This window comes from Copadichromis virginalis, linkage group LG12 (assembly GCF_057382275.1).
Source record: "Copadichromis virginalis isolate Kocher_CV1m ecotype Utaka linkage group LG12, C_Virginalis_male_GT1.1, whole genome shotgun sequence".
Taxonomy (NCBI): domain Eukaryota; kingdom Metazoa; phylum Chordata; class Actinopteri; order Cichliformes; family Cichlidae; genus Copadichromis; species Copadichromis virginalis.
The window spans coordinates 37408468-37616608 of NC_140629.1; the positions used below are offsets into that span (position 1 = coordinate 37408468).

General features: G+C 40.9%; 6 protein-coding genes and 2 long non-coding RNA genes across 12 annotated transcripts in view; 3 read left to right on the forward strand and 5 right to left on the reverse strand.

The window, feature by feature from the left end:
• The first annotated feature begins 7161 nt into the window (after nucleotides 1–7161).
• On the forward strand, nucleotides 7162–21069 carry fgf5 (fibroblast growth factor 5). Its single transcript, XM_085476402.1, has 3 exons — nucleotides 7162–7700; nucleotides 12215–12318; nucleotides 20540–21069. Exons 1-3 carry the CDS (start codon nucleotides 7490–7492, stop codon nucleotides 20909–20911), a joined length of 687 nt encoding a protein of 228 aa, XP_085332528.1. The 5' UTR covers nucleotides 7162–7489; the 3' UTR covers nucleotides 20912–21069.
• LOC146697595 (uncharacterized) lies at nucleotides 19500–31168 on the reverse strand. Its single transcript, XR_014923424.1, has 3 exons — nucleotides 31065–31168; nucleotides 19757–19925; nucleotides 19500–19674 (listed from the first exon to the last, which is right to left on the reverse strand). It is a non-coding gene; the product is annotated as an uncharacterized LOC146697595 (long non-coding RNA).
• LOC146697596 (uncharacterized) lies at nucleotides 27978–30107 on the reverse strand. The gene is made up of 2 exons (XR_014923142.1): nucleotides 30066–30107; nucleotides 27978–28352 (listed from the first exon to the last, which is right to left on the reverse strand). It is a non-coding gene; the product is annotated as an uncharacterized LOC146697596 (long non-coding RNA).
• Nucleotides 31169–31249: 81 nt separating the features above from the next.
• On the forward strand, nucleotides 31250–128974 carry cfap299 (cilia and flagella associated protein 299). 4 transcript variants are annotated; one of them, XR_014923423.1, is made up of 7 exons: nucleotides 31250–31444; nucleotides 33591–33733; nucleotides 56415–56505; nucleotides 98331–98473; nucleotides 111712–111841; nucleotides 114055–115247; nucleotides 115805–116581. XR_014923423.1 is itself a non-coding variant. In XM_085476397.1 (6 exons), the coding sequence occupies exons 1-6, from the start codon at nucleotides 31337–31339 to the stop codon at nucleotides 128972–128974; spliced, it is 759 nt and encodes a 252-aa protein (XP_085332523.1). In that variant the 5' UTR covers nucleotides 31250–31336. The 4 variants fall into 4 exon arrangements, 3 of the variants coding, with proteins under 3 accessions (XP_085332523.1, XP_085332525.1, XP_085332526.1); XM_085476397.1 differs by lacking the exons at nucleotides 114055–115247; nucleotides 115805–116581 and adding an exon at nucleotides 128831–128974; XM_085476399.1 differs by lacking the exons at nucleotides 114055–115247; nucleotides 115805–116581 and adding an exon at nucleotides 128831–128974 and having other exon boundaries at nucleotides 33594–33733.
• bmp3 (bone morphogenetic protein 3) lies at nucleotides 118588–127455 on the forward strand. The gene is made up of 3 exons (XM_085476396.1): nucleotides 118588–119323; nucleotides 120614–121536; nucleotides 124471–127455. The coding sequence occupies exons 1-3, from the start codon at nucleotides 119047–119049 to the stop codon at nucleotides 124660–124662; spliced, it is 1392 nt and encodes a 463-aa protein (XP_085332522.1). The 5' UTR covers nucleotides 118588–119046; the 3' UTR covers nucleotides 124663–127455.
• On the reverse strand, nucleotides 127453–164499 carry prkg2 (protein kinase cGMP-dependent 2). The gene is made up of 19 exons (XM_085476401.1): nucleotides 164357–164499; nucleotides 163037–163541; nucleotides 156040–156206; nucleotides 153083–153196; nucleotides 151266–151371; nucleotides 150237–150300; nucleotides 145802–145879; nucleotides 140424–140518; nucleotides 139359–139427; nucleotides 138978–139076; nucleotides 138119–138269; nucleotides 137419–137555; nucleotides 135409–135498; nucleotides 135183–135324; nucleotides 133811–133974; nucleotides 133536–133658; nucleotides 133231–133293; nucleotides 132635–132701; nucleotides 127453–131632 (listed from the first exon to the last, which is right to left on the reverse strand). The coding sequence occupies exons 2-19, from the start codon at nucleotides 163531–163533 to the stop codon at nucleotides 131537–131539; spliced, it is 2322 nt and encodes a 773-aa protein (XP_085332527.1). The 5' UTR covers nucleotides 163534–163541; nucleotides 164357–164499; the 3' UTR covers nucleotides 127453–131536.
• Nucleotides 164500–170273: 5774 nt separating this feature from the next.
• Nucleotides 170274–208141, reverse strand: part of rasgef1ba (RasGEF domain family, member 1Ba) — a 126763-nt gene continuing 88895 nt past the window's right edge. The window contains exons 1-14 of one of the 2 annotated variants that reach the window (XM_085476406.1): nucleotides 198552–198861; nucleotides 191472–191654; nucleotides 191237–191359; nucleotides 190910–191047; nucleotides 185758–185973; nucleotides 185215–185289; nucleotides 184287–184382; nucleotides 183698–183800; nucleotides 181508–181587; nucleotides 180098–180193; nucleotides 176366–176461; nucleotides 175775–175898; nucleotides 174946–175018; nucleotides 170274–171721 (exon numbers count right to left, since the gene is read on the reverse strand). In XM_085476406.1, coding sequence (XP_085332532.1) covers nucleotides 171697–171721; nucleotides 174946–175018; nucleotides 175775–175898; nucleotides 176366–176461; nucleotides 180098–180193; nucleotides 181508–181587; nucleotides 183698–183800; nucleotides 184287–184382; nucleotides 185215–185289; nucleotides 185758–185973; nucleotides 190910–191047; nucleotides 191237–191359; nucleotides 191472–191648 — 1422 coding nt within the window. In that variant the 5' untranslated portion in view covers nucleotides 191649–191654; nucleotides 198552–198861 and the 3' untranslated portion in view covers nucleotides 170274–171696. Of the gene's footprint in view, nucleotides 171722–174945; nucleotides 175019–175774; nucleotides 175899–176365; nucleotides 176462–180097; nucleotides 180194–181507; nucleotides 181588–183697; nucleotides 183801–184286; nucleotides 184383–185214; nucleotides 185290–185757; nucleotides 185974–190909; nucleotides 191048–191236; nucleotides 191360–191471; nucleotides 191655–198551; nucleotides 198862–208141 lie in introns of those variants that run through there. The other variant, XM_085476404.1, reaches the window with a different exon arrangement.
• Nucleotides 203478–207264, reverse strand: LOC146697601 (uncharacterized). The gene is made up of 3 exons (XM_085476403.1): nucleotides 207143–207264; nucleotides 205648–206289; nucleotides 203478–204380 (listed from the first exon to the last, which is right to left on the reverse strand). Exons 1-3 carry the CDS (start codon nucleotides 207189–207191, stop codon nucleotides 203878–203880), a joined length of 1194 nt encoding a protein of 397 aa, XP_085332529.1. The 5' UTR covers nucleotides 207192–207264; the 3' UTR covers nucleotides 203478–203877.

Below are 208141 nucleotides of genomic sequence, written 5' to 3' on the forward strand. Positions count from 1 at the left end.
TTCACCCTTCCCAGTGTGGTAGCTCTTTTTTGTGTGTGTGAAATTATTTTTTAACCATTTGACTTGAATTTGATTTAAGCAGATGCATATTCTTTGTGATATGACCATATGGGAAACAAATGATCATTTAGCCATTTATTTTTAGCTCAAAATGACAACATTAACACAGTAAAACAGGTCTCTTTCTTAAACAGAAGCCTGTCATGCTTAACTTTTGAGAATATAAGTAAATCTTTCTTTAAAAGAACTCTGTCCTGCTTAACTTAAAATTATATAAATTAATAGAAAGCAATAGAACGAAAAATATTCTTGTAACTGTGCACATTTAGTGCATTTAGTACAATTGGCTTCAGCTGAGGTATTATTTCAGCTTTTCTAATGCTAATCAGCTGCTCCTGTTTGTAAACCCGCTTGTTCCCATGATTACGCATCTTAACTCATCATCATTATTCATCTATGTATTACTTTTACGTATTAGTCATCTATTTGTTGTAATCATCTATCCTTGCAGTTGTTTATTACACAAAATAAATTATATTATCACACTTCTGGCCACATAGCGCTGATATTCACTGCACATGCCCATATTAACCTTAACCAGAGGGTTTAAAAAACAAACCAGTGTTTACATACCATATCTGCTTCTGCCGTGGCCTGGTGGACAAAAAATTGGTTAAGGGTTCCCCGAGCTTTCACGCCCCTCATGTTCTTCATGTGCCCACCATTAGAAGCATGCCTATGGTTAAAGTGCGCCGGCACACAGTGCAGTGCGCTTTATAGGTGTTATGGTGACCTTTTCCAGCCAGGTGTTTCCCTTTTCCCATTCCTCCCTGTGCTTTTGCAGCCTTTTTTTTCCTTTCTCTGAGCGAACAAACATTGCTGCTCTAATGCTGGGCTCACACTGTGCGATTTTTGGCATATTTTGAGACGATTTTTGAGTCGTGCGACCGATTTGGTGATCGGCCCAATTTTGGCCTTCATCGTGCGTCGTGTAGTATACGTGGGGTAACGAGAAGCGATTAACACCTCGAGCAGCTCCCGATCATCAATCGCTCGTGAGCCGCTCACACTGCTCACGCGCAAACACGTAAACGTCGGTGAAAAAGACGTTGCAGCACAGCTGTGCAGCGTGTGATCTGGACACAAGCGATGGAGGCACAACTTGTAGAACTTTGGAAAGCTCATCCGAGCCTTTTCCATGTGGCCTCACAAAATTATCACGACCACAACAACCGTGAAAATAGTTGGATTTACATCGCTGCTCATTCACAGCCTGATCAATGTTTTTCATTAGCAATTTAGCAAAGTTGATGGTGGTGTGTCTGTGTGAGTGAAAGACAGAGAGAGCGAGCGAGCGACAGATTTTCTGTTATAACCTTCATGTTATGGAGGCACAGTGTGAGCACTCAGGTCGCATCAGAGCATCGGGCGGTATAGTGTGAGACCTGCATCGTGACCTACCAACTTCTAACCCCTGCGAGTCAATCGTGCAGTTTGAGCAGGAGCTGAATAACGTGACTGAAAAAATCGCACAGTGTTTGCCCAGCTTTAGGTGTACTGTCGTCCGAGACTTGCACCGCAGTGTCGGCGTTTGTTTCCCTGTTGGCCATGCTTCTTGTTGTGGTCATCTGTTGTCTTCCGGTATTTTCTCCGCAAGCGACCTTTCCTCGACCAATGAGATGAGCGGTAATCTGAATTGTCATAAGTGTGCTGTCAGCTCATTGGTCACAAAGCAGGAGAGGGGCTGGGAATTATGTTTTCAAACAAAGCGTTGATTCCATTAACATTTATAGACTACTTTTGATTCTCACTGTATTACGGGACAAAGTGCGTCCCTTATTAGCTCAATACGGGACGTGTACTTTTGTTTCGAAATACGGGACGATTCCGTTTTTTAAGGGACGGTTGGCAACCCTACTGCAAATCTCCGTTAACGAGCTACCGCGGATCACCCCGTGCGTGGGGCTGGACAGCGTCAACACGTTAACAAGCTAACTGCGCTAACGCACTAGTTCCCACCAATGTAATTGAGCATTGCGTGGCACATCCGACATACTGTTTTACTTTTGTCCATGACGCGCTTACCTTCAGGGTCATACCTCACATGAAGACCAAAATAGTTCCAAAGGCCAGATCTGAATGAGGGTGGGGGAGGTTCAGTTTGCCATGTTGCAAGGAGATTAGCTTCTGTCTCGCTAGCTTGCCCTGCGCTCAGTGAATCTGCGTTCGACTACTCCGCCTAGGCTGCACTGTCGAGCGCAGATCCACTGAGCGCTCAACACAGACAGCATCGTCAGAAGAAAAGTTGATAAAATAAATTAAAAATTTTGTATTGTTCGGTATATCGATACGAATATCGTTGCACCCCTAATTGGCACATATTCATTTTGCCAAGCCATCCAATAATAATTGACTTTTTCCTTATTAAAAATTTATTCTGTAGCAACTTTGTTGATATTGTGATTCTTCCAAAATCCTATGTGTCCATGTCCACGCCCACTGGGAATGCTGTTAAACTGGGTTTCCATTTTTTGATAACAGTTCTACAACACCTGATGGAGCTACATGCATCCCATACATCTTTTCAAACCCAGAGTTGTACTCATAATAATACTGCTGTCACACTTCTTCAATCTAAGCACATCTGTATGGTGCCAGCATCATCCATAGGACATAATGTCAATGTGAGACCATACCTGTACTTTCCTTGTTGCAAACTGCCTTGAACCTTATGTAACACATACATTTATACCATGAGAAGCCAACCAACGTTCAGTCAGCGCTATCACCCAACAGTAAGAAGCCTACGTAATAGAACAGTCTGAAAGTTCAAATTTATATGAATCTTATGACCTTAAATATTGAGTTTGCATTGCAGATATTTTGACTTGCCACAGTAGGTCTGCCATTGAGTTACCTACTTAAGTAGGTAAGTAGAATAAGCAGAGTCTCACAGATATATCAGTAGGTACATATATAATAGCTAATATTAGCTATTTGATATGATTGCCACATCAATAGTTAATCTACTGATGTCCCTCTCTGGCCACTTACAGTTTGTTCAATCCTATGTGTCCATGTCCACGCCCACTGGGAATGCTGTTAAACTGGGTTTCCATTTTTTGATAACAGTTCTACAACACCTGGATCACAACCTACTTCAGTAGGTTGTGATCCACAGATCACAACCTACTTCAGTTAACTCCGGTGTACCCCAAGGCTCTGTCCTGGGGCCTTTGCTTTTTCATTATTTATCTCCTACTTCTAGGTAATATATTCAGGAAATATAACATTCAATTTCACCATTACGTAGATGACACCCAGCTCTATTTCTCTTCTGAACCCACAGCTACTCTCCCATTAACATCCATTTCTGATCGTTTAAGTAAAATCAAAGTTTGTTTTACTCATAACTTTCATAAAACAGCCAAACGCTTTTCATTATTTATTATTAACTCTGTTGTCACACCTTCTCCTCAGGTTAATAGTTTTGGTGCCATCCTCGACAGTACCCTCTCCTTCACCACTATCACTCTGCTTATTTTCATCTTCGCAATATTAGTCGCCTTCATCCTTCAATTACTCCAAACAGTACCGCCATACTTGTCAATGCTCTTGTCACATCTCGTTGATGTTATTATAATTCTTTTCTGTACAGCCTTCCTCATAAATCTCTCCATAAACTGCTGTTACTTCAGAATTCAGCTACTCGTATTATATCCAGAACCAGAAGACCTGTGGTTAAACAACTCCATGTTATCCGTATTCATCTGATCTTCTCCATACATACTTACCCTCTCGTACACTCTGCTCCTCTTCAGCGTCTCTTTTGTCTGTTCCGTCTGCTCACCTGACTATTATGGGACTAAGAGTCTTTAGTTGTTCTGGCCCAAGACTGGAAGGATTTCCACCAGATCTCCGGACCACGAACTCTCTTTCTACTTTAAATTTTGTCTTTAAAAACCCATCTGTTCACAACAGCATACCCTTCATTATTACTTGTCTTACTCTATTGTTAGGTTGGTTGGTAGTTGTGATTTTATTTATTTATTTATTTGTTTTTATTTTGCTGTACTAATGTAATGTGAGCTTGAGGGTCTTTAAAAGCACCTATTATTATTACTACTGCTGGGATTTATGACAGCTGATTCAATTTTTAAAAATTAAGGAGACAGGATCAAAGAGACAGGAGAAGCAGTCTTATACCTTGTTATGAGTGTTGGGGTTGCTGTAATTTGTCCACCAGAGGCCGCTGTGCAATTTCCCACGTGGCAACACGATGACCAGCTGATCCGAGCAATGCTAGAAAGTGTGTAAATGAGTAATTTACAAGTTCTTTGTGACAAAAACAAAACACTTACACGTCCTTAAAATGTCTGTCTGGCTCTACTAGTGAGCCATCACAGTGAACCACTATTCACACAAGCAGGACCTTCCTGTTTCCATGAGGGAATGCAGACATTGTTGCTCTTTGCTCTTTGATCTAGAGCTCCAATGCTAAAGCTTGAGAATGATTTTATAAAACTTTTTGTTTTCTGTGAGCATTAACATAATAAAACTGTCTTTCCTCCTCACACTGATGCAGACCGTTTGAGCACCACACAACATCAGAGGACCATTGCCATTAAGTTGACGACTGCGACCGTAGCTGGTCGGATGCTCCCAAACACACCCTCACATTGATCACCGTCAGTGGGCTCAGACGGCTCAGGGGTGTAGCAGAACCTGCTGTCTGCTGTTTGCTTAGACTTAAAAGCTGCTAAAAGCTGGGATCAATCGGGCGGGAGAATCAATCAGGATCATCCATGTTTATACGACTCAGGGGGATTACCTCACTGTTACTGGAATGGCCTCACAAGAATGGCTGCCCATTAGAACAGTGGGACTAAACACTGCCCTGCTGTTTACATAAAACGTAATGTTGGCCCGGCCTTGACTCTGTGTGCCAGAGACAATTAGAACTCTATACAGCCTGTAATCCACAGCCGGGCACAAGCTAATCAAATTCAGACATAGCTGGGCCCCTGAAAACAATGAGGGATGAGATTACGATGAATGTGTGTGAAGATAGAAAATTAATAAGCTTAATACAAAACACGTGCTAGGGTGACCAAGAGTCAGAGAGCACAGGTTCAGATGGACGATTTTAAACTGTTCTACATTTTGGCACTTTGAGCTGGCTGACAAATGTAATTTGAATTGAAATGGTGCAGGTAAGGAACAGGTAGATCATACCGTGTGCCAGAAAATATACAATTTAATGTATTTATAATAATGCACATGTCTGTGTCTTTTTTAGGTGTCCTTTCATGAGAGTTTAAAACAAAATCTACTAGGATCTAATTGCCAGTTGATCATAAAACACTACTACTGCTACTGGAGCAAGAAAGGAAGGGATGCTTTCATGGAGGAAAAATTAGTTTGTGAAAGATGAAAAGAAGTTTGAGGGGAAGTTTAAATACTTGCATACTTCCAGTGCTTTTGAGTGCATGAGAACCTACAAGTACCCAGATGCTGTAACAGTCAAAAAAATCAAAAAATCTTAGCTATATAGAAGAAAGCAAGAGCCTATCAAACAACTATCAGCCACTAGGCATGATAATCATGATTAAACCTAATGATCATTAGATCTAGAGCAGTGGTTGTATTGAAAAGTGGGCCTGACAGCCCGCCCCTCCCACCCCACCCTCAGCCGCCACTCCCCAAGACACCATCTTTTCAAGCATTGTTTACTAGAGAGAGTACATAATCCAACAAGCACATTTGTTTGAGCCATACACGGGGCCTTATTATCCCTTTGCTGCAGCTTAGCAAGAAAACTGTGTCAGATCTCAAAAAGGGAATTTCACACCATAAATAAATAAATAAACACATTTGACTTGTGCAGTTCTGCTGGACAACTACTGAATCCTGCCAGGTTAAACTAAATGGGATGGATGTGTTTTGGTCAAGTTTTTATTTGTCATGTACACGTAACAAATCAGAAAACCAGAAAAAGGAAGATTCGTCTGTCACAGGACAAACATTCAGACTGTGGTAAGCATCAGTTTCAAGATGACAGATTACTATATCTAAGACATTTTTACACATTTTTAGACACACATAGTAAGAAAAGCATAGCTGTTATCAGTTACATTAAGGAGGTTCCCTTGACAAAAAGCCAGAAAGTAAGAAGACTTTGAAGCTGATGCATCCAGATTGATCCTTTTATGATTTACCCATGCTTTTCTTTCTGTAATGGGTCAAAATGCCCATTTTATAAGTAAGAAAAACATAAAAAGACATTTAATTGTTTACAGATTAAGGCTTGACATGTTTATCCTCAGAATGACAGCTAGTGTAGTAAGCAGTGAGAACGGGCACTGACTGGAAATCAAGCAAAAGGCAGTGATCTCTGCAGAAGCTGTTCACTTGTGTCATTTCAGGTCCACAGGAGCTGTGATCTTCTAACAAACTTTTTTCGCTGACCTTGAACCAGTAAGATAAAGCCTGACAAAAATAAATATGCAGTTCTGTACAGAATCACGTAATCTTGCATCTTTGTGTTACTGGTTATAGGGCATGTTTTTATTTGGGGCTTTCAGTGTTTGGGCACTTTTCCTGGTAACATCTACTGCAAAAACAGCCATCCTAACGGGGTCGTTCAACAGGTTCAAGGGGATATGACTTTTGAAGTAGCAAAAGTCAAACTTGGGTGGAAGGGAGGGAGAAATGTTATACATAAATATGTTACTCATATATCTTCCTTATATTATTTATTTATTTATTTGTTGCATTAATCCACACCACAAACAGATAATTGCATTGTCTCTCCCGCCACTGTACACTGCTCAGAATAATACATTAGTCAGCTTGACGCTTGTTCACCAAATGTGTGGACGCATCAGATGAAAAGGTGGACTGAGGCCTATAAATACGGCTGCCTGAGTGTCCGGTGAGCCAGTGTTAAAACCCTGCTGTACCACCTGAGGATCTCAGCCCGAACCTCTCTGAATTCACTCCTGCGAGCGGTGTTTCATTATTGCCGTCCGGTGTTTCTTTTACGGAAAGAAGCGTCCACAGCGAAATATTTTGTCCTCGTCGCTTCAAGTGCGAATTAATCGCGTCCACGCTCTATTAACATGTCGTTTCCCTGTGCGTAAAATGCCGCGCTCAGTGCGTCCTGGCGCGGACGATTGCTTGGAAAATGTGCGGTGTCTGTCGCGTTTCCATCACGCCCCGCTGCTGTGGGTCGGTGCTGAGCAGGAGTGGCATCTCGGCGACAAAATCTGGATGAAAGAGCGTCCTTTAGAGCTCAGGCATGCATCGAGAAGTGAGATCATTGGCGTTATAAATATCCCCGTGCCAGCAGAACCACTCCAGCTACTGCAGCCGGGGTAATGCCTAGGAGCGCTGCATGCAGTGCGTGCGCACGGTTTCTGGTGCTCAGATCTCAGGAGCGAGACCAAAATGCTAGAAGTGGCCTCGCGGGTGTCTCCTTTTTGAAAGAATGAATGTTCCTCTTTACCTTCTGACCTTCGCTCACTTGATTTGCACCGCTGCGGGAGCTCAGCACAACTCTTTGGAGCGCCAACTTCTGGAGGAGGGGATCCGTTCGGGACGCAGGACTTGCAGACTCTACTGTAGGGTTGGCATCGGCTTCCATCTCCAGATTCATCCCGACGGTAGAGTCAACGGCAGCCATGAGCCCAACCAGCTGAGTAAGTCATTCAGTCCGGCCTCACTGTGCACGAAGCAGCCTAACTACTAATTTATGAAGGTCTGAGGCGTGGATGAATCCGGTGCGTCCCGCTGAGAATGCGCACTTGGATCCTGTGTTTGTTCCAATTGATCCCCGTTCTGTCTGCAGCGATGTCTATTTTGACTGCCATCCCTGCAAGTTTGAACAATGATTTACACATAAAGACGGTAAGGAGCGCGCTGCTAAACTTAGGCTGCCCGAGCCTGTGAAATATCTGAGCAGGCATCTGTTTGACGAGCCTTGTTTGTGTCTCTCCGGGGATGTTGGCAGGTAGACTATTTGTAGAAGTAACAGGTGCAACAGGATGTATTGGACTGCGACTCAGCACGACTGACATAATCGCAACAACGCGACAATATGCACAAAAAAACAGATTTCTTTTAAAACGTTTATTGTTTGTTGTACCTGCAAAGTTAATGATTTGAGCTGCAGACTCAAGTATTAAAGTGAAATTGATTTTCAGATGATTTAAGAGAAATGAGATTTTGGAACCACAAACAAACGCTGATGTTTGCAGTGCAGATATTCGACTTAAGCGTCATCCTGCACGCTGGATTGTTTAGAGCTGAAATTCTGAAATATTAATGATCATGAATGACAAAGATCAAACAAACGAGTTGATATTTGTTGTTGCTGATAAATGCATAACAGAATTCAGGAATCACAGAGTAATATAGTTAAATGTATAGGTTGGGTATGAATCTTACAGCTGCCTGTGTGTTTCTGAAGGGACGAACTAAAAAAAATCCCCCTATAGATTTGGAAAATTGAATTATGACTTGAAATGTCTGAGGTGTAACCATTTCCCCCTGTTTCAAATTCATTTACACCTCTACAGGGAGATGACTAACATCACAGTTTCACTAAATAATCTGACTTTTAGAGCATGCCTGGCACTTTGAAAGCTATCTGTTCACACTAAAAACTCCTTCACACTCAAGTAGATGTTGACCATGAACACTAGTTTCTAAGTGACAGCACAAAGTAATGTGCAATTTGACAGTAAACATTTATCTAAATAAAAACCCTTAAGGGAAAATGAACTGTTAAATTTAGCGGTTTCAAAATGCAAAAAGTCCCACCTCTCTGTTTATGAAGTCCTGTGTCAGCTAGGCCACAAAACTAAAGCCATAAATCAGATTTTCAGCTTTTACTGCACCATCAGATCCTTCATCGCTCATCCGTTGACGAAACAGCAAAAGCTCACCGTGAAAGTGCACTTGTGCCTCCATTTCATGGTCCCCTTTAGAAGAGTTGTCAGGTTACATGGATTTCAGCCATGTGGTTTTGAAGCCTGAATGACAGGGCAGCAGACTAGCAGGAGACTGGGCGTCTTGGATTTGTAATATGAAGATTCTTTTACCATCACGCAGCATCAGATTCAACTCTTAGATTTAACTCAAATGCTCACATTCGAGTTTGGATGCGAGACCTTTCTGCTTCAGGACAGCGGTTCTTTATTTATTGATTTATTTCTGTGTGGGTCCAACAGTGTGTGTGCATTTTTGGGGAGTTAGTTTCACAGTTCATTATATTTAATCTTTTGTTTAATGCAGAGGTTCAGGGACTTCTTCTGGCATTGACCGCTTCAGAAGCAGAAAAGGATTTATGCCCCACACCCCACAATTTACAGTTTTCTCAAAGTTTTTTTTTTTTTTTATCATAAAAAGAATCTGATTGAAATTTTAGTTACATAAAGATCAGCACAGCTGCATTCACACAGTCTTGCTGTTTATATTTCCCTCATAAATCATATTAAGCTTAGGTTTTCTCTATACTTTTGTATGGCATTCAGTCATTACTCTCCCCTGCAGTAGTCTCTGAGCCTGTGTGTTGTTCCTCTAATTGAAAAAAAGTGTATTTATCCAAGTTTATTCATGGCTCAAATATTCACATAAGCCATCAGCACAGGTAAGGTTTAGTTCAACATGCTATCACTTAACCCTGTAAGACCCAGTCCATCAAAAAGTAGCCAGAAAATTCAGATTTTTTTAGAACTGAGATGTTTATCAACCCTTATAACAAAATCCACTTTTTTTTGCTATATCATGCTGTGTATGATATATTTTTTATTATATTTTTATTATATATGTTTTGTATCACATTTGTATCAATTGAGTGTTTTTGGCAACTTTTTGTTAACAACAATGTTAATTTTAGACAAAAAAAAGAATTTTGTCCATAACATTTTGAAATTATGGCGAGCACTGATCATGTCTGATCATGTCTCAGAAACGTATTTATCAAATATGATACCAAGGGTATTATAGGATCAACAATATCAAGCTTTTTGATGCATGCTCAATCATCCAGGAAAGTAAATCTCCAAAAAGTTGATTCCGTTCATCTGGACGTAGCGTTTTGTGGGAGAAACGTTTCGTCACTCATCCAGGTGACTTCTTCAGTCTCAGCTGACTGCAGGTTTCCCCAAATCTTATAAACAGTACATTTGCATAATGACTGAAACCAGCCCACTGAAGGAACAATGGGCTGGGAGGTCAGCAACTTAATCTTAATTATGCAAAGTATCATAACCACTGATCAACAACCACTGATCAAAACCCACTGATCAATGACCACTGAGATTAAGTAACTTGGATGAGTGACGAAACGTTTCTCCCACAAAACGCTACGTCCAGATGAACAGAATCAACTTTTTGGAGAATATCAAGCTTTGTTAGCAAGATAAACTAATTTACTAATCATAACTAAAGGAATAACTTTGTGGATGGTCTGTTTAAGTAGTCAGCTAGCTGCACTACAAATCACTGACAATCCTCCAAACGTGGTCCAGTTCAGTGGCATGTCCAGTTAGGCATGTGCATTTGTTCAGAACATTTCATATGGTATATTTGATGTAAATAACAAACACTTTGCACATCTTCATAGTAACACTTTAACGGTACAATTTTACGTTTGCATAAAATGTTTTCATTAATAATAAAATGGTTTTGCTTATTATTTTTGTATGAAGCAACTTTGGTATTTGGTCCTTCAGTGTTCAGCCATTAAACACGCCATGAACACTGAAGGAGGCGATGGTGGCGATAGGTTTGTGCCTCAGGAGGTGTTCTTCTGTGGCCCCCAAATATTTTATACACCAGTATCCCTCAGTTTGGTTCTTACTCATAACAACTGATTCCTCCAAAACAGCCCATAAAAATCTTTCGTCATAGAGATTTGGAATAATTACTGCTCCGTGTTCCCTTTTTTCTATTCATGCAAACACTAGCGATCTAAAGAAGCCTACTAAAGAGCCCACTTCCCCTGCCAGTGGCGGACCCCCTCAGACATCGGTGCGTTGGTGGTTCTTTGTGTCCGGGGATGGGCGTCCAGGTACACACCGGCTCACTCCTTGGCGGCCGCTTATCGGGGCCTGGAGCCTGGGGCTCGCTCGGGCCACTTCGGAGGTGGGGTGCCCCCGGCCTCTCGGCCTGGGGCTCGGTCACTCAGGCGCAGCTGGCTGCCGGCGGAGCTCACGGGCGCGTCACTGCAACTCCCCCTGGCTTCTGCTCCGCGGCTGCTGAGTGAGCCCTCATCTGGGACTCTCCTCAGCTCTTTCCGGGACAGTGGCGCGGCTGCCCCTCTGTTGGTCTTCCTTGGTCTCTTGTGTTCTGGGGGCCTCTGGATGTCTGGAGTTTTGATCTCCTCCACACCTGCTTCACGCCCTGGAGGACGGGGCTGTGGCCCCCCCACACCCTCTAGCAGATTATTACATGAAGGAACCTTTTAAAAAAACAAAAAACAAGCGCGTCCATGCTCACAGGTGTACACACGGGTGATCACACCCACAAACTACACCCTTTTTGGCTCCTACCTCAAAGCACACTGTGTTCTGTTGATCTTATGTGCTGCACAATAATGTTTAACATTTAGTATTTACTGTCATATTCCCATATATCATTGTGATGTTGTTTATTCTATTACTCTTGTTCTCTTCTGCTTGTTTTCTTTTTTCTTTCTCAGCAGGTGATCCAGGTGATTGATATATGCATTTTTTTTTCTCTGCCCGTTCTGTTGGTTTTTGTTTTTTGCCCTTCTCCCCCGTCCCTCTTCTCAGCTGTTTCTCTTTCCCTCTTTCTTTCCCCCAGTCAAGTCTGTCCCGTATTCAGTAAGTGAAAATAAAATAAACAATAAAAGGTGAATCAAATGGACCATTACGGCAAGGCTGGGATGGTCAGTTTGGTAAAGTAAATCCGTTGGGCATCTTTCTTTGCCTTTAGACAACAATTCTGATGGCAAAAGAGCCAAACGGGACAGGCCAAAAAAAAAAAAAAAAAAAAAAAAAAAAAAGAGATAAGTCTCAACGGTGCAGCTGAACAGGATAACAGTGCTGACATGACAGCAGAGTAGATCATGTCAAAGTCTGTTATTCGGAGTGAGGACGAGCAGCAAGAGACAGAAAATCACAAGACGAGTGAAAATACATCCTGTCACCAGTCAATCATCAGATCATGTTGTTTGTCCTCTTAGGTGTCCTGGAGCTCTTTGCGGTTTCTCAGGGGGTCATCGGTATCAAAGGGGTCTACAGTAACAGATTCCTGGCCATGAATAAAAGAGGACGGCTGCACGCAACTGTAAGTATCCCACTCAGTTCCTACACTATTAAATTCACTCAGCACATACAGTGTGTGGATACTTGAGGGGGCACAAAGCAAGTGCTGACTGGAATGTTGTTGCCCAATTAAGCAGCTTTTAATATGATTAATTAGTTATGTGCAGTTTGGATTTATAAAGGTCAGGGCCTTACTAATGTTTACACTGTCATATATGCTTATATATTGTATGTTCATCATATTATTATTGCTAGCAAGCTGCCTTTTTCCATATCAGGCAGACACTGATCAACATTATCATCCAGCTGCAGACCTGTAATTACAATGTGTATTCGTCCACAAACTATTAAAGTGGATTACACAGAACACTAGCAGGGATATGGTGAGTGTGGAATCCAAGTGAAATCTGGTAACTTGCAGTGATGACATGTGAAATAATAGTTGATGCTACAAAAACTGTAACTAATAAGTTTTTGTAGTTTGAGTTTTTGTGCCAAACTCAGAATTAAGTTTGCCACTCAGATCATGGCAGATAGCTGCCCTTCACTGAGCCTGGTTCTGCCGGTGGTTTCTTGCTGTTAAAAGGGATTTTTTTCCTTCCCACATTTGCCAAGCCCTTGGTCATAGAGGGTCGTCAGATTGTTGGATTTTTTGTGTATTATTGTAGGGTCTTTACCTTCTAATATATATAGAGCATTGTCATGACTGTTGGTGCTATACTACTAAAGTCTTTGTAAGCTACCTAAATGAAAAACATGAGGACAAGACGTGGATACAGACAATTAAACATGAAACGCTAACACAAGAAAGAAGTGGGACATTCGGTATGCTAATGAGCGTAAAAGCATTTGGTAATGATCTGTATTAAACTTGTAAATCTTGACAGAGTATATGATCGATTATTCAGAAAGCACCATTATTCTTTGTGAGTGCACTAGCTAACTATAGCAGCTTGCTAACACATAGCTAGCTTTAGCTTTCTAAGAACAAACTACATATGGAGACAAATACCTGCTACTTGTAATTATGCTCAAGTGTTAGTCACTCACCTTGTTTGGTTAGTGAATATGCCGCTCTGTAGCATATAGTGTAGTGCACTGGTGACTGCTGCTGCTAGAAATGGGTCTGTCAAGAAGTGTAAAGCTGGATGAAAGTGGCAAATGTCTTATAAAAACATACCTGCAAAGACCTAAAAACTTTAAGTATTGTCTTTGTTGACCACTCGTCGTGCTCTGAGACTTCCTGCAAACATATAAACTCAGCACCAGAATTTGTTAACGGTTATTTTCTGCTGATATGATGCTGATTTCTGCTGGAATCAAACATCGTTTGGACTCGTGGTGCATTTATTCATTAGAATCTTTTCTGTTTGTTTTATTTATTAGCTTGTGCAGCTTTATATCTGTGCTGCATAACAAAAATCCCTAAATCTGACATCAACATGTCAAGGCACACTGCTGTAATCTGTAGGCACAGTTTTGAAGATTTTCAAATTCCCCCAAACACACAGTAAGCCCAAATCTACCCACAGCAGCTTGGCCTTGCCGCCGTGAGCAGGCCGGACAGCCAACAACCAGCCGCACTGACGAGTCATCAGCGGGAGTCTTGGCACGCACAGACATAGAAGCAGCTCCCGATTAGCATGTGCTAATGTGAAGAGCAGATTAATTCCAGTCTGGGACGTCTGATAGTATAAAGAGGAGTGAGCCATGAACTGAAAATCAATATGCTGAGTAAACAATCAGCTGGACAAGCAACAATCGGAGAGCCGGAGCGTCTGTGAGCTGCAGCGGTGCTCACGCTGAGCGATTTATGGCCCCTCAGCTCCCAGCATTGTTTCATGAAACCATGTCAGTGGGAAGCGATGCAGCGTTTTCCCTCAAAGTGGATTCTCAGCCACAGCTTGTTATTAAAATTATACACATGTGACTGTGTGCTATTCACCAGCAGAGATTTGTTAACCAGCTTATATTAGCCCTGAAATAAACTTTTTCGAGGTCTCAGTTCTTCGCAAACAAGATTTCAATGTAAACTACATCAGCTGGATATTAGGAGAAAACAATGTGACATAGCGCTGTTGGGTATTGCCTCAAACTAAAGATAATTATTTTGTTCTTCTGGAAGTCTTGAGTACACAATCACCAAGGCTGTGGAACCACCACAACTGTGTTTGGCTGACACTGTGGAAACCTTTAAAAAGCAGTTAAAAACTTAATCAATACTTTTGCATTGTTTATATTGTCTATTTTATTACTTAATGTTTTCTTTATTTTAACCTTTGTGTACAGCGCCTTGTGACTGCCTGTCTACGAAAAGCGCTTAATAATTAAACCTTACCTTACAATCATCACTGGATCAGGGATTTTCTGCTTGGTACCACAACTCCATGCCATGAACTGCATGGCTTATACTATGCAGAGGTCACCGACACTGTAATCCTAATCTGTTGGTGGTTTTGTGTGTTTTTTAGTTTATATGGACCAAGCATCACACCTTAATGTTTCCAAGGATTATTTATGGGCCCCTACAAAAGTGTTCTTGATATACCGTCTCTGATTTTGAGGCCTCGAGATGAGTGTTTTCACAGTCACTTGACAAGTGAAGTCAAATATGCCACAGATGGTCCTCAATTCTGAGCAAAAGCTACACTTTGGAGAGTGTTTGACCCAATAAACTCATCAGGAAAAAGTGTTAACAGAGGTCAAATCAGAAATCCTTTATCCCATAGATGAGTACGGGAGCAGAAATCTTCCTGCAGCTGTAGGTATTGCAATCTGGTGGCCTTAACATAGAATTCTGGTTTAATGCAATTTGCACTGGCTTCTTTTCCACTCTGGAAGCTACATTCATGTTTTATAACCTCATAGATCACGAGTGTGACCACAAAACCTTTTACACTACACTGGGTACACTGTCATTGGCTAACGATGTAGTTCTAACTATTTTAACCTCATTTTTAACTCTAATGAGGACCATGAGTCATACTGATAAATTTCATGTGTTTGTTATGACTTGAAAGTAGTGACTGACCTTATGAACTCCCCAGGAAAGCTTTTATTCAGACTATAGAGCAAGAAGCCATAGACATCTATACAAATGAGAGTTGCCTCCTGCTGGTTAGTTGAAGGAATGCATGTTTAAGCCGCTTCAACATTGGCCTCACTTTCAGATCCATTTTCTATATATAGCATATTATTATCTGTAAAATAACTCTGAAACTTTCAGTGACATCTGCCTTGATAGGTGGAGTTCAGATTTTTTTTTGTCACATTTCAACACTTTGCTGCCTCTGCAGGATGATCTCAGGCTTTTACGCTTACATTCTTGTGCACATTGCAGCTTATATAGTTGATATTTTCTTTCTTTGTAGTAGAGCTTCGCTGGTTAGATGCCTCGCACTCTGATAGTCTCGTTGCTTCCTGCAGTTGGAGTGTATTTTTGCCTCCAGAGCGGCTCTGCCTTCAGAGGAATATTTGTACAGTTAAACTCCAATCTGTGACTACAGCTGCACTGTGCTATTTAACTGCCTTGATGATTTGGTGGATGTAAAACCTCGGGGGCCTCAGGCTCAGGCCTCGCGGCAGGGTGTCAGGTGACGTGCTGAACTGTATCTGTTGCATCGTCTGTCATATTTACTGTTTAGATGTTTTCACAGTGGCAGTTTATTCGCTGAATAATGGGCGAGGAGACAGATGCACATTGCTCTGCGTGACCTACTCAGCAGGCTATCGCAAACATAATCTTCTGAAAGGTGAAAGGGTCGCCAGCATTTGTTAAACAAACAGTGAGGGAGGGGTTATAGATAAAAGAGAGAGTGATACACACATACATAGCTAAAAGCAAGCCTGTGTAGTGGCAGAAAATACCACTAATCACTTTAATTTGTCACAAATGAAATAATTAATTAAAGAAAGGCCTCACCACCAGGAGCTGTGCTCAGCCTGCACTTCAAAATGTGAAGTAGAGTCCTTCAGGAGACACTTATCATCACTGAGGCACAAAATAATGCCAGGTGTTCAGGCCTTTGATGACATCTCTGCCATCAGATCAGATAACCTGACTAACACAACAGCAGGATCGTGTGTGTGAGTCAGAGGGAAACAGAAGCATTACAAATATGTCAGGATTTGTCTTTTTTTTCTTGTTTCCTAACAAACAGAACAGAGAAGCTATTAAGTAACTAAATAATTGATCGTTTAAATTAAAACACTCATGCATTATATCCTTTGTTACAATAAAAAGTAATCTAATGTATTACTTTGTAACAACTGGTCTCCTTTTATGCAAATGATTGTATAAATGGGACTGTATCATGTACAGTCAAGTTATATACCAGGTTCAGAGAAAGGTGAGTTAAGTTACAACTTCATGTTGTTGGTTGAGTATTTCTGTAAGTGCTGAAATACTAAGAGTATCCCACACAAACATGTCTACAGCCCAAAGTTAATTATGTAAAAAAAGAGAAAATTATTCATGCCAGAGATCAGAGGAGAATAGAAAGACTTCCAAGTGATAGGAAGGTAACAGCAGCTCAGATAACCACTTGTTAAAAAAGAAAGCCTACCAAAGAACATCTGTGAATGCACAGCACACTGAACTCTGAGCGAGACGGGCTACAGCACCAGAAGACCACGCTGCTTGGTCTGATGAGTCTCAGTTTCTGCTGTGACATTTGGAATGCAATATGACGGCATGGATCCGTCCTGCCTTATATCAACAGTTCAGGCTGCTTGTGGTGATGTAATGGTATGGTGGATTTTTTTCTTGGGACACTTGGTATCAAATGAATATGTTCAAAGGCCGCAGCCTACATTAATATTGTTCCTGAGCACGTCCATCCTTTATGACAGCAGTGTACTCATCTTCTGACGCCTGTTTCCATCAGGATCATTCGCCATGCCACAAAGTTCAATTCAACACAAACTAGTTTCTTGACCATGACAATGTTAAGAAATCAGTTGCAGTCAAACAGCCTCCACAGTCACCAAAGCTCATTTTGACACTTAGGTTTTGTTTTTTATTTAAATAAACTGAACTACGCTGTATGCTTTGTTTCACTATATTTCAGTAAAGGATTCAATTCAATTCAATTCAATTTTATTTATATAGCGCCAAATCACAACAAAAGTCGCCTCAAGGCGCTTCATAGATACAGAGAAAAACCCAACAATCATATGACCCCCTATGAGCAAGCACTTTGGCGACAGGATCATTTTAAAATCACAGCACATTTAGTTGGAAAAATGTAGGATGTGTTATGTCTTACCTTTGTACCGAGTCTCTACAAGATGTTTGATATATATATATATATATATATGTATATATGCATGTATATATATCAAGGATCATGGGAACGGACCCTTTAAAAGACTGTAACCTATCCTGCAGGGTAGGAGCCAGGTTAAACAGCTGTACAAGCATTATGATTTTTACAATGAGATCTCTGGAATCTGGCTGCAGCTATTAAATCCTATGAAACGCAGCACGGGCCAAATCTTCTTCTTGGTATGAATGCTTATGTGTGTATACGTGCCTGCATGTGTGTGTGAGAGAGTACATTCATACACGCTCCAGTGGATTTGTTTCCAACGTCTAATTCCCTGACTGGTTCCAGAGACGGTAAGTTGCCCAAATGTAGCATTTCATTTCAGTCCACCCACAGCTGTGACTCTGGAGTTCTATACTTTTTTCTTAAAATCGTCCTTTAAAAACAACAACTAAAAGAAACAGTCGGTCACTTTGAATAACTTAAAGGTTTGCGCTGTTCTGCTGCGGCCGCAGTGCACTCTCCTGTGACTGGCATGTTTACCGAACGCTGTAATGGCATCATTTTCTGCTATGCTGCACTCTTCAGCAAAGCAGAACAGTTTGTTTTATTTCAGAATGGCAGGAGGTTATACAAGGAAGTCATGCTGCAGCAAGAAAGCCGGCATCCCTGGGTACATGTCAAAGTTTCCCACCCGAGATATATTTAGGCACAAAACGGGAACATTCAATGAATATCTGCATCTCTGTGCATGACACGTGTGCAGAATGCAGTGCTGCATGCCAGTGTTACATTTTTACATCTCTTTCTAATACTTTGGTAGACAAAGTCTGATCAAACCTGCGACCCAAATAATACAATTTTGATGCAGTCCAACTATGTGCGTCAGGTCCATCTGGAAAACTTTAAGCTTTATGGTTCTTCTTGGATAACCAAACTATCGCAGGCATGTTAAGCAGTGTTTGGGAATAATATTTGGATCATTTAGATTATTAGTAATAATTCATTAAGGATTTTACTTTGCAGATTTGCTGATATTATCTGCACTATTCATACACGAGTAGTCTGATTTAAACCTGCCCCATTCCTCATACTCTGTTTGAGAACCTGGGTGGGATGAAAACTTTTGTTTCAACATGAGGAAAAATCCATCTTATCCAACACAGTTTAGAAAAATACAATAACTCTGCTGATTAAATTGTAAGAAGAAGAATGATCATAAAAACGCCGGCCCATGTCTTCGTTCTGAAGTTCTTCCTGAATGAGTTCAATAGCAGATGCCTTTTGAGTTTTGTGGCTTTGCTGCTGTCAGTGAAGGTGTGACTGTGATAATGAAATCATGTAGATCAGCGGTCTCCAACCTTTTTTGCGCCACGGACCGGTTTATGCCCGACAATATTTTCACGGACCGGCCTTTAAGGTGTCGCGGATAAATACAACAAAATAAAACTAGTACCGGTACCAAAAAAGAAGAAGATTTATTCATAACACACGTGAAAAGACCCAGGAAAACCGAGTTAACGATAAAAACGATAACAAAATAACGCTGGAAACCGATAAAAACCCTGAAAACCATACATTTCACACCTGAGCCTCAACTCTCGCGGCCTGGTACCAAACGACTCACGGACCGGTACCGGTCCGAGGCCCGGGGGTTGGGTACCGCTGATGTAGATGACTTATTAAACCCATCACCAAGGAGTATCTGATGCTTCTGCACATCTGTTGCAATTATTGCAGCACAAGCATGACCCAGCTGTCTCATTAGAAATGTAAATTCATGCTATTTTTATAGTGTGTGCAGGTCCAGGTTCAGTTCAGGTTTCTGTAAGTGGACCTGAAGGTAGAGTTTGGTAGGTGAACTGTCAGGCGCAGTGGCCCGTGGACATGGGATGGACTCAAGTGCAGATTCAAAACCGGAGGCCAGGGGTGAGGTGTAACGAAAAGAGATTTTATTTTACAATGCTCAGAGGCTAACAGAAAGTGCAGACTAGAATCAATGAACATAAACTAGATGTCTGAGGCGAGAGAAAAATACTGTGATGATAACTAGATGGCAGGGATAACTGGGTGCAGGTACTGGGCAGGGGAAACTGTGGCGGGCCAGGGCACTGAAACAGAGGACAGAGCAGTCAGGGGAATCCCACAGAGGGTTGCGAGTGAATCTAAGGATAGTACACTGAGCTGTCTTACAAGCTTGCAGGTGGGGGTTGCGTGGAGGGGGGAGGCAGGAGAGGTCCAGGTGGGTGCTGCATGCAATGCAGGGAGGCAGGCAGGAGAGAATGGCAGCTCCAAAACGGAGAGGGATTACCGGCGGCAGCAAACTGGTATCCAGGAGAGCTTGGTAGGTGGGTTTCAGAGGCTGACGAGAAAAACAGAGATACGGTTAATACACACGATTAGTCACCAAGGAACGGACGTGAGGCCGAGAAATGACTAAAGTTGGCAGATAATCTGGTGAAGACCAGTTGAGTGCGCCGGTCATAAATACTGCTGGTACGATTGCCATCAGGTGAGGAACAACAAAGACTCCACCCAGTGGGGAGGAGCTGATGCTGTGGAAAACCACCCAGACCACGACATGAACAGTAAATCCTCACGTGTGCATTTCCGGTTTTGCAGGAAAAGGACAAAAATCTCACAGCAAAGGAAATTTGTCACAGAAAGCACAGAAGCTTTTCACAGTAGTTGTGTGTATGTGCTGATGTGAAAGTGAGATGATCTTGCAAAAAATGAAATAAAATAATAATGCTAAAAGATTTAGTAATGACTTTTTCTGTGTCCACTCACAAGGTAAACAAGTTTAGGTTACATTACATGTTTGGATATGCACAGATCAAGAATCACGTGTGTGAAAATGACTTGGGACTGTTTGCAAATACAGCAAGGTTCAATTATTCAGAAAACAAGAAAGAAATACAAGAAAATGACACGGAATAATACTTGTTAACACCCTGCATTTCCTTTCTTTTGTAGGAACGGTTCACGGATGACTGTAAGTTCAGGGAACGTTTCCAGGAGAACAGCTACAACACTTATGCCTCAGTAATCCACAGGAACCACAGGACAGGTCGCGAGTGGTTTGTGGCCCTTAATAAGAGGGGGAAAGCTAAAATGGGCTCCAGCCCCCGGGTCAAATCCCAACATGTCTCTACCCACTTCTTGCCCAGGGTCAGCATGCACGATAAGGGCGAGCAAGGCTTCACCATCACAGACAGGAGCAAAGAGAGGAGGAAAACCCCACTCCCACCACCTCCAAAGCCACCCGCGGCAAAGGCAAACATCCAAGCAGGAACCACACCGAGGCATACGCAAGTCAAGTACTGGCCCAAGTACAGGTTTGGATAGGTTTATAGAAATTGGACAAATGGACGTACCCCATAAACTGACAATGGTTATTTATCACATTCAAAGCATTCCAGGTATCTACAGACTGTGTGAAAAACCTCAAAGGGCTGACAGGTACAACTGCTGAGCTTTTCTTTTTTGAAGCTATGACAATAGCTGGATGCTGTGTTTGAGTTAACGATGCTCTGTCACGTTTTACGTCGTCATCCGTGTACATACCGATGAAGCTGAAATCCATAACATTAGAAATATTCTTGATGAGGAGTATTTGACAGAGAGACTTTCAGTTTGTTCTGCTGTCTTGCAAGAATAAGAATGATGCTCTTAATCTTGCAATAATGACACTACCCCCCCTGGCTAAACAAAAGCGATTTCGTTCAGGACCACTGGTGGATAGGAGATTATTTCTGTCTGCAGTAATGTATTTTTGGTCACGTGCTTCTGTTCTAGACTGCCCCACCCATCCATGTGTCCAGGTGGAAAGCATAAGGCAATGTTGCCTGCCTCCTCATCTTTCTATGTTCATATATGGAAAGCTAGAAGTAAGGGAGGACAGTACCAAGAACCCTCCACACAGAACAGCAATGACAACTGATCTGAGATTCACTGAGTCAGATGTGACTTGAAAGGAAAAGCTGAGGCTGCGAACTGATCTGCCAGTATCGCAGCTTGACAACATGCTATGACTGATTATGACTCGAGTGAGGACTACATAGTTATTTTGTTTTGTTTTGTTAAATGATAAATAAAATGATGATCAAATGAAGCTGGCGAAACACCATTGTGACTTTTCAGTCATACATTCTTTGTATGGGGGCCTTTTATTCTTCTAATAAAACATGTCATTTCAGAGGAAAATCATTTAAAATTTGCAATTATTTTATGAAATTATGTTGCGTCTAATTTCATTAGGCCAAAAAACGTATCTCAAAGTCCGATCTGAAAAAGTAACGTTTTATATTATGTCTAAAATTAGCAGGGAGGTGACACATCTAAAGCAGATAATGGATTTCAGCTTTAAACACTAAAAAATAATGAGGTCATGAATATTTTCATGTTGGTTAAGTCACACATGCTGCGATCACTTTTTGATGTAATCTGTATTTTCAAGCCACTTTTTGAGATATAACAATGTCTCTCAGTGATTCAGCCTGAACATACACACCGGCCAACTTTTTAGGAACACCAGATTTGTGATAATGAGCAAGAAAACGTGGACTGGCTCTCTGGAGGCTCCTCTTTTTTCTTGGACAGCTGTGAGGGATCATGGAGAAAACTGTCCATCAAAACAACCGGCTGTCCCCCCAAAAAATCCAGAGTCACGACCTCCCAGCATTCCACCCAGGAGGAGCGCACACCGCCGTCACCACAGGGATAAAGATGCCAAGAAAGAGCCGCCGCTTGTGTAGAGGAAGGTTCAAGCTGTAGGTGTATCAGATGGCAATGACCTCATAGGAGCACCGGGACATCTCAGGGGAAAAAGAAAAGCTTGGTGGCGAGGAACGCAGAATGTCTCAGAGTTTGGTTTAAAAATCAAATATTGTCTTTAATGTAATTGTTTGACTTATTGGAGACGGCTGCACATTTTATAAAACACTTGTTTGAAATCAGTGTCATGAATTTACTCCACTGGCAAAAAAAATGCATATTAATCTATGACGAAACTATTTGAGCACACAGCAGTGAGTGCAAACGTTTTAAACGCGTATCAGAACGCTCTATATTTAGTTTGCACTTTTTGTAGCTTGCCATTATGGAACGCCAGGACTGCCATAATGAATTAATTAAATACACCATTAAATAATTAATTAAATGTGGCAATAATTAATTAAAATTGGAATTAATTAATTAAATAAATAGTTATGACACATGTAATTAATTAATTATTGACACATTTAATTAATTATTTATGTATTTCACATTTTAATTAATTATTGACACATTTAATTAATTAATTATTGACACATTTAATTAATTATTTATGTATTTCACATTTTAATTAATTATTGACACATTTCATTAATTATTGACACATTTAATTAATTATTTAATGATATATTTATTTATTTCATTTTGGCAGTCCTGACGCCTGGCTCTCGTCATGAAATAATTTTATCTGTCAGCCTCACCCATCAAACTCAGGGGGCGGGGTTAACGCTGCCCATGCAGCTTCTCTAACATTTGATTGGTTGCCGTGCAAAGTAAGTCAAAACAGGTCGATCCTAGAAAATCGATTGCTTGTGTAGACTTGGGGCAGCCAGTTATCCCAGAATGCAGATCAAATCACAAGCAGCAATGGTGGTGGTGTAGTTTTAAAATACCCCGTTTTTCTGTCACCAGCTACACTTTTAACAGTGTTTTAGCCGCGAATGTCGCGACATATGTCTGGTCAGGTTGTCAACATAGAACATGTTTGCAAAAGTGCTCAGATGTTTTCAGAGATTTCACTAGCTCTGCTAACAATTAGCATGCAGAGTGCACCCAGGGGGTTACGTTAACCGGTTTGTTTACATATTCCACTCTCCGTGTTCCACATGTTGCATTCGCAGATTCTCATTTTCACCGAACAATCGTCTCTTTCCGCCTGGTCTTGTGTCTCTGTGCTTCTGTAACATAAAGAACGAGCTGACATTTTTCTCACGAAACCAGCGATCAGCTCAACAGACCCTCAGTTTACCTGCATGCATCCTCCTCCTCATCTGTCAGCTGTTTAACACCTGCTGCTAATTCAAGAAACACGCCTAGTTACCTGGTGATAGTCACAGTTTAACTGGGCAGCCGGTGCTCGATATAACGCAATGTCAGCGCATTTTTCTGCACAAGATAAGTAAATATAGTGTTTTCCCCGAGCGCAGAGCTGCTGGAGCTCGTTTCCTTACAGAGCACTTGTGGTGGGGCGTGGTCTGCGGGGCCGTGCGGACGCACCTGCACGGCATCCGCAATCACGCCCGCCGTGTTAAAACACGGGGACTCAGGGGTTGGTGGTGGTGTGGTGTGACGTGAATCAAATAAAGTTGGCTCTGAACGTCGCTCCGTGGTCCCGCCGTGCCTTATTCATGCCACAGCACTTTATAGGCGAACAGCTTTATCAGCGGCTGATGTCCAATCACCAGCACACAGCTTTCAAACCTCAGCTGAGTTTTAGCTCTCAGTGGTTAAACGCTGGACTTCATTCACTCAGGTTCTGTCTGTCGGGTCACGTTTACTTCGCTGTTTTATTTACAACTGAGCAAATCGGTTTGGCTGAGGTTAAAGTTACGTTTCATAACTGCATAGTTTCACAGACGTTTAATGGTTCACTGGCACATGTGTTAGACTGAACTATTCGCTTTTCTTTATCTGGTGTGTTTTGGATTTAACAGTGAATTTTGAGATGAAACTGACTTTTAAAGTGTTTTTATACAAAGAGGAAAGAGAAGGCGCATTTCCACCGAGAGAAGCAGAGTTTGCAACAGCATGTTCATCATGAAGTCTGCAACCTGGACAGAAATATTATATCATCTGTTTTTTAATAGTTATTCAACTGTATTCTAAGCACCAGCTGTCTGTTAGAATGTGATTTTTTTTTTTTTCTTCTCTCTCTCTGTTGGCAGAGGTATAAAAATGCGCAGGAAAATCTGACGTGCATGGCGAACTTCACCGACGATATTTAGGGAGGAATAAACACACATCAAACATAAATGAACCATTTGCCTGTCTCCATAATTGAGAGAATTTTCTCTTCTTATGTCAACACTCTCTCTTTTTTTTTTTCTTTTTTTTTTCTTTTTCGGTCATGTTATGTTTACCTGTCAAAGGCTTGTTACAAACTATGAAACACATTGTGCAGACTTCTGGATGTTAGAAGAAAACTAATACTGCTCATGAATGAGACTAAAGGCAGGAAGGTGTCCTTTAAAACTAAACATGTTAATAGGACCTCCCTGTTTATATCATAGTTTATGATATAGCACGTGTATTTCAGTAATAGCCTGCTGAGGCCACTATACGTGCTGGCCTCATATCAAATGTGAAGGCAGACTGAGTCTATGTTTGACGTTTTTTATATCTAATCTTCCTTTTCAAACATTTAAACAGCAGCGAGTCTGCAGCTGAGGGAATACAAATTCAAATTGTCGGAACAGGTTTGCTCGTTTCTTGGATTCATTTGGTGATTTATTAAATGTATAACTGTTATTCTAATCTGCTGCTGAGTCTCTTACACTTTTCTTTATGCTGTATATTTTCACGTCTCTGGAATAGTTGGCAGTTAGATAGTCAGCTGGGAAACTTTGTGTTAACTCATGGAGCTGAGGATATCGTGGATATGCTGACCTCGCTGCGTGGTGTACAGAGCGAGGTCAGCATGATTAATATTCACAATAAAAATATTAGCCGAACATCATGAAGTCTGTATGTGTTTCATAGTGTCGAACAACCTTTGTACAGTTAAAGCCAGCAGTTACTACATGACGGAAACACCAACGTTATCTCTTTTATGTGTTTATACACAGGTCACGCTGATTACTGAACAAAAACCCAAAGATCAGATGTTAAACAGATTTATTTGCTCTCTCTCCTCCTTAAACATGTTTTTAATGTTAGTTATAATTCAGAATTGGCGACTGAAACACGTAGGACACATAAGAACATCAGGAAATAAAACATCGATAAATATAACCTCAGTAAAAGAAGTCAGCGGGGGTTACTACAGCTGTGTACCGGGGCCTGCGCTTTGTCGGTGGGATTGCTTGCGAGGCGAGCGGGTCTATCCCACGCTTTGCCGTGAGACTGGGCAGACATCTCCGAAATCATCGAAACACTTTTGCAAAGAGGCTGTATCTTGACAAACCGACCAGACACATGAAGATTAAACCACTACATTCTCGGCTAAAAAAAATATTAAAACGGTATTTGGTGACACACAAACAGGGTTTTTCAAAGCTCAGTTCTGTTAGCTTCCACATGCCGGTTGTGTGCTAGAAACAATGGCCACCAGGCCAAAGCAATGGTTTTGACTCGATCAGCGTTAACCCCGCCCCCTGAGTTTGATGGGTGAGGCTGACAGATAAAATTATTTCATGACGAGAGCCAGGCGTCAGGACTGCCAAAATGAAATAAATAAATATATCATTAAATAATTAATTAAATGTGTCAATAATTAATGAAATGTGTCAATAATTAATTAAAATGTGAAATACATAAATAATTAATTAAATGTGTCAATAATTAATTAATTAAATGTGTCAATAATTAATTAAAATGTGAAATACATAAATAATTAATTAAATGTGTCAATAATTAATTAATTACATGTGTCATAACTATTTATTTAATTAATTAATTCCAATTTTAATTAATTATTGCCACATTTAATTAATTATTTAATGGTGTATTTAATTAATTCATTATGGCAGTCCTGGCGTTCCATATGCCATCACCCAGTGTGTGAATGTGTGTGTGAATGGGTGGATGACTGGATATGTAAAGCGCTTTGGGGTCCTTAGGGACTAGAAAAGCGCTATATAAATACAGGCCATTTACATAAGATTGTCTCATCTTACGTTATGAAGCCACCCTGTCTCACAGAAAAAAGAAATATTTCTATTTGTTTGCGTACATGGAGGTTTTTGGTTTACAAAACTTCAAACTAACGTATTTCAATTGTAGGAAAGTTTTATGCCTACAGTAATGTTTTTTTAATGTGTGAGACACCTCGGACAGCGGCAGCAGTTTTATTATAACCCAAACAATGAAGTAGTTTTATTTCATACGCCAAACCAAAGAAATCACATTCAGCACTCCTGCCACCAAACAGAGACTTTTTTGGCCGTTACACCTAAAAAAAACTACATTTACCCAGATATGAGTGAAGGTTGATAAATAAACAAACTGTATTTAAGTAGGTGAGAAAACAGGATGAAATTTGTGTCCATAAACAGAATTCTATATATTATTTTAGGCACTGCTGTGAGTCTCTTGACTGTATCTTCAAAACATGATCAGGTCAGTGTCAAACTCACACTTACATCCTTCAGAGCTGTATAATAACTTAAATGTGCTGTATTATATTGTTGTAATCGTAAGCATTACCAAATTATCATTTTGCATCCTGAACCACATCCATCCTCGGTTTTACCAATTACAATTGAACACACATTGTTGGTGAACATGGCAACAGAATATGAACACGATCATAGAGGAGAAGTAAAAAATATGTAGCTTCATATGTTAAAGTTATTACACCGGTTATTACAGTGGAATAAAGCCATTGTAGCCCAGTGTTAGCCAGTGTTTCTGTTGATGTTCAGCTGTACAACTGATGTTTCTCATGAAAAGCATGTAGCACATGAATGAAGCATTTTCCACACTGTATTTATGCAGATGGCAATCTGTAGTTTCTTGATGCTGTGTGTCTTGTTACAATGCTCTGTGTTGCCACTGCGTTGTGTGATCGCATCCCAGAGCAATATTTTTTCTACCAGATTGTTTTTTTCATAAAAATGTATGTACGACAAAAATCTTTATGTAATAATACCATTAAAAATATATATCAACATGTATATGTTTTTTAATTGCATTAAGTGGGAAAATGCAGAAAGTGGTTAAACATGCTGATTTGAAGGTTCAGAGAGAAGGCTCTATCTAATTTGTGTGTTAAAGTTAGATATCTGCGGTAAAATATGGGAGTGTAGTATATTTCACTTAAGTCCTAATGAGGTCACCAATCTGTCACAGCAAAAGTCTGTGGCTGACTAATGAAAGACAGGTGTGTGTGTGCGCTGACAGGTCTGTGCTGGCTGACGTTCTCCAAATCCTCTGAGGTCATGACAGATTTTACTTTAGTCTAAAACAGGCCTGAGCGCTGATTACTTACCAACAATCTTCCTGTCCTTTCAGATATGAACACCAGTGGGATCCCTCCTCCCACTCTAATGATCCAACATTTGACCTCATTCACATTTTGTGCCACTCTATCACTAAAAGAGAATTTTTCTCAAATCTTGCTGTCTTCTGTGAAGAGGTATGAGGCCAAAGGTCAGGCACAGTGCTAAAGTTTAAAGATCATGAGGCTGTCCATGCTGTATAACGTGGTTATTATCAATTTTATTTCAAATCTTTAATCAAAATCTGAAAAATGCCTGTTGTGTTCTGGCCAGCAGTAGATGCTGGCCATTTACAGCTTTGTGGGTAAAGTAACAAAACACAGATTTATATTTCAAAATTAAGATTCACATCAAACTAAGATACATTTTGGGCAATCTGTACAAAGCAAGCTATATTATTTGTGAGCTGCTGCCCTTAAAAACCATCCATCCATCCATGCTCTGCATTTGGAGCTGTAACTCACTCCCAACCTTTGGAGTGGGCACGCCACTCTTTTCCACCTGAGAACCATGGCCTCAGACTTGGAGCTGCTATTTCTCATCCCAGCTGGTTCAGACTTCGCTGCAAACTGCCCCTGTACAAGGTAGAAGCAGTCATTTAATAAAACCAGCAGAATGATCTCATCTGCATGTAGCGGAGATGAGATTCTGAGACCACCAAACCCAACACCTTCCACCACCTCTATCCAGAAAAAGGTTCAACGAAATCAGTGACAATCAGTTTGACTTATTACTGGAAATGCAAACTAATCTCTCACTACGACTACACACAGTCACCAAGCAGCCCAACTGCCCAATACCCAATACACATGAGCTGCAGCCCCCAGATGCAGGCAAATGCCTTCTCCAAGTTCAAGGCAGGATTTATGTAGAACTTGGAGTATCAACATGGGTGAGTTATAAAAAGAATCCCAAATACAGTTGTTATGAAGATGGAAATTATTTATCGAGGCCCCAAAAGGTTGATTCTGTACACTTTGGCTGCCATGATTCAAATTATGGTTTAAATGCCACAGCTATGGCCTGCTCTTTAATATTGCTGATCATGTCTTCCTGCCAACACTTTGATGAATCCAAGACATCAGGAACTGAAACTTGTTTATGAGCAAAAAAAAGGTTCTACTAAGTATTTGATGCTTCTAAAAATAAAGTACTTGGTGAGTGTATTTTATCAAGCTCACCAAAGTGTAGAAAAAATAACTGTACATCACAGAATAAGAACAGCAGAAGTTTCACATTTATTATTTAAAATAGTGTTAATAATTAAATAGGGTTTATTTCTAAGTAAGAAAACACTCTATGACCTCAGAAATGAGAAGCAGCTTGCGTGACAAAGCTAATCTAGAAGGTTGTTAAAGCTCTCCTCCTTTGCTCACTAACCCACTGTGCCTCTGCTGCCTTTTGTCTTATTTGTCTGTGTGCATACGTGCATATAGGTCATATGTTACAGGGCTGCTGTAGGAGAGACCATTCATAAGAAAATTTTTGATCGTTACTTCACTTTCCATGGACGTCACTGCAGAGCTATTAAAATTCACGCTGGATGGCAAAATTAAACAAAATGATAATAAAAATGATAATAACAGCCAAGAGTCACAGTATTTCTGCACATGAAGCTGAGAAAATACCCACTGAAGGTTTTCGTCTCTATTTTATAGTCAGAAAAGGTGCCAAATTGTGTAGATTTGCCAGGATTTAGGGACTGACATCACGAGACAGGATAATTTGTCGTGTGAGACACTATTCTACTTTTATGCGTCAACTGAGCTCACATTAGTTTAAAATAGAAAAACGGTGTTACTGAGGACCTGCAGGAGCTTCTCTGATGGGATGTAGATATAGATGGGATATTATCGCAGGTCACAGGTCACAATATGATCAAAAACAAAGCTATGCATTTCATCTTAGGCAGGATGTATCATAGACCCATCTCATTTCTTTGTGTCTAGGCTGAAATAAAGCCACTGAAAACTCAACATTCGTAAAAAAATTTTTTTGAAGAAAGACAGTAAGACACAGTCTGAAATAAGGCTACAGTAGAATGTAGTTACAAAAGCAACATCTTAAAGCTTCGCCACAGCCACAGTTAAACAAAGCTACACAGTTCACACTTCCAACACTTTTTTTTCTGCGGTGGGCGTTAGATTTTCACCCAAGACCCGAGAAGAAGAATGAGACTCTTCCCAAACTGGTAGGCTATATTTTTCACAAGGAGCAGAAAAGACCTGTGACACAACAACAAAAAAATTCTGCAACAAACATTTTAGGAGCTCAGTTTACATTGCTACCTGCTCAGGGTTTCGGGGTTCTCTTCGGTTCCTCAGCTGCTGTTGACCGAGAGTAACAGCTTCTGCAGTAAAACTGTACAGTCCATGCTTATATACATACATCCAAATCTCTTTAACACGTACGCTATTACAACAAAAGCTTCTCACAGGGGAAATAAATACCCAGACAAACTTTCTTTCTTTTTTTTTCTGTTTTTGAAAAAGTGAGCTGGCGACTGTCCAGAGTGTATCTTTGCACCTTTTGTCCAACTCAGCCAGGATAGGCTTGAGACCCCTAACTAACTACATAAGAAAACAATGGATGGTCCTCTATTGTTGGTGCTTTGTTTCACAAATGACACAACAGTCTATGCAGTTACTTTTTCCTGAAGACAGACTGTTGATGAGCTTCAGACTGTTTTTCAAGAGCTGCAAGCTTCACTGTATGGTCTCAATTGAAAGTACATCCAAAAATTAATTGGGTATCTGGGTGTATAATGTGCTCTCTTAGAGTGTATTGTGGGCATCTAGGAGGTTTAGGAAGTCTAGGTTCAAAAATGTTCCACACTAAGATGATAGTTTGGACAAAAGCTGCTTCCTCTGCATTATCTACCAACTCTATCATATTATATCCAATTAGCTGTCCAGTGTGCACTTTAAAATCTGGTTTCCAGGCCCTTAGGTGACAGGTAAGCCTATATTTTTATTCCTTTTTATCTATGGAATGTCCTATGATCCAATAAATCAGGAGATGCTGGTTTGCATCCTATGTGGACTATTTTTTAATTGTAATTTGTCTTTTATTTTATTAATTATTTTATTTTATATTATAATATATATAATATATAATTTAACAGTTATAACAATTAGAAAAAAATATAAATATTTTATAGTTATATATAATGATATTTTATTTCTATAAATATTTTAGGTGTATTTAAATTAAACTGTGTAACACAATGCTCTTTATTTCTACCACTAAAATAAAAAATATAAATGACTGGAACCCGCCTTCCTTACCTCACAGGTGAATTCTGTGCGTCGTTACAGGGCAGCTGCTTCTCCCGCCTGTTCACAGCTAAAATCATTACTTGTGTGTTTTGCTATTTTTTCTGAAGGAATTGTATTTTTCTTGGACGGTTCTTGTTATAAAAATGATCTCAAAGAATTCCGGTTTACATAAAGGTTAAACGTGATGTCGTCAACTTCCGCTTCCTGTCTGATGAGAAGCCGGTAAGGCGGTTGCCATAGCAGCGTTTTCCAATACTCACGAGCGCACACGCACACAGAAGATGGAGTACAGCAAATTCAGCCGTTTTCACGATTCTCTAACACAGTTTAAATGTTACGAGGATTACCTGGACTCAAAAGTCACGCCACTGGATCTGTTTTACTTTAAAGTGAGTGAAAAGTACAACTTTTATAAGCACTTTTATCCTACCTATCACTCCTTACACCCCGCTATTTTGTGGCATTGCGCCTCAGAGCCGCACTGACTGCACTACAATTTCTTCATCAATCTACAGCAGTGAATTTTATTAAAAAATAACCATAGTCTCTCCAAAATTACCAGGACTCCTTCAATTCGCCACGTATAAAACCTGCCTTCATTAGCTTGCTAGCACATCACCTGCTTCTGGTACGTTAGCCTCTTGGTATGTTGCTCATCTAATGTCGCTCCGGTGTGCAAAGCAAGAAAATAAATTTTACACGCTTTATGCAAATATTGGCCATTTTTAGCTACGTACTATCCCGACATTAAAAATATACTCTTAAAAATATGAAAATAACTTCATGGGTGTTTTACAAGGTGTTTACCTGTTTACCTGTGATCAACCAAACATAGTTGACAAACACTTGTCTGACTTGTGGCATATACTATACATCAAGTGTTATTTTCATCGACAGTAAATATCGTTTTAAGTTAATATCTGTTTGTTACTGCTCTCTGTTATTTTTTTCTGCATTGGACTTAGTTCGCTTGTTTCATTAAAAGCAGATTTGACTTGTTGGTGTAATTTCAGTAGTTCAACGCTAGGTGGTAGTCATACCAAGGTTTAGAATAAAACCAGTAACTCTTTATATTCAGTCTGTGGTTTAAACTCTGAATTTAACAAGCAGCTATCATCACTCCAGTCTGCTTGGTTCATGCGATAAAGTAGAGAAACAGTTACTCGTATCACATGGCAGTCGTACCGTTTCAAAGCCACACAGACAGTACAACGGGCTGTATTACATTTTGTTGTTGTTGTTATTGTTGTGTTGTGCTCGCTATAGACCACAGATTATTTGCACAAGTAGCACTATTGTATATGAAATTATAATCCATCCATCCATTATCTTCCGCTAAGGTTAGGGTTAGTTATTTTCATATGTTTTTCAGGGATGAACGAAAGACTTAGGAGAAGTAGCTTTCAGGCTGTATATTATCAAACATATGTCTTTAAAAGGCCCTAAATCGCATTTGTTCTTTCTTTCATGTTGGTCTCTTAAGTTTTTCGAGCCACGTATTCTGCTAAATAAGTTGAAAATGAACCTGCCCTTTAGAAATCAGCAGTCCTGCATCCGTCCAGCAGATAGCGCCCATGCTAATGAGTTATGTGTCTGCTGCGGAATTGTTTGAACACCTGTGTCCACATTGAGAGAACAACGCCTATCTGACCTGATAATCAGCTGCAGTCAATCATTCAGATTCTTCCCTGTGTTGTGACACAGCACACTCAGCCCAGGTCATCTGGAATGTGTAGTTGTGTTGAAAAGGGCCAAATCTGGATAAATCCACTAATTATGAACCCATTTATCACAGATCATGTTATTCCGGTCTTCTCTCTGAAATGCCGTATATTACAAAGGGATTTCCACCTTAGCTGATTAGTGTAGATCCTGGTGTGTTCGCTCAAATCATCTGTTTGAGTGGATTTTCAGGCCAATTTTAGGACCAGCAAAGGTCTGAGACTCATTTCTGGTCAGCCACATCAAAGCTGAAGGAAAATATAACTTTTCCTCTTGGGTGCGGACACAGGCCCGGCTGCTGGGATTTTGGGTATGAGGACATGTGGCAGAAGCTTTGATCTAACAAGCCACTGGGTTTGACGGCGAGATTTGGTTTTTAGATGATGACTTTATGGCTTTGCTTTAATGACAGCAGGTTTGCAAGTGACGATCGGAATAATGTAGCTAAAAATCCCTGCTGACATACATTAATGCTCACACTTACAACAGAAATAGATCTGGAAATAGGAATGAAATCATCCTGAACCCATAAAACTAAAAATGTGGTGGTGTCGGAGAGCAGGTCATCGCTTCCATACTTTTAGGCAGGGCAGTGAAATGACACCTTTCAATCGAAAGACAAGCGTGACAAGTAAATCCTAAAAACCAGCTGAGAAAATTTCAAGTTTTATCTGTCAGTACTCTTGTGGTGATTAGTGAGTTGAGAGGCCACAATTTGTAAATTCGGCACTGCAAACGTCTGACAATATCCAGCCTTGACTGTAAAGCATGCTCCCTCTTCTTCACTGATTCTTCTTCTGTTCTCATCTCAAGCAGAAGGAGTTGGCCCTTAAGCTGGTGGAACACGGCCACAGGGGCACGGTCCTGAGCAGGGAGGAATTTGAGGAGAGGAAAGCAGCTGTGCAGGCTGCAGAGGCTGCAAAGAGCAACGCTTTCTACGACAGGAGCCGGCCAGTGTGAGTTAACTTCTCACTGACCCCACTGTGCTGTCTGAGGTGTTGTCCTTACGACTGACCAGGAGAGACAGATTCACACAAAGCACCAGTTAAATGCTAGAAGAGGTTGGGTTATATTTGGAAAATTAAATGAGGCTGTTTACAGTCCGAATGTGGTCAGAGGATTTTAAAATCAGTCACAGTGGAAAGGGGAAAAAAAAGTTACTGTTCTGTAGTTCATTATATTCACTTCTCATTTAGTGTGAAAGAATAATATTTTAGTTGAGTGATCCTCAGTCTCTTCCTTGGGTCTTTTTCTGTAGTTGCGGTTGAAGCCAGGGGGCTCCCCGTGAATCAGTTTCTGTGCTTGAGCTGTTTCCATTCCTAACCAGATCTTATATCACGAGCCATATTTTTGTCAAAGTACCAACTTTTCTGTGTAAACAGTGTCACAGCTCACGTCAAGCAAATTTATTTGTCTTTACTGTTGGGGTGTTTCACATCGTTTCAGATTTGCAGGGGTGCATAATGAGAAGGAAAACCTAAGCTCCATCTGGTGGACTTTGATCCCTTGTTAAAGCAATAATATGTAACTATTTTCTTTTTAAAATAACAACTTCAAAATCATTTTGATGGTACACTGACTTGTAATAGGGCGAGCGGCTTCTCTTTCAACGCCTGCTCTGGCAGTATGTAACGTGGGTGAGTGGGTACAAACCTCCGAGAGAACTGTGTTGCCAAGAACACTGAGAGCGGAGCTCAGCAGATCAGCTACCGAAGACACGGTGCCCAGCAGCAGACGACTGGTGGAACAAGAGGAAGCGGCGTGCAAGAAAGCTTTAGAGGGGTAAACTGATCGGGCTTCTATAGAAGTTTAAGATTAGCGCAACCAGGTTAGCTAGTCCTGTGTTTGTTCCAGCCAAATTTTGTTCACTGTATAATAAATTATACCCGCTCCAGCTAAGATTAAACACACAAAAGGAAACAAGGAGCTATTTAGCTTTCTAATGACCAAAGCTTGGCTCAATAACAACTTGCCGGACTCAGCATTTTAGCTTGATTCGTCTTTTTCAAGTGGGCCAAGACTTGAAGTCTGGGAAAAACAGATGATGGCGGGTCTGCACATGTAGGTTGGTGCAAGAACTGCGCTGTGATTAACAACTGTTCAGTAGTAGAGAAATATATTACAGTCAAATACCCACCGCTGTGTCTTGTTTGATGTTTGGCTGCGTTAGCAAAGTCAGGATGTACTCCAGTGTATGAACAGGGATTATTTATTATATATACTGTTTTTTTTTTCTTTTTTCTTAGACATAAGCTCCATCTGTTGGGTTAGCTTACTGTTGTTTTTACACATATCTTGACAGATACGGTAGTAGAATTAAAACTTCCACAAGGAAAGAGCTTTTTAAAACCTTATGTTGGCACCAAACCTTTAGTTTTTTAATTTTGGGGCGATCGTGGCTCAAGAGTTGGCAGTTCGCCTTGTAATGGGAAGGTTGCCTGTTCGAGCCCCGGCTCCAACAGTCTTGGTCGTTGTGTCCTTGGGCAAGACACTTCACCTGTTGCCTACTGGTGGTGGTCAGTGGCGCCAGTGTCCGGCAGCCTTGCCTCTGTCATTGTGCCCCAGGGTGGCTGTGGCTACAATGTAGCTTGCCATTACCAGTGTGTGAATGGGTGGATGACTGAATGTGTAAAGCGCTATACAAATACAGGCCATTTACCATTTAATACGAACCATAAGTAACCGAATAAAGGTCATGTTTTTATTAAGGCTTTAAACCAGACATTAATTTAGGTGATGTCAAAGTGGCTTTGTCCATCCATGGTGTCTCTGGCTGGATCCATTCTACCCTTGTTCAACATATATTTTGGCTAAACCACCAAGGCACAGCATCCATGGCAGCAGACATCTACACATGCACCAGTAAGTTCTGCTTAACACCAACAACAGGTGGAGCTTTTAGACTGTTACTGAGCAAAACTCTAAAAACAAAACAAAGTACTGTAGCTCTCAGCAATTTTGTTTGTGGCAGATGATGGTTGTCAGTATTTCGAACCTCACCAGTCTGACTGGGTGTTCATCAGTATAAAGCTACTTGCATTTAATCACACTGTGTATTCATGCAGTAGTGTTCAGAAGGAAAGTACCAGTTTGTTTTTCTCAAATGATGGAGATGGTGTGCAGGTACAATTACACATGAGGACACAAGTATTTGCCCCTCACTATTAATAATAAATGTTTGTCCTTCTTTAACAGAGCAAGAGATTTTTAACATAGCACTTTGAAACATACTTTCTTTAGAAAGCATCAATTATTTCTGTTATTTCTGATTGATTTCAGACAAAAAAAATACCAGGGCCAATGTTATAAGGGATCGTTAGCTATTTTTAGCCATAGCACAAACCGCTGGCATGCAATGATATTCTTTAATTTTGCAATGCTCTAATCTATAAAATCAAGTTAAGACTAAGGGATTTTTTTTCTCCAATTTACGTAGTATCAAAACTTCAGCAAGAGTTTGAGATGTCACTTGAGAAAGCATCATGTTAAACACAAACGAAATCAGCAGAAAATGCATATACAAACTTATCACAGTGTTTTCAAGTGTCAAGAACTGAAGCGAGAAGTATAATCAGAAATTCAAAGAGAGCCACACAGTGCAGCACCAGTCTGGCAGAGGTAGGAAGCAAAGATTTGAACGACTGGGGGAAAAAAGTGAGAGATGTGTCTAAAGACCCAAGAACATCTGCCAAGACACTAAATTACTTAGCCAAGTTGTAAATTGTAGTCTCAAAGGAGACAATCATTGGCACCCTGCACAGTAAAAAAAAACAAAACAACTCCACTTCTGCAAAAGAGATGCCTTCAAGCCAGACTGAAGTATGCTAAGGACAACCTGAAGACAGATTATATATACTGGAAGTCTGTCCTTTGGTCAGATGAGGTGAAACTAGAGCTCTTTGACCCCAGAGACAATGTTTACATTTGGAGAAAGAAGGAAGAGATGTACAACCCAAAGGACACCATCCTCACAGTGAAACGCTGTAGAGATGCTCAAGTGTGCCTGGAACACCTTGAATTCTGTCAGGGTGGAAGGAATCGTGAAGAAAGAAGGATTCTGAAAGAAAAACTCAAGCAGTCAGTAGCAAAACTGGCTCTGGGTCATTTCTTTATCCTCCAACACAACAGTGAGAATGTCACTCCCTCCAGAAGACCAAAGTTAAAGTTACTGACCGGCTTGCACAAAGCCCTGATTTAAATCCCATTGCAAATTTGTGGGGTGAACTGAAGACCAAGGTCCATGCCAGAAGATCATCAAATGTTGAGGAGCTTGAGAGATTTGCCAAAGAAGAATGGATTTGCTCAGGAGGCGTGTTTGAGAGACTTGTCGAAAACTGCAATAAATGACTGCAGGCTGTTATTCAACAAAAAGGATTCACACTTGAGTATAAGCATCAGGGGGGTAATAATTTTAACCCTGCTAATTCTTGGTTTTTCTGAAAAAGAAATCTTCATTGGGGGGCTAATAATTTTGTCCTCATCTGTAAAAAAAAAAAATACAAATGAAGCAAGCAGTAACTTGACTTTGTCTGATATCAACTGAAAAATTATTATGTTGACATAGACTTACTGTTTTTGAACCGCAACTGTATATGAGTCATGTTTTGTTTTGTTTTTTAATTTATGCATCATAGGTCACTATATCGTTTAGATTCTCCCTGTGGCTATGAGACACAATTTCTGTCTTCCTGAATGAACCATGTGTTGGAAAGGAAATGCATTTTTGGCAGAAGTTCTGCACTGTTAATAAAAGCCTGACAGGTTGTAAAATTAGATTTTTTTTCCTTATAGCTCTGATTTGCATGGCTGCATTTTTTTTTAGCACTTTATATTATTTTAAAAAGACAGAGAAAATGAGACCAGCTCATCAACTTCACATCCTCTGACTTTTGTTTGAACAAGGTCTCCCTGTCTGTTTAAATTTAGATATAAAAAATAATCTTAACAAAAATAAGCCAAAACTACAAACTGAAGTCCTCTATATACTGCCCGGGATAGTGATCACACAGATATTTGATAAAGCCAAGTGTTTGTGGTGTCTACTTTGATGACAAGCCAGACAGGTAACATCATACACACACACACACACACACACACACACACACACACACACACACACACACACACACACACACACACACACACACACACGAGTATCCAAACATTTACCTGCTAGGTGTTGAATTTGATTGAACCCTCAGATGGTTATCCAAACGTGCAGATGTCTCGTCGTTCCCCCTCCCCATGGCCCCCTAAACATCAGTGACACTCGTGAAATGGGAGCCTCCACACCTGCAGTTACAGTGATATTAGGGCACAAAGCCTTTCATCTTGTCCCAACAGGATCCACGGAAATGTTGTACTGGAACATTGGGATGTTATACACACAGTAGTCTGTTCCCTTTCCAAGAGCTACATCCATGAAACCGTTTCCAAAGGCTGTGATCATATTTGTAAGCTCTTAACAGTGTTTGGACTACAGAATTGGATTCTTCACATTATCCAATCAGACCGATTTTAAATGAATACTCCAAGGACGATTGATCTTTGTAAAAGCTTTTGTTTTTAAGCGGCTCTGAGAGATTTCTAGCTTGCTTCTTCTTAGAGGACAGCAGCTGTTGTCAGCTTGGATTTACAACACTTAGAATGGATTATGTCCCGTAGTCACCGTGGAAAAAAACCCATCTCCCTGTCCATGAAGTGTTCTTAAAGGATTCATTCAGCATAATCAGCTTCTCAGCTGTTGATTCATATGTTGACTGTGTTTCAAACAACTGTCTCTTCTTTCTTTTTCTTTTTTTGTAAGAGCTTTGAGAGCAAAAGGAGGCAAGGAGGAGCTTATATTGTAAAGTTGACCGTACTGTCACCCATTAGTTTGCTTGAAGGCTTGAGTCAGCAAGCCTTCTGCGTTTTGGCTATTGCCATCTTGTTTATTTTAAACCAGGTGTCACGTCAGAGTTGACATAAACTCATAAATTCAGCTGGAAAATGGTTACTGGGTACTTATGGTTAGACTTCTTTTACCACCACAGAAGTTTCCTGATGTTGTGCATTAGAATGTACTGCCCAACATCCACACTTCTGCATTGGCTTCACTTTTTTTTCAAAGGTTTAGAGAGTACTTTGTTCATTTAGGTCCCAGTTACAAAGGCCTTGAGACTGGTCAGCAACCGTCTGGTAACCACTGGTTGCTAGGACAAAATGTGTATTCCCAAACCAGTAGTTGATTGGCTGCTGGAGAATTCTGTCTGTTTCCAGGTGAACTTGGTCGCAATGAGGGTGCTACACAAAAAGCACTCCTTGTGATTGCTTCGGTTGTTCGCAGATTTCTGCAGTTGCACAGAAGACTGATCTGCAAACACTCATTGTTTACTCTCTTTACTCTCTTTGCTTACCTCTAATGAAACATGGAGAAGTGTGATGCAGTATGCAAACATTTACTTTCAAAGTTGTCTTACACCAAATGTGTTGTTGCTGCATTCAGCATATTTCAGTAGGTGCAACTTTTACTTTAAATGTGAGCATTCAAATTTCTGGTTTGCAACACACTATTTCAAGTTTCACTACTTTTTGGCGAGGTGTTTGCGAGTGTTGGCAGACTTGTGATTGCAGCAACATGCTAGCAACCAAAGTAATCGCAATGATGTTTTTGGCACATTTTATATCAAGTTGAGCAATCAGTTACACACTAGCGACTGTCTGCAATCTCCAGCAATCACTTGGTCCAACTGGTCATGGAATACAAACTTTTACACACACATACACACAACTGCCTCTGTAAATAATGGGCCATAGCTGAAATACGCCTCACTCATACATTTTATGCCATATTTTTCTGAGCTGACTTAACTCTAGCAAATGATTTTTTTTTTAATCCCGTCAAAGGTATTTAACAGACGTGTTACATTATTTCAAAAAGAAAACTCTCCATGTGGGATCTGATTCTGTTCTCTGTCAGTGATAGCTTATAGCAACGTTAATGTTAATTTTATTGCATTAAATTTAATCCTTAAATAATCATCTGCTGTATCAGCTGTCTTTGAAGTTTTCTCACACTTTTATTAGTCAGTGTCTGACCCACTCCGGTGCCAACAACCTATAGCTGACTGAGCACCTTTTCACCCCCCTCACGTATGTCTTTTGAACTGATTAACAGCTTTCATAGCTTTCCCACACTTGGAAATTTGACATCCTGTAAAAGACCTTGACATGACAGAAAAAGAGCTGTACATCATTTACAAACTTTCCCCATCAAAGTTGCACGTCTGAGCTGCGTCCCCCTCTCTGTCTAAATGCAGATTTCTCTTTCCTCTGTGGTTTTTCTGATTGGATTTCCACCACACAGACCCCTTGACCTCCTGTTGTGGTCAGATTGTGAAAACATGGGCCCCAGGATGCAAAGTACCACCTGCAATGTGGCTGAACACAATCAGTGCAAGGCTCTGAAAAACGACTTTGGCAACAAAGACTGGCAGCAGCACGGTAAACAGAATAAATGTAGTTGTTGGCTGAAAAAGAAATTGTTTTTCCGTATTTTCAACAAATCACTTCTGTTTGCTTCAAACATGTGTTCTTTCCTAAAGATTTCTGCACCTGCATGCTTCTCTCATGGCACTTGGTAGCCATGCTGTTTTGGGAATGCCTTTTGCCTTCTCTGCAGGCTTTAACCTATGTCTCCCAAGGCATGTCTTTTTTCACAGTTCTGTCACTACTCTGTTTTCTCCCCCCTTCCTTTCTCTTCTCTTCAGCCTCCCTGGGCTCTCTTAGAGACCTTTAGTGCCTGCAGGTGTATAAATAGAGCTGTTTTCAATTAAGGCCTAACCTCAACTATAGCGTGCATCTGATCAATGAATGCCCCTGCACCTGTGGTAATAAAATACCAGGGGAGTGGAGATAGTGCAGTGAATGCTAATCAGATGTTGCCCTGTTGTTGCCCTGTCTCATTTTTTAGAACAACAGGCTCCTCCTGACTGCTTGGCTGTGAAAGAGGGGGGCTTTGCCAACACATCACAAAAAAGACTGAACAAAAGAGCTGCTGCTCTCATCAGACATAAATGAAATTCAATATGTGATTTGGAAAAGGAAACTTGGATGAATGGGATGCTTAGTGAGCTGTATGGATGTTTGGCTTGGGGGAAACCAAAGGCGTTATCAGAATTTGCAAATAGTTTTAGTCTCCTGGCTTTGATTGGTGGTTCCATTTTTTGATGTTAAAATAGATTTGTTAAAGGGAAAGTTTCCCACAAGATCAAATGTACGTATTTTGTCTCTGGTATGTAGTGTTATTTCTCCATTTATATAGATTATTTGGTTGTCAGTTGCTTAGTTTTGGAGATAACTGACTTGAATCTTGAATATAAGGGATCTAAATGGCAAACATGTCCCTGTGCAGAAGTAAACATGATCTAACCACGATGCATGGCTGTCAGATTATTTCATTTATATCTCTGGCTTCATAGATTTTGAAAAAAAGATAGTGAACAACAACTTATTGAAGTTCCAAAAGAAACTTCTCTTTGTAAATGTAGAAATCTTTTTAAAGTAGGCTTCCTTGAACTCTGTGCTGGTGACTGAGTTGGGCTTTTAGGGAGAGGCAAATGCACTCCTCTGTAAAGGAAATGGGTGTGCTTGATTTTATGACATGAAATAAAAGAGAGCTTTGCAGTGGAAACGAATGCAAAAAGCAATATTTTTATCCCAAATGTCTTGTTTTCTTTATATTGGAAGTTATGGTTAATTAAATTAAAATCAGATGAATAGCCCAGCCCTACCCCTTACTGTACCTCTCACCATGTGAAGGCAAGTAAAGAAGCTCCAACATGAAGCTGCTAACAAGATTTGTAGATACTTTTTTTGTGTGCTTTCTGGAGAGAGACATTTGTGCTGAATTTGTATTCTTAATCCAGTTCACGCCAAAAGGAACTATTATAGCGAAGCTGGCCTTTTAAGATCCTATCCAAATAGTTCAGTTAATGAATATGTAGTGTTGTGTTCTTTATCAAATATTCGTACTCATATCATCAACCTGCTGCACTTTGGAAACTGCTTTGTGTTTAATGTGTGCAGAATACATCCATGTCTGGGGTCTTAGTGTTGCATTTTGCATCAGGCAGGACTAACATTTGACATAAATTCAGAGACAAACAAGAGGAGCAGCAGAGCGCTGCTGAACAGACGTGAGGCCTCGGTTTCCCTCCGCTCTGGCTCTGACTCGGGCTCAGAAGTCCATGTCAGCATATGTCCTGACCTCGCGTGCTCACGGCAGTCCTGCGAGGTTTCCATCAGGCTCCCCGCGATCTTCCTACAGTCCAAACCACAGCCACGCTCATTGTCCATTGTGCTGCTACGTTTTTACAGTCTGCCTCAAGAATTCTGCGCTCTCTAACTCTCTACTCTATATTAAAAGTGAGCTATCATTTGTGGTGCCAAGTAAAACCAGTGCCACGAACACGCACACTGCACATTTCACTGCGGATCCAACCTCCAGATACTTAGCAAAAATAAGTTTGTGTATGTGACTGACATGAGAAGCCTCACAAAGCTGATCCCAAACTCTCTTTTTTTTTTTTAAGAGAGCCAAACCCCCCGCCACTCTCCTCCACTGCTACTCTGGTGAGGGCCCTTGGGCGACGAGGTTTTGCAGTCTCTATTACATGTGCTGTCAAGCCAATTGCCTTGCTTGCACTTTGTGATTTTGGACGGGTGTGTAAATTTGGAGCTCTCCACTGCAAGAGCTGTCCAGAGACAGACATCCTGCAAGGCTTAAGCTTGCCACCACATCCCTTCATGCACCTCACAAATGAAAATATATGCCACTTTTTAACCAGCTGGTGCAAAAGATAATAAATAACAAGCTGTCATTTGACCGAAATGTTTCCACATTTTCTTTTCGTGTATCATATTAATGATTAATAAAACAGATGTACCTGCTTACTGCTACTTGTAACACAGTGCATCAAAGTGTTGTCACTCGCTTGCTTTCCTGGAGTTTTCCAAACAAGCCAAATTTTAACAATAATACTCTGAGAGTATTTAGTGTTTTACATATATTTCCATTAGTGTCCATGTCAACATTTGCAAAAGAGATGACGGCAAATTTTAAATTCTGTAACTTTAATATCCTAACACATTGCTGTTGTAGTTTAAAAAATAGAGTGAAGCATAGGAAAAGTTTAGCTACCTTAAATAAATATATAGTTATATTTAAAACAATACTTTTATTATTCTGTGCAAACAAATTGCTTTAAAGCTATAGAAAACAGTGATTCAGTCTCTGGTGATTCATAATATCTGACTCATAATATAGCTTAGCGGCCCTAATGATGTATACAAGTAGTTTTCTACATCATAAGGTCTTAGTATTTATGTATGCTATAGTTGGTGGAGTATTGTTATGGATTCATCAGGAAAGATCTGATGGAATTGCTTTAGTTTCCATCCATCCATCCATCCATCCATCTATCCATCCGCAGCTTGTTTGTGTCTGGGTCATAGGATTAGCAGTTTAAGCAAAGACTAATGGAGTGTCTAATTGTTTTAATTCAGTTTAGAAGATAAGCAAACTTAAATACCAGCTCCTGAGTAGTTACACTGCTAAATAAGAAGAAATTAAAAATAGAGCTCTGCAGGCTCCATTGTGGCACTGCTTTGCTTGAGTCAGTGCTAGCATGTCTACATATTGAAGCTCTCCACTGCCACTTGGAGGCACTGCCAAAGCATCAAGCAGCTGAAGTTCTACTCTTAATTATGTTTGTGTTGGTTGTGTTACAGAGAAGACGAAGAGTTTCTTAGAAATAGTCTACTTGCTTGTTGGTGTGATTCCTATTATCCTTCTCTTTGGGTAGTTTCAGTAGAAGTGCAAATGGACACCAACACAGGACCATAAATCTGCTGTAAAAAAGTTGGTGCTAAGGAAATTCTTCACTAATCAGCAGCTGAAATTGGTTGAAAAATAGTTTTAAATGATTTCATATGTGTTGCTTTGGATTACAGTGTAAGCTAATAAGCTGATGAGGAAGAAACCACATTGCTGACATGTGCACTGCAGAAAGTCATTCAAGGATGAGAGCTCGCCCTCTCATTTTAGGACTAACAATTGGGTAGATTTTCCAAAACTTTCACGTTTCCTGTTGCTCTCTTTAAATCTACACATCGGATTCAAATTCAAAACATGGATTTGAATCATTGTAGTCTTACTCTTTTTCTGTTGTTGTTTGGAGGACATTATCCTTCACTGATTACAGAGGATTTGCTTTGTATGTTTCCCAAATGGAATACATCTTAATATGAGCTCCGCTGAAAAGAAATGACAATGACTCCTTTGATCCACATTTAGAAACAAGTACTTTTTAGGCAGGCGGTACACAATATGTAACCCCCACAACTCCGAAAGCCAAAGTGGCCACAGTATACAAAGAAAAGTCAGGTATAATATCATGTATGCCACATGTGTAACTGATACATTCAGCTCATTGTAATCAGAGGTGACAGAGGATTTTATAAACCCCCCCAAAATAAAGTAAATTGTCATGCTGTGTGGAATTTCCCTTGACGTCCACCAGCCCAAAATAATATTTTCCATAAGATACATTTTCCCAATCATGCCGAGGAAAAATATTCTGGTACAGTATGTGTTGTTTCTAAAGAAATCACTGTACTATTGAAAGTTCCCATCTGTTACACTGTTGAAAGCTGCAGGCTAATGAAATCTTCAATCTGCTAATCTTTCCTAAGAATAAAATAAGGAATTATTCTATAGCACCACATCTGTTACCTGTCATTGGATCAAATTCTCGTCCAGTGGCTGCATATTTATTTGCAAACCAGTGATTCCAAATTAAGGTGGAATGCTACTCCACTTTTCCAGAAAGAACTTTTTAATGACAGTCAATGGTGGGAAATATTTCCTGTAGCAACTTTTCACACATGAAAGACAGTTAGCTGTAGATCAAATTTATTGAGTGTGATAAAATTTCACAAGCCTAGAATAAAACAAAACAAATGTTATAAAATCAATAAAAATTAGGATTCAAAGTTTTTTTTAAGAATAGAGTCATTATTTTAAAAAATAGGACGTAAAGAAAATATACTGAAGGGAAAGATATGGGCTTTAACCAATTAATTTAAGCATGTTACAGTATTCTTGGTCTTATCTTAAACTATCGTATCTTCTGTTAAAAATGACAAATTATTTGTGGATGTCATCACTTACAGTATATTATTTTCCCAGAAAACTTGTTTGGTTTTTTTTCTCATCCTGTCAGCTCCGAAGTCCACTTATTTAAGTTTCTTCTGTCAGACTTTCTGCTGTTTTCTTGCATTAGACGTACTCTCTTACAATGCTGTTACCATTTTCTCCACTTGAGCTAGAGGTAAACATGTTTTCCTAAATAAAGAAATGGGTGCAGGGCAGTATATGGGTAGCATGTTCATGCTACTGCAGATGCCTGTTGGTTTTGATTTGCTAGCTTGCGTATAGTGGAAAGAACAAAATAGGCCAGTGGGGAGTTCCGGTGAATATGGTAGGCTAGAAGACGTGCTTTCACTGTGCTCCCGCTCCCACCTGTACTTATCACAGTGTAATGCGCACTACTGTCTATATTTTTACCTAAACTAGTGACTGAGAGCTTTGGGAATACTCAGCAGTCCTAAATACGCTTTTTGGAAGTTAAATAATGTCGAAGCAGACGAAGATACAATCTCGAAAGACCACGGCCGTCGTGATGAACAATGCTAGCCAAACTGACATGCTAGTAGCAATGGGCGACCAGCCCTCGCCCCCGGTGGACACCGCAACTCTCGTCCGTGAGGTGACCGATAGCATCAGTGAGGTAATTGACCAAAAACTGTCTGCACTGTCGGGGACACTGGAGAAAATTTCGTCCTCGCTGGAAAATGTCTCCAAACGCGTCACGGAGGCAGAGCAGAGAATCTCAGATATGGAAGATGGGGTGACTGACCTCGCGGGGAGGCTGGCTGAAGCGGAGGGGAGGATTAAGGTTATGGCAAAAGGTTTGGACGACTTAGAGAACCGCAGCAGGCGCGACAATATTCGCATCATTAACCTGAAAGAAGGTGCGGAGGGTGAGAGCCCTACTCAGTTTTTCGAGGCTTGGCTGCCTGCCACACTCGGGCTGAGACACAGCTCCGCGGGTAAAGCCCGCATTAAAGTTGACCGCGCACACCGGGGCCTCGGCCCGCGGGGTGCTCACCCCAGGCCGGTGATCATCAAGCTCCACAACTCCGGAGATAAACAGCGGATTATGGCTGCAGTGAAAGCGGCCCCCGAACTCCACCACGACGGGCAGCGGATCTTCATACATCAGGATTTCTCCTACGCGATCCGTGAGAAACGACGGGGATTTAATGCTTCTTGCCGTGCCTTAATCGACAAGGGCATCCGCTTTAGGATGCGCTATCCAGCGACGCTTGTGCTGACTTACAATGGCAATGAGCACAAGTTTGAATCGCCTAAAGATGCACAAAGTTTCATCAATACGCTGGATTAATAGATGCTTGCCCCGTACAAACTGTGGCACTGCCGGACTTAACTGGGACCGTGTCATTGGACGCCTGAGTCCGCAGCGTTTAACGCAGTTTGAGGAGGCAGAGACGGTTTAACGGGGGAAATAGCCTAATTGTTTACTCAGTCTCTAATTTTGATTCACAACTGACAGTAACCCGATTCCATTCAGGTTTGGGGAGCGGGGGCGGGGTTTTGCTTTGTTTTTTTTTTTCTCTTTTTCTTGTCTTCTCTCTCCTTCTCTCCCGTGGAGTGAAACTTCTTTTGGCTGCACTGGGCTTGTGACACCACCCGGTGGGTGGCATTTTCATTTTTGTTTGTTTCTTGTTTGTCTGTTTTTAGTCCGTGATACCTTGACGTTTATCTTAATTCTGTTATTGTATGCAATTTGTTGTGTGGGTGAAGGTTCCTTTGCCATCTTTTTGTGATGGTTTTGTTCATGTCAGCACGGCCGGTTCAGGCCATGGGTTAAGTCTTTCACATGTCTTTTATTATGATGGCTCTTTCTGTTTGCCTTGGGTTGACGATTCTTGTCCAATGACAGATTACTTTTGCAATGAGTAACACTAAAATTATTACTCTTAATGTCAAGGGAATTAACCACGTCATTAAGAGGCGCAAGATAATTTCCTTACTCAAAAAAGATAGAGTGCAGATTGCATTACTGCAAGAGACTCACCTCACAGATTCCGAACACCTAAAACTCAAACGTGATTGGGTGGGACAAATTTATTATTCCTCCTTTAACTCTAAAAGTAGAGGCGTCGCAATATTGGTCCATAAAAATCTACCATTCACGCTACATACTATTGTAAGGGATACGGACGGACGATTTATTTTGATTACTGGGCTTCTATATGGGGAATTAATTCTATTGGGAAGTGTTTATGCACCAAATACTTTTGATAGATCGTTCTATTCAAATTTTCTGGCAAAAACCTCCCCTGTGTGTCCGAACCACGTAATAATTGGTGGGGATTTTAACTGTGGCTTGAATCCTGAAACTGATTATAATCCACCAAAATCTCAACCATCTTCAAAAATGGCAAAGGCTACAACGGACCTCTGTTCAGATCTTGGTCTCTTTGATGCTTGGAGAGTTTGTAATCCACATGTGAAGGACTTCACATTTTTCTCACGCCCCCATTTTTCCTTTTCCAGAATTGACTACATGTTTGTTTCTGGATCTGTCCTTGACAGAACTCGGGGCTGTCTGATCCGCACATGTGCGCTTTCGGACCACTCATCAGTTTCAATGGAGCTATCACCACCTTATTATGACCCTTCGTCTAGACATTGGCGGCTAAACCCAGCTCTCCTTAGTGACCCTAAATTTGTAAAGTATTTAGAAGATCAGTGGGAACTCTATCTTTCTACAAATGACTTACCGGGGGTTAGTGCTTCTACTCTATGGGAGGCGGGTAAGGCATTTCTCAGGGGCTCCGTTATCTCTTTTACCTCGGCAAAAAAGAAGAGCAACTTAGCCAAACAATTAGTGCTTGAACGCGATATCACTGACTTGGAGAGGGAGTTTAAGAAATCCTCGTCTATTTCTGTGCTTCGGAAGTTGGATGCAGCTAGATCGGCCCTGGACCAACTGTTAACTCAGAAAGCGGAAACTGCAATATTCTATGCGAAGCATAGATTATTTGAATCAGGCAACAAACCTGGACGCTTGCTCGCCCGACTTGCCCAAGGGAAACGGGGCTCTTATGCAATACCCTCTCTAAAAGATAAGGCAGGTGTCTTACAGTTTGAGGCTAAACTTATCAGCAAAATAATGAAAGAGTTCTATCAAGACTTATATTCCCCTGAGTGTCAAAATACTGTAGACGCCAGGAAACTGTTTCTTGACACTGTTAACCTCCCTATACTGTCAGAGGAAAGTCGATTGGATCTTTGCAGCCCTATCAGGGTGCAGGAGGTCTTGGATGCAATTAAATCCTTACAGAGCGGGAAGGCTCCGGGCCCTGATGGGTTTGGGCCAGAGTTTTATAAAAAAATGGCCAAACATGTGGCGGGTCCTTTGTTGGGAATGTATACAGAATCTATTGAGAGGGGCGTGCTTCCACCCACCCTAAACCTTGCCCATATATCCCTGATCTTAAAGAAGGATAAACCCGCGGATCTGTGTACATCCTACAGACCTATAAGTCTACTTAGTGTGGATTGTAAGATTCTGTCCAAAATTTTATCCAGACGTTTAGAGGAGGTTCTGCCGGTTCTGATAAAGCCTGACCAGACGGGATTCGTCAAGAATAGATACTCCCGCTCCAATGTCCACCGACTCATAAATGTTGCGCAGTTCTCTCAGAACACCAATTATAGGGCTCTTGCGATCTCTTTGGATGCTGAGAAAGCATTTGATCGGGTGGAGTGGGAATATCTATTTGATGTTTTGGACAGGTTTGGTTTGGGATCTGAATTTGTCAAGTGGGTCAAACTGCTGTATGGGGCCCCAGCTGCAAGGGTCTTGGTTAATGGCTCGGTCTCGGATGTCTTCCCACTGGGTAGGGGAACGCGGCAAGGATGCCCCCTCTCTCCCCTGTTGTTTGCACTTGCTTTGGAGCCACTGGCAGAGGCTATAAGAACTGATCCTGAGATCTGTGGGGTGACCTTGTCGAATACTGAATACAGGATTTCCCTTTATGCAGATGACGTGTTGCTCTTTCTCACTAAGCCAGAAACTTCTATTCCTGCACTGACACATATCATCAACCAATTTGGCCTCTTCTCAGGGTATAAGATAAATTATGATAAATCTGAAGCTTTGCCACTGGGTGACGGGGGGAGGTGGGACGCTCCTCCTAATTTCCCTTTCAGGTGGTCGACCACGGGTTTCACATATTTAGGTATCAGGGTGTCCGCAGACACAGCGGAGTTGTACAAGTTGAACTTCAAGCCGATTGTGGCCTCAATCAAGAATGACCTCAATAGGTGGTTTGACCTCCCCCTGTCTTGGACGGGTAGAATAAGTTTAATCAAGATGAATGTGCTACCCAGAATATTATACCCCATTCAAATGTTGCCTCTCAGGATCAACAGAAAAACATTCATAGAGATTGAGGGATGTCTTTCTAAATTCATATGGCGTGGGAAGAAATCTAGACTAAAGATACAGATTTTACAACTGCCCACGGATGAGGGGGGTCAGGCACTGCCTAACTTTTTATATTACTACTGGGCTTGCCATGCACAAATAATCTCAGGGTGGTTACATTCCTTCCTTCACCGGGGCGAACCATCGGTAGATGCCTGGTGCTGTGACCCTCTCTCACCTCTTAGTCTCTTATCCACTGACCTGGCGGACCTCCCTCTTGGTGTCAGAACTAATTCCGTCTTGATGCCCACTTTAAAGGTTTGGCGTGATATTACTGCCCACGTCGGAAGAAGAGGTTTCTCTAGTGCACTGCAGCCTCTAACTAGGAATAAAGCTTTCCCCCCGGGTATTGGCATTAATATATTTGATGATTGGTATTCCAAAGGTATAAGATTTATTTGTGATCTGTTCGAAAGGGGTAGTTTTATGGCCTTTAATCAAGTTCAAGTTAAGTATAATTTACCACAGAAACACTTCTTTGGATTCCTGCAAGTAAGGCATTATGTGAACTCCCTTAAATTTCCAGCCAATCAACCAGTTTTGAACCCTGTTGAAAGCTTTCTTCTCAAAGTTAACGAGGAAATGACTACAAAAAAGAAATTTATTTCTCTTTGTTATGGGAAATTGTTGTCTTTGAACTTTATAACCACTGACAAGGCCAGGGTTCGGTGGGAAACCGACCTCGAAGCTCAGGTTGGTGCGGAAGCATGGTCCAAAACTTTCAGATCTGCCATGAAATTGTTTCCCTGTAACAGACTAAAGGAAAGCCAGTACAGAATCTTACATAGACTACAGCGTACGCCGGAGTTCCTAAATAAAATTCACCCTCAGATTTCTGCTCTTTGTGTGAAGTGCAATACGGCTGTAGGGACCTATTACCACTGCATATGGCAATGTCCTTTAATTACTAGATTTTGGAAGAATATTGCTATAGAGCTTTGCTCTATTTTCCACCGAACGATCCCACTGAACCCTATGCTGTTCGTTCTGGGTCTATCTATAGAAGGGCTCTCTCTGTCTTCTGCACAGATGCTTTTGTTAAGTAAACTTCTACATTTGGCGAGGCGATGTGTACTGTTTCAATGGATTCAGAGACGGCCTCCTACTGTTACACAGTGGTACAGAGAACTGCTCAGGGTGCTGCCGATGGAGCGCCTCAGTGCCATCATAAAGGGCAATTGTAATGCATTCTGTAGCATATGGCAGCCTCTGCTTGATCACCTACCTCATGACCTTACTGTGCTATTACATAAAGGGGACTCGCAGTTTGTTTTTAAACACACTGATTAATGTCTGTGTTTTTCCCCCTTTTTTTTTTTTTTTTTTTTTTTAATTTATTGTTTCCCTTGACTTCGAATGTGAAACGCTTTACATATTTTGTCCCAGGCGTGTGTACTGGTAACTCATATACCTGCATTTGCTTTGTTTTTTTTTTTTGTTTTTTTTTTTTTTTGTGCTTGGCTGTGCTGACTTGTTGCTGTTCGTGTTGTTCTGACAAAATCAATAAATCATCGTTTCAAAAAAAAAAAAAAATAGGCCAGTGCACAACTTCATGAATCTGACAGTAATTTTGTGTATCTGCTTGTTTTTTGCAGGGTATGAACCTTTTTATTTAAATTATTTGGTGGTCCAAACTACAGCATATTTTAGTGGTAAAAAAAAAAGTCTCACTGTGTATCTCTAGTGGGTGAGTGAGAGTGAGTGAGTGGACTGAATGAGCGTGTGTCCATGGCTGGGCTTGTGTTTGGGGCTTCCTGAGCCTTGGCCCCTGTGGGACATAGTCCCTGCTGGACTTTTCTGCCCCTCCCCCGGATACAGATGCTTGTTGGTTCCGGGGTACGTAACTGGCCCATTAAGGCGGGGGGGGGGGGTTCTCTGCCGGGTGCTGTGTGGTTCTTGGGCACCTGGGGCCCTTGAATCGTACCAGGGTGCCCGTTGCCTCTGGTTCTCTAGGACTCTCACCCTTTGGCCTTGGGCTCCCCATCTGGGGCCTACCTCCTTCTCTTGCTTGGATGAACGCACGGATGTGTGGTCTCAGGTCTTTGGTACTCCTGGGGGCTGTGGTTGGCGTGGTTGTCCTGTTTCCATCTCTGTCTGCCTCTGGCCTTGGGTTTGGGGGCAGGCTCCCACCCTTATCAAGTACATTTGTGACAAAGACATACATAGACTCACACTCTCTCTCTCTTTCTCTCACATTCACACTCACACTATAAGAACATTGCTGATTTACGTATGTGTGTATTTTCCAGTTTTTGGGTTCCAGGTGCTGTTTGTTTGCTAAGGCCAAGCTGTATGAGAAATTATATATAAGAATCTATAATTGTAATGCAGCTGACAAAGCTCCAGAAAATACAGAATTACGGGATGACAGAATAAGATCCGACTGTTTTCTGTTGTTTTAACAAACAACATGGACTGTCAGATTTGTTTTTGTACAATCAAACAGTATACATAATCAAATGCTCTTTCCAAAAAGATATTAGAAATATGAAAACATGAATTCTCCAGTGCATCCAATAAGATTAGTCAGTGTATACTAATGAGAATAAATAGTGTAAAAACAACAGTTTAAGAACCTTGCAGCTCAGGAAGAAGCCGTCTGGGTTTTGGTATGCAGTGCAGTGGTGTGTTTACACATATATAAACACACTTGGAAGATATTGGTTATGCAGTAACAGCTGTTCACCCCCAGCAGAGGTGAACTAAACATTACATAAACTCCAGTTTGTAACACAGCGACCAGGAGTTTTTGTTGAGTTTCTGATTGTGTCATATTTTCATGCATTTCATAATTTATTGAGTTGCAGTCAAGTTAACAGGAAACCCTGTTAACTTCATGGCAGGTGTTGTCGTTGCTTTTACTGAACACTGCAATGCAACATCTGGAGGGTGTGGTTGTTATGAGATGCTGTCAGTAGGTAGTGTTGCACAATATTCGCTCTGGATGTGTTTTTCTTTCTGTTTTATGCTTTAGGATTGCTAGCTATTTAAAAAAAAAAAACATTTTTGCCCACATATGCATTTTCTACTGCATACTGTTTTAGCTACTTTCTCACTTATTTAAATGGACTTACAAACTAGCATTTCAGTGTCAGAACCACAACTAAATGAACTTCAAAAAATGTTTATCAATCTTTGATGCAAAAGGCTCATTAAAAAAAATACAAAGAAAGAACGCTAGCAGTGAGCTCTTGCACAGACATGTCATTGGAATGGTGGTAAAGATCAACGTGACTGCACACTTGTGTCATCAAGCCAGCTACACCAGCCGTGCCAGGTTACAAAAATAAAGAATAAAACAAAACTGCAATGCCATCTAAAAGACTTGTGCACAGTTAAATTCATTCAGGTATATATAATAATATTAAGTGCATAGAATTGGTAGATGGCTTGAGCTGTTTTCCTAACAAGAGATAAAGTTACAACTGTAAAATGGTCAAAGTTGTAAAGTCCCGACTGTGGGCATTACACACTGCTGTGCAGTGTTTGGCATCCGATAAGCCTTTTAACGCCGCTAAGGCCACTACTTCAACTGGACTTCCTGGATCATATTTCGTTGTCTCACTGGTACCTTAAACCGCACCACCACTAACCCAGCCCCCTGCAGTGTTTTAATCCAGCCCCGTTTAATCGGTGTCTTTTTAATAATAAGAGTTCTTGTTAGGAAAATTTGTACAAGCAAAGTAGTGTTTTCGTTTTGGCGAGCAAGGTCTTAAAAGATTTTGAAATCCCAACTCAGGAAAAACTGTCCAAGTGTTAAAGACGCAGATACGCTGACACTTGCATAGCGTCCAAAATTAGATTTATGATGTTTTCTAGCCTTTCCCCCTTTGAACTGGCACACCAACACATATTCTTTGCAAAAGTAATTTCATATCTGCCGTACAAATGCTCTTAGACAGATTTATTTTTTTCACAAAGCCAGATAATAACTGCTCACCTCCTCCCTCATTTCTTTTCTTTGAATTCCATGGACCACCTGCATGACCACAATCCAAAAACAAGACACTGGGGGCACATGGGTGGATCACTGTGAGAGTAATGCCTAGTCATTAGCCACTAATCAGCATCTTTTAATAGTGAAATTCTTGTTATTCCTAAATGAGGCTTGATAAGAAATTTGTTAATTGACAGGAAACTCAAAATCTCAGCGGTCCGGTCCATATGCTTTACTGAAGTCTTACTTACTGAAGTCTCCGTGACTGTGTGTGTTGCTTTAGCTACTGGATGGGGTAACCCCAGTCACTTGCCTCCGCAACACCTGTGTTTACTTTGGGGCCTCAGTCCCCATGACCCAGCAGCAATCCTTCACTCACTCAGAAGATGAAGTGAGCTTCTAGCCTCCAAGTATGTGCTGTCCATGCACTTTTACCACTGTGTGATTCCTCTAAGACTTTCATTATGGGGTACTGGCCAAATGACTAGTATAAATTACAATCTTGGTCCAAATTCTAGTAAAGTTAAACATTTAGATTCTGTTCTGTTTTACTGTAATGTCAAGTTAATCTAAGAGCAGAAACTGCCTGTTTGTCTGTGCTTGTTGTGGATGTTAAGGCTTTCTTAAAGTGCTTTGGGAATGGAAAGTGAATTTGAGGAGCCATTAATGTAGAATATAACTGAACCTGTCTGCTCTTTGGACAGTGAAGCAGACAGAACTGGATTCAAGATGGAAGAAACAGATTTATTACCAACTCACAGGTGTCTGCAGGAACGTTTGGGATCATTACTTCCTTTCACATTGCCTGTAAAGATCCAAGTACTGAACCTCAGTACACTGTTTGGTTCTGTTATGTGTCAAATATACCTACTAAAAGAATTGACCGCATATTCAGTCAGATCCTTAATTGAGAAAGATTCAGTGACTCCTCCTACAAAAGTAAAAATTATACCTAATTTAAATTTGGTGAGTGTCCCCTTTGAGGTTTTTTAGCAATTTTTATTCACACAGAAGGCAAACATCTGCCTTTGTGTCCCAAATTTCATGCTGACGCTGTGGTTTGAAATCTATTCCTCACAACCAGGTAATTCTCTCCGTGCTCATAGCACGTTTTTCGGCCACACCAGCACAGATAACCAGCAGAATGAGATGTGCCTTTGTCTGCTTTCCCAAGATCCAAATCAAGTTAAAGGTGCTGCTTCGGCAAAATGAAGACCAGCTCACATCACAGATAAAATATAGCGCACAAGTGCCCAGAAAACATTTTGACACTGAGTAACTGTTGACTGGAAGTATTTTCTAAATATCCAGTCTTGGTTAAAAGTTCCAAATTGGTTGATGAGCCCATGTCAAGAGGTGGTTCGGTGCAGATTAGTAAGAATTTTCTGTTGGATCTAAAACTTGACACCCATATAAGCACTAATATCAAAGAATTGAAAATAACACCCAGGTATTATTTTTAGTTATTTTAATAGATAGAACTTTATTAATCGCTCAGGTAGATTCCTCCGGGAAATTCAGTTTCCAGTAGCAGAACACGGAAACAAATGTTTCTTTTATTGTTGTAATCCTAATATGTTTGCCTAGGTCTCTCTTGTAAATGAGACATTAAGTCTCAGTGGAACTAATAAAATCAAACCCACAAAAATACATATAGCTACATGGTACAGACCATCCAAGAAGTTCTGCTCACTCCAAGTGAGTGAAATTCTGCCATTTTATTAGTGAGTTACTTAGCAATGGTTAGCATGTGCGTCTGTGCATTCAACCCATTCCATTTATAAATTCAGATTTGCTAACCAATCCGTATGGCGTTAGTGCGCCGCCATCTCGTCCAAATACTTTCACTCCTTGCAAAAAAATAAAAAATAACTAAAAAATAATGGCAAAAAAGCTTACTTTGGTCTGTTTAACTAACTAAAGAAGAAAGAACAGTTTGTTTGGTCTGTTTAACTAAATATTTTCTGAGTTGATTAACGACCATTTTTAATGGATCAATTTGTCCCACAATGCACTGTTGGGAAATGGGCTTTGATGATATCATTACAAATGAAGATGAAACTGCATAAATATAAAGTTGAATTTAGGTGAAAAAATATTAAAAATCTTCATAGTTCAGTTCCACGTTATAAGTGAAATACTTAACACTACTTGAAAAATTGGGCATAATGCACTCATGGGAAATCTGTCGAGAATTTCAGATTTTGTTTGTGTTCATCACTGTTCCAGAAAGCTGAAGTAACACCGGAGTTGCACGTTCTACTTTATTGTAGCTTATTTAAAGGCTGTTCTGCTTCTTCTTTTTTTTTTTTTTTTTAAATTTACATTCTTTCTTCTTCATGTTTTACCACAACTGAGAAGTCACCAATGGCCTGTTTACTGCCTTTAAGATGTTAACTTGGTGTGGGTCTGATGAATGTTTTGCACAGTCGCTTCTGGATGCGTGCCAAAGTTCTGCTGCTCATACTGCAGTGTTAACTGTTCAAATATTAGTGCCAGTGTTTTTTCAGGTGTGGATACGTTTGTGTGCGCCAGAAACAAGTCTCCATGGAAACAGGCTGGCCTAAGTGTAAAAAGTAAAAAGTCATTGAACTCAGATATGATTAATAGCATCTTGCTGGAACGTTCTGCTGATTTTTGTACATTTAAGATGTATTTTAGAATAAAAACCCCTACTTATTAACAACTTAATTTGATACCTTCCGTTAAGAATTTATATGTGGAAGCGTTCTCAGAGCTAGATAAGCTTTGGTGAAGTGCTGTGGATGACATACTAGATGCTGGCTTGAGTCTGCGGGATTATACTTGCAAATTGAAAGGAAAGTCATGCAGACAGAGAGCGGAAATATCTCTCTTCTACAGTGTCAAAGGAGATAAAAAACAAATCAATGGCCAATTTTTAATTCACTTTTTCTTTATAATGTTTGATTATTTGCTCATGTTAGAGCAGAAGGGGTTCAGACTGCCCTGTAGCAACACGAAGGTGAAAAGCTTCCATTAAGAACCTTTAAGGCTTCATGTGACTTTTTTTCAGGTTAAGAGAAACATTTCAAACCGTTTGAGTGTTGTCTTTTCCAGGACACTGGCAAGTGCAGGAAAAGAACTCAAAGATAACTTCCTGAAAGCCCTGGCAGAGCGAGAGGAGGCCAACCGCAGTGGGAAAATGACTGTGAGTACATTATTACAGCACTCCAATTGCTACGTAATGGGATTCCCCTCAAATATTTCTGCAATTCCATTAGGATGGGAACAAAATCCATACTGTGTCAAGTTGAGTGGAAATGCCCTCCCCAGTTCCTTCCCAAATACCATGAGACCCGGCTGCCTACCCGTTTCTGATCCATAAAACTTTGTTTACAAAAACTCAAACTACCTGGTCCCAAGTTTGCTTTTTGGGTTGAACCACTAAGATCGTTTCTAAGGGGGCCTCACCTGTGGGGCTGTGGTGCCGACTTGAAGTTATATAAGCTTTTAGGGGAACACGCTCAGCTCAGTATTTCATCTGGCATTGCACAATAAAATGGAATGATTAGTCTTGCTAGTGAAGTGAGCGAAGCCCTACCCAGACCTGCTGTTTTAATGTCCTTTTGCAGATAACCAGTAAATTTAGTCTTGGACTAAAGTGGACCTTGGAGAACCTTTCACCTGTAAAGATTATCCCGAGATTGTTACTTTATGTGTACTAATCACACCGAGTTTAAGGCCCAGATGTATTGTTAGTCAAATGCGATGAAAATGAAGGCCTTCAGTTGAAGAGTCATAAAACTGCATTCTTGTTTTGTGCCGAAGGTCAAATTTCTCAAGTTGGGAAGCACTTTGCTAACTTTATTGTGATCGTGTACTTCTAACGTCAATCCAGCAGGTCTTTGGGTGACTCACATAGGGTTAGGGGTAGTTTGAGTTGGATTTTTGGAATTCATATGAAAGGTTGTCTCATGGCGTCTGCATCTTTTTCACACATCTTTTCTGGGGAATCGTGGTTGAAGAGATTAAGTTGCTAAATGTTTCTCTTTCACAGTGCAAAATGTGGGAAGGAAAGTATTTAAATTGTACTGAATGTAATTCAGAAACAAGCACTTCCTATTTAGGCCTAATGTAGCCATGGATGGTTCAGCGCTGTGACTTTGTATTCAGCGTGAATGTTTAGAGCTGAGCCCCACATATTTCTGGTCCTCACCCATATGGAAAAGAAATAGTAAAAACTTATATGTGATTACTCATGAAAGTGGCCACTTCCTCATTACTTTCATACATTGTTTTAGTAAGTATCCAAAACATACAAGTTTCATTATATAATTTTTCAAGGGATCTTATATCTGTTTTCACTCTTATATGCTTTTCATACAAGTTTCACACAAGACAGATACAAACTTTATAAGATTTATATAGATCTTTTCCATATGGGCAGTAATGCTCGTCTTCTGATTAAACAGTGCTGTCAAGGTTGTTAATAATATTTTGTGAATTTCCCCTTATATCAAAAATGCATTCTTCTATAGCTGCCTCTATTCAGTCTGAATTGCTGTGCTGTGTACAGACTGAAACATATCTGTAAACCCTGAGCTTACAAAGAGTTATTTTGATTAGTACAATACTTGCTCCCTCCCTTAAAAGGTTTCCTACTTTTCGATCCACTGATTTGTGCTGCTCTTGGTAGGTTGCGATGCCGTTATTGAATTGAAACTACCTGAATTGTTTTTTGTTTATAAATTTCAAATCCCATTATCACATTTTTGCAATTGTCCTGCTTAGAGAGTCTGGTTCTAAACCAGAATCTGAAGACGACAATGATATTTTATTTCTATAGTCTCTGGTGTTTCTGTTTAAAAAAAAAAAAAAGTTCACTAAACTGTGTTCAAAAACCCAGTTTTAATTTTTTATACCGAACTTCATTGGTTTCTTGCATTTGTTTTTCTCCTCTCAGTATATTCTTTCATATCCTAATACATAACTGTTCTTTGGATGCATTATTTTGACTGAGCCTTCAAAATAACTGCCCAAATAACTATCTGGAAGTGTTACTGTGTTACCAAGATGGTTTCTAAGTGGCAGGACTTGCTTATTTCTGGGTTTTACTTACCCATCTGTCCAGTCTCAGACGTAGCTGTTGAGTGAGATGTTTTTGGATCACAGGCAAAACCTGTATGCTTAATTAAACCTAGATGCACTAGGGAAAGATTTCAGCTCGTGACCATGAAGCTGACTATTTTCATTGCAAACAGTTACTTTTAACATAATTCTCAGTCTTTACTTATATGATGAAAGGAATGTGGACCATTTGAGGGCATGTACACTGCATTGTTCTGCAGGGAGTGTTAGTGTTGATAGACTTCAAACGATTCACTTCCAAGATGCTGGAGTAACAAAAAGGAGTTTTGTTTGACCTCCATTTACCTGCCCCTGTGGGCTTTGCAATTATGAGATCACATGAAGTGCATGGAGGGGAGTAGGAGTAGTAACACCAAAAGCTTCCCTGCTGGTTGTTAACAGAGTAAACCCTACCATGTAAAAGCCCCCACTCCCCTTTCTTTTATCCCTTAATAACTTAAGCCAACTTTTTTCTTTCACAGAAACATCCAGTGAAAATGTATTATTTCTTCCTGCATGCAGAAAACAGAGTCATAATAAAAACAAGCAAACCGTTACAGTTTACATCCCTACCTCTGTTTTGCTGACATATTTTCCCACCTCTTCTTATTTTTCACCTTTTAAGAGTTCCCTTTGCTGAAAAATTGGATTGGGAAGATGTTTATTTTCCTTTCAGCTCTTTTCTGCTTAAAATTGAACCCACATTGGTGCGCTTAATACTCCTCCTCTTTGAAACTGTTTATGTAACAGGTCATCTTAATGCAGTTTGACGAAGCTTGACCTCATTGGTATATTTACATTACACAGATGTGTTCCAGAGACAACATTTGCACATGTGTCGACACAGAGTAAAACATATGTTGAGGCCAGTTCCATACATAGCTTCAGACTGGTATTGTACCATATGTATTGTTTATAATACATTCGCTGTAATCTGTTAGTGAGCGCTGATCCCAGTGTTATTCATAAATACCACACATGCTGTATTTCCATACTAACATGTGCAAACCCCCCCCCGAAAAGACACAAATACAGTCATGCTGCATGAAAAATTTGGGCTCAGTTTAAATTTCTTTCCTCTTCTCTCAGTTACACCTAAAGTCCCTTCAGTGAAAGTGTAAAACTACACCTGTTTGTCTTCGATAAGGTTCGATAGTAAGACCACCCGGCATCATAAAATGTCTCTCACACTGTTTAAAGTTAGCTTTTGGAAGGACTAGATTTAAGCTTCCTACCTGCTACGCACCTCAAACCTGAAGATCAGTCCCTCCAATGCATTCCAGGTCCTCGTGTCTTCATTTTCTTACTGTGCTCTAATGCAAAGCAGTTCTCGTCCAACATGTGTTTTTACTTTTTCCTTTCTTTTTTCTTTGTGTTTGCACATTATTATTATTTGAAGCATTTAATTTTAAGTGTGGTGCATGCTTTAAAAGACCCACAATTAAACACAGACACACTCAAACACTCCCAGCCTTTCTTCTTGGTCAAATCCACAGGGTTAAGTTTGTTGCTTAAAAACTATCACATTTGAATTGAATTGAAATTAAATGATCAAATGACCTTATCTGTATGATGCAATGTGGAAGTTTTTATGGTTTTTCTTGTAAATCCATCTGGTGTCTCAAGTTTCACCTACCAAATTTCTCATAAAGGATTTCATCACTGAAAGGCTGTGAGGAGAAAAACCACACAATGGACAAGAAAGCAGAGTAATAGCTTTTCCTTTAGATGCATGACACATTCATTGTCATCTCTTGTCTGATTTGTCAACGGGGTCACTCCTTTGTCTTTCTTTTATTGTCACACTCAGCCTTTCAACTTTTAAGATTGAAATTACACCTGTCAATTAATTCACATGTTGGGTTATTCTGTCTCCTCTGTCCTTGCCCTAACAATGGTGTTAAAAAAGATTGATAGCAGACATGACTGTTGATGAAAAGAACTCATCTTTCCTTTGTGTGCTGTGTCACTGCACCCCTCCAGGAGCGTGACCTATTTAGTATTCACAGTGTTGACTTTAATGTATTTTTTAAATTTAGTTGCTTCATAAGTGTTCAGGTTGTAGTCAGCAGAAGGAGCCCTTTGCTAGCCGTCTGATCCAATGAACCTATAAGGCTTTCAGTGCCTTGCCTTTGTTGTGCTATTGGTTCCCAGACTCTGTTGCGAAAGCTGCTGCACTGCCAAAAGTTAGACACAAACAAAAGCTGCACCTGGGCAGCTCTGACTTTATTTGCACTGGGTAAGAAGTTAAGGGTTTTATCAAATCCAGGTCACACCTGCACAGGATGCCTGAGGGTGTCCATTGTTGCGAGGTTCACATTTGAAACTTAAGGTGTGCTGCCACCACCCACCCTGCTCCCTGTTTGTCTTCAGCTGTTTGTTGAAAGGCTCTGATGTTGCAATTTCACAGCCAATCTAACATTACCTATGGAAGAGCACAATTCTGTTATATATGAAGCAGGGAAATGATTGACACTTCACAGGGCTATTTAGCCAAGGCTGTGACAAAGATTATGTTATAGACTAATAAAGATTAAATAAGAAAAAATTGTCAAGCTATGGTCAAATACATTACATTTTAATATTTGAGTGGAGAGTGTTAAGTGGTAACATTGTTTTTGTAAAACATTTAGTAACAACATTTATCGTTAATTAACATTAACCTGTGGCAACGCGAGCACAACATGAAGCTTTTTATGGTTTTGTCCCGGAAAATCAGACCTCAGTTAAATTGTGGTTGTGAATTCATTAAAAAACAAAAAAGTTTACGAATGTTTCCCCTTGTTTGTCTGCTCTGAATGGGAAGTTACTCCTGATTATCCTCCTAACACCCCCACCACCACACTCCCCTGCTGTTAAAGTCAAACCTGCCAACCCACACATTCCCACCCCATCCTACCTCCTGTTGTCGTGCCAGTTATTCCTGTTAATTCATTTAACTTTGACTTCTGTTCAGTTTTCATGTTTCACTCTATTCCAAAAGAAAGAAAAGTCAGTTCGACTGTCGACCACCTTTGTTTGCTGGGTGAATCCAGTCCTGGCTGTATCCAGAACGTTTTGAAATGTTTAGTATTAATTAAACTTAAAATCTCTCTTCTTTGTTATTTAGGACCACTATATTCAAAAGTAGATTATTTTATATAGCCAATAGTTTATGAATTGAATAAGTTGCAAGGTGGCTTGCAGATGCACTGTGTGCAAATTAAAGTAGTTCCTGCAGTATGATGGAACTTCTGTCTATCGTGATACAGCACACAAAACTTTGCCCCCACTTCTTTTGGGGGCTTTTGAATTTGTACAAGAAAATAAGACGCGGTACACAAAATACTGCCAGTGAACATAAATCATGCGATTAAAATTCGCCTTAAACCATGTAGCAGTTTATTAAATTAATTCTTCACACAGCAGATTTGATTAAAACTTGTTTAGCTGTTACATTTGATGGCTAAACCTGTGCCTAGCATGTCTAAAACAGTAATGGTGAAGCAGGTGAGCAGTGTTTATCACGGAGAAAAATACCAAAACAGGAGTAATTTTACTTTATCATCCTTTAAAAGGCACTCTGTCAAACAGGCCACAAATATTAAAACAGAACTGACAGGTTGATATAGAATAGTGCTGCACATTACAAAGATATGACATGCTCAACATGTAGTTTGCTACTGAGTAACATAATATACTGTCATCAAATGGTGATGAATCACTTATTCAGTTACAAAAATGTCTTCAAGTGACTGCAGAACATAATATACCCTGAAAGTAAACACCCACCGCCTTTAAGAAGCAATTACATGTATTTCTTATACTTTTAGTAAAGCCATCAGTCACTCCGTAACAGCAGGCAGCTTCATTCAAGAATGCATTGGGCAAAATGCCTCACAATCAGAGTGTAAGGTATGTTTGCTCTCAGATCATTTCCAAGCAGCAAGGCTGTCACAGAAGTCAGTGTCTTGTGTAAGGACTTGCAAAAAAGTGAGAAAACTGTTAGGAGCTGAATTTGCATACTAAACACTGCCTGCTTGTCACCTATGATCATCCCTCAAATTAGATCCAGTTTCCAATTCTAATATTTGCTAATGTTGCCTCAAACTGCGTAACGACAAACCAGCTTTTACTGGATGACTGAGTGGTTTAAGAATTGGCACTAATATCTTTGTTTTTTGTTTTGTTTTATTATTATTCTCTATTTTAAAAGAAAATTGCAAGAAGGTCACAAAGACGTGGGTATTTTTTTCCAGTGTACTCAGTGTACTCGTCTTTTCAAACCTCTCACATGTTTGGCTTCCTTTAGTCTGGTGTGTTTGCAGAGGTTTAACCATACATATATGTCTTAAAATCATATCCTGCCAATACATACAGTTATTCTGCTGTTGAATAATGGACAATTATTGGTTGAAAATCAATTATCCATGAAAACTCAGCTCTCGAGAAAGAGTAAAACATTTCTCAGCTTATGTTCTGGGTTTTTTTTTGTTTTTTTTTTTTATGTTATCCGATTTATTTTACTTTTTTGTTAGACTAATTTGGCTGTTTAGAAATTATTTTCAGTCTCCCACCCTTTCAGTTGTGGAATTCAGCTGGTTGGCCTGCGCGGCGTGTCTCATGCCCCGAGGGTACATCCTGCATAAAGGAAGTGTTTGTCTTTGGTCTGTGGGCCCAGCGAGTTCTGTATTGATAAGCTCCTGTCGCTATAGATAATAAGGTGGTCAGTCATGCAGCCCAGAGATCAAGTATAGCATTGAAATTAAAGAGGAATTCCCAGCCCTATTGCATTTCAAGCCGTGTGTGTGTCCCTGCTGCCCAGTCCCTTTGTCCTTGTCATGGGCAGTAAAAATAACAATGGCAAGTTTGATTTCAAAGCAGCAGGACCAAGGTGGACAGCCTTTAGAAAGGAAAGAGTCCTGCAGGGCTATCATATGACCTTGACTTGAATGGTCACAGAGTTGTGGAGAGGTGGGGATAAGGCCTCAGCAGTTTGCAACCATCTATCAAGTGGACAAAGAGGACATTTTGTCTGGAAAAGCAACCATTGTGATATTTGAGAATCACCTAATCAGGATCTATTTTCTTTTTAGTTCCACGGCTTGATTTTACCTGAGAGACACACAGAAATCTCTATATGATATACCCCAAATCACGCAGAAAAGTTATTTATTCATTAGCTCTTACTTCACGCACCTTCTCCTTTTTTCTTCTCTCCAGTTTTGCTGGGGCTACACTTTCTCACAGTTGCAGGTCTTGAGGAAAAGCATAACATTTAACTGTGAAATATTACTCTTGGCTGATTACAAGACATGGATTTCATGGCTAGTGTCTTAGTCTATAAAAAGAAAATGGATAGCCAGAGCATTATGTATTATGTTAGTCTGTGCAGCCAACATGGCAGCTGTGCCCTGTCTCTCAATGCATTGTATCTGCCACTGGGGGATATAGAAAGGAATTTGGAAACTAAAGATCAAACTGGCCTCATGTTTTATGCAATAATCTTTTAGAGTGTTTGATAAATGGCAATCAAGCGATCGTGGCTCAAGAGTTGGGAGTTCGCCTTGTAATCGGAAGGTTGCCGGTTCGAGCCCCGGCTTGGACAGTCTCGGTCGTTGTGTCCTTGGGCAAGACACTTCACTCGTTGCCTACTGGTGGTGGTCAGAGGGCCCGGTGGCGCCAGTGTCCGGCAGCCTCGCCTCTGTCAGTGCGCCCCAGGGTGGCTGTGGCTACATTGTAGCTTGCCATCACCAGTGTGTGAATGTGTGTGTGAATGGGTGGATGACAGGTTGTGTAAAGCGCTTTGGGGTCCTTAGGGACTAGAAAAGCGCTATACAAATACAGGCCATTTACCATTTACCAATAATAGATTGATCTGAATCATGCATATTTTAATTATTTGGACAGGCTCTCCTCTAAGAGAGGAAAGCTTTTGACAGGAAATAGTTCCTTGAATGAAAGCACAATTAGTTGGTTGAACTTGCAAAAGCCAAATCCAACGAGAACATGCCATGGGCCATTTGGAAGCTGTTTCAGGGTGGATGAAAGGCTTGTTTACCCATTAAATCAAACATCACATCGCACATCAGATCTGTACAAGAATGCAAGTGGCACTTATATTGGCTCGCCTCTCTGTTTTGCCACTGAAAGCCTGGATGAGCCCCACTGTAATGATTTCTCCTGTTCCCCCTGCATTCTGTGAACAGCTGCTATTGTCCAGAGACAACATCACCCCAAAATTGGGGCCCCTGGACCAATTTCAGAGCAAATGAAAACGGATACACTTAATCTAATCTCTCTGAATTTTTTCCCTTTTTTGCGTGCGTTAAAGTTGATATTCTTTTCAGATACACTGGGATCACATGTGGGCTGTGGACCATCATCATTAAAAAAACATTTGCCACTGGGAAGATTGAGAGTCATCTTAAGCTGTCTACTTGGTATCCGAGGAAGTCTTGCATTAAGTACACACCATCTGGGTGCCTGAAGAAAATATGATATCACTTTGTCTTCAACGGCACACATATTTGGACACAGTTAAAGATTTATTCGAAGGCTGATAATTGAAAGGATTGCTTGGTTTTCTTTAGGTCTTGTGTTTTATCTTGTATAAATATCTCTTAAATCAGGACACCAACTGTAAATACACCAGCTTCCTCTATTTTGTATATTTCACAAAGTCTGAAGTTTAAGTTATGACGGCAAATGTTTCCACCAAAACCATCAATCAGAACTTACTATCCATTATTTTTATGTGGTGTTTGGTGTGTTATTGGAGGAAGACATTTGGCTCGGTTAACCGTTTAACAATTGCTGCTGGTAATATAAGCAAAATGTATTCTTTGCCTTTTTTAAAACATTGGATACAAGTTCACAGAAAGTGAAAAAGCGTCAGATTCAAGCAGCAGACATGAGCTTCCTCCATAGAGTGTCTGGGCTCATACTTAAAGGTAAGATGAGGAGTTCAGTCATTTGAGAGGAGCTCAGAGTAGAGCCACAACCTCTTCATATCAAAAGGAGATAGCTGAGGTGACTCAGGCAGGATGCCCCCTGGATGTTTCCTAATGTAGGTGTGGTGAAGTGGCTTAGAATCACATTATTGTTTCTCTCTCTCTAATCAGATCCTAACCAATGGTATTGGTGATCATTGAGGGGGACTTTATGAGCAACCTGAAGTTGAGTTGAGTTTACATGAGACATTTATTAAAATAGGACCGTTCCACGAGGTGTTGCGGGCATGTCCCACTGGCAGGAGCCCCAGGGCAGAACCAGGACATACTGGAGAGATTGTATCTCTCGGCTGGCCTGTGAACACCTTGACATTCCCCTGGACAAGCTGGAGGAGGTGGCTAGGGAGAGAGGGAGGTCATGGCTTCTCTGCTTAGGCGCGTGCCCCCGTGACCCGGCCCCAGATAAGCAGCAGAAGATGGATGTATGGATCGATGGATAATAGTTCTTGTGGCATCACAAGTTTCTCTTGCACAAGCTTGAAGTAATTGTGATCTATCATTATTTACTGTCTCGTTATCATTTTCATGAACCTTGGTATGTTTTTTACTCGAACTCCCAACCATGTATTATGAAGATAGAGGGCTAACATCTTAAGTAGGGTCAAACATCTGCGTTAAATACTACCTCAAGGTTCCTGGCTTGTCCCTGGAGGAATGTGCACCTGCTGCAGCGCAGGCAGGTTTTCTTAAGACTCCTTGGGCTTAAAATCAACACTTTGTGATGCAGGGCCTTTAATAAACCTGTTATGCTCTGAAATATAGTCTCTAAAATACCTTTAAATCAGCAAGACGCGTTTAAGTGCAGCAGAAAACACCTTGCCTTAAATCTATACTCTCAGTCACGTTCATTCTGAAATAACAAAATATTTAGTTTAATTGCGATGACAATGCAGCTGTATATTTAGCCCCTGTTTACATTTCCTCTCCATCCCATATCTCTTACATCATCCCTTTGGATTTTCCAACAAAACAGTGATTAGACTATTACAGCTTGCATCTGCACCCATCTTCTTCCTGGCCTCCTGTTCGGGATCTAAGCCAAAGGTGACTCACAGTCTGAACTCAACTTCTGGCACCAATCTTTAAGTAATGTTTTTACTACTGTGTCAACATGTCTGAATCTGAACTATTCCAATAATCCAGAAAGACACTTTCATGAAAAATGGAAAGCATCAGTGATCAAGGAGCAATGTGGATAATGTTTTTCAGTCGTGAAAAGATGAAAATTTACAATTCCCGATCTAAAAAAAACGACTCACCTGTTCTAAAACACAAGAGGCAAAATTACAGTGGTGTCTGGTGACATTAGCCAGTCTATTCATCATTTCACCTGCTTTGGTTCAGAGAAAGTTTGATGTAATTCTTAAAGTATGATTATTGAAATCCATAGGATACAAGTGTGATGGACTGGAACCACAGAATGTCACTTTTGTTCATTCAAAATTAAATGTCAGTCAGTTAAAACAGGCTTTAGCAACCACGAGGAAATGATGAGAGCCAGGCAGAAAATGATTTGCACTCCAAACCATCTCAAATGACCGTTTGGAAATAAGCTGGATTTTGGTCAGTAGATGATAAAATGTTGGAGTCCTCACGGTAAAGTTGTGTGACAGTTGTAAGCTCCACCTACTATTCCAACACGAGCAAGCTTTGAAAAAAATCCTTGATAGTACGATTACTTTGTATCATTTTAGGAAAACATAACTGACATAACATCAGTTATGTGCACATGTCTTCCAGAGGTGTGCAGTGCATGCTTCAGCCCCTGTACCTTCTGGCTTACTCTTGGGTCCAGTAGCTCGTTGCTCCCTGCCATCTAGGAGCAAGTCCTGGAGTCTTTTTGATTTGTATCTTGAGAGATCAGCTGCTGCCGATGGACAGTTTCTCTCTTTCTTGATGTTTTGAAGAGGGAGTGATGGATCTGATTGGAAAACTGAGGAATGTTTAACCCTTTAAAGCCGGCCGCTCCATTTTGCATAACTATTTTTAAATCCCGGTAGCACTGCAACCACGTAAGCTAGCGCAATAATTTTTTTTGCATATGAAACCGGAGGAGTTGTACTTACATCTTATACCATCAGCTTGTCCTAGGTCACGGTTTCCCTCCACATATAGCTTTGCAAGAACTGCATAAAAAGCACTAAAAAACACATAATATTCCAGAAACACGCTTTGCCGATCCGATCAGCTGTTTGTAACACTTCCTACGTCCATCAGCGCGAACTATCGCATGTCCGCCATTACCTGCCCAAAACCGGGAGTGACGTCATTATGCGGAAATGTAGTGTTTTTTTTTTGTTTTTTTTACCATCAGGGCCTTATGAGCCTATACTGGTGTTTTTAAAAGTTATCTTTGACTTTTTGACTTTCTGTTTCGTTTCTGGGATGCTTAGGACTCATATTGCACTGCTGGAAATAGTTTATTTTGATGCATATGCTGTTTTTTTTTTTTGCAAATTTGCACTATAATATTTATTTTCGTTTTTCCTGCAATGTATAAAAATTGGTGTATTTCAAAAATAAAACTATGAAGACACTTAAAATAAATTTCCTGTGGTGGGAAACTATTTTGTGCAATTTTTTGGTATTTACAGTTTTGAGGGATACGCCTCTTAAATTTCTCTAACTAGAAATATATGTTAAAAAAACAAAAACGATTTTAATTTTTTTTTTGTAGTTTATTGGGTAGTCTTAAAGTATATCTTGCTTTATAGCCTTTATAGACACTTCTAGGGACCATATTTTGTAAAATAAACATGACACATTCTAAAAGACTTGAATATGAAAATGATAGGAAAATAGGAAAAACTCATAAGGAAAACGTGTAGTGGTGGCACTAAACGGTGTTCAATGCATTTATACCAACAGCTTTGCTTTTCAGACAAAGTCTACGACTATGTTTCATGCATAGTTCTTGTGTCTAGATATGGTTCATTAACTGGTGGTTTTGAATGTGAGGGAGATAACTATATAGAATAAAGCACTGTATGAATGCGTGGTTAAACGTGACTTACTGTTTCAGTGGTCAGTATGTCTAGAAATGCTGGTATATTATAATTTTACACTTAGATATTTAAAAAAAGAAAATCAGACTTGGTGTGCGAACAGTTTTACATTTGATCCTTTAGGGACTTCCAGTATTCCCTAGCTAATCTTTTTGACTAATAAGGTAGCCCAGAAAGTGTTAAAGGAATCCATTTATGGCCCAAACATTGATACACAATCTGGGACTTAAGCTAAAGCTTATCTCCTCTTAGCAATATATGGAGCACATTTTTCAGAATCTTCTTTGTTTTATGACTACACACTGTACAGCTTTGGCTTTGTATTATTCCACCTGAGTAAATATTAGATGGCATCTCTCCTGCTCTCCTGCTCTCCTAGCATAGTGCACATGTCTTGCAGAGGTGTCCAGTGCACACTTCAGCCCCTGTACCTTCTCCCTTAGTCTTTGGTTCAGTAACTGTCTCATCGCTCCCTGCCATCTAGAATCAAGTCCAGGAGTGTTATTGATTCGTATCTTGAGATCTCAGCTGCTCCCGATGGACAGTTTCTCATTGGGTCAATATCAGTGTGTCTCTCTGTTTCCTGCACACATTCCCACTGAAATACCAAAGAATTGAGCTCATGTTTTTACTTTTGAGCTCCTAAAAGTCTTACAGGCCAAATTCTCAGCATATTTTCATGTCATTGTAATACATATTACATGTGTATGATGCTCTTGCCAGAGAGAAATGCAGATGGTTAGAATATATTTACAAAATCTGGAGGTTTAAGTTAATTATATTTAAATCACCTCCTTTTAAACATGGGGTATCTGTTGTCGACATCTGTTTTAATTCAAAGTGCATTCAGCTATATTACTTAACCTTTTTCTTTGCCATCGGGTTAAGAAATTATTTTATGAACAACTCGAAACATTAACACTAGGCAGAAAAGACTCACGCAAAGAACATAGTGTTATGGTGAGTCACATTAATTACACAAGGCTTTAGACCAAGTGGATAAAATGAAAAATAAAATGTATATCATGGTTAAGAATTATCTGACACTTTAAGCTGCTGTATTTAAAAATAGGTGCTAAGACTGATAGATGTATTTGCATTAATGAGTCTGGTTGGAAGGTAAACAAGAGTGAAATAAGTATACACCCTTATTTGTCCGAAAAGCGATATGTAACCCATTTATCTGATTCAAGATAACGAGCTCCGAAGACTTGTTTGTCATTTATTTTGAATGCTTTGGAGTGGCTACTCTTAATGTAATAGTCTCAAATTAAAGCATTTTCTTTTCCTTTTTAGAACTTGGTGTGTCACAGAGTAGTGACATGAAGAAAAAAAAGATTTTACTGGAGTTTCTGCAGCCCTGTGAAAAACTAAGTACACTCTGCTTCCATTGGAAATAAGATGGTAGGTAGCAGGCAGGTTCACGTGCAGAGTTTTCTGGAGTGAAGCGTTCAGGTGTGCGTCAGAATGCAGCAGTTACCTTAGAGAAGCAGCTGTTGTGCCCATCCATCTGGTAAGGTTTGTAAGGCCATTTCCAAGGAATATGAAGTCCATCATTGTAGAGCGAAAAAGACTATTCACAAGTGAAAAAAAGTTCAAGAGAGTTGCCAATCTTCCCAGGAATCACTGTTCCAGCAAATTCAACTTAAGATCAAACCACGCAGTTACCTTCTCTTCCAACCAATTTCAGTTGATCTGTTTTTTAGATTTTCCTTAATGTTGTTTCACCTTTAGATTATCTTTCCAAAAAGTTGATTCTGTTCATCAAAGGCTGGTGTCCTTCAGGTTTTAGATATCACCCTGGGTCAACACACCTGAATCAAATGATTAGTTCATTTACAGATCTCTGGAGAACTTCAAGACATATTGAGGAGGATCAAGGACACATCTAAAACCTGCAGGACACCGGCCCTTGAGGCCTGGAGTTCAACACCCCTGGTCTAAACGTAGCGTTTTCAGTGGGAGAGACTGAAGATGTCACTTGGATGAGTGACAAAACGTTTCATCCCACTGAAAACGTTACGTCCAGATGAACATAAACTTTTTGGGATTTCCTTACATGGATGATTAAGCACGCATCAAGACATTTAGCTTGTCTTAAATATTTTAGTGTGGTTTGTTTCAGTGTTTGAAGTGATACACTTTGCTATTTGAAGGTACGTTTTAAATGAAGTTTATTATCATCAATATTATTTTGAATTTGTGCATCTTCAGCAGACAATCTGCAGAACAGAGGTGCAGTTTTGCAATTGTGGCGTCAAGCTTATTTATAGTGCCGTGCAGGTTGAGAGACATATGTCTGTATTCAGTGACATATATGTCACTGTAATATGATTTGATTATGTGGTATGCCTCTACACTTTGTTTAGTTGTTTTTAAATGTGCTGGTGGTAGCACTACATTTTCTTCTCCAGTAATTGTTGGAATCGGGAATGCTTATTTAATCTAAAATTCAATATACAACCTGAACCTAAGTAAGTGGCAGGGAAATGGATGGATGGATTTTCCAAACCTGTGTCCTTAATGTGGGAGCAGAAGCTTTAATGAGCTGCCAGAAAAGTCTTAGAAAGTATGTTTAAGAATCCAGTTCTGCATTTTCTGGTTGCAGTAACACAGTTTTTGGTTGAAATAAATACAAGAATTTGGCCATTAGCATGAAACGGACTAAAAAAGCTCACACCTATCATCAGAAAAGCCCAAGAACATATCACTCTGCTATTTTCCCTTCATTTGATTCCAACATGGAAATAAGTCTAGCAAGTTGCTAAATAACAAAGTTTATTACAAGAGCCTACCACAGCATTTTTTTCCCCTTAACATCACACATGCACACACAAATTAACACTTAACCACAGTTTCCTCAGTGGCTGGCAAGAACTCACCTGCTGCTTTAACTATTTTCTTTAGTTACCTACCAAAGTGGCTGGTACAGTAGATAAACTTCCAGACCACAGCCAGATTTCCCCCAGTATTTAGCTAAGAGCTGGTATTTACTTCCTTTCCTGCCCTCTTGCTGTGTGCAATGTATTTCCAGGCACCATCTGGCTGAGCTGATATGCCATTGGTGGACTGGCTGTAATATCGATATCTCCCTCATTTATCTTATCCCCTATAACACAAAAACAAAAGAAAATCAGCTCATCTTGTCTTAGCAGAAAATAGTCAGATATCAGGCAGCAGAGGCCAAGAAAAGGGTGAAAAAAGATAAACATGTTTGCACTACCAGACATGCAGCGTTGTTCTTATTGCTTTGGACAATGTTAGTGTTGTCTTAAACCACAAGCCCCCTCTTTAGTTATTTCAAAGCAAAGCAGAGATCAAATGAAATCACAGTCTCTATTATTCTTTTCCTCTTGCAGGGCTGAACTGAAGTGCATTTCATGCTTTAAAAAACACAGTAAAAACACTGTGAATTCCCTGCGTTGCAGTGTGACAGCCGGCGATTGCAGGAGCCTCATGGCAAGCCCAAAGGGGGAGCTTCTCAGCAGAGCTGCAGGCCAACTAAAACAGAATCATGTTTGAACACCAATTTCCACTGGGATGGAGGAAGGAGGGGGAGCGCTCCTTGCTTTAATCAGTCTTAAAACAGGCAAGCCTTTGATAAAGACCTTGCTCCTTACATTTATCTTCTTCCTCCAAAGGTTGTGCTGGCTTATGTCATCTACTTTGATCCCAGTTTTTTGGAGCGCAGTCCTGGGCATATCTCTGCCGCTGATAACACAACGGTCAGGTTGCAATGTAGAAAATAAAATTTAAAAAAGAACAACCCCGAAACCCTGACCCCCACCTTCCCTTCTGTAAGTGTATGAGAGTGTGTGGTATATAATACCTCACACATTTTTTTTCTTCCTCTTTATGGAAACAGGGTCATTAATTTTCCAAGGGCTGTCATAAACATCACCTCCTGGTTAAAGAGGAGCTGTGACAGGGTGCTGCCCCACAATGTGTGAGGGCAACAATATTTGACTTGGACGTGTTCCTGGTGATGAGGCCAAACCCTGCAGCAGGCCTCTTGGCAGATGTCATGCCTGAGTGCTTTGGAATAATGCTGATAGGAGCTGAGCTGGACTGGACTATACCCATGACAAACTCAGCTTTTATCTGTGCATCAGCATTCAGGGCACGCCAGGCAGTGGCACAACTCTTTGTCTGCACAGACTCAAGTTGTCATACAGTTAATTTTACGTCACTACTCTGCCTGACCCATTGAAGTAAATGGCTGTCCAAACTACACCTACCTGCTGGATAATAATAATAATAAAAAGGCAACTTTCCATCAATTGGAGATTGATGTCACAGTATGAGCAGCACAAGACACAATGGCTGAAAAACGCCCTTTTTTGAACACAGTGCTCCCCGTATTTAGTAACAAGGTATCTAAAGTTGGGGAAGGGAACAAAATTCAGCTTTGTGTTTGAAACCCTGACCCACAGCAATTAGTATAGATTTAGGAGATCATATTAACCCGAGCTTAACCTTCCTGTAAACACTAAAAGAATATCTGAAGACTTGGAGGAAGTTCACCAGGAAGACAATGGGAATATTGAGAATTCTTCTGCGTCATTAGGGAAGACCGGGATTAACGGACTTCCTGTTTGTGACTAGCTTGGGGCCAGACGAGCCTGTGATGTTGGCATTAAAGCGAGATGATAACCTTTGAAAGTATACCCTAAACAGGCCAGCCACAGGGGGCATGTTTTCTTTCCCGTGACACATTGAGCTGCCATTTAGGCCCACAGAGCAAATTCAGCTCGCCCCCTTCTCCGTCCAGCCCGGGGCCAACTGACGGATCATAAACTGATACTAAAGAAAGGGCTCACAAAGAGAAATTTACTATTATGGTTTGTAAAATAACTTTCAAATTACAAGGAGTGGAGGCGCTCTGTTTTGTGTCACAGTGGTGTGGTCACTGTAGCGCAGCCGTGTTTAAGGTCCACAGGTGTGAGCTATATGGTACAGAGCTCTGCAGCACTTGACCCCATTATCATTCGTCATGCCAGCTCAGTATGCTTTATTTATTTGATTGCCGTTCACTACAATTTGTCTGGGGAATCCTTATTAATGTCTTGATAATGTTTTCGACACACATAAGTGTTCTCACACATTTGTTCTGTGCTTCATGTTTTTGACAATCCAAGATAATTCTGTTTAAAACGAGACGGGGACACACCTTCACTGTGGAATCACATTTCCTATGTTGCTGTCTTGGTGACAGTTTGTAAACATACAGTTTTCAGTCATATAATATTTTAGTTTAATATCGCCCCATCATATGGGTTTAGAGGAACAGATCCACGGGACATGCAGCTTAACAAACTGCACGAATGACAGTGTTGACATGTGATATAAACATATACATATAGCATTCAAACTCTAACAGGTAGGCATGCAAGCCTAAGAGAAATGTTTGGGTTTTTTTTTTAATATAAAATAATTTATGTATTATTTTTAAAAATGAAAATGTTTCTGAAAATAATCCTTAAATATAAAATCTTATTAGAAAATCTATCAAATTGCACATTGAATCCTGTAAGCAGTTAATCTGGAGTAAAACGCCCCTGGTGTGTAAAACACATGGCTTAATATAATGTGTTTGGCAGAAAACGACATTAAAGAAAATGTAGATCTTGATATGGAAATCACTTAGAGAACATAAACAAAATCAATTGCTGCTTGATATTTAATAAAAATGTTGATTATAGTTCAAAAATACTGTGTAATTAAAAAAAAAAACTGAAACCTTTTGAGGCCTTTCTACATAATACCCAACAGCTGTTGGGTATTATGTACATTCAGTGTGGTTACAAGTATGGTCTTCAGGTTGTTGTTTACTGTGCAAAAGGTAAACAAGTTGTATGAAGCTCTAAACACTGACTGGCTCACGTTCTGACAGTCTGTCCACGTTGCGGAAATGCTTTCACTGGAGCTTAAGCCTGTGTTAAGAGTGAGTTCATCCAGGCATGCCCTGTTTTAGCCTTCACCCAGAGTAAACACAACTAATAAGAGACTCTAAATAAACAAAGAGTCCTTACAAAAAATTTGCTGTACTACAGCTACAGCAGTAGAGATCAGCACTTAGAAAGAAGAAGACATTCATTTGTTGTGAATGACAGATGTGCAAGGGCACATTTTAATTATCACCAAAGTGTCCTTGAGCAAGGTGCTTAACCTCAGCTGCTCCAGTGGACCCCATTAAAACTAAACTGCGTGGGCGTGCTATGAGTGGGTGATCGCTGATGACTCCAGTCAGAGAATAAGCGAGTAAAGAAGGAGTCAACTTAACATTTTATGAAGCTGTTTGATGTTTGGGTAAATTTTCCCCCTTAATCTGAACAATGGATTATCAGATTTATCTAAACACACACTCAGAATACTGACGCTTTTATAATGGTTGCTCCCAAATGTGCGATTTTCATGGGTAATATGATACACATAGAAGTCGTCATTTGCAGTATCAAGTGTCAGCCACAACAATAATCCATCTGCCTAATAGTGTCCACAGGAATGTGAGTCCTCTGAAGGTGTCCCGTTTTATCAACCACCTGGACTCTAACAGCAGATCCTTTAACTTGTGAGGTGGGGTCTCACGGGATGGGAGGATCCCACATATCCTCAGCTGGATTAAACTTCCTTAAACAATTTCTGAACAGCCATCGCAGTGTGGTAGAGTTCATTATTCTGCTCCAACTGTCACTGCCACCAGAGGATGCTTTTCACAGTATTTGGTGTGCTTGGGTCATAGTAACATCCACATGAAGGTTTTCCGCCAGCGCAGAGCATCACTACATTGCCTGTTATTCCTTCTTCTGATTGTGCATTCTGCTGTCTTCAGGGCACCCAACAATCTGCATCTTCATATGCCATTTATTTTTACCAATAAATGACGAACCCATGACCAGGATTGGCTAAAGAAAGCACACTCATTAATGCAGTGTTTGCTGGTGCACCAGTTTGCCTACAACCCCCCCCCTCGTTTTGAAGAATTGTTGACCTACCCATCCATCAAGATTAGGTTCTTGTCACTCAGGTCTTTAGGTCATTAACAGTTCATTAACTTCCAGAACTGACACCCACCGACCAATATGCCGGTTCCAAGTGCCTTTGTAATACAGTTGTTAACTTAACCTGTCAGTCATTATAATATATTCATGTCTGTTTTGGTAAAGGTTTTATTTCGAATTCAAATTAGAGTTTAAGAATAACACTAAATATGTATGGGAAAAAATTACGAAACAAATCATAATACATTTCTGTTGGAAACAACACTTTCCTTATGGGCGGGCTCTAACTCTGTAGAGCCAAGTCAAAAGAGTTATTGCCTCTATTCACTCATCATGACCACCAAACAGGAGACTCCTGCCTCATTGAGATGGCTGGCATTCTTGGTACTTTCGCTGACATGTTTGGTCTGTAACGAACAGGCTTTGAAAGCTTCTGTCAACGGCAGAAATGCCTAATAACGTGGAAAGAGTTTGTCTCAGGTCAAAAGAATTAACCTCTAGTTGTGTGCGTGGCTAAACTTGGATAAGAGTCAGACAAGGGGCATGATAGTCAGGTCTTTCAAGATTTATTTTGGGTCCCTCCCACTCTTAAAAACACACTTCAGTTAATTTTACGCAGCCTGCTTGGTATGTGTAAGATTTCCTCCTCATACCACCACACACCCTCATTGTTCCCCACATAAGGACACTCAGCATACTTTCAGATTAGCTGAAACTGAGGCCGTGGCATATTGGGTCGCACTATCAGGACATATGTTTGCCTTGTTAGCCTATGGTACTCAGTGGCTTAATGCTGGTATTTTAAATGGGCAGACTTGCAATCCTTCCAAACATTGCATTTTGTTTTTATTTACATTTTAAAAAGCATTTTAACTTCTTTGGAATTGGCGTTGTACTCGAGACGGAATGGATGGATGTTTTCTGGTCTGCTACCTTTGCAGTTAAGGTGTAGAAAACTAAAACCCTTTGATAAGTTTAGAACAAGATTTTAAATAATTATATTAAATGCTTACCTGGAGATTCGGCAAAAATGTGCCATCTTTGTAGTCACACACTTCGTACTCCCAACCATCTACCCTTACTTGCCCATACCGTAACATAAACTTCTTAACAAAAACTAAGGTGGTCACAATTTAAAATCCCCAAAACAATATGCTCATATGTTTTTATTGAAGCAGTTAATAGCTGCAGTCCTGTATTAAAATGCATGATAAAAATTTTCCACATGAATCGATGAAAAACAGAAAAGTACAGCATCATCCAGAATCAGAGGCCATTCCCCTCTGTTATGTTACCTAAGTTGTGCCTTTAGAAATACATCTCTTACAGAAGGCACAACTTTTACTTTGAAGGTAAATGTAATTGGCAGCTGTCTGCAGACAAGTCAGTGTCTTCCATGCAAACCATGGAATGCAATAACAAGGATTTGTTTGGTGCAGTACTCTCTTTGCGACTGATTTCACAACAACTGCCAGCAACCTCCAGCAACCCCTCGCCAACCAGTCAAAGAATACACATTTTTCCCTAGTGACCAGAGGTTGCCAAGAGAGTCCAACTGGTCTCCAAGCCTGTATGGTAAGTGGACTAAGTTGGTAGGTGTGAATATCACAGTGAATAGGCACAAGTTAGTCTGAGGATTGGCCTTAAAACAGAAGAAAACCAAGCTAAAGAGGACAATTTTACTTTCGAGTTCTGCGTTTCTTTCTCTTTCAGTGTGTTGCCTTCTCCAGCTTCAGATAAAACATGTGCTCACTAGCAAATGCGGAATTGTGACATTGCTAAAGAACCACAAAACCTCTTAAGGATGAGGTGGATAGATGGGTCACAACTGTGTGACTTTTATATGTAAAACCACTTTCTTATTGCCAATGTTGGCTTCATTTAACCCTGCCAGAGTTCTTTCCTCATCATTCATTAAGAAGTTCTTTTAAGGTCGTGACCAAGACTATTCCCTAAACTTCCACCAAGTACTTTCTATAAACCAAACCATAATCTATATTTGCTTAACCTTACCATGTGTGCACATAAAACTGAAACCATATCCTAGCCACAGAAATATTAGATCAGTCATTTGCTATTGTTTTTATTGTAAATAATAATAAATATTACCATTTAGGTGCATTTGTTGGCAACAGTTAAACCATAGGCCATTTCCGCACTCTGCATCCGCAGTACCACTTTGATGAACAATCTGACCATTAAACAGTTATAGCACAAGTGGACTATTTAGACATATATATTATATTTTTATGGCATTATAAGCTTTAAAATGCAATATTTAAGAACTCTATAAGCAAAGCTCTCATATTACCACATTGAGATTTCTTAACATAGTTTCATGTCTCCTGAATCCAATCTAGACCTTCAAAGGCCTATGCAGTGTTTATTTCTGTCTGCTCAATCTTTAATTACCAAACTGGAAATCAATCTCTTGCAGGTCTCTCATTTGTTTGTGCTTCACCACTTAAATTATTAGCTGCATTTACCCACCAATAAAATTGTACCACTGTTTTTTTTTTTTTTTTGAGGGAAGATGAATATATGCCAACTTTCTTCCACTGTCCCTCTGACAGAAAGTGGTAATCTAGAAGCTTATTAGTGGATGTAGCAAGTTTGGTCATATTATACTTAATTACAGGCCACGTCTACAAATCTTCCCATTTGAAGCTGGTAAATTGTGAACAAAGTTTTCACAAGTTTTCCATCAAGTTTTCATAGTTGCCGTGTACAATGCTCTCAATGTCAACCTAATGCTCTGTAAGAATCTAAAGGTTAGCATGCTAAAGGTTTAGCATGTTTAATACTTACTCCATGGACAAAACTAATTGAATTAAGTGCAAGCATTTCCTTTAAGCCCTGCCCAACCCATGCCCTAACAGTCATTCATCTGCCTTAAGAACCGATTGTGCTGTGTACACTTTCCCTTTCAAGGCCTTACACCTGTGGCTTTGTCTGCCTGGGAATGTGTCCACAAACATAAAACTCTGATAATACTGCACCTGTTTTATGAGTTATTTTAAGCAGGGTAAACAATAATCATGGAACAACTCATCATTATGCCGTGAGCTGAGCTATTAACATGGTTATGTATGCGTGTACGTTAGCTTCAGTTCATAGTCCCACAATTCTTTATACAGCTGCAAAAGCTCAAGAAGTTGGGGTTTTAGTTGAAGGCAAGTTTTTATATTAATGATTGTAGTGTTGAAAAGCTGTCTTATGGCTTTCAAAACAGACAAAAATTATTGTGGTCTTGAATAAAGAGGGGCAGAGAGCAAAGTTCATGCACTTCGGGCTCAAACAACCTTCCTCGGGTCATTATTATGTTAAAATACACCTGTGTAAGCATCCTAAATCATGGTTCAGGGTCCAGCAGTCTTGTTTGTACTGACCGAGATGCACTAGATTCAGACTGTTTCCTAAGTCTACAAGTCTTCTCCCCATGCAGAAGCGATTAATTAAGATTTATGAGGTAAATATCTCAAACACGAGGGAGTGCTCCGTCTGAGAAGAGAGTAAGAGGAAACAATGTAAAAAGTTTTAATGTTCCTGTTCCTTTAGTATCTGTTTATACAGGATAATTGTTACAGATTTTGTACGTTGCTGAGTACAAATGCTAATGTGAACAGAAGCCTTACTTAAAGTTGGACCCAGTCAGTCTGTACCTGGCCTCATAAATTTCAGTCAGAGCCTAATCACTCAGACTTTATTCTGGCATATTTATGTTTAACTTACTTGTGTCTTGGCACAGTCTTCATCAAGGTGTTTGCAGATTTCAAGAATCAAGAGTTTTCTAGGATAAGCACAAACACACCATGAGAATAAAATCATTTCACTTCTTATTTAAAAGCCTATATATATACCTCCAAAAGAGCACCTTCAACAGAAACCCCTTTGAATCCAGGGAGCACTCCTGCTGAAAATATTGTTCTTAAGGTTTTCTTCTTTCTTTAAGTCTTTTAATTTGATTTTTTTTTCTTCTTTTATTTACTCCACTTAGGTTTGACTTTGGTACTATTGCTGTGTTAATAAGGGCATAGTTTCATGTTGCCTTCCTTTTGGTTGAAGACCTAAATTGTAATAGCAGTCACACTTCACGGTACATTTCTGCAGCAGCCAAAAAAATGACAGCTAAATAAAAAAACTGGTGGCATTTTCTCCCATTCCTCTTTGCAGAATTTCTCAAGATCCATCAGGTTGAGTGGGGAGCATCAGCAGCCATTTTCAGATCTCTTTAGTGGTGTTTAGTTGGGTTCAGGTCTGGGCTCTGGCTGGTGCACTCCTTTGTTATTTTTGGCTTTGTGCTTAGGGTTGTTGTCCTGTTGGAAGATGAACCTTTACCTCAGTCCAAGCTCTGGAGTGCTCTGGACTAGATTATCATCAAGGATGTCTATGCACATTGCTGCATTCTTATGTCCTGTCGACCCTGACTAGTCTCCCATTTACTGCTGCTAAAAAACCCCCACCATAGTTCACTGTAGGCATGGTATATACCAGATGATGAGCAGTTTCCTCCAGCCATGATGACAAAGTCAGCCTGACAAAGGCCCTTCTACTCTGATCCTTTAGATTCACCAGGCAGCCAGCTCTAGGAAGAGTCCTTGTGGTTCCAACTTCTTACATTAATGGATGATGGAGGCCACTGTGCTTATTGAGACCTGCTGATTTTTCTTTGTACCTTTTCCCAGATCTGTGCCACAATACAGCCCTATCTTATGGGTCTTAAGACAGCTCCTTTGGTTGTGCATGGCTTGGTTTATTATGGTCTGACATTCACTGTCAATTATCGGACACAGGCGTGCCTTTACAAATCAATTCCAATCAACTGAATTTACCACAGATGGACTGAAATGAAGTTGCAGTGTCATTGCAAAGGCTGTGAATATTCATATACATATTATATTTTGGTTTTTTTAGTCTGTTTTTTTATCATTTATAAGAATTTCAAGCAAACTTTTTTCTCATTGAGAGGTTTGTGTGTGTAAAACGTTGAGTTGAAAAATAAATTTTATCCATTTTGGAATAATCCTGTGGAACAAGTGAAGCCCTGTGAATACCTGAAATAATCACCTGATTTACTTCCTTGTACACTATCCTGGACTTAGGTGCACTGTTATTGCTGCCTTAATGTCAACGATCTATCACGAAATAACAGCAGGACCAGATGTTTATATTATACAAAATAGTGGTAATTATGGGTGCCTGGTTATATTTTAACCAATCTTGAAAGTATTTAGAATTGGCAGGAGAGTCTAGGGTTCTTCCCCCAGGAAAAAAAAGGGTATTTATAACTGCATTTTCACACCAACTAATCTCTTGGATTACCTCAAGAAAACACCTGCTGCACAGATTAGTTAAAGTTGCTGCAAAGACCAAGAATGCATCAGGAACAGCATGGCATTAGTGGATCAAGGCAGGAAATCATTGTTAGAAAACTGGCTTTTCATTTTTGAAATTATATTCAGAAAAACATTATATCACCTAAAAATGGTCTTCATGGCTTTTAGTAAATCCTGACGCAATTTGACACATTTGTTATTCATCTGGCATTTAGGGAACGTTAATGTGAATAAGTTTGGTCTCAGTTTCAGTTGATCTACATATGGGCCTTTGCAGGCATCATGCCTGTGACCTTTTAGTTACAAGGTGGTTGCTGCAACCACAAGGCCACCCTGCTGCCTTTAGCTCAGTGGAGGTTCCTGGCTTGACTCACTTATATGCTTAAATGTTAACAGACTTAATACAGTGGAACTCCATCGTGTCATAAGCAGTGTGTGGTTAGAAAGGCTGCTTCTCATTAGCTCATGGACTGGAATCAATATTGTGTGTGCACTTTTATGCACACGCGTATGCACATGCAGATGTGTTTGTGTCTGTATCTGTATTTCACGTGAAATCAACAAGTAGGGACTTCCCCTCAGTTTGGATCTAATCCCCGGCTGCACTGGCCAGATTAATGTGCACTGGGAGCAAGAGCTGACAATTAGAAAAGTGCTTGCTCACTTCAAACCTTCAAAGAGAAGCCTGCTGTGACAGACACGCACCGCAAATGTTAACATTTCAAATGGGGATCCTGGAGATGTGAAATGTTGAAACGTCTCTGAAGACAAGTGTAATAATGCATAGCATACTTGCTTTGAACAGGAAGGTAATGGCTTCATGTCTGCAAATCACGCTGTGGTAGATTTGCTAAGATCAAACTAATCTCCAAACATTTAAGGAGGAAATTGTGCCCCACCCAGTGGCTTTGAAGTCTGATTTCTTGTCAAAAGATTGACAGTTTACTAAGAACAAGTAAACTAAGTAGAGAACATGTGTGCTTGAGCAACGTGATGCTCTTCATCATTCTAAATCCAAGCAATTTTTTATTTTACTAGATGCTGTCAACACACAGTAGCTGCTACTGGTTGCTTTTTTTATCTAATAGGAGTTAAATGTAAGATATAGAATCTAGTGTCTAAATCAAAATCGTGGCTTTCTACTGTCAAAAAAGTATTTTTTAAGCTGGCATGCCTTTCCATTTAGACTGGCAAAGCTATCCAGGCTGTACCCCTCCTCTTGCCCTGGACAGCTGGGATATGCTCTAGCCCACAGGTGTCGAACTCAAGGCCTCGAGGGCCGGTGTCCTGCAGGTTTTAGATGTGTCCTTGATCCAACACAGCTGATTTAAATGGCTAAATTACCTCCTCAACATGTCTTGAAGTTCACCAAAGGCCTGGTAATGAACTGATCACTTGATTCAGGTGTGTTGACCCAGGGTGATATCTAAAACCTGCAGGACACCGGCCCTCGAGGCCTGGAGTTCGACACCCCTGCTCTAGCCCAACTGTGATCCTGAATGGATAAGCGGAATTAATGGATGGATGCCTTTCTATCAAACCTCAAGAAATTAATCAAATCAGTTATAGTGCTTGTGTCATGTTAGGGTTTTAGGTAGCAACCTGTTCTGTGGGGACTTGCTACATTCAGTTCAAAGATTCAGTGGATAAAAAGAAAGTGTTTAAAATGAAATATGATAATTATTAATTGAACTGTAATGTTAAGGATTTCAAGCATGTGGGATTCTTTCATTGTAGGAGAATATCAATTTTATTTAAACTTTCATCTTTAGGAGCAAAATCTGGTCCACATGTGTTCTGAAACATATTAGTATTTAGACATTACACAGTTTTCCATTTTTCTGAAAGTCCTGTAGCAAAGTCTTTGTTGGTGCCGATTCTCGACCTGGAGAATGTTGAGAATTTTTTGGGGGGGGGTTTGTCCCATGAACACAATGCAACCTAACATGTGAGTTGAAATGAAAGCTTGGTGTTTAGATTGTGGTAAACAATATCAAGCTGAAGCTTTCTAAGCATTTACTGTGTGGCTTCCTGTCTCAGAGGATGCAAGATGTTGAGGAAATGACTTTGAGATTCAGTAATTTTTACAGCTTTATGTGGTTGGTCACGGTTTTGAGTTATGTTGCATTTGGAAATCTTGCACCAGCAAGATTCGGACAAGAGGGCACAAGAGGGCATTTCGTTGATCCTGAAACATTTCCAAAATCTTGTTTTTACTTGTGTCAGGTATGCTGCGGCATTTCTGTAGTTTTCAGTCCTTGAGTCCCTACAAGCCGACCCTTAGACAGCACTGTTTCTAAAATAGGTTGAGATGCTGTGTAAAATAAAACTACGACTTTTTTTTTCTTGAAAATGTATATACTTATTTTGAATTTCACACCAGTAGCACTGCAAGTGTTTGGAAACTGTGACTTTATTTTTTGCTTTCTAATGTTAAAATTGTTTATAATACTGTGTTTTCTGGGATATTTTCTTCAGCGTTAATAAAGTAAACATTTGCAAGTTACCCATGCCAGTGTTTGCAAAGCTGCCCTGAGGACACAAAGTGAAAGTGATATACATTTCTAACAAAAAATTTGAATTAAGCACTGTGTAACTGATCCTCAGATGATTGGATTATCTTTTTAAGAACATTTCACACAGCATCCAAACTGTGTGAGACAGCGTTGCATTACTGCTCAGTGTATATAAAACTCAAGAAGCAATATTTCTACACAACGAGTGAGCAACTTCACCACATTTGGACCATTGCAGACATGTAGTCAGGTAAAAACGTGGGAAATAAAGACATTAAACCCCTTAGTCTCTCTTCATCTGACAAAAGCAAAACTAACCTTTGTCCAAGACAAAGAAGGAAGGAAAATAATTATGCCTCAGGGGATTTCTGCAAGAGTGTTTTCACAGTGGTCAGCTCCCTCAAAGCATCCTTTTTTCTTTTTTTGTATTTACTACACCTGTGTTGGCTTTTGAAGTCTTTTGATTTTTTTTCTTCATGCCATATAAACAACCCTTTGACAACTTTTTTTTAACACTGTCTCATAAAGACATTGGCGTTTGACTTTACTTCCTGTGTTGACTAGAACAGATAAACTATCAATCCTGGCAATGCATTTGCTTTGTTTCACTGCAACAGAATTAAGTAAGATGTATGTTTGCTTTACATTATTGAGATCTTTGCTTTTAATTGTGTAGCTTGAGTGGATTTGAAGTAAGAAACCAGGAAACGGATAATGGACGAGTGTAACACATGTACACGTAAAAATCTAGGCTTAAATTTGTTGACATTTAATTTTATGTTAGAGAGCAGCTTTTGGTTCATAACGTTTGCGCCACATAGCAAAGACTAAATATTGTCAGAAGTATGAAGTGAATCTTCAGATACCAGCAGTCCTTATAGAAGCTGTTGGTCGCCCTTTAAATTCTACTAAGTGTTGCAGTGAAAGATTGGTATGTGTTTACTACTGCTGGATCATCGTCATGTGGTTACTGTAGCCAACATCTCCGCTTAAAATAGTGACTTTGTGAGCCAGGGCACTGCTGTATCTTCTAAGCTGCAGATGCAGCTGACCAATGTAACATGTATTTGCCTCCACTCAAAAATCTGTTAAAACATCCGTCTCAAATAACAGGAAGGGAGTGCACTCAAAAATAAAGTTGTTTGTGGCAGCCTTGTTCGAGCCTACTTTAGAACTACGGGCACTGTGTAATTTCTGCATAGCTGCACTCTGAGTAACTATACGACAACTTAAACCACATTAAAGTTATTTGTCCCCAAGGTGATAATAAGTATTCGGACCACTAAGATGACTTCCCGATTCCAGCCAAATGATTCAAGAATTTTTGTAATCTTGACTTTTGCATCATTTGCTGTATGTCATCTTGGTTTAGGCCAGTTGTGGAGATGCTGTCATACTGTAGTTCATAGAAGCTCATAAAATGTGTTTAGTAGCTATTACTCAGTTTCACATAACATGCAGAAAATCTTCTACTTTACTTTCCCCTTTACTGACTTTTCTGTTTTTTGCATAGTTTCAGATCACCAAACAAATTAGAATATTAGACAAAGGTAACCAGAGTAAATACAAATACAGTTTTTAAATGATGATTTCACTCATTGAAGGAAAAATGTTGTCTAAACCTACCTGGCCCCATGTGCAGACATAATTGCCCCCTAAACCCAATAACTGTTTGTGCCACCCACCTTGCAATGAGTCTTTCACTCTCGGTGGATGAATTTTCACCCACTCTTCCAAGCAGAATTTTTGTTCCATTCAGCCAAACTGGAGGGTTTTCCATCATAAGAACGTGCCAAAGCATCTCAATCTGATTTAAATGTTTTCTTCTTTTTGAACCATTTAGAGGCAGACCTGCTGGTGTGTTTAAGGTCATTGTACTGCTACGTGACCTGAGTCCACCTTTTCAGGGCACAAGCTGATGGCTGGTCATTCCCCTTCAGGAGTTTCTGAGTTCGTGGTCCATCAATTATCAAGTTGTTCTGAAGCAGTAAAGCAGCCCCAGATCATGACACTATCACCACCATGTTTGACTGGTGATATGATGTTCTTTATATGATACGCTTTTTTTTTTGTAACGGGACGTAAACCTTGCAAATTACTTTTTTTTTAATGTAAGCAGGTGGGTTTGGATAGTTTTGGCTTCTTATACCACTAAACATGCATATTTTATGTTTCCTGATTCAGGCGTTTGTATTAACCAATGAGGTCATGTGAAGTCAGTGGCAATAGCTTTGATAGCTTTAGAAGGCATAAAAAACAAAGGAAGCAATGAAATAGTTTGGAGAGAAGATATATAAAGAACGTTGTTTTGGCAGTGAAAGCAATTTAGTTTAAAAATAAAATGTCACTGATTGATTTATGAAATTTTCTTTATTTTAAGCCTGAGTGTTGTGTTTTTACTGCTGCTATGAATTTGTTGTTGTTGTTGTTGGTTCAAGAAATTACCATATTTGGGCAGGGAATGTTTTAGCTATTGCTAACCAGACTGGTTAGCAAATACAATAATATATCATATGATATAGTTTACCACCAGCAAGCCATATTATTGCTTAGATAATTCAACTGGAAAAACTTTAAAAGGCGCCATCAGTGCAAACACAGTAGAGAAATCCAGTTTAAATGAGCTTTAAGCCTTAACAAAATCCAGACAGGTGAGTTTTGATAACATTCACCCTCTTGCAGTTATCATGAAGAGGAAAACTGTCCATAGAAGTCTGTTCTGTTTGCAAATGTGTATTGTTGAAGGTAGACATTTTAACAAATGTCTTAACTTATGTGGTGATGCGACATTATGATCCTCAGTGAGAGGAAGAAGCAGCAATACATGTGTGTGAATGGGAGGGAGACAGGTGCTACAGGTGCAGGTAAAGCTACAAGGAGCAGAGGTAGTGAAGCAAGATGTGTTTAAATACCTGGGATTAACCATCCAAAGCAACAGACAGTGCACAAGATGAAGAAGAAGGTGCAGGAAGGGTGGAGTGGGTAGGATGATATGTGACAGAAGGATAGCAGCAGGAGTGAAAGGGAAAGGTTTACAAGATGGTAGATCTGCTATGTTTTATGGTTTGGAGCAGGTGGCACGGACAAAAAGACAGGAGGCGGAGCTGGAGGTGGCAGACAGATTTTCACTGGAAATAACCAGGATGGATTAGAAATGAGTTCCTCAGCTTAGATTGAGTATTTTGTAGACAAAGTTCTAGACGAGGTTGAAATGGTGTAGAGAAGGGTGGTGGACATACTGGACAAAGGATGTTGAAGATGGAGCTGCCAGGCAGGAGGAAAGAGGAAGACCAAAGAGAAGATTCATGGATGTAGTGAAGGAGGCAGGTGTGACAGAAGAGCATGCTAGGGAGAGGTGGAGGTGCAGGTGGAGGCGCAGGTGGAGGCATCCACTGCGGTAGAAGAAAAAACAAAAACTAAGTAACTACTGGCCATCTTAGCATGTTGTTAGAGCCTGGCTGATGTTGACGGGCCGATCACATGCATTTACATTTGTGTTTAGATATTGTTTGAAATGCATTCAAATTTGAAACGTGAGGTTTTTCGATTGTTTCTTCTTTTCCTCCTGGCTTCAACCCTATAGTTTACACTGCAAACTGTCTTCATCACATGTGACAGAGCTGAGAAAGCGGTGTTCACAGAAAGTTACTGACTAGTTTGTGCAACATTCAGTCATTCAGGTTCTCCTGGTCCCTTTTTATCATAACTCTTTCAGTGAAAACAACTTTGTTCTTTCACAGCACTAAATCAGTTGTTACAGATGGTACAGCATGTAGCACAGATGACAACATTGCTTGCATGGCCCATTTTCACATAGATGTATAAGAAATCAAATCCTCAGCACGGCTACAGTTACCTGAAGGTCTTCGCCTTTGTTCCACCAAGAAAACACAGCAGCTTACATTCTGAGCAGCTTCCCACCGAAAAACAAAGACAAGAAAACCTCAAGTTTTGTGTGTCAGGCATTCATGAACAGGTTCTCAAGGACTCAGATTTTCATAAATGCTTGCTCATAAGCTGTTGGTAATTTCATGCACCTGCACAAGCAGATCTCTGGAAGTAAGTCAGGAAGTTCTTCTTTTTGTGTTTAGGTGTGTTCATCTTTTGTAATAATAATAATAATCCTGTCAAGAAAATACAGTTTCCATGTGATCCACTTTCTATATCACGAAATCACAAGGAGATACAATTTATAGAAACAAAAAATTCTTGGTTTTCGTGGCCCCTAATGCACCAGATCTTAAAGATGATCAGTAATGATTTGAGATAATAGAGGTTTGTGTATTTTCTAGAACTTATTAAAGGGCTTTCTCTTTATTTATACTGTATTCTGTACCCTTGAATAAAATAAAATAGGGTGGGGCCTTCAACATCACTCTTAACAATGAATATGCTCATATTATGCTCAAGTTTTGAATCACATCCTCAGTATATTTGATCTGAACTTCATGACTGTTTTGCTAGTTGTGGTGTACCACAGTTTGTACCCTGCAGTCTTTGGTACAGATGATAAAAATCTTGTTTTAATAAGGGAGGGTCTCAAAATAAAACTGTTTCCTAAAGAAGCCCAGAGCACAGAAAATACCTGTGTTTGCAAAGCAACTTCTGGTCTGTAGAACACTGAAAGATTTTCTTAATGTCTGTGCCAACGATGGGAGGCCTGAACTGACCTGGAAAAATGAGATTTCTTGAAAGATGGATAGAGTTGTAAATGTCACTGTTACAGTTAAAACCCCCAAAAGAAGTTACAAAAATAAAAATCAATCGTCATGTATGTAATTTGCAGGAAAAATATGAATAACTGCCCTAAAAAACTGATTGGAGGGAAGCAAGATTAAACTATAACTCTAAGATGACTCGTGGTATGCAAGGATTTCTGTAAAGTGTAAAGCTGAGGTAATTACACAATAAGAAGCAATGTTACAGTATTATAGTGACTACTGCAGTAGTCAAGTCAAGCTGAAAGGTTTATTTATGCTGTATTAATAAGTAAAACTCTGAGTCTTGTCTTAGACAAATTGAATATTTAACAAAAGATTACATATAACAGATGAAGGTAGAGTGTGGTTTTGAAAACTGAAGCTATTGATGGGCGATTAGAATCAGAATCAGAATACTTTATTAATCCCGAAGGAAATTATGGGTAAATTAGATGTTTTTGTCTGTCCTACCTTAAAAGCTTACAAAAGCTTACAAAGATTACAAAAAGGTGCCTTTGGTCAGCCCACCACATGTATTTTGGTAAATGTACATATCAATATCAATATTAATAACAATTTTACAACATAAAAATTATGAATATTTTTGCTACAATCAAATAGTCTAAAATGAATCCCATTGCTGTGCCTTGAACTGTCTTTAACCGGGGGCGTGGGGGTACTCCTGCAGTTAAGATGTCTGATTGTATATGGGTTTATGAGAAACTGTCCTCTGGCTTTCTTGCTATTTAACCTGAGAAAACTTTCTGTTCACCCATTCGCTAGTTTAAAAATTAATGTATATGTTTTGTTTGTAAATCATAGTCCCCATTAGAGTGAAAATGGACGATAAAGCAGGGTATGCTTTTTGTTTCTCAGTCAGATCCGCCCCTCACTCATTGCATCCAGTTTGCAAACACCAAGATGTTGGTAACCTAAATGTGGACCTCAAGTTTTCACAGCTGGACCTTGCTTTCCAGTGATGTCACAATGTCTTCATCAACTATATTCGATACAGATGTTGCATAAACGATGATGCTGCAATTTAAAATATAAAAAGCACTGGTCATTATGGATGTGGAATCTTGAATTTCTTAGTTACTGCTGAAGCAAACTGTCATAAACTGAGGATTTTTTCAGGTTTAAGACATGCAGATTTACACCTTGTTTGCACCGAGACTTAAAGAATATTAGATGTTTTAAAGTAGAAGTAAAGTAGGAAGGCTTAAAGAAATGTTGTTTTCCTTCTATACATGGACGGTTGTGTCAGCCAACCAGGTTTAGCGTAGAATTTGCACAATAAAAGATTATCTCTACTTAAATAGGATTAAAGTGGCCACAAAGTTAATGACACCATCGCTCTTTTAGACTGTGATTTGCAAACTTGCTAGTGGACAAACAGCTTTGTTGCACTACTCTCACATATATTTTGGGCTAAACTTGTATTCTTCTTCCCACTGGTAATTTAAAAGCCAGTGGAATGTGGAAAATGATTGTAGGAGTGGAGGGGAGGGAAAAGATATGCCTCGCATGGTCACTTTGGTGTCTGAAATCCGTAGCTGAGATGGCGTTTGACTGATTTGTGTTGCGACCACATGTGCCAGACCCGCCTGCTATTCTCAACCCGTAATTCCTCTCTGAATTCAGGCATGCGACTAATTTACTGTAGGGCCAGGATTTTTTTCTCCTCTCGGGAGTAGAAACTTTACCCTGTTTCTGTTACAGGGCACTGCACCGAGCGCTGTAAGTGATGCCACCTGTCAGGCTGACAGCTTACTCTCCATATGGGGAAGGCCTTTATCAGCTGCAGTTGTGGGGAACAGGAAAATGTATGCCACCTGCCAAATATTTCAAACCTTTTTCTCTTCTTTAGCAGGCTGCAGAGTAATTCTAAAACTTTACTGTCTTTCTGTCTATTAATTTAACAGTGACGTTTTGGCCATCATGAAGTAGCAGCAGCAGTAAAAGCCTTTTCTTTAAACTTAACTCCTTCCTGATACATCGAGGTGCATAGCAGATGATTCACTGATGTTGATCTTGCAAAAGAACGCGGCTTGTTCATAATAGGCCTGCATTTACTGCTCATACACGCTCCCTTCTTAGTTCCAGATTAGAAACTAAACTGATATATTGGGTTTTCTACAGTGTTTTCATTGAGTTGTGTCTACAGTTGTGTCTACTCCACTCAGAGTGGCTCCAGTCGATATGAACTGATGCAGTCAGAGGAAAAACTGCAGAGCTGCACCGTGGGCCCAACTGAGGAGGTTTTAATAGAATTTCTAAAACATCAATTGCAAAAAGCAGGATAGCATTTTCTGATTTCGAGTGCCCTGTAATTTGAAGTGTGTGGGTTCAAGCCACTTATTTTGTGGTGATGGCTTTACTGGCGGGTTCTCCAAAAAGACAGAGGCCAATGCAGCCAAGGGTTGAGCTAGCTGCCTTGCCTTTCCTTGCTGACTGACTGAGCCGCTTCCTCTTTGGTATTTGGCCATAGTTGTTCTGCCCGTACGGCTAACCTCAGTGGGTGTAGCTGTCCACTGTTGGGTGTTTAGAAAGCTCAACAGCAGGACACCTGTTTCTGGATTTATTTACTTCATTTCTTGCGCAAACAGTCATGTAATCTGTTTATGGATGCATTTGAAGAGCAAATAAAGTAAACACGTTTTTGTTTTTTGTTTTTTCAGAAATGACGTCTAAACCAGAATTAGATATCCTGTATTTTAACATCCACCTAGAATCTCATGCATGTCCAGGAAAATATATCCAAACATACTGTGCATTATAAAAAATTTATTCTGGACCTTAGGTCGCATGACTTCAAAACACTGTATTCTGTCTTTTGTGCACTTTTGGACATTTTTATGGTCTTTAGCAACAAAAGCATGTGTGCATACACTCTGTGACGATCTAAAGCTCGGTGCTTTTCATACAATCATTTAAAAAATATTTGTACCATTTTGTGTGGCCTGACCAGCCTTTGTGCAGTGCCTTAAGTGAATACAGATATAACATTAAACCACAGTGTAGAGCTTGAAGTCCTTTTGAACAGTTCACTTGTGCATTTTTGCATCCGGTGCCAAGACATCTGTCTAGAGACACACCCTGTAATTATAAGTGAGAGAAAAAAAGAAATGTCTTTTGATTATTTCCAATCCTTATTGCATACATATACTACAGCGTCTGTTAAGGCAATTACATCTTTTATCTGTAAATTAAAGATTTTATTTTTCTATAAGGTAAGATAAGCCAATAACATGATAAGACGAAAATGGCGAGGTGTAGAATAGAAGTTGTTCCCATTAAAGCTGCTGAGCAGAAGTTACCAGCTTTATTTATTTATTATTTTTGTAGTTATAGACCTGTTTTAAAATTCCACTCGGCTGTGGGTTAATGCAGCAACATTCACTGGAAAGGGTGGCTGCAGTATATCAGTGGTTGAGGGTTGTGATGAAAGGGTATGCTAAAGACTGCTTCAACAGATTATGGCTAGCAATGCACAAACAGTTCACAACCCTCTGCTCTTGTACCTGCTCTTGTAAGACGCAAACTCTAACACATTTTAATCATTGCATATATTAGATGTCTCTGTGTTGTGGTATCTTTGTAGCTTGTTACCTAAAGTCTCTTCAAAATAGCTCTGATACACACTGAATTCAGCTGCTGGCTCGTAGAATGAATTCATAGCAATTTAAACCATGTAAGTATTTTTTGTGGTCTCAGTAGTTTAATCATAGGTGATGACTTCAACCCCAACCTCTGTGCTGTTCTTCCAAACCCTGGCAATTGTGACAAAAGATAATAATCATTCTGAGGGATGCACATCAAATCTATTTGCAGTTTTTACAAAAAAAACCCAAACCAAAACATGCTTTCTGCCTGCCTTCAACATTAGGTTAGCATTAGAATTCAGTGCTAGGGTTTGGGTCATTACTGAGGTCAATTATTCTTTACCAGAAGTGATTCGTCTGCAGGGAATACATGAAAGAAAAATCACAATTTGATTAAAAAAGGCTGCTGTGAGCCACAATAACAAGATAGAATAGAATAGAATAGAATAGAATAGACCTTTATTGTCATTGTACATGCATGTGCAACGAAATTGTAGGTACTCCACAACAACTGCTCTGGAATAAAATATAAGTAGTAAACAGCAGGAAGAATAGCAAACAGGAAAATGTATACAATCAAGAGGGATATATCCAAAACAACACAAATATATATATATAAATAAATAAGAGAAAGGCACACATTGGAGAACAAAATACTTGCAAAGTACTCAGAGGTAATGCAAAGAAAAGACTTGGTCTGAAGGAGGCTGTGTGTGATTCGCCTGAGTGATGAAGGTTACTCACACCATGGCTCAGATTGGTGAGGTGGGTGGGCAGGGGTGGGGTTTGGGATGGGGGTTGTGTTTGTTAACAGCCCAAATGGCCCAGGGGAAAAGGATGTTTGTGAGTCTGGAGGTGTGGGACCTGATTGACCTGAGGCGCTGACCAGAAGGCAGCGGGTCAAACAGGTGGTGGGCGGGGTGCAAGGGGTCACCTGTGATGGCCCTGGTTTTCCTGAGACATTAGGATCTGGCGATGGTCTCCAGGGGTGGCAGAGGGAAGCCAGTGATTTTTTTTGGGCGGTGTTAATTACCCTCTAAGGCTTTCCTGTTTTCATTAGTGGCCCCTGCGTGCCAAACACCCAGGCAGGAGGAGAGCACGCTCTCCATTCAGCAGCAGTAGAAGGCCAGCAGCAGCTTCTGGTCCAGGTTATTCTTCCGCAGGACACTGAGGAAGTGCAGCTGCTGCTGGGCCTTCTTTATCAGGGCGATGGTGTTGTGGGCCCAAGTGAGATCAGCGGAGATGTGGATGCCCAGAAACCTGAAGTTTGACTCAGATTCCACCCGCTCTCCACTTATAATAAGAGGATAGAGGACCTGTTTGTGCCTCCTGGGGTAAAAATACACAATGACTCATACTTTCTCCTGTGTTTGCATGTTTTGTATTTGTGTTTTTCGTTCTCCTCACTGTCCTTGTGTCTGTCTACTGTTTTGCAACAAAATATATATTAGTATAATGTTTTTACTTAAACTCTTAAACCTAAAAAGAGAGGGGGGGGGGGGGGGGGGTTCTCTATTCAGGTTTCTGCTCCACAGCCCAGCAGCATGAGTTACAGAGGATGGATGGGTGGATGAATGGATGGATGGCATTATTATCAGGCCAATTCAGATTTGGTGAAGCCTTTTCAGAAGCAAAGCTGTTTGGAATGATTAGCATGTCATGCACATAGCCTGGTTGCTAAGATTATTGAGTAAGTTGTTAGCGTTGCTCTCTCTTTTTTTTTTTTAAGTCACTGCCATTAGTGCCGGCTAATGTAGGTTACTGACTGCTTTGACCTGGTTCATTGCCTACACTCTTCAAGTAAGTGAACGCGGGCTCTGGATCACATGTCCTACAGGATGTGTAATTCGGGTAGATCCCCACAGATGCAACACACCTCACCACATATGGTTTCTGCCATTGCATCTATTACACAAGCAGCCTGTGTGAAGTCACTTCCAAGTCAAATAAGCAATGAGCCCCCCCCCCCCCCCCTTATCCTACTCCTGAACCCCTCCTTAAACCCTCTGACAAACACACATATGTTTCTCAAGAAAGGGGACAAGGGTAAAGCCAAAAAAAGGGCTCTCACCTCAAAACATTCCTGCAGTACAGGCCATGTTTTCCTTACCCCAACAAATTTACACAGTTGTTAGTGATGGCCCGGGATTCCTCCTAAAGCGTAGCCTACCAATAATAAACAGTATGGCAGCTGACACCGCAAGACACCTGCACGGCTCCCTGACACTGCAGGATTGTTCCCAGGGACTGGGGGCATGTGGGTGTGGGCTGAAGGATGGGGGAAGTGGGGGCCATGAGGGCCTTCAGACAGGTTGGTTGTGTGTGTGTGTGTGTGTGTGTGTGTGTGTGTGTGTGTGTGTGTGTGTGTGTGTGTGTGTGTTTGGGATGGGGGAGAGGGGTTGGTGAAGGTGGTAGTAAACAATCAGTTCTCTACACAGGTTTACTGATATGATTTTATTTATGTGAGATTGTGTACAACGTGCAAAAGATAATACATTTTGCTGTTTCACTATTTGAGACCATTACATTACAGCCTATTTTATTACTCTGTTTCTTATTTTTAGTGGAACACTTGTTTTTTCAATATGAATTCTTTGCTTTACCTATGTATTCTCTTATTACCTAACACAACAAGTAAAATACATCAGAGCCAGCCCTACACACAGGGAATTACAGTCCAGTCGCTAGATTTAAAACCGTTCAGATCCACTGAATGCCGAGTTGATTAATTAATGTCTTTTATCCTGTTTTCCTTCTCTCTCCCCAACCGGTCGCAGCAGATAGCCCCGCCCCTCCCTGAGCCTGGTTCTGTCGGAGGTTTCTTCCTGTTAAAAGGGAGTTTTTCCTTCTCACTGTCGACAAAGTGCTTGCTCAAAGGGGTTCATATGATTGTTGAGTTTTTCTCTGTATGTATTATTTTAGGGTCTACCTTACAATATAAAACACCTTGAGGCGACTGTTGTTTTGATTTGGTGCTGTATTAATAAAATTGAATTGAAGTGAATTAATGTGCTTCGTCTTGTTTTATTTTGCGTTTTCTCAGATGTCACTCATTGACTGACCAAAAGCAATGTTGACTTAAAATTTAAATAAGGAATCATTAGATTAAAGGATATGTGGTACTTCAAAAGATAATAACACTCACCAGCCATTTCAACTATATTTATATATAGTATATTCAAATATTTTAATCAATGCAGTTGTATTTTTATAGCAGCAGTTCACAGAAACACTTGTTTTAAGGTGCTTCATATTGCAAGGTAAAACTCTATAACCCCAACAATCGCTCCTTTGACCACGTGCTTGGTGACCCTCTGGACAGGAAAATACCCATTTAAGAGGAAGAGACCTCCATCAGAACCAGGATCAAACCGGTTCTGGGTTGAAGTAAAAGAAAAGCGTTAAAAGGTTATAAGTAACAAATGGGGCAAAACACAAACTATTGGAAATGAAACTTTTCTTCTCCAGCTGGGCACTTCTACTACTCATGTTCCGATTACTGGACAACTCTCTCGATCTCCTGATCTATGGTTGCCTCCATCTATCCTACAGACATATTTAAGTGGCTTCTAAAATCGAAGCTTCAATTTCCTTGTTGCCACTTAGCTCTATTCAGCTCTAATTTGGCATTTTTCTTTCTTTCTGTGTCGTACCCACTACACAGGCAAACATCTACAGTCACACACACATTCAGATGTCTCATGCTCCTCTACAGGATTTCAAGTGGTCTGGCCATTGTGTCCCCACCTGTAGAACATTGTCAAAGCACAAAGGAAGACCTCCTGTCAGCTTCTGTTTGATGTGATTTGATTTTGTATAGCCCTCTCAAACTGTACGTCCATGGGGCTTTGAAAGAAAGGCCAACAGCATGTGGAGTAATTTACATGTGTGTGTCAAGGAGGTATTGAGTTCCTCTCAATTTGTCACAAACCTCAAAAATCCTGCTTACTAACAAACATGCTTACTTTTGTATGGAAGTGCTTTTATTTGGACTTTTTTAAGGTTGTATAGTCAAAAGAACTTGTAGATGGTTTGTTGTGTTTCGTGGCCACAGGTAATACTTCACTTGCGTACAAAAAAAAAAAAAAAGAGTTTCAAACTGAATATTGAGTATCACAAAAGGCTGGAATCTCTACCTGAGACTAGTTCAGCGCTCAGCTGCTCAAGCATTAAATAGACTGATGTTTGCCATAAAGTGGGGCCCCTTACTCGCCGCCCTGTGAGGTCACAGCACCTGTTCTTGGTAATTGCTGGCAGGTGATGTAAGGCCTCCACTTGTTTTCCATGGTGTAAGGTGGAGGTCCCCCTGCTCCCTCCTACAAGGCGGCTGGAAACTCATGTTGCTTGTTTGGAGCAAATAATAGAGTCTGACTCGTTTGTTCTGCTTTCCCTGCGACCTGTGAGTGAAATGGCTCTTTACCCACCTAATTCTAGTTCCAGAAATATGCAGTGGCTTGTTTTTGATGGATGGACCATATTGATTTGATATAATTTTCAGTTCTAATTTTCCAGAAACTTATGTCAAAGACTATTTTCTCAAGAAGTTATACTACAAAAAAATAAACTTTTACAGAAAGAGAAATGCTAAGTAAGCAAAACATTTAAAATACTGTTGCATTTGTTGGTAATTCTAAAATTTTAGTCACATTTTAGTGTAACTACTAGAGTCTTGAAATACAGTTACTCAACTCAACACAATGCGTATTGTTAATATCATGATATAACCTTGTTGCAGTTACGTCCACTCAGATTGACAAGACCTGAACACATCTAAGAGCTGAAGGCTGTATAAAAATGAGACGTTTTAAGTGTTACAGTGTGAAACTGAGGACACTGAAAATTGTGGACTATTTTTTTTTGTTTGCACCCCAAAGACAAGCTAAACTGTTATTGTTTTAATCAGAATTTCTGACCATCTTTGTCTTTGCTGGGTCCACCTGATGATGTCTTTTCAAGGCTGGCTGCGGGAGGACAGAAGCCAGTAGATAGGGTATATGGCTCAGTCCTCCAGCCAGCTGTGAACCTGATAGCATCTGTTTTAAACGTTTGAGAGGTGGAGAGAAAGCAGCCCTCTTTTCGTCTGAGCTCTGGAGTGCTAGTTATCTCATGCCTTTTTAGTAAAGGGATCCGCAGATGGCCCGTGTCCTGACAGCTATACAAATGTGATATCACTAGCTGAGGTATTCCACAAGGATCCTCTTACTGTGTTACTGTAGGCCGAGAAGTGGGACTCATTCATGCTCAGAGTAAACAAAACAAGTCGGCCACAAAAAGACTTCTCCTATCTCAAGACGAGGCAGAAAAGACAGAAAGAAAAGCTGCTTTCTTGTCTTTGTGATGGCAGACAAAACAACCTCTTCACACCTGAGTGTGTCTCCTGTTCAGTTCTTTCCACGCATTGTCATCCTGTGTTATCGAAACCATCGAATCGACATGAAAAGATCATTTCATGTTCGGCTGTCGCCTGAGGGGGTTTGGACAACTTGGCTTCCATTTGCTTTGTCTGATTCCAGTGACGGAACCATTCGTCATCATCTTTTTTCTCAGGTTGTGTCTAGTTTGAACTAATTTCAAAGACATGATGAGCAGTCATGAAGCTGTCCTTAGAAGTATGTGTTTTGCTGGCAGTGAAGAATCCAAACCTGTTCATGGTGTTTTAATCAGATCGTGTTTGAGTTAAGGTGGCCCAAGTGTCGCCTGCACATCCTGTGTTATGGTGAATGGCCTGTATTTACTACTCCCTAAGGACCCCAAAGCGCTTTACACATGCAGTCATCCACCCATTCACGCACACATTCACACACTGGTGATGGCAGCTACATTGTAGCCACAGCCACCCTGGGGCGCACTGACAGAGGCGATATTTCATATTCTAAGCTAAACAGGCATTCAGCTTATATTTTGCTCCCAGTTTTGGTGGTCTCTGTCAAGGCCTGCACTGTTTTGTTACATAAATAAATGTAATGTACTGGCAACCCTGCTGTTAGAAGTCTACTGTAAAGGGTGATTGCCTGTGTGCCTGATAGGACCCCTCTTGAGTTGTTGATTTATGCCTGTCTGGTAGGTTTTCAATTGTTTCAGACCAAGTCCAAAGACTTTAAACATCAAGGCATGGGTCTGTCATTTTCATGTAATTTTACTAGACTGACTTGGTCTGAAATCACAACTTTGCTTCAAAGAGCTTACAATATGCACAACACATGACACCCTGTGTCCTTAAACCCTGAAATCTGGATAAGGAAAAAAAAGCGAAACCTCAAGTGGAACAATGAGAGAGGGTTCCCTCTACGGGATAGGTTTTTTCTGACTTGACTCTCCCTCCCTTTCCACCAAAGAGTCCTTATAATGACACAAAACATCAAGTTTTAACTAAGCACTTCATTTTTTATGTCATTTAAAAGTACATTCTTCCCCCAGCTGTAGGTGTTTTGGAACGGAACTCAGACTTTAGTTACTGTAAGTGGAAGGACTCAGACCGTGTCCCACGCTAGTATCTGAGCAGGATATTTTGTAGACATCCCACTTCTGCAAGCGAGGCCTATTGAAGTATAACATAAGTTGGACTCATTGCTGATTTGAACCTGATTCAAAGTAAAACACGACCCTTTATATTTCAAAGTGGGAGGATTTGTAACAGATCCCTTCTATCTTTCCACAAGTGACTTTTTCCTCACTGGCTGTTACTCAGGAGAGGTTTGATGGTCATGATTATTTACACAGAGGGTTTCCTTCTTTTTCTCTCTTTTTACAGTCGGTCATTTTCATAAGGGATCATAATACTCTTGGACAGGAAGTATCTGGCTATATAGACTACACCCACAGACTCAAGACCCAAGATTTTGAACCATATTTCAGTGGAAAGAAGAGGCTCATGCCAGCACGCTCAGATTTATGGTAAGTCTCCTTCCATTGTAACATGTCCACATTGGTTTAAGAAGCCTTTACTCAGGTGGGATTTGACAAAATTTGAAGTGTAAGGAAATCATATTATCCAAGAATAAAAATTCACATTGTCGTGAGACACCAATATAGGTTTGGAAGGAGCTCTTTAAAAAGCACAGTATGGTTGATACATACAGAGCAAGCTGCTGTGAGCTGAAAATGTAGAATAAATAAATAATAATAAAGTAGAGCTGCCAAAGTGCAGAACTTCTCTGGCTGACGCAGACGTGACTGAAGTCTCGATTTAAACAGACTGAGATCATGAGATTATTTTTAATGTATAGCTGATGACTGTAAAACAAACTGAAGACAATCCAGTTTCTTCAGTGTGACAGCGTTTTAGATTGCTCTTTAGTTCGTGGGGGGCCTGGACACAGTTCCTTTAAACAGGTTCCTTTTAGGTCTTCCTCTTTGTTTGTAATTCTGTTTTCCACTGTGCCAAATCTCCCGGAAGAATTTGTTGGAGAAGGCAAAGATAGAGTGACAAAAACAGAGGAATGGAGAAGCATCACATTAAAGTTAGGGTCCTTGAATTTAATTCAAAACCAGCTGTCAGTACTGTGGCATCTCTGTAAGGTTTAAGTAAGGTTTCATTAAGGGTGAAGGGATGGGAACATTTCACTAACCCACAGTGACTTTCTGTGCTTTTATTTATCAGTCACCAAAGTTAGACTAACACATTTTCAGTCATACATGTGTACTGTACGTTTGACAATTCGAGGGTCAGCACCGGTCACACAATCCCAGAACAAGCCATCAATGAACTGCTGACCTTACAGGTGTAAGCTAAAATCTCCACTCTACTATTCAGCAAGGCAGGTGACATCTTTATAATTCCTGGTCTATCAGGATAGCTGTTTACACAGAGAGCTGTCAGCAGATTACCAGAGCCAAAACCATTCCCACATTCCACATATTCATGCAGACTAACACCTTACCAACATTTCAGATACGTGCGAGAAATCCCAAAAGGACAGACACAACCGGAGAAGGGTGAGAATGAGAGTGTAATACGTGGTTTTATTCAGAGTTCAGCCAAACGGCACACAGCCTGTTTGACCTCGGTGACAGAACAAGGTCTATAACATCCTAATGTAGATAGCTTTTCACGCTGAAATTCTGCTTTGTTTTTCATGCTGTGAATCTCATTTTTCTACTTTCAACATTTTTATAAACAACTTTCCGTCTTCATGTGTGAACCCCACCAACAAGGCTGCATCACTGAGGACAACATATTATAATCATGACGTTTTTGTCTTTTTAATGTGGTTACAAAGAAATACTGAGTATATTAATAAAAAGTTTGGAATTTGTAAACAGCATCTGTAGTTTGTTGGAACCAAAAACTGCTTCATAAGCACATTGTCCAACAACAATATTCAAAATGCTAAATGGCAGTCTTAGAGAAAACTGCTATTGTTCCAGCAGTCAGAAGACAAGAATGACAGTTGGGGTTTTATTTTTGGAAGTGGTTTCCCCTTCCTTTTGAAACCAAAGTGTCAGACATGTGAAGCTTTGTTGTTTTATTTATCCATTTCTCACCACGTGTTCCGACACACAACCCCGCTTGTGGCCTTGAACTCGACCTCCTCTCTGGTGAGTAGAAGCCCTAACAAGCTCTAGGTGTGAGTCATTGGGTGAGCATGCCTGGAGGTAAAACCTACTCTCTAATGATGCTTTTAAGACACCCCTCACCACCCCGCCCCACCACCATCGACCCGCACCCCCATCTGACTTGCCGCTCCCTCTCTCCGACTCATTTTTCAGTCACTAAAACTTCATCAGATTTACACGTCTCCTTGTCTTTATTTAACTTCTCTAAACTTGCCTTCCATGCTTCGCTACCGCTCCCCTTTTCTCCCCTCATATGTCATCTTCCACCCCCCCTTTTTTTTTTTCATCTCTGTCGGGAACAATAACACCCAGTGTGGTTGCCGCTAAGAGGGAGCAGATGCTGGAGCTGCTGCCCACTCAGTGCACTAAACCTCCCACCGCAGGACTCTGAATCCTGTCCCTCCTCCTCCTCCATAGCCACAAAGAACACAGGGCAGCGACACCAGCGCCAGCTCTGGCCTCCACCTCCCATCTCCAGCAAGGAAGGGTGGATAGGTTCACGTACGCAGCCTTATGGGGGTGTAGCAGTAGCAGTACTGTCCTCTTGGACTAAAGTATGAAGATTTAAAGATATAAAATACTAGAGAAAAAAAACATTATCGTTGAAAACCAAATGTGTTAAATGTACAGTTTATCTGTTCCACAAGTTTGATGTGGAAAATATTTCTAACTTTCCAACTTTGTGTAACAGGTGCCTGTGCTGTTTGGAAAAAAAGAAAGAAAAGGATATTCAAGACTAAATACATACGACTTCCCCTCTGAGTAATAATAATAAAGGAGAAGAGTTGTCGTCTCTTATATCTTACTACAACCTTTAGTTCCTATTTAAAATCACATCTGGTTACACAGGCACAATCATTTCACAGTTTAATTTCTTACATGTGAGTTGCAAAAATGGGAAGTGCTCAGTCATGTGACCGATAGAGCTGTGAATGTATTTGTACATAAACAACGAGCCATCCTTCTGAATATTTCCATGGATTCTATAAGAGCAGCAACAATATTCAGCTAAATGCTGGATGTGATTTATTTTAGCACGCACACTCGGCAGGTGGGTCATATAAATATAATTTGTAAGGACACACGTTCTGAGCCTCTGACCTCCAGAGGAAACCTGGTTAAAGTATGTCAAGGACGGGATTTTCCCAATTGCTTCAGAAGAAATTTAACATCTAGAAACTAGTAAACAAGACACAATCTCATAACCAGAAACACAATATTTGCTCTTCTGCTCTACTTACTGTCACCTCAGGGGAAACTGTGGCGTAAGCCTTTAAGTAAATAAAAGCAAAACCTGACACTAATACTGCAAATGGAGGGTGAAAAAAGTGTTTTTAGGTTAAATTTGTGAGCTTCCAACATAGACACGCACTGAAGTTCTGACCCTGATCTAATTAACCCACAGATCTGCAGCTCTGTGCACCCACCTTCCTGCCACTCCAGATGTGCCTACAGCATCTCTGATGTCTATTTAATGTTCACCAGCTAAGTGACCATCTGTTTATGCACTCTAGCTGTTCCCTTCCTCCCTCTCTTTATCTCTCCCTCTCTTCAGGCCCTGTGTTTAGCCAAGAGTTTTAAGAGGCTGAGCAGCTCACTATATGGGAATCCTAATTGATTTACTGGTTTTTCTGCTTTACATTGTTTATGTTTTGTTCTACTTGAAATCATGCCTCTTCCTGAAAACAAAACTTCTTTCATCTGAAGTATAAAACATCTTTACTCTTCAACAAGTCGTTCAAACGCAAACATTTTAAATTGCTGAATAATATAAATATCTCCTGCCTGCACTGCACGCCTTTGCCAACAGACTGAAACAATGAATCTAAAGGATCAGCTCGACTGAAACATATAGCGCATGCCTCTTCTGGAGCCAAAACCATGTTGCCGCCACGCTCGGCCTCTGCAGTGCACCTGTGTGTCTGGCTTCATTTTCTGCTGTGAAAATATTTGCACTGCTGTCCCATTTTATTAAGTTTTAATACAAAAGAGAAACTGTTCCAGCTCTGAAGGTGATTTAGCGGCTCCGTCTCAAGCGTTGTGCCTGGGCTTTGTGGGGGTCGGTGGGACGTTTTATCAAAGCCAGCATGGTAAATATTTGCGGGAAGATTTCATGTCATCTTTGCTGATCTTCACATATGGCACACACATACCCTTTTGGCAGGGTTAAATCCAATCAGATTCTTCCCAGTGCTTATGGGTATAGATTGTTTTTGAGGGTTCCAATGTCAGTACCATCGTCAGTCTCTTACCATCTTTCTATCTCATGTGCGTGTAAAATGACAGCGGCGACTCTTTAAATACCATAAGAACAAAGGCATTGTGTGTTTCACCCCCTACCGCTGCCCATCAGTATGCTCTTACTCAATGGCTACATGTCAGTTGACATGTAATGCATGTAATACACACAAACAGTTTCACCTTTTCTAAGTTACAAAAATCTTTGCAGTTCAATAATTGGAATAACAGAAGTAAAATACATTTATCAGCTCTACAGTGGCTTGCAAAAGTATTCGGCCCCCTTGAGCTTTCCCACATTTTGTCACATTATAGCCACAAACATGAATCAATTTTATTGGAATTCCACGTGAAAGACCAACACAAAGTGGTGCACACGTGAGAAGTGGAACGAAAATCATACATGATTACAAACATTTTTTACAAATAAATAACTGAAAAATGGGGTGTGCGTAATTATTCAGCCCTGAGTCAATACTTTGTTGAACCACCTTTTGCTGCAATTATAGCTGCCAGTCTTTTAGGGTCTGTCTCTACCAGCTTTGCACATCTAGAGACTAAAATCCTTGCTCATTCTTCTTTGCAAAACAGCTCCAGCTCAGTCAGATTAGATGGACAGCGTTTGTGAACAGCAGTTTTCAGATCTTGCCACAGTTTCTCGATTGGATTTAGATCTGGACTTTGACTGGGCCATTCTAACACATGGATATGTGTGGACAGATTCCCCCACCTGAGCTGTAGATCTCTGCAGCTCGTCCAGAGTCACCATGGGCCTCTTGGCTGCATTTCTGATCAGCGCTCTCCTTGTTCAGCCTGTGAGTTTAGGTGGACGGCCTTGTCTTGGTAGGTTTACACTTGTGCCATACTCCTTCCATTTCTGAATGATTGCTTGAACAGTGCTCCGTGGGATGTTCAAGGCTTGGGAAATCTTTTTGTAGCCTAAGTCTGCTTTAAATTTCTCAATAACTTTATCCCTGACCTGTCTGGTGTGTTCTTTGGACTTCATGGTGTTGTTGCTCCCAATATTCTCTTAGACAACCTCTGAGGCCGTCACAGGGCAGTTGTGGAGCTGTTTTGCAAAGAAGAATGGGCAAGAATTTCAGTCTGTAGATATGCAAAGCTGGTAGAGACATACCCTAAAAGACTGGCAGCTGTAATTGCAGCAAAAGGTGGTTCAAGTATTGACTCAGGGGGCTGACTAATTACGCACACCCCATTTTTCAGTTATTTATTTGTAAAAAATGTTTGGAATCATGTATGATTTTTGTTCCACTTCTCACGTGTGCACCACTTTGTGTTGGTCTTTCACGTGGAATTCCAATAAAATTGATTCATGTTTGTGGCTGTAATGTGACAAAATGTGGAAAAGTTTAAGGGGGCCAAATACTTTTGCAAGCCACTGTATATACAAAACCCTTTTGTAAAAACCATAGACTGTATGTAAAAGATGAACTGGACCACATTTTGCGGACATGAAGTGCCATTACTGCATTTTTTTCTAATGGTCTTAAGTGGGCAACTCCTCGCATTGCAGAAAAAACTTCAATTATGTAGAAGTCCATCAGAAAATGGCCATACTGCTCACTTGATGCGTGGCCTCAGTGAACATTTCTCTAATGAATTTATGGTCTAAATGATTTTTAATCATCAATTTTGATGTTCATTTTGTAAATTGTGTTCCCATTTAGATAAAAAAGATAATGATGGTAGCACGGTACGCTATCATTTAGCACAGTCAGATCCATGTGTTGGGTTTCAAAAAAACAAAATCCAAAAGGTTTAAGTCAAGGCTTTAAAACAATACATACAAAGCAGTGTTGATGTCATGGACACCAAGTTAACCTTTTCTGTACAGTCAGTGGTAAACGCTTTTTAGTCAAACTGATACACCAGAAGTGTGTTTTACAGCTCGTCTTCTAATAAAAAAACAAACAAACACCAGAACAACACGATGTTCACCTGAGTACTCAATTCTAACAGCACATTATACAGCTATGTTTTATAATTTAATATAAACATAATAAATTCTTAGATGAAACCAAAAATAATGATCGAGTGTGTAGGCGGACAGTTAGTTATGTGTCTGCTAAAAGAGCTGTCAGCTGGACATGGTCATAGACATGATTTGCTGTTGAACTAGGCCCGTGACACTCCCAATAGGTTTAACAGTAATTTCGGCACATTACACTACTCCTTTCAACATTGAAAAGGCCTTTGTGATTTACACTGGAAACATTAACTTCTGAAACACTTGCTAGACTATTTATTCTGCAGCCGCTAAAGAAAAGAATAGCTGAACGAATACACATGCTGAGTACTTGCACTTTATGATATATATCATCCAGCTCCTCTGAGCCCTGTAATGAGACTGTTGACATTACACTGGAAAATGACTGCCTGGAGATAACAATAGAGCTAAGCAGGGTAACTATGGAAAGTGAAAGGACACACTGCACGTGTCAAACAGCCATTGTAAATGCATAGGCAACCAGGAACCGGTGCTGAGAGAAGCGTCATTGTTTCCACCAAATCCAGGTTCTCACACTTTTACTGGTCCATGTGTCTGGGTGTGGTGCCATCCAGCAGCTGGAGCTTTGTGACCAAATGTGCACCGACCATGCAGTTAGTTGCCCTAGTGAGAGTTCATATAGGACAGCGAGGGAGGTGGGTCCAATAAACGTATGAACAAAATTCTCGGCATTGCTTCAAAAAAATTTTCTTTTACTCTTTCCGTCTTTTTCTTGTTCAGTGTTAAAATATCTCACATCTGTCCCAGTAAGCGGTTCACCATGGAATAAAAGTGGTTGACCAAAAAATGTTAATTGTTGTATGGCATTTTGGTATAAATAGTCACTGAAACACTGTCAGGCCCAATTTACAAAGAGAAGAAGGATGCATGTGCCTGAAAGCAAATCTTGGACAATGTAATTTTCTTCTGAGTCTTAAAGGAAAAACCTCAATTTGTATTTCATAATTGGGTCATTGCAGCAATCTATTCTGAACATGCTTTATTCAGCTCTGTTGGCAACTTGGAAAAAAATGCCAGACCTCTCATACCTTATAATTTTATGCATCAGTGTATTTCCCCACACAGTTTGGACTGTTCGGAGGCGTCCAGATTATGTGTTTTCTGGAGAGGGAGATTACTTTGACAGCTGGTAGGGAATGGCTGACAGATAGCTGAAACATCAGATGCTGTTCATTGTCACATTTTCTGACAGCTATTCTGTAATAGTAGTACCAAAATATAGCAATGTGTAGCTCTTTATATTGTTAATTTCTAACAAAATAAATAAAGAAAATCTTTTTTTCCTGCTACATTATCATTAAAAATGGTAAATGGCCTGTATTTGTATAGCGCTTTTACTAGTCCCTAAGGGGGACTGGTTACACATCCAGTCATCCACCCATTCATTCACACACTGGTGATGGCAGCTACATTGTAGCCACAGCCACCCTGGGGCGCACTGACAGAGGCGAGGCTGCCGGACACTGGCGCCACCGGGCCCTCTGACCACCACCAGTAAGCAACGGGTGAAGTGTCTCGCCCAAGGACACAACGACCAAGCAACCTTCCAATTACAAGGCAAACTCCCAACTCTTGAGCCACAATCGCCCCCCATCATTAGAAGTCTTAACCTATTAAGGTCACTGACCCCGACACTAACACTATCTAACCCTAGGCAATCACAATATGTCATTTTTGTTTTGGTAAAAGTCTCTCCCAAGTCTTGGCAGTCAGGTAACCAATAAAATAATCATTTTACCTGAGACCGAGATGTTAAGCCACAGTAACACAAAATTAGGACTGGGATTTGGGTTATCGCCTATAAAAACTTAGACCTCAGAGTGTTGTCTGTTTTGGTTCTTAGTCATCCAGGTCATGGTAGTTTTAAGCACTTGAGTTGAAGGCAGCTGGGCTTCCTTTTTGGGTTTTTGAAAACATTTCACCTCACTCCAAAAGCTTCTTCAGCACTAAAAGGTGATGGGGCATCTCAGGTATTTAACCTCTAGTGGGGCTGGTATCTTGAAAGTGTTCTGAGCATCACTGATCCATCCTGTCTTCATGTGAGTTGTTAAAGTTAACATGAATCATGACTCCAAAGTAAAAGCCCTAAAAACAAGTCCACTTGTCTTCCTCCAAAGTTAAATTAATAAACTATTCTGACCATCTGCACATCTGCATATGCAATTTAACCAATAGCTTCAAGTGTAGGCTGAGAGAAAACATCAACTTCTGTGTAAAACTCTAATTTGTGTCAAGGATCATCACCATTAATGAGTTTTGCACAGTGACTTTATCCCCCAAGAGGGAGTTCTACCCATGAAGGGCCTGAGGACATTCATCATGAACCACCTGTAGTACACCACCTGTCTTCACACACCTGCTCATGTCGCACTGAGAAGGCAGAAATTTTCAGTGTAGATTTTTGCTTTTTATAGGAAGATTTGCAGAACTATTCAATCATACCTCGTGTAGGTCAATGACCAATCATCATAGTGAATCTTTTACCAATGTTTCAAGCATTTTATCTGTTATTTAAACTATGTTTTATTTTTATTGTTTATGTCACATTTCTTTTTAATTTAACAGAATCATTTTAACCATCCTTGTGTATCGTACGCCCTTTGTTTTCTGTCTTGGTCTAAAGGCAGAAGCTTTCCTCGGTAGCTGGAGCAGGGTCTTTATCACAATGCTAAATACTAGACCAAGCCTCCAGGGTCTGACATTGGAGATCAACTGTCTGTTGGAATATGACAAATATCCAATCCAGGAAAATATGTTACCAGGATACGAGCAGTAAAGTCACTTTTGTTGTTGGCTGGAATACCTGGTCCTTTTCATAGCTATTCAGAAACTGACCATTCTGCAGAAATATGTATTTACATTTCCCAAAATTGCATAGTGGGGGTCTGTGGGTTTTGGAAAAACCACATGGTTGGATTTTATATTGCTTGTACTATATGTTTGCTTGTAATTTGTAGCAAGCATGCTTTATATGTTGCAGGGAGAAAATATTTTTATGGCTCAAATGCAAATAGTTTTTTGTGAGCAGTTTTATGTTCCACTAGAGATTAGCTCTTAAACAGGTTCTGGAGAAAACATCCTCACGTCAGCCAAACTGCCAGGATATTTCAAAGATCATAGGGGGGCCTACAGTGTAAATGCAAACATTTTGAGATGTATTTTACCTAATGTGGGTCATTAATACTTTATATCTACTGTTAATCATGCACTGCTCTAGTAATGCATCACAGCCAGAGAAATATAGCCTGCAGAATGCTGGCAGTCCTTCATTATGTTACTATCCCATGTTAACAGCTTGCTGCTGCAATATCAGCCTGTTCAACTCCCCATCATAATATAACTCGTCTCAGATTTATACTCAGACTTCTCCCTGAGCTCCATCTTTGTAGTTGGACCACGATCTGCTGTTGGGGACCAGCCAAGGCTCAGTAAAGCAACCTTTGGGTACTCGGTGTGACATGGAGTTGTGTTGCTAATTATGCCAATTGTTAATGATAAAAACCACTAAAAACTAGTGCTGTTTGAAGATTTTGAAAACTTGTTGATGCAGTTTGTTTTCTGGGATTCTGGGATTATTTGCTTGTTTAGAATTTTAAATTTTTTTTAAAAATGTGCTGGGTCATTTTTGTAAGCAAGCTAGCTAATAGCCAGATGAAGGCAAGCTAAGGATTGGCTTTGATCCCTGAAGCCAACCAAACATTTCTTCATCTATCTAGTGCCCCATTCACATTCAGTAGAAAAATCTGTCGTTTTTCTGCATGATGTTAACTAATGTTAGTTTACCTGCTAACACCAGAATAAATTTGACAAGCTTGAGTCGAGTATATTCATAACACCATAATTTTCTTTCTTTCAACATTGGGTGTAATGAGTGAGGGATAGATTTCACTGAGAAACTGCACACCCACAGGCTAGCAACTTGTGAATCACACAGAAAAACACACTTGGTTTTATTCTCTTTCAAGGGGGCCCCATTACAATTGGGACCATAATTTACTAAATGAAAATTATATTTTGTATAAGATATTGAGACGATCGTTTACGGAGGTCACAGACAAAGACACTGAAAGAATGGAGGTTTACAGTACTTTCAGACCTACACATTTTACATATAACACAGACTAATTGTGAGATACCCCAAAGGCATGCATGGCCATCTTGCCAGGGCAACTTTTTTCAAACTCATGTGGAGTTGTGTTGGAATCTGTGGGTACTGGGAGACACTGTGTCCAGTATATGTGCATTTTTTTAACACCAACATGGTATTTTTACAACAGCAAACCCTGTTTTTGGATTCTTGAACTGGTTAATGTTCTTAGCATGCATTCTGGTTTTATCCAGAACATTCACCAATTTTCTTATGCAAAAATATTTGAAGGCCGATAGTTATTGTTAAGGCCTCAGACTTGGAGAATAGTCAGAGACCTGGTTGCTAGGGTCACTTGGTGTATTGCCCAACCACTTAGCAAGTGGTTGCTCGCTGTCATTGAGTGAAATCTGTTGCTAAGAGGGTTCTGATACAAAGCCTGCATGGAAGAAGCTGATTTGTCTCGCTGATTAACCATCTAGGGGTTGTATAACTTGAAAAAGCACCAGTTGCTACGCATTCTTCACAGCTTCACTATTACTTAGCGATAGGTTGGCAAGTGTTTGCAGTCAACAGTGTCTTCCATATCATAGTCACTGCTAACAACCATTCACAACCAGATGGGAATACTCATTTTTCCCTGCTGACCAGTGCTTGACAAATGGTTGCCAGCTGGTCTTATGAATGTGTGACTAAAGCCTAATATCACTGGATGTGGGTCATTGTGTGGTTAACATTTCTGGTCCATTGTTGAAATTTTTTTGTTTGTTAGCAAGTAAATAAGCTGAGCCAACATGGCTAATGTTGCTCATTGTTGGTGCTGTAGTGTCACAGATGAGAGGTAGAGCGAAGTGAGCATACTTTTTTTTACATTATATATATGTGTGTGTACTTACATGACATGTATTAACACTTAAAAAATGTACCTTAGAGCTTCTCAAAGTAATATCACATTTCAGAGCAATCAAATACCAATTACAGTGTGTGCAATACAAAGAACATGTTTTAATACACAAATATGTTGTAAATTAAACACGTATTAATTCCAGACCGGGCATTGTAGCTCAGTCTGGCATCATTTAAGGTTAGTTTAGCTTTTTTTTTTCTTTCTTTCTCTAAAAAAAAAGTTTAACTAATTTTGAAATTTGTGCCTTTGTTTTATTTATTTCCATGCCTGGCTCGTCTCGACTGAAAGGCTGAGCTGAAACCAAATCCAACATGGGAACAATGCAGGACTCAACTCTATCATAATGAGATGTTTTCAACTCACAAACTCTCATATTTCATGTTAACAAAGGGTAATGATCTTCCAATTTTATGGCTAAAGGATGTTAACTTGATGTTTTATTCTTTTTTTTAATCAGAAAGCGCTTTGCTTCCAAGACACTGCTTGAGAAGTGTTTCTTTGATCAATCATCTGAGAGGGTTAAATGCTACCTAAATGCATATTATGTAAAAATACTAATAAATCACAGCCTAAATTTTATGCACATGCTTATCAAATTATCCTCACCTGCAAGTCCAAACATTTTGGTTCCTTTTGCTCCATCAAAAAGTTGCATATTCTTGTTCTGCTGTATCAGAAATAGCAGAAAACTTAAAAGCAGATCAGGATCCAGTCGGATGCTGTAAATTAATCAGTCATTTATTTTGGAATTCAGACCTGTCTTTGGTTTCACTTGGTTATTAGTCCCAGCTTTACTCTAATGCCTGGCTTGGCGAACCCACAAACAGCATCCCAGAGATCAAATTGGAAACAGACTTCTCGCTATTATAAAAGTTGCATTACTCTGCAGGTTGCTTTTCTTTCTTTTCTGTAAAACAGAGTTCTTTTATAACCTGTTGTTGAATAATAATATGATAATGGTGGCTGTGAAATGCTCTGAAATCCATCAATCTTTTTTTTTATTCCTCATGGTAAGTCATGACCTCAAAGTGGTCCTTTTTCTTTATTTTAAGGCCTCCTGCTGCGTGAGCCTATAAAGAGAAATGTTCCACAAAAAAAGCAGAGGGTCGAGTAGCACGCACCACTAGAACTACGCAGCAGTCGTTTCCTCCTCATAAAGTCTTAGAAAGTCATGCAAAAAATGTTCTACTCTCATACTTTTCTTTTTTCTTTGTAACATATGAAGTCATTATTTGACAATTTAAGATAAAACGTATTACAGTGTTCTTGTCATGCAGAGATCACTCTCTGTGACTTTCCAATGCTGCTTTCAACTTTTGACTGTTTGATTCGATGATTATTTCTAGTAATGCTGCAAATATGCTGCCTAACCAATCTAAAAAAATGCCCAAATTAAAAAATTATTTACAGAGTTAGAGGAAAGATGTCATGCAGAAGAAATGGTCATGATGATTGTTTTCTGTTTGTTGTTGTTGTTTTTCATTTTAGTTCAGACCTGCATATTAGTTTTATTTTCCAAAAGAAAAGTCACGGCACTCCCCACCAAGTGCTATAAATTACCTCCTACATGCTTTAAAACTGTGTTTTAGTCACACAGGCTTAGAGACCAGTTGATGACCGCTTGACAAACGTCTTGGTCGATAGGGAAAAATTTGTATTCTCCCGCAGTACCCTCTTTGTGACCTTTTTCACCTAGTGACACCCAGCAGGTTCAGTCAACTACTCACAAGCAATCAGGAAATGCACCTTTCTTGCATAGCAATTGAGGGTTTCCAGGATGTCTCCAGGCATTTCTATGCACGGGTCTCTAGGCCTATGTGAATGAGATCTTAAGCACTATGCTTGTGCAGCTTCAAAGCAACAACAGAAGCCCAAAAGGACAGTGAGTAGAATGGAAAACACTGGTTCATAAGTTACATTCCCACACTTTGTCACTTCAAAAAGTGCCAGATGTTCTTCTGCCTTTCCAAAAAAAAATACTTCCTGAGATACCTTTGCTCCCAAAAATGATCATCACTAAAGTGGATTCAGGTGGTTTGGTGGATAATGCCAGCCCTTTTGGTTTTCTTTAAGACACTTAAACATGATGGTAGCTGTGCCATCATGTTTAAGTTGGAGTCATCTTCCACTGTCCGCACAAGCATCGGCTGCTGCCAAGATTGCAACATTTTCCAGCTGGCCTCAGGGAAAACCAGTGGTATATCAGTGCAGCAGTAACCCCATGTGATTATATAAAATCCTTATATAAAGGATATTCAAGCTTTAAATAAAATGACCCCAATCATCTTACATTTATTGTTGCCTCTTTTTTACAGCTACTACAACTGGAAGACGCAAGTGTCCACTTCCAACTCGAGCCCAAACTTTGAGGTGATTTATGACGACCCTAACGGCCTTCTCTTTAAGAACAAGAGGGACAAAAAGATTCTGAATTTGGACCCTTTGGTAGGTTTTTGTGTTGCTGTTGTTATTGTCCTGCTTTGGTTTTAAAACCTAGGGAGACAAATGGTGCTGCTAATTAGACCGGGTCACCTGTTCCATCGCAGTAAAAATGTCTCAGGGGAGCAAAAAAGGGCTTTAGGGAGAAGGCTCTTTTCTAAATTCTTTTTGCTGCACAACGGACTGCTTCTGAAAACAGATTTTGTTGTCCTTTTGGCTCAGATGACTGTGATGCACCTCCAATATCCTGATCATTTCCTCTCTTGTTACCTTTAACACCTTTTACTTTGTTGCACCATTTTAACGAACTGCAAATGTTCCAAAGAAAATCGCTTGTTTTTCAACTAGTCACAAGTTACTTCAGAGACTGCACTCTAAGGGAAGAGGTTGGGGAGACAGAGAGAGATAAAGAAATCAGTGGGAGGGAAAGATATTTGTGTTCCACCTGCACAAAGAAGGGAGGATCAAGTGGTCGAGACAGGTGCTTCCTCTACACTCAAAGGCTGACAGGGGCCCTGGAAGAATAACGACTCCCTAATGTTTTTTTCTCTCCAGTTTCCTTCTTTGCTGGGGGGTAGGGAAGTAGTTGGTGGGGCTGAACTATTTTGAAATTGCAGACAGAGCTGTGGGGACTGCGTTTTTGAGGCCAAGCGCCAAAATGGCAGCACAGTGTTCTAGCTGTGGTCGAGCACCGCCCCAACCAGGCTGTCTATTAAAAACACAAGCGAAGGCATTGGGAGCCAGACACAGCAAACCACCCGTGTGCCCAGAACCCAGCTCAGCTCAGCCCAGATTGGCTCGACATGGAGCAGCACAGAACCATCCGGCCTTTAACCCGCCATGAGCTCACTAGCTGCTCATGTGGCCTTAGAGCCACCGGAGAACCTTCCAAAATCAAAGCTCACATCAACTCATTTGGGGTGGCTTGTTTGTTTTTCTGCCTTTGTCATTCCATGACCGCTTTTCTATCCCTGCCAGAAAGTGGGTTGGGGTGGAGGGGTTGTCATTTTTCAGTTATGACAATGGCTTGATTGGCTTGGCAAAGTAAAAGTTAGAGAGAAAAAAAACCCCTTGATGCTCAAATTTGAAGAACAGGGTAAGCTGACATGAATTTAAATGTGAGTGTTAATGACAGTGTTTGGTTTCTATAACATTTGAAAAAAAAAATGCTTGGCCTTAAGCAGCATTTCCCATTATCTCTCACTGTGTCTGTGACATCAGGTTTATTGGCTTATTTTTATTGATGCTCTTTTCAACTTGCAGAGGAAGACTGTCTCAGTTATTAGGACACCCACAAGTGTGGCTTAGGTAAAAGTGTAAATTGAGTGTAATGGTTCGCTATGGTTCCGTTCCCTCCAGAAGCTTTTGACACACTTAGCCTGAAATAAATGTTCCCAGCTGGTAGTGGCTTCACATCTTAGTGGTGGGGCTGTGTCAGCTTTGACAGCCAAAGTAACACAAAACATCTTGGAAAATGAACAGTTACAGTCACTGTCAAATTATGCAGCACTTGGCCTCCCCTTTAATATACCTGCTATTATAAAGAGGTGTGCTCTAGAGATGTGCGGTTTTGTTTAATTGCTAACATACTCTCTCTGTGGCAGCTGTCACATTTTCAGTATGGTGATATTTTTAATTTAACACTGAAACTAATATTCCCATGCACTGGAAAGCTATCTTTGGTATTTCTAAAACCACAGCAACTCTGTATTTATTTGAAGATTTTAGCTTCTTTCAGCTCACAGTTTTGGTTCTAAATGATGCAGGTTTGATGCAGAAAAAAGTAATAAAGATGATGTTTAAAAAGTCTCATGAATTCACCTTTTTTGTTCTAAAAAAAACAGAAAACTTTCATAAATACAGATCATAAATTTGTACAGAAAGTCCTTAATAATGTCATAAATCAAGTGACAGGTAGGGGCCTTTTCTTATAGACTTCTATAGAATCTGACTCCTTGTCTAATGCCCCCTGCTGGCCATTAGAGAGAGTGCAGATTTTAGAGTTGTCCACATTGGCTTCACTTTTACAGACGGACGCTACATCCATCTTTTCTTATACAGCTTCTGAAAACATGTCTTGAGATCTTGAAAATTCATGAGACCAGTCGAAAACATCACAAATGTTTAGTTCTTTGCTTTGCGTTTGAATGCACGATTGTAGACTGTAGACAGCACTACCCCCAAACAAGCACCACTAACTTCTCTGTGCTGGGTTTCAGTCTGGTCCTGGCGAGGACTCCAACAGGACATTCCTGCAGTCGGACATCTACATCCATGTTGTCATCTACGACCACAACGTCAGGACAGTCTAAACTTCACAGGCCGTCGCCAACACTTGCATACATATGGCACATATTGGAGAGCACTGGAAGCCTCTAATTTGACTGAGTTGCTGTAGTTGGACCATCATTTACACTGTTCCCCTCATATCATGCATGCCATCTGGGTGGAGGTGTTGTAGTGGAGAAAAAAAGGCTTTAAACTGAGGAATCCCAGAGGATGAAGTTGATGGACTCGTGTGACAACTTGGAAGTTTCTTTGCAAATACTCCGGGGTTTTATGTCTAACTTTGGCCTTAAATTGTTGCATCCAGGTCGGGATTGACTGTGCTTTTGGCACTTACCCAAGCAAGCAGAGTTAGTTAGGGGCAAGAACCTGCTCAGAGACCCCAGGCTCGTATCATCATTTGGTCTGGCATGTTTTGGGCTGTTTGTCTAAACAAATTAAAGGCGTAAGAGCTTTGAAAGATGATGGGGGTTGCTTTCATGTCCTCCCCCAGGCTGCGGTAGCTCCAATTGGACTGGAAGAGTGGGTAATGGGCTTAAAGCATTCCGTATGTTTCCAGATGCAAGGCACACGTTACGGGACATCAAAGTGCCCTATCATTTACATATTAGTCATTCACTATGACATTTTTAAATTATTTTCTCAGAGGGCTTTTGGTAACTTAAATCCCTTTAATTTCAGGATTATTATTTGTTGTTTTTTGTAACAGTATCTAAATCTAGAAGTTGAGTCTTTATTAGTTCATAAATTTGCTTTCTGTACATTCTGCTGACTCAATGTCTCTGCATGTAGAAAATTTGGGGGGATAGCAGTAATGCTGCTTCTCAGACTTATCTACCTCTGTTTATTGTGTTTAGTCCTTTTTTGGACTAAACACGTTCACTGGGCGAGATTTAGGGTGCACCCTGGACAGGTCATCAGTCTGTCACAGGCCTAACAGAGGGACAGTCAACCACACACTCTCACATCCACACCTACAGCCAATTTGGAGTCACCAATTAACCTAACTAGCAAGTCTGAGGGTAGAAGACTACCCAGAGGACACCCGTGTAGGCACAGTGATATGCAAACTCCACACAGAGAGGCCTCAGCCAGCCAGGAGATTCAAATCAAAAACCTACCAAAGGTAAGTAACAAATAATGAACACATTAAATCTTGGTTAATTAATCCAGACATGCACGCATAAATAAATAAATGGCTAGGGGTTAGGATTGGGGTTTTATGAGTGGCTGTTCTGAACCTGTATCTGAACATTTATCTGCTGCACAGACGTGCAAGTGGTATCAATCTTTTCATCTAAATCAAATAAGCTTATTTCCTTAACTGCTTAGCCTTTAAGCTCACACTGTCACCTCCACATTTTATCTCGCCTTTATATTAATTTTCTCATTACTAATCTATCACCTGTTTTTCCCCTGAAAGTCACAAGCTTCAAACAAATTAGTTCATTCTAATACAAACGTCTAATGTTTCTCATCTGGCTTGATACCAGAGAAGCATTCCACTTGCTGCATCTGTTTGTTTTCACCGAATTGGACCCTGTTGTCCTCATTGAAATAATATGTGTGGTGACAAGGCTATTTGGGCTGTGGTTCTGTAAAAACTGGGGTTAGGGAAATGACGGTCTGGTTTGGGGTTGTTAATCATTACTGTTCTTTTGTTTTTCCTTCCCTTTTTTAAAGACGATAGGAGTTCTGGGCCTGTTTTTGTGGTTATCGTGAGCAAAGCTGGTGAAAAGTCTGATGGAGTTATAAAAGTGACACAGATGGGAATGTAGGATGTGCCTATTTTCAGTCTTTAACATGTTTTCGTGCAGTTTTATGTATTTTTTTTTATCATCTATTTGTGGTTGCTGGTGTGTAAACTGATCTTAAACTGTTTCTTTGTTTCTTGCTGAAACTACAACCTAAGTAGCAGAAGTATATTCAGACCTGGTTTCTCTGTTGACTGCCTTGTTGAACAGCATATTTAACCTGAGTGCAGGGCATGTTGTAATTGAGAAACCTTCCACCTGCCTGTCTCACTACTTGGTTATTTGTTGTTGTTTTTTCTGTTTTCAGTTTGGAGATTTTTTTGTAATTGTGTTTGGAAATGAGAAGTCAGGCAGCAAATGAACACTTCACCCTCATCTACAGCTGTTTAGGTTTACAGGCCACGGCTCATTTATGTGGCCAGGTAATGGCGATGGAACTGGCTGCTTTATTCTCTCTCCCACCCTGAAAGTTGCATCAGTCATTCCAAATACCTTCCAATGAAAACAGCAGATGTGCACAAGACGGGAAAAAGGCCATCTAAAACAAACAGGCAAACAAGTGCACTGCATCTGAAATGCATTGGTTGTTCTTTGAATGCCTTACCTCTGTAGAAAACAGCATTTAAAATGATTACTGGAATCCACCCAGATCATGTGTCTGCAAACAGGGATGATTTCACAATAAAGTCCAGGTTAAACAGTAATATTCCCCTTCATTTCCTTTATTGGGCTTTTAAGCTGTTGGGGTTTTAACTGAAGCGTTAAAACCCCTAATGTTAAAACATTAGTTAGAGGTCTGAGGTCTAATATGCACAACTTGAGTCAAAGTGGTGGATTCAGACTGCAGCAGAGGCACGATTCAGTCTTTTCTATGAAACAAGCTCAGTTTCACCTCAGTTTGTCTTTTTGTGTAGTTTTCACTCATAGATTATTGTGTTTGACATCTCATTACCTACAACCTTATGATTAATAGATTAATATTGGCATGCAGATATTACAATAACCTTGTGAATCTAGTGATAGCTGCCGACATGCAAAAATAAATTCCAAATTAAATCCTAAGCTAAATTACAGCGCTTTCACTTTCAAACACACAACCACTTTTTACCCCTCAGCCAAAAAGGCTGATGGGTTATTGTTGTCACCCGTTGGATGGGCGAGTGGGCAGCGTAGACACCCAAGTTTTTGAATGCGCTAACTTGAGAAGGATGTCACCTGTCCAAAAATACAAACCCAATAAAAATGTCTAATTAGCAGAGGTATGGCCTAGCAGACTTCTGCTGATTGGAGCCGCCTGTGTTGTTATACCTAAAAGCCTTTCTGTACAATTTTTAATGAAGGGTGAAACTATCGAGACCAAAACCAGGTTCAAAACATCTGTTTTAATGCTATAGATTTGGGAATGTTATACAAATATACGAGATTGACTCACTTTTGGGGCCAGTCTCAAGTGGCCACAAGTGGAACTGCAGTTTCTGACACTTCATGTTGGCTTTATTTTCAGAACTGACTTCGGGTGTTAACATAAAAAAAATAGAAGATTTAAACTAAATATTATAGCTGAAGTGTTGTTGGAACATTTGTTTCAATCTATAAAGTCATGGTTTTTTTGAAGTGTCTTTCAGCACAGGAGTCAATTAATTGGTTTTTCATTGGATAGTTAAATACCACGGGCACCGTTGTTAAAACTCACCAGTTCAACAGTCACGGACATACATGTTGAATTTGACCATTTGTAAGTTCCTTTACTTGAATAAGTTTTCTTTTCCTTTGACAACTGTTTTATTATTGAGGGCAGTACTACTCTTAATCACTGTCCACTTTAGGGACTGGTTTTAACTCTGGCTTACAGTTAAATCCAGAGTTGTCCAACATCCAACTTACAAAGTGCTAAATGATCAGGCCCCGTCATATCTTAAAGACCTCATATTATCTCATATCCCAATAGAGCACTTTGCTCTCTGAGTGCAGGCCTGCTTGTGGTTCCTAGAGTTTCCAAAAGTAGAATGGAAGGCAGAGCCTTCACGCTCCTCTCCTGATGCTTCTTGCTTATCTGGTAGCAGCTGAAGACGTTAAAGTCATTCAGCCTGTTGACTGCTATGAAAGACATGGCATGCTAATATTATTGCCATCAGATGTCCAAGGGCGGGGAAATGCCCTAATCATTTCCTCCCGAGTGCCCCTGAAAGAGGACCAGTGGTGGGGGGGACTGCAGGCCGACTGGGTGGGGTGTTCAAACCCCGCCTGATGGCTGTTTGGGGGGAAGGCGGGGAACAGTATGCATCCGGATCGGACTGTGATGGTACAGGATGTGTGTGCTTAACTCCATTGAACTAAACTAAGTAGGGAAGAAAGCCTTTAATGCCGACAATAAGCCGCTTCATTCAGCAGCGCGGCCCGGACGCGCAGCTCTGCGGAGTAGAAATTGCGCACGGAGGGGCTGTTCTCTGGCAGCAGTTTAGGTGTTGAAATCAGTTCAATAAACCTCTGGAATGTCGTTTAGTAAAATATTTTCACGCTCTCCGTCTCGAGTCAACCGACAAAACACGCCCCCTTCGGCTCTTGATAACGAGATAATTCGAGATAATTTGTCCCCAGGCTGAATGTGCGTAGAAGTATTTTGAACAGGAAACTCTCTCTCTCTCTCCCCCTCTCTCTCTCTGAGGGTGAGCATGTGTACGTGTGTGTGCGCAGTGTGTGTGTGTGTGTGTGTGAGAGCGAGAAAGGAGAGAGGAATACCCAGCTGGTCCCACAAGCCCTATAATACCAAGCACAACATGCTTTACCTTCAATGAAAGCTGAGACTGAGGGACGGTTGACTGCTGGACCTGAAATCAGCTTGGAGTCGGAGAGGCGCAGTTTTTCTCCTTCTGCTTTCTCACACCTCATCCTGCGCGCCGGAACCTTTTTATCATTATTATTTTTATCTTTTTACTGACTTAATTTACTGACTCAAACACATTTAGACCTGCAACTTATCAAAAGTAGAGACAACTTGGATAACGCATCTTCCTCTCTTGTTGTGACCGGTGTCAAAGGTGATGGTGTCATTTTCTTGCAGAGGACTCAGGTGATGGTATGTGTTTCTGGAGATAGGGGCCACTTTCGGAAACGTGTTAGTTTTTCCACAGCTGTTATTTTTTCGTTTGCTACGTTTCCTTTGCCTCGAACATGGCACTCTACTCTCGATTTGTGATCGTGCTGCTTTACGGATGGAGTTATTTGTGCGTTGGATTGTGCGCGATGCTGAAAACGGACAATATCCCCGAGAGACTAAAGGTGGATTTTACGCATTCGGTGGATAAAAAATACGCGACAAAAGAAGACCGGGATGCGCTTTTACAGGATACGATGACGGAGCACATGCAGATGCTTTACGCGAAGTACAACAGCGCTGGATTTCCCTTCAAGGACGGCAACACTGTTCGTAGTTTCAAAGCGCATTGGGGTATGTATCAAATGTTTTATGTATATTAAGAACACCGACTTCTACCAGCATAGAAGTCAGTGACCGGCATGCCTTTTTGATGTTATATGTTTCCATTTTGCCTCAATCAGCTTGAATCACCTGCATAGTAAAAATGCAAATCGGCACATTTTTTCCATCTATAGATGAAAAACTTAAAGTAGAAAGAACATCTATAATATTGAGTAAGTCTTATTTTATAGAGCATAATGTAAAATTCGTTAAGACCGATGCCGTTCATGTGTGCGGAGCTGAAAAAGAAATACACCTGTTGATCCAGTAATGGAAATGTGAACAACCTGTTACGCATTCCTTTTGCCAGTAAGAGTAAAAGATTCGCATCAGATGGTGGCATGCAATTTAACATAGCTTGGCCGCACAACTGTTCACACCTTCAGATTTTACTGTCAGATAGTCTTGATAAATTTTCTCTCGAGCCAGCATCTGGCAGCTGCCCAGACTGCCTGAGCTGTAGCAGCGTTTGAGTTTCCACTGCAGCGAGCGCTAATGTCCTTTCAGCTGGAGCTTTTTTTCCCCTCTTCTTCAGGTTCATTTATAGTAACTTTAATCCAATAAACCCTCAAGTGTTTACACTTCGCTGTGTTATTATCACTCGGACCATGGGGCGACCAGTTGCCACTTAGGGTTAAACTTTGTTAGATTACACTGCCTCCTGTCGCCCGGCTGCTGTATGGTATAGCATTAAAGGGCAGGTTCACCCAAATCACAAACATATTTCACGATTGATCCTCAGAAGAATTTGGCCATGCAGGAGTTTTTGGTTTTTGCTTGAAATTTCTGCTTTTATCCCAAAGCAGTGGAGATAAGTGGGAGTTTCTGCTATGCTGTTGCAAGCAATGACATGTTTAAAATGTTAAAGAAACCTTCTAAAGTACTGGTCTGTTCTTTCTTTACAGTGACAATTTTCTTTTTGATTGAAGCAATCCTCAAAATGAAAGCCTGTTAAAGCTTGGGTGAATTGTCCTGTGTCCTGCCGATCTTTAAAAATATTTTGTAATTAATGATTTTTTTAATACGTTTTTTAAAATCCCAAAATAATTCTATTGCATTAGGGTGAACAACTGTTTCATGACCTGAGCAAAAAAAGTGCACAACATAAGCCCGATGATGAAAACGCTGGACTAAAAAGAGGAAATACAAACATATAAATTATTATTACTAGCAGTAAAGTTTAGGAAAGGCCATGGTCAGTTTTGAAATGATGTGAACCGTGTTGCACTCTGTTCATGATATTACTCATTATATGCACAGGTACTATAAACAAGAAACAGCTGCAGATTTTCAACCTCACCTCCCTCACCAAATCAGAAGACATCCTGTCAGCTACTCTTCATTATTACATTGGAGACCTTCAGAACAGCACCCAGGGCTGCTCCAGGTCCAAAAGCTGCGCTCGCCATGGTCCCAGGAGGCACAGCCACATCCACATGGTCATCTGGAGCTTTGCATCTGTGGATAACAAGATGAGGACTCTTGGACATTTTCGGATCAATGTGTCCACCCTCTACAGGGACTTCATATCTTGGCAGTGGAAGGACATAACTCGTGTGGTCAACCAGGCCAAACACCACGACGAGCTGCTTATTGGGATTGAAGTGGCTTCACAAGGTTCCCAGCCGTGGAAGAAGCTCCTGTCAGACCGCTCACCCTACATCCTGGTCTATGCCAATGACTCTGCCATTTCAGAGCCTGAAAGTGTGGTAGCTACTCTCCAGAGGCCCCACTCAGTGAGAGGTGAGGGCTCCATTTCACACGGCTTCCATAAAGTGGGACTACAAGAGCAAAACGACACCGAAGGACAGCCGCAGCCCAGACACAGGCGCTCAGTGAATGTTCTCCTACCTTTGCAAAATAATGAACTTCCTGGTCCCGAGTACCCATATGAGACGACCGGCTGGGACGAGACAACTCCCTACGAACCATTTGAAAACAAACAGGCACGCCGGCCGCGTAAAAAGACACGCAAGAATCAGCGGCATAAGATGCCCTTGCTACAGTTTGATGAGCAGACGATTAAAAAGGCGCGAAAGAAGCAGTGGAACGAGCCCAGGAACTGCGCTCGGAGATACCTGAAAGTTGACTTTGCCGACATTGGATGGAGCGAATGGATTATATCGCCCAAGTCGTTTGATGCCTATTATTGCTCAGGGTCCTGCCAGTTCCCCATGCCAAAGGTGAGATTCAAAGCCCGGTAGCACCACACTATAGTGCTTTTAGACAGTACTAAAGGTGCCAAAGCAAAAAATTAGTGGGTTAGAGAAGGTAAAGCTCAGTACGGTGGCAATTATAGTATTTCTACCAATTAGCTATATGAAGAGGGAAAGCTGATCTTTGGTAGACTTCGTCATTATAGATGGGTCACTTGTGAGAGCTGGTTAAAGATGGAATTTTTTCTTTTTAAAGTGATCACAGCCTAAAATGGTAGCACTAATTCAATACTCTCTAGACAATACATCTGGGAACCTGTTTTTGTTTTTTCACAACTGAAGATTATAAATAAACCAAAAACCAATGTTTTTTTTTGTTAAATTTAGTTTTTGTTCGGTTTTGATATTAATAGTGCAGATAAAAGTTTTATGAAAGCAGTTTAGGCAACTTACAGGTGATCTGCAGGAGCAGAACTCTTTATATCCTCTACATGGGCAAAGAACCAAAGGGTGGTCCGAGGCAATAAAGTATGGCCATTAAAGATGGTGAATAATCTGCTAGCTGATTAAATTGGAGAAAACAAATCAGACCAACTGCTACGCAAGTACAAAAAACAGCGATAGCACATTTATTTCTGTCTGTAATGGAAAATTGTGATAGCTTAGCAAAGCAACATAGTTCTGCAGTATATAGATATTTAAAAAATTTGTAGTTATACATTTTGTGTCAGAGTCACTGACACGTAACCATGGAAGCCGGGTGTCATTCAGTATCGGCCAATGCTAGGCTGCACTGCTAGCCAGACTGCTAATTAACTGAACTTCCTGTCTCTACAGTTCACAGATTTAAAATCTATTTTCATTATGAAAAGAATGGGATTAACAAATGTCTCTTTAACATAGCTACAATAAATATGTGGCTAATGCTTAACCTCATCCGTTATACTGTCTCAGTTTTGAATGTTTAAGTGTTGGTCACCTGGGCTATTTTTCTCTCATTTAAACAACTGGCAATTTTCTAATATTTAAGAGCCACTAGAAACCACTCTCACTGCAATCTTATCATATTTTAAATACTGCAGAAATACGCGTGGTATTTTGCCCTAGATTCATGTGCTGTGTGAGGTTAACGTTAGCAATGCTAGCACCAGCAGCCCATCTTTACAACTTTATCATTTGCAAGTCTCAGAGTGAATTTACTAATGGTTCTGAAAGGATGATGTCTATTTAGTTGCTATAATGAAAAGCAAATAATTTGTCTATCCAAGCAGAATTTGTGGAAGGAAAGAACATTTAACCATCTCCGTACTTGCAGAAATCCTTATGGCCTCCGCTCTGGCTGCCTGACAATAGTGAAGCCCATTAGGTGGTCGTCCCCATACTTTTAAGCTAAAGTTAAATCCAGTAGCTTCTGTTTTTCCAGAGTAACTTTTTTGAAAACCATTTCTTTACATGGTGATTATTAATGATTCCTTATGACGCAGTCCTAAATGACAGTCATGTCTGCATAAGCAAATGATAAGAATAGTTGAAAGTTAGAGCCATCAGTTTCTATACCAGCAGTGTACATTATTGGCTTGGCTTGGCGACCCCTGTAAGAATTGTTTGGCTCTGTAACTAAAGACTGCAGACATTAGTCTTTAACTTTTTTTTTTTTTTTTGCAGTATGGTATACATTATGTAAATAGGACGGGCTACATTCAGATAGCAGTCTCTTTACTGCTTTGCATTAATTTAACATGGGGAAAATCAACCTCAGGGGTCCCTGCTATCTTTCTGTTTTATATAACAGGCAACAGTGGCAAGCCTTATGTCATTGGCTTTGATCTTCAACAGCAGGGTTAAAGTAGTTACAGTAGTTGTGCAGATAGTTCTTCATGCTTTTATCTTCAGATTGTATCTTTGTCTTTAAAGATGCACATCAGATGTAAATCTGGATTTAGCCCAAGCAGTCCTACTATATTAAACTTGCAGTAATAGTGAAGCTACAGATGTCATCTAACATGCTTAGTAAGAAAACCGGCGTCCTCATAAACAGCTGGTTGACCTCCTCATCAAAATTCAATAAAAATGTTATTACCTAAAACAAACCAAGTATCTTGAATGAAGTATCTACAGAGGATAACGTTAAGCCTTTACACAGAAGATGGAAAGAAGTGAGAGACACAAAAAACATCTGCCTGATGTTAAACATCAACTTCCCTTTTAGCTCGTGGCACCGGTGATAAGATAACCACGCAGGTATTTTAAACATGGCCGGAATGCACGAGCTACATCCACTTAATTCATTAAGTCGGAGTCACAGGTCTTTGTAGTCGGAGGTAATTAGTCCCAGAAGTAGAGCCTAGGGCTTTTAAGGCAGCCGCCTCCCTCTCCTGCAGCTTTTCTGCTCAGCCTGTGCAGAAAACGTTGTCTCGTTTGTCAGGTTGAAGTTTTAGAAGCTTCTAAATAGCCATGATTAAAAGGGTGCACTTTTTTTTTTCCTGTGGAGTGGTGTGGGAAGACTTCTATCGCTTACTAGTTCCTGTTGAGAATGAAGCAGCTGTGCAGGTGAACTGCTGGGCGTGTAGAACTTAAATTCAGACCCACAGACCCTTCGGCCAATGCTGCATGCTAGTTGCACTGAATAATATTGCTATGCCCTTGACAAATAAGATTATATATGATCTTAAATGGCAAATAGGAAAACTACATGTGCAGAACTTCAGCAACAAGTAAAGTTTGATATTGTTGAATTGGTTATACATTTGGGGACGTTTTGAATGTCTTTTTTCTGCTTTCAAATATGTTCGGTAGAAGGAAAAATAAATGTACGTGTGAATATTTGCTATCACTCTGGGTTTCTGTGACTCTGGAAAACAAGGCCCAGCTTGTTAGAAACATGTCCTGTTGGCTCATCAAAAGTTCATAACTGTTTAACTTTTACTTTAAAATGACATTTATTTGCTCTTTTTTTTTAAGGCTCTGAAGCCATCTAACCACGCCACCATCCAGAGCATAGTGCGGGCGGTGGGCGTCATCCCAGGCATCCCCGAGCCGTGCTGTGTCCCCGAGAAAATGTCTTCCCTCAGCATCCTTTTCTTTGACGAGGACAAGAATGTGGTGCTGAAAGTCTACCCCAACATGACAGTAGATTCCTGCGCCTGTAGATAGTTTCTTTTTCCTCCCAGGCCTCATCGCACACACCTCGTGTCATAAAGAGAAGTAACAAACAAACAAACAAAAAACCCCACATACAGCCATAAAGACGGTCTCTTCTCCTGTTCCTGCAGTCATACACTCACTCAGATACAAATATCAAGTGAATACAACTTCCCTTTTGCACTGGAGGAGAGCACCGCCTGTTGTTCCAGGTGACGATGTGACTGTCAGTGGGAAGAAATGGATCACGTGAGTTATCCTAGTAAAAGTTGTATTTTAAACGTATTTATCATCGCTGCTCAGTTATCAGTTGGGCGACGGCAGGGTGGATGCGATCATAAACCCACTATCAAGGCATACAAACACCAGCTGAGGCATAAAAGAGACAAAAACTGAAGGAAAATATTCACTTTTCAGGAAAAACCAAAAAGATCTTCATTTCAGCTGGTGCCCGTGGAAGGGCGAGGTGGTTGTACTCATCTTTCTCTCCTTCACAGCTTGAAGTTGTCACCTCCAGGTCACCTCTGCTCGCATTTGCATGGTTTTTGTTACTATGTGTAAGTATTTATGTCTGTACTATCACTGTGTTATTCACCATACGAGAATTTATTGTATCATTTTTTGGCTTGGCTGCTATAAAGGGTTATATTAGATTCCAAAGCCAGAATTGTGACGTAGACTTTTAGGTTGCTTTACATATTTATGTTTAACTCTGTTGTTGTACAGAACCAACATTTTTTTTAGAGTTTATTATAGGTGGAAGAGTAAGCTACATTCATATGGTCTCCTCATTAACAGGGACATTCTGAGGCATGTTTTGCTTCTCCAAGAAAATGAAAAAGCTTCATGAGTAAACCTCGTAGGTGAGGCCAGATTAACTTGTTAGCATGAGGCCAGAACTGCAAAAATTAATGCTCAGTGAGAGGCAGCTGAAGGAGAAATATGTTTTTGACATACTCTTCTGTTAGAAACTGATGGAAAGTGTTGCGTGAGGTCTCGGAGGTGGAGGTGGATAAAATTTCTGAAAAAGTAATTTGGGTGCCTTTAAAACCCAGCAGAAGATGGATTTTTGCAGGGGTGCAACTTCTGCTGGGACGTTTTTCTTCTCTGCGAAGCTCCGCTTCAAACTCAGTTACGTTCTGATCAGTTTCATGAAAACACCAGTATTACTGAGGACCAGAAACATGTCGGGCTGCACTGTAGGCATTTGGGGGGAAGAGCTTTAGGACGGGCTGACAGCTTTAAGCCATTCATTCGTACAAATTGGTAGATGGCTTAAAATAAATGAACACTCCAACTATCAGGTCAAAATGAACTTTTTTCAGTGTTAAATTGAGCACAATTTGCAGTAAACTGCCTGCTACCAAACTTGGCAAATTAAGTTTTTATGATTCATTTAAATACTCTCCTCCCAAAATTTTATTCTCACAGGAAAAAATACATATGCAAGTTTTTCTTTTTTACCTGTTTCCCCCCCCAAAAAACTTCTTGAAGGTATAGGATATTGAAAGGTACCGCTACTCTGACTTTTACTTGGATTTCAGTTTCACCTTTGTGCTGTTTTTCAGCTTCAGGAAAAACAGAAAAGTGGTACTTGGTGCAAGCTACTAGCATCAGCTGGGTACAGTGGTGGCAGTAGAAAAAATGAGATGAAGCAAAAACAAGCTGTGCATTATTATGTCCTTTCTGTTATTCACGTTTTGAGCAATATGACCGTCATTATTATTACTGTGTATTATTCTACAGAGTGGGTTTTACATAAATCATTAGAGGGTGTGTTATTCGAGTCAGATCAGCTACAAACAACAGGCACACCTGGAGGAGCAGTTAACATGTCGTAACCTTGCCTTGAGTTGTGCGTTATTGTCACAGTTCATAAAACCAAATATTTATTCAGAGCAAGTAGACGTAATTATAGCAGCGTTTTTTGTTTTTTTTTTCTATACACTTGTACATTGCCTTTGTATATAGCTCACTCTACTACAATGATGCGTCTTTGAGATAGAAGTGCCTTTTTGAATGGGTGGATTTCTGCTTCACAAAAAGTTCGAGTTGATTCATCGTGAAGCTCAAGTCAAAGCAAGCAGCTGAGTATTTTTCTTATGGTACAAAATAGGCTCCAGAGTGAACATAGCGCGTATTCTTTTGTGGAATTTATTCTCAAATGTATTTCAAACCATTTTGATAATCCAGAGACATTTATTTTGTGTCAATACCCGAGGGCAGATTGTGTAACTTTCTATATTTTGTACTGACACGTTTTACAGTTTGTGCTTCCTCGTTTTGTGCCGACACGATTTTTAGAAATGCATGTTATAGAATGAAGTGGCTTCCTCCGTTGGTGCCAGTACAACTTTGCAGATGTGACGACTGCTGACGCGTCACTTTTTGGATCCTTGCTTTTTCTGCATTTGTGACTCAACTTTCCGAGTATGAATCGGCGCAGTCATCTACAGCGCAGCGCATCGACCTTTACTTCACTGTTTCATCTTCTCGTGTAAATGTTGTGCTGTAGGTTAAACAAAGAAATGCCTGTACAATAAGCTTCATAAAATATATTTGTATATGGAAAAGGCCTTTAACATGCATCTATTTATTTTCTCTATGTTGCATATCTTGTAAAGGTGTGGTCTGGGAAAGGGGGGGCCGAAGCTCAGAAATGTCGATGGTCTTTATATCTGCGATGGACATTTGTCACTACTGACTAAAAGTGTGGTGAACTGTTTAAAGGTCTCCCTCCTCTGAGCTCGGACCCTCCTTCCAAAGCATTCAAAGAAATGAATAAAAGTATGCAAGAACAAAATCTATCAAGACTTTTATTGTATTTAATTTTTGTCAACCTTTGGTTATGAAATGCTGTATCCCATTTTAAAACAAAGAAAAATACTTAAAGTTCATGTATTTTCTCCCTCTGTACCTCCTGAAAATAACACAAAATCTGTTTCTGAGGTACAAGTACCAAAATTCAAAGGTATATCTGTATGTACAGGGATGTTTGTGTGCTCCCTTTTTATTAGATTATTTACTTTTTGTTCATATACAGTGTATATATATTTTTTCAGGATCGCGTCAGACAAAGGCAGGTATAGATACAGTGTAGCACATTATGTGTGCTGATTAGCAATCCAGTTAAGTTCAATCACTTTGTCTTCAACCACTTTAAAGTGTTAAAGTCAGCTATGTAGCTGCCTCCCCACATATCTGTTATTACACTATAACATTTGATTAAGAACTTTCGAACATATTCATAAAATTCAAAAGCTTTGCCTGATTTATATTTGGCCAATCGCATAAGGTCATCTTCTCAGTCATCTTCCAGCGTGGCTGCTATTTTTAGATCCCTCCCCGGATGTCCAGTTCTGACAAATTTCACTGTCCGTGCTGCGATTTCTCACCAACCTCAGACTTCTGCTTCCAGCTGACCCAGATTTTGTATCTCGCACTGTCACGGCTGATGAGAGCTGGGTCTGCAGGTACAGCTTAGCAGGTTTTTAGCTGTCCAGTTTGAGTGCAAAGTACACTCGACAGATTTGCTTTTCTAAAAGGTTGAAGCACACCCACTGAAGGGTTGAGGAATCACCATTTTGACGCAGTGGAATAAATCCAGCACATACCAGAGGTACAATTACATAATGGGACTTCCTCTGAGAGAATAGCAGCCACGCTGAAAATGGTCCAAAGTTGCACAACAAGGTGAGAATGGATCAAACTTTTATTGATCCGTTCTCATAACTTTATGATCACACCCCGTGGGCTTGCTGGCCTAAACTGTACTAAGGTAAACATGTAGCAACGTGTGAGAGCTTGTAGATGTAACACAAGAGTGTGAAACATTTTTAAAAGTGAAAACAAAACTTAAAATGTTTTCTACATTTTATCTTACAGGCCCGTGAATTTTGCATCATATTTACCTTCATAAAACTGCACTTTCACTCATGATACATTTCCATTTTTTGTGATGAGAATCTTCTGATTACAATGCAAGACATCATGAGTCATTTAAATAAACCAACAACTTCCACTCTCACGCACAGACCACTAGCTTCATTTGTCAGAGAGAGCTCCGCTGACTGCCATTAACCAAAATGCCTCTGCTTTTACCATCAGATCTGCCTCTGCAGTAATGACAGTAGAATTTGTGAATTCAACGTCTAAATCCACCTCCGGTTTTCCATTGCAGCAACAAGTGGGCCACTGTAGGACGGCCCACATCTCTGAGTGTGATCCAACCACAGGTAAGACCTCTTTAGGGCTGTTGAAAGGAAAAGGAAATATCTGCTGTGGACTAGAACCTCCAGATCAGCCCAAAGGAAATTGGAGTTAATGCCACTTTACTAATAAAATGAAAAAGTTCAAATGTTAAACCGATCTGTTTGAAGGGATTGTGTAAATGCAGTTAAAAAACTCTGTCCTGAAACAGCACTGCTCCTCCAAACTCACACATACATTCACCAATCAGAGGACACATTTACAATATACATGATATTTACAAATTCACTCACCCGTTTTTTTTTAAGGTTTATATAAAGGAGCAAGTAGGTTAGATTGTATAAACTGTGTATTTCGGATGCTTGTGCTTTATATTATTGAGTATATACACAGAGACGTGGTACCTCAAATGTTTAAAATGGAAAACACACCAATTTAAACCCCAGGTTCCTCAGAATCACCTCACAGTAAACCCTAAACATATTCTGCTCACTTCGGCCTCTGCTGTTCCTCCTCACATCATCAACGGCTCAAACGTGTCTCCGGCTCAGGAAGCCCACCGCGAGACGCTCACACTTTATGATTCAAGTGGAGAGAAGGTGTTCCTGTCTTTGTTTGTCATCTGTGACAAAAGTGAAGAGGCTGTGAGGATAACACAGTTGGCACAAGGAGCTACAGATGCTTCATGGATGTTTCTGTTGGGGTTCATATCCAGCGTGTGTTGGTTTTCAATGCAGTGTCATCTCCTCAAATTCCCTTTAGCTGTTAGAAATAAAGGCCGCATCGATGTTTCTGAAGTAAAAGAGCAATTAGGGAATTGAAAATAAGAATAGTATGACGTATGGCAAAGAATGCTGAGCTGAATAAACTCTTGGTCCCTCCAAAGCAATCGGTTATGAAGCTCGATGACACCATCCGAGTGTTTCTGGACCATCCATAAAATGTACTGTGCCTGAGGGCAAACTTAAAAAAGCTTGAGCTGTACCCAATAACTTCAGGAAATCAAAAACTACAAACACGGCAGTGAATCATTTCTGTAATTTCTGCATGTCTGTAGTTACTCTAATGTGATGTTAGCACAATAAATTTTGTTTTTACTGTTTTTTGTGGGTATTACCAACTGGAAAGCTACCCTGAAATGCCCACATTGCCACTGGGAGATGTTTTTAAGAAAACAGTGCACGTTCAGGATTGGTTAAAGTGCACGTTCTCTTTCACCAGCTCTAAAATAACTCACAGGGTTACTGTGCTTTACAGAGGGGCTCAAACTTCCACAAGGGGACAGTTACATGGAGGAGTTTATTCCCAGTCACAGTGCTGGCTGTTATCACTTCCCATGTGTTTATATCGCCCTATTGCATGGGATCAACTCTCCTGTAGTTTTGGTTAGTTTCCTGCCCCTCCCTGAGGCTGGTTCTGCTTCTCTACCTCATGTGATCTTTGAGGTTCTCTCCGTAATACTGTAGGGTCTTTAGCTTATAATGTAATGAGTCTTGAGATGACAACTGTTGTGAACTGGGCCTATATAAATAAAAATAAACATTTTAATTGAATATGGGGTGGAGGTGTTTATCCAGCACACCACCCTGGTGCAGCACATATCAGCAGCAGATTATAGAGAAGCTCATTAATGTTTATAATAGCATTATTATGGACTCCTAGTGTATCCCAATACCCGGTTCCAGGCTGACGGCTTCATAACGAGCTGTTTAACTCTGCAGTGAGCCGATGAAGCAGTTTGTGTGGCATTTTTGTTACCGAGTGTCTGCGGCTGCACGAGGTGTTGAACTGATAATATGGCTTGTGACTCCCAGTTGCTGATGAGTGTACGTCATATAGAAGGTATAGAAAGAATTTTATCCTACTGTGATGCTAACCTTACTTATTCTAACTATGAGAACCTGTTATATTCCACAGTAATACCACAAATTGAGCTAGTTGATTCTGTGCAGCCACAGTAGCCCTGAGTGTCCTCTTAGCCCACTAACATTAGCCAGCTAAGGAGTGTTAACTTACCTGACTTAATGTGATTCAACACAAATATTAGAAATCTTTCTTTTTTGTTGCATAACGGGGCTACATCTGAAGTTTTGTCTGGGTTAACGATTAATACATTAATCCTGTATGTCAAGCTAGGCAGCTTCATGCTAATTAATGTGACACTGAGCACCATTAACCAGAACCTTCTGTTTTGTTGGCATTAATAAAATCCTTTCTGGTAATGTTCTTAATCTGCTTCTGGCAAATGTCTTGGTGGTGGCCCGACTGCTCTGAGGTAAAAGCTTTTGCATTTCACATCCAGTTTTGTTCGAATGTTGAACGCTGACACGGCTGTTGGAGCAGCTTAAAACTGTTCTGAATCGCTTCGATTTTTCTCGACATCTTTGTCAAAAATAGTGTGAAACAGAGAGTAAAAGAAAAGTCAAGCAGTAAACCTTTACACCTTTGAAGGCTTCCATTCAAATGTGCACATGTTGTATGAAGATGCAGGAGCAATACGGGTTTACCTTTTGGTAATATCCCATTTTCAATTATCTGTCAATCTGTGACAATCATAAAGCTGCTAAACCATGGCTGAGGTGATGTAAAGTCACCTGTAAGTCCACTTTTGCTGTTAGATTTTAGTTGTTAATGTGTGCAGTGGAAGGAAAATGTTGGAAAGATGGAGGAGAAGCCCTCAGAAGTCCATGTCCCAACCAGACAGCTCATCAGGAGGACTGTCATCATCTGGAGGGTAGCTGTCGAAGTAACTGTGATCTGTTGGTCCTGTAAGCTATGGAGCAAAGGAAGGAAGAGGAGAGAGAGATGGTTAGCAAAGCATTGAGTTGGTCTGAAATCAAATAGTAACAACTGATGGGGCAACAAAATTCAACATGGCATTTTTAAGGTTAATACAAATTCCCTTTGGGGTTGTGTCAGGAAGGGCAGCTGGAATAAAACTTAAATCAAATGTGGAGCTACTTGCTGTGGTGACCCCTCGTGATAAATCACTACACATGAGCGGGGGACACTGGTTTCCTTTTCCAATGTGGAACAGTATAAAGTGTGCAGGAGGCAGAAAGCATGATGGCCATGTCTTGCTGAGAATTCACCTGACAGTTACCTCCTTTATCCTTATTAAGCCCATTTTTCCACAACAGGAGCTATAAGACATTGGGTGTGCGTTCATAACACACACGTAAGGGTAAGAAGGAAGAAATGCCTGCTGTGGGACAGGTATTTCTGTGCTGGAAGAAAGCTCCTCGGGCTCTACACTGACTGGCTAAAGTCAGATAAGCAACTACAGTAAGGTTTTTGGGGAAATCAAGCAATCAGCACTTGCTAGATCAAGAAAAGCAGAACAAATGGAAACTGGATGAAAAATAAATCTGAACTCCATCAAAGTTCCTGAGAGATTTTACAGAGACAGGAGGAGGCTGGAAGAAAGAGCTAGAAGTGAACTAAAGATTGGCAGCGGTGCTGGTGTAAATGAAGTGGTGAATCTGACAAATTGCTCTGGGAGCTGCCTCATCCTGTCTGCTGTAGCTGCTTTTATCTTTTGTCCCGGCCTTCACACTGAAGTGCAGCTCAGACAACAAAAGGAGAGACGGAGACAGCCGAAGTGACGTCGGGACGCTTGACTTTTAAAAAGTCCCGCGATCATTGTTTCAGCCGGCTAATATGCCTACAGGTCTCCTGCACACTTTAAACAGCAAACAGATATTTTGTTCTGAAAGTTTAATCACGCTTCAGTCATGACGTGGAACTACAAGTTACAAGTTTGATCACAGCTTACTTCTCTTTTCAGTGGCGATGGTAACGTCCTTGCCTTCAGCCCCTCCCAGTTGAAGCCATTAAACCACCTTCAGATACATTAGAGAAAACACACATCTGTAAGTGTATTTATCTTCTCACATTTACATATATGAGTTTGACTCTGTCAGAACAAACGCAAAGTAGGAAACGTCCCAATTTAAAGTTTGAACAGTGATTCGAGTGGTTGTTAAATGTCACTTGTTCTGGATCAAGAACTCTTTCTGTACATTTTACTTGGACTTTGACTTCTATTCCTGGCTCAGTATGGAAAATGAGAACTAGGTCAGCATCACGTTTAAGAACAACATATCAATCCCTGCATTATGAGTATATATTGTTTCCTGTAATGCGGTAGCCTCATGCTGTCTTTGTAAAGGAAAAAGGCAAGTGGCAAGTTCAATCATTTGATAAGCCTTGACGATGTTTGCATCCGACTGCTCTTGCACACTGTTCAGTGATTATCTAATTGTAAAGGCTATGAACCACGAGCCTTCATCCATAATGTTCAATCAGTGCTAATTTGTGGAACTAATCTTCCCGCTGAGATCCACAACAAATGAGTCAGTTCCTACTTACCTGTGCTTCTTAATATCAGTTATTCCATTTTTGAGATTACCCAGTCGCTCTGAGGGGTTCCGCCTATAAAACAGATCAAAGTCAGGAAATTAACTCTTCACCAAATTACTGTGCTAGTTCCAAGATGGTTGGGTTATGTTTTCCTGCTCTGTTGTTTAGAGCTTGAAGAAAACTGTTTAATGTACCTGGGTGTCAGGTATACTGAGCACATCAGCCATCATCAGACTCTGTCCTGAAAATCTGAATCGAGAATTTTGTGTCTACTTAAGCTTCAGGTATGTCGGCCTGTGCATGTGAGTGTGTACCTGCATAGCTTGCGTATGAGGTCCTCCGGTCTCTTTGTTATCTTCTTCGGGAAGTCCATCTTCTCAATGCCTCTCAAGATGAAAGTGTACGTCATCATCTGGTCAATTCCTGAGAACGGAGGACTGTGGAGTGAAGAAAAAATCGGCAGATATTCAGCAAGCTTTTAGCAGTACTTTGTGTAAAAATGACTGCAGGTCAGTGGGCAGAGTGAAGTGGATGAGTGAAAGGATGATCTTGCTGCAGATCGGAATCACAGAAGAACGCGTGCTCTAACCTGCCGGTAAGAAGCTCAAACACCAGGATGCCCAAAGACCAAAAATCCACACTGAAGTTGTGGCCTTTGTTGAGGATGATCTCTGGTGCCACATACTCTGGAGTGCCACAGAAGGTCCAAGTCTTCTGGCCACATCTGATCTTCTTGGCAAAGCCAAAGTCGACCTGGAAAAGGAGAGTTTAGTCTTTAAAGAGATGTTTACTGTCAGCCTGTCAGCATACAAGTATACAGTAATGTTGAAACTTTTAAAAGTCCTCTGGGGAGCCTTTAAGGCTTTTCCACAAAAATACCTGCCTACATTAAAAGCCTTACTCTTTAAGAAACCACTGTGCTGCTTATGTCTGCTTAGATGCCATAAAACATCCTGACGTCTAAGCAGTTTTATCAGACACATGAAAAAGAAACCAATCAACAAAAAATGTGTTATGTGACATGAATTTCTCCCTAATTCATTGTTTTCTTATCCATCCTACTTACTGTATCCATAACTAGCTTGTCATAGCATTTGTTCACTGCCCTGCTGGGTCAGCAGACGTGATGTTCATGTGTAATGAAGCTATAATGTTGTGACGCTGTCAAAGTTTGATTTGCTTTCAGTAAATGTGCCAGTAACCACTAAAACTGTAGTTACAGTGCTCCCCCTTTCTTTTAGTAGCCCTTTTAATTGCTTACTACCAAACTATTTAAACTATACTTCATACTGCATGCACTGGTGCACGTTATTAAGACAGTGGCCAGAAGTCGAACCCAGGACCTTCTTGCTAACCCTTGTGCTACCATGCTCCCATTCTTATATTAGTGAATAATTCACCATATGTCACTAATACATGACATACTCGGCAGAACACTAAACTTGTGACTCAAGCCACAAACCCTAAAAGCACCTGTGAGTCACAGATCAGGGCACTGTAGAGCTCACAGCACCCGCAGAGCAGAGGAATTAGCTGCATCAATTTGCACAGCATTTAAATGGATGACGCAGAACGTGGGTGGAGAAAAAAACAAAGCAAAACGCTCACAGACCTGCCAAATGTCAGGCGCACACACAGGTGTGACCAAAGGAAATGTTTAGTTGTGCCTGACAGACTTTTTTGGTCGCAATTAACTCATTCACTGCAATTGACGTCTATAGCCGTCAATTGCAGTAAATGAGTCAATGGGTTTAACTCATTCACTGCCAATGGCTGGCAGTGAATGAGTTAAGACCAAAACGGTTGCATCCTGGAGTCTGGAAACACACATTTTGATTAAGCCTGATGACTCCAAACTATAAGAAATGCACTGGTCATCAAAGCGGGAGGAACATGCTGACAAGTGTTGTTCTTTCATGGTTCTGAGACAAAATGCGTTTACTTTCTGGAACTAATCTCACCAGTTTGATGTATCCTTCAGAATCCAGAATGAGGTTCTCAGGCTTCAGGTCTCTGTAGAGGACACCTTTCCGGTGGAGGTACTCGAAAGCCTCCGTGACACAGCCCATGCAGAATTTAGCAGCAGATTCATCAAAGCTGCCCCTGAAGACCAAAACCCAAACATCCTATTAAAACCTTTTGCAGCTTTTGTGACAGTGGCTCCAGACAATGGTTGGCATCTCCTACCTGTCCCTGAGCAGACTCCAGACCTCTCCACCCAGACAGGCCTCCAGCAGCATGTACACATATTTGTTATCCTTGAATGTGCGATACAGTCTGGAGAAAATGAAACACAAACAAGTTTAGCTTTAAATACAACAAATGCCATTTTATCATCATTTGAGATCAGCATTAGTCTTTTTATTCCTTTGATTTATTTATGTGGTTGACGCAGTTTCATAAAGAACCCGACAATATTTGAGACTGAAGACAACCAGACGTGCAGCTGGTGAAAGAACCATCAGGGGCAGACAACTGCTAAGACTCTCAGGTCTAAAAGATTTGCACATATTTAACCAAATCACTTTCTGAGTTATAATTCGATACCATCTGGAAAATCTAGTATTTATTCTATTTTGACTCCACTGATATTTTGGTTTTTAAACATGTCATATTTGCTCAATCAGCCATGAAAGTTGAATGAAAATGGCAACAATTTTATATTAAAGTATTCTTTATGCTATATTTACAACAGTATTGTTAAATTCAACTATCACATTCAAAATAATCAGTAGTTGTCATTTACAATGTGAATTTTCTTTTGTTTGTTTTAGTGTGTGGTCAACAGTGCTCTTCTCCAAGAAAGTAACAAAAAAAAAGTAATCCCTTTACTGATTACTTATTTTCAAAAGTAATTAGTTACTTTATTACTTAGTTACTTTTTGAAAACATGATACACAACCCGGATAAGTAATGAAGCAATAGACCTTTCAGCCAAATTCTGTTTTTCTGCATAATCCATCATGTAAAATTGAATCAAATGAAAAAGTCTCTTTTGAAAACTTGTTTTATTAGTTTTAACTTTATGCAAAAATAAGTTTTCTTCCCACACAGAGTGAACAGCGGACGCTAATGTTTTTGTCACTTTTTACGGAATCAAAGTAATGTCAGTACTTCCAAGCTTTAAACTCTGCATGGTCGCACGCGCTTAACGTCATTGTCACGAGACACTCTCACAAACAAAATCACGATTTAGTAACGCAGTAATGCAGCGTGCTTACGGGAAAGTAACGGTAATCTAATTTTTTTTGCAATACTAATCCCTTACTTTACTCATTACTTGAAAAAAGTATTAAAGTATTACAGTAACGCATCTCTGGTACTCAAATGTTGGACTTTGCAGGAGTGCTGGACTTTTCTTGATACTGCCTTGATTTCAACGTGGGGAAAATCAGGTGGGTCAACGGCCCGTTTTTCAAAAAATTATATCTTGAAAACTGTTTGATAAATGATGCTAAAACTGCACAAAAATCATTGTATATGTTTAGACTGTAACATAAAATTGACGGTCTAGCAGAAGGCTGCTAGATTACCCATGAAAAGCAACAAAAATACAAAATATATGATAAACAGGAAGCAGGGCACCTAAATTATTAAATTTCACCCGAGCTGTAATTATCACATAAATGAATTAATTCTAGCTTAATATATGAAGTAATGTTTTCAGATTTTAGTGTAAATAGGAGCCTAGATCGACATCCGTGATTCAACATTAAGCTTAAAGGCTCTTAAAACTGCAGCGTGGGTGTCAACCACTCCACCACAATGCCACCGTACGTAGCCTTAAGTCTTACATCACCCGACGTCGGTCTTGAAAACAGATTAGGAATAAAATAGGTACACAGAGTGTATGAAGAGGAGGTTAGCTGGATGAGCGTTACAGAAGGTGAAGAATGGCTTTAATATCAGAGTCTGTTCCACTGCATACGGTGAAATCGGATCATCGTAATCTCACAAAAGACAAAGAAAAGCTCCTGTTGCAATATTTCATAAGAAATAACCACATTTTCTTAGCAGACATCTCAATATCCCCTGCTATTCTACCCCACTGAGAAGATGTAATCTGCTCAGGTCCCCGACGGTGATCTCATCAAAAACTAATAAGCGCAGCATTGTGTTCCCAGACTAATGGAGCAGAGATTCATCATGTAGGATAAAAAATGGAAATGAGTTCCAAGGCTGGGCAAGAGGACGCACTTGACTATGAAAGGCGAGCGAGCCTCCGCGAGGATCCTCCTCTCTGAGTGGATGTGTTCTTCCTGCCTGTTGTCCACCACGTGCTTCTTTTTGATGATCTTGAGTGCAAAGGTGACATCCTCAGTCTTCACCTTCACCTGCAGATGGACATGACAGGGTGGGTGTGACTCAGCACAGACCTCAAACAGCAGGCATGGTTCCCATGTAAACATTAAGTTTACTCCTACCCATGAAAACACCGTCCTAATGAACTTTCAGTAGAGTAAATTGATGCACTATCAAAATAATAATTTCTATATGAAGAAGGTCAGATTAGATTTTGCCAGAAAACATCTAAAAGAACCTGCACAATTCTGAAAAAAAGATTCTTTGCAAAGATGAAACCAAGATTAACATGATGGGAAGAGAAAAGGATGGAGAAGAGCATCAACCATCGAACATGGTGGAGGTTACTAGTGTTTATTGATGGTGTTACTGCTGATACAACCAGCAGGATGAAGAGTGTGCAGGACTACACTCTCTGCAAAGATTCAACCAAATGCTGCAAAACCGGTTGCGCAGCGCTCATGGATAATAACCCCAAAAAGAAATAGGATATTCTTCAGTAGGCATTCTCAATCCAACAGATTGCATTTTTTCAGTTACTGCAGACAAACTGAATGCTGGAAGATTCTCAAACTCACCAAAGGTCAGCTCTTACCAGTTCTACTCGTCCAAACCCGCCGACCCCAAGGGTAGCAATGACCTCCAGGTGATCAAAGGGCCTGGATGAAGAGAATTCGGAAACCAGTTCCTTCAGCTGGATGACGTCAGGAGACAGAGGCTGACTTTGGTGGCGTGACACAGACCTCCTGGATGGAAGACACAGACAAAAACAGAGTGTCTACCTTAACCTAAACATTTAGCAAGAGAAGCAGTAGATCATAACTACTGTACATCTGTGAGTGGAGTTTTCACATCTGTATCTTTCAAATCATAATTTATTACAATTTAAGTGAATATCTGAACATTTCATCTGCTGACAAGTGAGCCAACGAAAACTTTAACAGAGAAAAAACAGCTAACAGACGAGTGCCTCAGATGGCGAACACCAGCTTATGTTTTCATCAGAATTTTGAGCGAGTCTTCTCCTCGCTGTATTATCCGTAAAGTGTGTTTGAAAAGGGATGAATGTGTAAAGCTCACAGAGTCGTTGATAGAAGTGGAAAAGTTCGATGTGGATGCAGTAAGAACAGAAGGTTTTCAGTACTCGTTAAATACCCCGGATAAGAAGGATGGTGTGTCACGTTTCTACTTTAACTTGGTAAAAACAGCTAAACTGAAACAAGAGGTAAAAAATCTAAGCATGAAAAAAACTATAACGTGAATCTCCTTTGCAACACAAAAACTTAACAACCTGCAGACATTGTATCAACCCAGAAGCTGAGAATAATTAAACATTGCAGTGATGTGCAGTTTGTTTTGCAATAAGTAGTCATTTCTCTGTAATGCAACCCATTTCTTTTTCCATGCTCAGAACATTTTTGTTCACTGTCGTGAACATCGGGTGCTGCACCTACTTGGCATGTCTCTTCTTGTCGTCGCGATCGAGTGTTGCCACGTACCCTTGGAGGTACTTCTGCAGCTCATTGAAGGTGCCCACCGTCTGATCAAATGTCCTAGAAAAAAGACATCGGCACATTAGCAAACGAACCACTGGAATGTTGGCTGATTCCAAATCTGAACTCAGATCACTGATAGCGATCGAACACGGTGAGATAACGAATGAATTTTTGTGGGAAAACGTCTGGAAAAAGAAAATGTTGACACCGGCTGAAATGTATCAGAGTACAGCTTTGTTCTTCATCATAGACTGGCGTCTTTGTTCAGAGTCATTATCGGGTGAACAAAAGCATGTCTTTTACAACCTTTTAGGCATTATTTTAAATCTCAATACTCACTCTCTGTCGATGACGAGGCACTCCACCCCGTTCTCATCAGCAATGATATTGGCAGACCTGACGTCGTCACTGAAAGAGATGTGAATCACATGCACACAAAAACTAAGACAACTGTACATTTTACAACTGTTTTCATTGTGAATTTGGCATTATGAAGCTATTTCTACCTCTGCCCACATTATGCTTTTGTGTGTTTTTTCTGTGAATACAAAACTTGAAACATTTTTAAATCATTCTGATAAACAATTCACTAAAATTTAGTGAATAAAAAGTTATTCATGGTTACAGATTTATAGGTGGAAAGTTGACAAAGAGCCTTTAAAGTATAAAGATTTAAAATATCATGTCAGACTTTTAAGGTCAGTAGATCGATCTGAGGGTGCTATAAAGCCACTTAAAACTGTTTCTTACTGCCATTGTTTGTATTGACAACATATCGGGAATGATGTCTGGGATCTGAAATATCACGTTACTTTGGACCTCTGACCTCATCTACAAGGTCAAATAAGATCAAACTTTCATATAATACTTTTTAAAATGGTTTTCAAAACATGTTTTTAATTTCTACTATCTTTGTTTATTGCTGCAACATTTAGGAAATGATACTGGCATAAGGAGATTCTAAACATCACATAGTTTGCATCCAAATATCATGTCACATTTCTTTTTCTTTCTTTTTTATGTGTTATGGCTTTAAAGACAAAAGAATGAGCTGCCTAATTAGTTCTTACATATAAAAGAAAACAAAAACAAAACCCTTCCCTTAAAAACACAGAGAGAGTGAGCTGGTCCTTGTTTGTTTATGATGCATCGAAGAGGGCTCCACATGATTTCCAAAGCTGTGGTTGGTTCATTTTTCAGATTTTGTCTGTATTCACTAATTAATTGTTTTGCACTATGTTATCCTAGCATTGGTCTCGGTATTGAAGCAGGTGCTGCGTTGTGTTACCTCCCAATCCTTACCTTTAATATTCATCTATATAGCACCAGTCCACAACAATCCCCTGACGCTGTTTGAATATTTCAGTCTTTTGTTGACATGACCTGACTGTTGCTGTATTTTACCTTATAAGTGCTTTTTCTCCAAAGTAGTCTCCCTTCTGCAGCGTGTTGATGATCTGTGGCAGCTTGTGGGCCTCGGTGGTCTGGGTCACTTTCACCTGCACAAGACAGTTTGCTGGATGTTCATCTCTTCACCTCCTACAGACGCTTTGATTTTCTCTAATTTTTTTAAAGCACTATAAAAACATAAAATGCTAAAGAACTGAAACAACAGACATAACCTACCTTCCAAATGTTTGAGGTTAGTTTAAAGTCTTCTCTAATAGTACATAATCTGAAATGTCGTAGATAACAGTTACTGATTAACATTTTGGATAATCAGGCATGATTTTTAAAGCGACGTCTACGTGGACCCGTTTTTAAAATCCTCTCTCCTCCCCTCTAGGTTTGTTAAACAGGCAGAGACTTTTAACAAACCTGTTTTCTTCAAAAAAATTAAATAGAAGACATTGACACAGTCTGCAGTACTCTCTTCATAAATCCACACAGTCAGGCCTCCATGGCCTTTAATGAAGCTTCCAGATGAGAACCTGTCTGTCTGTCAGACGATGATGTATCGCTGTTCTTTTTCTCTTGCTACTTCAGTTCAATCTAGTTTGTCCAGTTTGCAGGACAGATTAGATCTCTTTGCTAGCCTGAGAAGGCCTTGGTGTCCCTCCACTTCTGGCAGAGCTGGATGGGGAGCTGGTAGCTACGTAGCTTTAACACAACAATTTCTTCAAAATTGTTTTGGATTTCCCCTTATCTCACCTAGACGACTGTGTGACCCATGGCCTGGTTTTTCTCCTATTTTTTTTACACAGAAGTGATGTTTGGTGAAAGCAGGCCCTCAAACTGAACGAATTTATTACTTCCAGGCTGGACGACTGTAATTCATTATTATCAGGATGTCCAAAAAACTCACTGAAAAGCCTTCAGCTAATCCAAAATGCTGCAGCAAGAGTCCTGACAGGGACTAGAAAGAGAGAGCATATTTCTCCTGTTTTGGCTTCCCTTCATTGGCTTCCTGTTAAATCCAGAATTGAATTCAAAATCCTGCTCCTCACATACAAGGTCTTAAATAATCAGGCCCCATCTTATCTTAATGACCTTGTAGTACCATATCACCCTATTAGAGCACTTCGCTCTCGCACTGCAGGCCTACTTGTTGTTCCTAGAGTATTTAAAAGTAGAATGGGAGGCAGAGCCTTCAGTTTTCAGGCCCCTCTTCTGTGGAACCAGCTTCCAGTTTGGATTCGGGAGACAGACACTATCTCTACTTTCAAGATTAGGCTTCAAACTTTCCTTTTTGCTAAAGCATATAGTTAGGGCTGGACCAGGTGACCCTGAATCCTCCCTTAGTTATGCTGCAATAGACGTAGGCTGCCGGGGGATTCCCATGATGCATTGAGTGTTTCCTTTCCAGTCACCTTTCTCACTCACTATGTATTAATAGACCTCTCTGCATTGAATCATATCTGTTATTAATCTCTGTCTCTCTTCCACAGCATGTCTTTTATCCTGTCTTCCTTCTCTCACCCCAACCGGTCGCAGCAGATGGCCCCGCCCCTCCCTGAGCCTGGTTCTGCCGGAGGTTTCTTCCTGTTAAAAGGGAGTTTTTCCTTCCCACTGTTGCCAAAGTGCTTGCTCATAGGGGGTCATATGATTGTTGGGTTTTTCTCTGTATCTATGAAGCGCCTTGAGGTGACTTTTGTTGTGATTTGGCGCTATATAAATAAAATTGAATTGAATTATAATGAATGATTACATTAACTATTAATTTAATGTTACAGTGCGTACACAAATGTGCTTTTAAGGAGTAGTGTACTTAACATGGAACATGATGGGCCCAGTGTGATGTGGTGGTGTTGAAGTACTTTATGCTTTCCTGACTTGCTGTTTGAATAGAAGCATTATTTGCATATCAGACGTCTGGATGCTGGATGTTCATCTCTTCACCTCCTACAGACGCTTTTAATTTTCTCAAATTTTTTTTAAAGCACTATAAAAACATAAAATGCTAAAGAACTGAAACAACCTTCCAAATGTTTGAGTTTAGTTTAAAGTCTTCTCTAATAGTACATAATCCGAAATGTCGTAGATAAGTTACTGTCACGGTTTGCGGGGCAAGCCGTGTGGAGTTGAAATAGGACCCAAAATGCGGCAGCTCTGGTGCAGATGAGTGTTTATTTGACAACCGAAAATACAAACAGCAACGGTGTGGGTACCATGAAAAAGGAAAACCTAAACTGGGTAGAACTAATAACACAAACCAGAAACGAGGATGCAGGGAGGTCCGGGGAAATACATACGGGAAATACATACGGGAAGACGCAGGGAGACCGAGGGGAAACAACACAGACGAACCAGCAACTACTATGACAGAAGACACAACTTAAATACACTCAGAGAACACAGGGGGATTACATACAGGTGGGGACACAGCTGGGAGTAATTAACATGACGAGACCAGGGAGGCAAACTGAAAACACTCACATAAGACACAGACCTTCACAATAAAACAGGAACTTACACATGAAAGGACACAAACTAAGAAACGCGGACTAGATACAGGAACACACGGGCAGAACAGAGTAAACACTAACCAGAGGAAGAACAGAACCAAAATCGCGAAGAGAAAACACAAAACGCTGGGTCAAAAGGACCCAGGATCATGACAGTTACTGATTAACATTTTGTATAATCAGGCATGATTTTTAAAGCGACGTCTATGTGGGCATAGACAGACCCGTTTTTAAAATCCTCTCTCCTCCCCTCTAGGTTTGTTAAACGGGCAGAGACTTTTAACAAACCTGTTTTGTTCAAAAAAATAAAATAGTCTGAAACTCAACATTTTTTCTGTAGAAGACATTGACACAGTCCTGCAGTACTCTCTTCATAAATCCACACAGTCAGGCCTCCATGGCCTTTAATGAAGCTTCCAGATGAGAACCTGTCTGTTCTGTCCCTTCACTTCTGGCAGAGCTGGATGAGGTGGCCGGGGGGGGGAAGCTGGTAGCTACGTAGCTTTAACACAACAATTTCTTCGAAATTGTTTTGGATTTCCCCTCATCTCACCTAGACGACTGTGTGACACATGGCCTGGTTTTTCTCCTATTTCTTTTACACAGAAGTGATGTTTGGTGAAAGCAGGCCCTCAAACTGAACGAATTATAATGAAGATTACATTAACTATTAATTTAATGTTACAGTGCGTACACAAATGTGCTTTTAAGGAGTAGTGTACTTAACATGGAACATGATGGGCCCAGTGTGATGTGGTGGTGTTGAAGTACTTTATGCTTTCCTGACTTGCTGTTTGAATAGAAGCATTATTTGCATATCAGACGTCTCTGATTTTCCTCTTCAAACTGTTGCCTGCTCGAGCTGCAGGCTTCCACCATTCCAGCCTGAGAGTTGTCAAACCTTTCAGTAATTTGTGAAGCACTGAAAACCAGCGGCCCACCCTGGCCGAGGTCAAGCATCCCACTGGTGGCATCGTGGTGCCGAAAAAATGCCACAATTACATCACAGCCGTTATGGTCAAAGCGTGCTTTAGCTAAGTGTCCCATTTGACCCCACTGACCTTTACTTCCCTGTTTTTCCTGATGGCAGGCACTCTCAGATGTTATTTCTACCCTCGTTTGGGGGGGTTACAAAGAGGAGGGGTGGGGGGCATTTCCTGTATTAGCCCCCTTCTTTCCAAACAACATGTGTCTCTCTTTGGTTTGGTTTGGTTAGCTTAGCGCTGAAGAGCTGCAGTCTCGGATCAGCTCATAATGGCATTTTGAGAGTCCCCGTGGACAGCTCTGGTGTCGGGTTCCCGACTTATCAGACAGACTGGCGGGTGAGTCATAGCCCTACAACTCCCCAGACTCACGTACAGTTTGGTCAACATACTGGTCGACATATTGGACTGTTACTGAGGGAAGACACTTATTCTGTGTGTGTTTTATCTTGTCTTTTGGACATTTTCTCTCTTAATGATTAAACGTTAAACGCGATATGAGGCAGGTATATTACCAAGATGCTCCTCTTTCTTTTGTTGGAGATGTGCTTACTATAAAACACTGCTGTATGCAGCGTCGTTTTCATTTGTGGAAACCAGATTGAAGCAACGTCCTGCAAAGCTTTGAGAGTCGAGCGGTGCTCGAGCAGCTGTTTGGCACTCAGGCTGAGTAACAAGAGCTTTTGCTGCAAATACGGGAGCAGCATCCGGATCCGTGCAATGGAGACATCATGTAGTCTTATCTCACCAAAGCACTTGAGGATTTATTCTATTGTTGGAAGACAGGATTATGGCTGGTGTCATTGTTGCAGAAAATGTCTCAGAAATCTCTGCAGTGCAGCTCATGCGTTTTATATTTTTATAACTGACAATAGCAAAAACTATGAATGACAAGTTAGACTGACTGGCAACATAGAAAGCATTTACTATTTTTGATTAATAATTCTTAAAGTAAAAGTAGTAATGCACTGATGCTATTCATAAAAATGATCTAGTTTGGTTTTGGTGATTAGTTTATTCCAAAACTGCAACAACAGCAGCATCCTGCTCAGTCATGAAGCAAATATCCACAGAAATGACTGCTGAGGGCGAGGATGTACGGCTTGTTTCTTTTTGAGAACGACGGGTTATTATTAGCGTCAACATATCCCAGTTTACAGCTTATGAATGACAGGTTAGCCAAGCTCCAAAGCCCCCATTTGTTTGACTCTTTGACTCTATTTGTAATCATAATTTGCAAAAGGAGGATCAGGCTGTAATAAATAAGACTTACAACTAGTAACTGAGACCACGAACTCAACAAGAAAATGTTTACGAAGGTCGTGAATCAAGTGAGAAGTTGGATCGTTTTCTCAAATACTTCTAATAATAATGATAATAATGGATTGCATTTATATAGCGCTTTTCGAGAAACCTCAAAGCGCTTTACAATGCCACTATTCATTCACTCTCACATTCACACACTGGTGGAGGCAGCTACAGTTGTAGCCACAGCTGCCCTGGGGCAGACTGACAGAGGCGAGGCTACCATATCGCGCCATCGGCCCCTCTGGCCATCACCAGTAGGCGGTAGGTGAAGTGTCTTGCCCAAGGACACAACGACCGAGACTGTCCGAGCCGGGGCTCGAATCGGCAACCTTCCGATTATCAGACGAACTACCAACTCTTGAGCCACGATCGCTGTCAATAAGACACCCCCAAAGAATGGCCAGTAGAACGAATGCAGGTTTAAAGCACTTCTGAACTGGCTTCACTTCACAAAGGCTAAATCTTTTCTTAATATATAGTGTATCGGTGTCAGAAGCAAGTTTAGGTTAAACATAACCCTAAATTATCTTTGAATCATGTGGCTTTGTGTTCGTGCAGCTTGTTCAACAAACGACAGACACGTTACCTTTCCTTGTGCGATGATGTAAAAGGTGCTGCCCTCCTCTCCCTCTCGGATGACGTACTCGCCTTTGTCATAGTATTCCTAAAGGGAAGGAAGGGTGTGAGATCGGGGGAGGATAACCGTCAGAACTGAGACGTTGCATTGATTTAATCACTGAAGCAGCCGGTCTGATTCCTGGTAGCTGGGCCCTGCGGGCTGAGAGCAGCTGTCAGTGACGCTCAGTCATTCAGAGCCTCTCAGCCTGCTGTTCAGCAGAGATTTTCAGGGCTCATGGGGAAAATGAAAATTAAGTCAATAGAAAAATATTAATTATGATGTTTTTAATGTCTGTTAATGGGGGCTTGAGTTAGGATGAATTTGTCAGCCAATTTGTGTTTGACACATGTTTTAAATGAACACTGAATGAACCTCAAATGAATGCTTGAAATGAGGTACAAATATTTTCCGCAGAGAGGGCTGAAATTAACTTTTCAAAATGCCACAGATTTAAAAATTGCACTGAGGTTTATGATTACACAGAGACCACAGAAATGTTTTCCAATTAAACTGGTTTAAAGTGATCATTTAGATAAAATATGACGTGTATATAATTATTATATTATATGATGTGAATAGATCTATATGTGGATGGAGCTTTAAGATAATAAACTGACTATACAATGCAGACAGTAAAAAAGGTCCAGCTGACACAAAGTCAATATTCCAATTAATTCCAATTAATTTCAAATACAAATCAGTCACTGACTAATCATTTGTTACATAACTGAATCTACAAAACAGGCCCTCTAAACTCGGTGGCCGACAGGTGGACACACACCTGCCCTCTCTGTGATCTAATACTGTGTTTCTACCACTTCGCCAGTTAATTAACAAGATTTGGAATTGGTGATGCAATATTGGCCCATGATGCATCGTGAGATGATCGATGGATAGTGTCAGATGACTAGTGTAGACTCACAAGTCCCACATGGACATTTATTTTGCCACTTGGCATCCACAGGCGGAAATCATCTGCACTGGTGGACACACAGAGCCTGCTTAGAGTTCTATTGTGATACATTGTTGCTTGCTCTGTAGTGCAGATCGTGTCCCGCATCAGTGTGTTATCATAATACTACAAACATTACTCATGGGTGAAAAGACAATTAGTCAGCCAATCAGAAACATCATATAATAAAAGCTGTTATGTAGTTCAGTCATCATGACACGCTCCAGCGACTTAAAATCACGCTGGACTTGTTTCCGAGTTTAACTTTAGGAACGTCATAAAACCGAGCGACACTGAAATTCTCGAGTCAAACACTGAGGTACAGCACGTTCTGCCAGCTCTCTTCCAGAAACAGATTCCTCCGCTTCATCCTGTCAGTCGCTGTTTCTCTGAAACCAACATCTCAAGCATCCCAACCGCAGCATTAAAACCAGACCGCTGAATCAGCGAGCTGGCAGATCGCCTTCCATTTTAAAGCTTTTAGGTGAAGAAAGGGAAGCGCGACGAATGAAGGTGACCAGGATGAAATGTTGCCTGGGACAGAGGCCAAGTTCCTGCAGCTGAGACAACCGTCCGCGGCTATAATCCATTTGACTATAGAGGACCAGAAGTGAACAAACAAATCAAAGCAACCACGCGTAAACATTCCCGGGTGTTTACTGTCAAAACTCTTGACACAAGTGGCATTTTCCTTGAGCGTCCGAGACTGTTTACGCCCCGTTTACGCTTCAGGAGAGCCTAGTTTAACACCCGTCAGTGACAGCGGAGACAACATGCCAGGGCTTTGTTTATAAAGACTGTCTGGATCAAGATGTAGAGGTGCAGATGAGCGACGGCGTTTGACTTGTGTCTCAGGTTTGTTATACCAGACAACTAAGCTTGTCAAATTTAAACGCACGCCTCTTTACGAAAAGTCCTCTAACCTCCAACAATTAAATGCCCTTCTGTCCTACTTTACACTAACTTCTGGTTTGGTCAGTGGCAGACAGCCACTTGTGCTCAGCTGTGTTTGAGTTAAGTTCGAGTGCAGTCATTCTGTTTGTTTCCAGTCAGTCAATGAGGAACAGCAGACACTAAAAATGCATGTTTCTCCATGCTTGAAGTTGCAGATGCACTGTGACAGGGATCACTCTAGTCTTTAGCAGCCCCCACGTGGACAGGCTTCCCAGTGCAGCCCCCTGAACGCATCGTGCTGATTTCAAAGAACTGTTGAAACAGTGATGATATGCACACTCGTGCATGATTTCTAAAGTGTTCACGACAGTGACGGAAGGAGATTTTTTTGGTCTTTCCCACAGACTGACACTGTATTTGTGGGGCATGAAAGAAGGGGCACCCATGCCTTTTGAAATAAATTATTAAATAACACCATACTTAAGTTAAATAATAAATGAGGATTTTGCTGCCTCTCCACTATTCCAGACTGCAATCAGTGCTATAGATGGCGGCTTACCCCCTGCACTCCAAGCATAACCAAAATCATTTTATGTTTCCATGGTGAACATAATTAAATCATACATGATCTGCAAAATTCAACAACTTGACACTTGTTAAATTTATTCTTGTCGAGATGAAGTGATGCAATCTTCCAAGAGTGGTTAACTGTCTGGACCTGCGATATCACAAGATCACGCAAGATTTCAAACCACAGGAAAATCACTGGAGTTATAAGAGGCAGAAAAGCATACGCACATCACGTGTTTGTGGTTTAACCTGTCAAGGACAAAAACTTAGAAAATTCTGCATCAAGCCTTGTAATCATAGCTTTATTTTATTTTTTTTTACTGTCTGGTGTGACAGCTCGGCAGTGGCGTTTCACCAGTGCTAACAGCAAGAATCCACCAACTGGCCATGGGACCATGGGTTCTCTCTGGGTACGCCACACTCCAAAGACATGCAGTTGGGTTAGGTTAATTGGTGAAAAAGTCTAAATTGCCCAGAGATGTGAATTGAGTGCAAATGTTGTCTGTCTCTGTGTGTTAGCCCTGCGATACACTGGCGACCCTGATAACAATAAGCGAAAGAGACTGGATGGATGGAGTGACGGATATACCAAAGCTGTTATAAATCCATTAAAGTTTCATGTTAACACTCCAAAGAATAACTCTTTAAATGAACTTAAAACAATCATGGATTTCCACAATAATAAATGGCTTTCTATTAGCATTAAGTACTTTTGTTGGACTAATGTCATTTACATGGGTTGAATCAACTTACTTAAATTAACTTGGACTCAACTGCAGTAAATAAATTGATTCGTCATTGATTAATTAAGCTGATCCAACTCAGCTACATTAAGTTGAAATAACAGAATTGTGTAATGCTAAAATTAAAGCACTTTAATCACTTGGAAATCCTTTTCATGATTTTTTTCGAGTGCGTTTTCATCTGCTCTGCATCCTTGGTGAGCTGAGTGTCGGGCCACCTGCTGTGGGATCTGGTTAGTTTGTCTCTTCAGCTCACACTGGAGCTTAAATTTTAAGCATCTGAATCTGAGCTTGTTAGCCGAGCTGGGCTTCAGCATTCAGGCTCCGACTCCAGGCTGCAACTTTCAGGGTTGGCTTGTCAATCCATGTGATGACATGACAAGATGTTGCACGCCAGGCGCACAAGTGAATGAAAGGATACATTCTTTTTGTTGCTGTTTTATGTTTTTACTTTCAACAGACCCACTTTTTTTGGTCACTGAATCTTTCCAGTTCAAATTCCAACCAGCTGATCATACTGAAAATCATCAGAGAGACCTAAAAACAACTACTCCCTTCACACACTCACATGCAAAACACACCAAATTCCATTCCCCCACTGTTTGACAAGACGCTTCAATACTATCTGCCGGATTCTCACTGAACATCTGCACCGCTATTAGGTTACAGCTGCCCCCCTGAGAGGCAACAGAATCAGCTCCATTAGAAATGACTGAATAAGGAGATTCTCGTAGCAGGACGAGCGACGACCGCAAAGATCGTCCTTGAAGTTTCCATTGTGAAAAGAAGCTGAGAAAGCGCTGCAGAAATGCAATGCTTACGGAGAAAAAACGGACTATGCACGGGTCTCCTGCATGCTTCGGCTTACACAGTTACACACACTTCATGGTCTCACACCAAAAGCCTGTCACTCGCACATCTTTAAGAAATCACTCGTCCCCCATTTGAATAAACAGTTTCTGGGGCCTTAGTCAAATAATTATGGTAACAATATACAGCACCCAGCGATGACAGCAATAATATCGGCTCTGTTCATCAACAAGGTAATTTGTGAGGTCTTGCAACTGGCGGCAGAACGAATATGCTGACATGCAGTAATGGTATATGGCCAAATGGTAATGATATTTTGACAGCAGCTATCTGCAAAGCTGGGGCTCCCACGAGCTGCCAGAAGGTTGTGCAATACTGAGGCAATACAATGAAAAGTCAGGAGAAATAAAGATAATTTGACAGAATAACTTACCACCTCCAGGCAGTCCACTATTTTGCTTAGCTTGTCGTCTGGTAGATTAGCCAAAAGTGAAACACTGACGCAAAAGAAAAAGAAAAAACAGGCATTACATTGTTAAAACAAATCACTACATGTTATTATGCAGAACCTGGTTTCCTGTGTCACAGGACACCAGTTTCAGACAGTGCAACAAATCGATCATTTGTTTAATGACTCGTGGTATTGACTTAGATCCTGTGACCCAGTTTTGATGATAAAATACACTTGCGTAGCATTTTATCATGACCTGAAGCAAACCTTCCTCACTGACCCACAAACCGTCTTTGGTGTTGTCTTGACAACACTGGACCCCAAAGGCAAAGACAGAAAATGTCTGCACAAGGAGGCAAGACGGGTGGCGGTGGCACAAATCACAGGATGTTTCTTATAGTTTTGGCCCTCGGCGAGAGGTGTTTTACCTAATGTGGTCACGTCAGGTACACACCCCACCCTCCCACTGTTAAAGTCTTTATTTTGGGAGAGGCAACCAATCAGAAGAAAGCCAAGATAAGAAAGCTAAGCTTCCTAAAGAAAGATGAGAAGAAAGCAGAAACAGTTTGTTGTTGTTGTTGATCTAAAGGGCTGCATCGAGCACCAGTATTACGTAAAAGGATTATTTTGAACTGTGAATCATGCACAGCTATTCTAGTAGACTCCAAGAATAAAAACACTGAGCTGGGAATGAGCAAAATAGGTCCCAGTTTGGACATAGTTTGGCACTAAAAATATTTGGTTAGGTGTGGAAAACGGTCCTGTTTGGGGTTGAAATAGACAGCTTTGTTCCTGCATGCTGGAAAAAAGTTGTGAAAAAGATGTAAAATGTGACACCACGGGGTGAAGAACCTATTCATGAGGAGTAAAGTGAAGCTGCTCTTGCTATTGCTCTGACCGCACCAACACCACCGGACATCTTGTATTCATATGTCTGTTAAATGTCTCATTTGATCATTTTATTGGTGTCAGGAGTTTTTGTTGGACAGTCTTAGTGGACTTGAAGCTAACCTTCGGAGGAAGTTGCGATACTGTTCGTGTCGTGTCTCGGCCGTCCTCCTCATAATGTTCTGGAAAACTTCCCGATCCAAAACCCACGTCCTCACTTTGTTCACAGCTGTAGAAGCAACACAACATGCATCAGTACCACTACATGACAGCTGACTGACAGCTGGTTTAAAAGCAGCGTGTGCTGATAACAGTCATGCTGGAAAACTCACAGCACCTTGTCATTAGACACATGAAAATGCTTTGTTTTTCCAAATGGACAAAGGAGGTGAGAAAAACACTGTAATCTGTCCTTTATCTTGATGCTGAGTCACTTCAAATCAACAGAAACTCTGAGGCGGGCCTCTGTTGGTAAAAGGAGGAAGTAGCTGTGAAGGTTTGACATGAACCAGTAGCAAAGAAAGAGCTGCTCTTTATCTGCTTCATCTGTTATCACGGAAAACCCGCTGAGAGGCTTGTCAAACTGTCAGGGGTTTTCCAGTGCACCCTGAATATTGAGGTCATTTTGGCCCCCTTCCCCCAAGGACCAGCAGTCAATTTACTTGGTTAAATATACAAACTGAGACAAAGAGCACTCACATACTACATGGTATGCACTTTCCAAATGCCAAGAAGACAAAAACCAATCAGCACGAAAAGCTGCGGCTGTCATGTAAAGCCTCTGTCAACACAACCGCGCTGACGCGTGTTTGCTTCCCATCCAGGTTCTTCTGCTCAGCGTTTTAAGAAGCCTGAAACTCGGACGGAGGTCACTCCTGATTCTTTTGTTATTGACGTCATTCTGGAAGTTTCACAAATGCAACGTCAAAGCGATATGCATCGACATATCGATTATTTCTTTTTTGTTTCTTCTACTCATATAATGCTTTATTGTCTGCCTGTGCTCTCAGCAGAAGTCCAGGAATAAGGACAGGAACCCCTCATCGAGAAAAGGGACAGTTATTAGAATTTAAACCTCGCCTGTAAGATTCTGAGCTGAGCACAGAGTCATGTCACAGGCGTCACGGCAAAAATCTGGTTAAATTTGATGTGTGAGGCTAAATGTCTGGATCACAGCAGTTGTTTTAACAATTCAAACACACACGTCTTTAATCTTTTAATACATGTGCCTGACGCTTTCTTTAAACGTGACGTCACTGAGATCACACAGCCATACAACGTCCACTCCACACACACAGACACGCTTCCCACAGGCTTGCGTTACATTTGGTGTTTGATTTTGTCTGCTGTGTGGGTCGCGGGTGATTCAAACCCTGGGGCACTCAGTGTGTTTCAACCTTAAAAAAAGCGTCCTAAACACACTGAGCTCTGATGTAGTTTCACTCTCTACTGTACAAATTCAAAACAAGCAAAAAGAATTATGGATGCACAGCCACATTAGATCCAGCTGTGCAGAAAATACTTACTTACTTCTTAGATTTTTCTCCTGTTTGTTGACAAAGAATTTTATGAGAAGTCGTACATTAAAGGAAGAAAATAGAGCATAAAACATAAAACAGCAGCTTAAGTGCTCCTTGACATTAATCCTTGTCTTGTCTGTGGATCTCTGAAAGGATGAATAAAACACAGACATTCCCTGGTTTGATGTTTTTGTGGTGCTGGTGCAAAATCTTCAGGTGTTCAGCTGGCTTGAGATCACAAGATGTGTGAATCACTTTTCTGGTCACTGAACCATTCAGTAACCCCGAGTGCATCATCAGCTGCACGAAACCATCAGGGCAGAAGGCTTTCACTGGAAGGTAAAGGTGATCATCCAGAACCAGTTTGCATTGATTTTAGTGGGAAAAAGCTGTATGACTCTAAAACAGATTTGCCTTTACCTCGCACTGATGCGGTCCGCGTGCAGTTGTACAGAATGGCTAACTCCCCAAACGCAGTCCACACCATTATCGATGTGATCAGTTTGTTATGCTGAAACACATCCAGCTTCCCATCTGCAAATATGAAACAAGGACAATCAATAGGTTAAATTTTTAAACCCCAAATTTAGGACACAGACGATGAACATATCAGGAGCTAACTGAGTGACTTTTACATCTCACTTCATTCATTAAGGTCACGGTAATATCGTCTGGGTGAAGCTTCATTAGGTTTGTGTGCTTTTCAGGATTTCACCTGGCAGACGTGCCTCTTTAATATGCTGCTTCTCAGATTTATCAGGAAGAGAGAACATTTCCATTAAATTTCTAAATCTGCATATGAGACCAGAAACCCCACAAATGTCCCTTCTTTTTCATCTCCACTATAATAGAAATTGTAGCACAAATCATGATTAAAGAAGAGTTCTTTAGTCATTATAATTAGCAGCTGCTGATGTCTGCGTGAGTATTTAAAACCTCTGATGATGAATAATTATTCATCAGAGCTGTTTTGGTAACTCTTCACAGCACAAAACAAACGCTGTGTCGATTTAGCTCAGGTGCTGAAACGTCAGAGCTCAGCAGATCAACAAACCAGGACTCTGTAATCACTGAATTTTGATGCGGTTTCCTGCCCAGGGTGAGACATCACTTTAACACCAGACGGCAGAAGAAATACTTACGTTGTCTCTGACGAGCAAATGTCAGTTACTGGCAGAGGACAGACCATTGCTCTGAGGCGGCGTGGTCTTTTAAAAATACACTTAGTTGCCTGGTTACAACCAAATATAAACTGAATTTATTAATACATGAATACATCTAAATGAATAAGAAAGAAAAGATGAGGGGAGGGTGGGTAACTGTGAATGTATTAAAAATAAAGACGTAGTGGGTTATAGTGCATTTCACTCAATGTCCTTCCAAAATGAACTTTTTCTCTCTCCTGCCATGAATACATCACACCAGCTACATTAATTCAGTTCACTTCAGTTTTATTTATATAGCAACAAATCACAGCAGCAGTTTCCTCGAGGTGCGCTATATTGAAAGGTAGAGACCCTACAATAATACAGAGAAAACCCCAACGATTACATGACCTCCTCTGAGCAAGCACTTGGCAAACGTGGGAAGGAAGAACTCCCTTCTAACAGGAAGAATCCTCCAAGTGAACCTGGCTCAGGAAGGCGCAGCCATCTGATTATCAAATTCGTGGCTGACACTGATGATTTAGAGAAAAATTTACCAGAAGCCGGTGCAGTTATTTATTTATTTATTTTCATTCCTCGCCTCTTTTAAAGGGAAACAGAGAAATTTTCATTAAATAAATGAAGTCTTTTCTTTGAGCAATTAAATTGATGAAAATTAGCCACATTTACTGACTGAAATATTTGCCGTTATGCCATCGACAGCCAACGAGATTTTGGTCTGTAGCGCTGAACTGATAAATCAGTGCATCCCTCCGTACTCTTCACTCAAGAAAGTATGAGAAATACAAACCCTAACCCCCCTAACCCTACCCCTATTGTTTCAACACACTCATCGGGTGGTGTTTTATAAAACCCAAGCCTTGTTACACTTTGGACATCTCACCAACCTCGACTACACCGAGGCCAAATTCATGACCTCTGAGTTTTGTAATTGCTGCCTGTTCCCAACGAGAAAACACATTTCTCTCCTTTATTAACACGAGTGAGAAAAAATGTAAGCAGAAGACTCCCAAGTGGGATCTGCTGTCTGCACTTGTGTTAAATGTTCCGCAAATCCATTTATTTCTGTGTTATTCTTTGGAGAAGTGAAAAAGCTTTTTACTGGTTTCCCTTCAGTTCCTAAGAGAAACCACATGTAATCAACACTAAGTGAATGCATTTCAGGTTAGAAAAACACTGACAAAGAGCAGCAAAATAACTGGGAAAAAAATTCCCAGAATCAGCCCCAACAAAAGCAAAACAAATGTCTGAAGAAATGGTGGCGCGTTACCCAAGGAGGATGCACAATGTCCCTCATGCAGGTGCCTTTCATTTCCCTGTCTGGAAGGGCATCCAGCACATGTATATGTGGCCACTGTGGCGCCTGCATGTGAATAAGAGCAGCTTAAAGTAGCTTCTAATTGGATGATCAAACTTTCTGCCCTTCATCGTTTGTGCATGTGTGAAATCTGTACATTAAAAGTCAAATTGTAACTTTCAAAAGTAGCCCTCCATATATCCATTTTCATGACATCTGAGGCTTTAACAAAAACAAAGCACAGATGGTGCAGCTGTGCCGCACAACACAGTTAATTGACATCGCTTTAAAAAGCCCTTTGCCTGGACTCCTGTTTCTCTCTCTCCTCCTCCGCTTGCATCACTGGTGGGAGGGACTAAGCTGTGAGGCGAGGAATCAAGGATTTAATCAAGTGAGAAACAAGAAATGTCCTTTAATCCAAAAGCCTTATCAAAGCCAGGCCTTCTAGCAAGGGCACGTTCAAACCTGAAAATGATGCTCAACGTTTTGCTGTGAACATTTCTCCTCAAAAGGATGCGATAACGGGCAACAGGACAACCTCCAAAGTTATTTGCTACCTCACCACAGCGTCTTGTATATTCACCCTGTTGTGTTTGAAAAGCATGCATACAGAGAGTGGGCTTCTTTTGGTGCAAAACTTGAGTGACCTAACAGGTTAATAACAAACCACCAACAAAAAGAAAACGAGTCAAAAAACTTGAACGCAGCCCAGCTGGTGATGCAAACTGTTGCTTCCTCATAGCACATGGCTTCACATGTTGCTCTGGCTTCTCATTGGGCATTATGTGTCATATGACATCTTACACAAACGTCGGTGCCACAAGAATAAGCATGCAACAGTAAACTGAAGCAAGCGGTGGAAGGAAGTTTATTTTTCCTTTCAAACTTAAGAAGATGACAGGAAGCGAAAGTACCTGCCAGGACAAACAGATGGTTCCCAGGCTCTCCCTGCTTGATGACGTACTCTCCCTGCTGGTAAGTGTGCTCATACATGCACTCCACCATGTCTTTGATCTGCTGCAGCTCCAGCCTCTTCAGGTATTGGTTCTTGTTGAGGGCATCTGTCAGCAGCTTCTTTACACTGTCACAGACAGCAACAGGAGAAAAGTTAGAGAACCGAGCTTTACCGAGTGTTGCTGTTTGAAGATTAGAAAGCACAGTCTGTGTTCCCTGTAAGATATGAAAGAGTGAACATGACTGCAGGAGCAGTTACAGGCCCGCTGCTTTGTTTATCACTCGGAAACGTTTGCGTTTGTGTTTTTGTTCTTCTTTTAGGAGATGAGAGATTCAGGAGTGAAAGTAGTGGAACCAAACTATAGTCATCTTTCAGCTGCTTTTACTCCTGCACTTTATTTTGAATTAAGTAAATACTGCACGGGAGAAAAGCAAAGACAGAAAGAAGAAACTTTTACTTATCAGTGGAGAGATGACTTTGAGTCTCTTCACTTCCTTTCTTGGTTTTCACGTTTTCCTTTCTCCCCTTTCCATCTGTGTCTGTTTCATCCCACAAATTATACTTTAAACACTGAAAACCATAAAAGTCAGCTCTTATATATTTAACCAATGTGATCTTTTGTTTTCATGGACAGTTATTTGGAGTCTGATATACATTTAAATGCTGTAAAAAGATTCTACGGTGAGAGTAGTTTTCCTCAGAGGGACCGCTCACCCCAGCATCAAAGGTAGATGTTGGTGTTTTCAGTGCGGTTCAGTGCTTTCTTATGCTGTAGAACCAACCACTCAGTTCTTTGGAAAATAATTCTGATTAACATCAAAAAGAAATGATTAGAATATTAGCAGAAATTCTGTTATTTTCTTTTTGCACTTTTACATTTTCATAACTCTTGACATAGTGACAAGCGCCTAAAACTGTTTCCCAGCCTTATATGAAATTTGTACACAAGTTAAATTCACTCACAGGTTGGAATTATTTCTTTAAAATCTGCGTTGCAATCATTCTTTATTATGAGCTTAATCTCTTCAAATTTTTCTAATTTTATAGTTTGATCTTTGTTTTTAAAATATGCCGTCCACATTTCTGACGGGTCACATGGTGCAAACCCACTCTTCATCAGACAGTTATGCAAAAAGTCCCCATATAAACAAACAAACCAGGGGAAAAAACAACATAAATGAAAAATAGAAAAGGTATAAGAATAAATAATAAATATTTATTTATTTTCGTTTTTTAGGCACATGATATTAATGAAAAACTCATATACATATTAGAGTGGCTGTTTTTCTATGAATTGGTGTCTGTGTCTGTTTTGACTGGACATCCTCTCCGTGCGTGTTATTATCTGAAGAGCAGATGTGCTTAAAACATTACAGCTTTCTTGATGCAATAAACTGAAATTAGATTCCTGCAGAGTGTGAGCTTTTGATTTGACTTATTTTCTCCTCAACATCTGCCCCATTTCTTTCTTTCTTTCTTTTTTGCATATGCTGCAAACATCACCTGAGAGAACGTGCTCATGTCTAGATTGGAAATCCCTGGATTGACTTGAGTTGAAAACCACCTTTGTGTGGCTCTTAGCCTGATTGATGATGTGAGGGTAAGTGCAGTCAGATAAGGAAAAGACTCGTGTAGTCATGCAAAAACCTTGTTGTGATCACTTTAACATAGGAATTATTTTCTTTCCGTCCTCATGCTTGTGCCAGCGGATTCCTGTTGTTGATCTACAGCCAACAACAGGAATCAGCTGGCACAAGCATGAACTTCCTGTCTGCGGTGATGGGTGCTTACGTCTGCACAGCGACATGTGTAGAAAGAAAATAGTTATTGATGAAACCGACCCAAAGATTGCAAACTAGCTCTGCCAGACCACTCGAGTCACCACTTGCTCATCACTCTCCAGTTCATATGTGTATCATGTTTGTAGAGAAGGTAAGATGCCAAACCTTGACTGCATCGTTCTGCGATAATAAATCATCTCAAGTGACATCTGACTAAACAAAGTTTGTGGATTTTTATTGTTATAATGTAACCAGGTCTTAATTTCTGCAAAGAGATGTCTCTGCAGCCTCTCCACACCCAAGTACCTTGGACAGATAACCAGCCATGGATGGGGTCACTTTAAGTGAGCTGCTTTACTTGCTCTGCTGAAGTTTCCTTCTCCCACCACTGATTACACTTTCACGGTGAGTTACTGATCCGTCAGGCAGGACTCCCACATCTACATTACTCACCACATTTTAAATATTTTGTCTCCTGTGAAATGATGAGTATTCGCAGCCCCGGGGCTCCCTCCTGAAAACAGATCGAGTAAAATTGGGGAAAACATAAAATCATCACGAGCTGTCAAAGTTCACCGATGTGCATTTGAACAGCTGCAGCGAGGGGATGTATACGGCGAAGACATCATCTCCTTTGGGGAGCTGTGAAAAGGTTAGGAGGCACGGTTGAATGCTAACTATAGATCACGAGAGCGAGTCGGACCTCGGAGAGGCGCACGGTGCGAGAGCTGGGTGGTCTGTTTATCCACCTTATCGTGTGTGATGAATTATCACTCTGGGCTTCATAAAAAGAAAGCAGCTGACATGCAGCCCTTTATTTTTCAGCCAACATCCCTTCCTCCCACCTAGCTGTGTCATTACCCTCCAACATGTTACCGTCATTCACACAAGTGTTGCGTATCAAAGCCTGCCTACATGAGGGTACCAGACGGCCTCATTTACATTCGTTTTGGTTATATAATCCATGCTGGGCTTATTAGCGACACATGTTTTAAACATGAGGATCGCATTGAGAGGGAGGGAGACTGCATGCTATTGTTTATTCACTGCAGAGCTCTGCGTTCGGCTTGTACGATCTGAGGAACACTCACGATGACAAAAATCTATTTTACTTTCATGCTGGAAATCTACCAACACTTCATGTGTTCATTAAAAGACCTTTTAAGTTGTTTTGCTTGTGCCTGAGCTACTTATGTGTGCAGTAAATGATGGCACATGAGGGGGGGTGAGTTGGGTCCCACGTTTTAGTTGTTGGTCTCAGTTGGGTTTGATCACAGGATCTCTGTACACTCTTCCAGACCGCCTAAACAAATGTAAAACACGACTCAATCGCTCGGAAATTGCTGCATTTGCTCTTATTTAAACCGCTTAAGAACAAAAGCGGCAGAATGCCAAATCAGAGGAGCCGAGGAAACACGGGTGGCATCTGTTACGTGGTCAGTAAAATTAAAGAGAAACAATCATATTGATGATGCATGAAGTATCTGGATCATTTGAAAACTTTCATTGACTGCTGTTGATCCAAATGAGATCAGCGCCACTGAAGATGACCATCATTAAGTTGAACCTGAAGCACAGACTTGGTGTCTAAGAATAAACGGCACTACAAAGATGATAAAGCTATTTTTAAGGGAAAGGTATTATTTGAAGATCAGGGTTGATAAAGCTGCTTCATCTGAAACATCTGCCTCTGTTTCTAATTTCCACAAAGTTTCATAGTTGTGGGAAATTGTCTCACATGGGCTTTTTGGAGCCTTTGATATTAGATTTTTGTGCTACATGTCTCAGGCTATTCACTCTCTTATCAAGTGTAAAATTGAATAAAATGGGCAGGAAGTCTTAAAGAGTTTGATAGAAATGCCCTCTGAGGTCCACATCAGTCATCTGCAGTGAGCTTAGCTAACAGTCTAAAAATAGAACATAGGTTATGGAAAGCTCAACTAGAGCACACTTATCACGTTTATCGTGCTTGTTTACAGTCCACTGCAGTCTGTACGCTCAGCCAATGAGCAGCTCTCATACATAAAAGTGTTATCGACCTTCAAGTGCATTTCTAAACCTAATGATTATAAAGGCACCGCTTCCTTCCTGAGGAAGGTGGTGTCCAAATGTTTATCTGGCTTCTTTATATTGCGTGTGTGTATCTGTGTATCCATATATAAACTAGCTCATTCATTTTTCATATGAACATATAAATAATGGACAACCAAAGCAATGTTAAAGGCAACTTTAAAAAATGCTTTTATCAAAGTTCAAAATGACCTTTAAACAGATTTATAAGAGAAAAGCTAAAAACTGTTGGGTGGCAGCCAGTCAGGATTAAAGCTGGCTGCACTGAAGAAGAGCTGCGCAGCTGTGCAGCAGGTTTGATGTAGAAGGTTTTTAGATTGGTGGCTTCATTTATAAAACATAATCATGATGAATTTTTGTGTGACTAAAGCAGAAAGTCATGTTTGTATAACTCCTAACTTTGAAGTGGGTGAAAATCTTTTCCACAGTGTGCGTCTGCTCTCCCTCCCACAGCAGTGATGATCGAGCTTCAGTTCATCTCGGTGTGGGTAACTTTTTTTTTTTTTCATGACTGCTGGTCACTGGTTTGGATTTGCCAACCCGCCATTCAGTCCCCTCAACGTGTGCTGCATGGTCATGCCTAATGACTGTCTGCTGATATTCAGGTTTCAGACAAGTTTTTCTAACACAAAAATGTTTGGGGATTTTGGACACACTGAGATTGCTGTCTCACTGCTCTCTGACAACCACTCGCAGCAGAGATGATCAGGCTCAGTTCAGCTTATTGTTGCCAAGTTAGCGTCTGAACCTAGACACTCGGAAACCTTTCACCCCCCTTCAGCATCTTTTTAAATTTTTAAAAATGTTCCTAGGGAAAAATAAATTGGGCTCTTTCACTGTTGGGATGAGCCACACCTCCCTCTGTGCTGTTCAGTGAGCAGCGGCATCCACAGTTTGTTCACTGTGATAGAGGCAGCGTCCTCTCTGACTGATCACAGCACTATCGATAAACTTATGCAGTCTGATTTTTACCAGACAACAAAATACGAGTCTCTGTTGAAGCTTTGACTAATCAGTGTGGATTACCAAAGAATCTCAAAAGCTGAAAACTGGTATTCAGGAGAGCAGTACATCACGGCCCACGGTTCCTCCTGACTAAGCCTTCTTGTTTTCTGGCATTTTATGAGTGGATTCTACAAGACGGGCACCATCAGTTTAGGTTGATTTGAGATTTATAGATGGCAGATGTGATCCGCAGCTTCTTTTATGATTTGAATGCAAGTTCGGACATAAATCGAAGAAAGTTTTCGAAATTGGGCTCCTGCTGTGTGTAGCAAAATCACACAGAGGCTTTAAATCCAACATGCTGTACTTTGGCAGTTTAACCAAAGACTGCAGATAAAAAAATGGAGATACCTACTGTTACATCGTTAGTTTGTGAAGACCCTCAGCAACTGAGTGAGGAATACTGACACTGCAGGTTCACACAGGACTTCTTATCAACGCGTGACCTGCTTTAACAGCCTTTGTTCTACTAGTAAAACTTAAGTAAAGTAAAACCTAAAACTGGCAATTGAGACAATAAACGTAATGTTTTCTGTCTCCTATACATGGGGCCTTTTTTGGCAGTGAAGTTGCCCCCTACTGGTCGTTGGAGGTTATATCTCCAACAACAGTTGTAGTATGAAGATCAGCGATTGCACGACCAGCGCGTTTCAGCTTGCGGCCTTCATCGGGGTCATCGGGGTGATAAAGCTATAATGATTTTCTTTTTACTCTAAATGTTGTAGTTTTAACCTCTTCAGACTTTTTGTTCTTCTGCTCTGCCCCTACTGGCCATTACAAGGAATGCAAGTTTAGGTCACGTCAACAGTAGCTTTTCATTTCAGACCTGGAAGCTACAACAATACTAAAGGCCCTGCTTGTGCTGATTTCTCTGCCTGCTTCCAGCCACTAGAGGGCAGACAGGTCAACTATGACTGATTGGCCAAATTAATCTTCTTGTTTTGGGTGTCAACATTCAGTTGAGACATTTTTACAAATCATCATCTTACTCTTTGAGAGAAAGAGAAAAGGAAGATTTGCCTCACTGACTTACTTTTTTTTATTATGTCAAGCTAACATGCCCTTTAAATGTCCTCCTGCTTTTAGAGACTTGATCCCGTGAAACATTCTTAGTTCAGCTGACTGTACTAACTTGATATACCTCTTGTTGGGCTGGGACTTACTGTAATACAAAGTGAGAGCAAAGGTCAATAAAATAAGAAGACAAATTCAATTTGAAATGACAGGAAGGACGGAGCCCTGAGTTTACATCATTTTCATTTATGCCTGTTTGCACCTGCTGGTGTGAGATAGTCACTCAGTATTATTTCAGGTTGTGAACATGCTTCCTTGTTATTTATCTTGGACGGTAAGCATGGACTACATAGCAAAATATAAATGCACTTTTATATGTTCAACATCTCCAAAACCAACGTTAATGTGCTGCTGTAACGGCCTCAGCTCTTCTGGTTTCAGGATTTCTATCAGGTTTTATGCCCGTGACCACTAATGAGGCTAAATACTGGTGCTGGGTGCTAAATGCCTGTGGCTCATCCCAAAGGTGCTGGATTGGGTTGTGGTGAGGGTTCCTCCACACCAAACTGCTGAAAGCGTTTCCTTACGGGCCTGTCTCTGTTTCATCGTGTTGAAACAGAAGGAAAGGCATAAACAGTCTGGAGGAAGAATGATTTCTAAAAGTGTACTGTGCAGTGCGATACACAGCGGGACATTTTTTAATTCGACGCTCTGACTTTGACTCTATGGTGTGGGTCACTTCTTTTTGAGCCCGTGAAAAACAGAAAACCTCATGAAGACAGTTTTTTTTTTTTTTTTTTTTTTTTTTTTTTTTCTCAGCAGCAGCTGTGAAATCTTGGACTGAATCATGTTGTTTTTATAACAGACTTTTGTTGGACGTCATTAGCACTAAAATCTTTGCTTCTTTGCCCACCTTTCACTTGCCACCCACACCTCTTTACGTTGCTTGCATTTTTAAAATCTCACCCACTACACCAGGATGGACTGAGCCTGAATGTGTCATGAACCTTTAGCTGGCTTCTCTCGCCGGCATATTTTTTCCTCTCCCTTTTTTATGTTTTTAACCTTCCTGAAAACACGTCTCACCTTGCATCCTTTGGTACCCGAGCCTTCTCAAAGGAGAACTTTGGCAGACCGCTGGAGTCGTAGGTTCTTGATGTGGGTTCGGCAGATACCCCGGCTTTGGCGCCTTTCCTTCTGTTCAGGGTTTCCTTGATGCGAATGCTGAGGTTGGGGCTGCCCCTGCTGCTGGCTTTGACTGAAGGAGGCCTTGAAGCAAGACCCGCCGATGCTCCGCTCTTCATCACGTCCTGCAGTTTGTTGAGCTGGATGCACTTACTCTGCAGCTCCTCGCTCATCTCGGCCAGCACTCGTGTGTGTTTGGCCAGCTGCTCCTGGAGACCTTTGATCTGCTGCTCTTTGACACAAAGCTCCTCATCCTTCCTCTTGCCCTCTCGCTCCAGCTCCTCCACCCGGGCCCTCAGGAAATCCAAGGTCGAGTTTTTGAACCCACCGCCGTGATCTTTGTGCGCACAGCCGTCAGTGTGTTTGTAGCGCTTTGATTTCATTGAACCGTTCCCCATATTGCCACCTAGAGACAAAAGAGAGTCAAAGTTTGCTGTTATGATTTAAAAGCATCCTCCAACTGCACGATGAAATTTGGCACTAAAAGGGTCCGTCTGAGGACGCTAGAGGTGAGATTTCAAACAAAAGAGCTGACGCTGTGAGAGCAGAGAACACGAGAAAGACGGGAAGGGAGGAGAGAGAGATGGCAAATCAGTATTTAATGGTCAATGAGTGTGTCCTGTCCATTTATTATTCAGAAGGCAGGAAGTATTACATTACATGAAGAGTCACTCTGGTTGTGCTCAGACAGAAGCACGGTGAGAGGAAATGCTGTCCGGGGAGCTCATGACTGCAGAAATCAACAGAACGTCTCCAAAGAGTGAAGAGCTGACATGGGGCAGAAATGTTGGAGAACAATCCTGTTTTTGTTGTCGCCCCCTCACACATACAGTAGACTTCATTCATGACATTCCTGCTGGGACGGTGTCACATCAGTCTGCAGCACTCCTGCACTTTATTCTGAAAATCAAACATACTGCTGTCTTTGTAATCCTGTTTCGAAAACCTGCGAGTGGAACCACCCCCGTTTATTCCTTTACTTTGGTGCTTCAACTCTTTCACACACTGACTAACAAGCAGCAGTGTGACAGTGCAGACTCAGAGCAGAGGCAGCACCTTGCTGTCTTTCACCGATTTGACACATTAAAGGTTGATTCTCGCCAGTTTAACTAATTAAACCTTCCAAGGGGAGCGCGCACCTGCAACTTGCAATGCCTAGTCATTCTCCTGCTGGGAGTGAAGCCTGATGTGCGCAGTCTCAGACAAACTGTCCGCACTCACCTGCTTAGTTTTCAGAGCCTTCAGAAGAGCCCGGAGGTTTTTCGGAGTTAAATGAAGGAACAACGTGTCCGTGGATCCGCGCATCAGCAGAGAGGCGCTCCACCTGCTCGCATCCTCTCCTCCCTCCGTCTCTCTCTCTCTCTCTCTCTCTCTGGCTTTCATCACAGTCTGTGCGGCGCGTTCTCGCACGCGCGTGCGGCGACCGGGTGTGATTGCCAGGTCAGGTGTGAATGACGTCAACCGCGACGTTGTCGTTTCTACACCGAATATATTGATTACTTGATGTGCGTCGTTGACCCCGATCAATTAAAAAAAATTATATAATTATATATAATATTTTTCATTTATCAGAAAGCTTTAGTTAAAGTGATTAAATAAATTGATTCATTAAATTGTAAATTCCTTAAAATTACAGAAGGCCAATCAAAAAGAGTTTGGTGAAGAAGTGAAAACACTACATGCACTATGTGTAGCCCTGGGAGTCATCCAACCTTCATTTCAACACATTACATATGTGTACTTCGTTGTCACCATGAACCATGAAATGTTCCAAATTTATTTTGAAAAGATAACAGTAGATTGAACAAATGCCAAAAGATGCACCCTGATGGAAGCATCTGGAATTCAACAAGTAAAGGATGCCGAGGGTCCAAAAGGATGCTCAGTGCTCCTGAGAAGTGACTCATTTCATACAGACGCTGAACGTCTCTGAGAGAGGCGCCATTGTCATTTCCTCCAGTTTGCTCCCGGTTTTAAGATTAAGATTACAAACAAACAGAAAATGAAAGCATTGACTCAGTGAAGGAAATGGAACAGTTACATTACTGTCATGTCGACATTAAAACGCTGTACTTTTTCTAAAACATACATCCACATGTTTAGATGCCTGGTTTCAGGTAGAAGAAGCAGACGTACAGCCTGGTCAGCTCGGACTCTGCGCAGAGAACAGAAATCTGCACACAGTGAAACGTGTGGCTTGTTGTAGTGGAAAGAAACATGTCTGAGTTGTCATCAGCTTCCTCATTTAAGTATGAATCATGTTTTTGTGTTTTGTATCACAGAGCGTGCTTCTACAAATGGTAAATGGCCTGCATTTGTATAGCGCTTTACTCAGTCCCTAAGGACCGCTTTACAATCACTCGAATCAATACACTCAATACTTTTCCTGCTTCGCTATGATGGTTATGCTGCCTGATATTCGCCTCTTTAACTGATGTTACCAGATTAGATATTGGTTAGATAAATCATCTTATTGTGTTATGATTAAGTTCTGCTTTAGTCACGGGCGCCACCATGAGGGGGCATGGGGGGCACTGACCAAGCCCCAAAATTTGCTGCCCCCCTAGCAATACTGTCCTATGTTGGTAATAATTTTAATATACTTGTATGTGCTGTGCCACGCCAATATTTTTAGTGGCCCCCATATGCCACCCCTATGTAAAATTCTGGAGGCGCCCCTGGCTTTAGCACTTCACATATTTGTAAGCAATGTCTGCACTGGCTTTAAGTATTTTTGTCCACTTGTGGGCAGTGGTGCAAGAGGCAAAAACAGCACCTGATACAGTGATATACACCAGCTATATTATGATTTATGTTTCTGACCACCTGTGGTGGAGGTCTGATATATGGTCCACAGCAGCTACAAGGAAGGAAAATATTTGTCTCTCGGCTGCTCCACTTTCTCACAAGCTTTAGGGGAAAATATTGAAGAGAACAGATTTTGGAATTGTTACTGTTTTCAATGCTGTTATTACAATTTTCAATAGCACAGCCTTAAAGAAATACAACAAAAATCATTTGAATGGGTTAATCAGGTGATGAGTGTAAGTACAGGCTCATGTTCTTGTCTTGGTCTCTGTGCGGCCGTGTTGTCTGTCTAGCTTAAAGTCTAGACTTGAAGCTGCAGTCCTTCACACCAGCAAATGATTAATTGGTTTTCCTAGTGTGTTTGTGCATGAAGCAGCCTCGCCTGCAGCAGATTCCATTGACAGGCACAGAACAATAATGGCAGGTGGCCAAAGCTGATTCATCTGCAGCACTCGGGTCACAGCAAAATAAAAATCCAGGTCACTGACTCCCAACCTGAACCTGAGAGGAATCTCAGAGGCCGGCTGATGATCTGAGGACGTATTCTGAATGAGCAAACAGCTTCACAATAAAGGCGTTTAGCTAATATAAACCTCCTCCCTGTGCTGCGGGCTTTAACAACATGCTTGAGGGCACTCTGGCAGGACTCATCCTCACTTTGTGTTGTTATTGAATATTATTGAATATTTTGGCAGTATTGGGACTCTGCTTTTAAACCCTGTGGCCTCACAGCAGGAATGTGTGGTGTTTGGGTCATCCTCACCAGCTGTAGTTATGAGTTTCCTTTTGTTGTTTACAGTGTTTCATAATCTCACAGGAGGTTAAAAGTACAAATACTAATACTATCTTTGTAATTACACAATGAAGAATGTAAAAAACACGTTACCAGGGTCAGCTCAAATGGGTTCACATGTGCACTGCTGATCTTAACTTTATATTTTTTAACAACCCCTTTTCCTAAAGAATCATTGATTTTCCTGGGGTGCGATTACAAATACGCATGTGTTCTTATTGCCTCGTTAAATAAAGATTGTAGGGGACATTGCGCCATCTAGTGGAGCAAATTTGCATCAAATGGAAGTACAGCTCGGCCTTGATTCAACTTCAGTTGATATCTCTTTCACAAAGTGCAAACTGGTTTTGGTCATATATGACCAAAACCAGTTTGCACTTTGTTATGTTATAACATCATAATGGTTTTTATAGTCTATTGAATATTAAAGTCACAGACTTGCAGAAAACACCATTTACTCAAACTGCAAGAATAAAATTAACTGTTAGGGTCATTACCTTACAATATAAATCCATATATGTTAAGGTACCGTATAAATAACATTGAATTAAACTGTCAATAAGTAACTGTTAGGTTAATATTCCTATATGAAAAGGTTCATACATTAATAAGACATAGTTCTCACTTCAGACTCCAGCAAAAATTATTATAGTTAATTATTAAAAGAGGTGATGTTCTCACTTTTGGTCTGGTAGCTACAAAAAGTGTTATTTGCTTATAAATGCGTAATAACACAATTTGATTCAATTTTATTTATACAGCGCCAAATCACAACAACAGTTCCCTCAAGGCACTTTATATTGTAAGGTAGACCCAACAATAATACATACAGAGAAAAACCCAACAATCATATGACCCCCTGTGAGCAGCACTTTGGCGACAGTGGGAAGGAAAAACTCCCTTTTAACAGGAAGAAACCTCCAGAAGAAACCTCCAGCGGAGTCGGGCTCAAGGAGGGGCGGGGCCATCTGCTGGGACTGTTTGGGCTGAGAGAAGGAAGACAGGATAAAGACATGCTGTGGAAGTTAGACAGAGATTAATAATCAGGTGTGTGTTAATGTTAACCACATGAAACCAACAACCAAACAAAAACATAAAGCTTAGTACATTTGAACGACAGCAAAGTGAGTATTTAAGTTTAACTTTATTGACATTATTACTGTTAATAACTGTTTATACAGCTTTATTATCTAATAACTCGTGTTCATTAATTACATGGGGCTAAATTTAAAATGTTCCTCTGTAGTATTACTCGTGTCACGTAAAACATAATAACATAAGTATAGTCTAAACGTAAAAGGCAATAATCCCATATTTTTAAACTCCATAGCAAAGTGTTGGATTATTTGGAGAAAAAAAATCTTCTTGTTACTCATTACATCCGGTCAAGACTGGAAATTTTCTCTTTAGCTTTCTTTTTCTTTTGTCATGTGTAGCACAACACAGTGTAATGTCATCATAGTGATAATAAGCGCTGTGGTTTAATAGTTTTTGATGCAGCATTGTGTGTTTTAGCTCTACTTTAATCACATCTAACGTGATGCTTTTAGGCACTAATAAAGAGGCGAGGCTGCCGGACACTGGCGCCACCGGGCCCTCTGACCACCACCAGTAGGCAACAGGTGAAGTGTCTCGCCCAAGGACACAACGACCGAGACTGTCCAAGCCGGGGCTCGAACCAGCAACCTTCCGACTACAAGGCAAACTCCCAACTCTTGAGCCACGATGCCATTTGAACTACACTTTAGGGCACTTTGTTCATTTTAAACATCATAGTGAATGGGTTGTAATATTGGTTCGTTTTTTGTTAATAGTAAAACGAGATGGGGGGGATCTGTTTAATTTAAGCGCACAAAGTACCTTTCATTGTCAGTTGTACTTCCTTAATTTGGACACTAGATGGAGGCAAATATGCATTCCTATTTTCTGTCTCCTTGCACAAATTCCAAAGTGAAGAGCAGAAATCACAAGCACATTAGCTTTTTTGTTTCTTAACTCAGTCCTTTGAATATTACTAGGTTATAATAATTTGTGCAATATTTGATTGATTTATAATTTTGTAAAGACGTTTCAAAGGAGAGCGATAATATGCGTCTTAAACATATGTGCGTTACATTACGCGTAGATTAGATGTGCAGGGGGAAAAAACACGAGGTGCTGGTTTGAGTTTAATGTGAATGTTTACTGTCAGCTTCCCGGGAACAGTTGGTTTGACATTCTGCAAAAATAACGAAGAAGAAGCCAACAAGCATAAGTAGAAGGGATGTAGTCATCAGTTATACACCTGTTCATTCCCTAAGGTGACGAATCTGCTTCGAAACAAATTCATGTCGTGTCAGGCGAGAGATTCGACAGTTTTCCACCAAACTGGAGTCATCCTGGTACCAAAAATATGGCACCAACATTTATTTTAGTTCAGTTTATTATTTACCACATTGCACCACATAACTGCTGGGCCTGAAGGCGAAACTCTCTTACTGACCGCTGGAAGACCATGAAATTCACCCGTTAGTAGAAGCTGAATCCCAAAGCGTCTGTCCACCATGACCCCCCAGAACTGATCTGAACTTCTGATAGTAACCCTATGTAGTAACCAGTTCTTAAAGTGCACTTGGAGATGCCACCAAAATTGATCATTTAAAAATAATAATAATAATATGAAGGTGGCACAAGAGCAGCACCATAACTCAAGGAACAGAACGATAAATATTTAAGCAGCGCTGCCTCCTGACTGCTGACTCTTATGTGACTACCAGCGATACTAAAGTGAAAAAAAATCACAACTCTGAACATTAGCCTTCGTTTTATAGCACTCATTATTACCCCTAACATTATCCCTATTACGCTGTGAAAAGTAATTGGTAAATATCTTTTTAAAAAAATGCTTTTTAAAATAATCTGTATTATGAAATGATACTAATGCATACAAAAAGAAACGTGATTTTATTTGAAGAAACGCAATGCTCTTAATACTGAGTTTTCAGAGTGAGAATAGTGACAAGACCAACATTTTACTCTTATTTTTCTTACTTTAGGGTACCCGGTGAGGCCTCGGCCACCTGAGAAAGAAACTCCAAAGTGAGTAAGTGAACCTGTAAGCTGTGCGGTCTCATTGCTGTTCAAACTCTTCCAAAATCACAATGTGCTGGACGTGTACAAGTGAGGCCAAAGTGGAAGTGACTTAAACCTGCATCATTTCTGGTGGCCAGCAGGTGGCAAAAAGATCAGATGGTATAGACGTACATAAGAAAATGATCCTCTTAGTTTTCTTTTTTTAAAAACATTTATGGCCTCAAGTGATAGTTTCAGTTATGATTAAACACTATTTATTTTGGAAATGATCGTCCAATTTAAAGTTAAATGGACAATAAAGCAGTGTTTGCTTTGGGCTTTGGTTGCCTTGTCTCTAACCACCAGATTGTGCACAAGATGGTTCAGAACATCAGAATGTGAGCTTGGCTATGCCCATCTTTTCAATACAGTCTGTGGTCATGAATGCATTTTCCAGAAACAAAACAAACCCACAGAAGTCACTGATAAATTTAAGCCTTTTATTAACTTTTCTCTTTTTAAACACAACTAATTCATTCATAAACATTCCTCTATTCCATTGTAACAGTCCAAATACAAACGATGAGCACGGGGAGAGAAAAAGGAACATACAGTATGTACACAACAAACTACAACAGCACTGTGCGTTGAGGGAGAAGCAGTCAAGGCAAAGCGGACATCAGTCAAAAATATTCAACTTCATACGCTGAGCTAGTACCTTGTAAAATAAGTGTCTAATACAAACTTATATAAAAATATTAAAGTCAGGACTACTTATGCACGTTATGTACCTAGTACAAAATTAAATAACAATAAAATAAGCGTAAATATTGGCATGAGGAGATAACGCAAATGTATAAATAAAACATAGTGGAAATGTACTTTATTATGAAAAATAAAAACTAAATGGATATAATTTAACCAGAAAGCCTCAGTTCACATTATTCAGCTATTTTCTGACTGGACCACCAGGGGGCAGCACCAACACATTTTTTTCTACGAGAGCAAGGTGGCGCAGGAACAAAAGGAAAGTATGAATGAGAGTCTAGAGGAGCATTTCAGCATAGATAACTGGGAACAATAAGAAACAGACATGAACCCCCACCCCATTTTAGCTCACTGCTAAAGGCCTCTGTACGCTTCAAAGGCAAATTTCAAAGCATCCAAAACTCCTGAAGCTTACTAATGCTGCAGTTCCTTTGAAGCATACTGGAACCATAATCATGTCAAGACAAATGACAAATGAAATGTTACTTCCTGCTTCAGAAAATCTAAATTTTACACAACACAAACAAGAAAAACGACTTTTACATCTTTTCTCAAACGCAGCCAGTGCCTTCTTGTTTTCCTTACGTCACAACAAAAGCTTCAGAAACATGAAGTGAAAGATACTTGGATCTGATACAGTAAAATAATGTCTAGCTTAATGGTAAACAGTGTTATAGGTTAAGGTTTGGGTTCTCTGTACGGAGAACGCTGGCTTGTGGAACCCAGAGTAGCGTTTCTGTTGCGTTAGCCAACCAGCAGCTAACTTTGTAGCTTTAGTGGGGAGAAAAATAAAAGAGGCGGGGAAACAACAGCCCCAACTTTGTTAACACTCACAGGTACCCTTTTTTTCCTTTCTTTTTTTTTTTTTTAAACTGTGAGGGTTTGTATTGTTTCTTTATAAAACAAAGACTATAAAGTCATACAAAGAGATGAAAAACAGCTGTCCTGAAATGTACAGCACAAAGAGCAAGAGGGTAAGGAAAAGCAGAGCTGGGGCGGGACACCAAATGTCCTCGCCAGCTGAAGCAGAGATTGTCGTTTCCCTTCCAACACGGGGATACTTTGCTTGGACAACAGCGATGCTGACGGGGCACGCGGGCTCACTTGTTGGGTTCGACGTTATTCTGGTTTCTTCAGAGGTTTACACCCTGCTTAGCAGAGTGGATCTGTGGGGCAAAGAAAGACAGCACCGTTAGAATCTGCAGACTTTCATCACAGCGATGTTTAATGATTGCAGTGCTCAGCCTCTTGCAAAAATGGCTGAGGAATGTGAAGCATGACTGTGCAATTCATCTTTAAGAACCTGAAACATTAAGGATCCTTCATTTCTGCTCTTTGTCAAATTTTTTACAGTGTACCAACTGCAAAATATCTTGGACGACTTCCATGAATGTTTCCCTTTTCCCTGCAGGATGGATGCTTTTAATACGACAGATTTAAGCAAATCTGCTGGAATTTTACAGTCCTAAGGTCCAGCACAGCGACCGCCACAGCAACAGTCTGCCTTTAGTGGATTTCCAGGTGTAACATGTGTGGATGTAGGGGGCGACGGGCAGCGCTGGGCACGGCAGCACGTTCTGCTGACGCAGCTCGGCCGGAATAAAGTGACAGATCGTGTCGCAGTGGAGGCAAAGCTCAGGGGACAAACAGGGTTGGCAGGCTCTCAGGAAACGTGACCACACACACTCAAACACATGCGCCCACACACACAGCTAAGTGGATTCACCCCGGCTGGGCTTAACCCAACACTCGCAAGGCTGCCGATCCAAAAACCTGCTCTCACCTTTGACCCCTGCCAGAAGATCTGATTCATACGTCTGTCTGCATGTGGGTGGCTGCGCATGTGTGGGGTCAGCTTGGCGATCTGAAGCATGGCTGTCACGCTCTGAGTCATGTGGTCACTGTTCATACATACTTGGTGTAGTTTTACATCCATTTTTCCTTTCTTGCATCCACATTTTAAAAAGAAAACTTGCAATCAGGTCTGTGTGAGAGCAGGGTGGAGAAGCTGCACTGGCATTGTCCTTCATATGGCAGAAGTTTCAAAGCTGCCTTTCTTTGGACACTTGGGAGCAGAAATAAGGCCAACGTTGCTGCGAGTGGGGATGTCTGCTAGCGAGTTTAAGGCTGAACTACAACCTAACTACTACTTTTTTCTTTAGTTCACCCAAATAAATTATTTATTAATGTCAGTTACAGTGTTGGGACTAACGCGTTATTAAGTAACGCGTTACAGTAACTACGTTATTATTGTGGTAACGAGCACGGTAACTAGTTATTATGCCAAAATCAGGAACGCGTTACTCGTTACTTCGTGTGGTGGCTATCGCGGAGCTTCCACAGATTCAGTAACATTAGCAAGTGGTGGAGGCAGCAGGTGGATGAAGGAAAGGGGACGCAGAAGGAAAAGAGACCCGAGGCGGCTGCCGGTCCGAGTGTGAACTGAACTTCAGGTAAGAAGTTATGACCTGCAGTCTCTCTGGGTCAGATATGAACCAAGTTTAGGTGGAGTTTATTTTCGTTATTCTGACTTTTTCCGTACTGCGTGCTAGCTAGCATGACGGAGTTTCTATACAGCTGGGTGGTGCTATGAAGTTAATGATGTTGAACTTTATTTTGTTCATAAGTTATTAGAGTTGCCAACCGTCCCGTCTGGTATTCAGAGAAAATATTACGCGTTTCTTATTGAGGTGAAAAGGAGAAACAGGTTTACCTTTTAGGTGACATGGATGAGTTGAAGTTATGAACTGTTTCTGAGAGACAAATAACACCAGGATCCTTTTTTAGGTAGCTGACAGCTGGTAACTGTGCAAGTGTGGATCTAGCAAAGTGTTGCCAGGGGGGCAGGTAGGGCATTAACAGGGAAAGGTGGGCACAAAGAAATACTTTTCTTTCTTATTCTCATTTAAAATGTCTAGCTTTTAAAAAATAATTATCTGAATCTTACAACAAACGATTGATAGATTGATGCATATATACCATCAGAACAGTGTACATCACTGTCACAACAGCGTTTGTTTTCATTCAAAGGCTTTATGATTTTTCCTATAATGGTAGTCAAAATGCCCGGGACGATTTTCTGTCCCAGTCCAGCCCTGTAAGCAGCTCATCTGCAGTCTGGTGTTACCTACATCTTCCTATTCAGAAGGCAGAATTTCCGAGTTCTGAGTACAGTCAAAGCACCACGACTGCAGTTTTTGTGTTGATGTAAAAGGCGCACATGACTCTGTGACGTAGGCTAGAATCATGGCAGCAGTCAATGACGGTCCAGGCGTGGGATTTCTCTCGTGGAAATATGCACATTATCTTTTCCTTTCTATTGGTAGGTGGCACAGTGCACTTGTGGCAAGTAAGCAAGCTAGAAGACTGGCAAAGTTATGGAAGCAACACATTAACAAGAGAATTCTGAGTAAAACCAAAGTTTCAAAGTAACTAGTAATGTAACTAAGTTACTATTTTAAAGTAACTTACCCAACACTGGTCAGTTACCATTTCCCACGTTAAATTTTACTTCCTTTCATATTGTGCCACCTACCCACCTCTACCTCACAATGTAACTTAAATAAGTTATAATAAAGGCTAAAAACACCCCAAATGTTTTTAGAAAATGGCTTTTGGAGCTGGACCAATCGCTGCTGTACTTCATTAAAGGCTCAAAGAGGAATTCATGAGTTCATCTGCTAACAGAATGAGGATTATCCTGTTCTTAGTGTGAACCTCTAGTGAGAGCTGCAACATTAATGCGAGTCCAAAGAAAGGGCAGAGTGTTTTCTCAGCCATCTGTTGTTTTTACAGCAATTTCTTGTAGTTTAATAACTGAAAACTTAAAATCCGCAAATTTTTCACGGCCACATAAATGAATCTGATCTTAACAGTTCTCAGCGGAGAAGCGACGCATCCCTGACTCAGTTCGTGTCAATTTAACTTCAGCGTGATGCTGAAGCGAGGAAATATCCCTCCGTCAGCTCTCTGGGGCTTAGAGCCACCTGAACAAAGACATTTTTCTCTCATCCATCTTCTCACACACACACACACAGTACTGTGTGACAGGAGGGTATGGCGTTATTGCGCACATAAGATGTAATTGTGTGAAAATGACTGATGTCTTTACACGCGCGTGTGCAAGCGACGGCGTGGCCTGGAAGACCGATGACAGCCTCTGTGTGTGTTTAATGCATTTATTGAGTAGCGTGAGGGGTCAGCCTCACAGCGTGACCTACATCCCTCTGGGTGTGCCTGGTCAGCGGGGAGACCGGGCAGAGGATGCGGGGTGACAGCCGTGATTGAAAGACTCGAAGCCCCTGAGGGTGAGTGTGTGTGTGTGTGTGTGTGTGTGTGTGTGTGTGTGTGTGTGTGCATGCAGAGTGAGCGGGGAGGGGTTCATACACACCTCAGAGACTTCCATCTGTCCTTCTCCATGTTGTTCTCAGGACCTTCGCTCTCGTATGATGCCAGATACAGAGCTGCAATGAGAAACAGAGCAAGATCATTCAAAGCTGTGACATTTATATGCCACCTTAACCCATTTTCCCCTCACTCTACTATTTTCTGTAGTAAATGCTGTTGATACTCAAAGCTGATTGGTCAGTTCAGACAGTGCGTTTCAGAGTCGGGAGGATTTTACTCCCCGTCGGTCTCTGATAACACTGCGATAGGAGCCCGAACCGGTGACGAGACTTTGAAGTGGATTACAGGAGACTGAGACTATCGGTGCCGCTGGAGCACGAGAGGTGATAACGAGGTGTGTGAGGATCTGAGGATTAGTCTCTGCACTGCTATATTATTATGATTAAGGACAAAGAGGCGGAGGGCACATCATTTTGGTTTCTTCTGTTTCATTCCACACCAACGCTTTATCATTACTGACACAAAGTAACAATTCTCCCTATTAGGGATTTAAAGTAACAAGGTTTGCTTCCTTAGTTTTAAATCTATGACTATCTTAGTATAATTAGAGGTGTTTTCTGAGCTCGTGTAAATGTATTGACATGTATGGCTTTGTCCATTTATTTCCATGTTTACAGACTTGAAATCAAATGGTACGTGCCCCCCAAAAACGTTACTACACAGCTACACAGGGGAGGAAAAGCACAATTTTTCACTTGTATAGATAAAGTGTCAAACCAAGCCTTGATTAATGTCTGTAGCTTCATATTTAACATGGACACATTGGTTTCCTTTTTTTATTTAAGATAACCTTTAACGTTCAATGAACTCACCATCTTCGGTGAATACCGGAGCGGTCAGCAGGTACTGAAGGATCTTGCGATCCTTCTCAAACGGACACTCCACTTTCTTCCAGGTCATGAACTCACTCACTTGTTTGGCGAGCTCCCAGAATTTCTGAAACAGTAACGACACAGGTTGGTTATTCAGAAGGAATCGACATGTTTCAAATGAAAAGACTGCCTTTGAATGAGGTTAGGGGTAGCGCCACACTGCGGTACTCGTCAGCTGTTAAGAAGTGTTAATGTGTTCAAATACACTTATTTATTTCATAACAGGGCAGGATACAGACGTGGTTCAGCAGCAGCCTATTTCCAAGGATAGAATCAGTCCTTAAAATAGTCTGATTTGGGGTAGCTGTGACCAGCCACGAGTGGAAATAGTGTTTGGTCACTGGTCATCATGGAAACACAGCTGATATTTGCACACTCAAGCCTTACTTCTGCATTTCCCAGCAGTCTTTAGAGAAGTGGTAGTAAACAGCCCAAAATTTGTTTCCATGTGTAGTAAATATCGCGACGCTGTCTGACACTGAAAGTCATGTGAGGGGAATCTCCCGTTGGGAAATATCAAATTCAGTTTACCTCAAAGTTGATGTGGCCGTTCTGCAGCCTGTTGGCACATCCCTCATTGAGGAAGTAGATGTCTTTTATGAGCAGGCTGAAGAAAGGGATGACAATCTGCAGGGCAACAGAAACAGAAAGGGATTTAATATCAGCGAGCAGATATAAGGGGGATTTCCTTATGACTCGTAGGTGTGTGCTCTTTTCTAAACAGCGATTCAAAAAGGATTACGGTTCACAAAGAGGATCTCTGCTTCACAGGAGAAACACACAGTAAAACTAGCGAGTTTTCCAACTACAGAAGTCTGTAGCAGGGTGTAAAAATACAACCTGTAGCTAAAAAAAACAGAAAAAACAACTAATGGGGAAGTGAGTCTGAGGTAAAGAGGTCAGTTTTCCAGAGAAGAAGAATTCCCCTTAAAAGCCACTTAAATAATTCATTGCCATAACTTACAATGATTTAGGTCACTGCATGTCTGTCTGTCTACACACACACACACACACACACACACACACACACACACACACACACACACACACACACACGGAGGAAATAAGGAAGAAGCACCAGCAGGTTGTAAGCTGGTGGGTTATTTAGAGGATTCAACTTTCTGGCTCACATTTATCATCTGATACGGCTCATAAGCAAAACATGTTTTATACTGAAGGCTGCTGTAAAGTGGCACACTGACCTATAAAACTCCTCAGTCTGTCACCTCTCTCCTCACTGTCCCCACCCAACATTAAACATTCATGGAGCTTTCAAAGGAGCAACCGAAGGAAAAGCAACACACTGAGCTCTTCTTCAAACCTACATTTGTGTTGCACTTCCTATTATTCATACAAAGTCACTGTGTCAGACGCTGTACTTGTACAAGCCGCCCACACCCTTTGTTTTTAGTTCTTCGCACAAAATCATTTTTCAAGCCAAGCCAGCGAATCTCGCTCATGTGCTTTTTGTTCCTCGTGTTCTTCTAAAGCTGCTCTTGGCCGGCTCGGATTGCACGCCTGTTTGTGTGAAATTATGTCTCCTCACACCGTCCTTTGACAAAAGTTGGGTGCAGCTGACTTGCATTTAACGAGGCCTCGGTGAAGTCACAAAGTCAGAACATCAAGTACAGCGAGGGGTCTGCAGGGGCAGGATGTTTACAAGAGCCTGCCTGTGTGCGTGATCTCAGGGCTGTTGTCATACACACACGCGCACGCACACACGGGCGCGTACACACACGGAGAGTTTAAGGAAAAAAAGCCTGCAGGAGCTGAAAGGAAGTCGTTTTCACAGCTGGACATGAGAAGGTGTTAAAGGCCTGGAAGCCGAAGGGAGGCTGGATTTTGTAGCAAAATGAAATCTACCTTAAGTTGATGAAATGTGCAACATTTCTGTAATAGAGATGACTGAATCACCCGAATACAGTTGCTTTAAAATGGGGATTGCAATTGGTCCAAACAATTAATCCACAGCTATGTCGATACGAGCAATTATGAAACCACTGACAAATTAAGAAAACACTTGTAAGTTTGTAACAATCCAGTGTGCTGCTGGGAAACCTTGGGTTTATAACATCCATGTGGATCTTATTTTGAAGCCTTGATAATATTCTGTTGATGACATGCAGACGGAGAGCTGGATACCTGACGGCCAAGTAGTCGTTCCTGGTATATCCACCTGAGTGCATCGCTCGGACCCGAGCAGGCGCCTTCCTGAGCATTGTCGCAGACCTTACCACCACATCAAGTTAAACATTAAACTTTAAACCTTAACATTAAACCTAAGGTGTCACCCTGGCCTCCCAACTCTCCACATCTGACCTACTCGATACTCGGTCGAGCAGTTCTCTTTGTTTACAAGCATGCAGCTAGGTAAACATTACATCCGAGCCGAGGGTCACACCGTTAATGGTACAGGCAATATTTATTCTGCACAACTGTGTAGAAGATAATAGTTCTTACATACAAAAAATAGCGCTGCAGGCGAGGGAAACACTGTCAAATTTTATTTTGTGGTGAAATGACCCTTTATCTTCTTAATTAACTGTCTCCATCTGGTTAAAACAAGTCTTAGAAGAAGAGTATGCAATGCAACTTTGTCCAAACTGGAGCTGTTGCCACATTCTTCCTTATAAAATATCTCACAATAGTTGCTACACAACCAAACACGATCCACCGAGTCTGGTTTAGATCAGCTGTTCGGCATTTTGTTAACATGTTATTTCAAGCAAATGAGCCAACATAGCAACAAGTGTTGGATCGTTAAATCTTTTCTGTCCTCACTGCAAAGAACAAAACCTACAGCAAGAATAGGCTGAAACACACGTCGTCAGACTGAAGCTCTGCGAGTGCCTGACGGACACTATAAACACCCCCCGACCCCCCAAAAGGAGAGGTCACATGCAGGAACATACCAGACTTCTTGGGAACTTTCCATTTCATGACCCTGACCTCTTGTACTGGACTGTTTGCATATCTTTGCTCGAAAAAAGGGGGGACATCCCTCACGAACCACAGGGAGCTGCACACACATCGACAGTACACTTTGTCTCCACTAAATAAAAACACCTTTTTTTTAAACATGATGACGGGACGAGAGGCTGACCACTAATGTCTGGCAGCCCACGAGCTTCGGGGCGGATCGCATTCGGTCAGGGTGGGTCGAAGCAGCAGAGAACGCTATGTGATCTGGCAGGAGGCCATGTTTTCGTTTCATTCCAAAGCATCTTTGATGAGGAAGAAACTCAGACCCTCCTCATGTTTTGACCCTCATAACTTGACCTCTGCGTCCCCTCTGCACTACACTGTTATGTAACCTCCATCCCTCTGCAGTCCTCCCCGGAGGCTGCTGATGCTGTAAATATCACGGGAACACACTGTGCAGACGATTTCAAGATACGCCGCTTTGGTTCTCTGCACTGCCTCAAACACTTCCTTCCACGTCACAGTGCATGAGAATAAAGTCTGAGATAAGGTCTCCACTTTTTGCATAACCGCAGTCAAGCGTAATACGTCCCCGCTGTGACACACGTCACCACTGAAAGGTCACGACAGCTGTCAAATGGTTTATAGTAAAGACACCGAGCCACCGTTCACGATAAGTGTCTCTGACTGTTTACATGAATTGTAAACCAAAGTCTGGTGTTCACATGTCCAGCTGTTCAAACTCTTGGGTCTGCATAAACACTGGCTGCTTGATGTGTCAGTATCAAGCAGCAAACTCCAAAAACTGCAGTTCTTTGACTGGCCACTTGAGGCTGAATCCAATCCTCATAGACTCCCAGTCTTAAAATGCCCAACTTAACAAAATAAATAACAAACAAAAAAAATGTTTACATCCTGATCAATGGCAAAGACCTCGAAGTTAGTGGGTGAGCGATATTCTTTATTATTTTTATTAGGGTGTCGCTTAATTAGCAGATGTCTTTGTCCACAATCCAACGTCTGACATCACCATGGTTACGTCCATCTTTTAATAAAGGTCTGTTATTCAGTACGAAAATATCTGTCATCTTTTTGGCAAAGAGAAATAAATAATCGGAATCGCAGCTTTTCCCAGAATTGTGAATCCGATGCAACAAATGTTGCGCTTCAAATGTCATCGTCCATATTTAATTTGCTCTCTTTCTGCCCGACACAAGGCGTTCAGATGGGAGCTGAACTACAGGTGAACCAGTTGGAAAGTTAAGATTACATTTAAATATTCAGAATAGACAATCTCCCGTAAACACGCCACCATCAAATGCGGGAACATCAAGGCCTCACCTTCTCTCTGCTGCTGTTGGCGGTGATTGATCTCTGCGTGGCTCCTCTCAGTGCTGTTCTGTAGTTATAGAAATTGCTGGAAGGATCCATCTGGTGCTGTGGAGAGACAAATACAGAGTCTGTGTGAGCACATGCCTCTGAAATGTGAGTGGATCTGATGGCCCAAAAAGCCGGCGACATGTGTTTTGGCTTAACACCAGTGGAAGTGCTAACTCTGTGCCTGGATAATACTAGTTGACAAGAAAGTGAAAGTCACTGAAGGAAACTCTGAAACTCGAACAAATCTTCAGTGAAAATTATATAAAATGTGGTTTTATTATTAGTTTTCACCATGACGACCAAGTATCCTCAGGTTTCAAATATTGTGACATAGGATGTAGTCACATATGGGGGGGGGGGGGGGAATATAAAACAATCAACAAACAGACGATGCCATTGGGTCTGCGACTTTCAACAAACTAAGCAGCAAATTAACTCAAACACAAAGTTTGGGATTCACCTAAAAGAAATCCTCAGAGGGACAAAAGATAAAGATAAAAGGAAAGCATCAAGAAGGGTGCGACTGACAAAAGAAACAAGAGCCAGCAGAAGAGGAACGACGTGGATGATCTCCAGTGAGACGTGAAGAAAACCTAAAGAACTCGAGTCTTTGAAACCCTTTCAGGTCTCGCAGAGCGTCCCAGACTCACTCGTCAGATCTCCTATTTCAAAAGGGCCGACTGATGGCCCGTTGGGCTCACTGAACGTGTTCTTGCGGTATGCTGGGTTTTCTCACACACCTCGGGGAGGAAGGCAGGGCTGCGTGATTTGCACACCCAGTTACACCTTAACATCTGGTCCTCCCGGCTGCTGGGCTCCATTTATTTCCACCTGATCCCGACAGAATCATCAAATTTCCCCTTATTTTTCTTCCAGAATGTACCAAGAACAATCATAGGTGTTCGATTTTTGTTCTTTTCTGCACTTTGCATGTTCTGACTTAAAACTGAACCTTCAGACTCAGATGTTCCAGGAAAATTCTGTTGCTTTACCATATAATCATACTAAACTTGGAAAAGGCTATCATGTGCTTTGGTTTAAGAGAAAGGCTTCAACTAGCTCAGTTCTGAGAGTCTCTGTTTTTTCTGGATTTATGAGCGATCTTAGTCATGGACAGCAAACCCTTTATTCTCCCACTCAGATCCACGCTTGCAAAAGCTTTCAGAATGACCCTGTTTTTCTCTCTTACCCAATAAATCACTGACAGCAGTAGCTCCCCCGCAAACCCACAACTAGATTTGTCATAAGTGTTTACCACAACACTGCCACTACGCGTGGGAAAAACTTAAGAGTTGAATTATTAAAAGTGAGATTATAAAACACTCACTTCCTGAGCGCTGGTCAAAGTAAATCTCTTTTATACAAACTCACCTCTAGAATATCAAACTTGGCTGTTTTGACTTTGCTCCAGGTCTTCTTCAGCCGTGACACCGGACTCATGTTCATCCCAGCTGCAACACAAACACACACAAAAACAAAGGCCATGAGAGAGAGATCACACGCCCGTGCAAACACGATCGCATTAACACATGGCATTTTCCCCATTCAGCCAGACAGACGCACATCCCCCTCCACCCTTCCTCCCCCCCTCTGCCTCCCCTTCTCTTTCTTTACGTTGCTTCTTCTGGTGCAGCAGGGCAGCAGGAACAATAGAGTTAACACACGCCTTGTTTCCCCTCCCAGCACTCTGCTTCCCATATGGTAATCCTCTGTGTGTGCCCGGTGCAGGTTCAGGCAGCGAAGGGTCACCAACAGAGCAGAACAACACCACAAAAACAGCCCTGGGGTACTCTAAAGAACTCCGGTTCACAGACAGAAATATAAAACTCGAAACCGTGAAGCCTCGTGTTCTCCCTGAACTCACTTTGATTCCCAGCAGACAGTTTGGCTTTTACACAGCACCGAGGGACGGAAGCGAATGCAGGCCGAACCACGGAGGCATGTGACGCTGTGTGTCAGAACGTGTGCTGCCTGGGAAACGGCTCCATCCACTCACAAAGAGACCAGTGTGAAGAAGGACAGGTGCTAGCTGTAGTGGTCCCTCTGGGACACATACGAGATGATTATTATACCGTTAATGTCTTCTTCTTTTCAGCGCAGTCACAATGTCGCCAATGACAAGAAGACACTGACAGTTGGGGGTTTTTGTTGTTTTTTTAATGAATTAAATGGTCACTTAACTCCAAGGCCGATTCTAGCCATGCAGTAGTTTAGATAATAATGCCCTTCTTTTTCTTTTCTGATCCGGTTTAGACAGGAAGGAAAACCAAATCTGGATATTTCAAGACCTGAAAAAATAAATGTATTTGCTCATGGAGACACAGCTGATGGTAAATGATCTCTTTTGGGGGGTAATAACCCTTTAAAAGCATCACAAACACAGTGTCCCTGGAGACGAGGCTGGTGTAGAAGGATTTGCCTGTGGCTCTCTTCCTCGCCGTCTCTGGGGAGGACAGAGGACAGCTGGCACTCCAATATCCTCTCCTCCCTTTCTCCCTCCCTCCTCCCCTGTGTGCTCACACTCTCTGGTCAGTGCTGACCATCTGCCCGGTTTATGCCCTCTTCCAGTCCCGAGTCCGCTCCCTGTTTGTAGTGGACGCAAAGACTCTCCACCCGCCCTCAGGCACCGATGACCAGACACGCTCTCCTCTAAATCCTCCGAGACTCAGAGAGTCTTCTAACCTCTTAGGCCTCAGTGTTTTTCTCATTTCTGATCTGGAATCAACCTGGTTACATTTATCGAAACTAATCTTGTTTTTAGAGACACGTTAACCCCTGCAGCTGTTTAGTACAACCCGGGTTTGCTCCATAATGGGCAGAATGTGGAGAGAAATTACATAGAAGAGGCGGAAATATCAATTTCTCTACTGAAAGTAACCTCAAAAGACCAGGATACAATATGCTTATAGTTCAGCCATTGTACAGAGTGAAGAATGGAAACTCCATCAGTGATACGCCTCGAGTTCAGCAACTATTGGCTTGATAATTCACACTCTTTGTCCTGCAATTTTATACCTTTTGGGCTATTTTTCAAAAGCGCAGACACTGGAAGTAGGGACAATAGGTTCATAAATGTATTTTACAATGTGCAGACTTTGCAGTGACTATATAAGAGTGATTCTGTAAGTACAAGCAGACGTAGCAGAAAGCCATGGGAAAAACTGTCTGAGTGACCAAAGAACAAATTCCATCAAGACAATTATCTGCATGAACTCCGCTCCATCTGCTGCCAAGTTTCACTCATAATATTAAACTGAAGAAAATTACGTAAGGTGGAAATGAACTGAGACAATGTCAGGAGAGGTTACTGCCACGGGGCGACTGCACCGCAGCATGAACAAAACAAACAAACTGCAATTTATAGCACTAATCAAATTTATGATGATGCCCACAAGACAACAAGCTCTGTGCAGAGGCCTACACAGGAGGAAGCAAGTGCAGAGTGCACGTCTGAATGAGGAAAGTGCAAAGCATCACCTTGTGGGAACAATCGCTTCAGGTTTTGTGCAGCAATGAAACAAAACTTTATCTCAGAGAGAAAAAAAGAGAACTCCAACTCACATATGATGGCCATGAGGGAGTTAAAGTTGCCGATGTTGAAGCATTCCCGCGCCACGTCGATGAAGAACTCGATGACTCGGGCTCGGTGCTTCTTTTTCCCCGGCTGTTAACAAAATGGAGAACATTAAAAACTGCATTATGCCTCAGCTTTATTTCCAACAAACACATTTACCAAACAGCGAAGTGCTGTTCCCCGAAAAGGTTGTAATCATTGTCGGGGAGTTTTTGTTTCTTTCTTTATTTTATTTGACAAGCATGAAAAGTGTTTATTTAGCCTGTCCCAGACACCGCAGCCTTGTTTAACCTTGTTTTAGGGAACTTCCTCTTTCAGCTGGACTTTTGGGACATGAAAGCTACGTCCATCTTTTATTTACAGCCTATGGTTCGGCCATATTTTAATGTATTACGCAAGAATCTAGTGTAAACTGAGCTGTGAACATTTCTTTGGGTACTTCATTCACTAAACAATTATCTGAAAAATTAACCTTGCGATTTTATCCCTAATGAAGATAACAGTGGTTGTGTACCATCAACAATCCGCCTTCATTAGCAGTGAAGTTTACTGCTTGGCTTGCTGTTTGTTACCTACCATGCAGATCTCTGTAGCCACCAGATAACTGAGTCTGTTGAACCAGTCGACATAGGCCTCCAGGTTGCTGGCCTTTTTGTGATCACTGAAGCAATTCTGCAGAAAAAAAACACCAAAGAAAACCCACCTTCAGTTAGAACTGAAGTTAAAAGCAAAGCCAGTCGATGTCAATCGATTCAACAAATTAAAAAAATTAAAATAAATGAGTGCAGCCAATAATACTCAGCTTCCCCCTGCTTTTCATCTATAAGCACAATAGCGGTCAATGTTATTCACATTACGCATGCTGGCTCTTTGTGTGGATTCCTCTTGATATAATTCCACACATTCCTCGAGCCTTACGCCACTCGCGCCCATGCCGAGTTCCCGCCACTGAACATGTCGCTTTTTATGCAGACAGACTGAGTTATCCCCGTGTTTTCAAGTGGCTCGTTGGGGGTACGAGGCAAGCTAGCCTAAAAGAACAAAGGCAGCCTTAACCCCCATCACCCTGGCTTCCAAAAAACTGGCCCGTTGCCTAGCAGCCAAACGCCAGAAAAGAGACCACACCGCCCCAAAACACACACACACCTTACCAATGCAAACCCTTGGCAGTAGTGGTTGCTAGGAGATGGGGTGCATGCATGCCCATCTAATCCAGACACTGGGATGATTTGAGGAAATTGTGGTGTGATTGAGTGTGTGAGGGGAGCGGATATGTGGTCTGCTGCTAACGTCTGCAAATAACCTGCCCTCACTTTGACCCATGCAGCAGGCAGTTACTGCACTGTGTAAACTTAACATCCTTCTGGAAGAGAAACTAGGCCATCGGAGACAAATCAAGTCTACACACCAGATTTCAGCCAAAAAAAAAAAAAAAAAAAAAATTGCATAACTACTGTATGTGTTTTCTTATCTGCTGATGTATTCTGAAGCATGCAGTCATTACCTTATCATTATCCAGAGGGTCCTTGTGGACGAAAGCCTGGACGAATTCTTCAGGTCCGATGTAACTCAGTCTTTCCTGAAAAGGGAGAAAGAAAAATCTCTGAGAATCCACGAACAGTTTGCATCACACCAGGACCGTAAAAGGTTTAGTCACCAGATGGTTTCCCTACTTGTTCAAAGTTAGTTTGGGACTTATCTCGCATCATTAAAGCCTACATTTTATCTCCCTTTTTAGAACCTTTGTAAAAAAAAAAAAACAATTAAACCCTGTTTTTCACATTGATTTAGCTGATATGTAATGACTGTGGTTAAGCAGCACTGTTTCAAATCAATCAATCACCACACTGATTTATCAGTCCATCACAGAGATCTGGTCCTGCTCTGACATGCGTCGCCCTCTCTGATATCGATCTGGCCTGCTTCTCTTTGACTTCTGTGTGTGTCTCAGTGATGCGGTTTCAGACTGCTCCTTGGAAGGTCACATTTAGAGCTTACTTCAAAATAAATGACATTTAAACAGATTTTTAAGAACTGCTTCTCTTACCAGCTCTATGTGTGTGAGCTGCTGGGCGACGGTAAAGGGGTCATTGCAGATAGACAGCAGGTCTCTCTGTATGGCTGCCTGAGGCTTCGCTTTTAGAACCGTGAGCCTCTCAGCCGCAGTGGCGTTGATTTTGCCCAGCGCCTCCTCGTACTGGCTGAGCACCGTCAACCTCCTGATGAGGCCCTGGCTCATCTGGCTGACTGCCTTCCTGTAAATCTGTGAGGAGAAAGAAGCAAATCTGTTTGCTGGAACTCAGTTTTAGGTTAGTATGCCATCTGCCAGGAACTTTAGCTTTACTAGCATCTTCAGAAACAGTACTGGGTATCATATGAAGCTTGTTTTCACAATAAAGAACACCCAACTCTTAACCTTGTACTTTAACTTTGCTTGTTTTGCGTTTCAGGGTGGTGCAGGTGATGAAAGATGCAAGTTCACAGTCCAGAGCCACAGAACAGCCATCAAAGTGTAAATTGCAGAAAAATGAGCCTTTTTTCATTTACTACAATATCAATCACAATGTTACACAAAATTCTTCCTGCCAGGTTTATTAATAATTCTCATCAGCTCACGGGGAATAGGGCAGGGGACTCTTGGCTTACTGGCTGAGAGGTCATCTTATTTTGAAACTTTCCTGCGACTCAAACAGGCCACGATTAGATAACAGTTTCCTCTCTGCTCCACTTTAGCATAGAAGTTGTATAAGACGGCCGGTCGAGGGAAAGAGAACATGTGTATCTGATTTTGTGTATGATGAGAAGGCAGAATGATCCCAAGAACCCCTTCACGGCCACATCTCTCATCTCTGAACTTTCTGCCAATTCAGCCTCCAGAATCTGGGATCTACAACAAGACCAAGTTCAACAGGGGTGGGAAAGAACACCCAAGCTTTATAATGGATGTGGAGGGCTGGATGTCTAAACAGCAATCAAGTATGACGAGTCTGTGCTGCACTCAGACATTGGGGATAAAAATGAGCGGGCTTTCATCGCTCTGCTGGAAACAGTCAAGGCGGGACCTTTTTCTGAAATTCCCTTCCCAGGGCGCAACTAATGCATCTGTTTGTGGGTGATGTGGCTGTGATAGGTGCAATGACACATGAAGAGACACATTCATGTGTCAGCCAATCAGCTGTGGCTCTGTGGACACTGCAGTTTTTGGCAAGGGGTGATTGCCAGAATGAAAAATGAAACTGCAGAGAGAAAAATCAGGTTTTATGTACGAGTGCTGTGCTGTAGATTCTCAACAAACAGTGAAAAATGCCAAAATCCGATTTTTGATAGTTGCCAATTGTTTCTAGATTGATGCTTACAGTTTGAAGACATTAATTAGTTCCAAACTTTTAAAAAAAAAATTGTCTGAACAGGAAAAGAAAGAATTTGTTGCAAAACAAACATTAAGATTCATTAGTTGCACACTTACACTCAGTCCTCTCTCACACACTGCAATAAACCCGGCTGATAAACACTGTATTAACTCTGCTAATGCTTGACCGTGCTCCTGCACAGTTGGACAACAGTGAGACATGCCACCAGTGAAAATCCACTTCACAGTGAACCATCTGCCGTAGCTTCTGTCCCCACCACAAACAGAGGACAGGCCAGGGTCGGGTAAATATAGTCTCGGATCTTGGAGACAACGGCATGCGTCACATTTCTAAGCAGAGGAAGTCACATTTGCTCACCCCAACTTTTGGCGTTACGACCGAGTGAGCCTAGCAGTGGCATGCGATTCCCTTCACCGTCAACACTGGCAGCGGTCCTGAGGTGGCAGACGACTGCTCAGTGCAAGTCAACACTTCTGAGCACATGGCTGGGTTATGCCATCATATCACTAGAGGTCCTGTTATTCTTGGCTGACTGGTGTCATTTCCTGTGGAGCACCACCTGACCCAAAGCAAAGGCCCGACTGTTTTTAGACGTTCATTCAACCAGAACTAATGAGCAGAGTAAAAGGTGTACTGGGCCGGATTGTTTTAAACTACAAACATGCGCATGGTGCCAAGTCACGATGCGGCAGAAGTAGCTCTCAGCCAACTAAACGAGACCTCCCTGGTGTTCAGCATTAATCTGTGAAGTCGGCATAATCCGTGTGCGAGTGAATCGAGTTTAACACAAGTGAGATGTTTCATGGTTTCATGTCTTTAATGTTAGAACTTGAATTTAGTCTTTTATAAAAAACAGTTTTTAAAAGTGTGCTTGCATTATTTCAAGGTGCCTGGTGTCGTATTTGTTAATGTTGAACATAGATGAAAACTGATTCTCCCCATTCAGGAGAAACTGATACTCCAACATTGTTGCCTTTGAGTTCCTTTGTTATCTTTGATACAATGCACAGTTTAGAGGTGAGAGTGAATTACAATATGATACCATGCAATAATCAGAATCAGATTTTCACTATGCAATGGTTGTGGCCAATGAAGATATCGGTCCCATTGTCTGTTTAAGCTTCTTATGCAAAGATTCTTGCAGTACCAACTTCACAATGGTGCAAAGCACACCTGCCTCCATCTGAATATTCAGTTTCTCCAGGTATGTCAGGCACCTCGTGTGTCTAAATCATGTGAGAGCTACTAAAAATCTATCAAAATTACCATAAAAACGTAGCATGCAAAATAAAAACTGCACATTTTCAGGTCAAGAACTGTGCACCAGTAAGCGAGTTCAGATCGAGATCACAGCGTCAGTTTTTTTCCTTAGCTGCAGCTTCCCTGTATATCCAACCACGTCCATAATGACAGTCTTACTACAGAGATCAAGGTCTGGGAATGTTCAGAGTGTGGTCTGGACATAAGTCTGACCAGATGTTCAGGACATCTATTCTGGACTCTCTTCCCAGAGCACTGTGGTTGACTCGCCAAAGAACCAGCACCCAACTCTAAACTTCAGACGTGCTTATGCTAAAGCATTTATGTTTTGAATTTCAAACCTGATTTGGAGCCTTCATGTTTAGTTTTGTTTCACACTTTCTCCAAATCAGATCTATTCAAAGCCCCATCCCGAGAAGCACTTCCCACAATTTAAACAGCTGTATTTCCTGGAAATGTCCTGCGGTGTTCACACTACCAAAAATAAGGTGTCATCCTTTCTCACCACGGGGGGAATATCTATGGACACATGAATAAACAACTGTTCAACTCGACTCCTTTCCCCTAACATTTATTTGGTGCAACGTGTGCACCCGGGGCATCAAAGCTTCCCTGAGAACGATTCACTCAGAGGACTGTTGTTGGTCAGGCTTTGCACACCATGCTTACATGACATTTGAGTTTATCTTCATGATATTCGGATACTAGTGCTTTGTCAGTACAAAACATGCTGTATTGTAAACCCGATCAATCTTTCTCAACGAAATTATTAAGTCAACAAGTTCATTCCTAGTTGATAACATCTCATAAACTACATTTCCCGCAAGGTCTAAGGACACAAAGGCAGGTACTGGATATGCAGGGGAACTCCTGGAAAGATTATTTAAAAACAGACTTAAAATAGACTCGTTTGGAAAAGAAATTGAAAGTAAAGTGTGCATTATTGCGTAATTCACCCATAGCGTGCCAATGGTTTCTCTTTATCTAGTTTAACTCTATTTGCCAGTAGAGATAATGTTTCATTTTGGTCTTAACTGACTAGCAGCAAATAGTACCTCTCATTTTTATTTTTATTTTTGTTAAATATACCAAGCATGGTATTATTTCAGGTAAAAGTTCCTGGGAATCTTCACCTAATGCCCGTTTCCCCCGAAGCTAGAATCAATTTCAACTATCAAAAATATCCACAGAGGTTTGGTGTTAACGCCAGCTGCAGCCAATCTAGTGTGAAATCAAAAGATGTTTGCATGACCGTCAAAACAGTGCGTGTTTATAAGAATGTCTATGAGTGTGTGTACTGCTGTCGACCCTGGGTAAGTTTCCATGGGGGTGGGTGGAGGATCTGGAAAGCTGTAAATGTGTCCAAGTGTCATGTGAGGTTGAATTGATTTCTAGATAAAGTCAGGATCAATACTTGTCCTCGCACCATCAATGAGTCCTGTGGAGCCTGATTAAAAAAGTGGGGGTGCGTGTTTTTCTTGTCTTGAGTGCTAAAGAGGGGGCGGGTTTCTCTTCTTCATCACTATCTGGTCCTGACAAGCTGCTGCTGCAACAACTAAAACATCCAAAAATACACACACTTAGTTTGTGTGTGCCACTTTCCCGAGCAAAAGGAATGACTCAAACAATCAGCACATGCACTGGAAGAATCCAGTCTGATGAGGACTAATATCATTAATTGTTCAGACCAAAGAAAATTTAACTGGGAACATGAGACGGTGACATGGAAGGATAGGAGCACGAGTTACGAAGCACAGTAAACTTGACGAATCATCATGGGACCTTTTTTTAATAATCATCATGAGGGAAACATCTTTCAGTGAATCCCTGCATGAAACAAACTGTCCCACAGGACAAATGATCTACATTAGCATAGCTCTGCAGTTTCGAAGCTCTGTAAATATGAGTGCTTGCCAAGTGCAAGCACTCATATTTGAGAGACATATTAACCTGTCATGGTTCACGTGGGGGGCTTTCACCTCTAAATTTCCATTTTGCCTCCTGCTAGTACTTTAGCTTATGCTAGCACTTCCTTTCATAACATACATAGCATGAGTCACTGCTTGTCAAAACAACGTTTCTATATCTAAATGTGTAAAGTCGGAGGGTCAGCACGTACCCCAAAGATAACAGAGGGTACGGGACAAAAAACTGTTCAAGCCTACTAAAAACAGGCTGCAGCAAGGCTAAAGGCGCACTGAGCCGGTGACATTCAGCTCTGCTGCAGAGGAACAATCCAAATGCTGCCTAAGAAGGAGCACTGCAGGGATGACAAAAAACCCACCTAGGCCATAAACAATGGGGCTTTTCTCTCTCAACCGATCCGGGCTCAAAAGTGCTTTGTTGCCAGAGATACCCCCACTCCACCTCCCTCCGCTGCTATCTGCAAAAAATCTGCCTGCGCCTGTAGCTTTACTGCACGTGCAGTCTACTAAACAGCACTGCACTATTGGTGATAACACCTAAAACTAAACATATTATCTAATCAGCAGGTCATTTGCTACTTGACTGATCTAGAAAACCCCTTTTGCTGCGTGTCGTGGTGAGTGGAAATGAAGAAAGACTGACCTCGTCTCCGCTGGCAAGCCGGTGGGTCAGCTCTTTCAGGCTCCGCATCATCCTCTCATCCCTAAAGTCATATGGGAAGGTTTCTGTCCACTCTGTCAGCAGCTGGAGGATTTTGGGAGCAATCTTCCTGACTCTCATCTGAAAATGCAGGTGAAATATGTACTTAGGAAGGGTGAAAGAATATCCTAGTTTAATACGATTTTTGAGTCCTGTTAGAACTCAATATTTCACTGACTTTTAATGCCATTGTTCGAAACTGAACATAGCAGTGATGGTGTTTTTTTTAAAATAGAAGTCATGCTTTTAACCCCGTTCCCCCCAGCATACCTTATCAGCTTGGGGATCGCCAAGCCGCTGCTGCTCCGTGCACAGGTGACACACTTTGGACATCAGTTCATAAGGATGGATGAAGAGGCGAGAACTGAGCAGGAAGGTGAAGATGTATGTCCTCTGTTGAGATAAAAGACACATTTATTAAATAACAAAAATTATGATTTGATTCTTAAAGCTTGAATTAAAAATATATATTTAGCATTTGAAAGCATCACAATGCAACACTCACATCTGGATGATAGTCCACAGTTGGGACCAAGTGGTGAATGAGGGCCTCCAGAGACCCGGACACCAGGTTGTTATCATTATAATAAAGGCCGGGGTAGCCTTCCTCCTTGGTCTGGTACAGGTTCTTGTTATAGCTGCCACTGTTCAGCTGCCCTGTGAATGGTGGTGTCTGAGGCATCGTGTCCTGTGCAAACAAAGAGGACAAACACAGGAAGAGTGAGACGGTGCTTTTTAGATATTTAACCACGATTGCTGATGCAGGTCCAGACGGATCCGAAATAGCTCCCAGACGCAAACGCGGACAGCAAAAGGTTTGTTTGGGAAATGGTTTGGACACAGTCGACACCCTTTTCCTCCTCTGGACTTTTTAAGGTTTCTGGTTTGTGGTTTGAGTTTATTTGGATGTACAAATGGACGACTGAGAGAAAAGAAGAAATAAAAGAGCTGAAAAACAAAATTAGGGTTGGACAGGACACGAGGATGATGGAGTCTTATGAGTCATTTGGATGACAAGATAACAGGAACACACAGCTGGCAGACAGTTTGTTCAGTTTTGACCCCGCTAAGCTTTACAGGAAGCTGAACTCTTAACCCTCACAGGATTAGGCCTTTGTTCTATATGACCACAACATTACTATGCAGATAATGTGCATCACCTCCAGTCCAGTAAGCAGCAACATCTAATGCCGGCGCTAACGACTGAAAACAAACGAGGGTTTAAGCTTTCATGAGATAATTACAAAATATTAGTAATTCAAAAGGTCTTCTGACTCAACTCCTAAGCGGGTGGTATTAAAGGAAGCTCTGCATCTATGCTGGAAGAGAAATAAAACGGAAAACACACTTAAAAACATGTAAGAGCTTGTGAGAATCCTCACACCGGAGAATCCAGAGACTTCTTTTTTAATCCTGAAAGCACATTGTATGATCACATTGTCTGTTAACTTCCGACCCTGCCATGTGAATGTGCGTGACTAAAAGCAAGAAGGAGACTGTGTGTGTTGAAGAGGGCAGAATAGATCATTATGCAGGGCAGGACACGATACAGAGAGGGGCACACGTGTTCTCTGGAGCAAAGGCAGTGAGAGGTTAGGTGTCAAATCTGCCTTTTCATAGCTGAAGGAGAAACAAAACTGTCCCAAACTGGATTCATATCAACCTATTCCCATAAACACTGGACTGAATTATACTTTGCATTACTTTTTAAATTTGTTTTGACATTTTACATTCCAAAACTTTGGTGCTTTTTCTTGCATGAAAAAGGAGTGCATTAAGCACTGCTGCCAGTAGTAATTTGCAGTTCACTTACGGAATAACAGTTCAGTTATACACCTCATGACTTCCTCCATGGAAAACTCTCCAGGTGCATGCAGGTCAGCAGCAGCACAGACATGTCAGAGGGAGAGGTGAGAAATTCTGCAGCTTACCTGCGACTGCTACAGCAACAAGTCTTGGTTTGTTGATCTAGCAGTCAAATACCCTTTTAACACTCTCAAGGCAGGCTTGCAGATTTGCAACAGTTAAAAGCTAACAACCTGATTACCCCACATACATATTTTATGAGTTTTTTTTACTCAGAAGTACCACTGCAGGTATTCTTTTGTGCATTAGCAACAAAAACTTAATTTGAGCCTGAGAGGGTTAAAGAACTGAGGATGATTTTTAAAAACTCCTCAGTCTCGCATTTAAAATTCAAGTCAGCTTCCACAAAGAGAACAAAACCCTCACGTACACGTTCCTCTGCAGTTTACCAGCCTCCTGACCTCTGAACCTGGCTCCGTCCCATGCCAGGCAGACTTACGGCTGAGGCTACACAATGAGTCTTTTCACACTTGTGTGTGTGGCGAGGTGGGGGTTGGAGGGGGGGTTAGTGCAAGGTCCAACAATCCCACCTCCATATACCTTCACACCCCTGCCGCCTTGACAATATGCTGCCCCGTGGCTGCCTGCCGAGCCAGGAAGCCTTCAAGGCTGACGCAGTGCAGCGCTGGCAGGGAAGGAGATGCCAGGAGGTATAAATTGCACCTGCCCCACACACTGGCACAAACAGTTCGAGTGAGTTTAAGGTTTTGTTGGCCTGTGGAGGCAACCTGATTTACAGACTGTCTTACAAAAAGGGAAAACATCAGCTGATCCAACCAAGTGGTGAATTAAAGAAAGGGGGGGGGGGGGGAATCACAAGACACAGTCCTGTTTGCTCTGACACAGATACCAAAACATTCAATTTATTCATGAGCACACACGAAGCTCCCACCCAGCCGAGTCTGCCTCTTTCACACATGCCCTCCACATCTCCATAATGCACGTGTGCACACACCCACCACAGCCATTATTCAGCCAGACAACCATGGCCATTTCCATGAGAATGGTGCGTGTGTGGAGTCGGGGCACAGCGGCCCGAGCATCTGCTGCACCTTGTGGCTTCCCCACAAGAGAGGGACATCACGAGTGTGATGGAGGGAGAAAAAGGGCTATCCTCACTCAGTTCTGGGATCTTCAAATAGTCCACTGTGGTTTTCTACTGAGCCAAAGCGCTCTTTCTCTAGCAGCAATACAGCACGGGCACAGTTGCAGTTTCTCAGAGATGTCGCAGATGCAGAGTGTCCGCAAGGCAGCCATGAATGCTCCACTGGGGTTAAGCTGAAGGGCACATCAACAGCAGCAGGTGATCTAGTGCTGAGAACACGAGTCTTTCACTTTTCCCAGCTGGGATCTGAACAGCCAACACCCTGATCTCAAGTGTGCTCTCCTAACCACTGAGGTTAGAGACGTCTGCTGCACAGAGAAAAGATAAATCATCATGTGCAAGGGAGCATCATGGACCATATGAAAGTGTATTTATTTTCTAAATGACTAATGTGAAGAATTAATCATCAGCCACACAGATCCACTTTTCTTTGCAGATTAACTTTACAGATTCAAACGTGCAGGGAAAATTGAGGCGATATCTCTGCCAGTATCTGATGGGATTTGATTTGAATTAATTTACAGAGGCCCTGTTTTCAGAAGACAGTGCAACAACTGGGTTTAATAGTGAGCTATAACACTGCAACAAGTTGTTCTGAGCTTCAGGACTTTTACATCACTCGTCCTCTCTGATGTCTCCGAGCACAATTTGGATTAATCTCATGCTGCCAGGGACAGGTGGGGTTCTTTGAAGATAAAGGTGGTCTCTTATACAAAGAAAGAAAAAAAAAAAACATGCATCGAGGACACGGTGAGATCAGATGCTGTACAGAGTCCTTTTCCTTAATCTCTCGGTCTCATATCAGAGCAGGATTTGTGCCTAGCAGCAAATACAGGTCAGAGTGTTTGAAATCTTATTTTGGAACATTCTTCCGATTTTTCCAGTCTGGAGATCTTGCTTGTTCTTTTTCAACACTTCTTAAAAGACGTTTTAGCAGCATTACAACTACCTTTTTACTCAGATTAGAGCCACTTTCAATCAACTGCAATATAATAACCCCGCCCACACACACACCAGCTGTCGCCTTCACCAGAATCCTAAAAAAAGCATATGATGTTTGCAAGCTCTGACAGCTGAGGCAGAGAGATTTACATGTCTTCCAGGTGTCACGTGCAGTCGTAGTAGTAGTAGCAGGAGTGGTGGTAGCAGGCTGAGGGGGACCACATGTCGAGTCCTCAGGCTCTGACAAAAACAAACTCTTAGCACGTTGCTGTTGGTTTATCCTGGCCACCGGCCGGGGCGGCAGCTGAAGATAAACAAGCAAAATGCCACAATTCGCCTCCGTGAGAGGGGCTGGGGGTTGTTTAGGTTGGATGGGTGGTTTTAATTAGAGCCTGACTGGTTGTTTGTGTGCAAAGCCATCTGCCTCGATGTGTAAAAGAAGTCTGGTTTGGGCTTAAAGTGGATTTAAAAACTGAAGGAAATTCACACTCTTGGTTTTTTCTAATCATTTAACAGTTAAAAGATGGTTGAAGAGAGAGAAAGAGCACACCCACAGACTTTGAGCTTTGCCAATCTTTGTCTTTTTAAACACATCAGAGTAAAGATGATCACTTGACAGGCTGGTTAAAGCGCAGACTCAGCACTGCCTTGTGATAACCTGCTGCTCCTGCAACATTTCTCCAAACTGAAAGAAGTGACCAAAAATGAAACTTAAGGACTTTTATAATATATTGTTAATGTGCAGGAGGCCATGACTCACTGAAAGCTTAATAAAATGTTATTTTTCTCTCTTCCCTTTGCCACGTGGGGACATTTGGAAGCACAGAGGGTCAGCATTTAAAAAACCTCCCCAGGCAAATGTCATATAAGAAGCAAAACTCCAGCATTCGTTTGAGATTACTTCAGGCTGCAGACCCAACGATGACGCGGGCTTGCAGGTAATTTTGTCGCCAAAACGCACGGGTGGGGCTGCTCCCCAGAGGGAGAATGATGCAGTCTGCTCTCTCAAAACACAGGCTATCAAAGAAGCGACGGGGGCTCTTCCCACCCTACCCATGCTTTTAATGACTGCTTGTGATGAGAGTCCATCAGCAGTGCAGAGATCGTACAGAAAAAAAGCCTCCGCACTTCACTCCCATAGTTCTTAAGCTGAACTCAAGGAAACAGACGTGTTCCCCGTTTAGGCACCCCAGTGTGCTCTACCTGAGAAATTTCTCAGGAGTCAGACAGTCCATACGACTATTTAGAAGTACACAGGTCATGCAATAAAGCAGTGAGATCTGTCGTTACCCTTAAATGTGCAACAGCAATGAGGCAGAAAAGTGGGACCCACATAAATGAAATACTGAAGAGAAAAAAGGATTTTCCCCCCCTTTTTAAGAAAAACGGGCACAAAGTACAACAGTATGGCAGTAAAGGGAACGCAATGCAGCCACCAAGACACTTTAAGGCAGTAAATCAACAGCCCCCACCTTCCCCCACTGTGTAAACACTGAAAGGCATGAGGAATCTCACTCATCCATGGCTCGAGGAAATGAGGGTGAGAGATAGCTGCAGAGTGGCTGGGCACGGGAGAGTGGAGTGGAATAGTGGAAGTTATCTAAATAAGGCCGGCTCATTGGTTGTGTTGTTTGAAGCCAGAGTGTGGTCAACAGTACTTCAAATTAAAGTAAGTTCAGGAATTTGAAGCAAAAATGTAAGTGTTCCAGACCACTGGAATGAAAAGGTAGGACCAAAACAAACCAGATACGGCTGTGATGTGGAAACATTATCTCAGAAATAAGGAGACGAGGTTAGAGAGACTCCAAGAACTCTGGGTTATTTCATGGTCTTGGTCTTAACTTGTCAATGTGACTTGCCATGCCATTTTTGCTCTTGGAGGTTAGCAAAAACATAGCCATAACTGGTGTGATTAACATGTAATAGCAGCCATTAAAAAAGCTCCTTGACCCTGATATTCCTGCTGGCTGAGCTAAAATTGTATGAACTATTATAACTGCAAACACGTCCTATCAGAGGGTGAGCCACACTCCTCCATCTACCCAGCAGCAGTACATCAACATATAACGTGCAGCCACTAACAGCTATGTCACCTCTCTTGAGTGTTTTCACACCAGTGTTGAGTGCTGGGATATAAGCTGAGAGGGAGATGTTTGCAGCTGTTGCTCCGAGTGGTAAAAATCACAGGTTCCATATAGGACTCTGTCACCTGGCCTTATCGGTCCTCAGCAGTGCCATGAATCCTTCCACCGCTGCAGACACCAACACGGAGGGAACCCCCTGACAGCAGAAACGGTGCCCCTACAGCTGCTACTTCTGAATTTTACTCCAAATCTTTAGGATCTGATGGTAAAGTCTTAAAACGTCAGCAGCAGCTCCATGGCAGGGCTGTCTGTTCTTGATGAAAGAGTGAACACTGATTCCTGTGTACTGGTCTGGTTTGCAAGTACTGAGATCATCTTTTGAAATTCAGAAGATGCCAGATTGGTTGGTCCGATCATCAGGATCAGGACCTGCTTCACATTTAAACATTGTTCAAACAGTAGTTTCATGTTTTCTGTCACAGTTCAACCATATTGAACCTGTTCAGCCATTATACCCATGACAACCAGGCAGCTGTAACTGTAGCAAAGAAGACTGTGATAAGATGAAATATTCCATCATATACTTTGTTGAATTTTAGCTCCTTACTTATTGATCTTTGAACTTATAAAACTAGAGGCGACCCAGGTTTAGGAAGCAGTCTGTAAACACAGCTAAGGTGAAGCTATGAAGACAGCTTATAATTCACAAAGATCTGCTGAGGTACATGTGATTACATTTACCTTTTAATGGCCACTTGTGTGAAATGCAGCCCTCCTGCCGCCTCAGCACCCTTATTTCACGAGAGGAAACTTCCCATTTCGCCCCAGTGCATCTGTTTTTCTGCATTTGCTTCACATCAAGCAAATCCCACCACAACCCCAGGGATTCCAGAGTACAGTAGCAAACATGTAATCCGCAGTAACAATAACTCATTCAAGGGCTTCCAGGAGGCACTCTCACATTTTTAGCGTCCTGCCAAATAACCAATAAACGGATTTACCTTGTCAGCACATTAAGGAAACTCCAACTCATGCTCCTAATACAAAGCAGTGGCACGAAAAACCAAGCGCAGCAGGCCAGGGTGACCCAGGAGAGATGCGGGATTAACTTCACTGATCCCTCACCGTCTCGCAAAGGAGAGGCAGGGAGAGAGGAATCCTCTTAGCCAGAAGGTAGTGGGGGTTAAAAATAGCCCGCCATTGACACCGATTTCAGAAATCCAATTTTTGGGGCAGGTCTTTGGGTCAATTAAGCAAAATTAAAAATCCAGAAATAGCTCCTTAGTAAAGCCTGTCAATTTGGGTATTACTGCCCACGGTTGTTTTTTGTAATAGTAGGATAAAGTCAATATAGGCGCACTAATATTGGGGAAAAGGTGCTAAAGGAACACAACAAAACCAAAGTGCAATGTTGATATTCACAGATCATTTAGGAATAGAGTCGCAAAGCATCAACTCATTCAGATTCACGTTTGGCTGGAAATAAAGTGCGCTCTTTCACCACCTGCGCGCATTTTGGACACGTCGGGTCTGCAGAATAACATTCAACAACCAAAAAACTGTGCGGCTGTAAACACGCACAACTCACCTCAACAAGCCGTAATCCAGGTACAAACTCTTTGGTATCTCTCCTCTGAAAATAAGCGAAAACAACCTCTGATTTCTCCTTTCACATGCGCGCAGAGCAGACGGTCAATCCCAGCAGTTCCTCCTGGCTCCGGACACTCAGTGCACCATTATTCAGGTGCAAACGCGAAAGGGAACAAAAAATGTGTATTCCCGCTTTCACAGCGCCAACGGGATCAAGTCAGCTCCAAGAACAAGTCGTCTAAATGAAGCAGTGCTGACTCTGTCTCTCCTCTGCAGCATTCACTCGTGTCTGAGCTCCAGAGCCGCGAGCAGCCTGAAGACCTCACAGCGAGGGAGAGGCGGCAGCCAATCAGAGAAGAGAAGCGCCCCCTCCCTGCCTGGTCTCATCTCTTGTTTTCAATTTCATTTCTCTTTCCCTTTCTCATTTTAGCTTTGCTGTATTTACAGAAATTTCCGATGAAGCCATTCCCTTTCAAAGGAAACTCCGGATAATATGGACTGTGGTTCTAGAAACGGGAGCATATTTAAATAGAGACGAGTAAAGATTTCAACCAAGAAGTTTACGCATCAATAAAAAACTAAACAATTAAAAACAACATTAGATTAATTTTATGCAGGGCTATGATTATGGTGTAATTCTGAAAGTGACTTTAAGGGTTTGTTTTAGGTTGTTTTTATTGAATCCATGAGCTCACTGATTTTATGAAATGAGTAATGCAAGCAATTTTTTTTTTTATTAAATTTGCTTCTGCTTTGAGCTGCAGCTGTAACTTTAGCACACTAATGATGACAGCTCTAGCATACTCATGTTTAGAACTTGTAATGGTTACCATGTTAGAATGGCAACATCTAAAGAAGACAATAAACACGGTAAAGACACCAAAGAAGTCCCAGTCTGTCCATCCAGTTACACATCTGGTGCCTAAACATACACATTTAAACATCTGCTAACTTCAGTTGTTTTTCCTAGATAGATGGTGTTTCATGTTTATCGTGGGTTTTCAAGGGTTTTGATTTCAGTAAAGAAAAAAAAATACTACAAGCAAATTTACAGCATTCAATTTCAGGTATGAACCCAGCAGCAGCAGGACAATCACAATGCTAACATTTTATTAGCAAAAGCTGCTTCCCTTTCAAAATAATGAAAGAATGTAGTGTTATAACGCAGAACATATATACCATTGATATTGTATTTACAAAAACTTCTTTTTAAAAATTATTTTTTGTTTTTATAGAGTTTTTATATAGAGAAAAGTGTGAAAACCACTAAAGGGAACTGACTTACTTTGACTTACTTGGCTCTGGTGAACATGAATTTATAGCTTTAATCAGCAAAGCCCATTCTTAGTTAGACCTTTAAAAAACACAAGTAAAATACAGTAAAAAAAAAAAAAAAGAAAGAAAGAAAGAAAAGATTAATACAATAAATAAGTGGCTAAACAGAAAACTTAAAAAACAAGAAACATTTTATTTAGAACCGGTGTAAATAATTTTATCTATTCAGCTCCAATGTTACGTTCAACATATGTCGTCCATGTGTAACCCAGCAGTCACCAAATTTTGTTCAAGTACTAAATACAGAATGGAGACTTTGAAAAAGCGCCACACAGCAGCGTTCACAGTGTTTACTCTCATAGTTTAGCTGTTAGCATGGTAACATTTCGTCATAGAGGAGGACCAAAGTCATTAGTGGCATTGTAAAGCGCTTTGGGTGCCTTGAAAAGCGCTATATAAATCCAATCCATTATTATTATTATTATTATTATTAACATTTATAGTAGAGAGTGAGAAAAATTCAGGAGGTTAAATAATCAGAAAGATTCAGTGTGTGGGGGCCACACACTGATTATTGCTAAAAAATGTTCATAACACTCCATCGAATGCTGACGTCAGACTGCTTGAAATTTTCTGGATGATAATTTGGCCACTGGGTCAAACTGGGAACTCTGGTACACTTGACATAATCTTTTCTAATCCACTATTAAAGAATAAAAGCCCATATTTTGGATCCGATCCTTATTTTGCGTTGTTTTTGTGCTGTTATCACACCTGTAGTCTCAACACAGTGAACCCAGCATGATAATTGAGTCCATCTACTGTCAAACCCACCAACTCAAACTGCAATCCCTAGTTTCAAACTCTATGTGACAACAATTACAGTAATAAAGAAATGACTAAACTTGGGCTACCTGTACTGTCCTGATTAAATTATAGGACTTTATTAGTAGAAATAAAGAATTGTAGAAGCAGGAAGAAACTGAACTTTCCAGCTGCTTTTTTTTTGTCTTCAGTCATACAAAAAGTCCCGTTTAGCTCCTCAAACCAGCACTGGCGCTCTCTTATTTGTCCACACAACTCAAGATGACAACTGTTTCTAAGTGGGTGAGACATAAAAGGAAGCTGCCTTTTGTAGCAAAATTAAACATTTTGGTTTGCATTATTATGTGGAAAGCTGCTATATTAGATTTCTTTGAAAAAAAAAGGGGAAAAATGGATCCGTATTAAATGAAATAAACATGCAAACCACAATCGTTAAGTGACAACTGTATTAAATCCTTTGATGCTGTGTTCTCTGGCAAACTCTAATCTTGGCAATGCCGCTGTGTTCTCTCTTATGAGATAGAGGGGCCATTGTAAGTGTATTCTAATATTGTATTTTTAGTTATTACTCTTTGGTCCAACTAGACACATCAATTAAATACAAATTTTTTTGCATCAATGAAAGCCCGACTGGAGGCAGAATTGGGAGCACGGTACAAGTGAACCTTTAAATGACTCATTTTCTTCCCTTATATCTGCAGAAAATATGTTATCGTCTAACAAAACTGATTTTTGACTGATATTTATTTGTTCAGAAGCTTCCTTAATGTTCCTATAAGCTTTAAACAACAGCAGGCCGATTCCTCATGCTGTAAACTGCAATAAAAATGAAATAAATCACCAAGAAAACAACCTTTGAATAAGTTGTTTGTGTGTTTTATGAAGGCCTGCTCTGTGACAAAGAGGAAAGCAGGTGAGATTAGAGGCTGTCCTGTTAAGGAGCACGAGAGAAAACTAGACTTTATTTTCATATTTTTTACATCATGTGACCACAACCAACCAGGTGCTTTATTAGTGTGACAGTTTGTGCAGCTTCACATGCACGAAGGTCTGCTTTGGCCCAAGAGATGGAAATTTAGTAATGAGAAGGTGAACGTGAGGATCTGGGTGGTCTGCAACACGTTACGAATCCTGCGATGTAGTCGGAAATATTTACATGGTTATATGTTAGATTTGGTATTTAGGACGTAATAGTCAAATATACAGTGTTTCCTTTAAATGCAACTTTTAAAAATTTCCAAAACTGAAGAATATACACACACATACTTATATGAAGTACAATAGACACTACTACTTGTCCATAGTGTGTGAAACTACCCGTTCATCTGTAGGAATATATCATCATAGCCTGTGGCTCAGTTATCACAGAGCGTATGCTTTTATACTGATGACAAAGAATAAAGGTCACAAGGAAGTTGTGTTGGATAAAAACGAGCAATAAGACCTATAAATGTTCTTAATTAAGTTCACTTATTGGGGATTATGCAGCAGGATTATAATGTAATGGTGGGTCATGCTAGTCCACAGATGGGTGTGGCTTATTCTTTATTAACACAAACATCAGGTTTTAACAGACAGGTGGGATGGGTCTGTTTGTTTTGGCAGTTTTTGTTTCACTTTATCCGTTTACAATAAGGAAGATATCATCAGTAAGTATTCCAGTGGTTGGGTTTTCCCAGCCAAACCAGTATTGATTACAATCTGGTTCATACATGTCAAAAGGAAGTGGGGCTTTTTCATTTTAACTTGTTCACACCCCTTCAGGGTAGACAATGCTGAATGCCTGAGTGAAAAATTTCCAGTTTGTCTATTCAGGTAAGAATCAGCATGGAGCGAGCCACAGCCTGGAGGTTTAATAAAAATGTCTCCCATGAGTGTGAGAAAATTGCCGAGTGTTGCAGGAAGACAATATACACCATCGCAGCAAAGGACTGCTCAGGTGTAGCTCGTTTGATACAGCAACGAAGAAACTCGAAGCCTGGAGTCTCGGAGCTGCGCTAAAGGTCTTAGCGGGGGTAACATCCAGGCTGACATGCTGGGTATGAAATGTTCCCGTGGAGACGTAAATAAACAGGCTTCACTGTATGTTTGTGCTAGTTTCCCAAAATAGCTTCAACACTGAGCATCAAACACAGGCGTCAGGAATGTACAGTAAACTGTTTGCCTCTTTCTGTCACCCCCCCCACTGAAGCAGCCAGGTCACAGCCCTGCATCCTGCTAATGGACCGCAGGGACAAACTGAGTAAACACTGAAGGAATCAAACCTGCGACTCTCTCATCGCATCTGCCCTTTGACTTTAGTCTGTTATGGTCATCTATTACCGCTAAGCTGTCAATGCTGTTTATTTTTAATGACTTTTTCATGTAACAGAAGCAAGTTTGATATGAATGGAGATCTGATGTGCTGTCACACAGCATGGACAACATCTCATACTTGCAACTTATTGCACAGTTATTGCAAAAGCTCTGATTTAATTATTCATCTGTTTATCATTTTCATCTGGATTAGAAACAGGAGTCACTTTTTAATGTGGTATGTTGGAAAATTTCTATTAATACTACAATTCACACACACATATAATCCTGTACACTGACTTAAATATTTTGATTTGATTTTGCTGTTGTTGTTTCAAGGTTGGTTCACATTGCTTCAAAAGTAAGAGAGGTTATTTGTATGAACAGTTAAGCTTTGATCTAGATCCAAGGACGCCACCACTGAACCCAAACACGCTGAAGATGATGCCGACTGATTCTTACTTTGGCTCAACAGTTGCGATAAATAACTGAAACAAGTCACTTGTGAAAAACACATTTCAGTCGAAACTGGTTGAAAAATATACACTTTTAATTTCTGTGAAAGTGCATCGAAACAACTCTGTAACATTTGGCGAAATTCACTGACATCGCAGAAATCCCCTCAGCAATGTGACTGCAAAAACAAGAAGAAATTCCTCTTTTACACTTCAACTGTAGTTTCCTCTTTTTTGGATTTCTGGGCCTTTAAATGTCAAAGTAACAGTAGCAGTCATATTATTCTCACAGACTTTCCGCTTCTTTTTTTTTGGAAGGGGGGGGGGGGGTATCTGTGCACTTGGCTCAACTAAAATCTCCCACTCAGGATTCGGGCTGGCCTGACTGTGGGAGCTTGCCTCATTGCTAATGTTATTTGTGTCCACCTGAGAAGAAATATCAGTCCGCACTTTGGGTCAGCCACTGTAAAACTCCTATCTCCTGTCTTTGTTAGTATGGTTTGGAGCAGCCTGTCCCCCTGCTAAAGTCCGGCTGCCCTCACAGCTACACCCCTGCTGTTTGCTCAGATTGGTGAGGAGCTCCAGGACTCTAATCTCGTGCTCCATGCGAGCTTTCTCCCTCCTCTCCTCCCTCTCAGCCGTCTCCCTCTGCCGCCGTTCCTCCCTTTGCAGCCACTGGGCCAGGAGCTCCTGGTGCCATCGGGCGTGCTCCTGCCTTTGACTCTCCAGCTGCACCAGCAAGCTCCGGGTCTCAGAGACCAGCTGCTGGAAGCACTCTGACAGGTGCTTAAGGACAGGTTCGAGACAGGAAGGTGCAGGGTGATGGTCGGCAGAGGCAGGGAGGATGTTGGGGTTTATATCTGGAGGTGCTGGGAGAGGAGAAGCAGTGGACTGGGTAAGAGTGGGAGCAGGAGGAGCAGGCAGAGGTAGGACCAAATGTGGAGAAAGAGTGCTTGAGCTATTTTCCACTGTTGTACCTGCAAATCAGGATATAAAACAATACATGCATGGTGTTATTAATGACAGGATTGATTAATAGACCACAAATATTTTCACAATTGTTTGGTTATTAGCATGAAGTCTGTCTCAACTTTAAACATTCAGCCTGTTATAACTCAAGTGCACTCAGAGGGAACAAGTGTCCTTCTCCTCCTCAAAGCTTTATGTTTTGAGCCTGTAGAAAGAGGCTTTCCAGACCTGTTCAGGTCAGAGTACAACAATAATACCACATGGGAAAAATATAATAGAATATAAAGAGTTATGTAGTCGAGGAATTTCACCAAGGAGGTTAAAACCTCATTTGAAGACTTGAATTAGCATCATTTGAAGCACAAACTGCTGCGCATGTCTGGTGGGAGGGGCTTAGAACAGAGCAAACACAGCTACAGGCTTTTTTCGGACACTTTCGAAGAGCAAAAAAAAAAAAAGTATCATGCTTTATTGCTAGTGATACCTGAAAGACTCCATATTGCTAAGAACCAAAAAAAATATGTTCTCGCTTTTTATGGAACCCACTAACTCAAGAATGTCACTCCCACATTCAACATCCAAGTTCCGACGTATCTGGAACAAAGCATCTCTCATTTCAAATCCTGGTGATTCTTTAGCCCTTTCTGGGTCTATCACACCACAGCTGTGCCATATGTCATCAACGATAATACTGGGATGAATGATTACTTGACATTTAAAAGTGTCATGCTGCAACATCATTTATATAGCCTTCCCAAGCCCAGGCATATCTGACACTGAGAGCAACATGTCTGCTTTCATTGATGATTTAGAAACTAAATATTTAGCTACTTAACTGACCTCAAATAAAGCACGACACTGCAAAATATGCAGGGAAATAACACACTCGAGGCAAAACATCTGAGGCAAAAGCAAAACACCAACACAACCAGGCTATAAAGGACGATATAGTAGGTGGTGATGTGTGACCAAAAGTAATTACTCTACTGAGCATCGCCATCAGTAGCAGTACTGCAAAAGAAGGATGAAAAATGCCCTTCATTTACTGACGCTTCGAAGTGCTGTGGCCTGCAAGCTACAAGAATCAATAAAGCATTTTTTCCCTACATTGTTAAAACCATTATCACAAATCTTCTTGAAATATCCAGATAAAATTTTGAGGATCTATCTCCGACCCGTACTGTTTAAACAAAATGTAAAAATCTTCTTGACTTTAGCTCCTAAAATAAGATAAATGTGTCTTGTTTACATTATTATTTCAGTAACAGTACATACCGTTAATATTCGGGTGGATGGCTGTCTCCAGATAAACTTCGTGGTGCCTGTCCCTCGGATGCTGTGAGAATCCCGTGTCGCTGTACTCTAACTCATCCACCGACTCTTCTCTGTGCTCTACCTTTACCTCAGAGTCCAGCTGACAGCCTGCTCTCTCCTCTAAAGAGCTTAAATTTTGCCTCATTGAATTCCCCAGAGAGCCACAATGGTGTCCACTTATGTTTGTACTGGAATTTAAATCCGAGGTAAAACTCCCTGTCCCATCAGTGGAGTCAAAGTGGCCCTCTGACACCTGTTGGTGTGAAACAAAATGAGACCCTCCTTCCCCTCCCCCTGTCCTTCGGCCCAGCACCGCATCCATCTCGGCAAAGTATTTAAAAGTGCACGGCTGCGAGCTGTCCATGCTTCTCTGCAGTTTGGCTCTCACGTAGTTAGCCTTGAGAGTTTTGACTCGAAGCCGGCACTGGTGGGGACTCCGAGAGAAACCCATTTCACTCATGCGAGCTGAGAGGTGTTTGAAGACATGCCGGTTTCTGAGGTTTTCAGCCAAAGTCTTCTGGACTCGCTCATCGCTCCAGGCGCAGAGGAGCACCTGAGTTTCCTCCGCCGTCCAGTTAACCGAACGCTCTGCCTCTCGTTTCCCTGCACATGTACAATACAGATTTATTTTTTCATTGTTGAAAAGTGAAAACACTTGTGAGCTAGCTTATTAGGTGCATGTAGGGGAAATAACATTCTATATTTTAATACTGACTGAATACGATAAATGAAATGAGTGATGGCACTTTATTATATAGTAGTATAATAGAGGGCCTGTACAGTGCTGCTGTTAGCTTTGGGATGATAGAGTTTGGTGTGTATGTCTGACATTTGGATCAACAGTGGTTTGGTCCTGACTCACACAGCTAGATTAAATGATACTGATCTGATCTCTCCAGTTCTACATTGTTCTATGTTTACTACACTGTTAGCAGAAAGGCTAACAGCACTTTGCATCTTTAATTTGTATGTTTGCAGCAGTTTTTCACTTAACTGCAAACTATGTTAACTGACACAACAGGACTGGAGAGCTCCAGCAAAGACACTGTCCCTGCACTTGTGGTAACATAACTGTGTCACACCTGTCTCTGCAGCTAAGAACGAAGTGTGAGAGCCTTGCAGCTAAAACGCTCAGAATATGCCATCAAACGTATCAAGTGGACTTCATAATAAAGGATTATATTTGTAATCAGAAACTGGAAACCTGAGCAACCTGCTACCTGAAAACTGTCTGTTAGCAAACGTGCTTATGACATAGCAAGCGAAAGTCATTCTGCATTTTACTGACAGACAGCTCAACGGCTTTAAACGGACTTAAACTGAATCAAAGGGGACTCTCTGCTGTGTCACAGACTTCTCTAACGTGTGCAGCTAACAGCTAACTGAGCACATTTCAGCGGCTCTGCTTTCTGTTCAGCAGCGCAGTAAAGATGCCGGCGGGTTCACACGGTCTTACTCTTTGTTGTCGACACGGAGCTGGTCGAGATGATCATCGGGGGATTCATTTTGACGCGGTGCCCCAAATGTAAACATGAAAACACACACAGCGACACTTCTCTTCCGGTTAACGGAGTTCAATGTCTGACGTCATGACGTCGAGGAAATTTATCTTGGAGAAAAAACCCGAAAATAGTACATTTGGGTTTTTACATTACAAATGACTTCAACTGTTTGTATTTCTGTGTTAATTGTTTGTTTTAAATAAACAATGTACACAGAAAAATATCAACAACAAACTTAAGGGAGTTCCTTTCAATAATAGAAAGAGATTTCAGCCAGAGAAACATGTACTGGAAATGTTTTAAAATGATAAAATGGATGATAGTAAGTGATTTAATGTGCTCTATAAACTATAAATCATTCTCCATCTTTTATCTCTTTCACTGTATAATTTCAAAGATGTTCTGGATGGATGTAGCCAAGTTTCAAAAAAGGAAATACCAGAGGAATGTTGGGATAAATACATATTTCATTACACATTTCCTGTAATATTTTGGTCAGGAACCAATTTGACGTTCTTACACTTTATTAACAATTTTGAGTATAACACTATCTTTAAAAAAGGTATTATGAAAACCCCAGTTTGCAGTTTAAGACATTAAAAATGAAAAAAAAAAAAAAAGATTATTAATTTTAAATTCTTCTGAACCGATGTAGAAAATATTTTTGATATGATATTTGGAATTGTGATTTTAAAAAAAAAAAGACAAAAAGGAATATTTCATGACTGATTAAATGATCATTTACATGGGATTGCCAAGAAAAAGGCAACATTAATAAAATCAATAAAAACACAATATAGGGGAGACCGGGGATAGTTGTAACGTGGGTCAGTTGTAACACTTCCAATTTCTCCAATCAGGGCTAAGTTTCAAATGATGTGACTCATCCTGTGCATGCCCAACTCAGTTCTGCTATCACATGTGAAAAATCAGCACATTTTGTCAAACACAGA

Coding starts and splice junctions, on each gene's coding strand:
- bmp3 (XM_085476396.1), top strand. CDS start 119,047: ATGGCACTCTACTCTCGATTTGTGATCGTGCTGCTTTACGGATGGAGT. Junction 119,324..120,613: donor TAGTTTCAAAGCGCATTGGG/GTATGTATCAAA, acceptor TTATATGCACAG/GTACTATAAACAAGAAACAG. Junction 121,537..124,470: donor GCCAGTTCCCCATGCCAAAG/GTGAGATTCAAA, acceptor TTTTTTTTTAAG/GCTCTGAAGCCATCTAACCA.
- LOC146697601 (XM_085476403.1), bottom strand. CDS start 207,191: ATGAATCCCCCGATGATCATCTCGACCAGCTCCGTGTCGACAACAAAG. Junction 206,290..207,142: donor CTCCGTGTCGACAACAAAGA/GTAAGACCGTGT, acceptor GTACATGTGCAG/GGAAACGAGAGGCAGAGCGT. Junction 204,381..205,647: donor CATCCACCCGAATATTAACG/GTATGTACTGTT, acceptor CCTGATTTGCAG/GTACAACAGTGGAAAATAGC.
- fgf5 (XM_085476402.1), top strand. CDS start 7,490: ATGAATGTTCCTCTTTACCTTCTGACCTTCGCTCACTTGATTTGCACC. Junction 7,701..12,214: donor CCATGAGCCCAACCAGCTGA/GTAAGTCATTCA, acceptor TTGTCCTCTTAG/GTGTCCTGGAGCTCTTTGCG. Junction 12,319..20,539: donor GAGGACGGCTGCACGCAACT/GTAAGTATCCCA, acceptor TTTCTTTTGTAG/GAACGGTTCACGGATGACTG.
- prkg2 (XM_085476401.1), bottom strand. CDS start 163,533: ATGGGGAACGGTTCAATGAAATCAAAGCGCTACAAACACACTGACGGC. Junction 139,428..140,423: donor GGAGAAAAAGCACTTATAAG/GTAAAATACAGC, acceptor CATCTCTTTCAG/TGACGACGTCAGGTCTGCCA. Junction 133,975..135,182: donor CTGAAGGATACATCAAACTG/GTGAGATTAGTT, acceptor CTCCTTTTCCAG/GTCGACTTTGGCTTTGCCAA.
- cfap299 (XM_085476397.1), top strand. CDS start 31,337: ATGGAGTACAGCAAATTCAGCCGTTTTCACGATTCTCTAACACAGTTT. Junction 33,734..56,414: donor TACGACAGGAGCCGGCCAGT/GTGAGTTAACTT, acceptor TGTCTTTTCCAG/GACACTGGCAAGTGCAGGAA. Junction 111,842..128,830: donor TTCTGAATTTGGACCCTTTG/GTAGGTTTTTGT, acceptor TTTCCATTGCAG/CAACAAGTGGGCCACTGTAG.